Source organism: Phyllobates terribilis, unplaced genomic scaffold (assembly GCF_046119375.1).
Source record: "Phyllobates terribilis strain yellow unplaced genomic scaffold, ASM4611937v1 Scaffold_186__1_contigs__length_3700242, whole genome shotgun sequence".
Lineage (NCBI taxonomy): Eukaryota > Metazoa > Chordata > Amphibia > Anura > Dendrobatidae > Phyllobates > Phyllobates terribilis.
In genome coordinates, this window is record NW_027362946.1 from 2,293,248 (window position 1) to 2,581,605 (window position 288,358).

Here is a 288,358-nt window from a genome sequence, read left to right on the forward strand (position 1 = left end):
AACCAAAACTGAATTCTCTGCTAAGGTTACAAAATAACCAACACTTTATACATGGACAGTAAATTCTTTTTCTAATTTCTCGTCTTATTTCTGTTTGCCATTTTAGGAGACAGTGGTGTGCGGCCATCTCTCCCCGGCAGCACAATCTCTGACAACATCAAGAGACTAGATTTTCATCAAGTGCTTGGCCGGGGGAGTTTTGGAAAGGTAAGAACCTATAACATTACGAGCCCAGATTGTATATTGTTTGCTATACAATATAAGATCATGAATGAAGTAGAGAATAACACTGTTAATAACCATCTTAGATCCCCAAATTCAGGTGTTTCTGACAAAGGCAGATGCAGGGCGGTTTCCAAATGTGTTGCTACCTATATATGTGTAATAGTGTTTTCTGATAGTCTACAGTGGGTTAAAGTATTTTTCTGGTGCCTCTAACTTCTGCACTAGGAAGTTGCAGGTGCTGCTGTTTTCCCCACATGCCTGCACCTTGGAATCTTGGATGGCCAGCAGATAACAACATCTATTTTTCAATACAGGTGCACGATCCTGTTGGCTGTGCAAGTGTGGGCCAGACACCTGTATAGACAACATCATGCAGAAGTGACAGCTGCCGTAGAAACTCTACATGCAAATATGTGACCAGAGCACTTTCATCCACCTTTATCCATGCTAGCTGTGTCACCCACATAGAATGTGGAAGAATGTGCTCTGGTCAGATGAGACCAATAATTTAAATTTTTTGCTAAATGAAAAACACTAAGTGTGGAGGAAAACTAACACTGCAGATCACCCTGAAAACACCATCCCCACCGTCAAACATGGTGGTGGAATCATCATGCTGTGGGGATGCTTTTCTTTAACAGGGACGCTCGTCAGAGTTGATTAGAAGATGGATGGAGCTAAATACAAGACAATCTTGTAGGAAAAACCTGTTAGAGGCTGGAAAAACTTGAAACAGAGATGAAGGTTCACCTTCCCGCAGGACAACGACTCTAAACATACTTCCAGAGCTACAATAAGATGGTTTAAATAAAAACATACTCGTGTGTTTATATAGCCCAGTTAAAGTCCAGACATAAATCTCATTGAGAATTTGTGGCAAGGCTTAAAAATTGTTGTTCACAAACGCTCTCTATCCAATCTCACAGCTAGTTTGCAAAGAAGAGTGGGCAAAAATTTCAACCTATAGTGCAAAGCTGGTAGAAAAATACCTTGCAGCAGTAATTGCAGCAAAAGGTGGTCCTACAAAGTGTTGACTCAGAGGGGCTGAATACAAATACACGTCACAATTTTCAGATTTACATTTTTAAAATATTCAGAAAAACATGTATCATTTCCTTTACACTTCACAAATACTTGTACTCTGTGTTGGTATATCACATAAAATTCCAATAAAATACATTTAAGTTTTTGCATGTAACTTGAAAAAATGTGGAAAAGTTCACAGGATGTGAATACTTTTTCAAGGCACTACATTGTACATCTGCATGTACGTAGCTACATAAGTATGAGTAAATATATGTGTGTGTACTGAGAATGACATTTATTAAAGATATTGTCCACAGTTAAAAAGTAATAATTCAAAAAATTCCGTGTCAGCAGTGGTGACGTCTCATACATTCTCCTGATTGCTAACCAATGACTCGTCTCAATGGTTTTGTCCAATAAATAGAGACATCCTCAATGAGACCAGTGATTGTCTGCAGCAAGGTAAACAAGTGCAGGTTTGGACTACTGTGCCAGGCTCTGGAATAGCAAAGGATTTATCAGGGTAGTATCGTTTTATTTTTTTAATCATACTACTCCCTGAAGTTAGGACAAAAATCGAATTGAGGACAAGCCTCCTAATACTATTACAGACAACTCTCTGATTTTTTAGGACATTCCTGGGAAAAGGAGAGAGCTCCTTGATTACCAGAGAAGCCAGCAAATATCCCAAAGCATACTCTTCACAATATATTCACCTCTCGTGTTTTCTGCAATTCTTATAAGGCTGGGTGCCCACGTAGCGTTTTTCAAGCGTTTATGATGCGGAATTTCCGCAGCGGAAACGCTTGTGAAACACTAGGTAATCCGCACCCCATGGTCCCCAAGGGGATTCCGCATGTTCTATGCACATGCTGCGGATTTTTCCGCAGCGTTTATGCTGCGTACAAAAATCCGCAGCATGTCATTTAATTTTGCGGAAGCGCAGCGGAAGCCCCGCTATTGACTTGCATTGAGACGCATAGAATGCGCGTCTGTACATTTCTACAAGTGAATTCTATGCGTCTCTATGTACGGATGGTACCCAGTTCAGGAGGAGAGAAGACTCTCATCCAGACCTGGGTACCATTCTTCCTGTAAAAAAAAGAATAAAATAATAAATAAAGTTAATACTCACCTTTCCGAAGGCTTCTCTGCATGCCGGCATCGCTGAAGGACCTGCGGTGACGTCACAGTCATGTGACCGCAGGCCCTTCACCGCTCTGTCTCACGATATGCCGGCAGCCGGGAACCAGACAGGAAGGAGCGCTGCAGCCACGCCGGGGCATCGGGGGTGAGTATAGCTTTATTTTATTTTATTTTTACGTTTCACACTGTATAAATCCATGCTGTTTGCATGGATTTATACAGTGTGACCTAGTTGTCAAGCACTTTCCAAGTGATGCTATCGCCTGGAAAGCGCTTGTCAATCTGCATGCGGAAACGCATGTGAATCCGCATGTGGATCCGCATGTATTCTGCAGGAAAAAAGCATGCACAATCTGCATGTACAATCTGCATGCGTTTTTTCTGCCAGGGAGATGCAGAAATGCTGCAGAAATTTTCTGCTTCATTTCTGCATCGTGGGCACATAGCCTAACTCCTGGCATCACTGCAACATAAAACCTGACACCAGAGGTGCTGTGGAGTGAAAAGGAGTTTAGGATCAGGACAAAGTGTCTGCAAATGTAGTCTCAGGTCTGTGCTGCAGATTAAGGTGCATTCACACTGCGCAGTTATCGGAAACCAGTAGAAACAGGCTGACGTTCGCCCGACAAACAAGCAAAGTGGTCTTTCATAGGGTAAAATGATCTTTTGTTTTGCTTAAATCTTTATCGATCTTGAAATAACCTATACAAAAAACTATGAGCAATAGCCAAGGTAGCATAAAAGGTATATATTTTATTAGTACAATTTAGACACATGATAAAATCTGATGAAAAAAGAGAAAATCAGATAAGGCTAAAAACACAGGCAAACCCCATGGTGCATAACAAAAGAATATGCAGCAATATTAAGTAATGTATACATAATAGGCTATTAGAAAAAGGTATGTTGGGTGGAAATAATTCCTACACACATATAAAGTGTAATAGACGCCAAATGTGATAAAGTATATATGCTGCACAAAATAACCCTAGTATAGATAGGCATACATTTGCAGCATGGTCTTTGATGCCAGCATCTATGTACAGCTGAGCTCTGCACCCCAACACAGTCTGTTTATATTGATTCTCATCTCAGCTTTTCATGGCTGACACAGGAATAATGCCGACCAGCTCTGGAGTTGTAGTTATTCCTGTCTCAATCATGCATGGCTAAGACTGAAGTAATCCTTTAACCTCCTAGCTTTAATGGGTAATTCTAGTGGGGTTATTTCCTAGTGCCCATGTTTATAGCTATTAGATCTCCTGTATGTAAGCTAGTAAGAAACTGTAGAAATATAAAATAATTATTAAAGAAATAGCAATGGTGTCACTTTCCTGCTCCCCTCCACACTTATTTCAATGAGTTGTTCGGCCTTAGGGTACAAGTCTGCAGTAACTATGTGACTACAGACTTGTGAGTCCTCACAGTGTGCAGTGTGTGTGCTGTTGAGGTTCTCCAGTGCCGGTGCCAGGAATGGGCAGGAGCATAACTGCAGGTATGCAATTTGCATACATGTGGTCATGTGCCGACGAGACATGTGCAGCTGTCCATGTCGCCCTGGCACTTTACAGAAAAATTGTGTGCCAGTTCAAATGTGCTGTTGCGTGTAGGGTGCGTTACACTCACTTGTAGGCCACAGGCCCCAGCTGTCTCCAGGTCTTCAACTTAAGGAGCTGCCGCACATAGATTAGGGAACACTCAGTTCGTTTCAACACACAGAAGTTTACTCGACAGTTCAATTGCATCAGATTGTAATACACAGTATCGGGCACAACATTCTCCATTTCTTATTTCCATAGTACAGAACATTTTCAGCATTTATTTACGTTCTAACTGGACTATCCCTACGTTCACTGATCCTGTCAGCCCCAGGATTTCCCAGTTGAGTTCCACAATACACCCGAGATCTGTTACATTTCCCATACACAATTGCACGTCCATCTTCCTCTGTATGTAAAGGGGTGAGGTGCTTGCCATAGCACCTGAATCGAACCCTGATCTCCGGACATTGCAGGAATGTCTGCAGTGAATTTTTGTAAGGCCTCATATCACCCAGAACAATATGTACTCACTCTTGATATCAGCCCCAACTGCCCTTGAATTTGATCTTATATCACTCACGAACGCTCTACAAACAGGAAGCAGTCTCCTTTAACTGGCACTTTTCCCTCCCACTATGAGCTAGTCCTAAACATGAACACTTTCTTACACTATTCTCATCCTACCTATGTCAACTCCTAAGTCCTAAACTATGTCTTATCTTGCGCAATCCTATGCTGTACACTATACATTATACATATGACCATATCACACTCTATATTACAATTCACATAATATGACATACTGTAACTATGTAATTACACCATATATACTGAAAACTGCACTACAATACAACACGATTGGTGTCTTCAGGGGTATGAATGCGACGGTCCAGTCAACACCCCCTTACACAGGCTCGCTCAATACAAGGGAATTGAGTGAGGCCGGATAAATGACCATCTGCTCCCATCACTGGAGAATCCTCATGAGTCTACACTCACATAAAGTGTCTGCAGACTTGTACCCCAAGGCCAGACAACACCTTTAATGAAGATCATCAACTAATGACCATTTTTTTCTAGGTGGTGCTGGCGGAAGATAGATATACCCGCCAGCAATTTGCTGTAAAAGTCATCACAAAGAGGAACCTGCTAGCTGAAGGAGAGGAGCGCGCGTTGGTGGAGCGGCGTGTGTTACAACTTGCATCTGGCAGCCCCTTCCTTCTTCATGGCACATTCGCCTTTCAGACCAAGGTAAAATTGTGACCTGTTCATTAATATTGGATAAAGAATAAAGTGCACTCATCTATATGCACAGGATATGTCCACGTTTATATCTGGTGTTTGTTAACATTTCAGCATTGGAAACATTTTCATGTCCTGCTCCTTGTATGTGTAGCTGTCACCTACTGTGGGAACACTGGACAAACCCTGGGAACCAGGCAATGTGCCTAGAAATATGATGCTGACGGTTAACTTTTGGGGTTTCTCTATTGAAGTCTATGGAAAGTCTTGGAGTGGTTCAACTGGCTCCCAATATCTGAAGTCATTTGTCCACCCCTATGGATGTCATTCTTAATGAGTACTTCATAATGGTGAGAAATGCAGAAGGCAACATTACAGTGAAAAGTAATGCTGTACATTTAGCACATCACATTCTACATATGTAGATATATCTTCTATATGTATATACTTAGAATAACTAATAAACACATAGTAAAAGAAGAAAGTATCATTACTGCTATTATTATGCAACTATATCTCCACGAGTAAGTGGAACAGAGATTAATCACAGAAGAAATCGCAGAAGAAATCACTGATTATTGAGTGTTAGTAAATGTATGACTGCTACAATGACTTTATCATACGACTGATTTCTACGTCTTGTCTGACAGGAGCTTGTGCTTCTTGGGATGGAGTATGTCACCTGTGGCGAATTCCACCATCTCCTGATGAGGAAGGGGTGTCTTGACATCCCCAGTGCACGGTACAGTATTCACAGTCTAAGCCATACAGCTATGTATTTTCTAAATGAGACTGACTAGATTGATTCGATTGTTAGCCCTAACGTTCACGTAAATTCATATCTCCCATTCACAGGGATGTTATTAGGGAAACACTTAGAAAAATACAGCTCTAATTTTTATTTCCAAAAATAGCACCGCACCTGTCCACAGGTTGTGTGAGGCATCGCAGTTCATCCTCATTCACATTAGTCATGTGGCGTTATTTTTTAAAGAAAGACACCATGTTTTTCTGATCCTGGATAATCCTTTAACACCATATGAATATACATTGTAATAGTAGCAATTGTGTATCCCTATAGGCAAGAAGGAACTTAAAGAGGTTATCCACTACTTTAACATTGATGTCCTATACTTAGGATGAGCAGGTCCAGGTGCCTTATAATCAATACGATATGTGCGACTGCCCTTCTAGACCATTATAATAATATAAATACTTGTATATAATAACCAGAAATATAAAATCCTGATAAGTCCTGCCTGTCTAGTCTTTTGGGCAATATATATTTATGAGTTTCTGATTCACTAAAAACTATTTTCTCCTCTTTTCTTTCGGCCAGATTCTACGCCGCAGAACTTGTGTGTGGAATTCAACACCTGCATTCTAAGGGCATCATCCACCAGTAACTAGAAATACATCTAATCCTCCACCACCAGTGATGCCTATAACTATACACAGCAATACTGAGAATTATACAGCGGACACTGATAAGAATCCATTTGTCTTCTTCACAGAGATCTCAAGCCTTCTAACATCTTGGTGGCTGCGACGGGCCATATAAAGATTGCCGACTTCGGTCTGGCACTTGAGAACATCTATGGAGACCGGACAGCCACCGAATACGCTGGGACACCAGGCTTCATGGCTCCTGAGATGCTGGCTGCGGAGGAGTACAATGCTGGGGTAGACTGGTATGCATTTGGCATCATTTTGAACATCATGATTACCAGCAGGTCCAAATACCATCGAGGACTATTCAACGCTTCCAGCAAGGAGGCGAAGAACATCATTAAAAAGGTCAGTACATGATATAAGTTGTATTACTTTTATATTATTGTGTGATTTATTGTGATGTTAGCAGTAATTTACTATTATATTCAGCTCCATTGGTGGGAGTGGAATCTCATGTTAGGTCAAGTGTTTACGTGTTCAATATAACACGTAAACACTTGTAGGGGTGACGTGATGGTATATATTACCTGTCATGTATTATTGAAGATGTCAGAAAAAAAACACTAATATTAGGCTTTTTTTTTTCATAAATATATATAATATTTATTTATTTTAGTTAAATTTTATTTATGAAGCTGTTATATAAATATAAACATTTTTTTTTCTTCTTTTGTAGCTCCTCCGGGAAGATCCTGCCAGGCGCCTCGGAGTCCATGGTAACATCAGAGCCCATAGGTTTTTCCAGCGTATTGACTGGGACTCGGTGGAAGCCCTTAGAATGTGTCCCCCACATGTTCCTGTGCCAGTAAGTATTAGAGGAGATGTTTTATACAGACTCATTTATGAATAGTTTCACATAGCTTTAATCACTTTTTCCAAATTCGTCAGATTACTAATAACAGTGAAGGTCGCTGATTTGTCAGTGGTGAGATTGTAAGCCCCCATACATGTTAAATGATCAGCAGATAGTGACAAAATCTGCCGATCATTGGTTGACATATGTAGAGAGCCTCTAGCTTTCCTGAACTTTACTATATACTGTTCTTATGTAATCACCTTCTTGTGTTTTCTTTTTCTCTTATAGCCAAGTAACATCCAGCGCGGCTCCAGACCATTCAATCTTCAAATTCTGGAAGCAGCAGAGGCTAACAACTCAGCCCTCTCAGCAGACCACCAGGCCTTGTTCACGGGGTTTTCATTTACCAACATCAGCTGGAAAACCCCAAACCATCCACCGGCTCTTTAATATCATCAGAGCAAGCTGTCTTCCTAAACCCCAAGAAGAACATCAAAATAAGAAGATCCGGAAGGGCAAGCAGGACCTGGACAAGCAAGAAATAAGCGTGTCAGGACTCAAGCCAGGATCAGGACCCCAGAAGAACACAGAAAATATTCCTGTTCAAAAGGATGGCCATAAAGATGGATGAGGCAAGGGAGGTAAGTGCCCAGTAGGGACTTTTATGTGTGGCATTATGGTGTGCCTGGGAATACCATGCACACTACATGCCCCTGACAATAAGAGCCTTATGATACTATATGTATAGTGTTACGCTATGTATATAGTACATAAGAGAAAAAATATTCTAGTTATATTTACCGGTGACTACCGGTGACTATAATTACAATTTTCCCCTTCCTCCATAACAACTCATTGAGCTGTCCTGGGCGACGGGGAAATAAGGTGTGAGATGGCTGGCTATTAAGGGGTGGAAGGAGGCCAGTTTTTTTTTTTTGGTTTGTTTTTTTAAATCATAGCATTGAAAGCTATATTGCTTTGCTATGTAAAATAATTATATTTACCGGTGACTACCGGTGACTATAGTTACACTTTTCCCCCTCCTCCATAACAACTCATTGAGCTGTCCAGGGCGATGGGGAAATAAGGTGTGAGATGGCTGGCTATTAAGGGGTGGAAGGAGGCCAGTTTTTTTTTTTTTTTTTTTTTAATCATTGCATTTAAAGCTATATTGCTTTGCTATGTAAAATAATTATATTTACCGGTGACTACCGGTGACTATAATTACACTTTTCCCCTTCCTCCATAACAACTCATTGAGCTGTCCTGGGCGACGGGGAAATAAGGTGTGAGATGGCTGGCTATTAAGGGGTGGAAGGAGGCCAGTTTTTTTTTTTTTTAAATCATAGCATTTAAAGCTATATTGCATTGCTATGTAAAAAAAATTATATTTACCGGTGACTACTGGTGACTATAGTTACACTTTTCCCCCTCCTCTATATCAACTCATTGAGCTGTCCTGGGCGACGGAGAAATAAGGTGTGTGATGGCTGGCTATTAAGGGGTGGAAGAAGGCCAGATTTTTTTTTTTTAAATCATAGCATTTAAAGCTGTATTGCTTTGCTATGTAAAATAATTACATTTACCTGTGACTATAGTTACACTTTTCCCCCTCCTCCATAACAACTCATTGAGCTGTACTGGGCGACGGGGGAAATAAGGTGTGTGATGGCTGGCTATTAAGGGGTGGAGGAGGCCAGGTTTTTTTTTTTGTTAAATCATAGCATTATATCTAGCAACACTGCTAGATATAATCATAACAAAAGCATAAGGACATAAACATATGACGGTGTCCGGAGAGCCTGACGAGGCCGCAGTTGGTGAAATGCATGTCGAGGCTCACACACACCATCTGGATGCTCCTGTGCTTCTCGTGAGACATGGTACTGGTGCACATACTTTATGACTGATTATCTTCGGGCTCTCCTGATACCATCATATGTTTATGTCTTTATGCTCTTGTTATGATTATATCTACCAGGGTTAATTGGCTTCATTATTTTCACCTGCACCCCATATTGGGGATTAGCATCTACTGCGGCCATCTCGTCTTTTGACCAACTTCTGATTATTATATAGATATTGCAGGGGTATTATACAGGCAAAGTTTAAAGTTTTGCCTTCCTGCTCTCTACTATGTATTTATTTAACTGACTGCAATGCACGCCACTTATAAGACACTAGTGCTGTAGAACATCAGGGTTGCTTCACCTATATTTTGCGTACTGTTAAAACGTATTATAAACATCGAGCCTTTTTTCCGGGTTCTTATTAAAACTACGGCCACTCACAATTGATCAGCTAAACTCTCTGATATTTATACCTTATATAATTGTCAGTTAGCTGTGAGGTTTTAGTATTTCATTTATTTAATTATACCGGATTATATGCTTGCATATTCTACTTGTTAGTATACTTCTTTTGCAGGTATATTCATAATTTTTCCTGTTTTTTATAGACTATTCATCATATTTCTTAGTCTCGCAGTTTGCAGTAATTACTAGCCCACCTTAATTGTGTTTGCCCCTAGAACTCTAGAGCATTTTTCATCTCACAGGAGCTCCTCATTATCTGGTTCTATCCTTATATTCAGGGATTGTTTCCATCCTCCCTGTTTTTTAATTGTACTTCTCCCCCTTACCTTGTATTGTTGTATTATTGGTATTATATTTATAATTGATGTACAATAAAATGGTTTATATATTTAACAAACCTTTGTTTTCGTTTGGGTCTCCGTCTCCTCCATATTTATTAACATTATATATATTGAGCGGTATTTGACTAGGATTCCCTTCTTTTTGGTTTTGATATCTTCTTAGGGGTACAACACACTTCTCTTTAGTGATATCTCTTATGTAGGTTTACATGTGTAGATACAGGTCTGGTGACGAATTCTGTGTTGCTCTGTAAGTGTGCTGCAGTAATACAGTGGGTACGGAAAGTATTCAGACCCCTTTACATTTTTCACTCTTTGTTTCATTGCAGCCATTTGGTAAATTCTAAATAGTTCATATTTTACTCATTAAAGTACACTCTGCACACCATCTTGACTGAAAAAAACAGAAATGTAGACATTTTTGCAAGTTTATTAAAAAAGAAAAACTGAAATATCACATGGTCATAAGTATTCAGAATCTTTGCTCAGTACTGAGTAGAAGCACCCTTTTGAATTAGTACAGCCATGAGTCTTCTTCGGAATGGTGCAACAAGTTTTTCACTCCTGGATTTGGGGATCCTCTGCCATTCTTCCTTGCAGATCCTCTCAAGTTCCGTCAGGTTGGATGCTGAACGTTGGTGGACAGCCATTTTCAGGTCTTTCCAGAGACGCTCAATTGGGTTTAGGTTAGGGCTCTGACTGGGCTAGTCAAGAATGGTCACAGAGTGGTTCTCAAACCCCTCCTTTGTTATTTTAGCTGTGTGCTTAGGGTCATTGTCTTGTTGGAAGGTGAACCTTTGGCCAAGTCTGAGGTCAAGAGCACTCTGGAAGAGGTTTTCATCCAGGATATCTCTGTACTTGGCCACATTCATGTTTCCTTCAATTGCAACCAGTCATCCTGTCCCTGCAGCTGAAAAACACCCCCATAGCAATGCTGCCACCACCATGTTTCACTGTTGGGATTGTATTGGGCAGGTAATGAGCAGTGCCTGGTTTTCTCCACAAATACTGCTTAGAATTATCACCAAAAAGTTCTATCTTCATCTCATCAAACCAGAGAATCTTATTTCTCATAGTCTGGGAGTCCTTGACTGGTGGAGGACTGCAGTGATAGTTGACTTTATGGAACTTTCTCCCATCTCCCTACTGCATCTCTGGAGCTCAGCCACAGTGATCTTGGGGTTCTTCTTTACCTCTCTCACCAAGTCTCTTCTCCCATGATTGCTCAGTTTGGCTGGATGGCCAGGTCTAGGAAGACTTCTGGTGGTCCCAAACTTCTTCCATTTAAGGATTATGGAGGCCACTGTGCCCTTAGGAACATTGAGTAATACAGAAATTCTTTTGTAACCTTGGCCAGATCTGTGCCTTGCCACAATTTTGTCTCTGAGCTCCTTGGGCAGTTCCTTTGATTCTCATTTGGTCTGACAAGCACTGTGAGCTGTTAGGTCTTATATAGACAGGGGTGTGCCTTTACAAATCAAGTCTTATCAGTTAATTAAACACAGCTGGACTCCAATGAAGGAGTAGAACCATCTCAAGGAGGATTACAAGGAAATGGACAGCATGTGACTTTAATATGAGTGTCTGAGCAAAGGGTCTGAATACTTATGACCATGTGATATTTAAATTTTTCTTTTTAATAAATTTGCAAAAATTTCTATATTTCTGTTTTTTTTCAGTCAAGATGGGGTGCAGAGTGTACTCTAATGAGTAAAATATGAACTATTTAGAATTTACCAAATGGCTGCAATGAAACAAAGAGTGAAAATTTTAAAGGGGTCTGAATACTTTCCGTACCCACTGTATACCAGGAATAAACCAGAAGGGAACAGTAAGCACTGCTTATTACATGTACCTAGCTTTTCTTTTAACCTACTCCTACTCCTTCAACATGCTTACATATGCTCACAGTTTTGGCTCCACTAATCCTCAGTCTCCTTCGCTATCCCCAAACCTCAGCACCCTCTAACCAAATAATTATCTCTCCTTCCCTCTTATCTCCACACCTGTCCTCATCTGCCATACTGCTCTTCAACCTCAGATCTATCCTACTAAAACATGAAAAAACAGTCACTCGCCTTCTCCCACCTGCTCTACCTCTCTCTGCTTCTCCTCACTGCAGGCGACATATCTTCCAATCCTGTTCCCCCCACATCCAGGGCCGGTTTTAGCCAAAGTGGGGCCCTGGGCAAAAGTTTAAAGTGGGGCACCAAACGCTCATATATTGTACCATCACACAGAAACATTTCAGTTGCATTTACATGCACAGAGTTCAGGCCGTTAAGCGAGTGCAATTGTCAAGTCGTTCTGTGCTTGATATTGGCGTCTTTAGACAGGCTGACTAACAATGATGAGCGCATGATGAACAGTGATGAACAATTACTAGTGATGTGCTGCTGAGAATAATGATTTTTGTTCTGCCATAAACAATCCAATCACCCGATGAATGAGCAGCATTTTGCTCATTCATTGGGCAATTGCCAATCTTTACACTTATTAACTTTTGTCTGTGCTGCCGGGATTTATAACTGTGGATGCTACATACACATAGTTCAGTTTTTCTATTATATCAAATACTTATTTCAAGCAATAATATACAAATTAATTATGTAAAAATGTAAAAATCATACAGTCTGATTTTCTAGATTACTTTTTATATTCTGTCTCTCACAGTTGAAGTGTACCCGCGATAAAAATTACAGACCTCTTCATTCTTTGTAGGTGGGAAAACTTGCAAAATCAGCAATGTATCAAATACTTATTTTCCCCACTGTATATATGAGCACATAGATATAGACTTGTGTTTATATATATATATATATTTATTAAGCACATATATATACAGTACAGACCAAAAGTTTGGAAACACCTTCTCATTTAAAGATTTTTCTGTATTTTCATGACTATGAAAATTGTCCATTCACACTGAAGGCATCAAAACTATGAATTAACACATGTGGAATTATATACTTAACAAAAAGTGTGAAACAACTGAAAATATGTCTTATATTCTAGGTTCTTCAAAGTAGCCACCTTTTGCTTTGATGACTGCTTTACACACTCTTGGCATTCTCTTGATGAGCTTCAAGAGGTTATCACTGGAAATGGTCTTCCAACAATGGTTTTCACTTCACAGGTGTGCCCTGTCAGGTTTAATAAGTGGGATTTCTTGCCTTATGATTGTGGTTGGGACCATCAGTTGTGTTGTGCAGAAGTCTGGTGGATACACAGCTGATAATCCTACTGAATAGACTGTTAGAATTTGTATTATGGCAAGAAAAAAGCAGCTAAGTAAAGAAAAACGAGTTGCCATCATTACTTTAAGAAATGAAGGTCAGTCAGTGCGAAAAATTGGGAAAACTTTGAAAGTGTCCCCAAGTGCAGTTGCAAAAACCATCAAGTGCTACAAAGAAACTGGCTCACATGAGGACCGCCCCAGGAAAGGAAGACCAAGAGTCACCTCTGCTTCTGAGGATAAGTTTATCCGAGTCACCAGCCTCAGAAATCGCAGGTTAACAGCAGCTCAGATTAGAGACCAGGTCAGTGCCACACACAGTTCTAGCAGCAGACACATCGTTTCCACAACTATTAAGAGGAGACTTTGTGCAGCAGGCCTTCATGGTAAAATAGCTGCTAGGAAACCACTGCTAAGGACAGGCAACAAGCAGAATAGACTTGTTTGGGCTAAAGAACAGACGAAATGGACATTAGACCAGTGGAAATCTGTGCTTTGCTCTGATGAGTCCAAATTTAAGATCTTTGGTTCCAACCAACGTGTCTTTGTGCGACGCAGAAAAGGTGAACGGATGGACTCTACATGCCTGGTTTCCACCGTGAAGCATGGAGGAGGAGGTGTGATGGTGTGGGGGTGCTTTGCTGATGACACTGTTGGGGATTTATTCAAAATTGAAGGCATACTGAACCAGTATGGCTACCACAGCATCTTGCAGCGGCATGCTATTTCATCCGGTTTGCGTTTAGTTGGACCATCACTTATTTTTCAACAGGACAATGACCCCAAACACACCTCCAGGCTGTGTAAGGGCTATTTGACCAAGATGGAGAGTGATGGGGTGCTACGCCAGATAACCTAGCCTCCACAGTCACTAGACCTGAACCCAATCGAGATTGTTTGGGGTGAGCTGGACCGCAGAGTGAAGGCAAAAGGGCCAACAAGTGCTAAGCATCTCTGGGAACTCCTTCAAGATTGTTGGAAGACCATTTCCGGTGACTACCTCTTGAAGCTCATCAAGAGAATGCCAAGAGTGTGCAAAGCAGTCATCGAAGCAAAAGGTGGCTGCTTTGAAGAACCTAGAATATAAGACATATTTTCAGTTGTTTCACACTTTTTTGTTAAGTATATAATTCCATATGTGTTAATTCATAGTTTTGATGCCTTCAGTGTGAATGTACAATTTTCATAGTCATGAAAATACAGAAAAATCTTTAAATGAGAAGGTGTGTCCAAACTTTTGGTCTGTACTGTATATATGCACAATACTTACCAGTCTGTCTCTTCCTCTTCACTTCTTCTAAACTCCTGCACAGTACAGGACCTGTGATGATATCATGGTTACGACTGTGGTGTCATCAAAGATCCTTAAGCAGTCCCAACAACTGTATTGATAACGCAGAGCTATTATGTAGTTTTTGCGGTAGATGTTTGGTGTCAGTGGTGTAACTTGGGCTGCTCTGTTGCCAGGATGTGACTGTCAACATCATGCTAATTGAGAGACGGCTCCCCGCAATGAGGCAGCGAGGAGCTGGCTGTCAGCATGACATCAGCAGTTACACCCTGGCTACAGAGCGGAAGACAAGCTGTTGCGACAATGTGACGTCAGCGGAAGTCTCAGAATGATCGTCAGGAATGGTCTGTGACCACTCTGTGCTAGGAGAGATCTGCGCTGGGTAGAATAGGCAGGTAGTTAGTAACCACCTGCCTGTCAGCACTTATGCCCATAGTAAAAAATTAATATAATTCTAGATAAACCCTTTGAGAGGGGGTTCCCTAGTAGTTGACAACCCCTTTAAATCCATTACCTGAGGTTGAATATGACACAACAAAATACTAAACTTTTCTTTGTGCACCTTTGAGAAATGCTGCCAATGGCTGGTCTCCTTTCTGCACAGTGGTTCTGCGCTCCTCCCCTCACCCTCTACAGCAACTATTGGTTGCTCAAGTCAAGTCAGCTGGGTATTGTAAAGAGAGCCTGTCACCAGAAAAAAACGCTATTAATCTGCAGATATAGGCTTAATCTGCAGGTTAATAGCGTTACTAACCTGCCCGGTGCCCACACATATCAGAACGCTATGGGGAGAAAATGTCCTTTATTCACTCCAGCAACGTTCAGTTTCAGTCATGGGGGCACAGGATCAGTCACCGATCTGAGTTTACAGTACCGTGCCCCTGGCCTTGACTGACAGCCGGCCCCAATGCAGAGCGACTGTCAGTCAGGGCCGGGGGCGCAGTTACAGCCACTGCTCTGTATTTTCAGACCGGTGACTGAAACCGCGCCGGCACCGCCCCGTGACTGAAACTGGAACACTGCTGGAAGGAATGAAGTTCATTTTCTCCTCGCAGCGTTCAGCTAAGTGCAGGCACCAGGCAGGTTAGTAACGCTATTACCCTGATGATTGACCCCATATCTGCAGGTTAATAGTGCTTTTTCTGGTGACAGGTTCCCTTTAAATCTCCCGCCCAGGACTTATCAAATCTTCTTATTGTGTAATAAGCACAGTAAACAGGACCTCTTCAACAAATTTGAACTGCTCCAGATGCTCCCCCTGTCATCACACACTTGATGTGATTCTGCAGGCTGACAACCAGGGTCGGACTGGGGTGGCTAGGGCCCACCAGGGGAACTGACTCTAGGGGCCCACACTACAGCCCACCATAAACGGTTTTATTACTTGTTATGCTTTTCTATAATGTTCTATAATTACATGATTGGCCGCGCTGTGGAGCACCAAGTTGCAGGACTATATTCGAACAGTCATTCCGTACTGCCAGAGTCCCTTTAATGGTAACTTGTCACCTTGAAAAACGCTATTTATCTGCAGATAAAAGGGTAATCTGCAGGTAAATAGGGTGTAAAGCCTGGTTAGACGGCTTATTGGAAAAGCATTGGCTACACAGAGAAAATTACATTTTATTCTCCCTGCCGCCACTCGCTTCCTGTTATTGGGTCGGTGCAAGGAGGGAGACATTACAGTCACCACGAACTACAAAGTGAGGGTGCTGCAATAACGTCCGGCACCTTGATTGTGACATCTTCTATGGAGCCCAACCTCAGGCTGAGCTTCATTGAATGACTAACATGGAAGCAACACCAGGCAACTAGTGCTGAGTGAGTGTGGTCGGATAAGGTGTGATCCCAGCATGTTCAGGTGTTATCTGAGTATCTTGTAGTGCTCTGCTAATATGCTCGAGTCCCCGGGGTAGCATGTTTTGCGGCAGTAGACAGACGCAACACATGCAGGAATTGCCTGTTTGTTAGGTAATCCCTGCATGTGTTGCTTCTATCTACCGCCGCAAAACATGCTACCCCGGGGACTCGAGCATATTAGCAGAGCACTACAAGATACTCAGATAACACCTGAGCATGCTGGGATCACACCTTATCCAACCACACTCACTCAGCACTAGTTGCCAGGTGTTGCTGCCATGTTAGTCATTCAATAACGCTCAGCCTGAGGTTGGGCTCCATGGAAGTGTCACAATTAAGGTGCCTGACGTTATTGCAGCACTTTGTAGCTCGCGGTAACTGTAATGTCTCTTATCCGACCACGCGCACTCAGCACTACTGGCAACCCATCAGCAACCTGCAACTGCGTCACAGGGGGCTGAAGGGAACAGGTGACTGCATGCACCGGCCATTGTGCTATCTAAATGCCGCTGTCAGTGATTGACAAGGGCACTTAAATACTCAAAACAGCAGCAATCAAGGCGAGCTCTGATCACTGCTGTTACAGGCAGACGCCGGCTATGTAACACAGCCGACATCTGCCCAGTATGGAGCAGGCTCAGCTCCTGAACCCGTGTCCATACAAGCACATCCCTATGGTGACAGTTTTGTCAGGGTTAGCATATTTCACTTGTCTGTTCCTAAATGTGGAAAGACAAATGGAATTCCCTAACACATGTGAGTGAGTCCTAACAGATTTAGTAAAGGTGCCTCAAGCATATGAATGTTATTACACACCACAATGCACAGTTACATACACGCATCTTACAAAAATACATATTATTCCAGATACGCAGACGCGCACAAACACGCAGACGCGCACAAACACATCAGTACACGAATACATCATCTGAACCACCATCAATTGTAATGTCAGGTCAGACCCATATATCTTTGTATCGCATAAACCTACAACTCCCAGTATGTAATTAACAATAGAGATACTGGGAGTTATCAGTCATCATCAGACTGCAGACCATACAGGAACCACATTACTGATGAGACACAGGCAGGATCACAAATGAACATTTACATCCAGGTATCTTACCTGAGACGGCTTCTCTGATTAGAGTCGTTCTCTTTCTGTTCTTCCTCTTGTCCAGACTCCATGATGAGTTCCACAGCTCGTCTCTGCAGACTTCCATCTTCTCCGGTCTTCTGCAGCACATCCCCACATGATGCCCTTAAAGATAGCAGTGTCATTATGATGCTCCTGAATAAAAATATCTACACTGAGCCCCTAAATAAACCTAACTCTTACAATGCTCCCTGCACAAAATATGACATACACTCTACAACTCTTATGGTACCTGCTCTCCACACTGTCCTCTCCTTACCATACTGGGCCCCCTCTTCACACTGTCCTCTCACACTGTGTCCCCCCTATACTACCCAGTCTCTATACTGTGCCCCTTCATCACACTCCACCTCCTCAGCATACTGTTACCTCCTTTCTGTGCCCTCACACTGTTTCCCCCATACTGCCGCATCTCTATACCTTCCCCCTCACTACCTAGTCTCTGTGCTGTGTCACATCACACTTTTCTCTCTCCATACTATCTCCTCACACTATTCCCCCACTCTCCATACTGTTTCCTTATACATCCCCCTTCCCCATTCTGTTCCTGCACTCATTCCCACCCCTCCTCTAGTTCACCATACCGTTTCTTCACACATCTCCCCATTTTGTCTCCTAAAATTTCTCTCCCCAAATATAATAAATCATCGGAAGACCACACAGACATGCAGAAGCGCGCTTACACACACGAAAACAAGCGCACACAGACACATACTAAGGGCTCTTTCACACGTCAGTACATGCGGTGACAGTTTCCTCATGTACCACAGACACTGGTACACGTAGACCCATTCAAATGAATGTGCACACGTCAGTGTGTTTCCACTTTCCACAGACCATGTGGTGTCCATGGGCAAAACACGCTGACATGTCTGTTTTTTACCTGCTGCACAGGCCGCAAAACGTCCCGCACACTGATGACAGTTAGTGCTCTTCCCAAGCACTGGGTGCTGAGCGCTGCCCTCATCATAGATCCCTGCTGGCGCTGCGATCAGCAGCAGCAGGGTCAATGATGAGAGTAGTAGTCTACTCCAGCAGTGTCCAACTGTAAAAATAGGAATAAAATAAAAAAAATCCTTATACTCACCTCTCCTAAGAGTCACCCGCTGTAATCCGTGCGAGCACTCACACCGAGGAGAATGACTCCTGCAGCGAGTGGACCCCGGAGCTGCGCTCAACAAGCGGTGCCCTGTCAATCACTGAGTGCAGCTCCGAGGCCCGCTCGCTGCAGAAGTCATTCTCTTCGGCGTGAGCGCTCGCACAGATTACAGCGGGTGACACTTAGGAGAGGTGAGTACAAGGATTTTTTAATTTTATTCCTATTTTTACAGTTGGACACGGCGGGAGTTGACTACTACTCTCATCATTGACCCTGCTGCTGCTGATCGCAGTGCTGGCAGGGATCCATGATGAGGGCAAGCGCTCAGCACCCGGCTCTTGGGAACAGCGTTAACTGTACACTGATTCCCAAGCACTGGTATGTGTCACACGGATGACACACAGGTGGACACATATCTCCAGTCCCGTAAATATCAGGACATGTGAAAGAGCCCTAATATACACACGCAGATACACATACCCACAGAAATGGGGACACGTACACACGCAGGCAAGCACACACAGAAATGCACACGCAATCATGCACAGACACACTCAGACAATCACACACAAAAATGCAGACAAGCAGGGAAGCACGCACAAACGTGTGAAGACACATATACACGTAGGCATGCAGGCACTCAAATACATACACATGCTGGCATATACACACACACACACGCAGGCATATACACACACACATGCAGGCATATACACACACACACATGCAGGCATACATACACACACACACAAGCAGGCATATACACACACACACATATATGCAGGCATATACACACACACACACATGCAGGCATATACACACACACACATGTAGGCATACACAAACACACATACATGCAGGCATATACACACACACACACATGCAGGCATATACACACACACACATGCAGGCATACATACACACACACAAGCAGGCATATACACACACACACACATGCAGGCATACACACACACACATGCAGGCATATACACACACATGCAGGTATATATACACACACACATGCAGGCATATACACACACACTGTACACACATGCAGGCATACACACACACACATGAAGGCAGGCATATACACACACAGGCAGGCAGCATATACATAAAAATTCATACAAACACACACTATATTACACAACCTGTACAGTACAGAAGCGCTCCTAAGGCGGAAGACTGCAGTGCAGGGCGCGCTGTGACGTCACTTTCAGCAGACGTGCGGCCCTGTCTGCTAAATGTGACGCTGCAGTACAGCCCCTGCTCTGCTCTTCGGCTCTCCTGCTCCCAGGCCACTCCCGCTACTGTTCTGGGCATCGCGGCGGCGGTGAGAGTGTGTGCGCGCGCCCTTAAAGGGCCCGCGACCACTTTTTTTTTCCTTTTTTTTTTTTTAAATTCTCCTCTGCCTTCTCTGCAGGGGGCCGGGGCCCACCGGGAAATTTCCTGGCACCCCGCCAGGCCTGTCCGAGCCTGCTGACAACCCCCCACTCTCCTATCTCCCAGCCTCCCTCATCCCCGCTCCATCAGCTACTAGTTACCAAAGTGTTTTCTGCTTGGTGAGCTCAGCTGACATCAGTCTGACAGTTTCCACTAAGATATATTGCAGAAAAGGCAGCCCACCGCACAGCCTGGAATGCCGGCTGCACTTTTCAGTAAGATATCTTGCTGTTGTCCATAATAGCATGGAACATTAAAAGATAAGCTTCAAGTCACGGACCATGAGCTGGGAGTCAGAGGGAACAGACAGAGGCTGCAGTGCTGGGACGAGGCACAGGTTTTGCCTCACACACTTGTACGTGTCAGCGCCTCACCTGATTCCTTCAGCATCCTGTCACATGCGCAGAAAAAACCCAGCTCAGTCTCAGACCAAAGTCACTGGCAGGGGCTGGAGGGGATGGAGCGCTGCCTGGCCGTTTCTATTGAGAGTGCAGGAACGACGTAGCTCCTGTCTCATTGATAATTGGAAAGGAGCCCCCAACACAGCCCCCAGTGTGACCGCAACCATTATGCCCCCACTGGGGGCCCCTGAGGGAGTGGGGGCCCCAGGCATTTGCTTTGTTTGCCTCCCCATAATGTCAGCCTGCCCACATCTGATACTTCCCATTTATTCCCCCTCTTATCGCTCTCATCCTAATATGAATTACCGCAATCTCTCCTATGTAAAACCTGTGTCCTTGACGACCACCCCTCTGCTCCCTCTCTCTGGAGCACTCTGAAATGCCCACTCTGTCTGTAATAAGCTCCATGTGATTCATGACCTCCTTACCTCTCACAATTTCTCCTTCCTGGGCCTCACCGAAACATGGCTGACACCCTCCAACACTGCCTCCCTTGCTCCGCTGTGTTATGATGGCCTCCACTTTGCCCACACTCTTCTCCTTGGCAACATACATGGCGGAGGAGTGGGTCTTCTTCTTTCTACCAACTGCACCTTTAATCCAATCCCACCTCTAACCTCCCTTATCTTCTCTTTTGAAGTCCACTCTGTCCGCATCTATTCTACCTCCAAGTGGCCGTCATATACCAACCTCCGGGCCCGGCCACTACCTATATTGACTAATTCTCCACCTGGCTTCTTCACTTTCTTTCCGCTGACATTCCCACTATCATAATGGGTGACTTCAGCATCCCTACTGACACCCTCCAGTCAGCAGCCTCCAAACTCCTGTGTCTTACTTTATCTTTTGAACTTACTCAATGTTCCTCCTCAGCCACCCACACAGACGGAAATACATTAGACCTTATCTTCACCCGTCTCTGCTCCCTATCTAACTTCACAACCTCCCCTCTCCTCCTACCTCATCACCATCTACTCACTTTCTGTTAGCAGAGGATTAATCCGCGTGACATCCAGAGTTTAGAACACAGAATGTAGGTTTATTCATATCCAGCATAGGCACAGCATGGAGTCTGGTGTTACTGCAGCATGAGGAAATCAAATCAGATATATAACAACACAGGAAGAGAAGGAGGGGGCATCCTGTCTGTGGGAGTTTTTTTTTTTTTTTAACTAAACTTTGTTAACAACCTCATAATATGCACAACATATGAAACAGCACAGTAGTTGTTGCAATACACATACAGATTAATATGTATTATTCCAACACCCCCACTCAAAAACTACTTATCCTCTTAGTCCCATTGTGGTTCTCAATTCTTTTAACCTAGCTCGTGGCAATGGCTTTGTCATAATGTCAGCTACCATCTTATCAGTTTCACAATAGACAAAGTGAATTATCCCACGATCTATCAAATCACGTAGATGATGATGTCTGACGTCAATGTGCTTGGTTCTAGCACTGATTTTTTCACTGCATGCAAGTTTAATGCATCCTTGGTTGTCCTCATAAATCACCGTCGGCTGAGTTGTCGGTTTGCCAAGATCGTCCATCAATTGTCTTAGCCAAACAACCTCCTGGCTTGCATAGGCTGCGGACACATACTCCGCTTCTGTAGATGACAAGGCAACAGACACTTGTTTCCTACTAGACCAGGAGATTGAACTTTCTCCAACTTTAAACAAGTATCCACTTGTGGATTTATGATCACGCGAATCACCAGCCCTATCCACATCTACATAGCCGGTAAGTTCTAGATCTCCTGCTGCAGATAGTTTTAAATTTACATCTTGCGTTTCTTTCAAATATCGGAGAAGTCTCTTAACAGCATTCCAGTCTCTTTGGCGCGGTTTTTCCACATATCTGCAAAGGATTCCAACTGTTGTTGTGATATCCGGTCGAGTCATAGTTGATATGTATAGAAGTGTCCCCACTGCCTGACGATATTTCTCATTGTTAGGCAACAGGTCATCTTCTCCTTCCAGCTTCAGGTAGGATGGTTCCATTGGGGTTGATATACCTTTGACCTCTGACATTTTAAACTGATTCAGAATCAAATTATTTTTTGCACTTTGGTTTAGAAGAAAACTTCCATCTTCCTCTCTCTGGATTTGGATTCCTAGATAATATGTCACACTTCCAAGGTCTTTTGATTCAAAGTGCTGATTCAGAATTTCAGTCATTTTTCCAATTCCTGCGTCGTCTTGATGAACAACAATCACGTCGTCCACATATAAGAGAATATACATCCACTTTCCATCTGTATATTTTGTCTTCCAACAAGACTTTATTCATCTTGGTGTTCCATGCTCTTGCTGATTGCTTAAGACCATAGAGAGATTTTTGTAGTTTGCAAACAAGATTCTCTTGACCTCTTTTTACATAACCTTCAGGTTGAGTCATGTATAAGTCCTCCTCAATGTCACCATTTAAAAAGGCAGTTTTTATATCCAAATGTCTGACATACATCTTTTGTACAGCAACTACAGCTAACAAAGCTCTGAACGTGGTCTGTTTAGTGACTGGAGCAAATGTAGCATCGTAATCTTCGCCATACTTTGGAGAATATCCTTTTGCGACCAACCTTGCTTTGAATCTGTGGACTTTACCTTCTGAGTCATATTTGGTTTTGAAGACCCACTTGCACTTGATTGCCTTTTTGCCCTGTGGTAGCTTGGTGAGTTTCCAAGTTTGGAGTTGATGAAGCGATTTGATTTCCTCATTAGCGGCATCGATCCACTTTGTTCTTTCATGGACAGGTAGTGCTTGCATTTCATCCCATGACTGCGGCTCTGACTCAGGTAGTGTCTTGACAATGTAGGATAGACGTTTAGCTGGTATACCTTTGCTTGATCTTGACGATCTCCTGATTTCAGATTCACCTGATTTTTCTGTTGTTCCTTCATTAGTTGAAGAATCCAGCCAGACCTCTACATCCTCCTTGTTGCTGTCTTGTAATTGTGACTTCAGCTGGACTACTGGCGTGATGTCACAAAACTTGGGTGATACAAAGTTCTCATCAATCACTACATCTCTACTTATTGTGATCTAGTTTGTTTCTGGGTGTAGAATCAAAATGCAGCAGCAGGGGTTTTAGAAATAACTACACAAAAAAATAAATGTAAACACAAGCAGGTGTAGTGCTATAGAAATGTAAAACTTAACATTTATTACCACTAGATAAAATATGTGCAAAATACAAGGACCTAAAAACACAGATGTACTGTCTGTGATATTAGATAGCCAAAATACTTCCATGTATTGTTGCGTCCAAAGATATAGATATATGTCATATAAGCATATTGTATCTCTGACGCAACCAAGAAAGTGTGGCAAAAAGAAAATGATGGAGCCTACGGGACACTATAACAACTTATTGTGTCTCAATATGTGAGAACGCAGAAACATTAACCCTATCAATGGTAACCATTTAACCTTGCTATATATAGAAATGGAACATCCTCACCAATTTTGATATCCGTTCCTGCTCTCAGACTTCAAGATAGCTCCATATGATGGGGGCAGACCAAGTCTCATAGGGTCACCAGCCCATCACAATATACCGCTCCCGACGCGTTTCTTTGCCTTAGCTAGTCATCAGGGGAAAAAAAGAGAAGACATGCAGTATGCACGCTGCCCACAATCGCGCAGCTCATTCACCAGACAGCGCCATTTGACACTCTGATAAGTCCTCTTTTAAATCCTAGTCGCGCTATACTCGCGATCGTGTCACTTCCGGTTCCGGTCAGCTGACATCCGGTATGTGGAACGCAGGTGCCGGGCGTGACACGCAAGCGTCACATCCGGTGTGCGCATCACAGACAAGGAAAAACCGCACACTACGGAGCGACGATTAAGGGGCACACAAGGTAACCAACTGACATCTTGTGTTGGATGGTGACATGAAGCCCTCCCATCCATAAGTACCCCAGGCCAGGGCAAATGTCCAAGTTATACAGTAGCTGACACCCATCCAGGCACATACCGTATGTACCGCGGTATATACTAACCGCGTATATTCTGCCCCAATGGTTCATGAGCTGGAAATACCTCATAGGTCAAAACCGCACAGTGGTGCCACGGCCCAGGTCGAGAGCGCACTTAAAGCCCAAACAAAAAATTATTATGAAAATAAAAATGGAAATAAAGGTGAAATTATGAAAAAAAAAAAAAAAAAAGGGGAATATGAAGAAATATGAAGAAATATGAAGAAAATATCTTTGGACGCAACAATACATGGAAGTATTTTGGCTATCTAATATCACAGACAGTACATCTGTGTTTTTAGGTCCTTGTATTTTGCACATATTTTATCTGGGTGTAGAATCCTATAACCTTTCTGGGTTTCGCTGTAGCCTACCAGGATACCTTCTTTAGCGTGAGATTCCCACTTAGTTCGCTCTTCTTTGGGAACATGTACAAATGCTTTACTTCCGAATATTCTTATGTGATGTAGTTTTGGCTTTCTGCTATTCCATTGCTCAAATGGAGTTTTGTCTGTAGCTTTACCTGGTAGTCTGTTCTGAAGATAGCAAGCTGTCATCATTGCTTCACCCCAATATACTGTGGGCAGATTTGCATCAAATAACATGCTTCTTCCACTTTCACATAGTGTTCGGTTCCTTCTTTCCGCGACACCATTTTGCTCTGGGTTGTACGGTACAGTGGTCTGAAATAGGATTCCATTTTTCTTTAAAATGCTCTGTGTCTCATTACTTGTATATTCAGTCCCATTATCTGCACGTAGAATCTTTGACATTCTTCCAAATTTATTATATACTTCAGCTAGGTATATTTCAAGTTTCTCTGGAACTTCCTTCTTGCTGTGAAGCAGGTGGACAACTGTATATCTTGAATGATCATCAATAAATGTGAGAAAATATCTCTTCTTCCCTGGGGTCAGAGTGCTCATTGGGCCACAGACATCTGTGTGTATTAAATCTAGTGGCTGTGCTGTTGTTGTACTAATTCTCTTAGGAAAAGCTTTCCTAGACATTTTCCCTTTGATGCAGCTAGTACACTTCATTGTCTGGTTACATAGATCAATTGTAATATCCTCAGCTAGTTGCTTTTGGACTAACTTTCTTATTGCTTCTGGGTCTCTGTGTGCCAGACGCATATGCCACACATGAATACAGTTTTTATGCTCTTCTTGTTGCGCTGTATACACACACTCTTTGCATTTCAGCTGATAAAGTTCATCTGTGATGTTTCCCTCTACTAGTGTGTGACCTTCCTTTGAGATGATGCAGCTATCATGCTTAAATGTAACTTCATTTCCTTGTTTTGTGAGTTTCTTCACAGATAGTAGATTACTTTCAAGACTAGGCACATACAGCACATCCTTTACTGGGATCTTCCTGCTTTGTGTTGGTGAGATTTGACAATCAATATAACCATCTCCTATGCCTTCTGAAGTCATGTACTGACCATTAGCCATAATCACTTTCTCTGATTTACTTTGGTTAAGCTTAGAAAAGAAGTCTCTGTTATTAGTCATGTGACTAGCTGCTCCAGAGTCTATACACCATGCATGCTTTGATGTATTTGCACTGACAGTAAATGCAGTTTCAGTATTCACAGAATCATTTTCTCCAGATACAGCACTTTTAACCCTTTGATGACTGCTTTGCTTTTTCAGCTGATTCATTCTAGCTTTCCAGACTCTGCAGTCAGCTTTCAAATGTCCTGATTTCTTGCAAACAAAACATTCACGTGTTTCTTTTATGTGCTTCCTGTTATCAGTTAGGTTTTGTGTCTGTAAAGCAGATTCTGTGTTGCATGTCCTACTGTTTACACCTTCTGCCTTTCGCTTATATTCATTTATGAGCTTCCCCCTGACATAATCCAGTGTAAGCTCATCATCTGGACGCGCATCTAGTGCGGTTACAAGCGTATCATACCTCTCTGAAAGGCCACTAAGCAGTAATGCGGCCACATGAAAGTCCTTTAGATCTTCCCCAATGACTCTCAGGCGTTCTACAACTTCCAGAACACTTCTTATGTAATCCTGCATATCCTGGCCTTTCTGTAGCTTAGACTGGTACAGCTTTCTCATGAGATAGAGCTTATTGCTTAAATTTATCCTCTCATGTACCTTTTGCAACTGCTCCCACATTTCCTTTGCAGTATTACATTTACACACATGCACAATCTGGTCATCATCTATACTGAGTGATATGGTACTTTGTGCTTTCTGATCCATCTCTGTCCACTCCTGTGGCACTGGGTCAGGTTTAGGCTCCTGTGTGTATTTCCACGTACCTTCTCTTATTAGCAGCATTTTCACTTTGAATTTCCAGGATTGATAATTCTGGTTAGTGAGACTTGGCACTGTAAATTTCATGGAGCTGCTGCTGGTGGCCATCTTTGCTTCTTCTCAGTTTGCTGTCTTTCTTTCTTTTCTTTCCTCTGTGTTCTGGGGATCTGTGACTCTGGGACTCTGGTACATCTGGGCCCATAACCTGTTAGCAGAGGATTAATCCGCGTGACATCCAGAGTTTAGAACACAGAATGTAGGTTTATTTATATCCAGCACAGGCACAGCATGATGTTACTGCAGCATGAGGAAATCAAATCAGATATATAACAACAACACAGGAAGAGAAGGAGGGGGCATCCTGTCTGTGGGAGTTTTTTTTTTTTTTTTTTAACTAAACTTTGTTAACAACCTCACAATATGCACAACATATGAAACAGCACAGTAGTTGTTGCAATACACATACAGATTAATATGTATTATTCCAACACTTTCTCATCTCTGTCCTCCTCACCTGTCACCCATGTCAGCAAATAGCACACCCCTGAAGAAACCTTGCATGTCTCCACACTCACACACTCTCTAATTCTATTCTACCACTGACATCCATATCTTCACTCCACGACACAGACAGTGTCACTGCCTTCTACAATGCCACTCTAGCATAGCACCAGCTATTGACTCGGTTACCCCTCTCATGCATGACAGAGTGTGACGAATCAATAGACAAAACTGGCACAATAGCATCACTAAAAAGCTTTGGCAAGTGTCCAGGGTCGTGCAGGGCTGCTGCTAGGAATTTCGGTGCCCCATACTGGCAAAATTTTGGGGCCCCCTTGAAACTCCACCCAGGCTTCACCCCAGCTCCGCCTCCACTCCTCAAACCTTCCACAGTCCCACCGACCACTCTTGGAAAAACTCTACTTTCTGCCACACTGTGACCACACCACATATTACCACCACATAGTGACTGAATAATACCACATACAAGAGACAAATACTGTCACACCATGACCAGATCAAGTCTATGAGAGCATCGTTCAGGCTTTCAGACTTGCATTGAGAGATTGTGACATAGCTTCTGACTTCCAGTCAGTCAGAAGCTGCGTTCACAAGATGGCGCCGCAAGACCGAAGCAGTGCTGAAAATTGATGAAGACGCCAGAAGGTGAGTATGACTTATGTTTAAAGGGACTCTGTCAGCACAGGATGACTGTTCAAATAAAGTCCCACCACTCGGTACTTCACGGCAGAGCCAACCCTTTAAATTCACCTGCCCACCTGTTTGTTCTCCCTCTATCTCCACACCATCCCTTCTGGCTGGGAGTCTGCATTTCACATCCTTGAAGCCAAGTGATTGCCATTCCTGGCTCTGACACCAGCGAATCCTCACAGTGCTTACGATGTGTGGATTCACAAGTCTTCAGTCAGTGACACAGAGGGACTGCTGGCTTGTGGATTTAGACTGGACAACCCCTTTAAGGCTCCTTCAGCCATCAGTGAATATCGGTCTGTGCTCGGACCGCAATGCATGGACTTGCCGCGGGTCTCCTGACCTCAACTCAGCAGCCTCACAGCATGTATGAGCATGCGGGTCAGCATGATTGGTGCCCAGTCCAAGCACTGCAGACTGAGAGCAGAACGATTTCTCACTTCCAGTATTTACACTGTCATAATAATAAAGATGTTTCCCAATCATATACAGTGCATTGTGAAAGTATTTCGCCCCCTTGAACTTTTCTACCTTTTGCCACATTTCTGGCTTCAAACATAAAGATATAAAATTCAATTTTTTTGGAAAGAATCAACAACAAGTGGGACACAATCGTGAAGTGGAACGAAATTTATTGGATATTTTAAACTTTTTTAACAAATTAAAAACTGAAAAGTGGGGCGTGCAATATTATTCGGCCCCTTTACTTTCAGTGCAGCAAACTCAGTCCAGAAGTTCAGTGAGGATCTCTGAATGATCCAATGTTGTCCTAAATGACTGGTAATGATAAATAGAATCCACCTGTGTGTAATCAAGTCTCCGTATAAATGCACCTGCTCTGTGATAGTCTCAGGGTTCTGTTTCAAGTGCAGAGAGCATCATGAAGACCAAGGATCACACCAGGCAGGTCCGAGATACTGTTGTGGTGAAGTTTAAAGCCGGATTTGGATACAAAAAGATTTCCCAAGTTTTTAACATCTCGAGGAGCACTGTACAAGCGATCATATTGAAATGGAAGGATTATCAGACCACTGCAAATCTATCAAGACCCAGCCGTCCCTCTAAACTTTCATCTCGAACAAGGAGAAGACTGATCAGAGATGCAGCCAAAAGGCCCATGATCACTCTGGTTGAACTGCAGAGATCTACAGCTGAGGTGGGAGAGTCTGTCCATAGGACAACAATCAGTCATACACTGCACAAATCTGGCCTTTATGGAAGAGTGGCAAGAAGAAAGCCATTTTTCAAAGATATCCATAAAAAGTCTCATTTGAAGTTTGCCACAAGCCACCTGGGAGACACACCAAACATGTGGAATAAGGTGCTCTGGTCAGATGAAACCATTATCAAACTTTTTGGCCACAATGCAAAACGATATCTTTGGCGTAAAAGCAACACAGCTCATCACCCTCAAAACACTATCCCCACTGTCAAACATGGTGGTGGCAGCATCATGGTTTGGGCCTGCTTTTCTTCAGCAGGGACAGGGAAGATGGTTAATATTGATGGGAAGATGGACGGAGCCAAATACAGGACCATTCTGGAAGAAAACCTGTTGGAGTCTGCAAAAGACCTGAGACTGGGACGGAGATTTATCTTCCAACAAGACAATGATCCCAAACATAAAGCAAAATCTACAATAAAATGGTTCAAAAATAAACGTATCCAGGTGTTAGAATGGCAAAGTCAAAGTCCAGACCTGAATCCAATCGAGAATCTGTGGAAAGAGCTGAAAACTGCTGTTCACAAACGCCCTCCATCCAACCTCAATGAGCTCGAACTGTTTTGCAAGGAAGAATGGGCAAGAATTTCAGCCTCTCGATGTGCAAAGCTGATAGTGACATACCCCAAGCGACTTTCAGCTGTAATCGCAGCAAAAGATGGCGATTATTAACTCAAGAGGGCCGAATAATATTGCACGCCCCACTTTTCAGTTTTTAATTTGTTAAAAAAGTTTAACATTTCCAATAAATTTCGTTCCACTTCACGATTGTGTCCCACTTGTTGTTGATTCTTTCCAAAAAATTTGAATTTTATATCTTTATGTTTGAAGCCAGAAATGTGGCAAAAGGTAGAAAAGTTCAAGGGGGCCAAATACTTTCACAATGCACTGTATATGATTGGGAAACATCTTTATTATTATGACAGTGTAAATACTGGAAGTGAGAAATCGTTCTGCTCTCAGTCTGCAGTGCTTGGACTGGGCACCAATCATGCTGACCCGCATCCTCATACATGCTGTGAGGCTGCTGAGTTGAGGTCAGGAGACCCGCGGCAAGTCCATGCATTGCGGTCCGAGCACAGACCGATATTCACTGATGGCTGAAGGAGCCTTAAAGGGGTTGTCCAGTCTAAATCCACAAGCCAGCAGTCCCACAGTTTTTAATTTGTTAAAAAAGTTTAACATTTCCAATAAATTTCGTTCCACTTCACGATTGTGTCCCACTTGTTTTTGATTCTTCCCCCAAAAATAGAATTTTATATCTTTATGTTTGAAGCCAGAAATGTGGCAAAAGTTAGAAAAGTTCAAGGGGACCAAATACTTTCACAATGCACTGTATACACTTATATCAATCATTCCCTCCCCTCCCCCCTTTCAGGAGCAGAGGGAATGATTGTATCATATAATCATGTACTGAGATGGTGGACAAATTAATACATGAACTTAAAGGGGTTTTCCCACAAACAAAAGTTAATTTTAATCAATAGATCTTTGAATAATGTAATGGCTGTGTCTGACCGTGTACAGAACACGGTCTGATCATACCATGACCCGCCCTCTGGGCCGTGGGGTACCCGGTGCCGGGCCGGTAAATGCTGGGGGATGTCACAGTAGCGGTGACCCGGTCCGTGACCCAGGGGTTATTGATAGGGGATTTATGGTGATTGTATAAAGTTTGTGACGCCACCTGTGGTATGCGGCTAGGGGAGCCGCCGCTGCGGAGCAGGTCCTCTGGAGCTGATGTTACTGCAGCAGGGATAGTGTGGCTCTCCACAGGTAGAACTTAGCTCCAGGGCAGTGTAGATGTTATGGGTCATGCTGGACGTTGTAGTGCAGGGGTTGATGGCGCAGCAATAATCCACAACTCAATGGCGGTTTCCTCTTATCTTTACTGGTGGTGATTAGACAAGCCGGGACTAGGGTGCTGGCTAGAAGTGGAAGTCCGGGCATCCTGGAAGCAAGTAAAGAATCCTCCTTGCCAGGTGAAATTGGAGGCCTTCCCTTTACACTAAACTCTTTGGCCCTGCTGCTTGTAGCTGTGCGCGGCCCTCGTCCCTGAGTGCAACGTTTCTGTGCTCACCCGTATGGCAGGCAGCTCGGGCCTTGCTGGTGCGTCGCTCTCACGTGGCGGTGCTGAACCCTGCGGTGCTGCTGAGCCTTTGGGCGTCTGATGGGGCCAGGAGACCTGCAGTCTCCTGCCCTCCGGTTTCTACTGCTGGGCCTTCGGTGCCCCACAGCCTCGGACTCCGGTGTCCGGTTCTTCTGTGCTGGTTCTTCTGGGGTGAGCTGCCGCGCAGCTCCAGTCCCCAGCTCCTCTCTCCTCGATGTCCTGACTTCAACTCCTCACACACTAAGTCTCACTAACCACGCCCCCAGATCCCAGTTGCCAAGGGGAGGGACTCCCCTTGCTGGTCTGGAGCCAGGAAAGTGTTGCATGCTTAGTAAAACCTGATTAGGGGACTCCTGCTTGCTTCCAGGCATGGCATCAACTCTTGTGAGGGAGGCAATGCCACTGTGGCAACCTGACCCCTGGGGTGCCACAACCACATCTCATGCTAAGGGGAGGAAACAAAAGAGTATACAGACATTTCAGCATGGGATCCCAACTGTTTCTTTCTTTGAAGTAAAACATTGTTTAAAAACAGGCAGTGAAATGTTTTACCTCACAGAAAGAATCAGCTGTGATCCCCTGCTGTAATGTCTGTATATTCTTTTTCTTCCTCCCCTGCCCAGGAGATGTGGTATGATCAGACCATGTTCCTGCACGGTCAGACACAGCCATTACACAGTACACAGCAGGGGCACATGTATAAGATTATCTCAGCACAGGAACATTTTATTTAAACACATCCAATTGTGGAAGTTATTATTATTCCAAGGTCTATTGATCACCCTATTTGTCAACTACTCTTGTTCCTCCTACCTGTCCACAGAGGTTGGCATCATCTTGATATGCAATTGGCATATCCTTGTCGACTAGCCCTGGTCGTCCTCGCCACCGCCTCCTCAGCCTCTCGCTGCCGGTCGCAGCCTTCCCTCAGCACCAGCCTCACCCTGCCGGACGCAGCCTCCCCTCAGAAACAGGCCCCCCTCAGCACCAGCAACAGCCTCAACTCAGAACCACCAGCAGCCTCCCCTCAATACCAGCAGCAGCCTCCCCCCAGCAGCAGCCTCCCCTCACCACCACCAGCAGACTCCCCTCACCACCACTTGCAGCCTCCTCTCACCACCGCCAGCCGCCTCCCCTCATCACCACCAGCCTCCCCTCATCACAACCACCAGCAGCCTCCCCTCATCACCAGCCTCCCCTCATCACCAGCAGCAGCCTCCCCATCAGCCTCCCCTCAGCACCAGCAGTAGCCTCTCCTCGGCACCAGCCACCACTCAGCACCAACCTCCTCTCATCACCAGCAGCAGCCTCCCCTCATCACCAGCAGCAACCTCCCCTCATCACCAGCAGCCTCGCCTCACCACCACCAGTAGTCTCCCCTCACCAACATCAGCAGCCTTCCCTCACCACCTCAGCAGCCTCTCCTCAGCACCAGCAGCTGCCTCCCCTCAGCAGCTGCAGCAGCAGCCTCCCCTCATCACCAGCAGCAACCTCCCCTCTCCACCACCAGCCTTCCCTCACCTCCAGCCTCCTCTCACCACCAGCAACAGCCTCCCCTCAGCACCAGCAGCAGCCTCCCCTCAGCACCAGCATCAGCCTCACCACAAGCCTCCCCTCAGCACCAGCAGCCTCTCCTCTGCACCAGCAGCAGCCTCTCCTCGGTACCAGCAGCAGCCTCCCCTCGACACCAGCACCAGCCTCCCCTCGGCACCAGCACCAGCCTCTCCTCGGCACAAGCAGCAGCCTCCCCTCGGAACCAGCACCAGCCTCCCATCGGCACCAGCACCAGCCTCCTCCCAGCAGCAGTTTCCCCTTGGCACCAGTAGCAGCCTCCCCTCAGCACCAGCAGCAACCTCCACACAAGCCTCGCCTCAGCACCAGCAGCCTCTACTCAGCACCAGCACCAGCCTCCCCTCAGCACAAGCCTCCCCTCAGCACCAGCAGCCTCTCCTTAGCACCAGCAGCAGCCTACCCTTGGCACCAGCACCAGCCTCCCCTCAGCACAAGCCTCCCCTCAGCACCAGCAGCCTCTCCTCAGCACCAGCAGCAGCCTCCCCTTGGCAACAGCACCAGCCTCCCCTCAGCACCAGCAGCAGCTTCTCCTCAGCACCAGCAGCAGCCTCCCCTCAGAACCAGCAGCAGCCTCCCCTCACCACCAGCAGCAGCAGCCTCCCCTTGGCAATAGCACCAGCCTCCCCTCAGCACCAGCCTCCCCTCAGCACCAGCAGCAGCTTCTCCTCAGCACCAGCAGCAGCCTCCCCTCAGAACCAGCAGCAGCCTCCCCTCACCACCAGAAGCAGCAGCCTCCCCTCATCACCATTAGCAGGCCCCCCCACCGTCATCAGCAGGCCCCCCCACCACAATCAGCAGGCCCCCGCATCACCAGCAGCAGGCCGCCCATCACTAGCAGCAGGTCCTGCCATCACCAGGCCCCCCACAACCATCAGCAGGCCCCGCATAACCATCAGCAGGCCCCCTCATCACCATCAGCAGGCCCCTCTGAGCACCACCAGGCCCCACTCACCACCAAACTCAGCAGCAGCTTCCTCCTCCTGCTACTCACACACTAGCCACCGCCTCCGAGACATGCTGCTCTGCTCAGGAATGAAGATGAGCATGCAGTGTGTCAGGAGATTGGAGTCAGGACCATGATGCACCTGGCCGCTGCTTAAAGGTAAAGCACCCATTTCCGTCTGCCGGGTGCATCGGGCATTTAACTGTTACCCCTGAGGCCCGGTAAGAAGAAGCAAAGAGAGGGGCCCCGGGCTGCCAGCGTGCCTGCCCCCCCTTCTTGCTTCTTTTCACCGGGCCCCATACAGTAGTAAGGGTAGTAATGCCCTGATGGCGGCCCTGGGGTCATGGAGCGGCATTGGAAGAAAACACATTCGCAAGATGACTTCTCGGCATTCAAACAAGCAACACTCGCTTTCAAATCAGCCCTTACCTCTGCTAAACAGGCTTACTTCACAACCCTCGTATCTTCCTTATCCAGGGTCACACTGGGGTGTCTGGGGCCCACAGGGGAAATTGACCCTAGGGGCCCACCCTACAGCTATATGCACATACCTGTTAGCCGTTATCCCTGTTATAGTGGAGCGTCGACTGTAAATCACAGGCGGCTCCTGCACATCTACTGTGCGCCACCATAACTGGGATGTACAATTACTGTAGTCTTGACAAAGAACGCATCTTTAGCGTTCGAAACGCGTTGCCCTGGCTACACTATGTGACTATGGAATCTGTTTTTAAAGAGCTTTTGTCACAATAAAGAAACCTATTTTTTGAACTATTCATGAAGCTGGTAATCCTTTCTCCTTATGCATTGCAAACCGCACTGATTGAAAGAATGGGGAACTTTTATCCCTGACAGGACACTTTTATCCCCATTTTAAAATGGAGCGGCATGTGGTATGTCTGACCGTAGCTCCATTCATCCTCTTTGGGGGCTTCCAGAAAAAGCCAAGTGCAGCCCCTTAGGGAATAAATGGATCAGTGGTCGAGTCGTACTTGCCGCTCCATACTAATGGGGATAAAGGTTGCACATTCTCCAGGTCACAGCATTCAATAACTTATTTATCCTTTGGCCACGTTCACACGATCAGCATTTGGTCAGTATTTTACATCAGTATTTGTGAGGAACAATCAGAGGAAAAGTAAAGTAGAAAGATGTCACCACTTCTGCATTTTTCACCCACTCCTGGTTTTGTCTTACAAATACTGATGTAAAATACTGACCATATGCTGAACATGTGAACATGGCCTTAGGAGAGGTGATTACTTGTTTTCACCGTAGAACCCCTATAAGTGCATATTTGCTACTGTGCAATAGCCACAGGACAGGGAGGCGTTAAACATCCAAGTATTTAATCTCCATTGGAAATCAAGAATCTTCCCCTTATTGATATCAAAGGGAACAAGTGACCTCCATACACAACACAATCCACTATACCAAGACCAATACCACCACATACAAGAGATAAATACCGCCACACCATGACCAGACCACATATTGACCATATACCACATACAGGCAATTAATACAGTCACACCATGACCAGACCACATATTACCTCCACATAGTGACTGAATAATACTGTCACACCATGACCAGAGCATGTATTACTACCACATAGTGACCGAATAATACCACATACTGTACAAGGAACAAATACCTCCCCACCATAACCAGATCATATATTACCACCTCAGTGACCGAATAATACAATACTGATCATTAATAAAAAACACAATACTAATAACATTAATAATACCACTGGTGACATAATACACAGGAGCTCTGTATATAGTGTCGGTGTACAGGTAATACAGTGATCACCAGAGACATTACAGCATATACAGAGTACCTATATATGCTGTAATACAGAAATATACAGGTAATACAGTGACCACCTCCATACAGAATTATGGGCCCCATGTAATGCTGCTCCATAGAGTATACTGGCCCAATGTAATGCTGCTCCATACAGTATATTTTCCCCATATGATGCTGCTCTATACAGTATATTGGCCCCATGTAATGCTGCTCCATACTGTATATTGGTGCTATATGATGCTGCTCCATACAGTGTATTGGCCCCATATGATGCTGCTCCATACAGCATATTGGCCCCATGTAATGCTGCTCCATACTGTATATTGGTGCTATATGATGCTGCTCCATACAGTATATTGGCCCCATATGATGCTGCTCCATACAGCATATTGGCCACATGTCATGCTGCTCCATACAGTATATTGGCGCCATATCATGCTGCTCCATACAGTATATTGGCCCCATATGATGCTGCTCCATACAGTATATTGGCCCCATGTAATGCTGCTCCATACAGTATATTGGCCCCATGTAATGCTGCTCCACACAGTATATTGGCCCCATATGATGCTGCTCCATACAGTGTATTGGCCCCATATGATGCTGCTCCATACAGTATATTGGCCCCATGTCATGCTGCTCCATACAGTATATTGGCCCCATATGATGCTGTTCCATACAGTATATTGGCCCCCTGTCATGCTGCTCCATACAGTATATTGTCTCCATATGATGCTGGTCCATACAGTATATTGGCTCCATGTAATGCTGCTCCATACAGTATATTGTCTCCATATAATGCTGCTCCATACAGTATATTGTCTCCATATGATGCTGGTCCATACAGTATATTGGCTCCATGTAACGCTGCTCCATACAGTATATTGGCCCCATATGATGCTGCTCCATACAGTATATTGACCCCATATAATGCTGCTCCATACAGTATATTGGCCCCATGTAATGCTGCTCCATACAGTATATTGGCCCCATGTAATGCTGCTCCATACAGTATATTGGCCCCATATGATGCTGCTCCATACAGTATATTGGCCCCATGTAATGCTGCTCCATACAGTATATTGACCCCATATAATGCTGCTCCATACAGTATATTGGCCCCATGTAATGCTGCTCCATACAGTATATTGGCCCCATGTAATGCTGCTCCACACAGTATATTGGCCCCATATGATGCTGCTCCATACAGTGTATTGGCCCCATATGATGCTGCTCCATACAGTATATTGGCCCCATGTCATGCTGCTCCATACAGTATATTGGCCCCATATGATGCTGTTCCATGCAGTATATTGGCCCCCTGTCATGCTGCTCCATACAGTATATTGTCTCCATATGATGCTGGTCCATACAGTATATTGGCTCCATGTAATGCTGCTCCATACAGTATATTGTCTCCATATGATGCTGGTCCATACAGTATATTGGCTCCATGTAATGCTGCTCCATACAGTATATTGGCCCCATATGATGCTGCTCCATACAGTATATTGACCCCATATAATGCTGCTCCATACAGTATATTTTCCCCATGTAATGCTGCTCCATACAGTATATTGGCCCCATGTAATGCTGCTCCATACAGTATATTGGCCCCATGTAATGCTGCTCCATACAGTATATTGGCCCCATGTAATGCTGCTCCATACAGTATATTGGCTCCATGTAATGCTGCTCCATACAGTATATTGTCTCCATATGATGCTGCTCCATACAGTATATTGGCCCCATATGATGCTGCTCCATACAGTATATTGGCCCCAAGTAATGCTGCTCCATACAGTATATTGACCCCATATAATGCTGCTCCATACAGTATATTGGCCCCATGTAATGCTGCTCCATACAGTATATTGTCTCCATATGATGCTGGTCCATACAGTATATTGGCGCCATATCATGCTGCTCCATACAGTATATTGACCCCATATGATGCTGCTCCATACAGTATATTGGCCCCATATGATGCTGCTCCATACAGTATATTGGCCCCATGTAATGCTGCTCCATACAGTATATTGACCCCATATAATGCTGCTCCATACAGTTTATTGGCCCCATGTAATGCTGCTCCATACAGTGTATTGACCCCCATGATGCTGCTCCATACAGTATATTGGCCCCCATGATGCTGGTCCATACAGTATATGGGCCCCCATGATGCTGGTCCATACAGTATATGGGCCTCCATGATGCTGCTCCATACAGTATATGGGCCCCCATGATGCTGCTCTATACAATATATTGGACCCCATGATGCTGCTCCATACAGTATTTGGCCCCCATGATGCTGCTCCATACAATATATGGGCCCCCATGATGCTGCTCCATACAGTATATGGGCCTCCATGATGCTGCTCCATACAGTATATGGGCCTCCATGCTGCTGCTTCATACAGTATATGGGCCCCCATGATGCTGGTCCATACAGTATATGGGCCTCCATGATGCTGCTCCATACAGTATATGGGCCTCCATGCTGCTGCTTCATACAGTATATGGGCCCCCATGATGCTGCTCCATACAGTATATGGGCCTCCATGATGCTGCTCCATACAGTATATGGGCCTCCATGCTGCTGCTTCATACAGTATATGGGCCCCCATGATGCTGGTCCATACAGTATATGGGCCCCCATGATGCTGCTCCATACAGTATATGGGCCTCCATGATGCTGCTCCATACAGTATATGGGCCTCCATGATGCTGCTCCATACAGTATATGGGCCCACATGATGCTGCTCCATACAGTATATGGGCCCCCATGATGCTGCATACATAAAAAAAATCAAATACCTCTCCCGTTCCCTGCAGGTTTGGTGTACTCAGCACGTCGTCTTCTGACTCTGCAGTGCTCAGAGCAGAGTGCGGTAGTGATGTCACCTCGCCCTCTGCCCTGAGACGTCAGAATCAGAAGACACTAACATCACTGGAGCTGCAGGGAACGAGGAGGATAGGTAAGTATTTGAGGAGGAGAGGTGGGGGCGGGGGCTTTCCCTCCTGAAGGGGGCGCTCCCCCTCTCCGTAGGGGGCTCTCCCTCCCCCGACTCATAGGCCCAGTAGCGTGCCGGTGTCCCTCAACCCCGGGGCCCCAACACTTACTTGGGTGCGCCTAGTGGCGGTGACGCCGGCCATGGTCATCACGGCGGGTCAGGTCTGCATGCGCGTTCTCCTGCCACCCGCACTTTTAAAAGGCCCATGTCCTTACAAAAAAAGTTTTTTTTCCTCTCCTTCTGTGGGGCCCACCTGGCATTTCACCGGCATTCCGCCAGGCCAGTCCGACCCTGTCCTTATTTTTCAAGTCCAAATGGTTATTTAATACTTTTAACTCCTTCCTCTGCCCACCACTGCCCCCTCCAACCCCCTCATCTCTGCCGAGGACAAGACAAATGGGCAAGGCACGTGGCAAGGGACGGGGAACTGGACGTGATGGTGATGGTGCATGCAGAGGCCGAGGACAAGGCCGTGGGCAAGCTGAAATTGTGCCACAACAAACACCCACATCTTCTCGCCCGACCTTACTGTCCCAACTGCTAGGGGACCGCAGCACACCACTATTGAACCCAGAGCAGTGTCAAAAGGTTGTTGGTTGGATAGCGGATAATGCTTCCAGTCACTTAGCCGCCACCACCACCCTGTCTTCCACACGGTCAAGTCTCAGTAGCCGTGAGTCTGGACCGCATATTCCTCACCCTGATCCTCCTTCCTCCCACCATGCCAAGCGCCCAGAGACAACTGATCCCACACATGGACACTCTGAAGAGCTGTTCACTTTTACATTCATAGATTCGGGCCTCTCACCCGGTCCACTTGAAGCGGGGCAAGATGCATACCAGGATGGGGGTTCAGAGGGTGCCATGCATACCAGGATGGGGGCTCAAGGGGTGCCATGCATACCAGGATGGGGGCTCAAGGGTTGCCATGCATACCAGGATGGGGGCTCAAGGGGTGTCATGCATACCAGGATGGTGTATAAAGGGGTGCCATGCATACCAGGATGGGGGATAAAGGGGTGCCATGCATACCAGGATGGGATGGGGGCCACTTATACCAGGAAGGAGAGGCCATACATACCAGGATAGAGGATATTAACAGAATTGAGGGACATTACCCCAATGCCAGTGTCACCAGCAGACCCCCTCCCCCATAACAGGGCATCAGGACCACATTTTTTGCTTACATTTTTTCTTCCTATTTTCCTCCTTTAAAACCTAGGTGCGTCTTATGGTCCGGTGCGTCTTATAGTCCGAAAAATATGGTAGTTAAAAATGCCATTGCATCTTACTGGAAAAAAACGGATGTACCTATCTTTTCAGTTATTAAAGAAAAAATGGCTCTACATAAATTATATGAATACTGATTTGCAAACTCTAATAATAACCTTAACAAATATTTCAAAAAATGAACAAAGTGGCCTGAAATATATTCCTGATTGTTACTTAAATTATTAATACATATACTTATTAGATTTAATTGGATATCTATTATATTACGACTAAGTTGTTCTATAACCAAATTTTGATTTTCATCTTAATTTACTTGTTGTAATACTATATATTCTACTGTTTATTCAATTTTGAGTTCTCCTTCCCCTTATCCATTTTCCCACACTTATCCATTACTCTCCCATCCCCCATATATTCCTCTATTCCCTAACCATATCCCTACCCCTTGAACTGTTATAAAATATTAATAAAAATGATTGAAAACAAACATAGTGTCACAGGGACAACTGTAAATCAATGTACAAGGTAAAAAATCCTACGATGTGCCACGTCATATCCTTCACAACCCTGAAGGTTTAAATCATGTGATATCTAGCCTCCGTCAACCATTGGTACAGTGATCACTTAAAAGGTCCAGCGTCCCTCTCCTCTGACACGGCCCTGAGGAAGTGTGGACAAAATGCGCGTCGGGGAAGAGGGATGCAGGACAAACCCTGTCTCACACTCCACTGTGTAAGTGGCACAATGCTATTAGCAATACATTTTACCAGGGGCGTACATAGGATTCATGGGGCCCCATAGCAGAAGTTCAAATTGGGCCCCCCCCCAAAAAAAATGTAAATAATTGTCGGTGTCACAGAAGAGCAGATCACACAACCTTCCAGCCTTTACATAGTAATTTTCCTCCTGCTGACGTCCTAGACCCCTCTTTCATTGTCCCATGAAGTGTGATACCAACAGAAGTGTCCCCCAAACACAGTATGATACCCCCATGGTGAATTCCTCCACATGCGCAGTATAATGACCCTACTGTACCTCACCTCAACTACCAGGGCAAAGTTTGCTGACCCCAACACAGTATGATCCCCCAATTGTGAGCTCTAGAACTAGAGAGGATGGTAGGTAAAAAGGGAGGGTGTTATATATAATAAAAGATGAAACTATATAACTAAGGACGGCGCTATACATAATAAGCGAGTACACTATATACTAAGGGCGTATGCTATACATAATAAGTGATTACACTATGTACTAAGGGACTGTGCTATACATAATACGGCTATATTCCTGCATTTGTGTGCAGTGTCAGTGTGCTACCCTGTTTTACAGACGCATTGAGCATGTCCTATTGTAATCCTCAAAATCGGATCAGAACAGGACATTCTCTGATCCTCACAGATCTCATTCTCAGATCCGTGATCTGTGATCTATAAAACTCTACAAGTCCGTGGACCATCCGATAAAAAAATCTGACATTTTACACAAATGTGAGAATGCAGCCTAAGGGATTTTACATGTAACATTATCACTCCAAGTCATACAGCGCAGATACAGAATAATATTTACATCCAGGCACTTACCGCTGACGTCTCGCCTGATCAGAGTCGGTTTCTGCTGCTTCTTCTCCATCTGGTCAGACCTTCATGTCGACATCTCCCAGTCACGATTCGTCTTGTCATGATGATCTCCAGCCTAGATAATAACAAGGTCACATATATTGTATATATACATGTGTCTCTCCTGCACTGCGCCCCTGAATACAGGTCTGTTATCCCCCATTAATATACTAGGGGTAGCCACTTAGTAATCAAAATATAAAGTGATAAGCAGCACTGTGCCCCCCATTAACTATAATCTCCACCTGCCAATAATATAAATTATTCAGTCTCTGTGACTCTCCCCAATTAACTGTAAGGCTATGTGCACACGGAAAATATACAAGCGCCCCCATCATTGCTCTGTCCCAGCACCTCCATCATTGCTCTCTCCCAACACCCCCAACATTGCTCTGTCCCAGCACCCCAGTCATTGCTCTCCCAGCACCCTTGTAATTGCTCTCTCCCAGCACCCCCGTCATTGCTCTCTCCCTGCACCCCCGTCATTGCTCTCTCCCTGCACCCCATCATTGTTGTCTCCCAGCATCCCCGTCATTGCGCTCTCCGAGCACCCCCATTATTGCTCTGTCCCAGCACCACTATCATTGCTCTCTCCCAGCACCCCCATCATTGCTCTCTTCCAGCACCCCCGTCATTGCTCTCTCCCAGCACCCCCGTCATTGTTTTCTCCCTGCACCCCGTCATTGCTCTCTCCGAGCACCCCTATCATTGTTCTCTCCCAGCAACCCCCGTCATTACTCTCCCAGCACCTCCATCATTGCTCTCTCCCAGCAACCCATCATTGCTCTCCCCATCCCCGTCATTGGTCTACTAATCCCCATCATTGCTCTCCCCGCCCCATCAGTCCCATCACTGCTCTTCCCAGCCCCACCATTGCTCTCCCCAGACCCATCAGCGCTCTCCCCAGCCCCATCAGCCCCACCATTGCTCTCCCCAGCCCCACCATTGCTCTACCCAGCCCCATCAGCCCTACCATTGCTCTCACCAGCCCCATCAGCCCCACTTTTGCTCTCTCCAGCCCAGTCATAACCATTATTGCTCTCCCCAGCGTTTCAGTAAAAATAAAAAAAAAAACACTTACCCCTCTGCCCGTTCCCCCGCAAGCTGCATCATCACTGCTCTTCCCAGCCCCACCATTGTTATCCCCAGCCGCACCAGCCCCACCATTGCTCTACCCAGCCCCATCAGCCCCCTTATTGCGCTCTCCAGCTCCATCAGCCCCATTATTGATCTCACCAGCGTTTCAGTAAAAAAAACAAAAAAAAAAACACTTACCTCTCTGCCCCCGCAGGCCGCTGCAATTTCCTCCCTCACACAGGCCCGCGCTGCATGATGATGTCATCAAGGAGCGCGTGCCTGTGTAAGGGAGGAAGCGGCGGGCAGGAAGCAGAGGATGGATCTCTGAAGCTCCGCTGCCATTCTGTCCTGTCAGCAGCGGGGATGCAGGGATCGCTCCCTGCCCGCCACGAGCAGGGAGACGCTGCACCGGCGGGCCCCCCGGCACAGCTGCACCAGCAGCGATATGTCCGCCCCTGGACTGCTATGGGGCCCCCCAGCTCACGGGCCCCATAGCAGTCGTGTGGTCTGCCTCCATTAGTGGTACACCACTGCATTTTACCTATTTTTGATTGCATCTAGCAGGGCTTTTGTACATCAGAGGCAGTCCATGTTTTCCAGGCGTGCGGTATTGCATGTATAGCCATACATGTTGTGAGTTTCTAACAAGCATATAAACTGCTTTTCACCTCGACTCTTTCGCTTCTGTGAACACTAAGTTATATACATGCTCTGTAGTAGCCCTGTCATTTCCAGACATTGGTGTATTATAATTCTGAGCATTATAATTCTCCATACACATGCACTTTAATATGGGTTTATTATGTATTTATCTCTTGATTGGTGACTTTGAAGCAGGGTTTATTTTGTTTTTGTTTAACCACTGGACCACCCCAATTAATGAACAATTTCCTTCTTTGACATGCACATGCACTTTGGATAGTTTCAATCCTTGGAATCGTTGGATTATGTAATGGTATAGGTTACTCTGCAGTGACTATCTCTGCTAGGTTGTTCTATGCTATTTTGTGGGGTGCACCAGGAGATAATATTCATGCATACTGGGTTGGCATTTCTTACCATCCCTCAAACAAGAGGCATCTGTTTTTATTTTATGTATGTGTTTGGTAATGTCTATGATATTGTTCAGTAAAATCATTTGTTTTTTATACACACTAACTTGAAGTGCTCACTTTTGTCTACTTGGTCTCCTTGATGTAAGGATTTTTACCTAGTGGTACAGATTGATTTACACATATTCATTATATATCTGCAAACTTTCTCATAAAATTCAAACCTGATAAATGCTTCTTGCACGAGTATTCAAACTCTACAGACTAGTATATGGCAGAGGCACATTCTGTAGCGATTCTAGCTTTATGTTTATTGAAGAAAAATAATTACAGGCACATATAAATCCCCCTATTAATAATCATTTATTACACATAAAAAAATTACAATCAGTAATATGATACCATGGGGACCCCGTGCAAGAAATATTGATAATCAAGATAAAATATAACATACTGTAGAAATGTCAGTGATTCCCATATACAGCACTAGGAATGAATGTGTGAACTGCCGTTACATTAAAGATGGGACAATTGCAGAAATACACTTGCATTTTTTTGTTGGGTGCATTTTAAGGTGTGAAAGTGAAGGAGTTATAGATTTAATTCAGTGCCCATGTTCAAAGCAATATATTGGCAGGACTCTGAGACCTCTTAAAAAAGGAGAGGAGAACAGATTAATAAGAATAGAAATTTTTTTTTGTTAAACATGCACTTTCAATCATTTCAAAACATTTCATAACAGCAATTCAAATGGCTATATCTATATACGAGTATAGGAGGAAATAATCTATCACAAATGTCCGGAGCTGAATCTAGAAAGAAATTAGGCTTTAAAACACTAGCGCCGAAAAAAGGGGAGTGGGTATTGCTGGAAGCTGCTGATAGATTAGCGGGTCCTGTGTGAAAACCCGTAAGGAAGAATGGCTACTAGATAAAGGATTGATACTATCACGCTAAACAGCGGCTGAACAGAGCAGGATGAATGAAAGGAATAACAGACATAGAAATAATGTTTCACCAAAATGAGTTGAATGTCCCCCTTTCTTGGTATGTAAATTTGTCTTAAGATTACCGGATAATGATTTGCAGCTATGAAAGTTAATAGATGATTCCCTGGGTTGCGATGATCTATGGATAATTGGTCGGGTGGTACCAAGCTTCTGGTACAGATAGAGGCAGCTAGTGATTGGACGTTTTCCATCTATATATCCTCCTCTTACCATTTTTTTTCACCCTTCCATTGACACGACAACATTATTACTGAACACATAAGCTCTATCCTTTATATATACAGTATATAATTGCAAGGGAAAATGCTTTTTAAAAAAAGGTTTTAAAAAATTAATTATTAATTTAATTTAATCTTTTTTTATTTTTTATATTCTATATATATTTAAATTTTTAATGATTTATTGTACTACAGTGCTGCTCACCATTCTTGTCACGCCTTCATTTTTTCGTAGACTGTACAATATCTTCAGAAATAAATGGAAATGTACCAAAGTTATATCCTCAGGATTTGTGGTCCAAAGTAATACAACAATACAATATTGTTTTTCAACTTCAATGTTGCAATATCAAAGAAAAAACTGAATGTGCCACAATAATGGCACCCCTAATTAATACTTGGTTGCACACCCTTTGTCATTGCTGACAGCCTCCAGACATTTCTTGTAGCCATCTGTAAGCTTCTTGCACTTCTCAGCTGGAATTTTCTCCCACTCTTCCTTTGCAGTTTGTTCAAGCTCTTGAATGTTTGCAGGGTTCTTTTTCCCAATGGCAGATTTCAGCTCACCCCTAAGATTTTCAATGGGATTGAGGTCAGGACTAGTATTGAGGGATACCTTCCGATATCAGGAAATATCGGATCGGATTGGATCGGGCCGATACCCAAAAAGTATCGGATATCGCCGATTCCGATACCGGAAACCAATGCAAATCAATGGGACACAAATATCGGAATGAAAATAAACCCTTTCTTTCCTTGTAGGTTAATTCTACATGAAGGAAAACAACTAACAATAATGTAGAATGTATTGGTGGAGGTGGTTGCCCAAATCGATGGGAACAGTGCTCACAGTGAAACATGAAAAGCCGGCAATTCATCAGTGGCATACACCGGTACCCGACAATTTAGAACAGAAAGAATAGAGCTTCACACATAGATTAGATAGAAACATGTCAGTCACATATATATGAAGTACAGTGACAGTGTTGCTTACTGTACTTGTCATTTAGTGTAAAGGATTTATTTAAAAAAATATTAGTGTTTTAATGCACCGTCTCTTTAAAAAAGCCGGCCGGCAATTTAGCAGCGGTACCCGACAATTTATAACAGAAAGAAAGAGCATCACACATAGATTTGATACATAGAAACATGTCAGTCACATATATAAGAAGTGCAGTGACAGTGTTGCTTACTGTACTTGTCATTTAGTGTAAAGGATTTATTTAAAAAAATCTTAGTGTTTTCATGCACCGTCTCTTTAAAAAAGCCGGCCGGCAATTCAGCAGCGGTACCCGACAATTTACAACAGAAATAATAGAGCATCACACATAGATTAGATAGATAGAAACATGTCAGTCACATATATAATAAGTACAGTGATAGTGTTGGTTACTGTACTTGTCATTTAGTGTTAAAATAAAGGATTTATTAAAAAAAAAATTGGCGTGGGGCTCCCCGTAATTTTAGTCTCTAGCGGAGGTTAAGCAGACAGCTAGGGCAGATGTTTGAAGCCTGGGAAGAGGGTAATACCCACGGAGCTTCCCAGGCTACTAATATCAGCCCCCAGCTGAATACCTAGCCTTTACTAGCTATTAAGATGGGGGACCCCCCCAAAAAATGACGTGGGGTCCCCCCTATTTTAATAGCTAGCAAAGGCTAGGCAGACAGCTGGGGGCTGATATTAATAGCCCAGGAAGGGTGCCATGAATATTGGCCCCCTCCCAGGCTAGAAACACCAGCCGTCAGCCACCCCAGAAATGGCGCATCCATAGGATGCGCCAATTCTGGCACTTAGCCTCGCTCTTCCCACTGCCCTGTAGCGGTGGCAGTGGGGTAATAGGGTTGGAGTTGATGTCAGCTTATAATGCCAGCTGACATCAAGCCCATGTTAGTAATGGAGAGGCGTCTATAAGACACCCCCATTACTAACCCCATAGTCAAAGTTAAAAAAAAAACACAAACACCCAGAATAAAGTCCTTTAATTGAAATAAAGACACAATTCTTTATTGTTCTAAATTAAACCTTACTTACCATCACGCCCATTCCAGCTGAAGCCAACGATCTCCTGCAATAAAAGAAAAATAATAAAGCAACATCATCCTTACCTTTCGATGGCTCCCAGGACAGCTCCAGCTCTGCTACATGGAGATGACAGGCTGGATCGCAGCAGAAAGCTGCCATCCAGCATGTCATCCCGCAGACACTGAGAAGCACAGGCATGCTTGCGCTCCTCAGTGTCTGACTGTGACGGCATCCCGATGAGCCAACAATGAACTCAGCTCACCTCATGCACGTCACTGATAGCATGGGAGAATTCTCCTGCGCATGCGGTGAGCGTGAGAGACTCGGCTCATCGGGATGCCGTCACAGCCTGATACTGAGGAGCGCAAGCATGCCTGCGCTTCTCAGTGTCTGCGGGATGACAGGCTGGATGGCAGCTTTCTCCTGCGGTCCAGCCTGTCATCTCGATGTAGCAGAGCTGGAGCTGTCCTGGGAACCATCGAAAGGTAAGAATGATGTTGCTTTATTATTTTTCTTTTATTGCAGGAGATCGTTGGCTTCAGCTGGAATTGGCGTGATGGTAAGTATGGTTTAATTTAGAACAATAAAGAATTGTGTCTTTATTTCAATTAAAGGACTTTATTCTGGGTGTTTGTGTTTTTTTTTAAATACTTTACTAGAAATTCATGGCGGTCATGTCTAATATTGGCGTGACCCCATGAATTTCGGGCTTAGGGCCAGCTGATAATGCCAAGCTGGCCCTAACCCCTTTATTACCCAGTGAGCCACCGCACCAGGGCCCTGGATGAGTTGGGTACAGCGCCAGAAGATGGCGCTTCTATGAACGCGCCATTTTCTGGGGTGGCTGTGGACTGCAATTTGCAGCGGGTGGGGCCCAGAAAGCTTGGGTCTCCCTGCGCTGCAGATTCCAGTCCCCAGCTGCCTAGTTGTACCTGGCTGGACACAAAAATAGGGCGAAGCCCCACGTATTTTTTTTTTTATTTTTTCATGAAATTCATGAAATAATTAAGAAAAAAAGGGCTTCCCTATATTGTTGTGTCCGGCCAGGTACAAATAGGCAGCTGGAGGTTGGGGTCAGCCCGTTCCTGTCTGCTGTACCTGGCTGGACACAAATATAGTGCGAAACCCCACATCAATTTTTTTTTAATTATTTCATGAATTTCCTGAAATAATTAAAAAAAAATTGCCTATTTGTACCTGGCTGGACACAAAAATAGGGTGAAGCCCCACGTATTTTTCTTTTTTAAACTTATTTCATGAAATTCATGAAATAATAAAAAAAAAGGGCTTCCCTATATTGTGTCCGGCCAGGTACAAATAGGCAGCTGGGAGTTGGGGGCAGCCCGTTCCTGGATTCTGTACCTGGCTCGCATACAAAAATATGGCAAAGCCCACGTCAAAATTTTTGGGAAAAATTAATTAAAAAATAAATATTAATTTAGGGACTGCATCTTTATTAACCCCTCAAGTGTCATTTAGTGTTAAAATAAAGGATTTATTAAAAAAAAATTGACGTGGGATCCCCCATAATTTTAGTCTCTATCGGAGGTTAAGCAGACAGCTGGGGCAGATGTTTGAAGCCTGGGAAGGGGGTAATACCCATGGAGCTTCCCCGGCTACTAATATCAGCCCCCAGCTGAATACCTAGCCTTTACTAACTATTAAAATGGGAGACCCACCCAAAAAAATGACGTGGGGTCTCCCCTATTTTAATAGCTAGCAAAGGCTGGACAGACAGCTGGGGGCTGATACTAATAGCCCAGGAAGGGTGCCATGAATATTGGCCCCCTCCTAGCCTTTACTAACTATTAAAATGGGAGACCCACCCAAAAAAATGACGTGGGGTCCCCCCTATTTTAATAGCTAGCAAAGGCTGGACAGACAGCTGGGGGCTGATACTAATAGCCCAGGAAGGGTGCCATGAATATTGGCCCCCTCCCAGGCTAGAAACACCAGCCGTCAGCCACCCCAGAAATGGCGCATCCATAGGATGCGCCAATTCTGGCACTTAGCCTCGCTCTTCCACGCTGCCCTGGTGCGGTGGCAGGGGGTAATAGGGTTGGTTTTCATGTCAGCGCCAGCTGCCATGAAGCCCAGGTTAGTAATGATGGGCGTCTATAAGACACCCCCATTACTAACCTGAAACATTTAAGTGTGACAAAGATGCAAAAGAATAAGAAATCAGGAAGGGGGCAAACACTTTTTCACACCACTGTATGTGTGAAGTGTAAAGTAAATTCTACAAGGTTTTCTATATATTGAGAAAATATAAATCTGATAACTGTGACTTGCATTTGTATTTATCCCTCCGGAGTAAATAGTCTGTAGGACCACCTTTCGCTGCAATTACTGCTGCAAGTCTTTTCAGGTATGTCTCTACCAGCTTTGCATCTAGAAGTGACATTTTCTCCCATTCTTCTTTGTAAATGCTCTATCTCAGTGAGATTGGATGGAGACGTCTGTGAACAGCAATTTCAAGTCTTGCCACAGATCCTCAATGGGATTTCGGTCTGGCCTTTGGGCCATTCACACTCATGAATCTGCGGTGAGGGGTTCAGCATGAGGCTGCGGTATGTGCATTGCATTACACACATCTATTGCCTGGTACATTCTCATACTTACCACAATGCTCTTCAATTCTAGAAAATGTCAATCTGACATTTACAGAGTCACTTTTATCCCAAGCTTCAGAGCTACAACTAGAAGATGATTCCAAAAGTATAGTATCCAGAATATTAGTAATATACAGTGATCAGAAAAATAAGATTATCCCAAGATAATAGGACAAAACGCCAACATAAAGTGTCATGCAGTGCTCCATCATTAGTGGCAAATGCTGCCCATGTCAGTAATGTCATACAGAGCCCATAAGAATATATTCACCACCAATATTATAAACCCAGGTATGACAATAGTCATTATGGCACATTATACCGATACATGTGTAGGCTCCGCATGGTGCTGGAATTCAGAAGTTCAAAGTGCACATTTCTTATAGCTCCTATATTGTACATATGGCAACTATATGGCACAGTTGAATGGCATTACCCATATGGGCAGTTCATGGCACTAGTTATATTCCCAGTATATGGTAACAGAATTGTATCCACCTGTATTTTATATTTAATGTGCTGTCTATAAAAGGATAGTTTTTTACATCAGTCAGATTAATTACATTATTAAAAGGCTATACGCAATTTCTTAATTGGGTAAAATTGCAAAGTGCTTGTAAAAATAGGGAACTTTGCAAATAACCCCTTTTTAAAAATTCTCTTCATTTCTCATGAGAGGAGGTATTTTGAATTCTAGAATTTGCTTGTTGCCTAGGTCAGCCACCATTCTGTCTGTCAGAGTTGACTGTTCTCCCAAACAAGGAGGACAGCGCTTACAACTTGTTTCCCATGGAGCTTGTGAGTGCTGCTGAGAAGCTGTCTAGATACCAGGATTCAGCCACCTTCAGGGTCCTTGAGCTCCTCCAATGCCTCATGCCACATCCAAGCACTGATTTTACAATACATACTGCTTATAGTATTATATATTATTATGCAAATCTGTTAGCCCAGATGAGGCTGGTGTACTTGTCAGCATATGCATAAGGATGGCTGTATAATCCTTTGTGAAACTTTTCCTTTATCACATTAAAATAAGGATAAAACGCTCCTCTTAACATCAGGATTGCACAGCCATCCTGATGTGAATTTTCAGAGTACGTACATCAGCCCCATCTGGTCCGAGATCTGATTAATAGTATTTTTACAGTTTGCTTTGTGAAACCTGGTCATATAACTGCTTGAACGTGTGAGTGCTGTTCTGTAAGAGGACGGACACCGAGACAGCTTGAGATACTGCGGAGGAGCCTTCCAGCAGGTGGTGTAAAGTTTGGAAAGTGGAAGCCCAGCGTAAATGTTTTTGCCAGTCATCTATCTGTGGTGAAGCTGTTCCCCTATTTAAGAGTATTTGTAGTTATGAAGCATGTTGGCGTCTCGGAGACTCTGTGACCAGTAAGCTTGTTGCCTCTTTTCAGTAACATTATCCTAAACTGTCACCAGTATGTGCCTGAATTACTTCTGCCGTCCTTTAGCGGTGACACCAGATACCAGTCTGCCACCAATGTCATTGTATCCTAAAGAAATGTCCTAAAGCATTCCCACCCCATAATCACACTGTGCCTTACAGGCATTTAGTGTTCATAGAGAAGGTCGTCTACTCTGGAGCAATGGACATCATGAAGCTTCACTAGAAGAGCATCTATCCCTTCTGTAGTAAGCCCAATTATTCTATGCATTACAGCTATTTAGTTACACAGCAAATATGTAATTCTACATTGAAAGCTCAGGCCAGAAGTGGCATGCTGGGTCATTTAATAAGGGTCTGTGTTATTGAAGCAAATTGTTTCCATTAAAATTGTACTAAGTATTATTTTTAAGTCAAAGTAAAATGTATAATACAAAAGCGTCAACATGATCTTTATCAAACATTCACTGTGAAAAATAATAATGTGACATAAGAAAAAAATATGAAGAACTTCCAATATACATCTAAGACAAAATGTATAATCTAGAATATAGTGAATAAGCGAATACTATTGAGAAGCGAATATCAAGTATAAGCAAATAATCCTCATTAGGGTTTAGCAAAAAATTACAAAAACATGCTAATATGCCGAGACACTAGCAATGACTAATCTAGAATTCAGCAGAAAGAACAATCTGTGTGCACCAAATATGGAATTAAATTACAAATAACTCCAGTCCATATATTGATAATACAATTTATCACAGGAAAATAGTTATATGTGAAAAAAGTATGTAGTATAGTGTAAAAAATATAACCCACCAATATTATTACTATTGGCAAATAAAATCCTTGTGTCCGGTCTAGGAGGGCTGTATTTCCCTATTTACACTAATAAAAAGCGCGATCATTGCCTTGTCATTTCCTATAGTATTAACACCAGAATGAGTATCCACAGCGGCATCTCAAGTTCAGACTTACACTATTTTTGATGGACTAGAAGCCAAGGGCATGTTCACATGTTGCATTTTTGCCGTATTTTCAAAAGTTATTTCCGCACGTTCTTTGCATGAAAAAACGCAGTGTTTTAATGTACTAGCAAAGTCAATGAGATTTATGGAATCTCATGTACATTCTGCTTATTTTTTCCTTGCAGATTTGAAGAAGTTTCATATCTTCTGCATGTCAATTCTTGAAGCGTTTTTGCACATATTTTAGGCAGCATTTTACCCGCCAACACTCTAGTATTTCTTTTCCTCTACAAATAATAACCGTGTGCACATCCCCTAAATGCTGCAAAACAGCGTCAGAAGGAAAATGGTGGCAAAGAGCGTTCTGCAAAACAGCAAACTCACACATGTGGGTTTTCTAAGAAGCCATTATAGTAACTAGAAATTATTCTTTAGAAACCTATAGTTGTCATTACGTGTAAATATTACTATCGAGATTGCTGCAAAGTATATTCAAGTCTTAACCTGAAAATGTGAAAAAGATCTGGATATTTGAGTCTTTCTATAGGAAAAAAGGCAGCAGAAAAGCTAAAATAAACCTCTATCTGTGAGCTTGGCCTAATACTATGTGATATGATGAGAATAAAATAGAAAAACACCAATATCTGATAACTCATATATATGACTGCTTATGGTCAATTCCTATCACATGACCAGTGAGCACATTGGAATGTTGCCGGTTGGCAGTTGGAGAGTTGCGGTTGGCTTGCATGCGGATGAGGAGGAGCTGCCTTCAGCAAAGCGACATTATGGAGATTAAAGAGGAGGACTTTAGGATGAGAGGGAAGAAAAGGAGAAGAAATGTTTTGGACTCATCGGATGATGAGAAGCCGTCCATCAAGAAGAGCCATAGGAGAGGAGAGAAGAGAAATGGCTCAGAGTTGGAGATCGTCTCTCAGAAGATTGATCACCAAGGCCAGAAAGAAGAACAGGAATGTCATCAGGAGGTCCTAGCTAGAAGAAGTGGAGCCAAGAGGAGAAGACAAATCTTTGGCTCATCACATGAAAGCTCTTCAATCAAGAAAGAAGAAGAAGGGCAGAAGACCACCAAGGGCACAGGTAATACTATACATCAGCTTACCACAGGGAGCACCATGACATGTAGCTTCTCATGCCCACACTTACAGATCAGGGCAATGTTGTCACTTTACACAAGTTACACATCTTTTAAATCTGACAGGTGGAGGATGTGATACATGAGCAAGATCTGAAGCTGGAGGGTTGTAGAACTGTTCCCCAGTCCATTTATATATATGTATATATTCAGTACTTTGTTAAACCCCTACATGATCAGGCCATTTTTCCCCATTCTTGCCAAGGCACATTTTTTTCTTATTTTCATACATATGGTTTAAAAAACTGTAAAAAATTGTAATGTTTGGATATTTAAATATTTTTTTGTGAAACATCGAGTCTAAATTTTACAATATTTTAATATTATTTTATTTTTTTTCTGGTAATATCTGTAGTAAATAAAGGATTTCTGTGCTTGTGTTATTTTTATATATTAGTTACATGGTTTTTTGTTAGGGATGGGGCTTGTAAATGCAATTTGGATAGTCATTGTTTTTTTATTTATTTTTTCCTGTTTTTTTTGCTCTTTATTTCAATGATTTTACACAGGTGTTGTCTTAACTTTTGAAACATTTGATTTTTTTCTTGCTTGAATGGATAAAAAAAATTGCAATATGGTTTCATTAAAATAAAATTGAGTCGTTTGCCTCCTATAGTCTTTGTGTTGCGCTGTCTATTGCTGGCTGCAGAATTAGTTAATGAGGTTGACCATTTTATCTTTACTTTAACAGATGTGTTGGGGACATGATTTTGTGGCATTTACTATGATATACTGTAGGTATGTCAGATTCTCCTCCTGCTCTTGTTACTGCAGCTTTCCTTACAGACTGCCCAGCTCTCTAGTCTATAATATGGCTGCTGGTGGAGGAGCAGTGACCAGACCTGTCCGTCAGTCTACTTCACTATAAAAGCATCTTTCTCATGGGAGGTTCTCAATAGGACAAGGCTGATGGAGTGGTCTGGTTACATGCTCCTCCATCAGTGACCATTGTATGGACTGGAGAGCTGTGCAGTATGTGAGGAAAGCTGAACTAACAAGTGCAGGAGGAGAACCTGCCATACTTATATAATAGTAATTGTTAATAAACCTGTGTCCCAAACACATCTGCTGGTATATTGATCCTAGTTACAGGGGACATTCAACCTACTGCCTATATAGCAGGGTTGACTGGGTCTCCTAGGACCCAGAAGCTCTTGCTCTTTCTCTACACCCGGCCATCACATGATCTCTGGGTCTGGAGCAGGAAGCGCTATCTGCGCTTACCATACTGAATACACAGCACTTGTTCAGAGCTGTGTACACAGTAATTGAAAAGGCAGAGACGGTAATAAATCCTCTCTACCTTCTCTATAGGGAGTATCCAAAAAGAAAAGAGTCGGCCCCTATAAATGCTCTTCCATAACTATATAACCCAAAAAGAGAAAAATGGAAACAGGAGCAAATCCAATAAAAGTTACATTTTTATTGCAAAAATGTAAGTAAAATCAGACATAATCAAAAGAGATAAAAAATCCAAGGGAAAGAGGTGACAACAAAGTGCCACGGAACCACAGGAATAAACCAATGTAAGGCAAGAGACAATATATCTACTGTATATATATGTATATATATATATATGTATATATACAGTGCTGGCCAAAAGTATTGGCACCCCTGCAATTCTGTCAGATAATACTCAGTTTCTTCCTGAAAATGATTGCAATCACAAATTCTTTGGTATTATTCTCTTCATTTAATTTGCTTGCAAGGAAAAAACACAAAAGAGAATGAAGCAAAAATCAAATCATTGATCATTTTACACAAAACTCCAAAAAAGGGCCGGACAAAAGTATTGGCACCCTCAGCCTAATACTTGGTTGCACAACCTTTAGCCAAAATAACTGCGAACAACCGCTTCTGGTAACCATCAATGAGTTTCTTACAATGCTCTGCTGGAATTGTAGACCATTCTTCTTTGGCAAACTGCTCCAGGTCCCTAATATTTGAAGGGTGTCTTCTCCAAACTGCCATTTTGAGATCTCTCCACAGGTGTTCTATGGGATTCAGGTCTGGACTCATTGCTGGCCACCATAGAAGTCTCCAGTGTTTTCTCTCAAACCATTTTATAGTGCTTTTGGAAGTGTGTTTTGGGTCATTGTCCTGCTGGAAGACCCATGACCTCTGAGGGAGACCCAGCTTTCTCACACTGGGCCCTACATTATGCTGCAAAATTTGTTGGTAGTCTTCAGACTTCATAATGCCATGCACACGGTCAAGCAGTCCAGTGCCAGAGGCAGCAAAGCGACCCCAAAACATCAGGGAACCTCCGCCATGTTTGACTGTAGGGACAGTGTTCTTTTCTTTGAATGCCTCTTTTTTTTTCCTGTACACTCTATGTTGATGGTTTTTCCCAAAAAGCTCTACTTTTGTCTCATCTGACCAGAGAACATTCTTCCAAAACGTTTTAGGCTTTCTCAGGTAAGTTTTGACAAACTCCAGCCTGGCTTTTTTATGTCTCGGGGTAAGAAGCGGGGTCTTCCTGGGTATCCTACCATACAGTCCTTTTTCATTCAGATGTCGACGGATAGTACGGGTTGACACTGTTGCACCCTCGGACTGCAGGGCAGCTTGAACTTGTTTGGATGTTAGTCGAGGTTCTTTATCCACCATCCGCACAATCTTGCGTTGAAATCTCTCGTCAATTTTTCTTTTCCGTCCACATCTAGGGAAGTTAGCCACAGTGCCATGGGTTTTAAACTTCTTGATGACACTATGCACGGAAGACACAGGAACATTCAGGTCTTTGGAGATGGACTTGTAGCCTTGAGATTGCTCATGCTTCCTCACAATTTGGTTTCTCAAGTCCTCAGACAGTTCTTTGGTCTTCTTTCTTTTCTCCATGCTCAATGTGGTACACACAAGGACACAGGACAGAGGTTGAGTCAACTTTAATCCATGTTAACTGGCTGCAAGTGTGATTTAGTTATTGCCAACACCTGTTAGGTGCCACAGGTAAGTTACAGGTGCTGTTAATTACACGAATTAGAGAAGCATCACATGATTTTTCAAAGGGTGCCAATACTTTTGTCCACCCCCTTTTTTAGGTTTGGTGTGGAATTATATACAATTTGGCTTTAGGACAATTCTTTTTGTGTTTTTTTCATTGAAGACAAATTAAATGAAGAGAATAATACCAAAGAATTTGTGATTGCAATCATTTTCAGGAAGAAACTGAGTATTATCTGACAGAATTGCAGGGGTGCCAATACTTTTGGCCAGCACTGTATATATATATATATATATATATATATATATATATATATATATATATATATAGGGTGGGCCATTTATATGGATACACCTAAGTGATATCAACTTCCTGTTTGTGGCCCATTAGTATATGGGAGGGGGAAAACTTTTCCAGATGGGTGGTGACCATAGCGGCCATTTAGAAGTCGGTCATTTTGGGTCCAACTTTATTTTTTTCAATGGGAAGAGGGTAATGTGAAACATCAAACTTATTGAGAACTTCATAAGAAAAACAATAGTGTGCTTGGTTTTAACGTAACTTTATTCTTTCATGAGTTTTTTACAAGTTTATGATCACTTATAAAATGTGTTCAAAGTGCTGCCCATTGTGTTGGATTGTCAATGCAACCCTTTTCTCCCACTCTTGACACACTGACAGCAATGCCGCAGAAGAAATGCTAGCACAGGCTTCCAGTATCCATTGTTTCAGTTGCTGCACATCTCGTATCTTTATGGTATGGTGTGGTATATGGAGTACAAAGATAGTGGGACCATTCTTCATCAATGGAAACCTCAATGCCACTGGATATCTGAAACTGCTACATGTTGATGTGTTGCCCTCTTTATGCACTGAAGATGGCACGTTCCCTGAGTTTTTCCAACAAGATGGTGCACGATCACATTATGGGTGTCAGATCAGAGCATTCCTACATGAACTGTTTCCTGGAAAGTGGATTGGTCGTCGTGGGCTAGTTGAATGGCCACCAAGGTCTCCCGATCTGACCCCCTTAGACTTTTATCTTTGGGGTCATCTGAAGGCAATTGTCTATGCTGTGAAGATATGAGATGTGCAACATCTGAAACAACGGATACTGGAAGCCTGTGCTAGCATTTCTTCTGCGTTGTTGCTATCAGTGTGTCAAGAGTGGGAGAAGAGGGTTGCATTGACAATCCAACACAATGGGCAGCACTTTGAACACATTTTATAAGTGGTCATAAACTTGTAAAAAACTCATGAAAGAATAAAGTTACGTTAAAACCAAGCACACCATTGTTTTTCTTATGAAATTGTCAATAAGTTTGATGTGTCACATGACCCTCTTCCCATTGAAAAAATAAAGTTAGATTCAAAATGGCCGACTTCAAAATGGCCACCATGGTCACCATCCATCTGGAAACGTTTTCCCCCTCCCATATACTAATGTGCCACAAACAGGAAGTTGATGTCACCAACCATTCCCATTTAATTTAGGTGAATCCATATAAATGGCCCACCCTGTGTATACATTTATGTATATATATATATATATATATATACAGTATATATATATATATATATATATATATATATATATATATATATATAGAAAGAAAGAATATCAAGAGGCAGCACTCCAAAAATATTATAGAAAAATGGACTTTAATGAGCCCAAAGGCAACGTTTCGGTTCACAGAATCTTTCTCAAGCAGAGTTCAAGTGCATATAGTGCAATATATATAGTTACAAACAGTGATTCCATAATTATAATTAATTGATACAAAACCATGATTACATAAGAAAAGTGCAGTAGTGCATATCACAAAATATTATTCAGTTACATACATAGTGATAAAATTTTAGACAGATATATTATTATCATCAATTACAGTATCCATAACTCTCATAAAGTGATAAGTGCTTTGATTAGTATTTATCAGTGCCAGGTGTACATTATAAATCATAATATATTTGAGGTTGCGACTCACACTGCAGCAATCATGCATGACCACGTTTCTTACTTCCTCCACGCTGTCCTCGGCGTCTCAAAATCCCATCTGCGCATGTCTCCCAGGAAATCCCCATTATCTCGTCACATGATCGGTGCAAACCTGGTCCGCCCGCTTCGTGACGTCACCGGGCATGCGCATTACACTTCTAATGCTACGATCGCCATCTTTTAAATTGGCAAGCCCCACCAAAAGCTTTTCTTCAAATGTAAACAACGTATGTGCTTTAATGATTTCTCTTATCCCCTATTTATAATAAAAGCGCACTATTTCTCATTATTAGGGACAACATTCTGTTAGCAGTTTCCCAATATATTTGCATTGCAATGACAGTATTCAAATAGTGATTCCTGTGTCCATAAGGCTATGTGCCCACGATGCAGAAATGAAGCAGAAAATTTCTGCAGCATTTCTGCATCTCCCTGGCAGAAAAAACGCATGCAGATTGTACATGCAGATTGTGCATGCGTTTTTCCTGCAGAATACATGCGGATCCACATGCGGATTCACATGCGTTTCCGCATGCAGATTGACAAGCGCTTTCCAGGCGATTAGCATCACTTGGAAAGTGCTTGACAACTAGGTCACACTGTATAAATCCATGCAAACAGCATGGATTTATATAGTGTGAACCGTAAAAATTAAAACAAATAAAGCTATACTCACCCCCGAGGCCCCGGTGTGGCTGCAGCGCTGCTTCCTGGCTGGTTCCCGGCTGCCAGCATATCGCGAGACAGAGCGGTGAAGGGCCTGCGGTCACATGACTGTGACGTCACCGCAGGTCCTCAAGCGATGCCGGCATTCAGAGAGAAGACGCCGGACAGGTGAATATAACTTTATTTGTTATTTTATTCTTTTTTTACAGGTACAATGGTACCCAGGTCTGGAGGAGAGTCTCCTCTCCTCCAGAACTGGGTACCATCCACACATAGAGACGTATAGAATCCGCTTGTACAAATGTACAGTCGCGGTTTCTATGCATTTCAATGCAAGTCAATGGCGGGAGTTCCGCTGCGCTTCCGCAAAATTAAATGACATGCTGCGGATTTTTGTACGCAGCATAAACGCTGCGGAAAAATCCGCAGCATGTGCATAGAACATGCGGAATCCCCTTGGGGACCATGGGGGGCGGATTACCTAGTGTTTAACAAGCGTTTATGCTGCGGAAATTCCGCAGCATAAACGCTTGAAAAACGCTACGTGGGCACTCAGCCTCAATGAACTGAGGGATAATATTTATTACATAACCCAAACACCCTTCCATGGAATTCCCTATTCCTAGGTTCATCCATGGAGTGAGATTAATAGGTCAGAGGAGGAACCCTCAACAGGTCTCCACCTCCTTCCCAATCTCAGGTGTTTAATTGGGAATACATTACAATCCAATTCCCTCCATAAGTAGGAATACCATTTCATAATGTAAAAATATATATCTATAACTTTTTATATATATATATATATATATATATATATACATACAGTTAAGTGTCTATAAAGAAGGAATAATCAACAAGTGTTATTAAAGCATGATTCGTCCCAAGGGAGGCAGAGAAAAATCAATAAATACGTTCAATTGATTCATTAACATACTTACTGCATCCCATGCACAAAGGTTAATGATACATTAAATTAGGGATAAGACATAGAGCAACTGGAAAAGAATGTATCAGAGTCCAGATCACAAGTAAAGCATATAAAGTACGAGTGCACAGCAGGAACTAGTTATACAGTACAAGTTGCTAATATCCAAATAAGGAGAAGAATCATGCCTATGACACAGATGTCACAACATAAGTATATCTTCTAGTGAGAGTAATACACAGTGACACATATAGAAAGTTATGGTCCCACATAAAATGAGAGTACAGCCTAGTTACAACCTGTAGATGGCATGAAAGCAGCCCTGACGCGCGTTTCAAGTCCTGCTTCTCCAGGGGGCGATTGTGTATGGGTGACAGGCAGGGGGGTATATATATCCAAAGTATTTTGGCACGTGTAGCGGGGGTACAGCGACGCTTCCAGTGGCGGAAGCCAGCCCCGGAAGCTAGGGAGTCAGTGTCCAACGCAGCAGGTGCCCGCCTCCCGCTAACACGTCAGTAAGGAGGGCCCGAAGTGCCGCGTCATAGGGACACGTATTCATGGCAACCAGGTGCTTCTTGCCGGCTGGCAGAATGTGCACAATCATCAGGATGCCAAGAGATGCAGACATACTTAGAGGGAGAGAAAGAAATTGCGGAGAACATTACCGGCCCATACCTGGTGTAAGTTAATCATGACTTTCTATGTATATATATATACTAGCTATTGAAGCCGTTCTATGCCCAGGTGGCGAGCATTTTTATTGGTATATGGTCTCCCATGCTGGTATGTGTGGTATGTGCTGCCCCCCTCCTGGTATTTGTGCTGCCCCCATCCTGTCCGCACCATCCTATCCTGGCATGCATGGCACTCCTCATCCCTATCCTGGTATGCATGGCCCCTCATCCGAATCCCGGTATGCGTGGCACCCCTCATCCCCAATCCCGGCATGCGTGGCACCCCTCATTCCCAATCCCGGTATGCGTGGCAACCCTCATCCCCAATCCCGGTATGCGTGGCACCCCTCATCCCCAATCCCGGTATGCGTGACACCCCTCATCCCCAATCCCGGTATGCGTGGCACCCCTCATCCCCAATCCCGGTATGCGTGGCTCCCCTCATCCCCAATCCTGGTATGCGTGATACCCCTCACCCCACAATCCTGGTATATGCATGGTCCCCTCACCCCACAATCCTGATATGTGTGGCCCCCTCATCCATTTCACACTGTACACACATACAAAAAAAAATAAAGAGTTATACTCACCTTTGTTCTCTGTGCTCCAGCGCTGCTGCGTCCTCTTCTACCGGAGGCCGGGGGAGGAGAGCAGCGCCGGGGCACTGCGCTGTCCGGCGCCATTTTGCTGAAGACACACTGTAAATGTGTCTTCAGTAAAATGGCAAAGGATAGCGCTATGTGCACGCGCCGATCCGACGCCTCACTCCTGCCCCCGGTCTCCGGCCAGAAGAGAGGTGCCGTGGCAACGCTCCTCCCGGTCAGGTAAGTATGCAAGTATGGCGCCGGAGAACGCGGTATGTGTTCAGTGTCTACGCATACCACGATCTCCGGCGCCATACACCTCCTCTTACCTGTAACGGCTGGATGCATGATTCTGTCTGAAGCCAGACTGTGCGTCGCGCATGCGCAGTCTATCGAGGCTTCAGACAGAGGGATGCATCCCCGGTTATATTATATATATATATATATATATATATATATATATATATATATATATATATATATATATACAGGGTGGTCCGAAAGTAGGTGGACAGAAAGTGTAATAAGGTTATGAAGGGGGAGATTTATCAAACATGGTGTAAAGTAAAACTGGCTCAGTTGCCCTTAGCAACCTATCAGATTCCACTTTTCATTCCTCACAGACTCTTTGAAAAAAAAAGTCTATTTCCAACAAGTTGGGGCCCCTCCACATTATTCAAGAGTAATCCGCGAGTATCCTGATGAAACATTTCCTAATAAATGGATTGGCCGAAGAGGCCCACTTGATTGGCCGGTACGTTCACCAGACTTGACCCCAATGGATTTTTTCTTTTGGGGAGTACTCAAGGACAAAATTTATAGTCGAAAACCAAAAAGTGTCAGTGACTTGAAAAATGACATAAGAGATGCACTTCAAGAAATTAATACCCAAAGAGACTTGTGCAAAAAAGTTTGTTGAAGCGCAAGAGGCGACTTCAAAGCTGTGCAAATTGTAATGGAAAACAGTTTGAGCCCCTGCATTGATAACATTTAAGGGCTTTTGTGTTATTGTTCAGAATAAAATGTAATTGTCAATGTTATGCTTGTGTTAGTAAATATAATTTTATATATAAATCAAAATAAATGTTATTATTTTCTGTCCACCTACTTTTGGACCACTATATATATATATATATATATATATATATATATATATATATATAAATACACAAAGATACAAAGATGTAGATAAAAGAGGGAAAATAATATATGAAAACACACAATCAGGAATAGACATCATATTGTGAGAATTATATACAACATATGTGTATAAAGTATAATGTCCACCAAGTAATACCCAAAGTATCATTATTAAATATAAAGGAGTATATATAGAGAGAGTCATGAGACAATATAATATAATATGTACTCAATATGGTACAGAGAATATGGGAATACCATGAGTATCAACAGAACAAAGTTATAAATTGTGCATAAATGTGCAAAACTAATGGTGGTAAAAAAGAGGGGAGGGAAGGGAAAGGGAAAAGGAAGAAAAAATGAAGATGTGACAAGTGAATGAAAACATGGAAACAATAATAAACAGAGAGTGCACGAATTGTGTGAATATTTTTTATTATTATTTCGTGACCAAGCCCATGTGGTGCAGATGTCGGATGCATCCAATGGCAACCAGAATCACAGCAACGTGAAAAACCACATATGTTACGTGAAAGTGTTACACTAGTGAGTAGTGATGAGCGAGCACGTTCGTTACTCGAGATTTATGAGCATGCTCGGGTGTTTTCCGAGCATCTTCAGTGTACTTGAATATCATGTTTGAGTCACTGTGTGTGCATGATTTGCGACTGTTTGACAGCTTTAACACATGTGAGGAATGCCTGTTTGTTAGGCTTTCCTCACATGTATTAAAGCTGTCAGTCGCAAATCATGCACACACAATAACTCAAACATAACACCTCAGCACGCTGAAGATACTGGGCGAGCACCCGAGCATGCTCGCCGAAAGGGTTAACAAACCACGCTCGCCCATCACTACAAGTGAGACCAATCACAGGTAAAATAAATATAATAAATAACAATAGTATGAAGAGATAGTTAATGTCACAATACAAATGTATGTGTGCCCTTCACATACGAGTGAGCATAGACATGTGTTATATAGTAACATAGCTACTGACATCAGTATAATGGAAAATGTACAATAAAAAAATCAGAAAATTATAAGCCACAATGGGCAAGAGGAATCGAAAAAATAAAATAAAAAATATATAAGTGATAGGAATACTGACGTGTCAGTGTGACACAGGAAGTGCATCTTAAAGTGCCCTTTTTTGTGCATCCAAAATCACAGATTTAAAGCAACAATAAACAAAGAGTAAAAGCCGATGAATAACAATAGTGAGTAAAATGTTTTATAAAAAATGCTTATAGCGGATGGAATCAATTAGTGGCACACCGCACAGGAAATAGACAGGTCCGAAAAAGAGAGAGCAGCAGGGCGGGATGCTGCTGAAAGGTGAGTACATATCCATAAAAAGGGAGACGCGTGGAGCGCTGGCCCGCAAGGACGATCAGGCACCCGGTCCCCGAGGGGGGCAGAAAAAGGGAGGGAGGGAAGGGAGAAGAAGATCCTCCAAGTGAGTGGTGGTCCAGCATCTGTCTCACAGTAGAGTGTACAAAAATACTGGATACCCTGCATGTAAATAAAAAAGTGAGAAGTTATAAACAGCATAAAACATAAGTAAAACCTAAACACAATAGCACATTACAAGAAAGGGACAAAACTGAGGACCTCGTTGAGGCCTTTGGGGCATATGCAATCAATTTTCATAATCCACCAACGGTCTTTCTCCAATCCCCCCCCCCTAGTCAATTAATATCCTGTCAATACCCCGAATTTGGAGGAGGCTAGCATCACACCCATGTTTTAACTTGAAATGCCTTGGGATAGGCTTCAATACAGTATCGGCAAGAGATTCTGATGCATTCTTAATATCTTGCACGTGCTCCCTCACACGCACTCTCAGTTGGCGAAAAGTAAGACCCACATAGATGAGGCCACATGGACACAAGGCGTGGTTGATTACGCCTTCTGTATTGCAAGATGTATGCTGTGTGATTTGAAACTCCTTATGACCATCACTTGATGGGAAGGATGTACACCGCACCAGATTTACACAGGCCGCACAGTTCTTGCATGGATAGAAGCCCCATCTGGGGCCTTTTGAGCTGAAGGCTTTCTCTGGTCCCGGATCTTTATGGTAACTATGTACCAGCAAGTCCCTCAGGTTCATCGCCCTTCTATAGGTGGTGGAAGGGACTGGTGTAGTACATTTGGAAAGGACTAGGTCTTGCTTCAAAATGGGCCAATATTTCCCCAATGCATTTCTAACATCTATCACAGTAATTGAAAAGCCAGAGATGGTAATAAATCCTCTCTACCTTCTCTATAGGGAGTCCGACTGTGACTGCCGGTAGGCTCGGGGCTGAGGTAACTGCACAATCTGGTGCAGGTGTTATACAATGTAGTGTTGTTTTAGAACAGACCTGCACAACAAACAGCTCATGTACCGCATGCAGCCCACCAAAGTTTTGCTGCAGCCCATGGAGCCGTCCAGGATATGGAGCTCCCATCTTCTTATATTCAAATGTTTCAGACGCAAACATATTTGAACACTGTCATCGGGACTAGGGTAAAACAGCGCTCGTCAGTCCCAGCCTCGACATGCTGCTGCTCGGCACGCTGCTGACGTCATCACACTATTGTCGGCACCCAAACACCTCAGAGGAGAAGAGATGGCACAGCCAATAGTAAGTCAAGGAGCCAAAGATTAAATTAATTATATCATTGTGGATGAGGAAGGAAGGGGCTAATGTTACAGTGAGGGCACATAATGAGGTTGACAATTGTCAAAGGGGGCACAATTGTGGTGGGGGTTCCTTCATTCTATCGGGCAATGTACAGGGGAATATTTTGGAGAGGGACAGTATGTGGGCATACAGTGGGTACAGAAAGTATTCAGACCCCTTTAAATTTTTCACTCTTTGTTTCATTGCAGCCATTTGGTAAATTCTAAAAATTTCATTTTTTTTCTCATTAACGTACACTCTGCATCCCATCTTGACTGAAAAAAAACAGAAATGTAGAAATTTTTGCAAATTTATTAAAAAGAAACCCTGAAATATCACATGGTCATAAGAATTCAGACCCTTGGCTCAGTATTGAGTAGAAGCACCCTTTCTATTTCAAGTGTTTATTTCTGTTAATGTTGATGACTATGGCTTACAGCCAATGAAAACACAAAAGTCATTGTCTCAGTAAATTAGAATAATTAACAAAAAACACCTCCAAAGGCTTCCTAAGCATTTAAAAAGTCCCTTAGTCTGTTTCAGTAGGCTCCACAATCATGGGGAAGACTTCTGACTTGACAGATGTCCAGAAGGCAGTCATTGACACACCCCACAAGGTCCCAGAGTTCCAATTTTCATTTGGAAATCAAGGTCCCAGAGTCTGGAGGAAGAGTGGAGAGGCCACAATCCAAGCTGCTTGAGGTCTAGTGTGAAGTTTCCACAATCAGTGATGGTTTGGGGAGTCATGTCATCTGCTGGTGTAGGTCCACTGTGTTTTTTCCAGGCCAAAGTCAGCGCAGCCGTCTACCAGGAAATTTTAGAGCACTTCATGCTTCCCTCTGCTGACAAGCTTTTTGGAGATGGAAATTTCATTCTCCAGCAGGACTTGGCACCTGTCCACACTGCCAAAAGTACCAATACCTGGTTTAAAACCAACAGTATCACTGTGCTTGATTGGCCAGTAAACTCGCCTGACCTTAACCCCATAGAGAATCTATGGGGTATTGTCAAGAGAAAGATGAGAGACACCAGACCCAACAATGCAGACGAGCTGAAGGCTGCTATCAAAGCAACCTGGGCTTCCATAACACCTCAGCAGTGCCACAGGCTGATCGCCTCCATGCCACATTGCCGCATTGATGCAGTAATTGATGCACGAGGAGCCCGACCAAGTATTGAGTGCATTTACTGAACATACATTTCAGTAGGCCAACATTTCAGATTTTAAAAACATTTTTCAAGATGTTGTTATAAAGTATTCTAATTTACTGAGATAATGACGCTTGTGTTTTCATTGGCTGTTAGCCATAATCATCTACATTATGTCCTTAAGGACAAAAATGTCCAGGAAGGATGGGAAATTTTTAAAAATGAGATTCTCAAAGCACAATCGTTAACAATCCCGAAAAGTAGGAAGAATGGGAAGCATTTAAGGAAACCAGGATGGATGAACACAGAACTTAAACACATGCTAAAAAGAAAGAAAGAAATGTTTATTAAATGGAAAGAGGGAGGCATATCTAAAGAAGATTATAATGCAGTCTGCAGATCCTGTAGGGCACGTATCAGGTTAGCTAAAGCTGACAATGAATTAAGACTTGCAAGAGATGTCAAAAGCAATAAAAAAGGATTTTGGGGGTATGTCAAAAGTAAAAGAAAAGTCAAAGATGCTATAGGATTTTTACAGGATGAAAATGGAGAAATGGTAAGAGAGGATGTTGAGAAGGCCGAACTTTTTAATTCCTATTTTGCATCTGTTTTCTCTCAGAAAGAAAATGTAACATCAACTGATCTTCACTGTCCTTTTAAAGGAATAGAGGAATCAAAGTTATCTGTAAACAGAAAGATTGTGAGGGAATATTTAGCTAACATAAATGAGTTCAAGTCTCCAGGTCCAGATGAATTACACCCCAGAGTACTGAAGGAGATCGTAGAAGAAATTTTAGAACCACTCTCCATAATCTTTGAAAATTCTTGGAGAACAGGAGAAGTCCCAGAAGACTGGAGAAGAGCAAATGTTGTTCCTATCTTCAAAAAGGGGAAGAAGGTGGACCCAGGGAACTATAGGCCGGTGAGTCTGACTTCTATACCAGGAAAGATCTTTGAACAAATTATTAAACATCATGTATGTAAGTACCTGGATAAGAATGAAGTGATTAACCAGAGTCAGCATGGGTTTGTAACTAACAAGTCATGTCAGACTAACTTAATTTCCTTCTATGACAGAATCACTGACTGGGTGGATCAGGGAAATGCTGTAGATATAGTATATCTTGACTTCAGCAAAGCATTTGACAAAGTATCTCACAACATCCTTATTGAAAAAATGACCAAGTATGCAATGGACCAGGCAACTGTTAGGTGGATTCATAACTGGCTTAGTGATCGGACTCAAAGGGTGGTTGTAAATGGCTTCACATCCAGCTGGATGAATGTCTCAAGTGGGATACCACAGGGCTCTGTCCTGGGACCTGTATTGTTCAACATCTTCATCAATGATTTAGATGAAGGAATTGAGGGTAAACTGATTAAATTTGCTGATGACACAAAGCTAGGAGGGATAGCTAATACTAGAGAAGAGAGAGAGAGGATTCAAAAAGACCTAAATAAACTGGAGCAGTGGGCAGCAACCAACAGAATGGTTTTTAACAGGGAAAAATGCAAAGTACTACATCTGGGCAATAAAAATAAAAAAAGCATATACAGAATGGGAGGAATAGAGCTAAGCAACAGTACATGTGAAAAAGACTTAGGTATACTAATAGATCATAGACTGAACATGAGTCAACAGTGTGATGCAGCAGCAAAAAAGGCAAATACAATTCTGGGATGTATTAACAGAAGCATACAGTCTAGATCACGTGAAGTCATTATCGGTCTTTACTCCTCTTTGGTCAGACCTCATCTGGAATACTGTGTACAGTTTTGGGCACCACATTTTAAAAAAGACATAGACAAACTGGAACAAGTTCAGAGAAGAGCGACCAGAATGGTGACTGGTCTGCAAACCATGTCCTATGAGGAACGGTTGCAGGATTTGGGAATGTTTAGCTTGCAAAAAAGAAGACTGAGAGGAGACTTAATAGCTGTCTACAAATATGTCAAGGGCTGTCACATTGTAGAAGGATCATCTTTATTCTCATTTGCACAGGGAAAGACTAGAAGCAACGGGATGAAACTAAATGGGAGGAGACACAGATTAGATATTAGAAAAAACTTTTTGACAGTTAGGGTGATTAATGAGTGGAACAGGCTGCCACGAGAGGTGGTGAGTTCCCCTTCAATGGACGTCTTCAAACAGAGGCTGGACAGACATCTGTCTGAGATGATTTAGTGAATCCTGCTTTGAGCAGGGGGTTGGACCAGATGACCCAGGAGGTCCCTTCCAACTCTGCCATTCTATGATTCTATGATTCTATGACATTAACAGAAATAAACACTTGAAATAGATCACTCTGCTTGTAATGACTCTATGTAATATGTGAGTTTCACTTTTTGTATTGAATAACTGAAATAAATAAACTTTTTGATAATATTCTAATTTAGTGAGATGCATGTGTATGTAGCCTCTATTTCTTTAGTGTGGTAAGTACCATTTTGAGGGTATGTACCATTATTATTCATTGTAGCAAAATGGGAAACAGAAAATCCACTACTGTTGTTGCAGATTCATGGTTTTGCATAGCATTTGCTCTCCTGCACTGATTATGGGGGCAGAAACCTCAGGGTGAAGATCTTTTATCTTGCACCATTTATACTCAAAAAACACATTTCCAACAAATGCATATAAAATTCCCCTCCTTGCTATTTTTTTTTCTTAAAGATTACAAATAGTTTATTAAATAGTAATATGTTGCAATAATCTCATTTATTTTAATGCAGTTATAGTACTTCACATATAACATTTATTTATATTCTCTCATATACAATAAATATCCATACGCTTCAATCATCTGTTTAAGAAAAACAAAATGGAACAAATATTAACCCTTCCATATTATTCCATCATCCCTCCTCCCTTGAATCAAAACAAACCCCACCTGCACCCCCAAACTGAAGGGGAGGATACAAGGAAAACCCTTCACCCCATAACTAGCATTGCTCTACACCTGTCCATTCTTCCCAGATATGCTCATAAACAGTTGTCTGATTTTTATTATCGTAGACCACTTTCTCTTTTTTCGCTTATCAATTAATTTAATTCAGGTTGTTCTTTTACCTTCCATTTCCTCATAACTGCAAACAGAGTTTGAGACAAAATACGTATTAATAAGATCTTATTACTACTTCTTTTAAGACTCAAATATCTACATCTAATAAAGAATTTTTAGGGTCATTTTATAAATGCACTTAAACATTATTTAATACACTATTGAATTACCATACAATATCTTACTATTTGTTTTCTTAAATTCTGTGTCAGTGGCTAATCTAAGGGTTTTTGAGATGTAAATAGAGAGATATTCTCCCTTACAATTGATTATGGAAGATTCATTTATTTAAGGCAGGTTAGTTGGAGGGTGGGTGGATGTCTGGTTGAGGAGTTCTCTAAGAACTCGTTCACACTGCTGTATGACATAGTAGAGTGCTCTCTGATGTTTTATCAGACAGCACTCAGCCCAATATTATACTATGGGGCAGTGCAGATCTGAAATGTTTTTGCTCATGACGATTCGGCATGGGAAAACAATTGCAGCACGCTGAGAGTGGCTCAGCAAATCGGATCACATGCACCCATACAAGTCTATGGGTGCGTGTAAAACCTTGGCCCAGACTTGGATTTCATCCCAGTGCAGTTTGATTTATGCAGACACAGACGATGGAAAAGTTGGAGAAACGAAGTTCTCCATCTTCTCCGCACCTGTAATATGATTGTCTCAAACAAGAGAAACGGATCCCAGTAAACTGACACTCGGCTCAAACTCTGGTCAGAGCTTGAGCCTAGTGTCATTAGCATAAATGATCCAATTCTCTCACATGAGAGAATCAACACTTGTGTGACCCGGCCTAACGTGTAGTTGGGGAGCTAAGAGTGGGAGATGGTTTGAAGGGGTGAAGTGGAAGGTGGAGTGGGGGAGGTATCAGAAGAGGAGGGATATTTTAACTTAATTATTATTTTAATATGGTGAAAGTTATCTAATTTAATGTTAGAAGGGTTTAAGATAAGTTGAAATGGTATTTCTTTGCTTGGATGAGAAGAGATCTGATGTCTCTGATATGTCTTCAAAAGACACATTCAGATAGTGATTCAAGAAAGTAGCTAAAAGTGGGTTGTCAAGTACATGTATATCATGCTGTACATAATATCTACTCACGAGGGTCTTTATCCTTGTTCAAAGGGGTGTAAATATAAGTATGTATTACACAGGGTAGAAGTAAGATATATATATATATATAAATATATATATATATATATATATATAAACTGTTGAAATGTAAAATTAACAACATAAGGTTAGAAATTGCAAACACCTGTATTCCTCTCCCATATAAATCTGAGCTTCACTATGAAGAAAGTGAAAACTTGCAATATCCGATTTTGATTGTAGGAGATTTTAATACTGTAATTGACTTTACCTGTAATAGAAAATCATGTAGACGTGCGTCAAAGTCTAGTGATACAACATCTTTTCCAATCCTCTGGAAGAATTTTTTGGGGAAGAGGCTTATTAATCCCAAGGATTATCAGGATTCATGTTACTCTAAGACTTAGCAATCCTGATTCCCTATTGATATGGTTTTTGGCAATGGAGAAATTTTGTATAAACTCCTTTAAGGGGGTTGATACTCACTCAGCAGCTTTTACGGGGATCTCCCTGGGCAACCCAGGCTTGCACCGACTTTGGAAGGGAGTGGATGAACCTGTCCATGATGACCTTTTCCACCATCTGTACTGGGGAGGAAGATTGAGGTTACAACCACTTTGAACCAAGTGTAGGAGGTCGAACATTTGGGACCTGGGAGGTTTGTCACTGCAATAGGCCCAGTGGTGCACCCGTTGCACCCTAACAGTCAGAGTCACTCCCAAGCGCGCCAAAATTTCTGTTTTTAATTTGGCGCACTCCTTTGCGTCCTGCAGGGCCAAACAAGTCATAATGGGCTTTCTGAGGCTGGCCCATTAAATATGGCACCAGCACCTCCGCCCACTGCTCTGGAGGCAATCTCTCCCGCTCCGCCACCCTCCCAAAGAACGTTAGGACCTCGACGTCATCACCCGGAGTAATCTTTTGCAATGCTCTTCTTACCGTCTTCCTGACGTGTGAATCATTACCTGGAGTTGAGGGAGGGACGGCCTCTCTGCTGCAAACTTTCCCCGCTAGAAGTTCCATCTGCCGTTGTTGCTGCTGAATCTGCTGCATCAGAAGTTTATTAGTCTCTTGCTGCATCTGTTGCTGCTCCCGGTGCTGCTGTTGCAGGCTCTGCTGGCTCTGCAAGTGCTGCCGGTGCTGCTGTTGTTGGCTTTGCAGCAGGTGTTTGAGTGGCTCTTTCATGGTGCCGGACATCTCTGGCTGGCTGGCGGCCTTTCCCCAGGACATCCATCGATCTCTGTGGCAGGTACACGTTTTCCTGGAATCTTGCCCACATTCTCCACTAATTGTAACTGGGTTGGTACTCACTCAGCCACTTTTAAGATAGTCACAGGAGTCAGTTTCTTTAAAAATGTCCAAGGTGGGTTTATTCGGACTTCATAAACTGCACTCTCCAGGTAAATTAAACATTTTCTCGGTAATTATTTTGATTCTAGGCTACATATATACCGGGACACGAGGATATGTACTTTAAATGCCCCTGATGAAGCCATCGTGTGTGGCGACACGCACTGGGCACTGAGGTCCCATTTGCACCTTCCCATTTACAGGCTGATTTGATTGAGTATTTGCTTTCTATGATCATATTGTTTAATTGGCTCTACTATTATTTTTTGCTGGGGCAGCACGGGTGGCCACAATTGAGTGTATGTGATGGAGTGGTTATGGAGTAGTCATCTCCAGTGTGAGGTGAAAGGGTCTATTGGCAATCGCCAGTTTACAATTATACTGTTCTATAGACCTATTACCCTGTATACAGGGACACCATATTGATTTTCACACAGATACCTGTTGTTGCACTTTATATACATATTGTTTTTTGTGTATTCTCTATTTATATAGAATACTTTGGGCTTGTGCAATATTGACCATCATAGATATTCTATACAGCCTGTTAGAGTTCATCTATTTGACTGCACTTTATTGTATTTTCTGTCATTATAATATGGGAAGGTCTCTAAAGTAGTGGGTTCCTCAAGCAGTGGATTCCTCCACTATTTTTAATGGTGTTTTAAAATAATTTTTTTTGTGCGTATTCTTATATATGTGTCAGGAGATACTGTAATAAATTGATGTAATTTATATTCAAATATTCCGTGATTATTTCTTCAGGTGATCACCGCTTAGGTGCATGTCTTCTTTTCTTTTTGAAATTCGTATGATGTTGTATGACATGTGGCAGGTAGATCCCAGTTATTAGATGGTGCCCTCCTAAAGTAGTAGGTGCATGGGGTTATGTCCCAGCTTTTTGTCCTTTTTATGGGCACAAGACATGGATTTCCTAATCCAAGCTGCTCTTTGCCCTACTTATTGACCATATATAAGGCTATGTGCCCACGATGCAGAAATTCTCAGGATTTTTTCCTGAGCGTTTCTGCATCTCCCTGGCAGAAAAAAACGCATGCGGATTGTACATGTGGATTGTACATGTGGATTGTACATGCGGATTGTACATGTGGATTGTACATGCGGATTGTACATGCGGATTGTACATGCGGATTGTACATTCGTTTTCCTGCCAGGGACATGCGGAAATGGAGCTTTATTCACTGACATTTCCGCATGCGGATTGACAAGCGCTTTCCAAGCGATTAGCATCACTTGGAAAGTGCTTGTGACAACTAGGTCACACTATATAAATTCATGCAAATTGCATGGATTTATATACTGTGACCCGAGAGAGTGGTAAAAATAAAAAAATAAATGTATACTTACCCTCCGATGGCCCCCGGTGTCCTGCTTTACACTCCGTTCTCCCTTGCCGGCAACAGTGAATTGAAAGACCTGCCGACGTCAGCATCGCGTGACCCGTCACATGACTCTGACGTCAGCGCAGGTCCTTCAATTCATTGCAAAGTGCCGGGAAGCAAGTAGGAGCGCAGCGCGGGCCGACAGAAGGTAAGTAGACAGTTATTTTTTATTTTATTCTTTTTTTACAGATTTTTTAATGGTACCTGGGTGTGGAGGAGACTCTCCTCTCATCTACACCCGGGTACCATCTGCACATTGGAACGCGTGGATTACGCATCTACATATACAGTGATGCGTAATCCATGTGATCTAAAGCAAGTCAATGGCGGCGAAGACGCAGCACTTCTGCAAAATAATTGGTAGCGCTGCGGTTTTTTCCGCAGCGGAAATTTTCGCAGCATGTGCACAGCACATGCGGATTATCATTGGGGAACATTGCTGCCCTTCTACCATGCGTTTTTAATGCGTTTCAGCAGCTATAAAAACGCTGCGGAAACGCATTAAAAACGCATTGTGGGCACACAGCCTAAGGTTGTAAAGGAATAAGGGGTTCTCAGTTTTGGACTCAGGAGGAAATATTAGCGATGTACACAGGTGATTTGTTATTATTTTAATAAATGTAAAGGAAGATCTAAGGACAGATATTTCATTGGTGAATGGATTTGGTATTTTTTCTGGATTGAAGATTAATTGGAATAAGTCAGATATCATTATTGGACAAGAATTTCCAAATTACAGATGGTGATATACTTATTATCCAAGAGGGCAACAGTTTGAAATATTTGGCATTAAATATATCACATAAGATGGTGGACTATATAGAAGTGAATGTCATACCGGTGTTGAGTCGTTTTAGCAGAATGGCAAAAATATGGAGGAACAAGGAAGAATCAATCTGATTAAAATGTATTTGTTTTTTTATGTATATTTAATAAATTCCCCTCTTTGCAACTTAGTGACTGAGTATAGGAAAAAATGTATATTAAAGCAACCTTATACCCTGAGACTGAAAAGTTACTACACTTTGTAAATATACAGTCATCCTTCCTGACGCCCTTCTTTTGCCTCCCGCTACCTCCATTGCTTAGATCTGTGTTCTGTTCCTACTACCTCCAAGATGGCCACCAGTTTGGTAAGTCTAAACCACATCTTCCCTGTCTTTTCTGTGCTGTGGGATGGGAAAGGAAAGGCAGGAGAGGTGAGGTTTAGATTTACCAGTGTACTCCATGCTGCTATGACCGTCATCTTGGAAGCAGGAGGAAAGGAACGCCTATCCCAGCAGAGGAGGCATCGGGGAGCTAATGGAGGGCTTCAGGTAGAGTGCCTATACATGCGAAACGTATACCCACTTCTCAGTCCCAGGGGAAGGGGCCCTTTAACACTGTTGCAGGACAATATTAGCGTTGAGCTGTAATTGTTTTCTAAGGCAGTACACTTAATATAGGACAATCACTGTGCTACCAGTATTATTCCGCACATAAATGATACTGATTCTCCATTTTGTAATAACATAATTAACCCTTTGTGCTAAACTGAATAGTAAATTATAGTCTGTTTTTCAATTAACAGCATAAAGCAATATGTTTACAAAGATGAATACTCCAATGCTGACCAAAACTGAATTCTCTGCTAAGGTTACAAAATAACCAACACTTTATACATGGACAGTAAATTCTTTTTCTAATTTCTCGTCTTATTTCTGTTTGCCATTTTAGGAGACAGTGGTGTGCGGCCATCTCTCCCCGGCAGCACAATCTCTGACAACATCAAGAGACTAGATTTTCATCAAGTGCTTGGCCGGGGGAGTTTTGGAAAGGTAAGAACCTATAACATTACGAGCCCAGATTGTATATTGTTTGCTATACAATATAAGATCATGAATGAAGTAGAGAATAACACTGTTAATAACCATCTTAGATCCCCAAATTCAGGTGTTTCTGACAAAGGCAGATGCAGGGCGGTTTCCAAATGTGTTGCTACCTATATATGTGTAATAGTGTTTTCTGATAGTCTACAGTGGGTTAAAGTATTTTTCTGGTGCCTCTAACTTCTGCACTAGGAAGTTGCAGGTGCTGCTGTTTTCCCCACATGCCTGCACCTTGGAATCTTGGATGGCCAGCAGATAACAACATCTATTTTTCAATACAGGTGCACGATCCTGTTGGCTGTGCAAGTGTGGGCCAGACACCTGTATAGACAACATCATGCAGAAGTGACAGCTGCCGTAGAAACTCTACATGCAAATATGTGACCAGAGCACTTTCATCCACCTTTATCCATGCTAGCTGTGTCACCCACATAGAATGTGGAAGAATGTGCTCTGGTCAGATGAGACCAATAATTTAAATTTTTTGCTAAATGAAAAACACTAAGTGTGGAGGAAAACTAACACTGCAGATCACCCTGAAAACACCATCCCCACCGTCAAACATGGTGGTGGAATCATCATGCTGTGGGGATGCTTTTCTTTAACAGGGACGCTCGTCAGAGTTGATTAGAAGATGGATGGAGCTAAATACAAGACAATCTTGTAGGAAAAACCTGTTAGAGGCTGGAAAAACTTGAAACAGAGATGAAGGTTCACCTTCCCGCAGGACAACGACTCTAAACATACTTCCAGAGCTACAATAAGATGGTTTAAATAAAAACATACTCGTGTGTTTATATAGCCCAGTTAAAGTCCAGACATAAATCTCATTGAGAATTTGTGGCAAGGCTTAAAAATTGTTGTTCACAAACGCTCTCTATCCAATCTCACAGCTAGTTTGCAAAGAAGAGTGGGCAAAAATTTCAACCTATAGTGCAAAGCTGGTAGAAAAATACCTTGCAGCAGTAATTGCAGCAAAAGGTGGTCCTACAAAGTGTTGACTCAGAGGGGCTGAATACAAATGCACGTCACAATTTTCAGATTTACATTTTTAAAATATTCAGAAAAACATGTATCATTTCCTTTACACTTCACAAATACTTGTACTCTGTGTTGGTATATCACATAAAATTCCAATAAAATACATTTAAGTTTTTGCATGTAACTTGAAAAAATGTGGAAAAGTTCACAGGATGTGAATACTTTTTCAAGGCACTACATTGTACATCTGCATGTACGTAGCTACATAAGTATGAGTAAATATATGTGTGTGTACTGAGAATGACATTTATTAAAGATAGTGTCCACAGTTAAAAAGTAATAATTCAAAAAATTCCGTGTCAGCAGTGGTGACGTCTCATACATTCTCCTGATTGCTAACCAATGACTCGTCTCAATGGTTTTGTCCAATAAATAGAGACATCCTCAATGAGACCAGTGATTGTCTGCAGCAAGGTAAACAAGTGCAGGTTTGGACTACTGTGCCAGGCTCTGGAATAGCAAAGGATTTATCAGGGTAGTATCGTTTTATTTTTTTAATCATACTACTCCCTGAAGTTAGGACAAAAATCGAATTGAGGACAAGCCTCCTAATACTATTACAGACAACTCTCTGATTTTTTAGGACATTCCTGGGAAAAGGAGAGAGCTCCTTGATTACCAGAGAAGCCAGCAAATATCCCAAAGCATACTCTTCACAATATATTCACCTCTCGTGTTTTCTGCAATTCTTATAAGGCTGGGTGCCCACGTAGCGTTTTTCAAGCGTTTATGATGCGGAATTTCCGCAGCGGAAACGCTTGTGAAACACTAGGTAATCCGCACCCCATGGTCCCCAAGGGGATTCCGCATGTTCTATGCACATGCTGCGGATTTTTACGCAGCGTTTATGCTGCGTACAAAAATCTGCAGCATGTCATTTAATTTTGCGGAAGCGCAGCGGAAGCCCCGCTATTGACTTGCATTGAGACGCATAGAATGCGCGTCTGTACATTTCTACAAGTGAATTCTATGCGTCTCTATGTACGGATGGTACCCAGTTCAGGAGGAGAGAAGACTCTCATCCAGACCTGGGTACCATTGTTCCTGTAAAAAAAAGAATAAAATAATAAATAAAGTTAATACTCACCTTTCCGAAGGCTTCTCTGCATGCCGGCATCGCTGAAGGACCTTCGGTGACGTCACAGTCATGTGACCGCAGGCCCTTCACCGCTCTGTCTCACGATATGCCGGCAGCCGGGAACTAGACAGGAAGGAGCGCTGCAGCCACGCCGGGGCATCGGGGGTGAGTATAGCTTTATTTTATTTTATTTTTACGTTTCACACTGTATAAATCCATGCTGTTTGCATGGATTTATACAGTGTGACCTAGTTGTCAAGCACTTTCCAAGTGATGCTATCGCCTGGAAAGCGCTTGTCAATCTGCATGCGGAAACGCATGTGAATCCGCATGTGGATCCGCATGTATTCTGCAGGAAAAAAGCATGCACAATCTGCATGTACAATCTGCATGCGTTTTTTCTGCCAGGGAGATGCAGAAATGCTGCAGAAATTTTCTGCTTCATTTCTGCATCGTGGGCACATAGCCTAACTCCTGGCATCACTGCAACATAAAACCTGACACCAGAGGTGCTGTGGAGTGAAAAGGAGTTTAGGATCAGGACAAAGTGTCTGCAAATGTAGTCTCAGGTCTGTGCTGCAGATTAAGGTGCATTCACACTGCGCAGTTATCGGAAACCAGTAGAAACAGGCTGACGTTCGCCCGACAAACAAGCAAAGTGGTCTTTCATAGGGTAAAATGATCTTTTGTTTTGCTTAAATCTTTATCGATCTTGAAATAACCTATACAAAAAACTATGAGCAATAGCCAAGGTAGCATAAAAGGTATATATTTTATTAGTACAATTTAGACACATGATAAAATCTGATGAAAAAAGAGAAAATCAGATAAGGCTAAAAACACAGGCAAACCCCATGGTGCATAACAAAAGAATATGCAGCAATATTAAGTAATGTATACATAATAGGCTATTAGAAAAAGGTATGTTGGGTGGAAATAAATCCTACACACATATAAAGTGTAATAGACGCCAAATGTGATAAAGTATATATGCTGCACAAAATAACCCTAGTATAGATAGGCATACATTTGCAGCATGGTCTTTGATGCCAGCATCTATGTACAGCTGAGCTCTGCACCCCAACACAGTCTGTTTATATTGATTCTCATCTCAGCTTTTCATGGCTGACACAGGAATAATGCCGACCAGCTCTGGAGTTGTAGTTATTCCTGTCTCAATCATGCATGGCTAAGACTGAAGTAATCCTTTAACCTCCTAGCTTTAATGGGTAATTCTAGTGGGGTTATTTCCTAGTGCCCATGTTTATAGCTATTAGATCTCCTGTATGTAAGCTAGTAAGAAACTGTAGAAATATAAAATAATTATTAAAGAAATAGCAATGGTGTCACTTTCCTGCTCCCCTCCACACTTATTTCAATGAGTTGTTCGGCCTTAGGGTACAAGTCTGCAGTAACTATGTGACTACAGACTTGTGAGTCCTCACAGTGTGCAGTGTGTGTGCTGTTGAGGTTCTCCAGTGCCGGTGCCAGGAATGGGCAGGAGCATAACTGCAGGTATGCAATTTGCATACATGTGGTCATGTGCCGACGAGACATGTGCAGCTGTCCATGTCGCCCTGGCACTTTACAGAAAAATTGTGTGCCAGTTCAAATGTGCTGTTGCGTGTAGGGTGCGTTACACTCACTTGTAGGCCACAGGCCCCAGCTGTCTCCAGGTCTTCAACTTAAGGAGCTGCCGCACATAGATTAGGGAACACTCAGTTCGTTTCAACACACAGAAGTTTACTCGACAGTTCAATTGCATCAGATTGTAATACACAGTATCGGGCACAACATTCTCCATTTCTTATTTCCATAGTACAGAACATTTTCAGCATTTATTTACGTTCTAACTGGACTATCCCTACGTTCACTGATCCTGTCAGCCCCAGGATTTCCCAGTTGAGTTCCACAATACACCCGAGATCTGTTACATTTCCCATACACAATTGCACGTCCATCTTCCTCTGTATGTAAAGGGGTGAGGTGCTTGCCATAGCACCTGAATCGAGCCCTGATCTCCGGACATTGCAGGAATGTCTGCAGTGAATTTTTGTAAGGCCTCATATCACCCAGAACAATATGTACTCACTCTTGATATCAGCCCCAACTGCCCTTGAATTTGATCTTATATCACTCACGAACGCTCTACAAACAGGAAGCAGTCTCCTTTAACTGGCACTTTTCCCTCCCACTATGAGCTAGTCCTAAATATGAACACTTTCTTACACTATTCTCATCCTACCTATGTCAACTCCTAAGTCCTAAACTATGTCTTATCTTGCGCAATCCTATGCTGTACACTATACATTATACATATGACCATATCACACTCTATATTACAATTCACATAATATGACATACTGTAACTATGTAATTACACCATATATACTGAAAACTGCACTACAATACAACACGATTGGTGTCTTCAGGGGTATGAATGCGACGGTCCAGTCAACACCCCCTTACACAGGCTCGCTCAATACAAGGGAATCGAGTGAGGCCGGATAAATGACCATCCGCTCCCAACACTGGAGAATCCTCATGAGTCTACACTCACATAAAGTGTCTGCAGACTTGTACCCCAAGGCCAGACAACACCTTTAATGAAGATCATCAACTAATGACCATTTTTTTCTAGGTGGTGCTGGCGGAAGATAGATATACCCGCCAGCAATTTGCTGTAAAAGTCATCACAAAGAGGAACCTGCTAGCTGAAGGAGAGGAGCGCGCGTTGGTGGAGCGGCGTGTGTTACAACTTGCATCTGGCAGCCCCTTCCTTCTTCATGGCACATTCGCCTTTCAGACCAAGGTAAAATTGTGACCTGTTCATTAATATTGGATAAAGAATAAAGTGCACTCATCTATATGCACAGGATATGTCCACGTTTATATCTGGTGTTTGTTAACATTTCAGCATTGGAAACATTTTCATGTCCTGCTCCTTGTATGTGTAGCTGTCACCTACTGTGGGAACACTGGACAAACCCTGGGAACCAGGCAATGTGCCTAGAAATATGATGCTGACGGTTAACTTTTGGGGTTTCTCTATTGAAGTCTATGGAAAGTCTTGGAGTGGTTCAACTGGCTCCCAATATCTGAAGTCATTTGTCCACCCCTATGGATGTCATTCTTAATGAGTACTTCATAATGGTGAGAAATGCAGAAGGCAACATTACAGTGAAAAGTAATGCTGTACATTTAGCACATCACATTCTACATATGTAGATATATCTTCTATATGTATATACTTAGAATAACTAATAAACACATAGTAAAAGAAGAAAGTATCATTACTGCTATTATTATGCAACTATATCTCCACGAGTAAGTGGAACAGAGATTAATCACAGAAGAAATCGCAGAAGAAATCACTGATTATTGAGTGTTAGTAAATGTATGACTGCTACAATGACTTTATCATACGACTGATTTCTACGTCTTGTCTGACAGGAGCTTGTGCTTCTTGGGATGGAGTATGTCACCTGTGGCGAATTCCACCATCTCCTGATGAGGAAGGGGTGTCTTGACATCCCCAGTGCACGGTACAGTATTCACAGTCTAAGCCATACAGCTATGTATTTTCTAAATGAGACTGACTAGATTGATTCGATTGTTAGCCCTAACGTTCACGTAAATTCATATCTCCCATTCACAGGGATGTTATTAGGGAAACACTTAGAAAAATACAGCTCTAATTTTTATTTCCAAAAATAGCACCGCACCTGTCCACAGGTTGTGTGAGGCATCGCAGTTCATCCTCATTCACATTAGTCATGTGGCGTTATTTTTTAAAGAAAGACACCATGTTTTTCTGATCCTGGATAATCCTTTAACACCATATGAATATACATTGTAATAGTAGCAATTGTGTATCCCTATAGGCAAGAAGGAACTTAAAGAGGTTATCCACTACTTTAACATTGATGTCCTATACTTAGGATGAGCAGGTCCAGGTGCCTTATAATCAATACGATATGTGCGACTGCCCTTCTAGACCATTATAATAATATAAATACTTGTATATAATAACCAGAAATATAAAATCCTGATAAGTCCTGCCTGTCTAGTCTTTTGGGCAATATATATTTCTGAGTTTCTGATTCACTAAAAACTATTTTCTCCTCTTTTCTTTCGGCCAGATTCTACGCCGCAGAACTTGTGTGTGGAATTCAACACCTGCATTCTAAGGGCATCATCCACCGGTAACTAGAAATACATCTAATCCTCCACCACCAGTGATGCCTATAACTATACACAGCAATACTGAGAATTATACAGCGGACACTGATAAGAATCCATTTGTCTTCTTCACAGAGATCTCAAGCCTTCTAACATCTTGGTGGCTGCGACGGGCCATATAAAGATTGCCGACTTCGGTCTGGCACTTGAGAACATCTATGGAGACCGGACAGCCACCGAATACGCTGGGACACCAGGCTTCATGGCTCCTGAGATGCTGGCTGCGGAGGAGTACAATGCTGGGGTAGACTGGTATGCATTTGGCATCATTTTGAACATCATGATTACCAGCAGGTCCAAATACCATCGAGGACTATTCAACGCTTCCAGCAAGGAGGCGAAGAACATCATTAAAAAGGTCAGTACATGATATAAGTTGTATTACTTTTATATTATTGTGTGATTTATTGTGATGTTAGCGGTAATTTACTATTATATTCAGCTCCATTGGTGGGAGTGGAATCTCATGTTAGGTCAAGTGTTTACGTGTTCAATATAACACGTAAACACTTGTAGGGGTGACGTGATGGTATATATTACCTGTCATGTATTATTGAAGATGTCAGAAAAAAAACACTAATATTAGGCTTTTTTTTTCATAAATATATATAATATTTATTTATTTTAGTTAAATTTTATTTATGAAGCTGTTATATAAATATAAACATTTTTTTTTCTTCTTTTGCAGCTCCTCCGGGAAGATCCTGCCAGGCGCCTCGGAGTCCATGGTAACATCAGAGCCCATAGGTTTTTCCAGCGTATTGACTGGGACTCGGTGGAAGCCCTTAGAATGTGTCCCCCACATGTTCCTGTGCCAGTAAGTATTAGAGGAGATGTTTTATACAGACTCATTTATGAATAGTTTCACATAGCTTTAATCACTTTTTCCAAATTCGTCAGATTACTAATAACAGTGAAGGTCGCTGATTTGTCAGTGGTGAGATTGTAAGCCCCCATACATGTTAAATGATCAGCAGATAGTGACAAAATCTGCCGATCATTGGTTGACATATGTAGAGAGCCTCTAGCTTTCCTGAACTTTACTATATACTGTTCTTATGTAATCACCTTCTTGTGTTTTCTTTTTCTCTTATAGCCAAGTAACATCCAGCGCGGCTCCAGACCATTCAATCTTCAAATTCTGGAAGCAGCAGAGGCTAACAACTCAGCCCTCTCAGCAGACCACCAGGCCTTGTTCACGGGGTTTTCATTTACCAACATCAGCTGGAAAACCCCAAACCATCCACCGGCTCTTTAATATCATCAGAGCAAGCTGTCTTCCTAAACCCCAAGAAGAACATCAAAATAAGAAGATCCGGAAGGGCAAGCAGGACCTGGACAAGCAAGAAATAAGCGTGTCAGGACTCAAGCCAGGATCAGGACCCCAGAAGAACACAGAAGATATTCCTGTTCAAAAGGATGGCCATAAAGATGGATGAGGCAAGGGAGGTAAGTGCCCAGTAGGGACTTTTATGTGTGGCATTATGGTGTGCCTGGGAATACCATGCACACTACATGCCCCTGACAATAAGAGCCTTATGATACTATATGTATAGTGTTACGCTATGTATATAGTACATAAGAGAAAAAATATTCTAGTTATATTTACCGGTGACTACCGGTGACTATAATTACAATTTTCCCCTTCCTCCATAACAACTCATTGAGCTGTCCTGGGCGACGGGGAAATAAGGTGTGAGATGGCTGGCTATTAAGGGGTGGAAGGAGGCCAGTTTTTTTTTTTTTATAAATCATAGCATTTAAAGCTATATTGCTTTGCTATGTAAAATAATTATATTTACCGGTGACTACCGGTGACTATAGTTACACTTTTCCCCCTCCTCCATAACAACTCATTGAGCTGTCCTGGGCGACGGGGAAATAAGGTGTGAGATGGCTGGCTATTAAGGGGTGGAAGGAGGCCAGTTTTTTTTTTTGGTTTGTTTTTTTAAATCATAGCATTGAAAGCTATATTGCTTTGCTATGTAAAATAATTATATTTACCGGTGACTACCGGTGACTATAGTTACACTTTTCCCCCTCCTCCATAACAACTCATTGAGCTGTCCAGGGCGACGGGGAAATAAGGTGTGAGATGGCTGGCTATTAAGGGGTGGAAGGAGGCCAGTTTTTTTTTTTTTTTTTAATCATTGCATTTAAAGCTATATTGCTTTGCTATGTAAAATAATTATATTTACCGGTGACTACCGGTGACTATAATTACACTTTTCCCCTTCCTCCATAACAACTCATTGAGCTGTCCTGGGCGACGGGGAAATAAGGTGTGAGATGGCTGGCTATTAAGGGGTGGAAGGAGGCCAGTTTTTTTTTTTTTTTTTTTTTAAATCATAGCATTTAAAGCTATATTGCTTTGCTGTGTGAAATAATTATATTTACCGGTGGCTACCGGTGACTATAGTTACACTTTTCCCCCTCCTCTATAACAACTCATTGAGCTGTCCTGGGCGACGGGGAAATAAGGTGTGTGATGGCTGGCTATTAAGGGGTGGAAGGAGGCCAGTTTTTTTTTTTTTTTAAATCATAGCATTTAAAGCTATATTGCATTGGTATGTAAAAAAAATTATATTTACCGGTGACTACTGGTGACTATAGTTACACTTTTCCCCCTCCTCTATATCAACTCATTGAGCTGTCCTGGGCGACGGAGAAATAAGGTGTGTGATGGCTGGCTATTAAGGGGTGGAAGAAGGCCAGATTTTTTTTTTTAAATCATAGCATTGAAAGCTGTATTGCTTTGCTATGTAAAATAATTACATTTACCTGTGACTATAGTTACACTTTTCCCCCTCCTCCATAACAACTCATTGAGCTGTACTGGGCAACGGGGGAAATAAGGTGTGTGATGGCTGGCTATTAAGGGGTGGAGGAGGCCAGGTTTTTTTTTTTGTTAAATCATAGCATTATATCTAGCAACACTGCTAGATATAATCATAACAAAAGCATAAGGACATAAACATATGACGGTGTCCGGAGAGCCTGACGAGGCCGCAGTTGGTGAAATGCATGTCGAGGCTCACACACACCATCTGGATGCTCCTGTGCTTCTCGTGAGACATGGTACTGGTGCACATACTTTATGACTGATTATCTTCGGGCTCTCCTGATACCATCATATGTTTATGTCTTTATGCTCTTGTTATGATTATATCTACCAGGGTTAATTGGCTTCATTATTTTCACCTGCACCCCATATTGGGGATTAGCATCTACTGCGGCCATCTCGTCTTTTGACCAACTTCTGATTATTATATAGATATTGCAGGGGTATTATACAGGCAAAGTTTAAAGTTTTGCCTTCCTGCTCTCTACTATGTATTTATTTAACTGAGTGCAATGCACGCCACTTATAAGACACTAGTGCTGTAGAACATCAGGGTTGCTTCACCTATATTTTGCGTACTGTTAAAACGTATTATAAACATCGAGCCTTTTTTCCGGGTTCTTATTAAAACTACGGCCACTCACAATTGATCAGCTAAACTCTCTGATATTTATACCTTATATAATTGTCAGTTAGCTGTGAGGTTTTAGTATTTAATTTATTTAATTATACCGGATTATATGCTTGCATATTCTACTTGTTAGTATACTTCTTTTGCAGGTATATTCATATTTTTTCCTGTTTTTTATAGACTATTCATCATATTTCTTAGTCTCGCAGTTTGCAGTAATTACTAGCCCACCTTAATTGTGTTTGCCCCTAGAACTCTAGAGCATTTTTCATCTCACAGGAGCTCCTCATTATCTGGTTCTATCCTTATATTCAGGGATTGTTTCCATCCTCCCTGTTTTTTAATTGCACTTCTCCCCCTTACCTTGTATTGTTGTATTATTGGTATTATATTTATAATTGATGTACAATAAAATGGTTTATATATTTAACAAACCTTTGTTTTCGTTTGGGTCTCCGTCTCCTCCATATTTATTAACATTATATATATTGAGCGGTATTTGACTAGGATTCCCTTCTTTTTGGTTTTGATATCTTCTTAGGGGTACAACACACTTCTCTTTAGTGATATCTCTTATGTAGGTTTACATGTGTAGATACAGGTCTGGTGACGAATTCTGTGTTGCTCTGTAAGTGTGCTGCAGTAATACAGTGGGTACGGAAAGTATTCAGACCCCTTTACATTTTTCACTCTTTGTTTCATTGCAGCCATTTGGTAAATTCTAAATAGTTCATATTTTACTCATTAAAGTACACTCTGCACACCATCTTGACTGAAAAAAACAGAAATGTAGACATTTTTGCAAGTTTATTAAAAAAGAAAAACTGAAATATCACATGGTCATAAGTATTCAGAATCTTTGCTCAGTACTGAGTAGAAGCACCCTTTTGAATTAGTACAGCCATGAGTCTTCTTCGGAATGGTGCAACAAGTTTTTCACTCCTGGATTTGGGGATCCTCTGCCATTCTTCCTTGCAGATCCTCTCAAGTTCCGTCAGGTTGGATGCTGAACGTTGGTGGACAGCCATTTTCAGGTCTTTCCAGAGACGCTCAATTGGGTTTAGGTTAGGGCTCTGACTGGGCTAGTCAAGAATGGTCACAGAGTGGTTCTCAAACCCCTCCTTTGTTATTTTAGCTGTGTGCTTAGGGTCATTGTCTTGTTGGAAGGTGAACCTTTGGCCAAGTCTGAGGTCAAGAGCACTCTGGAAGAGGTTTTCATCCAGGATATCTCTGTACTTGGCCACATTCATGTTTCCTTCAATTGCAACCAGTCATCCTGTCCCTGCAGCTGAAAAACACCCCCATAGCAATGCTGCCACCACCATGTTTCACTGTTGGGATTGTATTGGGCAGGTAATGAGCAGTGCCTGGTTTTCTCCACAAATACTGCTTAGAATTATCACCAAAAAGTTCTATCTTCATCTCATCAAACCAGAGAATCTTATTTCTCATAGTCTGGGAGTCCTTGACTGGTGGAGGACTGCAGTGATAGTTGACTTTATGGAACTTTCTCCCATCTCCCTACTGCATCTCTGGAGCTCAGCCACAGTGATCTTGGGGTTCTTCTTTACCTCTCTCACCAAGTCTCTTCTCCCATGATTGCTCAGTTTGGCTGGATGGCCAGGTCTAGGAAGACTTCTGGTGGTCCCAAACTTCTTCCATTTAAGGATTATGGAGGCCACTGTGCCCTTAGGAACATTGAGTAATACAGAAATTCTTTTGTAACCTTGGCCAGATCTGTGCCTTGCCACAATTTTGTCTCTGAGCTCCTTGGGCAGTTCCTTTGATTCTCATTTGGTCTGACAAGCACTGTGAGCTGTTAGGTCTTATATAGACAGGGGTGTGCCTTTACAAATCAAGTCTTATCAGTTAATTAAACACAGCTGGACTCCAATGAAGGAGTAGAACCATCTCAAGGAGGATTACAAGGAAATGGACAGCATGTGACTTTAATATGAGTGTCTGAGCAAAGGGTCTGAATACTTATGACCATGTGATATTTAAATTTTTCTTTTTAATAAATTTGCAAAAATTTCTATATTTCTGTTTTTTTTCAGTCAAGATGGGGTGCAGAGTGTACTCTAATGAGTAAAATATGAACTATTTAGAATTTACCAAATGGCTGCAATGAAACAAAGAGTGAAAAATTTAAAGGGGTCTGAATACTTTCCGTACCCACTGTATACCAGGAATAAACCAGAAGGGAACAGTAAGCACTGCTTATTACATGTACCTAGCTTTTCTTTTAACCTACTCCTACTCCTTCAACATGCTTACATATGCTCACAGTTTTGGCTCCACTAATCCTCAGTCTCCTTCGCTATCCCCAAACCTCAGCACCCTCTAACCAAATAATTATCTCTCCTTCCCTCTTATCTCCACACCTGTCCTCATCTGCCATACTGCTCTTCAACCTCAGATCTATCCTACTAAAACATGAAAAAACAGTCACTCTCCTTCTCCCACCTGCTCTACCTCTCTCTGCTTCTCCTCACTGCAGGCGACATATCTTCCAATCCTGTTCCCCCCACATCCAGGGCCGGTTTTAGCCAAAGTGGGGCCCTGGGCAAAAGTTTAAAGTGGGGCTCCAAACGCTCATATATTGTACCATCACACAGAAACATTTCAGTTGCATTTACATGCACAGAGTTCAGGCCGTTAAGCGAGTGCAATTGTCAAGTCGTTCTGTGCTTGATATTGGCGTCTTTAGACAGGCTGACTAACAATGATGAGCGCATGATGAACAGTGATGAACAATTACTAGTGATGTGCTGCTGAGAATAATGATTTTTGTTCTGCCATAAACAATCCAATCACCCGATGAATGAGCAGCATTTTGCTCATTCATTGGGCAATTGCCAATCTTTACACTTATTAACTTTTGTCTGTGCTGCCGGGATTTATAACTGTGGATGCTACATACACATAGTTCAGTTTTTCTATTATATCAAATAGTTATTTCAAGCAGTAATATACAAATTAATTATGTAAAAATGTAAAAATCATACAGTCTGATTTTCTAGATTACTTTTTATATTCTGTCTCTCACAGTTGAAGTGTACCCGCGATAAAAATTACAGACCTCTTCATTCTTTGTAGGTGGGAAAACTTGCAAAATCAGCAATGTATCAAATACTTATTTTCCCCACTGTATATATGAGCACATAGATATAGACTTGTGTTTATATATATATATATATATTTATTAAGCACATATATATACAGTACAGACCAAAAGTTTGGAAACACCTTCTCATTTAAAGATTTTTCTGTATTTTCATGACTATGAAAATTGTCCATTCACACTGAAGGCATCAAAACTATGAATTAACACATGTGGAATTATATACTTAACAAAAAAGTGTGAAACAACTGAAAATATGTCTTATATTCCAGGTTCTTCAAAGTAGCCACCTTTTGCTTTGATGACTGCTTTACACACTCTTGGCATTCTCTTGATGAGCTTCAAGAGGTTATCACTGGAAATGGTCTTCAAACAATGGTTTTCACTTCACAGGTGTGCCCTGTCAGGTTTAATAAGTGGGATTTCTTGCCTTATGATTGTGGTTGGGACCATCAGTTGTGTTGTGCAGAAGTCTGGTGGATACACAGCTGATAATCCTACTGAATAGACTGTTAGAATTTGTATTATGGCAAGAAAAAAGCAGCTAAGTAAAGAAAAACGAGTTGCCATCATTACTTTAAGAAATGAAGGTCAGTCAGTGCGAAAAATTGGGAAAACTTTGAAAGTGTCCCCAAGTGCAGTTGCAAAAACCATCAAGTGCTACAAAGAAACTGGCTCACATGAGGACCGCCCCAGGAAAGGAAGACCAAGAGTCACCTCTGCTTCTGAGGATAAGTTTATCCGAGTCACCAGCCTCAGAAATCGCAGGTTAACAGCAGCTCAGATTAGAGACCAGGTCAGTGCCACACACAGTTCTAGCAGCAGACACATCGTTTCCACAACTATTAAGAGGAGACTTTGTGCAGCAGGCCTTCATGGTAAAATAGCTGCTAGGAAACCACTGCTAAGGACAGGCAACAAGCAGAATAGACTTGTTTGGGCTAAAGAACAGACGAAATGGACATTAGACCAGTGGAAATCTGTGCTTTGCTCTGATGAGTCCAAATTTAAGATCTTTGGTTCCAACCACCGTGTCTTTGTGCGACGCAGAAAAGGTGAACGGATGGACTCTACATGCCTGGTTTCCACCGTGAAGCATGGAGGAGGAGGTGTGATGGTGTGGGGGTGCTTTGCTAATGACACTGTTGGGGATTTATTCAAAATTGAAGGCATACTGAACCAGTATGGCTACCACAGCATCTTGCAGCGGCATGCTTTTTCATCCGGTTTGCGTTTAGTTGGACCATCACTTATTTTTCAACAGGACAATGACCCCAAACACACCTCCAGGCTGTGTAAGGGCTATTTGACCAAGATGGAGAGTGATGGGGTGCTACGCCAGATAACCTAGCCTCCACAGTCACTAGACCTGAACCCAATCGAGATTGTTTGGGGTGAGCTGGACCGCAGAGTGAAGGCAAAAGGGCCAACAAGTGCTAAGCATCTCTGGGAACTCCTTCAAGATTGTTGGAAGACCATTTCCGGTGACTACCTCTTGAAGCTCATCAAGAGAATGCCAAGAGTGTGCAAAGCAGTCATCAAAGCAAAAGGTGGCTGCTTTGAAGAACCTAGAATATAAGACATATTTTCAGTTGTTTCACACTTTTTTGTTAAGTATATAATTCCATATGTGTTAATTCATAGTTTTGATGCCTTCAGTGTGAATGTACAATTTTCATAGTCATGAAAATACAGAAAAATCTTTAAATGAGAAGGTGTGTCCAAACTTTTGGTCTGTACTGTATATATGCACAATACTTACCAGTCTGTCTCTTCCTCTTCACTTCTTCTAAACTCCTGCACAGTACAGGACCTGTGATGATATCATGGTTACGACTGTGGTGTCATCAAAGATCCTTAAGCAGTCCCAACAACTGTATTGATAACGCAGAGCTATTATGTAGTTTTTGTGGTAGATGTTTGGTGTCAGTGGTGTAACTTGGGCTGCTCTGTTGCCAGGATGTGACTGTCAACATCATGCTAATTGAGAGACGGCTCCCCGCAATGAGGCAGCGAGGAGCTGGCTGTCAGCATGACATCAGCAGTTACACCCTGGCTACAGAGCGGAAGACAAGCTGTTGCGACAATGTGACGTCAGCGGAAGTCTCAGAATGATCGTCAGGAATGGTCTGTGACCACTCTGTGCTAGGAGAGATCTGCGCTGGGTAGAATAGGCAGGTAGTTAGTAACCACCTGCCTGTCAGCACTTATGCCCATAGTAAAAAATTAATATAATTCTAGATAAACCCTTTGAGAGGGGGTTCCCTAGTAGTTGACAACCCCTTTAAATCCATTACCTGAGGTTGAATATGACACAACAAAATACTAAACTTTTCTTTGTGCACCTTTGAGAAATGCTGCCAATGGCTGGTCTCCTTTCTGCACAGTGGTTCTGCGCTCCTCCCCTCACCCTCTACAGCAACTATTGGTTGCTCAAGTCAAGTCAGCTGGGTATTGTAAAGAGAGCCTGTCACCAGAAAAAAACGCTATTAATCTGCAGATATAGGCTTAATCTGCAGGTTAATAGCGTTACTAACCTGCCCGGTGCCCACACATATCAGAACGCTATGGGGAGAAAATGTCCTTTATTCACTCCAGCAACGTTCAGTTTCAGTCATGGGGGCACAGGATCAGTCACCGATCTGAGTTTACAGTACCGTGCCCCTGGCCTTGACTGACAGCCGGCCCCAATGCAGAGCGACTGTCAGTCAGGGCCGGGGGCGCAGTTACAGCCACTGCTCTGTATTTTCAGACCGGTGACTGAAACCGCGCCGGCACCGCCCCGTGACTGAAACTGGAACACTGCTGGAAGGAATGAAGTTCATTTTCTCCTCGCAGCGTTCAGCTAAGTGCAGGCACCAGGCAGGTTAGTAACGCTATTACCCTGATGATTGACCCCATATCTGCAGGTTAATAGTGCTTTTTCTGGTGACAGGTTCCCTTTAAATCTCCCGCCCAGGACTTATCAAATCTTCTTATTGTGTAATAAGCACAGTAAACAGGACCTCTTCAACAAATTTGAACTGCTCCAGATGCTCCCCCTGTCATCACACACTTGATGTGATTCTGCAGGCTGACAACCAGGGTCGGACTGGGGTGGCTAGGGCCCACCAGGGGAACTGACTCTAGGGGCCCACACTACAGCCCATCATAAACGGTTTTATTACTTGTTATGCTTTTCTATAATGTTCTATAATTACATGATTGGCCGCGCTGTGGAGCACCAAGTTGCAGGACTATATTCGAACAGTCATTCCGTACTGCCAGAGTCCCTTTAATGGTAACTTGTCACCTTGAAAAACGCTATTTATCTGCAGATAAAAGGGTAATCTGCAGGTAAATAGGGTGTAAAGCCTGGTTAGACGGCTTATTGGAAAAGCATTGGCTACACAGAGAAAATTACATTTTATTCTCCCTGCCGCCACTCGCTTCCTGTTATTGGGTCGGTGCAAGGAGGGAGACATTACAGTCACCACGAACTACAAAGTGAGGGTGCTGCAATAACGTCCGGCACCTTGATTGTGACATCTTCTATGGAGCCCAACCTCAGGCTGAGCTTCATTGAATGACTAACATGGAAGCAACACCAGGCAACTAGTGCTGAGTGAGTGTGGTCGGATAAGGTGTGATCCCAGCATGTTCAGGTGTTATCTGAGTATCTTGTAGTGCTCTGCTAATATGCTCGAGTCCCCGGGGTAGCATGTTTTACGACAGTAGACAGACGCAACACATGCAGGAATTGCCTGTTTGTTAGGTAATCCCTGCATGTGTTGCTTCTGTCTACCGCCGCAAAACATGCTACCCCGGGGACTCGAGCATATTAGCAGAGCACTACAAGATACTCAGATAACACCTGAGCATGCTGGGATCACACCTTATCCAACCACACTCACTCAGCACTAGTTGCCAGGTGTTGCTGCCATGTTAGTCATTCAATAACGCTCAGCCTGAGGTTGGGCTCCATGGAAGTGTCACAATTAAGGTGCCTGACGTTATTGCAGCACTTTGTAGCTCGCGGTGACTGTAATGTCTCTTATCCGACCACGCGCACTCAGCACTACTGGCAACCCATCAGCAACCTGCAACTGCGTCACAGGGGGCTGAAGGGAACAGGTGACTGCATGCACCGGCCATTGTGCTATCTAAATGCCGCTGTCAGTGATTGACAAGGGCACTTAAATACTCAAAACAGCAGCAATCAAGGCGAGCTCTGATCACTGCTGTTACAGGCAGACGCCGGCTATGTAACACAGCCGACATCTGCCCGGTATGGAGCAGGCTCAGCTCCTGAACCCGTGTCCATACAAGCACATCCCTATGGTGACAGTTTTGTCAGGGTTAGCATATTTCACTTGTCTGTTCCTAAATGTGGAAAGACAAATGGAATTCCCTAACACATGTGAGTGAGTCCTAACAGATTTAGTAAAGGTGCCTCAAGCATATGAATGTTATTACACACCACAATGCACAGTTACATACACGCATCTTACAAAAATACATATTATTCCAGATACGCAGACGCGCACAAACACGCAGACGCGCACAAACACATCAGTACACGAATACATCATCTGAACCACCATCAATTGTAATGTCAGGTCAGACCCATATATCTTTGTATCGCATAAACCTACAACTCCCAGTATGTAATTAACAATAGAGATACTGGGAGTTATCAGTCATCATCAGACTGCAGACCATACAGGAACCACATTACTGATGAGACACAGGCAGGATCACAAATGAACATTTACATGCAGGTATCTTACCTGAGACGGCTTCTCTGATTAGAGTCGTTCTCTTTCTGTTCTTCCTCTTGTCCAGACTCCATGATGAGTTCCACAGCTCGTCTCTGCAGACTTCCATCTTCTCCGGTCTTCTGCAGCACATCCCCACATGATGCCCTTAAAGATAGCAGTGTCATTATGATGCTCCTGAATAAAAATATCTACACTGAGCCCCTAAATAAACCTAACTCTTACAATGCTCCCTGCACAAAATATGACATACACTCTACCACTGTTATGGTACATGCTCTCCACACTGTCCTCTCCTTACCATACTGGGCCCCCTCTTCACACTGTCCTCTCACACTGTGTCCCCCCTATACTGCCCAGTCTCTATACTGTGCCCCTTCATCACACTCCACCTCCTCAGCATACTGTTACCTCCTTTCTGTGCCCTCACACTGTTTCCCCTATACTGCCGCATCTCTATACCTTCCCCCTCACTACCTAGTCTCTGTGCTGTGTCACATCACACTTTTCTCTCTCCATACTATCTCCTCACACTATTCCCCCACTCTCCATACTGTTTCCTTATACATCCCCCTTCCCCATTCTGTTCCTGCACTCATTCCCACCCCTCCTCTAGTTCACCATACCGTTTCTTCACACATCTCCCCATTTTGTCTCCTAAAATTTCTCTCCCCAAATATAATAAATCATCGGAAGACCACACAGACATGCAGAAGCGCGCTTACACACACGAAAACAAGCGCACACAGACACATACTAAGGGCTCTTTCACACGTCAGTACATGCGGTGACAGTTTCCTCATGTACCACAGACACTGGTACACGTAGACCCATTCAAATGAATGTGCACACGTCAGTGTGTTTCCACTTTCCACAGACCATGTGGTGTCCATGGGCAAAACACGCTGACACGTCTGTTTTTTACCTGCTGCACAGGCCGCAAAACGTCCCGCACACTGATGACAGTTAGTGCTCTTCCCAAGCACTGGGTGCTGAGCGCTGCCCTCATCATAGATCCCTGCTGGCGCTGCGATCAGCAGCAGCAGGGTCAATGATGAGAGTAGTAGTCTACTCCAGCAGTGTCCAACTGTAAAAATAGGAATAAAATAAAAAAAATCCTTATACTCACCTCTCCTAAGAGTCACCCGCTGTAATCCGTGCGAGCACTCACGCCGAGGAGAATGACTCCTGCAGCGAGTGGACCCCGGAGCTGCGCTCAACAAGCGGTGCCCTGTCAATCACTGAGTGCAGCTCCGAGGCCCGCTCGCTGCAGAAGTCATTCTCTTCGGCGTGAGCGCTCGCACAGATTACAGCGGGTGACACTTAGGAGAGGTGAGTACAAGGATTTTTTAATTTTATTCCTATTTTTACAGTTGGACACGGCGGGAGTTGACTACTACTCTCATCATTGACCCTGCTGCTGCTGATCGCAGTGCCGGCAGGGATCCATGATGAGGGCAAGCGCTCAGCACCCGGCTCTTGGGAACAGCGTTAACTGTACACTGATTCCCAAGCACTGGTATGTGTCACACGGATGACACACAGGTGGACACATATCTCCAGTCCCGTAAATATCAGGACATGTGAAAGAGCCCTAATATACACACGCAGATACACATACCCACAGAAATGGGGACACGTACACACGCAGGCAAGCACACACAGAAATGCACACGCAATCATGCACAGACACACTCAGACAATCACACACAAAAATGCAGACAAGCAGGGAAGCACGCACAAACGTGTGAAGACACATATACACGTAGGCATGCAGGCACTCAAATACATACACATGCTGGCATATACACACACACACACGCAGGCATATACACACACACATGCAGGCATATACACACACACACATGCAGGCATACATACACACACACACAAGCAGGCATATACACACACACACATATGCAGGCATATACACACACACACATGCAGGCATACACAAACACACATACATGCAGGCATATACACACACACACATGCAGGCATATACACACACACACATGCAGGCATACATACACACACACAAGCAGGCATATACACACACACACACATGCAGGCATACACACACACACATGCAGGCATATACACACACATGCAGGTATATATACACACACACATGCAGGCATATACACACACACTGTACACACATGCAGGCATACACACACACACATGAAGGCAGGCATATACACACACTGTACACACACAGGCATATACACACACAAATGCAGGCATATACACACACACAGGAATATACACACACGCAGGCATATACACATACAGTCATGGCCAAAAGTATTGAGAATGAGACAAATAGTAATTTTTCCAAAGTTTACTGCTTCATTTTTTGTAATGGCAATTTGCATATACTCCTGAATGTCAAAGATTGATCAGCTTAACAGCAATTACTGTACTTGCAAAGTCAATATTTGCCCAGAAAATGAACTTTAACCCCCAAAACACATTTTAACATCATTGCAGTCCTGCCTTAAAAGGAGCAGCTAACATCATTTTAGTGATTGATCCATTAACTCAGGTGTGGGTGTTGATGAGGACAGGGCTGGCGATCAATCAGTCATGATTAAGTAAGAATGACATCACTGGACACTTTAAAAGGAGGCTGGTTCTTGGTATCATTGTTTCTCTTCAGTTAACCATGGTTATCTCTAAAGAAACATGTGCAGCCATCATTGCAATGCCCAAAAATGGCCTAACAGGGAAGAGTATCGCAGCTACAAAGATTGCACCTCAGTCAACAATCTATCGCATCATCAAGAACTTCAAGGAGAAGCATGTCAAAAAGGCTCCAGGGCACCCAAGAAAGACCAGCAAGCACCAGGACCGTATCTTAAAACTGTTTCAGCTGCGGGATCGGACTACCAGCAGTGCCGAGCTTGCTCAGGAATGGCAGCAGGCTGATGTGAGTGCTTCTGCACGCACTGTGAGGCGGAGACTCTTTGAGCAAGGGCTCTTTCCAAGGAGGGCAGCAAAGAAGCCACTTCTCTCCAGAAAAAACATCAGGGACCGACTGATATTCTGCAAAAGGTACAGGGAGTGGACTGCTGAGGACTGGGGCAAAGTCATTTTCTCTGATGATTCCCCTTTTCGATTGTTTGGGACATCTGGAAAACAGCTTATTCGGAGAAGAAGAGGTGAGCGCTACCACCAGTCTTGTCTCATGCCAACTGTAAAGCATCCTGAAACCATTCATGTGTGGGGTTGCTTCTCAGCCAAGGGAATCGGCTCACTCACAGTCTTGCCTAAAAACACAGCCATGAATAAAGAATGGTACCAGAATGTCCTCCAAGAGCAACTTCTCCCAACCGTCCAAGAGCAGTTTGGCGCCCAAAAATGCCTTTTCCAGCATGATGGAGCACCTTGCCATAAAGCAAAGGTGATAACAAAATGGCTTATGGAACAAAACATAGAGATTTTGGGTCCATGGCCTGGAAACTCCCCAGATCTTAATCCCATTGAGAACTTGTGGTCAATCATCAAGAGACGGGTGGACAAACAAAAACCAACAAATTCTGGCAAAATGCAAGCATTGATTATGCAAGAATGGACTGCTATCAGTCAGGATTTGGTCCAAAAGTTGATTGAGAGCATGCCAGGGAGAATTACAGAGGTCTTGAAGAAGAAGGGGCAACACTGCAAATATTGACTTGCTGCATTAACTCATTCTAACTGTCAATATAACCTATTTGTACTCATAATATGATTGCAATTATATTTCTGTATGTGATATAAACATCAGACAAACACTAATAAAAACCAGAGGCCAGCAGATCATGGGAAAATATAATTTTGGTGTCATTCTCAAAACTTTTGGCCATGACTGTACACACAGGCATATACACATACACAGGGATATATACACACACACACACAGGCATATACACACACAGGCAGGCAGCATATACATAAAAATTCATACAAACACACACTATATTACACAATCTGTACAGTACAGAAGCGCTCCTAAGGCGGAAGACTGCAGTGCAGGGCGCGCTGTGACGTCACTTTCAGCAGACGTGCGGCCCTGTCTGCTAAATGTGACGCTGCAGTACAGCCCCTGCTCTGCTCTTCGGCTCTCCTGCTCCCAGGCCACTCCCGCTACTGTTCTGGGCATCGCGGCGGCGGTGAGAGTGTGTGCGCGCGCCCTTAAAGGGCCCGCGACCACTTTTTTTTTCCTTTTTTTTTTTTAAATTCTCCTCTGCCTTCTCTGCAGGGGGCCGGGGCCCACCGGGAAATTTCCTGGCACCCCGCCAGGCCTGTCCGAGCCTGCTGACAACCCCCCACTCTCCTATCTCCCAGCCTCCCTCATCCCCGCTCCATCAGCTACTAGTTACCAAAGTGTTTTCTGCTTGGTGAGCTCAGCTGACATCAGTCTGACAGTTTCCACTAAGATATATTGCAGAAAAGGCAGCCCACCGCACAGCCTGGAATGCCGGCTGCACTTTTCAGTAAGATATCTTGCTGTTGTCCATAATAGCATGGAACATTAAAAGATAAGCTTCAAGTCACGGACCATGAGCTGGGAGTCAGAGGGAACAGACAGAGGCTGCAGTGCTGGGACGAGGCACAGGTTTTGCCTCACACACTTGTACGTGTCAGCACCTCACCTGATTCCTTCAGCATCCTGTCACATGCGCAGAAAAAACCCAGCTCAGTCTCAGACCAAAGTCACTGGCAGGGGCTGGAGGGGATGGAGCGCTGCCTGGCCGTTTCTATTGAGAGTGCAGGAACGACGTAGCTCCTGTCTCATTGATAATTGGAAAGGAGCCCCCAACACAGCCCCCAGTGTGACCGCAACCATTATGCCCCCACTGGGGGCCCCTGAGGGAGTGGGGGCCCCAGGCATTTGCTTTGTTTGCCTCCCCATAATGTCAGCCTGCCCACATCTGATACTTCCCATTTATTCCCCCTCTTATCGCTCTCATCCTAATATGAATTACCGCAATCTCTCCTATGTAAAACCTGTGTCCTTGACGACCACCCCTCTGCTCCCTCTCTCTGGAGCACTCTGAAATGCCCACTCTGTCTGTAATAAGCTCCATGTGATTCATGACCTCCTTACCTCTCACAATTTCTCCTTCCTGGGCCTCACCGAAACATGGCTGACACCCTCCAACACTGCCTCCCTTGCTCCGCTGTGTTATGATGGCCTCCACTTTGCCCACACTCTTCTCCTTGGCAACATACATGGCGGAGGAGTGGGTCTTCTTCTTTCTACCAACTGCACCTTTAATCCAATCCCACCTCTAACCTCCCTTATCTTCTCTTTTGAAGTCCACTCTGTCCGCATCTATTCTACCTCCAAGTGGCCGTCATATACCGACCTCCGGGCCCGGCCACTACCTATATTGACTAATTCTCCACCTGGCTTCTTCACTTTCTTTCCGCTGACATTCCCACTATCATAATGGGTGACTTCAGCATCCCTACTGACACCCTCCAGTCAGCAGCCTCCAAACTCCTGTGTCTTACTTTATCTTTTGAACTTACTCAATGTTCCTCCTCAGCCACCCACACAGACGGAAATACATTAGACCTTATCTTCACCCGTCTCTACTCCCTATCTAACTTCACAACCTCCCCTCTCCCCCTACCTCATCACCATCTACTCACTTTCTGTTAGCAGAGGATTAATCCGCGTGACATCCAGAGTTTAGAACACAGAATGTAGGTTTATTCATATCCAGCATAGGCACAGCATGGAGTCTGGTGTTACTGCAGCATGAGGAAATCAAATCAGATATATAACAACAACACAGGAAGAGAAGGCGGGGGCATCCTGTCTGTGGGAGTTTTTTTTTAACTAAACTTTGTTAACAACCTCACAATATGCACAACATATGAAACAGCACAGTAGTTGTTGCAATACACATACAGATTAATATGTATTATTCCAACACCCCCACTCAACAACTACTTATCCTCTTAGTCCCATTGTGGTTCTCAATTCTTTTAACCTAGCTCGTGGCAATGGCTTTGTCATAATGTCAGCTACCATCTTATCAGTTTCACAATAGACAAAGTGAATTATCCCACGATCTATCAAATCACGTAGATGATGATGTCTGACGTCAATGTGCTTGGTTCTAGCACTGATTTTTTCACTGCATGCAAGTTTAATGCATCCTTGGTTGTCCTCATAAATCACCGTCGGCTGAGTTGTCGGTTTGCCAAGATCGTCCATCAATTGTCTTAGCCAAACAACCTCCTGGCTTGCATAGGCTGCGGACACATACTCCGCTTCTGTAGATGACAAGGCAACAGACACTTGTTTCCTACTAGACCAGGAGATTGAACTTTCTCCAACTTTAAACAAGTATCCACTTGTGGATTTATGATCACGCGAATCACCAGCCCTATCCACATCTACATAGCCGGTAAGTTCTAGATCTCCTGCTGCAGATAGTTTTAAATTTACATCTTGCGTTTCTTTCAAATATCGGAGAAGTCTCTTAATAGCATTCCAGTCTCTTTGGCGCGGTTTTTCCACATATCTGCAAAGGATTCCAACTGTTGTTGTGATATCCGGTCGAGTCATAGTTGATATGTATAGAAGTGTCCCCACTGCCTGACAATATTTCTCATTGTTAGGCAACAGGTCATCTTCTCCTTCCAGCTTCAGGTAGGATGGTTCCATTGGGGTTGATATACCTTTGACCTCCGACATTTTAAACTGATTCAGAATCAAATTAATTTTTGCACTTTGGTTTAGAAGAAAACTTCCATCTTCCTCTCTCTGGATTTGGATTCCTAGATAATATGTCACACTTCCAAGGTCTTTTGATTCAAAGTGCTGATTCAGAATTTCAGTCATTTTTCCAATTTCTGCGTCGTCTTGATGAACAACAATCACGTCGTCCACATATAAGAGAATATACATCCACTTTCCATCTGTATATTTTGTCTTCCAACAAGACTTTATTCATCTTGGTGTGCCATGCTCTTGCTGATTGCTTAAGACCATAGAGAGATTTTTGTAGTTTGCAAACAAGATTCTCTTGACCTCTTTTTACATAACCTTCAGGTTGAGTCATGTATAAGTCCTCCTCAATGTCACCATTTAAAAAGGCAGTTTTTATATCCAAATGTCTGACATACATCTTTTGTACAGCAACTACAGCTAACAAAGCTCTGAACGTGGTCTGTTTAGTGACTGGAGCAAATGTAGCATCGTAATCTTCGCCATACTTTTGAGAATATCCTTTTGCGACCAACCTTGCTTTGAATCTGTGGACTTTACCTTCTGAGTCATATTTGGTTTTGAAGACCCACTTGCACTTGATTGCCTTTTTGCCCTGTGGTAGCTTGGTGAGTTTCCAAGTTTGGAGTTGATGAAGCGATTTGATTTCCTCACTAGCGGCATCGATCCACTTTGTTCTTTCATGGACAGGTAGTGCTTGCATTTCATCCCATGACTGCGGCTCTGACTCAGGTAGTGTCTTGACAATGTAGGATAGACGTTTAGCTGGTATACCTTTGCTTGATCTTGACGATCTCCTGATTTCAGATTCACCTGATTTTTCTGTTGTTCCTTCATTAGTTGAAGAATCCAGCCAGACCTCTACATCCTCCTTGTTGCTGTCTTGTAATTGTGACTTCAGCTGGACTACTGGCGTGATGTCACAAAACTTGGGTGATACAAAGTTCTCATCAATCACTACATCTCTACTTATTGTGATCTAGTTTGTTTCTGGGTGTAGAATCAAAATGCAGCAGCAGGGGTTTTAGAAATAACTACACAAAAAAATAAATGTAAACACAAGCAGGTGTAGTGCTATAGAAATGTAAAACTTAACATTTATTACCACTAGATAAAATATGTGCAAAATACAAGGACCTAAAAACACAGATGTACTGTCTGTGATATTAGATAGCCAAAATACTTCCATGTATTGTTGCGTCCAAAGATATAGATATATGTCATATAAGCATATTGTATCTCTGACGCAACCAAAGAAAGTGTGGCAAAAAGAAAATGATGGAGCCTACGGGACACTATAACAACTTATTGTGTCTCAATATGTGAGAACGCAGAAACATTAACCCTATCAATGGTAACCATTTAACCTTGCTATATATAGAAATGGAACATCCTCACCAATTTTGATATCCGTTCCTGCTCTCAGACTTCAAGATAGCTCCATATGATGGGGGCAGACCAAGTCTCATAGGGTCACCAGCCCATCACAATATACCGCTCCCGACGCGTTTCTTTGCCTTAGCTAGTCATCAGGGGAAAAAAAGAGAAGACATGCGGTATGCACGCTGCCCACAATCGCGCAGCTCATTCACCAGACAGCGCCATTTGACACTCTGATAAGTCCTCTTTTAAATCCTAGTCGCGCTATACTCGCGATCGTGTCACTTCCGGTTCCGGTCAGCTGACATCCGGTATGTGGAACGCAGGTGCCGGGCGTGACACGCAAGCGTCACATCCGGTGTGCGCATCACAGACAAGGAAAAACCGCACACTACGGAGCGACGATTAAGGGGCACACAAGGTAACCAACTGACATCTTGTGTTGGATGGTGACATGAAGCCCTCCCATCCATAAGTACCCCAGGCCAGGGCATATGTCCAAGTTATACAGTAGCTGACACCCATCCAGGCACATACCGTATGTACCGCGGTATATACTAACCGCGTATATTCTGCCCCAATGGTTCATGAGCTGGAAATACCTCATAGGTCAAAACCGCACAGTGGTGCCACGGGCCAGGTCGAGAGCGCACTTAAAGCCCAAACAAAAAATTATTATGAAAATAAAAATGGAAATAAAGGTGAAATTATGAAAAAAAAAAAAAAAAAAAGGGGAATATGAAGAAATATGAAGAAATATGAAGAAAATATCTTTGGACGCAACAATACATGGAAGTATTTTGGCTATCTAATATCACAGACAGTACATCTGTGTTTTTAGGTCCTTGTATTTTGCACATATTTTATCTGGGTGTAGAATCCTATAACCTTTCTGGGTTTCGCTGTAGCCTACCAGGATACCTTCCTTAGCGTGAGATTCCCACTTAGTTCGCTTTTCTTTGGGAACATGTACAAATGCTTTACTTCCGAATATTCTTATGTGATGTAGTTTTGGCTTTCTGCTATTCCATTGCTCAAATGGAGTTTTGTCTGTAGCTTTACCTGGTAGTCTGTTCTGAAGATAGCAAGCTGTCATGATTGCTTCACCCCAATATACTGTGGGCAGATTTGCATCAAATAACATGCTTCTTCCACTTTCACATAGTGTTCGGTTCCTTCTTTCCGCGACACCATTTTGCTCTGGGTTGTACGGTACAGTGGTCTGAAATAGGATTCCATTTTTCTTTAAAATGCTCTGTGTCTCATTACTTGTATATTCAGTCCCATTATCTGCACGTAGAATCTTTGACATTCTTCCAAATTTATTATATACTTCAGCTAGGTATATTTCAAGTTTCTCTGGAACTTCCTTCTTGCTGTGAAGCAGGTGGACAACTGTATATCTTGAATGATCATCAATAAATGTGAGAAAATATCTCTTCTTCCCTGGGGTCAGAGTGCTCATTGGACCACAGACATCTGTGTGTATTAAATCTAGTGGCTGTGCTGTTGTTGTACTAATTCTCTTAGGAAAAGCTTTCCTAGACATTTTCCCTTTGATGCAGCTAGTACACTTCATTGTCTGGTTACATAGATCAATTGTAATATCCTCAGCTAGTTGCTTTTGGACTAACTTTCTTATTGCTTCTGGGTCTCTGTGTGCCAGACGCATATGCCATACATGAATACAGTTTTTATGCTCTTCTTGTTGCGCTGTATACACACACTCTTTGCATTTCAGCTGATAAAGTTCATCTGTGATGTTTCCCTCTACTAGTGTGTGACCTTCCTTTGAGATGATGCAGCTATCATGCTTAAATGTAACTTCATTTCCTTGTTTTGTGAGTTTCTTCACAGATAGTAGATTACTTTCAAGACTAGGCACATACAGCACATCCTTTACTGGGATCTTCCTGCTTTGTGTTGGTGAGATTTGACAATCAATATAACCATCTCCTATGCCTTCTGAAGTCATGTACTGACCATTAGCCATAATCACTTTCTCTGATTTACTTTGGTTAAGCTTAGAAAAGAAGTCTCTGTTATTAGTCATGTGACTAGCTGCTCCAGAGTCTATACACCATGCATGCTTTGATGTATTTGCACTGACAGTAAATGCAGTTTCAGTATTCACAGAATCATTTTCTCCAGATACAGCACTTTTAACCCTTTGATGACTGCTTTGCTTTTTCAGCTGATTCATTCTAGCTTTCCAGACTCTGCAGTCAGCTTTCAAATGTCCTGATTTCTTGCAAACAAAACATTTACGTGTTTCTTTTATGTGCTTCCTGTTATCAGTTAGGTTTTGTGTCTGTAAAGCAGATTCTGTGTTGCATGTCCTACTGTTTACACCTTCTGCCTTTCGCTTATATTCATTTATGAGCTTCCCCCTGACATAATCCAGTGTAAGCTCATCATCTGGACGCGCATCTAGTGCGGTTACAAGCGTATCATACCTCTCTGAAAGGCCACTAAGCAGTAATGCGGCCACATGAAAGTCCTTTAGATCTTCCGCAATGACTCTCAGGCGTTCTACAACTTCCAGAACACTTCTTATGTAATCCTGCATATCCTGGCCTTTCTGTAGCTTAGACTGGTACAGCTTTCTCATGAGATAGAGCTTATTGCTTAAATTTATCCTCTCATGTACCTTTTGCAACTGCTCCCACATTTCCTTTGCAGTATTACATTTACACACATGCACAATCTGGTCATCATCTATACTGAGTGATATGGTACTTTGTGCTTTCTGATCCATCTCTGTCCACTCCTGTGGCACTGGGTCAGGTTTAGGCTCCTGTGTGTATTTCCACGTACCTTCTCTTATTAGCAGCATTTTCACTTTGAATTTCCAGGATTGATAATTCTGGTTAGTGAGACTTGGCACTGTAAATTTCATGGAGCTGCTGCTGGTGGCCATCTTTGCTTCTTCTCAGTTTGCTGTCTTTCTTTCTTTTCTTTCCTCTGTGTTCTGGGGATCTGTGACTCTGGGACTCTGGTACATCTGGGCCCATAACCTGTTAGCAGAGGATTAATCCGCGTGACATCCAGAGTTTAGAACACAGAATGTAGGTTTATTTATATCCAGCACAGGCACAGCATGATGTTACTGCAGCATGAGGAAATCAAATCAGATATATAACAACAACACAGGAAGAGAAGGAGGGGGCATCCTGTCTGTGGGAGTTTTTTTTTTTTTTTTTTAACTAAACTTTGTTAACAACCTCACAATATGCACAACATATGAAACAGCACAGTAGTTGTTGCAATACACATACAGATTAATATGTATTATTCCAACACTTTCTCATCTCTGTCCTCCTCACCTGTCACCCATGTCAGCAAATAGCACACCCCTGAAGAAACCTTGCATGTCTCCACACTCACACACTCTCTAATTCTATTCTACCACTGACATCCATATCTTCACTCCACGACACAGACAGTGTCACTGCCTTCTACAATGCCACTCTAGCATAGCACCAGCTATTGACTCGGTTACCCCTCTCATGCATGACAGAGTGTAACGAATCAATAGACAAAACTGGCACAATAGCATCACTAAAAAGCTTTGGCAAGTGTCCAGGGTCGTGCAGGGCTGCTGCTAGGAATTTCGGTGCCCCATACTGGCAAAATTTTGGGGCCCCCTTGAAACTCCACCCAGGCTTCACCCCAGCTCCGCCTCCACTCCTCAAACCTTCCACAGTCCCACCGACCACTCTTGGAAAAACTCTACTTTCTGCCACACTGTGACCACACCACATATTACCACCACATAGTGACTGAATAATACCACATACAAGAGACAAATACTGTCACACCATGACCAGATCAAGTCTATGAGAGCATCGTTCAGGCTTTAAGACTTGCATTAAGAGATTGTGACATAGCTTCTGACTTCCAGTCAGTCAGAAGCTGCGTTCACAAGATGGCGCCGCAAGACCGAAGCAGTGCTGAAAATTGATGAAGACGCCAGAAGGTGAGTATGACTTATGTTTAAAGGGACTCTGTCAGCACAGGATGACTGTTCAAATAAAGTCCCACCACTCGGTACTTCACGGCAGAGCCAACCCTTTAAATTCACCTGCCCACCTGTTTGTTCTCCTTCTATCTCCACACCCCCCCTTCTGGCTGGGAGTCTGCATTTCACATCCTTGAAGCCAAGTGATTGCCATTCCTGGCTCTGACACCAGCAAATCCTCACAGTGCTTACGATGTGTGGATTCACAAGTCTTCAGTCAGTGACACAGAGGGACTGCTGGCTTGTGGATTTAGACTGGACAACCCCTTTAAGGCTCCTTCAGCCATCAGTGAATATCGGTCTGTGCTCGGACCGCAATACATGTACTTGCCGCGGGTCTCCTGACCTCAACTCAGCAGCCTCACAGCATGTATGAGCATGCGGGTCAGCATGATTGGTGCCCAGTCCAAGCACTGCAGACTGAGAGCAGAACGATTTCTCACTTCCAGTATTTACACTGTCATAATAATAAAGATGTTTCCCAATCATATACAGTGCATTGTGAAAGTATTTGGCCCCCTTGAACTTTTCTACCTTTTGCCACATTTCTGGCTTCAAACATAAAGATATAAAATTCAATTTTTTTGGAAAGAATCAACAACAAGTGGGACACAATCGTGAAGTGGAACGAAATTTATTGGATATTTTAAACTTTTTTAACAAATTAAAAACTGAAAAGTGGGGCGTGCAATATTATTCGGCCCCTTTACTTTCAGTGCAGCAAACTCAGTCCAGAAGTTCAGTGAGGATCTCTGAATGATCCAATGTTGTCCTAAATGACTGGTAATGATAAATAGAATCCACCTGTGTGTAATCAAGTCTCCGTATAAATGCACCTGCTCTGTGATAGTCTCAGGGTTCTGTTTCAAGTGCAGAGAGCATCATGAAGACCAAGGATCACACCAGGCAGGTCCGAGATACTGTTGTGGTGAAGTTTAAAGCCGGATTTGGATACAAAAAGATTTCCCAAGTTTTTAACATCTCGAGGAGCACTGTACAAGCGATCATATTGAAATGGAAGGATTATCAGACCACTGCAAATCTATCAAGACCCAGCCGTCCCTCTAAACTTTCATCTCGAACAAGGAGAAGACTGATCAGAGATGCAGCCAAAAGGCCCATGATCACTCTGGTTGAACTGCAGAGATCTACAGCTGAGGTGGGAGAGTCTGTCCATAGGACAACAATCAGTCATACACTGCACAAATCTGGCCTTTATGGAAGAGTGGCAAGAAGAAAGCCATTTTTCAAAGATATCCATAAAAAGTCTCATTTGAAGTTTGCCACAAGCCACCTGGGAGATACACCAAACATGTGGAATAAGGTGCTCTGGTCAGATGAAACCATTATCAAACTTTTTGGCCACAATGCAAAACGATATCTTTGGCGTAAAAGCAACACAGCTCATCACCCTCAAAACACTATCCCCACTGTCAAACATGGTGGTGGCAGCATCATGGTTTGGGCCTGCTTTTCTTCAGCAGGGACAGGGAAGATGGTTAATATTGATGGGAAGATGGACAGAGCCAAATACAGGACCATTCTGGAAGAAAACCTGTTGGAGTCTGCAAAAGACCTGAGACTGGGACGGAGATTTATCTTCCAACAAGACAATGATCCCAAACATAAAGCAAAATCTACAATAAAATGGTTCAAAAATAAACGTATCCAGGTGTTAGAATGGCAAAGTCAAAGTCCAGACCTGAATCCAATCGAGAATCTGTGGAAAGAGCTGAAAACTGCTGTTCACAAACGCCCTCCATCCAACCTCAATGAGCTCGAACTGTTTTGCAAGGAAGAATGGGCAAGAATTTCAGCCTCTCGATGTGCAAAGCTGATAGTGACATACCCCAAGCGACTTTCAGCTGTAATCGCAGCAAAAGATGGCGATTATTAACTCAAGAGGGCCGAATAATATTGCACGCCCCACTTTTCAGTTTTTAATTTGTTAAAAAAGTTTAACATTTCCAATAAATTTCGTTCCACTTCACGATTGTGTCCCACTTGTTGTTGATTCTTTCCAAAAAATTTGAATTTTATATCTTTATGTTTGAAGCCAGAAATGTGGCAAAAGGTAGAAAAGTTCAAGGGGGCCAAATACTTTCACAATGCACTGTATATGATTGGGAAACATCTTTATTATTATGACAGTGTAAATACTGGAAGTGAGAAATCGTTCTGCTCTCAGTCTGCAGTGCTTGGACTGGGCACCAATCATGCTGACCCGCATCCTCATACATGCTGTGAGGCTGCTGAGTTGAGGTCAGGAGACCCACGGCAAGTCCATGCATTGCGGTCCGAGCACAGACCGATATTCACTGATGGCTGAAGGAGCCTTAAAGGGGTTGTCCAGTCTAAATCCACAAGCCAGCAGTCCCACAGTTTTTAATTTGTTAAAAAAGTTTAACATTTCCAATAAATTTCGTTCCACTTCACGATTGTGTCCCACTTGTTTTTGATTCTTCCCCCAAAAATAGAATTTTATATCTTTATGTTTGAAGCCAGAAATGTGGCAAAAGTTAGAAAAGTTCAAGGGGACCAAATACTTTCACAATGCACTGTATACACTTATATCAATCATTCCCTCCCCTCCCCCCTTTCAGGAGCAGAGGGAATGATTGTATCATATAATCATGTACTGAGATGGTGGACAAATTAATACATGAACTTAAAGGGGTTTTCCCACGAACAAAAGTTAATTTTAATCAATAGATCTTTGAATAATGTAATGGCTGTGTCTGACCGTGTACAGAACACGGTCTGATCATACCATGACGCGCCCTCTGGGCCGTGGGGTACCCGGTGCCGGGCCGGTAAATGCTGGGGGATGTCACAGTAGCGGTGACCCGGTCCGTGACCCAGGGGTTATTGATAGGGGATTTATGGTGATTGTATAAAGTTTGTGACGCCACCTGTGGTATGCGGCTAGGGGAGCCGCCGCTGCGGAGCAGGTCCTCTGGAGCTGATGTTACTGCAGCAGGGATAGTGTGGCTCTCCACAGGTAGAACTTAGCTCCAGGGCAGTGTAGATGTTATGGGTCATGCTGGACGTTGTAGTGCAGGGGTTGATGGCGCAGCAATAATCCACAACTCAATGGCGGTTTCCTCTTATCTTTACTGGTGGTGATTAGACAAGCCGGGACTAGGGTGCTGGCTAGAAGTGGAAGTCCGGGCATCCTGGAAGCAAGTAAAGAATCCTCCTTGCCAGGTGAAATTGGAGGCCTTCCCTTTACACTAAACTCTTTGGCCCTGCTGCTTGTAGCTGTGCGCGGCCCTCGTCCCTGAGTGCAACGTTTCTGTGCTCACCCGTATGGCAGGCAGCTCGGGCCTTGCTGGTGCGTCGCTCTCACGTGGCGGTGCTGAACCCTGCGGTGCTGCTGAGCCTTTGGGCGTCTGATGGGGCCAGGAGACCTGCAGTCTCCTGCCCTCCGGTTTCTACTGCTGGGCCTTCGGTGCCCCACAGCCTCGGACTCCGGTGTCCGGTTCTTCTGTGCTGGTTCTTCTGGGGTGAGCTGCCGCGCAGCTCCAGTCCCCAGCTCCTCTCTCCTCGATGTCCTGACTTCAACTCCTCACACACTAAGTCTCACTAACCACGCCCCCAGATCCCAGTTGCCAAGGGGAGGGACTCCCCTTGCTGGTCTGGAGCCAGGAAAGTGTTGCATGCTTAGTAAAACCTGATTAGGGGACTCCTGCTTGCTTCCAGGCATGGCATCAACTCTTGTGAGGGAGGCAATGCCACTGTGGCAACCGGACCCCTGGGGTGCCACAACCACATCTCATGCTAAGGGGAGGAAACAAAAGAGTATACAGACATTTCAGCATGGGATCCCAACTGTTTCTTTCTTTGAAGTAAAACATTGTTTAAAAACAGGCAGTGAAATGTTTTACCTCACAGAAAGAATCAGCTGTGATCCCCTGCTGTAATGTCTGTATATTCTTTTTCTTCCTCCCCTGCCCAGGAGATGTGGTATGATCAGACCATGTTCCTGCACGGTCAGACACAGCCATTACACAGTACACAGCAGGGGCACATGTATAAGATTATCTCAGCACAGGAACATTTTATTTAAACACATCCAATTGTGGAAGTTATTATTATTCCAAGGTCTATTGATCACCCTATTTGTCAACTACTCTTGTTCCTCCTACCTGTCCACAGAGGTTGGCATCATCTTGATATGCAATTGGCATATCCTTGTCGACTAGCCCTGGTCGTCCTCGCCACCGCCTCCTCAGCCTCTCGCTGCCGGTCGCAGCCTTCCCTCAGCACCAGCCTCACCATGCCGGACGCAGCCTCCCCTCAGAAACAGGCCCCCCTCAGCACCAGCAACAGCCTCAACTCAGAACCACCAGCAGCCTCCCCTCAATACCAGCAGCAGCCTCCCCCCAGCAGCAGCCTCCCCTCACCACCACCAGCAGACTCCCCTCACCACCACTTGCAGCCTCCTCTCACCACCGCCAGCCGCCTCCCCTCATCACCACCAGCCTCCCCTCATCACAATCACCAGCAGCCTCCCCTCATCACCAGCCTCCCCTCATCACCAGCACCAGCCTCCCCATCAGCCTCCCCTCAGCACCAGCAGTAGCCTCTCCTCGGCACCAGCCACCACTCAGCACCAACCTCCTCTCATCACCAGCAGCAGCCTCCCCTCATCACCAGCAGCAACCTCCCCTCATCACCAGCAGCCTCGCCTCACCACCACCAGTAGTCTCCCCTCACCAACATCAGCAGCCTTCCCTCACCACCTCAGCAGCCTCTCCTCAGCACCAGCAGCTGCCTCCCCTCAGCAGCTGCAGCAGCAGCCTCCCCTCATCACCAGCAGCAACCTCCCCTCTCCACCACCAGCCTTCCCTCACCTCCAGCCTCCTCTCACCACCAGCAACAGCCTCCCCTCAGCACCAGCAGCAGCCTCCCCTCAGCACCAGCATCAGCCTCACCACAAGCCTCCCCTCAGCACCAGCAGCCTCTCCTCTGCACCAGCAGCAGCCTCTCCTCGGTACCAGCAGCAGCCTCCCCTCGACACCAGCAGCAGCCTCCCCTCGGCACCAGCACCAGCCTCTCCTCGGCACAAGCAGCAGCCTCCCCTCGGAACCAGCACCAGCCTCCCATCGGCACCAGCACCAGCCTCCTCCCAGCAGCAGTTTCCCCTTGGCACCAGTAGCAGCCTCCCCTCAGCACCAGCAGCAACCTCCACACAAGCCTCCCCTCAGCACCAGCAGCCTCTACTCAGCACCAGCACCAGCCTCCCCTCAGCACAAGCCTCCCCTCAGCACCAGCAGCCTCTCCTTAGCACCAGCAGCAGCCTACCCTTGGCACCAGCACCAGCCTCCCCTCAGCACAAGCCTCCCCTCAGCACCAGCAGCCTCTCCTCAGCACCAGCAGCAGCCTCCCCTTGGCAACAGCACCAGCCTCCCCTCAGCACCAGCAGCAGCTTCTCCTCAGCACCAGCAGCAGCCTCCCCTCAGAACCAGCAGCAGCCTCCCCTCACCACCAGCAGCAGCAGCCTCCCCTTGGCAATAGCACCAGCCTCCCCTCAGCACCAGCCTCCCCTCAGCACCAGCAGCAGCTTCTCCTCAGCACCAGCAGCAGCCTCCCCTCAGAACCAGCAGCAGCCTCCCCTCACCACCAGAAGCAGCAGCCTCCCCTCATCACCATTAGCAGGCCCCCCCACCGTCATCAGCAGGCCCCCCCACCACAATCAGCAGGCCCCCGCATCACCAGCAGCAGGCCGCCCATCACTAGCAGCAGGTCCTGCCATCACCAGGCCCCCCACAACCATCAGCAGGCCCCGCATAACCATCAGCAGGCCCCCTCATCACCATCAGCAGGCCCCTCTGAGCACCACCAGGCCCCACTCACCACCAAACTCAGCAGCAGCTTCCTCCTCCTGCTACTCACACACTAGCCACCGCCTCCGAGACATGCTGCTCTGCTCAGGAATGAAGATGAGCATGCAGTGTGTCAGGAGATTGGAGTCAGGACCATGATGCACCTGGCCGCTGCTTAAAGGTAAAGCACCCATTTCCGTCTGCCGGGTGCATCGGGCATTTAACTGTTACCCCTGAGGCCCGGTAAGAAGAAGCAAAGAGAGGGGCCCCGGGCTGCCAGCGTGCCTGCCCCCCCTTCTTGCTTCTTTTCACCGGGCCCCATACAGTAGTAAGGGTAGTAATGCCCTGATGGCGGCCCTGGGGTCATGGAGCGGCATTGGAAGAAAACACATTCGCAAGATGACTTCTCGGCATTCAAACAAGCAACACTCGCTTTCAAATCAGCCCTTACCTCTGCTAAACAGGCTTACTTCACAACCCTCGTATCTTCCTTATCCAGGGTCACACTGGGGTGTCTGGGGCCCACAGGGGAAATTGACCCTAGGGGCCCACCCTACAGCTATATGCACATACTTGTTAGCCGTTATCCCTGTTATTGTTAGAACCTTGCTGTTAGTTTTTTTTCTCCTTTGCTGGTCACATGACCTTGTTGGCCTATTTAATCCTGCTCTGCCCTTCTGGCTTTGCAGGACTTCATTGTATATCTACTTTCTAGCTAGCCTGTGCTCTGTATCTAACTCTGTTAGTTTGCTTGGTCTACGGACCTCTATGTTCTATCTATTTTGTTTGTTCGTCTGTCTGCTACTATTTCTGTTAGGAGGTGTCCCATATTCCTCCCAGTCCTTAGTACTTGTAGGGATTCCCTCCCCACATCTATAGGTCTCCGTACAGACTAGATTAGGACTTTAGCAGGTCTGATCGCAGGATCAGGTTCCCTGTTACATCGTAGGGATTCAGCTGAGTCCTATAGTAGGGACAGATCTCCTCTCTTTCCTTAGCTTTGGTAGCAGAACATAACAGTAAGTCCAGCCTGCAAATTCTCTAAGGAAAGAGTTTTTTTTTTTGTTCCATCATGGTGTCGGTTCAGGATTTGGCTAAACACCTGCAGGGACTCTCTCTGGAAGTGGCCGAGCTCCGTCAGCACGTGAGTAACTGTCCTGGAGCATATTTCTTGGAGCCTAAGGTATGTTTGCCGGATTTATTTTTTGGTGAACATCGAGAATTTTTTTCATTTAAAAATGCTTGCTTATTGTATTTTCGTTTGAGACCCAAGTCCTCTGGGGATGAATCCCAGCGCGTAGGGTTCATAATGTCACTTTTGCGCAAAGAGCCTCAGGAGTGGGCCTTTTCTTTGCAACCTAGTGATACATGCTTCAGATCAGTGGATAGTTTTTTTTCTGCTTTAGGACTATTATATGATGATCCTGACCGTGTGGCATCAGCTGAGACTGAGTTGAGACGTTTAAAACAAGGATCAGGTAATGTGGAAAAATATTGTACTCATTTTCGTCGTTGGTCCACTCAAACAGGGTGGAACGATTGTGCTCTGAAAAGTCTATTTCTTGCTGGGCTCAGTGAAAGGGTTAAAGACCTGCTAATTGCTTATCCTACACCTGAGGATTTGCAACAGGCTATGCAATTAGCTACACGGGTGGATAGAAGACTGCGTGCTAGGGTTAATGAGAGCAAATCCTCTGCTATGTCAGTTTCTGGTTATGATAATGTGCGTACTAACAGTGGTGAACCGATGGAGATTGGATCGGTGGCACCTCGCTCTCAAGAAAAAGACCGTCGTTTTTCGGAAGGCTTGTGTTTCTATTGCGGAAAATCTGGTCATTTGATTAAAGGCTGTGAGCTTCGTATGAAGAAAGAAAAAAAAATGGTCAGTCACGCCCGTATTGCCTGTTTAAATTCCAAGGGTATATTTTTAGCTGCTTCCACGATTGCTCAGGAAAAATTAATGGAATTTCGGGTGTTTGTTGATTGCGGGTCTACACTGAATGTAATTGATGGGGGATTCGTGGAAAAACTCAATTTAAAACCTGAACCTTTATCATCCCCCATTGCTGTGGTTTCTGTGGATGGCTCCCCTTTGAAGAATATTACTCTCAAGGTCAGTGAATTTCCTCTCACTATTAATGGTGTTCACCATGAGAAATTGGATTTGGTAGTGTTGAATAACTTGCCTTCTCCAGTAATATTGGGTTTGCCCTGGTTAAAATTTCACAATCCTGTACTGGATTGGTCTACCAGTGAAATTAAATCCTGGAGCCATAAATGTTATGACAAGTGTTGTAACGGGCGTATTGCAGCTTTGGATAGGGGAGAATTGCCTGTTCCTATTCAGGATTTTTGGAGACTTTTTTCTGAGAAAGAATCGCAGGTTTTGCCTCCCCATAGAGACTATGATTGTTCTATTGAATTTGTCCCTGGAGCGACTCTTCCTAAAAGTCGTTTATTTAACCTTACTATTCCTGAGAGGAAGGCTTTGGAGGAATACATACAGACAAGTTTGGCCGCCGGTCACATTAGGCCCTCTAAGTCTCCTGTGGCGGTTGGATTTTTTTTTGTAAAAAAAAAGGACGGCGGTTTACGTCCTTGTCTGGATTTTCGTGAGATTAACAAAATTACGGTACGCAATCCTTACCCACTGCCATTGATTCCTGATCTGTTTAACCAGTTATTGGGGGCCAAGTGGTTCTCTAAAATTGACCTTAAGGGGGCATACAATCTGTTGCGCATGAAGGAGGGTGATGAATGGAAGACTGCTTTTAACACTCCTGTGGGTCATTTTGAGAATCTGGTTATGCCTTTTGGTCTTACTAATGCTCCTGCATTTTTTCAGAATCTGATTAATGACATCCTTAGACCTTTGATCGGTAAAAATGTGGTTGTGTATTTGGATGACATTTTGATTTATTCGCCAGATCTGGAGTCTCATTGGCGGAGCGTGCGTGAGGTATTACAGTTATTAATGGACAATTCGCTTTTTGCTAAGCTGGAGAAATGTGAGTTCGCTGTACAGAGAATTAGTTTTTTGGGCTACATTATCTCCAGCAAAGGTTTTGAGATGGATCCGGTTAAGGTTCAGGCTGTGCAGGAATGGCCTAGGCCTATTGGTTTGAAATCGATACAGAGGTTTTTGGGTTTCGCCAATTACTATAGAAAATTCATAAAAAATTTTTCTAGTATTGTCAAACCTCTGACTGATCTCACCAGGAAAGGTGCTGATGCGGTTCAGTGGTCTTCTGAGGCCATTGAAGCTTTTGTGTATCTCAAGGAGAGGTTCACCTCTGCTCCCATCCTTATGCAGCCTGATGTTACTAGGCCGTTTTTGGTTGAGGTTGATGCTTCCTCTGTGGGGGTTGGCGCAGTATTGTCTCAGGATAACGGGGATGGATTACATCCCTGTGCCTTTTTTTCAAAAAAATTTTCGGAGACTGAATTGAATTACGATATTGGTAATCGGGAATTATTGGCTATTAAACTCGTGTAACGGGTCCGGGAGGCGGAACCTCTGAGCTACTATACAAGGGGGCGGCCCTTGTAAGGGAGCGGGTGGCAGTCTCTGGGTGAACGGACAGGGAGTTACGGCAAGTGATCAGGGCAGTCTCTGGGTAAGGGGTAGGTACGACCTGTGATGGCAGAGCCTCCGGGTAGGCTAGCAGGCAGATGGTAGATGTGTGCTCCCAGGTGAGCAAGCGAGAGTCTCTGGAATAGCAGGTGGTCACGGCACGTGACGGCGGAACCTCCGGGCTGGCAGGCAGGTAGGTAACGGAGAAGCGCTCCCAGGTGAGCGGGCAAGAGTCTCTGGAATAGCTGGTGGTCACCGCACGTGACAACGGGACCTCCGGGCTGGCAAGCAGGCAGGAAACGGAGATGCGCTCCCAGGTGAGCGGGCAAGAGTCTCTGAGATAGCTGGTGGTCACAGCACGTGACAACGGAGCCTCCGGGCTGGCAAGCAGGCAGATAACGGAGAAGCGCTCCCAGGTGAGCGGGCAAGCTGGTCCATAGACAGACTGACCGGAGTAGTAAGGCAGACCGTCGGACCTCAGGCAAGCAGGCAGGTAGCTGATATGCGCTCCCAGGTGAGCGGGCAGGCTGGTCCTTTAGACAGACTGACAGGAGTAGTAAGGCAGACCGTCGGACCTCAGACTGGCAGACAGGTAACAAGTATTCAGGCAGGAATCAGGCAGGTAACTGGCAGGAAACTGGCAGGAAACTGGCAACGGGACCTGAGGGCTGAAGCACAGGTGAGACACAGGTGCAAACAACATTGCTCGGGCACCTCCATTTTGGAGGAGGTGCCTTATATATGATGAAGTCCTCCGGCCATTGGCCGGGGACTCTTTAGGGCGGCGCGCGCGGCCCCTTTAAGAGGAGGGGAGCGCGCGCGCGCGCCCTAAGCACAGGGGCCGGGAAGGAGCGCGCGCTGAGAGCAGAGCAGGAGGAGGACGCCGGGACGGAGCGCGCGCTGACAGCAGAGCGGGGGGAGGATGCCGGGCACGGAGCAGAGCGGTGAGGGGAGCAGCGTCCCTGCCTAGCAGAGGGCAGGGACGCCGGCACTACAGTACCCCCCCCTTTAGGCCCCCCCTTTTTTAGGCCAGACAGAAATTTAGCTAGGATGAGAGGGGCATGGATGTTCTCCCGGGGCTCCCACGTTCTCTCCTCAGGACCAAACCCCTTCCAATCTACCAGAAAAAAGGTCTTTCCTCTTACCCTTTTGGTGGCAAGAATGTTCTCTACCTCAAACTCGTCCTCAGCAGAAACCGGAGCAGGAGGCGTACCTGTAGACTTGGAAAAAGAGTTAAGCACCACAGGTTTGAGGAGAGACACATGGAAGGAGTTAGGGATCCGTAAGTTGGCCGGGAGTTTCAATTTATAGGCCACCGGGTTGATCTGACTGATGACCTCCAGTGGGCCGATGAACCGAGGCCCTAACTTATAGGAAGGGATCTTGAGCCGGACATATTTGGACGAGAGCCAGACTTTATCCCCAGGGCGGAATTGAGGAGGGTCCAGACGTTTTTTGTCAGCGTGTCTTTTCATACGCTCGGATGACAGAAGGAGTGCGGACCGGGTACTCTCCCATATGGAGGAAAATTTGTTAACAAGAGATTCCGCAGCCGGATTGTCCGCCGAGGTGGAGACGGGAAACGGGATCCGAGGATGCTGACCGTAGACTACAAAAAACGGGGATTTGGAGGAAGACTCGCTCTCGTGATTGTTGTACGAGAATTCGGCCCATGGCAGGAGATCCACCCAGTCAGAATGGTGGGCATTAACGAAGTGCCGAAGGTAACTGGTCAGGTTCTGATTGATCCGCTCCACTTAACCATTAGACTGTGGGTGGTAAGCGGAGGAGAAGTCCAGGGTGACGTCCAGCAATTTACAAGTGGCTCTCCAGAAACGGGAAGTGAACTGTACCCCACGATCCGACACGATGTGACGGGGCAGGCCATGAAGACGGAAGATGTGGCGGATAAAGTCTTTAGCCAGCTCGGGTGCAGACGGAAGACCTGGCAGTGGAATGAAGTGAGCCATCTTGGAGAAGCGGTCAGCGACCACCCAAATGACCGTACAACCGGCAGAGACGGGCATATCAGTAATGAAGTCCATCGCTATATGCTGCCAGGGGGCAGCAGGTACTGGCAGAGGTATGAGGCGGCCGGCCGGCAGGTGTCTCGGAACTTTGTTGCGGGCGCAGGACACACAGGCAGAAACAAAGTCTATTACATCCTTGTGCAGGTTAGGCCACCAGTAGTGCCGGGTAATAAGCTGGAGGGTCTTTTTCTGACCGGCGTGGCCAGCTAGTTTAGACGAATGACCCCAGTGTAGGATCTTCTCCCGATCAGGTACTGGTACGAACGTCTTACCAGGAGGAAGACGATTTAGACTCACGGGAGCCACCTGCATTACTCTGGCGGGATCGATGATATGTTTCGGATCCTCCTCGAGATCAGACACCAGAAAGGATCGAGACAAGGCGTCCGCCTTGACGTTTTTGTCAGCCGGGCGAAAATGAAGGACAAAATCAAAACGAGCAAAAAACAAGGACCACCGGGCTTGGCGCGGGTTAAGTCTCTGGGCATGCTGGAGGTAAGCCAAGTTCTTGTGGTCAGTGTAAATTATTACCGGGTGAAGAGCCCCCTCGAGCAGGTAGCGCCACTCCTCCAATGCCAGTTTGATGGCCAATAACTCTCGGTCTCCTATGGAATAGTTGCGCTCAGAGGAGGAGAAGAGTTTAGAGAAGAAGCCACAAGTTACCATCCTCCCGGAAGATGATTTTTGAGTAAGTACCGCTCCGGCTCCAGAGGAGGAGGCGTCAACTTCCAGGAAGAACTGCTTGTTGCCATCTGGGCGATGCAGCACAGGGGCGGAAGAGAAGGCCTGTTTAAGGGAAAGAAAGGCCTCCTCTGCTTCGGGTGGCCACTCTTTGGGATTAGTACCTTTACGGGTGAGCGCAGAAATTGGGGCCGTCCGGGAAGAGAAGTGTGGTATGAAGAGGCGGTAGTAGTTGGCGAAGCCCAGGAATCGCTGAATGGCCTTCAACCCCTCCGGTCGGGGCCATTTCTCGATGGCAGACAGTTTCTCAGGATCCATTTGTAGGCCGGTCTGAGAGATAATGTAGCCCAGAAACGGAAGCGAGGTCTGCTCAAAGATGCACTTCTCAAATTTAGCGTAGAGATGGTTCTGCCTTAGCCTGAGCAGGACCTGACGAACGTCCCTCCGGTGAGTCTGGAGATCCGGAGAGAAGACCAAGATGTCGTCCAGGTACACCACTACGCAGGAGTAGAGAAGGTCCCGGAAGATGTCATTGACCAACTCTTGAAGGACGGCAGGAGCGTTACAGAGACCAAAGGGCATTACCAGGTATTCATAGTGGCCGTCCCGGGTGTTGAATGCCGTCTTCCATTCATCCCCCTGACGAATACGAACCAGGTTGTACGCCCCACGAAGGTCCAGTTTGGTGAAGATCCTAGCCCCCCTCAGACGATCAAATAATTCTGGAATGAGCGGAAGGGGGTACTTATTCTTCACCGTGATCAGGTTTAGGCCTCTATAGTCTATACAGGGACGGAGAGAGCCGTCCTTCTTTTTGACGAAAAAGAAGCCTGCTCCCGCCGGGGAGGTAGATTTCCGGATGAATCCTCTGGCCAGATTCTCCTCAATATATTCGGACATTGACCGGGTCTCAGCAGCGGATAAAGGATAGATACGCCCACGGGGAGGAGTAGTACCGGGTAGCAGATCGATGGGACAGTCGTATGGTCTATGTGGTGGTAATGTCTCTGCCTCCTTTTTATTAAAGACATCTGCATAAGACCAATAAGGAATCGGAAGTCCAGGTAGATTAGCTGGGGTAGGAGAGGGACGGACGGGATGAACGGGAACCAGGCAGGTTTTATGACAGTCTTGTCCCCAGCGAAGGACCTCTCCGGTTTGCCAGTCTAGCACGGGTGCATGTCTCTGGAGCCAGGGCAGACCTAGCAAGAGGGCGTGAGAGAGTCCAGGCAGAACATGAAAGGAGATACTTTCAGAATGCAGCATTCCCACCTGCAGGGTAATGGATTCGGTGATGAGTTGAATGGGGCGAGGTAAGAGGCCCCCATCCACGGCAGCGACAGACAAGGGTACAGCCAGAGGTTTGGTGGGGATGCGGTATTTCTCAACCAGGGACTGTGAAATAAGGTTCCCGGCTGCTCCAGAGTCAAGTTGGGCTAGTTCGAAATAACGGTTCTCCCCGTAGATGATCGAAACTGACAACAGCAGGGATGGAGAGGATTTATTCTTGTCTAGGTGGACCTCTCTGAGCGAACCTAGACACAGGCGTTTCCCGACCTCTCCGGGCAGGCACGGATCCGGTGCTCCTTACTGCCACAGTAGAAGCAGCTCCCCTCGGCACGGCGTGAGTCCTGACGGTTTTTGACCATCTTGGTCTGGTCGACCTGCATAGGCTCAAGAGAGTGTACCTGGGGAGAGATGGAGGGAATGACGGGTTTCTGGAAAGTAGGAGCTAAACGTGGAATCCTTCTCTCACGGGTGACCTCTTTGGCACGCTCCTGGAACCGTAGGTCAATCCGGGTGGCAAGGGTTATTAGATCATCGAGAGAGGTAGGAATGTCCCGACCAGCAAGTTCATCTTTAATACGACCGGACAGACCCTCCCAGAAGACGGATACCAGAGCGTCGTTATCCCAGGCCAGCTCCGAGGCAAGGGTGCGGAACCGTATGGCATATTGGCCCACGGTGAGACCCTCCTGACGGAGGCGTAGCAGAGAGGATGCGGATGAGGTCTTCCGTCCGGGTTCGTCGAAGACTTTCCGGAAAGCCGAGAGAAAAGCAGGCAAGTTGGACACCAGGGGGTCGCCTCTCTCCCATAGAGGATTTAGCCAGGCCAGGGCCTCCCCGGTGAGATGGGACATGATAAAGGCAATTTTGGCCCGGTCGGAATTAAACTGATGGGACAAAAGTTCAAAGTGCAGGGTGCACTGATTTATGAAGCCCCGAGCCTGGACGGAGTCGCCTCCGAAGCGAGGAGGTGCAGACAGCCGGGGACCGGGATAGGTTACCATGGTATTAGTGGGTAGCGGAGCTGCCGGGTTGCGAGTCATGGTACTGGCAGTGGCTGCAGGTGGTGCAGTCAGAGTGTCCAGGCGAGTATTGACATTCCGCAGGTGACCCAGGATGGACTCCTGTTGGGACCTTTGACGGGACAGTTCATGACACAGGTCCGTGAGCGAGGGAGCTTGGGTGCCACCGGGTTCCATGGCCCGAGCAAACTGTAACGGGTCCGGGAGGCGGAACCTCTGAGCTACTATACAAGGGGGCGGCCCTTGTAAGGGAGCGGGTGGCAGTCTCTGGGTGAACGGACAGGGAGTTACGGCAAGTGATCAGGGCAGTCTCTGGGTAAGGGGTAGGTACAACCTGTGATGGCAGAGCCTCCGGGTAGGCTAGCAGGCAGATGGTAGATGTGTGCTCCCAGGTGAGCAAGCGAGAGTCTCTGGAATAGCAGGTGGTCACGGCACGTGACGGCGGAACCTCCGGGCTGGCAGGCAGGTAGGTAACGGAGAAGCGCTCCCAGGTGAGCGGGCAAGAGTCTCTGGAATAGCTGGTGGTCACCGCACGTGACAACGGGACCTCCGGGCTGGCAAGCAGGCAGGAAACGGAGATGCGCTCCCAGGTGAGCGGGCAAGAGTCTCTGAGATAGCTGGTGGTCACAGCACGTGACAACGGAGCCTCCGGGCTGGCAAGCAGGCAGATAACGGAGAAGCGCTCCCAGGTGAGCGGGCAAGCTGGTCCATAGACAGTCTGACCGGAGTAGTAAGGCAGACCGTCGGACCTCAGGCAAGCAGGCAGGTAGCTGATATGCGCTCCCAGGTGAGCGGGCAGGCTGGTCCTTTAGACAGACTGACAGGAGTAGTAAGGCAGACCGTCGGACCTCAGACTGGCAGACAGGTAACAAGTATTCAGGCAGGAATCAGGCAGGTAACTGGCAGGAAACTGGCAGGAAACTGGCAACGGGACCTGAGGGCTGAAGCACAGGTGAGACACAGGTGCAAACAACATTGCTCGGGCACCTCCATTTTGGAGGAGGTGCCTTATATATGATGAAGTCCTCCGGCCATTGGCCGGGGACTCTTTAGGGCGGCGCGCGCGGCCCCTTTAAGAGGAGGGGAGCGCGCGCGCGCCCTAAGCACAGGGGCCGGGAAGGAGCGCGCGCTGAGAGCAGAGCAGGAGGAGGACGCCGGGACGGAGCGCGCGCTGACAGCAGAGCGGGGGGAGGATGCCGGGCACGGAGCAGAGCGGTGAGGGGAGCAGCGTCCCTGCCTAGCAGAGGGCAGGGACGCCGGCACTACAACTCGCATTTGAACACTGGCGCCACTTCTTGGAAGGTGCGGAATTTCCCGTTCAGGTTCTTACGGATCATAAAAATCTGATATATCTTGATGCTGCCAAGCGCCTGAATGCCCGTCAGGCTAGGTGGGCACTGTTTTTCTCGCGGTTTAATTTCTCCGTTACTTACATCCCTGGTACTAAGAATGTTAAGGCGGATGCCTTGTCTCGCAGTTTTTCTCCCATAGTCGGTGCTGAGAAAGAGGAAAACATTTTACAAGAAGGTGTTGTGATAGCTGCTTTAGACTCCGTTTTGGAAGATGAGATTCTTAAAGCTCAGGAGAATGCCCCATCTAACACTCCTCATGGGAGGTTGTTTGTGCCTGGGACCTTTAGGAGAGATTTGTTTGTTGAGTGTCACGAATCTCGGTTGGCAGGTCATCCCGGAATCTCTGAGACCAAGAGACTGGTGGGTCGCAGTTTTTGGTGGCCTGGATGGCAGAAGGAAGTCATTAAGTGGGTGCGCCAATGTACTATATGTGCTAGATCTAAGTCCTCACATACTCCTGCTGCGGGGTTGCTTTGTCCTTTGGAGGTCCCCAGTGCTCCTTGGACACATTTGGCTATGGACTTTATAACTGACCTTCCCCCCTCTGAGGGTTTTACTGTCATCTGGGTGGTCGTGGACCGTTTTAGCAAGATGTGTCACTTGGTTCCCTTCGTCAAACTGCCCTGCGCTAAACCTCTCGCTAAGGCCTTTGTCAAGGAAATTGTCAGACTTCATGGCGTTCCTACTGACATTGTTTCTGATAGGGGTCCTCAGTTCGTGGCTCGTTTTTGGCGTGCCTTTTGTGACAGGTTGGGAATTCATTTGTCGTTTTCGTCCGGATATCATCCTGAATCTAATGGCCAGACAGAAAGGAAAAACCAGGATGTTGAGCAGTTCTTGCGTTGTTTTGTGGCAGACAATCAAGAGGGGTGGTCTGAGTTTCTGCCACTTGCCGAATTTGCTCTGAACAATCATACATCTTCTTCTGCTGGTTGTTCGCCTTTTTTTTGTTGTTCTGGGAGACATCCGTCGTTTGGGTCGTTCTCCAAGTTGGGATCTGCCGTGCCTGAGGAGGAGAATTTTTCCGGTGATTTGGAAAGAGTTTGGACGGATGTGCGTGGTAATCTTCAGGAGGCCAACAGAAAATCTAAAGACTACTTTGATAGGAAATGACAGGAGGTTTTGTTCGCTGTTGGTGACATGGTTTGGTTGTCCTCTAGGAATCTGCGGTTGAGGATTCCTTCTAAGAAATTGGGTCCCAAGTTTGTAGGGCCCTTTAAGGTGCTTCAGGTTGTCAACCAATCTGCTGTTAGGTTGGAGGTTCCTACCTCCTGGAGAATTAATCCGGTCTTTCATGTCTCTCTGTTAAAAAAAGCTGTTGTGTCGGATGGTGACGCCTCTGCCTCTGTTCCTCCGGTGGTGGAGGACGGGGAATATGAAATTTCTCGCATCCTTGACTCTAGACGGTATAGAGGTAGTTTGCAGTATCTTGTGGCCTGGAAAGGTTTCGGACCCGAGGATAACTCTTGGGTGAGGTCAGATGATGTTTCCGCGTCCAGACTTATCAGAGCGTTTCACAGGAGATTTCCTGATAAGCCTGGTCCTAGGGGATCCGGAGGATCCTCTTAGAAGGGGGGGTACTGTTAGAACCTTGCTGTTAGGTTTTTTTTCCTTTGCTGGTCACATGACCTTGTTGGCCTATTTAATCCTGCTCCGCCCTTCTGGCTTTGCTGGACTTTATTGTATATCTACTTTCTAGCTAGCCTGTGCTCTGTATCTAACTCTGTTAGTTTGCTTGGTCTACGGACCTCTATGTTCTATCTATTTTGTTTGTTCGTCTGTCTGCTACTATTTCTGTTAGGAGGTGTGCCATATTCCTCCCAGTCCTTAGTACTTGTAGGGATTCCCTCCCCACATCTATAGGTCTCCGTACAGACTAGATTAGGACTTTAGCAGGTCTGATCGCAGGATCAGGCTCCCTGTTACATCGTAGGGATTCAGCTGAGTCCTATAGTAGGGGCAGATCTCCTCTCTTTCCTTAGCTTTGGTAGCAGAACATAACAGTTATAGTGGAGCGTCGACTGTAAATCACAGGCGGCTCCTGCACATCTACTGTGCGCCACCATAACTGGGATGTACAATTACTGTAGTCTTGACAAAGAACGCATCTTTAGCGTTCGAAACGCGTTGCCCTGGCTACACTATGTGACTATGGAATCTGTTTTTAAAGAGCTTTTGTCACAATAAAGAAACCTATTTTTTGAACTATTCATGAAGCTGGTAATCCTTTCTCCTTATGCATTGCAAACCGCACTGATTGAAAGAATGGGGAACTTTTATCCCTGACAGGACACTTTTATCCCCATTTTAAAATGGAGCGGCATGTGGTATGTCTGACCGTAGCTCCATTCATCCTCTTTGGGGGCTTCCAGAAAAAGCCAAGTGCAGCCCCTTAGGGAATAAATGGATCAGTGGTCGAGTCGTACTTGCCGCTCCATACTAATGGGGATAAAGGTTGCACATTCTCCAGGTCACAGCATTCAATAACTTATTTATCCTTTGGCCACGTACACACGATCAGCATTTGGTCAGTATTTTACATCAGTATTTGTGAGGAACAATCAGAGGAAAAGTAAAGTAGAAAGATGTCACCACTTCTGCATTTTTCACCCACTCCTGGTTTTGTCTTACAAATACTGATGTAAAATACTGACCATATGCTGAACATGTGAACATGGCCTTAGGAGAGGTGATTACTTGTTTTCACCGTAGAACCCCTGTAAGTGCATATTTGCTACTGTGCAATAGCCACAGGACAGGGAGGCGTTAAACATCCAAGTATTTAATCTCCATTGGAAATCAAGAATCTTCCCCTTATTGATATCAAAGGGAACAAGTGACCTCCATACACAACACAATCCACTATACCAAGACCAATACCACCACATACAAGAGATAAATACCGCCACACCATGACCAGACCACATATTGACCAAATACCACATACAGGCAATTAATACAGTCACACCATGACTAGACCACATATTACCTCCACATAGTGACTGAATAATACTGTCACACCATGACCAGAGCATGTATTACTACCACATAGTGACCGAATAATACCACATACTGTACAAGGAACAAATACCTCCACACCATGACCAGATCATATATTACCACCTCAGTGACCGAATAATACAATACTGATCATTAATAAAAAACACAATACTAATAACATTAATATTACCACTGGTGACATAATACACAGGAGCTCTGTATATAGTGTCGGTGTACAGGTAATACAGTGATCACCAGAGACATTACAGCATATACAGAGTACCTATATATGCTGTAATACAGAAATATACAGGTAATACAGTGACCACCTCCATACAGAATTATGGGCCCCATGTAATGCTGCTCCATAGAGTATACTGGCCCAATGTAATGCTGCTCCATACAGTATATTTTCCCCATATGATGCTGCTCTATACAGTATATTGGCCCCATGTAATGCTGCTCCATACTGTATATTGGTGCCATATGATGCTGCTCCATACAGTGTATTGGCCCCATATGATGCTGCTCCATACAGCATATTGGCCACATGTCATGCTGCTCCATACAGTATATTGGCGCCATATCATGCTGCTCCATACAGTATATTGGCCCCATATGATGCTGCTCCATACAGTATATTGGCCCCATGTAATGCTGCTCCATACAGTATATTGGCCCCATGTAATGCTGCTCCACACAGTATATTGGCCCCATATGATGCTGCTCCATACAGTATATTGGCCCCATGTCATGCTGCTCCATACAGTATATTGGCCCCATATGATGCTGTTCCATACAGTATATTGGCCCCCTGTCATGCTGCTCCATACAGTATATTGTCTCCATATGATGCTGGTCCATACAGTATATTGGCCCCATGTAATGCTGCTCCATACAGTATATTGTCTCCATATGATGCTGGTCCATACAGTATATTGGCTCCATGTAATGCTGCTCCATACAGTATATTGGCCCCATATGATGCTGCTCCATACAGTATATTGACCCCATATAATGCTGCTCCATACAGTATATTGGCCCCATGTAATGCTGCTCCATACAGTATATTGGCCCCATGTAATGCTGCTCCATACAGTATATTGGCCCCATATGATGCTGCTCCATACAGTATATTGGCCCCATGTAATGCTGCTCCATACAGTATATTGACCCCATATAATGCTGCTCCATACAGTATATTGGCCCCATGTAATGCTGCTCCATACAGTATATTGGCCCCATGATGCTGCTCCATACAGTATATTGGCCCCCACGATGCTGCTCCATACAGTATATTGGCCCCATGATGCTGCTCCATACAGTATATTGGCCCCCACGATGCTGCTCCATACAGTATATTGGCCCCCACGATGCTGCTCCATACTGTATGTGGGCCCCCATGATGCTGTTCCATACAGTATACTGGCCCCATATGATGCTGCTCCATACAGTATATTGGCCCCATATGATGCTGCTCCATACAGTATATTGGCCCCATATGATGCTGGTCCATACAGTATATTGACCCCATATAATGCTGCTCCATACAGTATATTGGCCCCATGTAATGCTGCTCCATACAGTATATTGGCCCCATATGATGCTGCTCCATACAGTATATTGGCCCCATGTAATGCTGCTCCATACAGTGTATTGACCCCCATGATGCTGCTCCATACATTGTATCGGCCCCCATGATGCTGCTCCATACAGTTTGTGGGCCCCCACGATGCTGCTCCATACTGTATGTGGGTCCCCATGATGCTGCTCCATACAGTATACTGGCCCACATGATGCTGCTCCATACAGTATATTGGCCCCATATAATGCTGCTCCATACAGTATATTGGCCCCATGTAATGCTGCTCCATACAGTATATTGACCCCATATAATGCTGCTCCATACAGTATATTGGCCCCATGTAATGCTGCTCCATACAGTATATTGGCCCCATATGATGCTGCTCCATACAGTATATTGGCCCCATGTAATGCTGCTCCATACAGTGTATTGACCCCCATGATGCTGCTCCATACATTGTATCGGCCCCCATGATGCTGCTCCATACAGTTTGTGGGCCCCCACGATGCTGCTCCATACTGTATGTGGGCCCCCACGATGCTGCTCCATACAGTATATTGGCTCCATGTAATGCTGCTCCATACAGTATATTGGCCCCATGTAATGCTGCTCCATACAGTATATTGACCCCATATGATGCTGCTCCATACAGTATATTGGCCCCATATGATGCTGCTCCATACAGTATATTGGCCCCATATGATGCTGCTCCATACAGTATATTGGCCCCATGTAATGCTGCTCCATACAGTATATTGGCCCCATATGATGCTGCTCCATACAGTATATTGGCCCCATGTAATGCTGCTCCATACAGTATATTGACCCCATATAATGCTGCTCCATACAGTATATTGGCCCCATATGATGCTGCTCCATACAGTATATTGGCCCCATATAATGCTGCTCCATACAGTATATTGTCTCCATATGATGCTGCTCCATACAGTATATTGGCCCCATGTAATGCTGCTCCATACAGTGTATTGGCCCCATGTAATGCTGCTCCATACAGTATATTGTCTCCATATAATGCTGCTCCATACAGTATATTGGCCCCATATGATGCTGCTCCATACAGTATATTGGCCCCATATAATGCTGCTCCATACAGTATATTGTCTCCATATGATGCTGCTCCATACAGTATATTGGCCCCATATAATGCTGCTCCATACAGTATATTGTCTCCATATGATGCTGCTCCATACAGTATATTGGCCCCATGTAATGCTGCTCCATACAGTATATTGTCTCCATATAATGCTGCTCCATACAGTATATTGGCCCCATGTAATGCTGCTCCATACAGTGTATTGACCCCCATGATGCTGCTCCATACATTGTATCGGCCCCCATGATGCTGCTCCATACTGTATGTGGGCCCCCATGATGCTGTTCCATACAGTATATTGACCCCATATAATGCTGCTCCATACAGTATATTGGCCCCATGTAATGCTGCTCCATACAGTATATTGACCCCATATAATGCTGCTCCATACAGTATATTGGCCCCATGTAATGCTGCTCCATACAGTGTATTGACCCCCATGATGCTGCTCCATACATTGTATCGGCCCCCATGATGCTGCTCCATACTGTATGTGGGCCCCCATGATGCTGTTCCATACAGTATATTGACCCCATATAATGCTGCTCCATACAGTATATTGGCCCCATGTAATGCTGCTCCATACAGTATATTGACCCCATATAATGCTGCTCCATACAGTATATTGGCCCCATGTAATGCTGCTCCATACAGTGTATTGACCCGCATGATGCTGCTCCATACAGTGTATTGACCCGCATGATGCTGCTCCATACAGTATACTGGCCCCCATGATGCTGCTCCATACAGTATATGAAGAACAAATAAAGTAGCACACTGTAACACTGAGTATATAGATATGAAATATGAAATATGAATAACATAACTGCTGTAGAAAATAGAAATAAATGAAAAATTTTTTGAAAATTTATTTTTAGCGCATGTAAATATGAAGTATGAAAAATGAATAGCATTACTGCTGTAAGTAAATGAGAAATCTTAGCGTATAAATTGGCCAATTCATGTGTACCTGACAGCCGCGGTAAGGCGTTTCTCGATGTCAGGACCTACCAATGTGAATACCTCTCTAAGAGACCTCTGTCTGATTATGTGTACCTCTTAGAGAGGTATTCACATTGGTAGGTCCTGACATCGAGAAACGCCTTACCGCGGCTATCAGGGACACATGAATTGGCCAATTTATGTGCTAAGATTTCTCATTTACTTACACCAGTAATGCTATTCATTTTTCATACTTCATATTTACATGCGCTAAAAAAAATTTTCCAAAATTTTTTTCATTTATTTCTATTTTCTACAGCAGTTATGTTATTCATATTTCATATTTCATATCTATATACTCAGTGTTATTTGTTCATTATATATGGAGGTAGCTGCTCTTAGTAAGCACCTGTTCACACCTATTTTTTGTAGTGGAAGTGCCGTCATTTTCTTTGTTGTCCATACAGTATATGGGCCTCCATGATGCTGCTCCATACAGTATATGGGCCCCCATGATGCTGCTCTATACAATATATTGGACCCCATGATGCTGCTCCATATAGTATTTGGCCCCCATGATGCTGCTCCATACAATATATGGGCCCCCATGATGCTGCTCCTTACATTATATGGGCCCCCATGATGCTGGTACATACAGTATATGGGCCCCCATGATGCTGCTCCATACAGTATATGGGCCCCCATGATGCTGCTCTATACAATATATTGGACCCCATAATGCTGCTCCATACAGTATATGGGCCCCCATGATGCTGCTCCATACAGTATATGGGCCCCCATGATGCTGCTCTATACAATATATTGGACCCCATGATGCTGCTCCATACAGTATTTGGCCCCCATGATGCTGCTCCATACAATATATGGGCCCCCATGATGCTGCTCCTTACATTATATGGGCCCCCATGATGCTGGTACATACAGTATATGGGCCCCCATGATGCTGCTCCATACAGTATATGGGCCTCCATGATGCTGCTCCATACAGTATATGGGCCTCCATGCTGCTGCTTCATACAGTATATGGGCCCCCATGATGCTGGTCCATACAGTATATGGGCCCCCATGATGCTGCTCCATACAGTATATGGGCCTCCATGCTGCTGCTTCATACAGTATATGGGCCCCCATGATGCTGGTCCATACAGTATATGGGCCCCCATGATGCTGCTCCATACAGTATATGGGCCTCCATGATGCTGCTCCATACAGTATATGGGCCTCCATGATGCTGCTCCATACAGTATATGGGCCCACATGATGCTGCTCCATACAGTATATGGGCCCCCATGATGCTGCATACATAAAAAAAATCAAATACCTCTCCCGTTCCCTGCAGGTTTGGTGTACTCAGCACGTCGTCTTCTGACTCTGCAGTGCTCAGAGCAGAGTGCGGTAGTGATGTCACCTCGCCCTCTGCCCTGAGACGTCAGAATCAGAAGACGCTAACATCACTGGAGCTGCAGGGAACGAGGAGGATAGGTAAGTATTTGAGGAGGAGAGGTGGGGGCGGGGGCTCTCCCTCCTGAAGGGGGCGCTCCCCCTCTCCGTAGGGGGCTCTCCCTCCCCCGACTCATAGGCCCAGTAGCGTGCCGGTGTCCCTCAACCCCGGGGCCCCAACACTTACTTGGGTGCGCCTAGTGGCGGTGACGCCGGCCATGGTCATCACGGCGGGTCAGGTCTGCATGCGCGTTCTCCTGCCACCCGCACTTTTAAAAGGCCCATGTCCTTACAAAAAAAGTTTTTTTTCCTCTCCTTCTGTGGGGCCCACCTGGCATTTCACCGGCATTCCGCCAGGCCAGTCCGACCCTGTCCTTATTTTTCAAGTCCAAATGGTTATTTAATACTTTTAACTCCTTCCTCTGCCCACCACTGCCCCCTCCAACCCCCTCATCTCTGCCGAGGACAAGACAAATGGGCAAGGCACGTGGCAAGGGACGGGGAACTGGACGTGATGGTGATGGTGCATGCAGAGGCCGAGGACAAGGCCGTGGGCAAGCTGAAATTGTGCCACAACAAACACCCACATCTTCTCGCCCGACCTTACTGTCCCAACTGCTAGGGGACCGCAGCACACCACTATTGAACCCAGAGCAGTGTCAAAAGGTTGTTGGTTGGATAGCGGATAATGCTTCCAGTCACTTAGCCGCCACCACCACCCTGTCTTCCACACGGTCAAGTCTCAGTAGCCGTGAGTCTGGACCGCATATTCCTCACCCTGATCCTCCTTCCTCCCACCATGCCAAGCGCCCAGAGACAACTGATCCCACACATGGACACTCTGAAGAGCTGTTCACTTTTACATTCATAGATTCGGGCCTCTCACCCGGTCCACTTGAAGCGGGGCAAGATGCATACCAGGATGGGGGTTCAGAGGGTGCCATGCATACCAGGATGGGGGCTCAAGGGGTGCCATGCATACCAGGATGGGGGCTCAAGGGTTGCCATGCATACCAGGATGGGGGCTCAAGGGGTGTCATGCATACCAGGATGGTGTATAAAGGGGTGCCATGCATACCAGGAAGGGGGGATAAAGGGGTGCCATGCATACCAGGATGGGATGGGGGCCACTTATACCAGGAAGGAGAGGCCATACATACCAGGATAGAGGATATTAACAGAATTGAGGGACATTACCCCAATGCCAGTGTCACCAGCAGACCCCCTCCCCCATAACAGGGCATCAGGACCACATTTTTTGCTTACATTTTTTCTTCCTATTTTCCTCCTTTAAAACCTAGGTGCGTCTTATGGTCCGGTGCGTCTTATAGTCCGAAAAATATGGTAGTTAAAAATGCCATTGCATCTTACTGGAAAAAAACGGATGTACCTATCTTTTCAGTTATTAAAGAAAAAATGGCTCTACATAAATTATATGAATACTGATTTGCAAACTCTAATAATAACCTTAACAAATATTTCAAAAAATGAACAAAGTGGCCTGAAATATATTCCTGATTGTTACTTAAATTATTAATACATATACTTATTAGATTTAATTGGATATCTATTATATTACGACTAAGTTGTTCTATAACCAAATTTTGATTTTCATCTTAATTTACTTGTTGTAATACTATATATTCTACTGTTTATTCAATTTTGAGTTCTCCTTCCCCTTATCCATTTTCCCACACTTATCCATTACTCTCCCGTCCCCCATATATTCCTCTATTCCCTAACCATATCCCTACCCCTTGAACTGTTATAAAATATTAATAAAAATGATTGAAAACAAACATAGTGTCACAGGGACAACTGTAAATCAATGTACAAGGTAAAAAATCCTACGATGTGCCACGTCATATCCTTCACAACCCTGAAGGTTTAAATCATGTGATATCTAGCCTCCGTCAACCATTGGTACAGTGATCACTTAAAAGGTCCAGCGTCCCTCTCCTCTGACACGGCCCTGAGGAAGTGTGGACAAAATGCGCGTCGGGGAAGAGGGATGCAGGACAAACCCTGTCTCACACTCCACTGTGTAAGTGGCACAATGCTATTAGCAATACATTTTACCAGGGGCGTACATAGGATTCATGGGGCCCCATAGCAGAAGTTCAAATTGGGCCCCCCCCCAAAAAAAATGTAAATAATTGTCGGTGTCACAGAAGAGCAGATCACACAACCTTCCAGCCTTTACATAGTAATTTTCCTCCTGCTGACGTCCTAGACCCCTCTTTCATTGTCCCATGAAGTGTGATACCAACAAAAGTGTCCCCCAAACACAGTATGATACCCCCATGGTGAATTCCTCCACATGCGCAGTATTATGACCCTACTGTACCTCACCTCAACTACCAGGGCAAAGTTTGCTGACCCCAACACAGTATGATCCCCCAATTGTGAGCTCTAGAACTAGAGAGGATGGTAGGTAAAAAGGGAGGGTGTTATATATAATAAAAGATGAAACTATATAACTAAGGACGGCGCTATACATAATAAGCGAGTACACTATATACTAAGGGCGTATGCTATACATAATAAGTGATTACACTATGTACTAAGGGACTGTGCTATACATAATACGGCTATATTCCTGCATTTGTGTGCAGTGTCAGTGTGCTACCCTGTTTTACAGACGCATTGAGCATGTCCTATTGTAATCCTCAAAATCGGATCAGAACAGGACATTCTCTGATCCTCACAGATCTCATTCTCAGATCCGTGATCCGTGATCTATAAAACTCTACAAGTCCGTGGACCATCCGATAAAAAAATCTGACATTTTACACAAATGTGAGAATGCAGCCTAAGGGATTTTACATGTAACATTATCACTCCAAGTCATACAGCGCAGATACAGAATAATATTTACATCCAGGCACTTACCGCTGACGTCTCGCCTGATCAGAGTCGGTTTCTGCTGCTTCTTCTCCATCTGGTCAGACCTTCATGTCGACATCTCCCAGTCACGATTCGTCTTGTCATGATGATCTCCAGCCTAGATAATAACAAGGTCACATATATTGTATATATACATGTGTCTCTCCTGCACTGCGCCCCTGAATACAGGTCTGTTATCCCCCATTAATATACTAGGGGTAGCCACTTAGTAATCAAAATATAAAGTGATAAGCAGCACTGTGCCCCCCATTAACTATAATCTCCACCTGCCAATAATATAAATTATTCAGTCTCTGTGACTCTCCCCAATTAACTGTAAGGCTATGTGCACACGGAAAATATACAAGCGCCCCCATCATTGCTCTGTCCCAGCACCTCCATCATTGCTCTCTCCCAACACCCCCAACATTGCTCTGTCCCAGCACCCCAGTCATTGCTCTCCCAGCACCCTTGTAATTGCTCTCTCCCAGCACCCCCGTCATTGCTCTCTCCCTGCACCCCCGTCATTGCTCTCTCCCTGCACCCCATCATTGTTGTCTCCCAGCATCCCCGTCATTGCGCTCTCCGAGCACCCCCATTATTGCTCTGTCCCAGCACCACTATCATTGCTCTCTCCCAGCACCCCCATCATTGCTCTCTCCCAGCACCCCCGTCATTGCTCTCTCCCAGCACCCCTGTCATTGTTCTCTCCCTGCACCCCATCATTGCTCTCTCCGAGCACCCCTATCATTGTTCTCTCCCAGCAACCCCCGTCATTACTCTCCCAGCACCTCCATCATTGCTCTCTCCCAGCAACCCATCATTGCTCTCCCCATCCCCGTCATTGGTCTACTAATCCCCATCATTGCTCTCCCCGCCCCATCAGTCCCATCACTGCTCTTCCCAGCCCCACCATTGCTCTCCCCAGACCCATCAGCGCTCTCCCCAGCCCCATCAGCCCCACCATTGCTCTCCCCAGCCCCACCATTGCTCTCCCCAGCCCCATCAGCCCTACCATTGCTCTCACCAGCCCCATCAGCCCCACTTTTGCTCTCTCCAGCCCAGTCATAACCATTATTGCTCTCCCCAGCGTTTCAGTAAAAATAAAAAAAAAAACACTTACCCCTCTGCCCGTTCCCCCGCAAGCTGCATCATCACTGCTCTTCCCAGCCCCACCATTGTTATCCCCAGCCGCACCAGCCCCACCATTGCTCTACCCAGCCCCATCAGCCCCCTTATTGCGCTCTCCAGCTCCATCAGCCCCATTATTGATCTCACCAGCGTTTCAGTAAAAAAACAAAAAAAAAACACTTACCTCTCTGCCCCCGCAGACCGCTGCAATTTCCTCCCTCACACAGGCCCGCGCTGCATGATGATGTCATCAAGGAGCGCGTGCCTGTGTAAGGGAGGAAGCAGCGGGCAGGAAGCAGAGGATGGATCTCTGCAGCTCCGCTGCCATTCTGTCCTGTCAGCAGCGGGGATGCAGGGATCGCTCCCTGCCCGCCACGAGCAGGGAGACGCTGCACCGGCGGGCCCCCCGGCACAGCTGCACCAGCAGCGATATGTCCGCCCCTGGACTGCTATGGGGCCCCCCAGCTCACGGGCCCCATAGCAGTCGTGTGGTCTGCCTCCATTAGTGGTACACCACTGCATTTTACCTATTTTTGATTGCATCTAGCAGGGCTTTTGTACATCAGAGGCAGTCCATGTTTTCCAGGCGTGCGGTATTGCATGTATAGCCATACATGTTGTGAGTTTCTAACAAGCATATAAACTGCTTTTCACCTCGACTCTTTCGCTTCTGTGAACACTAAGTTATATACATGCTCTGTAGTAGCCCTGTCATTTCCAGACATTGGTGTATTATAATTCTGAGCATTATAATTCTCCATACACATGCACTTTAAGGGTTTATTATGTATTTATCTCTTGATTGGTGACTTTGAAGCAGGGTTTATTTTGTTTTTGTTTAACCACTGGACCACCCCAATTAATGAACAATTTCCTTCTTTGACATGCACATGCACTTTGGATAGTTTCAATCCTTGGAATCGTTGGATTATGTAATGGTATAGGTTACTCTGCAGTGACTATCTCTGCTAGGTTGTTCTATGCTATTTTGTGGGGTGCACCAGGAGATAATATTCATGCATACTGGGTTGGCATTTCTTACCATCCCTCAAACAAGAGGCATCTGTTTTTATTTTATGTATGTGTTTGGTAATGTCTATGATATTGTTCAGTAAAATCATTTGTTTTTTATACACACTAACTTGAAGTGCTCACTTTTGTCTACTTGGTCTCCTTGATGTAAGGATTTTTACCTAGTGGTACAGATTGATTTACACATATTCATTATATATCTGCAAACTTTCTCATAAAATTCAAACCTGATAAATGCTTCTTGCACGAGTATTCAAACTCTACAGACTAGTATATGGCAGAGGCACATTCTGTAGCGATTCTAGCTTTATGTTTATTGAAGAAAAATAATTACAGGCACATATAAATCCCCCTATTAATAATCATTTATTACACATAAAAAAATTACAATCAGTAATATGATACCATGGGGACCCCGTGCAAGAAATATTGATAATCAAGATAAAATATAACATACTGTAGAAATGTCAGTGATTCCCATATACAGCACTAGGAATGAATGTGTGAACTGCCGTTACATTAAAGATGGGACAATTGCAGAAATACACTTGCATTTTTTTGTTGGGTGCATTTTAACCCCTTCAGGACCCAGCCTATTTTGACCCTAAAGACCTTGGCATTTTTGTCAATTCTGACCAGTGTCCCTTTACGAAGTAAAAACTCTAGAACACTTCAACGGATCCTAGCGATTCTGAGATTGTTTTTTCGTGACATATTGGGCTTCATGTTAGTATTAAATTTAGGTCGATAATATTTGCGTTTATTTGTGAAAACATCAAAAATATGGGAAAAATTTAGAAAATTTTGCAATTTTCAAATTTTTAATTTTTATTCTGCTAAACTAGAGAGTGATGTGACACAAAATAGTTAATAAATAACATTTCCCACATGTCTACTTTACATCAGCATAATTTTGGAAAAAAAAAAAATTTTTGGTAGGAAGTTAGAAGGGTTCAAAGTTCATCAGCAAATTTTCTTTTTTCCAGCAAAATTTGCAAAGCCATTTTTTTTAGTGACCACGTCACATTTGAAGTCCCTTTGAGGGGTGTACATGAAAGAAAACACCCAAAAGTGACACCATTCCAAAAACTGCACCCCTCAAGCTACTCAAAACTACATTCAAGAAGATTATTAACCCTTCAGGTGCATCACAGAAACTAAAGCCACATGGAAGAAAAAAATGAACATTTTTATTTTTCTAACAAAAATTTTCTTTTAGCTTAAATTTTTTAATTTTCACATGGGTAACAGGATAAAATGCATCCTAAAATTTGTTGGTCAATTTCTCCTGAGTACACTGATACCTCATATGTGGTCATAAACCACTGTTTGGGCACACGGCAGGGCTCAGAAGGGAAGGAGCGCCATTTTACTTTTTGAATGGAAAATTAGCTCCAAAAGTCAAATTGCGCTCCTTCTCTTCTGAGCCCTGCCATGCGCCCAAATAGTGGTTTATGACCACATATGAGGTATCAGTGTACTCAGGAGAAATTGACCAACACATTTTAGGATGCATTTTATCCTGTTACCCATGTGAAAATTAAAAAATTTAGGCTAAAAGAAAATTTTTGTGAAAAAAAAGTACTTTTTTGTTTTCACAGATCATTTTGTGAAGCACCTGGGGGTTCCAAGTGCTCACTATGCATCTAGATAGGTGCCTTGGGGGGTCTAGTTTCCAAAATGGGGTCACTTGTGGGGGAGCTCCACTTTTTAGGCACATTAGGGGCTCTCCAAACGCAACATGGTGTCCGCTAACAATTTGAGCCGATATTCCATTCAATTTGTTTGCGGACACCATGTCCCGTTTGGAGAGCCGCTGTGTGCCCAAACATTGGAGCTCACCTACAAGTGACCCCATTTTGGAAACTATACCCCCCAAGGCACCTATCTAGATGCATAGTGAGCACTTGGAACCCCCAGATCCTTCACAAATTAATCCGTAAATATCAAAAAAGTGTTTTTTTTTCCACTTTTTCATTTTTATGAATCAATTTGTGAAGCACCTGGGGGTTCCAAGTGCTCACTATGCATCTAGATAGGTGCCTTGGGGGGTCTAGTTTCCAAAATGGGGTCACTTGTGGGGGAGCTCCAATGTTTGGGCACACAGCGGCTCTCCAAAAGCAACATGGTGTCCGCTAACAAATTGTCGACTCAAATTGTTAGAAGACACCATGTTGCGTTTGGAGAGCCGCTGTGTGCCCAAACATTGGAGCTCCCCCACAAGTGACCCCATTTTGGAAACTAGACCCCCCAAGGCACTTACCTAGATGCATAGTGAGCACTTGAAACCCCCAGGTCCTTCACAAATTAATCCGTAAAAATAAAAAAGTGTTTTTTTTTCCACTTTTTCATTTTTATTAATCAATTTGTGAAGCACCTGGGGGTTCCAAGTGCTCACTATGCATCTAGATAGGTGCCTTGGGGGGTCTAGTTTCCAAAATGGGGTCACTTGTGGGGGAGCTCCAATGTTTGGGCACACAGCGGCTCTCCAAATGCAACATGGTGTCCGCTAACAAATTGTCGGCTCAAATTGTTAGAAGACACCATGTTGCGTTTGGAGAGCCGCTGTGTGCCCAAACATTGGAGCTCCCCCACAAGTGACCCCATTTTGGAAACTAGACCCCCCAAGGCACCTATCTAGATGCATAGTGAGCACTTGGGACCCCCAGGTCCTTAGGAAATTAATCCGTAAAAATAAAAAAGTGTTTTTTTTTTCACTTTTTCATTTTTATCAATCAATTTGTGAAGCACCTGGGGGTTCCAAGTGCTCACTATGCATCTATATAGGTGCCTTGGGGGGTCTAGTTTCCAAAATGGGGTCACTTGTTGGTGAGCTCCAATGTTTGGGCACACAGGGACTCTCCAAACGCAAAGGGTTCCAATTTGTTAGTGGACACCATTGTGTAGTGCATGTCAGGTTGGTGTGCGGTGTGGTATATTGTAGTGCATACACCACACACACACACACACACAACACACACACACAATCTCATACACTACAACACACACACACCAACCTGACATAGCCTCCTCAGCTGAGTACGCCCTAGACTGGGATGAGCGGGACGGGCGGGACATTTTGTGTGCTTTGTGCGTGTGTAAAAAAAAAAAAAAAAAAAAAAAAAAAATCAAAACTTTATTATAGTGTGAGTGTACGTGTGTGTGCTTGGTGTAACCTTCTGCAGTCACGTGTGGGGCCGGTCAGGCGTAGGGGGCGGTCAGGAGTAGGGGGCGGTCAGGCGTAGGGGGCGGTCAGGCGTAGGGGGCGGTCAGGCGTAGGGGGCGGTCAGGAGTAGGGGGCGGTCAGGCGTATGGGGCGGTCAGGCGTAGGGGGCGGTCAGGCGTAGGGGGCGGTCAGGCGTAGGGGGCGGTCAGGCGTAGGGGGCGGTCAGACGTAGGGGGCGGTCAGACGTATGGGGCGGTCAGGCGTAGGAGGGGGCTGAGGAGATGGAGGAGCCAGAAGCAGCAGCAAGGGGGGTGATCACTGGGGCAGGAGCCGGCAGCAGCAAGGGGGGGTAGGAGGCCGGCAGCATCGGGGGGTGATTACTGGGGCAGAAAGGGGAGCAGGAGCTGGCAGGAGCAGGGGGCTGATTACTGGGTTTTCGGGGGGGGTGATCACTGGGAACAGGGGGGGGTGAACACTGGGAACAGGGGGGGGTGAACACTGGGAACAGGGGGGGGTGAACACTGGGGGAGGGGGTGATTATTGGGAGGTGGGGGGTGATATCACTGGGACTGGGGGATGGTGGGTTTGATCACAGGAGCAGGGCATTTACACTGAGCTTGCTGCTGCTGTGATCACAGTCCACTGGCTGTCAGAAGGAGAGCAGCAGCCGGTGGATGAAGACGTGGGAGAGGGAGCGGAGGTCGGGGTGCAGGTATGAAAGTGGAGGGGGGGTGGAGAGGGGGGCGGGGGGGGTGGAGGGGGGGGTCGGGGGGAGTGGCGGCAATACTTACCGCTGATCAGCGGTGGCGGCGGCAGACGCGATCCACAGGGTCCACAGCAGGGGGTCCGCAGCAGGGGGTCCGCAGCAGGCGATCTAGGGTTGGGAAGGTGCTGGGAGGTTTCAGCCATCCCTCCATATCTGATTGGGGCTAGTATCCATGTGACGCTAGCCCCCCAATCAGATCTGGGGGGAGGGGGGGAACAGAGGTGACACTCCCCCCAGCCAATGGCTGATGCTGTAAGCATCAGGCAATGCCCAGATTTAAATATTACACCAATTTTCATTGGTGAAATATTTAATTCATACCGATTGGCAGTTTCACTAAAAGTGAAAATGAAACAGCCAATCGGAGGGGTCCCAGGCACGGGGGGGTTAATCCACCCCCCGGGGGGTCGACTTCAGGATGTCCAGTTGCAGTAGCAACTGTGACACCTGAGCGACCCCGCTCGCAGGCGCTGCAGGGGCTCTTTCCCTCCATGTCACAGACGCTGTGACATGGGTCGGGAACGAACTGTTTTCCATGTCACAAACGGTGTGACACGGGTCGGGAAGGGGTTAAGGTGTGAAAGTGAAGGAGTTATAGATTTAATTCAGTGCCCATGTTCAAAGCAATATATTGGCAGGACTCTGAGACCTCTTAAAAAAGGAGAGGAGAACAGATTAATAAGAATAGAAATTTTTTTTTGTTAAACATGCACTTTCAATCATTTCAAAACATTTCATAACAGCAATTCAAATGGCTATATCTATATACGAGTATAGGAGGAAATAATCTATCACAAATGTCCGGAGCTGAATCTAGAAAGAAATTAGGCTTTAAAACACTAGCGCCGAAAAAAGGGGAGTGGGTATTGCTGGAAGCTGCTGATAGATTAGCGGGTCCTGTGTGAAAACCCGTAAGGAAGAATGGCTACTAGATAAAGGATTGATACTATCACGCTAAACAGCGGCTGAACAGAGCAGGATGAATGAAAGGAATAACAGACATAGAAATAATGTTTCACCAAAATGAGTTGAATGTCCCCCTTTCTTGGTATGTAAATTTGTCTTAAGATTACCGGATAATGATTTGCAGCTATGAAAGTTAATAGATGATTCCCTGGGTTGCGATGATCTATGGATAATTGGTCGGGTGGTACCTAGCTTCTGGTACAGATAGAGGCAGCTAGTGATTGGACGTTTTCCATCTATATATCCTCCTCTTACCATTTTTTTTCACCCTTCCATTGACACGACAACATTATTACTGAACACATAAGCTCTATCCTTTATATATACAGTATATAATTGCAAGGGAAAATGCTTTTTAAAAAAAGGTTTTAAAAAATTAATTATTAATTTAATTTAATCTTTTTTTATTTTTTATATTCTATATATATTTAAATTTTTAATGATTTATTGTACTACAGTGCTGCTCACCATTCTTGTCACGCCTTCATTTTTTCGTAGACTGTACAATATCTTCAGAAATAAATGGAAATGTACCAAAGTTATATCCTCAGGATTTGTGGTCCAAAGTAATACAACAATACAATATTGTTTTTCAACTTCAATGTTGCAATATCAAAGAAAAAACTGAATGTGCCACAATAATGGCACCCCTAATTAATACTTGGTTGCACACCCTTTGTCATTGCTGACAGCCTCCAGACATTTCTTGTAGCCATCTGTAAGCTTCTTGCACTTCTCAGCTGGAATTTTCTCCCACTCTTCCTTTGCAGTTTGTTCAAGCTCTTGAATGTTTGCAGGGTTCTTTTTCCCAATGGCAGATTTCAGCTCACCCCTAAGATTTTCAATGGGATTGAGGTCAGGACTAGTATTGAGGGATACCTTCCGATATCAGGAAATATCGGATCGGATTGGATCGGGCCGATACCCAAAAAGTATCGGATATCGCCGATTCCGATACCGGAAACCAATGCAAATCAATGGGACACAAATATCGGAATGAAAATAAACCCTTTCTTTCCTTGTAGGTTAATTCTACATGAAGGAAAACAACTAACAATAATGTAGAATGTATTGGTGGAGGTGGTTGCCCAAATCGATGGGAACAGTGCTCACAGTGAAACATGAAAAGCCGGCAATTCATCAGTGGCATACACCGGTACCCGACAATTTAGAACAGAAAGAATAGAGCTTCACACATAGATTAGATAGAAACATGTCAGTCACATATATATGAAGTACAGTGACAGTGTTGCTTACTGTACTTGTCATTTAGTGTAAAGGATTTATTTAAAAAAATATTAGTGTTTTAATGCACCGTCTCTTTAAAAAAGCCGGCCGGCAATTCAGCAGCGGTACCCGACAATTTATAACAGAAAGAAAGAGCATCACACATAGATTTGATACATAGAAACATGTCAGTCACATATATAAGAAGTGCAGTGACAGTGTTGCTTACTGTACTTGTCATTTAGTGTAAAGGATTTATTTAAAAAAATCTTAGTGTTTTCATGCACCGTCTCTTTAAAAAAGCCGGCCGGCAATTCAGCAGCGGTACCCGACAATTTACAACAGAAATAATAGAGCATCACACATAGATTAGATAGATAGAAACATGTCAGTCACATATATAATAAGTACAGTGATAGTGTTGGTTACTGTACTTGTCATTTAGTGTTAAAATAAAGGATTTATTAAAAAAAAAATTGGCGTGGGGCTCCCCGTAATTTTAGTCTCTAGCGGAGGTTAAGCAGACAGCTAGGGCAGATGTTTGAAGCCTGGGAAGAGGGTAATACCCACGGAGCTTCCCAGGCTACTAATATCAGCCCCCAGCTGAATACCTAGCCTTTACTAGCTATTAAGATGGGGGACCCCCCCCAAAAAATGACGTGGGGTCCCCCCTATTTTAATAGCTAGCAAAGGCTAGGCAGACAGCTGGGGGCTGATATTAATAGCCCAGGAAGGGTGCCATGAATATTGGCCCCCTCCCAGGCTAGAAACACCAGCCGTCAGCCACCCCAGAAATGGCGCATCCATAGGATGCGCCAATTCTGGCACTTAGCCTCGCTCTTCCCACTGCCCTGTAGCGGTGGCAGTGAGGTAATAGGGTTGGAGTTGATGTCAGCTTATAATGCCAGCTGACATCAAGCCCAGGTTAGTAATGGAGAGGCGTCTATAAGACACCCCCATTACTAACCCCATAGTCAAAGTTAAAAAAAAACACAAACACCCAGAATAAAGTCCTTTAATTGAAATAAAGACACAATTCTTTATTGTTCTAAATTAAACCTTACTTACCATCACGCCCATTCCAGCTGAAGCCAACGATCTCCTGCAATAAAAGAAAAATAATAAAGCAACATCATCCTTACCTTTCGATGGCTCCCAGGACAGCTCCAGCTCTGCTACATGGAGATGACAGGCTGGATCGCAGCAGAAAGCTGCCATCCAGCATGTCATCCCGCAGACACTGAGAAGCACAGGCATGCTTGCGCTCCTCAGTGTCTGACTGTGACGGCATCCCGATGAGCCAACAATGAACTCAGCTCACCTCATGCACGTCACTGATAGCGTGGGAGAATTCTCCTGCGCATGCGGTGAGCGTGAGAGACTCGGCTCATCGGGATGCCGTCACAGCCTGATACTGAGGAGCGCAAGCATGCCTGGCTGGATGGCAGCTTTCTCCTGCGGTCCAGCCTGTCATCTCGATGTAGCAGAGCTGGAGCTGTCCTGGGAACCATCGAAAGGTAAGAATGATGTTGCTTTATTATTTTTCTTTTATTGCAGGAGATCGTTGGCTTCAGCTGGAATGGGCGTGATGGTAAGTATGATTTAATTTAGAACAATAAAGAATTGTGTCTTTATTTCAATTAAAGGACTTTATTCTGGGTGTTTGTGTTTTTTTTTTAACTTTGACTATGGGGTTAGTAATGGGGGTGTCTTATAGACGCCTCTCCATTACTAACCTGGGCTTGATGTCAGCTGGCATTATAAGCTGACATCAACTCCAACCCTATTACCCCACTGCCACCGCTACAGGGCAGTGGGAAGAGCGAGGCTAAGTGCCAGAATTGGCGCATCCTATGGACTATGGATGCGCCATTTCTGGGGTGGCTGACGGCTGAATACCTAGCCTTTACTAGCTATTAAGATGGGGGACCCCCCCCAAAAAATGACGTGGGGTCCCCCCTATTTTAATAGCTAGCAAAGGCTAGGCAGACAGCTGGGGGCTGATACTAATAGCCCAGGAAGGGTGCCATGAATATTGGCCCCCTCCCAGGCTAGAAACACCAGCCGTCAGCCACCCCAGAAATGGCGCATCCATAGGATGCGCCAATTCTGGCACTTAGCCTCGCTCTTCCACGCTGCCCTGGTGCGGTGGCAGGGGGTAATAGGGTTGGTTTTCATGTCAGCGCCAGCTGCCATGAAGCCCAGGTTAGTAATGATGGGCGTCTATAAGACACCCCCATTACTAACCTGAAACATTTAAGTGTGACAAAGATGCAAAAGAATAAGAAATCAGGAAGGGGGCAAACACTTTTTCACACCACTGTATGTGTGAAGTGTAAAGTAAATTCTACAAGGTTTTCTATATATTGAGAAAATATAAATCTGATAACTGTGACTTGCATTTGTATTTATCCCTCCGGAGTAAATAGTCTGTAGGACCACCTTTCGCTGCAATTACTGCTGCAAGTCTTTTCAGGTATGTCTCTACCAGCTTTGCATCTAGAAGTGACATTTTCTCCCATTCTTCTTTGTAAATGCTCTATCTCAGTGAGATTGGATGGAGACGTCTGTGAACAGCAATTTCAAGTCTTGCCACAGATCCTCAATGGGATTTCGGTCTGGCCTTTGGGCCATTCACACTCATGAATCTGCGGTGAGGGGTTCAGCATGAGGCTGCGGTATGTGCATTGCATTACACACATCTATTGCCTGGTACATTCTCATACTTACCACAATGCTCTTCAATTCTAGAAAATGTCAATCTGACATTTACAGAGTCACTTTTATCCCAAGTTTCAGAGCTACAACTAGAAGATGATTCCAAAAGTATAGTATCCAGAATATTAGTAATATACAGTGATCAGAAAAATAAGATTATCCCAAGATAATAGGACAAAACGCCAACATAAAGTGTCATGCAGTGCTCCATCATTAGTGGCAAATGCTGCCCATGTCAGTAATGTCATACAGAGCCCATAAGAATATATTCACCACCAATATTATAAACCCAGGTATGACAATAGTCATTATGGCACATTATACCGATACATGTGTAGGCTCCGCATGGTGCTGGAATTCAGAAGTTCAAAGTGCACATTTCTTATAGCTCCTATATTGTACATATGGCAACTATATGGCACAGTTGAATGGCATTACCCATATGGGCAGTTCATGGCACTAGTTATATTCACAGTATATGGTAACAGAATTGTATCCACCTGTATTTTATATTTAATGTGCTGTCTATAAAAGGATAGTTTTTTACATCAGTCAGATTAATTACATTATTAAAAGGCTATACGCAATTTCTTAATTGGGTAAAATTGCAAAGTGCTTGTAAAAATAGGGAACTTTGCAAATAACCCCTTTTTAAAAATTCTCTTCATTTCTCATGAGAGGAGGTATTTTGAATTCTAGAATTTGCTTGTTGCCTAGGTCAGCCACCATTCTGTCTGTCACAGTTGACTGTTCTCCCAAACAAGGAGGACAGCGCTTACAACTTGTTTCCCATGGAGCTTGTGAGTGCTGCTGAGAAGCTGTCTAGATACCAGGATTCAGCCACCTTCAGGGTCCTTGAGCTCCTCCAATGCCTCATGCCACATCCAAGCACTGATTTTACAATACATACTGCTTATAGTATTATATATTATTATGCAAATCTGTTAGCCCAGATGAGGCTGGTGTACTTGTCAGCATATGCATAAGGATGGCTGTATAATCCTTTGTGAAACTTTTCCTTTATCACATTAAAATAAGGATAAAACGCTCCTCTTAACATCAGGATTGCACAGCCATCCTGATGTGAATTTTCAGAGTACGTACATCAGCCCCATCTGGTCCGAGATCTGATTAATAGTATTTTTACAGTTTGCTTTGTGAAACCTGGTCATATAACTGCTTGAACGTGTGAGTGCTGTTCTGTAAGAGGACGGACACCGAGACAGCTTGAGATACTGCGGAGGAGCCTTCCAGCAGGTGGTGTAAAGTTTGGAAAGTGGAAGCCCAGCGTAAATGTTTTTGCCAGTCATCTATCTGTGGTGAAGCTGTTCCCCTATTTAAGAGTATTTGTAGTTATGAAGCATGTTGGCGTCTCGGAGACTCTGTGACCAGTAAGCTTGTTGCCTCTTTTCAGTAACATTATCCTAAACTGTCACCAGTATGTGCCTGAATTACTTCTGCCGTCCTTTAGTGGTGACACCAGATACCAGTCTGCCACCAATGTCATTGTATCCTAAAGAAATGTCCTAAAGCATTCCCACCCCATAATCACACTGTGCCTTACAGGCATTTAGTGTTCATAGAGAAGGTCGTCTACTCTGGAGCAATGGACATCATGAAGCTTCACTAGAAGAGCATCTATCCCTTCTGTAGTAAGCCCAATTATTCTATGCATTACAGCTATTTAGTTACACAGCAAATATGTAATTCTACATTGAAAGCTCAGGCCAGAAGTGGCATGCTGGGTCATTTAATAAGGGTCTGTGTTATTGAAGCAAATTGTTTCCATTAAAATTGTACTAAGTATTATTTTTAAGTCAAAGTAAAATGTATAATACAAAAGCGTCAACATGATCTTTATCAAACATTCACTGTGAAAAATAATAATGTGACATAAGAAAAAAATATGAAGAACTTCCAATATACATCTAAGACAAAATGTATAATCTAGAATATAGTGAATAAGCGAATACTATTGAGAAGCGAATATCAAGTATAAGCAAATAATCCTCATTAGGGTTTAGCAAAAAATTACAAAAACATGCTAATATGCCGAGACACTAGCAATGACTAATCTAGAATTCAGCAGAAAGAACAATCTGTGTGCACCAAATATGGAATTAAATTACAAATAACTCCAGTCCATATATTGATAATACAATTTATCACAGGAAAATAGTTATATGTGAAAAAAGTATGTAGTATAGTGTAAAAAATATAACCCACCAATATTATTACTATTGGCAAATAAAATCCTTGTGTCCGGTCTAGGAGGGCTGTATTTCCCTATTTACACTAATAAAAAGCGCGATCATTGCCTTGTCATTTCCTATAGTATTAACACCAGAATGAGTATCCACAGCGGCATCTCAAGTTCAGACTTACACTATTTTTGATGGACTAGAAGCCAAGGGCATGTTCACATGTTGCATTTTTGCCGTATTTTCAAAAGTTATTTCCGCACGTTCTTTGCATGAAAAAACGCAGTGTTTTAATGTACTAGCAAAGTCAATGAGATTTATGGAATCTCATGTACATTCTGCTTATTTTTTCCTTGCAGATTTGAAGAAGTTTCATATCTTCTGCATGTCAATTCTTGAAGCGTTTTTGCACATATTTTAGGCAGCATTTTACCCGCCAACACTCTAGTATTTCTTTTCCTCTACAAATAATAACCGTGTGCACATCCCCTAAATGCTGCAAAACAGCGTCAGAAGGAAAATGGTGGCAAAGAGCGTTCTGCAAAACAGCAAACTCACACATGTGGGTTTTCTAAGAAGCCATTATAGTAACTAGAAATTATTCTTTAGAAACCTATAGTTGTCATTACGTGTAAATATTACTATCGAGATTGCTGCAAAGTATATTCAAGTCTTAACCTGAAAATGTGAAAAAGATCTGGATATTTGAGTCTTTCTATAGGAAAAAAGGCAGCAGAAAAGCTAAAATAAACCTCTATCTGTGAGCTTGGCCTAATACTATGTGATATGATGAGAATAAAATAGAAAAACACCAATATCTGATAACTCATATATATGACTGCTTATGGTCAATTCCTATCACATGACCAGTGAGCACATTGGAATGTTGCCGGTTGGCAGTTGGAGAGTTGCGGTTGGCTTGCATGCGGATGAGGAGGAGCTGCCTTCAGCAAAGCGACATTATGGAGATTAAAGAGGAGGACTTTAGGATGAGAGGGAAGAAAAGGAGAAGAAATGTTTTGGACTCATCGGATGATGAGAAGCCGTCCATCAAGAAGAGCCATAGGAGAGGAGAGAAGAGAAATGGCTCAGAGTTGGAGATCGTCTCTCAGAAGATTGATCACCAAGGCCAGAAAGAAGAACAGGAATGTCATCAGGAGGTCCTAGCTAGAAGAAGTGGAGCCAAGAGGAGAAGACAAATCTTTGGCTCATCACATGAAAGCTCTTCAATCAAGAAAGAAGAAGAAGGGCAGAAGACCACCAAGGGCACAGGTAATACTATACATCAGCTTACCACAGGGAGCACCATGACATGTAGCTTCTCATGCCCACACTTACAGATCAGGGCAATGTTGTCACTTTACACAAGTTACACATCTTTTAAATCTGACAGGTGGAGGATGTGATACATGAGCAAGATCTGAAGCTGGAGGGTTGTAGAACTGTTCCCCAGTCCATTTATATATATGTATATATTCAGTACTTTGTTAAACCCCTACATGATCAGGCCATTTTTCCCCATTCTTGCCAAGGCACATTTTTTTCTTATTTTCATACATATGGTTTAAAAAACTGTAAAAAATTGTAATGTTTGGATATTTAAATATTTTTTTGTGAAACATCGAGTCTAAATTTTACAATATTTTAATATTATTTTATTTTTTTTCTGGTAATATCTGTAGTAAATAAAGGATTTCTGTGCTTGTGTTATTTTTATATATTAGTTACATGGTTTTTTGTTAGGGATGGGGCTTGTAAATGCAATTTGGATAGTCATTGTTTTTTTATTTATTTTTTCCTGTTTTTTTTGCTCTTTATTTCAATGATTTTACACAGGTGTTGTCTTAACTTTTGAAACATTTGATTTTTTTCTTGCTTGAATGGATAAAAAAAATTGCAATATGGTTTCATTAAAATAAAATTGAGTCGTTTGCCTCCTATAGTCTTTGTGTTGCGCTGTCTATTGCTGGCTGCAGAATTAGTTAATGAGGTTGACCATTTTATCTTTACTTTAACAGATGTGTTGGGGACATGATTTTGTGGCATTTACTATGATATACTGTAGGTATGTCAGATTCTCCTCCTGCTCTTGTTACTGCAGCTTTCCTTACAGACTGCCCAGCTCTCTAGTCTATAATATGGCTGCTGGTGGAGGAGCAGTGACCAGACCTGTCCGTCAGTCTACTTCACTATAAAAGCATCTTTCTCATGGGAGGTTCTCAATAGGACAAGGCTGATGGAGTGGTCTGGTTACATGCTCCTCCATCAGTGACCATTGTATGGACTGGAGAGCTGTGCAGTATGTGAGGAAAGCTGAACTAACAAGTGCAGGAGGAGAACCTGCCATACTTATATAATAGTAATTGTTAATAAACCTGTGTCCCAAACACATCTGCTGGTATATTGATCCTAGTTACAGGGGACATTCAACCTACTGCCTATATAGCAGGGTTGACTGGGTCTCCTAGGACCCAGAAGCTCTTGCTCTTTCTCTACACCCGGCCATCACATGATCTCTGGGTCTGGAGCAGGAAGCGCTATCTGCGCTTACCATACTGAATACACAGCACTTGTTCAGAGCTGTGTACACAGTAATTGAAAAGGCAGAGACGGTAATAAATCCTCTCTACCTTCTCTATAGGGAGTATCCAAAAAGAAAAGAGTCGGCCCCTATAAATGCTCTTCCATAACTATATAACCCAAAAAGAGAAAAATGGAAACAGGAGCAAATCCAATAAAAGTTACATTTTTATTGCAAAAATGTAAGTAAAATCAGACATAATCAAAAGAGATAAAAAATCCAAGGGAAAGAGGTGACAACAAAGTGCCACGGAACCACAGGAATAAACCAATGTAAGGCAAGAGACAATATATCTACTGTATATATATGTATATATATATATATATGTATATATACAGTGCTGGCCAAAAGTATTGGCACCCCTGCAATTCTGTCAGATAATACTCAGTTTCTTCCTGAAAATGATTGCAATCACAAATTCTTTGGTATTATTCTCTTCATTTAATTTGCTTGCAAGGAAAAACACAAAAGAGAATGAAGCAAAAATCAAATCATTGATCATTTTACACAAAACTCCAAAAAAGGGCCGGACAAAAGTATTGGCACCCTCAGCCTAATACTTGGTTGCACAACCTTTAGCCAAAATAACTGCGAACAACCGCTTCTGGTAACCATCAATGAGTTTCTTACAATGCTCTGCTGGAATTGTAGACCATTCTTCTTTGGCAAACTGCTCCAGGTCCCTAATATTTGAAGGGTGTCTTCTCCAAACTGCCATTTTGAGATCTCTCCACAGGTGTTCTATGGGATTCAGGTCTGGACTCATTGCTGGCCACCATAGAAGTCTCCAGTGTTTTCTCTCAAACCATTTTATAGTGCTTTTGGAAGTGTGTTTTGGGTCATTGTCCTGCTGGAAGACCCATGACCTCTGAGGGAGACCCAGCTTTCTCACACTGGGCCCTACATTATGCTGCAAAATTTGTTGGTAGTCTTCAGACTTCATAATGCCATGCACACGGTCAAGCAGTCCAGTGCCAGAGGCAGCAAAGCGACCCCAAAACATCAGGGAACCTCCGCCATGTTTGACTGTAGGGACAGTGTTCTTTTCTTTGAATGCCTCTTTTTTTTTCCTGTACACTCTATGTTGATGGTTTTTCCCAAAAAGCTCTACTTTTGTCTCATCTGACCAGAGAACATTCTTCCAAAACGTTTTAGGCTTTCTCAGGTAAGTTTTGGCAAACTCCAGCCTGGCTTTTTTATGTCTCAGGGTAAGAAGCGGGGTCTTCCTGGGTATCCTACCATACAGTCCTTTTTCATTCAGATGTCGACGGATAGTACGGGTTGACACTGTTGCACCCTCGGACTGCAGGGCAGCTTGAACTTGTTTGGATGTTAGTCGAGGTTCTTTATCCCCCATCCGCACAATCTTGCGTTGAAATCTCTCGTCAATTTTTCTTTTCCGTCCACATCTAGGGAAGTTAGCCACAGTGCCATGGGTTTTAAACTTCTTGATGACACTATGCACGGAAGACACAGGAACATTCAGGTCTTTGGAGATGGACTTGTAGCCTTGAGATTGCTCATGCTTCCTCACAATTTGGTTTCTCAAGTCCTCAGACAGTTCTTTGGTCTTCTTTCTTTTCTCCATGCTCAATGTGGTACACACAAGGACACAGGACAGAGGTTGAGTCAACTTTAATCCATGTTAACTGGCTGCAAGTGTGATTTAGTTATTGCCAACACCTGTTAGGTGCCACAGGTAAGTTACAGGTGCTGTTAATTACACGAATTAGAGAAGCATCACATGATTTTTCAAAGGGTGCCAATACTTTTGTCCACCCCCTTTTTTAGGTTTGGTGTGGAATTATATACAATTTGGCTTTAGGACAATTCTTTTTGTGTTTTTTTCATTGAAGACAAATTAAATGAAGAGAATAATACCAAAGAATTTGTGATCGCAATCATTTTCAGGAAGAAACTGAGTATTATCTGACAGAATTGCAGGGGTGCCAATACTTTTGGCCAGCACTGTATATATATATATATATATATATATATATATATATATATAGGGTGGGCCATTTATATGGATACACCTAAGTGATATCAACTTCCTGTTTGTGGCCCATTAGTATATGGGAGGGGGAAAACTTTTCCAGATGGGTGGTGACCATAGCGGCCATTTAGAAGTCGGCCATTTTGGGTCCAACTTTATTTTTTTCAATGGGAAGAGGGTAATGTGAAACATCAAACTTATTGAGAACTTCATAAGAAAAACAATAGTGTGCTTGGTTTTAACGTAACTTTATTCTTTCATGAGTTTTTTACAAGTTTATGATCACTTATAAAATGTGTTCAAAGTGCTGCCCATTGTGTTGGATTGTCAATGCAACCCTTTTCTCCCACTCTTGACACACTGACAGCAATGCCGCAGAAGAAATGCTAGCACAGGCTTCCAGTATCCATTGTTTCAGTTGCTGCACATCTCGTATCTTTATGGTATGGTGTGGTATATGGAGTACAAAGATAGTGGGGCCATTCTTCATCAATGGAAACCTCAATGCCACTGGATATCTGAAACTGCTACATGTTGATGTGTTGCCCTCTTTATGCACTGAAGATGGCACGTTCCCTGAGTTTTTCCAACAAGATGGTGCACGATCACATTATGGGTGTCAGATCAGAGCATTCCTACATGAACTGTTTCCTGGAAAGTGGATTGGTCGTCGTGGGCTAGTTGAATGGCCACCAAGGTCTCCCGATCTGACCCCCTTAGACTTTTATCTTTGGGGTCATCTGAAGGCAATTGTCTATGCTGTGAAGATATGAGATGTGCAACATCTGAAACAACGGATACTGGAAGCCTGTGCTAGCATTTCTTCTGCGTTGTTGCTATCAGTGTGTCAAGAGTGGGAGAAGAGGGTTGCATTGACAATCCAACACAATGGGCAGCACTTTGAACACATTTTATAAGTGGTCATAAACTTGTAAAAAACTCATGAAAGAATAAAGTTACGTTAAAACCAGCACACCATTGTTTTTCTTATGAAATTGTCAATAAGTTTGATGTGTCACATGACCCTCTTCCCATTGAAAAAAATAAAGTTAGATTCAAAATGGCCGACTTCAAAATGGCCACCATGGTCACCATCCATCTGGAAACGTTTTCCCCCTCCCATATACTAATGTGCCACAAACAGGAAGTTGATGTCACCAACCATTCCCATTTAATTTAGGTGAATCCATATAAATGGCCCACCCTGTGTATACATATATGTATATATATATATATATATATATATATATATATATACAGTATATATATATATATATATATATATAGAAAGAAAGAATATCAAGAGGCAGCACTCCAAAAATATTATAGAAAAATGGACTTTAATGAGCCCAAAGGCAACGTTTCGGTTCACAGAATCTTTCTCAAGCAGAGTTCAAGTGCATATAGTGCAATATATATAGTTACAAACAGTGATTCCATAATTATAATTAATTGATACAAAACCATGATTACATAAGAAAAGTGCAGTAGTGCATATCACAAAATATTATTCAGTTACATACATAGTGATAAAATTTTAGACAGATATATTATTATCATCAATTACAGTATCCATAACTCTCATAAAGTGATAAGTGCTTTGATTAGTATTTATCAGTGCCAGGTGTACATTATAAATCATAATATATTTGAGGTTGCGACTCACACTGCAGCAATCATGCATGACCACGTTTCTTACTTCCTCCACGCTGTCCTCGGCGTCTCAATATCCCATCTGCGCATGTCTCCCAGGAAATCCCCATTATCTCGTCACATGATCGGGGCAAACCTGGTCCGCCCGCTTCGTGACGTCACCGGGCATGCGCATTACACTTCTAATGCTACGATCGCCATCTTTTAAATTGGCAAGCCCCACCAAAAGCTTTTCTTCAAATGTAAACAACGTATGTGCTTTAATGATTTCTCTTATCCCCTATTTATAATAAAAGCGCACTATTTCTCATTATTAGGGACAACATTCTGTTAGCAGTTTCCCAATATATTTGCATTGCAATGACAGTATTCAAATAGTGATTCCTGTGTCCATAAGGCTATGTGCCCACGATGCAGAAATGAAGCAGAAAATTTCTGCAGCATTTCTGCATCTCCCTGGCAGAAAAAACGCATGCAGATTGTACATGCAGATTGTGCATGCGTTTTTCCTGCAGAATACATGCGGATCCACATGCGGATTCACATGCGTTTCCGCATGCAGATTGACAAGCGCTTTCCAGGCGATTAGCATCACTTGGAAAGTGCTTGACAACTAGGTCACACTGTATAAATCCATGCAAACAGCATATATAGTGTGAACCGTAAAAATTAAAACAAATAAAGCTATACTCACCCCCGAGGCCCCGGTGTGGCTGCAGCGCTGCTTCCTGGCTGGTTCCCGGCTGCCAGCATATCGCGAGACAGAGCGGTGAAGGGCCTGCGGTCACATGACTGTGACGTCACCGCAGGTCCTCAAGCGATGCCGGCATTCAGAGAGAAGACGCCGTACAGGTGAATATAACTTTATTTGTTATTTTATTCTTTTTTTACAGGCACAATGGTACCCAGGTCTGGAGGAGAGTCTCCTCTCCTCCAGAACTGGGTACCATCCGCACATAGAGACGCATAGAATCCGCTTGTACAAATGTACAGTCGCGGTTTCTATGCATTTCAATGCAAGTCAATGGCGGGAGTTCCGCTGCGCTTCCGCAAAATTAAATGACATGCTGCGGATTTTTGTACGCAGCATAAACGCTGCGGAAAAATCCGCAGCATGTGCATAGAACATGCGGAATCCCCTTGGGGACCATGGGGGGCGGATTACCTAGCGTTTAACAAGCGTTTATGCTGCGGAAATTCCGCAGCATAAACGCTTGAAAAACGCTACGTGGGCACCCAGCCTCAATGAACTGAGGGATAATATTTATTACATAACCCAAACACCCTTCCATGGAATTCCCTATTCCTAGGTTCATCCATGGAGTGAGATTAATAGGTCAGAGGAGGAACCCTCAACAGGTCTCCACCTCCTTCCCAATCTCAGGTGTTTAATTGGGAATACATTACAATCCAATTCCCTCCATAAGTAGGAATACCATTTCATAATGTAAAAATATATATCTATAACTTTATATATATATATATATATATATATACATACAGTTAAGTGTCTATAAAGAAGGAATAATCAACAAGTGTTATTAAGGCATGATTCGTCCCAAGGGAGGCAGAGAAAAATCAATAAATACGTTCAATTGATTCATTAACATACTTACTGCATCCCATGCACAAAGGTTAATGATACACTAAATTAGGGATAAGACATAGAGCAACTGGAAAAGAATGTATCAGAGTCCAGATCACAAGTAAAGCATATAAAGTACGAGTGCACAGCAGGAACTAGTTATACAGTACAAGTTGCTAATATCCAAATAAGGAGAAGAATCATGCCTATGACACAGATGTCACAACATAAGTATATCTTCTAGTGAGAGTAATACACAGTGACACATATAGAAAGTTATGGTCCCACATAAAATGAGAGTACAGCCTAGTTACAACCTGTAGATGGCATGAAAGCAGCCCTGACGCGCGTTTCAAGTCCTGCTTCTCCAGGGGGCGATTGTGTATGGGTGACAGGCAGGGGGTATATATATCCAAAATATTTTGGCACGTGTAGCGGGGGTACAGCGACGCTTCCAGTGGCGGAAGCCAGCGCCGGAAGCCAGGGAGTCAGTGTCCAACGCAGCAGGTGCCCGCCTCCCGCTAACACGTCAGTAAGGAGGGCCCGAAGTGCCGCGTCATAGGGACACATATTCATGGCAACCAGGTGCTTCTTGCCGGCTGGCAGAATGTGCACAATCATCAGGATGCCAAGAGATGCAGACATACTTAGAGGGAGAGAAAGAAATTGCGGAGAACATTACCGGCCCATACCTGGTGTAAGTTAATCATGACTTTCTATGTATATATATATACTAGCTATTGAAGCCATTCTATGCCCAGGTGGCGAGCATTTTTATTGGTATATGGTCTCCCATGCTGGTATGTGTGGTATGTGCTGCCCCCCTCCTGGTATTTGTGCTGCCTCCATCCTGTCCGCACCATCCTATCCTGGCATGCATGGCACTCCTCATCCCTATCCTGGTATGCATGGCCCCTCATCCGAATCCCGGTATGCGTGGCACCCCTCATCTCCAATCCCGGTATGCGTGGCACCCCTCATCCCCAATCTCGGTATGCGTGACACCCCTCATCCCCAATCCCGGTATGCGTGGCACCCCTCATCCCCAATCCCGGTATGCGTGGCTCCCCTCATCCCCAATCCTGGTATGTGTGATACCCCTCACCCCACAATCCTGGTATATGCATGGTCCCCTCACCCCACAATCCTGATATGTGTGGCCCCCTCATCCATTTCACACTGTACACACATACAAAAAAAAATAAAGAGTTATACTCACCTTTGTTCTCTGTGCTCCAGCGCTGCTGCGTCCTCTTCTGCCGGAGGCCGGGGGAGGAGAGCAGCGCCGGGGCACTGCGCTGTCCGGCGCCATTTTGCTGAAGACACACTGTAAATGTGTCTTCAGTAAAATGGCAAAGGATAGCGCTATGTGCACGCGTCGATCCGACGCCTCACTCCTGCCCCCGGTCTCCGGCCAGAAGAGAGGTGCCGTGGCAACGCTCCTCCCGGTCAGGTAAGTATGCAAGTATGGCGCCGGAGAACGCGGTATGCGTTCAGTGTCTACGCATACCGCGATCTCCGGCGCCATACACCTCCTCTTACCTGTAACGGCTGGATGCATGATTCTGTCTGAAGCCAGACTGTGCGTCGCGCATGCGCAGTCTATCGAGGCTTCAGACAGAGGGATGCATCCCCGGTTATATTATATATATATATATATATATATATATATATATATATATATATATACAGGGTGGTCTGAAAGTAGGTGGACAGAAAGTGTAATAAGGTTATGAAGGGGGAGATTTATCAAACATGGTGTAAAGTAAAACTGGCTCAGTTGCCCTTAGCAACCTATCAGATTCCACTTTTCATACCTCACAGACTCTTTGAAAAAAAAAGTCTATTTTCAACAAGTTGGGGCCCCTCCACATTATTCAAGAGTAATCCGCGAGTATCCTGATGAAACATTTCCTAATAAATGGATTGGCTGAAGAGGCCCACTTGATTGGCCGGTACGTTCACCAGACTTGACCCCAATGGATTTTTTCTTTTGGGGAGTACTCAAGGACAAAGTTTATAGTCGAAAACCAAAAAGTGTCAGTGACTTGAAAAATGACATAAGAGATGCACTTCAAGAAATTAATACCCAAAGAGACTTGTGCAAAAAAGTTTGTTGAAGCGCAAGAGGCGACTTCAAAGCTGTGCAAATTGTAATGGAAAACAGTTTGAGCCCCTGCATTGATAACATTTAAGGGCTTTTGTGTTATTGTTCAGAATAAAATGTAATTGTCAATGTTATGCTTGTGTTAGTAAATATAATTTTATATATAAATCAAAATAAATGTTATTATTTTCTGTCCACCTACTTTTGGACCACTATATATATATATATATATATATATATATATATATATATAAATACACAAAGATACAAAGATGTAGATAAAAGAGGGAAAATAATATATGAAAACACACAATCAGGAAAATATAGACATCATATTGTGAGAATTATGTACAACATATGTGTATAAAGTATAATGTCCACCAAGTAATACCCAAAGTATCATTATTAAATATAAAGGAGTATATATAGAGAGAGTCATGAGACAATATAATATAATATGTACTCAATATGGTACAGAGAATATGGGAATACCATGAGTATCAACAGAACAAAGTTATAAATTGTGCATAAATGTGCAAAACTAATGGTGGTAAAAAAGAGGGGAGGGAAGGGAAAGGGAAAAGGAAGAAAAAATGAAGATGTGACAAGTGAATGAAAACATGGAAACAATAATAAACAGAGAGTGCACGAATTGTGTGAATATTTTTTATTATTATTTCGTGACCAAGCCCATGTGGTGCAGATGTCGGATGCATCCAATGGCAACCAGAATCACAGCAACGTGAAAAACCACATATGTTACGTGAAAGTGTTACACTAGTGAGTAGTGATGAGCGAGCACGTTCGTTACTCGAGATTTATGAGCATGCTCGGGTGTTTTCCGAGCATCTTCAGTGTACTTGAATATCATGTTTGAGTCACTGTGTGTGCATGATTTGCGACTGTTTGACAGCTTTAACACATGTGAGGAATGCCTGTTTGTTAGGCTTTCCTCACATGTATTAAAGCTGTCAGTCGCAAATCATGCACACACAATAACTCAAACATAACACCTCAGCACGCTGAAGATACTGGGCGAGCACCCGAGCATGCTCGCTGAAAGGGTTAACAAACCACGCTCGCCCATCACTACAAGTGAGACCAATCACAGGTAAAATAAATATAATAAATAACAATAGTATGAAGAGATAGTTAATGTCACAATACAAATGTATGTGTGCCCTTCACATACGAGTGAGCATAGACATGTGTTATATAGTAACATAGCTACTGACATCAGTATAATGGAAAATGTACAATAAAAAAATCAGAAAATTATAAGCCACAATGGGCAAGAGGAATCGAAAAAATAAAATAAAAAATATACAAGTGATAGGAATACTGATGTGTCAGTGTGACACAGGAAGTGCATCTTAAAGTGCCCTTTTTTGTGCATCCAAAATCACAGATTTAAAGCAACAATAAACAAAGAGTAAAAGCCGATGAATAACAATAGTGAGTAAAATGTTTTATAAAAAATGCTTATAGCGGATGGAATCAATTAGTGGCACACCGCACAGGAAATAGACAGGTCCGAAAAAGAGAGAGCAGCAGGGCGGGATGCTGCTGAAAGGTGAGTACATATCCATAAAAAGGGAGACGCGTGGAGCGCTGGCCCGCAAGGACGATCAGGCACCCGGTCCCCGAGGGGGGCAGAAAAAGGGAGGGAGGGAAGGGAGAAGAAGATCCTCCAAGTGAGTGGTGGTCCAGCATCTGTCTCACAGTAGAGTGTACAAAAATACTGGATACCCTGCATGTAAATAAAAAAGTGAGAAGTTATAAACAGCATAAAACATAAGTAAAACCTAAACACAATAGCACATTACAAGAAAGGGACAAAACTGAGGACCTCGTTGAGGCCTTTGGGGCATATGCAATCAATTTTCATAATCCACCAACGGTCTTTCTCCAATCCCCCCCCCCCCAGTCAATTAATATCCTGTCAATACCCCAAATTTGGAGGAGGCTAGCATCACACCCATGTTTTAACTTGAAATGCCTTGGGATAGGCTTCAATACAGTATCGGCAAGAGATTCTGATGCATTCTTAATATCTTGCACGTGCTCCCTCACACGCACTCTCAGTTGGCGAAAAGTAAGACCCACATAGATGAGGCCACATGGACACAAGGCGTGGTTGATTACGCCTTCTGTATTGCAAGATGTATGCTGTGTGATTTGAAACTCCTTATGACCATCACTTGATGGGAAGGATGTACACCGCACCAGATTTACACAGGCCGCACAGTTCTTGCATGGATAGAAGCCCCATCTGGGGCCTTTTGAGCTGAAGGCTTTCTCTGGTCCCGGATCTTTATGGTAACTATGTACCAGCAAGTCCCTCAGGTTCATCGCCCTTCTATAGGTGGTGGAAGGGACTGGTGTAGTACATTTGGAAAGGACTAGGCCTTGCTTCAAAATGGGCCAATATTTCCCCAATGCATTTCTAACATCTATCACAGTAATTGAAAAGCCAGAGATGGTAATAAATCCTCTCTACCTTCTCTATAGGGAGTCCGACTGTGACTGCCGGTAGGCTCGGGGCTGAGGTAACTGCACAATCTGGTGCAGGTGTTATACAATGTAGTGTTGTTTTAGAACAGACCTGCACAACAAACAGCTCATGTACCGCATGCAGCCCACCAAAGTTTTGCTGCAGCCCATGGAGCCGTCCAGGATATGGAGCTCCCATCTTCTTATATTCAAATGTTTCAGACGCAAACATATTTGAACACTGTCATCGGGACTAGGGTAAAACAGCGCTCGTCAGTCCCAGCCTCGACATGCTGCTGCTCGGCACGCTGCTGACGTCATCACACTATTGTCGGCACCCAAACACCTCAGAGGAGAAGAGATGGCACAGCCAATAGTAAGTCAAGGAGCCAAAGATTAAATTAATTATATCATTGTGGATGAGGAAGGAAGGGACTAATGTTACAGTGAGGGCACATAATGAGGGTGACAATTGTCAAAGGGGGCACAATTGTGGTGGGGGTTCCTTCATTCAATCGGGCAATGTACAGGGGAATATTTTGGAGAGGGACAGTATGTGGGCATACAGTGGGTACAGAAAGTATTCAGACCCCTTTAAATTTTTCACTCTTTGTTTCATTGCAGCCATTTGGTAAATTCTAAAAATTTCATTTTTTTTCTCATTAACGTACACTCTGCACCCCATCTTGACTGAAAAAAAACAGAAATGTAGAAATTTTTGCAAATTTATTAAAAAAAAACCCTGAAATATCACATGGTCATAAGAATTCAGACCCTTGGCTCAGTATTGAGTAAAAGCACCCTTTCTATTTCAAGTGTTTATTTCTGTTAATGTTGATGACTATGGCTTACAGCCAATGAAAACACAAAAGTCATTGTCTCAGTAAATTAGAATAATTAACAAAAAACACCTCCAAAGGCTTCCTAAGCATTTAAAAAGTCCCTTAGTCTGTTTCAGTAGGCTCCACAATCATGGGGAAGACTTCTGACTTGACAGATGTCCAGAAGGCAGTCATTGACACACCCCACAAGGTCCCAGAGTTCCAATTTTCATTTGGAAATCAAGGTCCCAGAGTCTGGAGGAAGAGTGGAGAGGCCACAATCCAAGCTGCTTGAGGTCTAGTGTGAAGTTTCCACAATCAGTGATGGTTTGGGAAGTCATGTCATCTGCTGGTGTAGGTCCATTGTGTTTTTTCCAGGCCAAAGTCAGCGCAGCCGTCTACCAGGAAATTTTAGAGCACTTCATGCTTCCCTCTGCTAACAAGCTTTTTGGAGATGGAAATTTCATTCTCCAGCAGGACTTGGCACCTGTCCACACTGCCAAAAGTACCAATACCTGGTTTAAAACCAACAGTATCACTGTGCTTGATTGGCCAGTAAACTCGCCTGACCTTAACCCCATAGAGAATCTATGGGGTATTGTCAAGAGGAAGATGAGAGACACCAGACCCAACAATGCAGACGAGCTGAAGGCTGCTATCAAAGCAACCTGGGCTTTCATAACACCTCAGCAGTGCCACAGGCTGATCGCCTCCATGCCACATTGCCGCATTGATGCAGTAATTGATGCACGAGGAGCCCGACCAAGTATTGAGTGCATTTACTAAACATACATTTCAGTAGGCCAACATTTCAGATTTTAAAAACATTTTTCAAGCTGTTGTTATAAAGTATTCTAATTTACTGAGATAATGACGCTTGTGTTTTCATTGGCTGTTAGCCATAATCATCTACATTAACAGAAATAAACACTTGAAATAGATCACTCTGCTTGTAATGACTCTATATAATATATGAGTTTCACTTTTTGTATTGAATAACTGAAATAAATAAACTTTTTGATAATATTCTAATTTAGTGAGATGCATGTGTATGTAGCCTCTATTTCTTTAGTGTGGTAAGTACCATTTTGAGGGTATGTACCATTATTATTCATTGTAGCAAAATGGGAAACAGAAAATCCACTACTGTTGTTGCAGATTCATGGTTTTGCATAGCATTTGCTCTCCTGCACTGATTATGGGGGCAGAAACCTCAGGGTGAAGATCTTTTATCTTGCACCATTTATACTCAAAAAACACATTTCCAACAAATGCATATAAAATTCCCCTCCTTGCTATTTTTTTTTCTTAAAGATTACAAATAGTTTATTAAATAGTAATATGTTGCAATAATCTCATTTATTTTAATGCAGTTATAGTACTTCACATATAACATTTATTTATATTCTCTCATATACAATAAATATCCATACGCTTCAATCATCTGTTTAAGAAAAACAAAATGGAACAAATATTAACCCTTCCATATTATTCCATCATCCCTCCTCCCTTGAATCAAAACAAACCCCACCTGCACCCCCAAACTGAAGGGGAGGATACAAGGAAAACCCTTCACCCCATAACTAGCATTGCTCTACACCTGTCCATTCTTCCCAGATATGCTCATAAACAGTTGTCTGATTTTTATTATCGTAGACCACTTTCTCTTTTTTCGCTTATCAATTAATTTAATTCAGGTTGTTCTTTTACCTTCCATTTCCTCATAACTGCAAACAGAGTTTGAGACAAAATACGTATTAATAAGATCTTATTACTACTTCTTTTAAGACTCAAATATCTACATCTAATAAAGAATTTTTAGGGTCATTTTATAAATGCACTTAAACATTATTTAATACACTATTGAATTACCATACAATATCTTACTATTTGTTTTCTTAAATTCTGTGTCAGTGGCTAATCTAAGGGTTTTTGAGATGTAAATAGAGAGATATTCTCCCTTACAATTGATTCTGGAAGATTCATTTATTTAAGGCAGGTTAGTTGGAGGGTGGGTGGATGTCTGGTTGAGGAGTTCTCTAAGAACTCGTTCACACTGCTGTATGACATAGTAGAGTGCTCTCTGATGTTTTATCAGACAGCACTCAGCCCAATATTATACTATGGGGCAGTGCAGATCTGAAATGTTTTTGCTCATGACGATTCGGCATGGGAAAACAATTGCAGCACGCTGAGAGTGGCTCAGCAAATCGGATCACATGCACCCATACAAGTCTATGGGTGCGTGTAAAACCTTGGCCCAGACTTGGATTTCATCCCAGTGCAGTTTGATTTATGCAGACACAGACGATGGAAAAGTTGGAGAAACGAAGTTCTCCATCTTCTCCGCACCTGTAATATGATTGTCTCAAACAAGAGAAACGGATCCCAGTAAACTGACACTCGGCTCAAACTCTGGTCAGAGCTTGAGCCTAGTGTCATTAGCATAAATGATCCAATTCTCTCACATGAGAGAATCAACACTTGTGTGACCCGGCCTAACGTGTAGTTGGGGAGCTAAGAGTGGGAGATGGTTTGAAGGGGTGAAGTGGAAGGTGGAGTGGGGGAGGTATCAGAAGAGGAGGGATATTTTAACTTAATTATTATTTTAATATGGTGAAAGTTATCTAATTTAATGTTAGAAGGGTTTAAGATAAGTTGAAATGGTATTTCTTTGCTTGGATGAGAAGAGATCTGATGTCTCTGATATGTCTTCAAAAGACACATTCAGATAGTGATTCAAGAAAGTAGCTAAAAGTGGGTTGTCAAGTACATGTATATCATGCTGTACATAATATCTACTCACGAGGGTCTTTATCCTTGTTCAAAGGGGTGTAAATATAAGTATGTATTACACAGGGTAGAAGTAAGATATATATATATATAAACTGTTGAAATGTAAAATTAACAACATAAGGTTAGAAATTGCAAACACCTGTATTCCTCTCCCATATAAATCTGAGCTTCACTATGAAGAAAGTGAAAACTTGCAATATCCGATTTTGATTGTAGGAGATTTTAATACTGTAATTGACTTTACCTGTAATAGAAAATCATGTAGACGTGCGTCAAAGTCTAGTGATACAACATCTTTTCCAATCCTCTGGAAGAATTTTTTGGGGAAGAGGCTTATTAATCCCAAGGATTATCAGGATTCATGTTACTCTAAGACTTAGCAATCCTGATTCCCTATTGATATGGTTTTTGGCAATGGAGAAATTTTGTATAAACTCCTTTAAGGGGGTTGATACTCACTCAGCAGCTTTTACGGGGATCTCCCTGGGCAACCCAGGCTTGCACCGACTTTGGAAGGGAGTGGATGAACCTGTCCATGATGACCTTTTCCACCATCTGTACTGGGGAGGAAGATTGAGGTTACAACCACTTTGAACCAAGTGTAGGAGGTCGAACATTTGGGACCTGGGAGGTTTGTCACTGCAATAGGCCCAGTGGTGCACCCGTTGCACCCTAACAGTCAGAGTCACTCCCAAGCGCGCCAAAATTTCTGTTTTTAATTTGGCGCACTCCTTTGCGTCCTGCAGGGCCAAACAAGTCATAATGGGCTTTCTGAGGCTGGCCCATTAAATATGGCACCAGCACCTCCGCCCACTGCTCTGGAGGCAATCTCTCCCGCTCCGCCACCCTCCCAAAGAACGTTAGGACCTCGACGTCATCACCCGGAGTAATCTTTTGCAATGCTCTTCTTACCGTCTTCCTGACGTGTGAATCATTACCTGGAGTTGAGGGAGGGACGGCCTCTCTGCTGCGAACTTTCCCCGCTAGAAGTTCCATCTGCCGTTGTTGCTGCTGAATCTGCTGCATCAGAAGTTTATTAGTCTCTTGCTGCATCTGTTGCTGCTCCCGGTGCTGCTGTTGCAGGCTCTGCTGGCTCTGCAAGTGCTGCCGGTGCTGCTGTTGTTGGCTTTGCAGCAGGTGTTTGAGTGGCTCTTTCATGGTGCCGGACATCTCTGGCTGGCTGGCGGCCTTTACCCAGGACATCCATCGATCTCTGTGGCAGGTACACGTTTTCCTGGAATCTTGCCCACATTCTCCACTAATTGTAACTGGGTTGGTACTCACTCAGCCACTTTTAAGATAGTCACAGGAGTCAGTTTCTTTAAAAATGTCCAAGGTGGGTTTATTCGGACTTCATAAACTGCACTCTCCAGGTAAATTAAACATTTTCTCGGTAATTATTTTGATTCTAGGCTACATATATACCGGGACACGAGGATATGTACTTTAAATGCCCCTGATGAAGCCACCGTGTGTGGCGACACGCACTGGGCACTGAGGTCCCATTTGCACCTTCCCATTTACAGGCTGATTTGATTGAGTATTTGCTTTCTATGATCATATTGTTTAATTGGCTCTACTATTATTTTTTGCTGGGGCAGCACGGGTGGCCACAATTGAGTGTATGTGATGGAGTGGTTATGGAGTAGTCATCTCCAGTGTGCGGTGAAAGGGTCTATTGGCAATCGCCAGTTTACAATTATACTGTTCTATAGACCTATTACCCTGTATACAGGGACACCATATTGATTTTCACACAGATACCTGTTGTTGCACTTTATATATATATTGTTTTTTGTGTATTCTCTATTTATATAGAATACTTTGGGCTTGTGCAATATTGACCATCATAGATATTCTATACAGCCTGTTAGAGTTCATCTATTTGACTGCACTTTATTGTATTTTCTGTCATTATAATATGGGAAGGTCTCTAAAGTAGTGGGTTCCTCAAGCAGTGGATTCCTCCACTATTTTTAATGGTGTTTTAAAATAATTTTTTTTGTGCGTATTCTTATATATGTGTCAGGAGATACTGTAATAAATTGATGTAATTTATATTCAAATATTCCGTGATTATTTCTTCAGGTGATCACCGCTTAGGTGCATGTCTTCTTTTCTTTTTGAAATTCGTATGATGTTGTATGACATGTGGCAGGTAGATCCCAGTTATTAGATGGTGCCCTCCTAAAGTAGTAGGTGCATGGGGTTATGTCCCAGCTTTTTGTCCTTTTTATGGGCACAAGACATGGATTTCCTAATCCAAGCTGCTCTTTGCCCTACTTATTGACCATATATAAGGCTATGTGCCCACGATGCAGAAATGCTCAGGATTTTTTCCTGAGCGTTTCTGCATCTCCCTGGCAGAAAAAAACGCATGCGGATTGTACATGTGGATTGTACATGCGGATTGTACATGCGGATTGTACATGCGGATTGTACATGCGGATTGTACATGCGTTTTCCTGCCAGGGACATGCGGAAATGGAGCTTTATTCACTGACATTTCCGCATGCGGTTTGACATGCGCTTTCCAAGCGATTAGCATCACTTGGAAAGTGCTTGTGACAACTAGGTCACACTATATAAATTCATGCAAATTGCATGGATTTATATAGTGTGACCCGAGAGAGTGGTAAAAATAAAAAAATAAATGTATACTTACCCTCCGATGGCCCCCGGTGTCCTGCTTTACACTCCGTTCTCCCTTGCCGGCAACAGTGAATTGAAAGACCTGCCGACGTCAGCATCGCGTGACCCGTCACATGACTCTGACGTCAGCGCAGGTCCTTCAATTCATTGCAAAGTGCCGGGAAGCAAGTAGGAGCGCAGCGCGGGCCGACAGAAGGTAAGTAGACAGTTATTTTTTATTTTATTCTTTTTTTACAGATTTTTTAATGGTACCTGGGTGTGGAGGAGACTCTCCTCTCATCTACACCCGGGTACCATCTGCACATTGGAACGCGTGGATTACGCATCTACATATACAGTGATGCGTAATCCATGTGATCTAAAGCAAGTCAATGGTGGCGAAGACGCAGCACTTCTGCAAAATAATTGGTAGCGCTGCGTTTTTTTCCGCAGCGGAAATTTTCGCAGCATGTGCACAGCACATGCGGATTATCATTGGGGAACATTGCTGCCCTTCTACCATGCGTTTTTAATGCGTTTCAGCAGCTATAAAAACGCTGCGGAAACGCATTAAAAACGCATTGTGGGCACACAGCCTAAGGTTGTAAAGGAATAAGGGGTTCTCAGTTTTGGACTCAGGAGGAAATATTAGCGATGTACACAGGTGATTTGTTATTATTTTAATAAATGTAAAGGAAGATCTAAGGACAGATATTACATTGGTGAATGGATTTGGTATTTTTTCTGGATTGAAGATTAATTGGAATAAGTCAGATATCATTATTGGACAAGAATTTCCAAATTACAGATGGTGATATACTTATTATCCAAGAGGGCAACAGTTTGAAATATTTGGCATTAAATATATCACATAAGATGGTGGACTATATAGAAGTGAATGTCATACCGGTGTTGAGTCGTTTTAGCAGAATGGCAAAAATATGGAGGAACAAGGAAGAATCAATCTGATTAAAATGTATTTGTTTTTTTATGTATATTTAATAAATTCCCCTCTTTGCAACTTAGTGACTGAGTATAGGAAAAAATGTATATTAAAGCAACCTTATACCCTGAGACTGAAAAGTTACTACACTTTGTAAATATACAGTCATCCTTCCTGACGCCCTTCTTTTGCCTCCCGCTACCTCCATTGCTTAGATCTGTGTTCTGTTCCTACTACCTCCAAGATGGCCACCAGTTTGGTAAGTCTAAACCACATCTTCCCTGTCTTTTCTGTGCTGTGGGATGGGAAAGGAAAGGCAGGAGAGGTGAGGTTTAGATTTACCAGTGTACTCCATGCTGCTATGACCGTCATCTTGGAAGCAGGAGGAAAGGAACGCCTATCCCAGCAGAGGAGGCATCGGGGAGCTAATGGAGGGCTTCAGGTAGAGTGCCTATACATGCGAAACGTATACCCACTTCTCAGTCCCAGGGGAAGGGGCCCTTTAACACTGTTGCAGGACAATATTAGCGTTGAGCTGTAATTGTTTTCTAAGGCAGTACACTTAATATAGGACAATCACTGTGCTACCAGTATTATTCCGCACATAAATGATACTGATTCTCCATTTTGTAATAACATAATTAACCCTTTGTGCTAAACTGAATAGTAAATTATAGTCTGTTTTTCAATTAACAGCATAAAGCAATATGTTTACAAAGATGAATACTCCAATGCTGACCAAAACTGAATTCTCTGCTAAGGTTACAAAATAACCAACACTTTATACATGGACAGTAAATTCTTTTTCTAATTTCTCGTCTTATTTCTGTTTGCCATTTTAGGAGACAGTGGTGTGCGGCCATCTCTCCCTGGCAGCACAATCTCTGACAACATCAAGAGACTAGATTTTCATCAAGTGCTTGGCCGGGGGAGTTTTGGAAAGGTAAGAACCTATAACATTACGAGCCCAGATTGTATATTGTTTGCTATACAATATAAGATCATGAATGAAGTAGAGAATAACACTGTTAATAACCATCTTAGATCCCCAAATTCAGGTGTTTCTGACAAAGGCAGATGCAGGGCGGTTTCCAAATGTGTTGCTACCTATATATGTGTAATAGTGTTTTCTGATAGTCTACAGTGGGTTAAAGTATTTTTCTGGTGCCTCTAACTTCTGCACTAGGAAGTTGCAGGTGCTGCTGTTTTCCCCACATGCCTGCACCTTGGAATCTTGGATGGCCAGCAGATAACAACATCTATTTTTCAATACAGGTGCACGATCCTGTTGGCTGTGCAAGTGTGGGCCAGACACCTGTATAGACAACATCATGCAGAAGTGACAGCTGCCGTAGAAACTCTACATGCAAATATGTGACCAGAGCACTTTCATCCACCTTTATCCATGCTAGCTGTGTCACCCACATAGAATGTGGAAGAATGTGCTCTGGTCAGATGAGACCAATAATTTAAATTTTTTGCTAAATGAAAAACACTAAGTGTGGAGGAAAACTAACACTGCAGATCACCCTGAAAACACCATCCCCACCGTCAAACATGGTGGTGGAATCATCATGCTGTGGGGATGCTTTTCTTTAACAGGGACGCTCGTCAGAGTTGATTAGAAGATGGATGGAGCTAAATACAAGACAATCTTGTAGGAAAAACCTGTTAGAGGCTGGAAAAACTTGAAACAGAGATGAAGGTTCACCTTCCCCCAGGACAACGACTCTAAACATACTTCCAGAGCTACAATAAGATGGTTTAAATAAAAACATACTCGTGTGTTTATATAGCCCAGTTAAAGTCCAGACATAAATCTCATTGAGAATTTGTGGCAAGGCTTAAAAATTGTTGTTCACAAACGCTCTCTATCCAATCTCACAGCTAGTTTGCAAAGAAGAGTGGGCAAAAATTTCAACCTATAGTGCAAAGCTGGTAGAAAAATACCTTGCAGCAGTAATTGCAGCAAAAGGTGGTCCTACAAAGTGTTGACTCAGAGGGGCTGAATACAAATGCACGTCACAATTTTCAGATTTACATTTTTAAAATATTCAGAAAAACATGTATCATTTCCTTTACACTTCACAAATACTTGTACTCTGTGTTGGTATATCACATAAAATTCCAATAAAATACATTTAAGTTTTTGCATGTAACTTGAAAAAATGTGGAAAAGTTCACAGGATGTGAATACTTTTTCAAGGCACTACATTGTACGTCTGCATGTACGTAGCTACATAAGTATGAGTAAATATATGTGTGTGTACTGAGAATGACATTTATTAAAGATATTGTCCACAGTTAAAAAGTAATAATTCAAAAAATTCCGTGTCAGCAGTGGTGACGTCTCATACATTCTCCTGATTGCTAACCAATGACTCGTCTCAATGGTTTTGTCCAATAAATAGAGACATCCTCAATGAGACCAGTGATTGTCTGCAGCAAGGTAAACAAGTGCAGGTTTGGACTACTGTGCCAGGCTCTGGAATAGCAAAGGATTTATCAGGGTAGTATCGTTTTATTTTTTTAATCATACTACTCCCTGAAGTTAGGACAAAAATGGAATTGAGGACAAGCCTCCTAATACTATTACAGACAACTCTCTGATTTTTTAGGACATTCCTGGGAAAAGGAGAGAGCTCCTTGATTACCAGAGAAGCCAGCAAATATCCCAAAGCATACTCTTCACAATATATTCACCTCTCGTGTTTTCTGCAATTCTTATAAGGCTGGGTGCCCACGTAGCGTTTTTCAAGCGTTTATGATGCGGAATTTCTGCAGCGGAAACGCTTGTGAAACACTAGGTAATCCGCACCCCATGGTCCCCAAGGGGATTCCGCATGTTCTATGCACATGCTGCGGATTTTTCCGCAGCGTTTATGCTGCGTACAAAAATCTGCAGCATGTCATTTAATTTTGCGGAAGCGCAGCGGAAGCCCCGCTATTGACTTGCATTGAGACGCATAGAATGCGCGTCTGTACATTTCTACAAGTGAATTCTATGCGTCTCTATGTACGGATGGTACCCAGTTCAGGAGGAGAGAAGACTCTCATCCAGACCTGGGTACCATTGTTCCTGTAAAAAAAAGAATAAAATAATAAATAAAGTTAATACTCACCTTTCCGAAGGCTTCTCTGCATGCCGGCATCGCTGAAGGACCTTCGGTGACGTCACAGTCATGTGACCGCAGGCCCTTCACCGCTCTGTCTCACGATATGCCGGCAGCCGGGAACTAGACAGGAAGGAGCGCTGCAGCCACGCCGGGGCATCGGGGGTGAGTATAGCTTTATTTTATTTTATTTTTACGTTTCACACTGTATAAATCCATGCTGTTTGCATGGATTTATACAGTGTGACCTAGTTGTCAAGCACTTTCCAAGTGATGCTATCGCCTGGAAAGCGCTTGTCAATCTGCATGCGGAAACGCATGTGAATCCGCATGTGGATCCGCATGTATTCTGCAGGAAAAAAGCATGCACAATCTGCATGTACAATCTGCATGCGTTTTTTCTGCCAGGGAGATGCAGAAATGCTGCAGAAATTTTCTGCTTCATTTCTGCATCGTGGGCACATAGCCTAACTCCTGGCATCACTGCAACATAAAACCTGACACCAGAGGTGCTGTGGAGTGAAAAGGAGTTTAGGATCAGGACAAAGTGTCTGCAAATGTAGTCTCAGGTCTGTGCTGCAGATTAAGGTGCATTCACACTGCGCAGTTATCGGAAACCAGTGGAAACAGGCTGACGTTCGCCCGACAAACAAGCAAAGTGGTCTTTCATAGGGTAAAATGATCTTTTGTTTTGCTTAAATCTTTATCGATCTTGAAATAACCTATACAAAAAACTATGAGCAATAGCCAAGGTAGCATAAAAGGTATATATTTTATTAGTACAATTTAGACACATGATAAAATCTGATGAAAAAAGAGAAAATCAGATAAGGCTAAAAACACAGGCAAACCCCATGGTGCATAACAAAAGAATATGCAGCAATATTAAGTAATGTATACATAATAGGCTATTAGAAAAAGGTATGTTGGGTGGAAATAATTCCTACACACATATAAAGTGTAATAGACGCCAAATGTGATAAAGTATATATGCTGCACAAAATAACCCTAGTATAGATAGGCATACATTTGCAGCATGGTCTTTGATGCCAGCATCTATGTACAGCTGAGCTCTGCACCCCAACACAGTCTGTTTATATTGATTCTCATCTCAGCTTTTCATGGCTGACACAGGAATAATGCCAACCAGCTCTGGAGTTGTAGTTATTCCTGTCTCAATCATGCATGGCTAAGACTGAAGTAATCCTTTAACCTCCTAGCTTTAATGGGTAATTCTAGTGGGGTTATTTCCTAGTGCCCATGTTTATAGCTATTAGATCTCCTGTATGTAAGCTAGTAAGAAACTGTAGAAATATAAAATAATTATTAAAGAAATAGCAATGGTGTCACTTTCCTGCTCCCCTCCACACTTATTTCAATGAGTTGTTCGGCCTTAGGGTACAAGTCTGCAGTAACTATGTGACTACAGACTTGTGAGTCCTCACAGTGTGCAGTGTGTGTGCTGTTGAGGTTCTCCAGTGCCGGTGCCAGAAATGGGCAGGAGCATAACTGCAGGTATGCAATTTGCATACATGTGGTCATGTGCCGACGAGACATGTGCAGCTGTCCATGTCGCCCTGGCACTTTACAGAAAAATTGTGTGCCAGTTCAAATGTGCTGTTGCGTGTAGGGTGCGTTACACTCACTTGTAGGCCACAGGCCCCAGCTGTCTCCAGGTCTTCAACTTAAGGAGCTGCCGCACATAGATTAGGGAACACTCAGTTCGTTTCAACACACAGAAGTTTACTCGACAGTTCAATTGCATCAGATTGTAATACACAGTATCGGGCACAACATTCTCCATTTCTTATTTCCATAGTACAGAACATTTTCAGCATTTATTTACGTTCTAACTGGACTATCCCTACGTTCACTGATCCTGTCAGCCCCAGGATTTCCCAGTTGAGTTCCACAATACACCCGAGATCTGTTACATTTCCCATACACAATTGCACGTCCATCTTCCTCTGTATGTAAAGGGGTGAGGTGCTTGCCATAGCACCTGAATCGAGCCCTGATCTCCGGACATTGCAGGAATGTCTGCAGTGAATTTTTGTAAGGCCTCATACCACCCAGTACAATATGTACTCACTCTTGATATCAGCCCCAACTGCCCTTGAATTTGATCTTATATCACTCACGAACGCTCTACAAACAGGAAGCAGTCTCCTTTAACTGGCACTTTTCCCTCCCACTATGAGCTAGTCCTAAACATGAACACTTTCTTACACTATTCTCATCCTACCTATGTCAACTCCTAAGTCCTAAACTATGTCTTATCTTGCGCAATCCTATGCTGTACACTATACATTATACATATGACCATATCACACTCTATATTACAATTCACATAATATGACATACTGTAACTATGTAATTACACCATATATACTGAAAACTGCAGGACATCGTTTACACTACAATACAACACGATTGGTGTCTTCAGGGGTATGAATGTGACGGTCCAGTCAACACCCCCTTACACAGGCTCGCTCAATACAAGGGAATTGAGTGAGGCCGGATAAATGACCATCTGCTCCCATCACTGGAGAATCCTCATGAGTCTACACTCACATAAAGTGTCTGCAGACTTGTACCCCAAGGCCAGACAACACCTTTAATGAAGATCATCAACTAATGACCATTTTTTTCTAGGTGGTGCTGGCGGAAGATAGATATACCGGCCAGCAATTTGCTATAAAAGTCATCACAAAGAGGAACCTGCTAGCTGAAGGAGAGGAGCGCGCGTTGGTGGAGCGGCGTGTGTTACAACTTGCATCTGGCAGCCCCTTCCTTCTTCATGGCACATTCGCCTTTCAGACCAAGGTAAAATTGTGACCTGTTCATTAATATTGGATAAAGAATAAAGTGCACTCATCTATATGCACAGGATATGTCCACGTTTATATCTGGTGTTTGTTAACATTTCAGCATTGGAAACATTTTCATGTCCTGCTCCTTGTATGTGTAGCTGTCACCTACTGTGGGAACACTGGACAAACCCTGGGAACCAGGCAATGTGCCTAGAAATATGATGCTGACGGTTAACTTTTGGGGTTTCTCTATTGAAGTCTATGGAAAGTCTTGGAGTGGTTCAACTGGCTCCCAATATCTGAAGTCATTTGTCCACCCCTATGGATGTCATTCTTAATGAGTACTTCATAATGGTGAGAAATGCAGAAGGCAACATTACAGTGAAAAGTAATGCTGTACATTTAGCACATCACATTCTACATATGTAGATATATCTTCTATATGTATATACTTAGAATAACTAATAAACACATAGTAAAAGAAGAAAGTATCATTACTGCTATTATTATGCAACTATATCTCCACGAGTAAGTGGAACAGAGATTAATCACAGAAGAAATCGCAGAAGAAATCACTGATTATTGAGTGTTAGTAAATGTATGACTGCTACAATGACTTTATCATACGACTGATTTCTACGTCTTGTCTGACAGGAGCTTGTGCTTCTTGGGATGGAGTATGTCACCTGTGGCGAATTCCACCATCTCCTGATGAGGAAGGGGTGTCTTGACATCCCCAGTGCACGGTACAGTATTCACAGTCTAAGCCATACAGCTATGTATTTTCTAAATGAGACTGACTAGATTGATTCGATTGTTAGCCCTAACGTTCACGTAAATTCATATCTCCCATTCACAGGGATGTTATTAGGGAAACACTTAGAAAAATACAGCTCTAATTTTTATTTCCAAAAATAGCACCGCACCTGTCCACAGGTTGTGTGAGGCATCGCAGTTCATCCTCATTCACATTAGTCATGTGGCGTTATTTTTTAAAGAAAGACACCATGTTTTTCTGATCCTGGATAATCCTTTAACACCATATGAATATACATTGTAATAGTAGCAATTGTGTATCCCTATAGGCAAGAAGGAACTTAAAGAGGTTATCCACTACTTTAACATTGATGTCCTATACTTAGGATGAGCAGGTCCAGGTGCCTTATAATCAATACGATATGTGCGACTGCCCTTCTAGACCATTATAATAATATAAATACTTGTATATAATAACCAGAAATATAAAATCCTGATAAGTCCTGCCTGTCTAGTCTTTTGGGCAATATATATTTCTGAGTTTCTGATTCACTAAAAACTATTTTCTCCTCTTTTCTTTCGGCCAGATTCTACGCCGCAGAACTTGTGTGTGGAATTCAACACCTGCATTCTAAGGGCATCATCCACCGGTAACTAGAAATACATCTAATCCTCCACCACCAGTGATGCCTATAACTATACACAGCAATACTGAGAATTATACAGCGGACACTGATAAGAATCCATTTGTCTTCTTCACAGAGATCTCAAGCCTTCTAACATCTTGGTGGCTGCGACGGGCCATATAAAGATTGCCGACTTCGGTCTGGCACTTGAGAACATCTATGGAGACCGGACAGCCACCGAATACGCTGGGACACCAGGCTTCATGGCTCCTGAGATGCTGGCTGCGGAGGAGTACAATGCTGGGGTAGACTGGTATGCATTTGGCATCATTTTGAACATCATGATTACCAGCAGGTCCAAATACCATCAAGGACTATTCAACGCTTCCAGCAAGGAGGCGAAGAACATCATTAAAAAGGTCAGTACATGATATAAGTTGTATTACTTTTATATTATTGTGTGATTTATTGTGATGTTAGCGGTAATTTACTATTATATTCAGCTCCATTGGTGGGAGTGGAATCTCATGTTAGGTCAAGTGTTTACGTGTTCAATATAACACGTAAACACTTGTAGGGGTGACGTGATGGTATATATTACCTGTCATGTATTATTGAAGATGTCAGAAAAAAAACACTAATATTAGGCTTTTTTTTTTCATAAATATATATAATATTTATTTATTTGAGTAAAATTTTATTTATGAAGCTGTTATATAAATATAAACATTTTTTTTTCTTCTTTTGTAGCTCCTCCGGGAAGATCCTGCCAGGCGCCTCGGAGTCCATGGTAACATCAGAGCCCATAGGTTTTTCCAGCGTATTGACTGGGACTCGGTGGAAGCCCTTAGAATGTGTCCCCCACATGTTCCTGTGCCAGTAAGTATTAGAGGAGATGTTTTATACAGACTCATTTATGAATAGTTTCACATAGCTTTAATCACTTTTTCCAAATTCGTCAGATTACTAATAACAGTGAAGGTCGCTGATTTGTCAGTGGTGAGATTGTAAGCCCCCATACATGTTAAATGATCAGCAGATAGTGACAAAATCTGCCGATCATTGGTTGACATATGTAGAGAGCCTCTAGCTTTCCTGAACTTTACTATATACTGTTCTTATGTAATCACCTTCTTGTGTTTTCTTTTTCTCTTATAGCCAAGTAACATCCAGCGCGGCTCCAGACCATTCAATCTTCAAATTCTGGAAGCAGCAGAGGCTAACAACTCATCCCTCTCAGCAGACCACCAGGCCTTGTTCACGGGGTTTTCATTTACCAACATCAGCTGGAAAACCCCAAACCATCCACCGGCTCTTTAATATCATCAGAGCAAGCTGTCTTCCTAAACCCCAAGAAGAACATCAAAATAAGAAGATCCGGAAGGGCAAGCAGGACCTGGACAAGCAAGAAATAAGCATGTCAGGACTCAAGCCAGGATCAGGACCCCAGAAGAACACAGAAGATATTCCTGTTCAAAAGGATGGCCATAAAGATGGATGAGGCAAGGGAGGCAAGTGCCCAGTAGGGTTATGTGTGGCATTATGGTGTGCCTGGGAATACCATGCACACTACATGCCCCTGACAATAAGAGCCTTATGATACTATATGTATAGTGTTACGCTATGTATATAGTACATAAGAGAAAAAATATTCTAGTTATATTTACCGGTGACTACCGGTGACTATAATTACAATTTTCCCCTTCCTCCATAACAACTCATTGAGCTGTCCTGGGCGACGGGGAAATAAGGTGTGAGATGGCTGGCTATTAAGGGGTGGAAGGAGGCCAGTTTTTTTTTTTTTATAAATCATAGCATTTAAAGCTATATTGCTTTGCTATGTAAAATAATTATATTTACCGGTGACTACCGGTGACTATAGTTACACTTTTCCCCCTCCTCCATAACAACTCATTGAGCTGTCCTGGGCGACGGGGAAATAAGGTGTGAGATGGCTGGCTATTAAGGGGTGGAAGGAGGCCAGTTTTTTTTTTTTGGTTTGTTTTTTTAAATCATAGCATTGAAAGCTATATTGCTTTGCTATGTAAAATAATTATATTTACCGGTGACTACCGGTGACTATAGTTACACTTTTCCCCCTCCTCCATAACAACTCATTGAGCTGTCCAGGGCGACGGGGAAATAAGGTGTGAGATGGCTGGCTATTAAGGGGTGGAAGGAGGCCAGTTTTTTTTTTTTTTTTTAATCATTGCATTTAAAGCTATATTGCTTTGCTATGTAAAATAATTATATTTACCGGTGACTACCGGTGACTATAATTACACTTTTCCCCTTCCTCCATAACAACTCATTGAGCTGTCCTGGGCGACGGGGAAATAAGGTGTGAGATGGCTGGCTATTAAGGGGTGGAAGGAGGCCAGTTTTTTTTTTTTTTTTTTTAAATCATAGCATTTAAAGCTATATTGCTTTGCTGTGTGAAATAATTATATTTACCGGTGGATACCGGTGACTATAGTTACACTTTTCCCCCTCCTCTATAACAACTCATTGAGCTGTCCTGGGCGACGGGGAAATAAGGTGTGTGATGGCTGGCTATTAAGGGGTGGAAGGAGGCCAGTTTTTTTTTTTTTTAAATCATAGCATTTAAAGCTATATTGCATTGCTATGTAAAAAAAATTATATTTACCGGTGACTACTGGTGACTATAGTTACACTTTTCCCCCTCCTCTATATCAACTCATTGAGCTGTCCTGGGCGACGGAGAAATAAGGTGTGTGATGGCTGGCTATTAAGGGGTGGAAGAAGGCCAGATTTTTTTTTTTAAATCATAGCATTTAAAGCTGTATTGCTTTGCTATGTAAAATAATTACATTTACCTGTGACTATAGTTACACTTTTCCCCCTCCTCCATAACAACTCATTGAGCTGTACTGGGCGACGGGGGAAATAAGGTGTGTGATGGCTGGCTATTAAGGGGTGGAGGAGGCCAGGTTTTTTTTTTGTTAAATCATAGCATTATATCTAGCAACACTGCTAGATATAATCATAACAAAAGCATAAGGACATAAACATATGACGGTGTCCGGAGAGCCTGACGAGGCCGCAGTTGGTGAAATGCATGTCGAGGCTCACACACACCATCTGGATGCTCCTGTGCTTCTCGTGAGACATGGTACTGGTGCACATACTTTATGACTGATTATCTTCGGGCTCTCCTGATACCATCATATGTTTATGTCTTTATGCTCTTGTTATGATTATATCTACCAGGGTTAATTGGCTTCATTATTTTCACCTGCACCCCATATTGGGGATTAGCATCTACTGCGGCCATCTCGTCTTTTGACCAACTTCTGATTATTATATAGATATTGCAGGGGTATTATACAGGCAAAGTTTAAAGTTTTGCCTTCCTGCTCTCTACTATGTATTTATTTAACTGACTGCAATGCACGCCACTTATAAGACACTAGTGCTGTAGAACATCAGGGTTGCTTCACCTATATTTTGCGTACTGTTAAAACGTATTATAAACATCGAGCCTTTTTTCCGGGTTCTTATTAAAACTACGGCCACTCACAATTGATCAGCTAAACTCTCTGATATTTATACCTTATATAATTGTCAGTTAGCTGTGAGGTTTTAGTATTTAATTTATTTAATTATACCGGATTATATGCTTGCATATTCTACTTGTTAGTATACTTCTTTTGCAGGTATATTCATATTTTTTCCTGTTTTTTATAGACTATTCATCATATTTCTTAGTCTCGCAGTTTGCAGTAATTACTAGCCCACCCTAATTGTGTTTGCCCCTAGAACTCTAGAGCATTTTTCATCTCACAGGAGCTCCTCATTATCTGGTTCTATCCTTATATTCAGGGATTGTTTCCATCCTCCCTGTTTTTTAATTGCACTTCTCCCCCTTACCTTGTATTGTTGTATTATTGGTATTATATTTATAATTGATGTACAATAAAATGGTTTATATATTTAACAAACCTTTGTTTTCGTTTGGGTCTCCGTCTCCTCCATATTTATTAACATTATATATATTGAGCGGTATTTGACTAGGATTCCCTTCTTTTTGGTTTTGATATCTTCTTAGGGGTACAACACACTTCTCTTTAGTGATATCTCTTATGTAGGTTTACATGTGTAGATACAGGTCTGGTGACGAATTCTGTGTTGCTCTGTAAGTGTGCTGCAGTAATACAGTGGGTACGGAAAGTATTCAGACCCCTTTACATTTTTCACTCTTTGTTTCATTGCAGCCATTTGGTAAATTCTAAATAGTTCATATTTTACTCATTAAAGTACACTCTGCACACCATCTTGACTGAAAAAAACAGAAATGTAGACATTTTTGCAAGTTTATTAAAAAAGAAAAACTGAAATATCACATGGTCATAAGTATTCAGAATCTTTGCTCAGTACTGAGTAGAAGCACCCTTTTGAATTAGTACAGCCATGAGTCTTCTTCGGAATGGTGCAACAAGTTTTTCACTCCTGGATTTGGGGATCCTCTGCCATTCTTCCTTGCAGATCCTCTCAAGTTCCGTCAGGTTGGATGCTGAACGTTGGTGGACAGCCATTTTCAGGTCTTTCCAGAGACGCTCAATTGGGTTTAGGTTAGGGCTCTGACTGGGCTAGTCAAGAATGGTCACAGAGTGGTTCTCAAACCCCTCCTTTGTTATTTTAGCTGTGTGCTTAGGGTCATTGTCTTGTTGGAAGGTGAACCTTTGGCCAAGTCTGAGGTCAAGAGCACTCTGGAAGAGGTTTTCATCCAGGATATCTCTGTACTTGGCCACATTCATGTTTCCTTCAATTGCAACCAGTCATCCTGTCCCTGCAGCTGAAAAACACCCCCATAGCAATGCTGCCACCACCATGTTTCACTGTTGGGATTGTATTGGGCAGGTAATGAGCAGTGCCTGGTTTTCTCCACAAATACTGCTTAGAATTATCACCAAAAAGTTCTATCTTCATCTCATCAAACCAGAGAATCTTATTTCTCATAGTCTGGGAGTCCTTGACTGGTGGAGGACTGCAGTGATAGTTGACTTTATGGAACTTTCTCCCATCTCCCTACTGCATCTCTGGAGCTCAGCCACAGTGATCTTGGGGTTCTTCTTTACCTCTCTCACCAAGTCTCTTCTCCCATGATTGCTCAGTTTGGCTGGATGGCCAGGTCTAGGAAGACTTCTGGTGGTCCCAAACTTCTTCCATTTAAGGATTATGGAGGCCACTGTGCCCTTAGGAACATTGAGTAATACAGAAATTCTTTTGTAACCTTGGCCAGATCTGTGCCTTGCCACAATTTTGTCTCTGAGCTCCTTGGGCAGTTCCTTTGATTCTCATTTGGTCTGACAAGCACTGTGAGCTGTTAGGTCTTATATAGACAGGGGTGTGCCTTTACAAATCAAGTCTTATCAGTTAATTAAACACAGCTGGACTCCAATGAAGGAGTAGAACCATCTCAAGGAGGATTACAAGGAAATGGACAGCATGTGACTTTAATATGAGTGTCTGAGCAAAGGGTCTGAATACTTATGACTATGTGATATTTAAATTTTTCTTTTTAATAAATTTGCAAAAATTTCTATATTTCTGTTTTTTTTCAGTCAAGATGGGGTGCAGAGTGTACTCTAATGAGTAAAATATGAACTATTTAGAATTTACCAAATGGCTGCAATGAAACAAAGAGTGAAAAATTTAAAGGGGTCTGAATACTTTCCGTACCCACTGTATACCAGGAATAAACCAGAAGGGAACAGTAAGCACTGCTTATTACATGTACCTAGCTTTTCTTTTAACCTACTCCTACTCCTTCAACATGCTTACATATGCTCACAGTTTTGGCTCCACTAATCCTCAGTCTCCTTCGCTATCCCCAAACCTCAGCACCCTCTAACCAAATAATTATCTCTCCTTCCCTCTTATCTCCACACCTGTCCTCATCTGCCATACTGCTCTTCAACCTCAGATCTATCCTACTAAAACATGAAAAAACAGTCACTCTCCTTCTCCCACCTGCTCTACCTCTCTCTGCTTCTCCTCACTGCAGGCGACATATCTTCCAATCCTGTTCCCCCCACATCCAGGGCCGGTTTTAGCCAAAGTGGGGCCCTGGGCAAAAGTTTAAAGTGGGGCACCAAACGCTCATATATTGTACCATCACACAGAAACATTTCAGTTGCATTTACATGCACAGAGTTCAGGCCGTTAAGCGAGTGCAATTGTCAAGTCGTTCTGTGCTTGATATTGGCGTCTTTAGACAGGCTGACTAACAATGATGAGCGCATGATGAACAGTGATGAACAATTACTAGTGATGTGCTGCTGAGAATAATGATTTTTTGTTCTGCCATAAACAATCCAATCACCCGATGAATGAGCAGCATTTTGCTCATTCATTGGGCAATTGCCAATCTTTACACTTATTAACTTTTGTCTGTGCTGCCGGGATTTATAACTGTGGATGCTACATACACATAGTTCAGTTTTTCTATTATATCAAATACTTATTTCAAGCAATAATATACAAATTAATTATGTAAAAATGTAAAAATCATACAGTCTGATTTTCTAGATTACTTTTTATATTCTGTCTCTCACAGTTGAAGTGTACCCACGATAAAAATTACAGACCTCTTCATTCTTTGTAGGTGGGAAAACTTGCAAAATCAGCAATGTATCAAATACTTATTTTCCCCACTGTATATATGAGCACATAGATATAGACTTGTGTTTATATATATATATATATTTATTAAGCACATATATATACAGTACAGACCAAAAGTTTGGAAACACCTTCTCATTTAAAGATTTTTCTGTATTTTCATGACTATGAAAATTGTCCATTCACACTGAAGGCATCAAAACTATGAATTAACACATGTGGAATTATATACTTAACAAAAAGTGTGAAACAACTGAAAATATGTCTTATATTCCAGGTTCTTCAAAGTAGCCACCTTTTGCTTTGATGACTGCTTTACACACTCTTGGCATTCTCTTGATGAGCTTCAAGAGGTTATCACTGGAAATGGTCTTCCAACAATGGTTTTCACTTCACAGGTGTGCCCTGTCAGGTTTAATAAGTGGGATTTCTTGCCTTATGATTGTGGTTGGGACCATCAGTTGTGTTGTGCAGAAGTCTGGTGGATACACAGCTGATAATCCTACTGAATAGACTGTTAGAATTTGTATTATGGCAAGAAAAAAGCAGCTAAGTAAAGAAAAACGAGTTGCCATCATTACTTTAAGAAATGAAGGTCAGTCAGTGCGAAAAATTGGGAAAACTTTGAAAGTGTCCCCAAGTGCAGTTGCAAAAACCATCAAGTGCTACAAAGAAACTGGCTCACATGAGGACCGCCCCAGGAAAGGAAGACCAAGAGTCACCTCTGCTTCTGAGGATAAGTTTATCCGAGTCACCAGCCTCAGAAATCGCAGGTTAACAGCAGCTCAGATTAGAGACCAGGTCAGTGCCACACACAGTTCTAGCAGCAGACACATCGTTTCCACAACTATTAAGAGGAGACTTTGTGCAGCAGGCCTTCATGGTAAAATAGATGCTAGGAAACCACTGCTAAGGACAGGCAACAAGCAGAATAGACTTGTTTGGGCTAAAGAACAGACGAAATGGACATTAGACCAGTGGAAATCTGTGCTTTGCTCTGATGAGTCCAAATTTAAGATCTTTGGTTCCAACCACCGTGTCTTTGTGCGACGCAGAAAAGGTGAACGGATGGACTCTACATGCCTGGTTTCCACCGTGAAGCATGGAGGAGGAGGTGTGATGGTGTGGGGGTGCTTTGCTGATGACACTGTTGGGGATTTATTCAAAATTGAAGGCATACTGAACCAGTATGGCTACCACAGCATCTTGCAGCGGCATGCTATTTCATCCGGTTTGCGTTTAGTTGGACCATCACTTATTTTTCAACAGGACAATGACCCCAAACACACCTCCAGGCTGTGTAAGGGCTATTTGACCAAGATGGAGAGTGATGGGGTGCTACGCCAGATAACCTAGCCTCCACAGTCACTAGACCTGAACCCAATCGAGATTGTTTGGGGTGAGCTGGACCGCAGAGTGAAGGCAAAAGGGCCAACAAGTGCTAAGCATCTCTGGGAACTCCTTCAAGATTGTTGGAAGACCATTTCCGGTGACTACCTCTTGAAGCTCATCAAGAGAATGCCAAGAGTGTGCAAAGCAGTCATCAAAGCAAAAGGTGGCTACTTTGAAGAACCTAGAATATAAGACATATTTTCAGTTGTTTCACACTTTTTTGTTAAGTATATAATTCCATATGTGTTAATTCATAGTTTTGATGCCTTCAGTGTGAATGTACAATTTTAATAGTCATGAAAATACAGAAAAATCTTTAAATGAGAAGGTGTGTCCAAACTTTTGGTCTGTACTGTATATATGCACAATACTTACCAGTCTGTCTTTTCCTCTTCACTTCTTCTAAACTCCTGCACAGTACAGGACCTGTGATGATATCATGGTTACGACTGTGGTGTCATCAAAGATCCTTAAGCAGTCCCAACAACTGTATTGATAACGCAGAGCTATTATGTAGTTTTTGCGGTAGATGTTTGGTGTCAGTGGTGTAACTTGGGCTGCTCTGTTGCCAGGATGTGACTGTCAACATCATGCTAATTGAGAGACGGCTCCCCGCAATGAGGCAGCGAGGAGCTGGCTGTCAGCATGACATCAGCAGTTACACCCTGGCTACAGAGCGGAAGAGAAGCTGTTGCGACAATGTGACGTCAGCGGAAGTCTCAGAATGATCGTCAGGAATGGTCTGTGACCACTCTGTGCTAGGAGAGATCTGCGCTGGGTAGAATAGGCAGGTAGTTAGTAACCACCTGCCTGTCAGCACTTATGCCCATAGTAAAAAATTAATATAATTCTAGATAAACCCTTTGAGAGGGGGTTCCCTAGTAGTTGACAACCCCTTTAAATCCATTACCTGAGGTTGAATATGACACAACAAAATACTAAACTTTTCTTTGTGCACCTTTGAGAAATGCTGCCAATGGCTGGTCTCCTTTCTGCACAGTGGTTCTGCGCTCCTCCCCTCACCCTCTACAGCAACTATTGGTTGCTCAAGTCAAGTCAGCTGGGTATTGTAAAGAGAGCCTGTCACCAGAAAAAAACGCTATTAATCTGCAGATATAGGCTTAATCTGCAGGTTAATAGCGTTACTAACCTGCCCGGTGCCCACACATATCAGAACGCTATGGGGAGAAAATGTCCTTTATTCACTCCAGCAACGTTCAGTTTCAGTCATGGGGGCACAGGATCAGTCACCGATCTGAGTTTACAGTACCGTGCCCCTGGCCTTGACTGACAGCCGGCCCCAATGCAGAGCGACTGTCAGTCAGGGCCGGGGGCGCAGTTACAGCCACTGCTCTGTATTTTCAGACCGGTGACTGAAACCGCGCCGGCACCGCCCCGTGACTGAAACTGGAACACTGCTGGAAGGAATGAAGTTCATTTTCTCCTCGCAGCGTTCAGCTAAGTGCAGGCACCAGGCAGGTTAGTAACGCTATTACCCTGATGATTGACCCCATATCTGCAGGTTAATAGTGCTTTTTCTGGTGACAGGTTCCCTTTAAATCTCCCGCCCAGGACTTATCAAATCTTCTTATTGTGTAATAAGCACAGTAAACAGGACCTCTTCAACAAATTTGAACTGCTCCAGATGCTCCCCCTGTCATCACACACTTGATGTGATTCTGCAGGCTGACAACCAGGGTCGGACTGGGGTGGCTAGGGCCCACCAGGGGAACTGACTCTAGGGGCCCACACTACAGCCCACCATAAACGGTTTTATTACTTGTTATGCTTTTCTATAATGTTCTATAATTACATGATTGGCCGCGCTGTGGAGCACCAAGTTGCAGGACTATATTCGAACAGTCATTCCGTACTGCCAGAGTCCCTTTAATGGTAACTTGTCACCTTGAAAAACGCTATTTATCTGCAGATAAAAGGGTAATCTGCAGGTAAATAGGGTGTAAAGCCTGGTTAGACGGCTTATTGGAAAAGCATTGGCTACACAGAGAAAATTACATTTTATTCTCCCTGCCGCCACTCGCTTCCTGTTATTGGGTCGGTGCAAGGAGGGAGACATTACAGTCACCACGAACTACAAAGTGAGGGTGCTGCAATAACGTCCGGCACCTTGATTGTGACAACTTCTATGGAGCCCAACCTCAGGCTGAGCTTCATTGAATGACTAACATGGCAGCAACACCTGGCAACTAGTGCTGAGTGAGTGTGGTCGGATAAGGTGTGATCCCAGCATGTTCAAGTGTTATCTGAGTATCTTGTAGTGCTCTGCTAATATGCTCGAGTCCCCGGGGTAGCATGTTTTGCGGCAGTAGACAGACGCAACACATGCAGGAATTGCCTGTTTGTTAGGTAATCCCTGCATGTGTTGCTTCTGTCTACCGCCGCAAAACATGCTACCCCGGGGACTCGAGCATATTAGCAGAGCACTACAAGATACTCAGATAACACCTGAGCATGCTGGGATCACACCTTATCCAACCACACTCACTCAGCACTAGTTGCCAGGTGTTGCTGCCATGTTAGTCATTCAATAACGCTCAGCCTGAGGTTGGGCTCCATGGAAGTGTCACAATTAAGGTGCCTGACGTTATTGCAGCACTTTGTAGCTCGCGGTGACTGTAATGTCTCTTATCCGACCACGCGCACTCAGCACTACTGGCAACCCATCAGCAACCTGCAACTGCGTCACAGGGGGCTGAAGGGAACAGGTGACTGCATGCACCGGCCATTGTGCTATCTAAATGCCGCTGTCAGTGATTGACAAGGGCACTTAAATACTCAAAACAGCAGCAATCAAGGCGAGCTCTGATCACTGCTGTTACAGGCAGACGCCGGCTATGTAACACAGCCGACATCTGCCCAGTATGGAGCAGGCTCAGCTCCTGAACCCGTGTCCATACAAGCACATCCCTATGGTGACAGTTTTGTCAGGGTTAGCAGATTTCACTTGTCTGTTCCTAAATGTGGAAAGACAAATGGAATTCCCTAACACATGTGAGTGAGTCCTAACAGATTTAGTAAAGGTGCCTCAAGCATATGAATGTTATTACACACCACAATGCACAGTTACATACACGCATCTTACAAAATACATATTATTCCAGATACGCAGACGCGCACAAACACGCAGACGCGCACATACACATCAGTACACGAATACATCATCTGAACCACCATCAATTGTAATGTCAGGTCAGACCCATATATCTTTGTATCGCATAAACCTACAACTCCCAGTATGTAACTAACAATAGAGATACTGGGAGTTATCAGTCATCATCAGACTGCAGACCATACAGGAACCACATTACTGATGAGACACAGGCAGGATCACAAATGAACATTTACATGCAGGTATCTTACCTGAGACGGCTTCTCTGATTAGAGTCGTTCTCTTTCTGTTCTTCCTCTTGTCCAGACTCCATGATGAGTTCCACAGCTCGTCTCTGCAGACTTCCATCTTCTCCGGTCTTCTGCAGCACATCCCCACATGATGCCCTTAAAGATAGCAGTGTCATTATGATGCTCCTGAATAAAAATATCTACACTGAGCCCCTAAATAAACCTAACTCTTACAATGCTCCCTGCACAAAATATGACATACACTCTACAACTCTTATGGTACATGCTCTCCACACTGTCCTCTCCTTACCATACTGGGCCCCCTCTTCACACTGTCCTCTCACACTGTGTCCCCCCTATACTACCCAGTCTCTATACTGTGCCCCTTCATCACACTCCCCCTCCTCAGCATACTGTTACCTCCTTTCTGTGCCCTCACACTGTTTCCCCCATACTGCCGCATCTCTATACCTTCCCCCTCACTACCTAGTCTCTGTGCTGTGTCACATCACACTTTTCTCTCTCCATACTATCTCCTCACACTATTCCCCCACTCTCCATACTGTTTCCTTATACATCCCCCTTCCCCATTCTGTTCCTGCACTCATTCCCACCCCTCTAGTTCACCATACCGTTTCTTCACACATCTCCCCATTTTGTCTCCTAAAATTTCTCTCCCCAAATATAATAAATCATCGGAAGACCACACAGACATGCAGAAGCGCGCTTACACACACGAAAACAAGCGCACACAGACACATACTAAGGGCTCTTTCACACGTCAGTACATGCGGTGACAGTTTCCTCATGTACCACAGACACTGGTACACGTAGACCCATTCAAATGAATGTGCACACGTCAGTGTGTTTCCACTTTCCACAGACCATGTGGTGTCCATGGGCAAAACACGCTGACACGTCTGTTTTTTACCTGCTGCACAGGCCGCAAAACGTCCCGCACACTGATGACAGTTAGTGCTCTTCCAAAGCACTGGGTGCTGAGCGCTGCCCTCATCATAGATCCCTGCTGGCGCTGCGATCAGCAGCAGCAGGGTCAATGATGAGAGTAGTAGTCTACTCCAGCAGTGTCCAACTGTAAAAATAGGAATAAAATAAAAAAAATCCTTATACTCACCTCTCCTAAGAGTCACCCGCTGTAATCCGTGCGAGCACTCACGCCGAGGAGAATGACTCCTGCAGCGAGTGGACCCCGGAGCTGCGCTCAACAAGCGGTGCCCTGTCAATCACTGAGTGCAGCTCCGAGGCCCGCTCGCTGCAGAAGTCATTCTCTTCGGCGTGAGCGCTCGCACAGATTACAGCGGGTGACACTTAGGAGAGGTGAGTACAAGGATTTTTTAATTTTATTCCTATTTTTACAGTTGGACACGGCGGGAGTTGACTACTACTCTCATCATTGACCCTGCTGCTGCTGATCGCAGTGCCGGCAGGGATCCATGATGAGGGCAAGCGCTCAGCACCCGGCTCTTGGGAACAGCGTTAACTGTACACTGATTCCCAAGCACTGGTATGTGTCACACGGATAACACACAGGTGGACACATATCTCCAGTCCCGTAAATATCAGGACATGTGAAAGAGCCCTAATATACACACGCAGATACACATACCCACAGAAATGGGGACACGTACACACGCAGGCAAGCACACACAGAAATGCACACGCAATCATGCACAGACACACTCAGACAATCACACACAAAAATGCAGACAAGCAGGGAAGCACGCACAAACGTGTGAAGACACATATACACGTAGGCATGCAGGCACTCAAATACATACACATGCTGGCATATACACACACACACACGCAGGCATATACACACACACATGCAGGCATATACACACACACACATGCAGGCATACATACACACACACACAAGCAGGCATATACACACACACACACATATATGCAGGCATATACACACACACACACATGCAGGCATACACAAACACACATACATGCAGGCATATACACACACACACACATGCAGGCATATACACACACACACATGCAGGCATACATACACACACACAAGCAGGCATATACACACACACACACATGCAGGCATACACACACACACATGCAGGCATATACACACACATGCAGGTATATATACACACACACATGCAGGCATATACACACACACTGTACACACATGCAGGCATACACACACACACATGAAGGCAGGCATATACACACACTGTACACACACAGGCATATACACACACAAATGCAGGCATATACACACACACAGGAATATACACACACGCAGGCATATACACATACAGTCATGGCCAAAAGTATTGAGAATGAGACAAATAGTAATTTTTCCAAAGTTTACTGCTTCATTTTTTGTAATGGCAATTTGCATATACTCCTGAATGTCAAAGATTGATCAGCTTAACAGCAATTACTGTACTTGCAAAGTCAATATTTGCCCAGAAAATGAACTTTAACCCCCAAAACACATTTTAACATCATTGCAGTCCTGCCTTAAAAGGAGCAGCTAACATCGTTTTAGTGATTGATCCATTAACTCAGGTGTGGGTGTTGATGAGGACAGGGCTGGCGATCAATCAGTCATGATTAAGTAAGAATGACATCACTGGACACTTTAAAAGGAGGCTGGTTCTTGGTATCATTGTTTCTCTTCAGTTAACCATGGTTATCTCTAAAGAAACATGTGCAGCCATCATTGCAATGCCCAAAAATGGCCTAACAGGGAAGAGTATCGCAGCTACAAAGATTGCACCTCAGTCAACAATCTATCGCATCATCAAGAACTTCAAGGAGAAGCATGTCAAAAAGGCTCCAGGGCACCCAAGAAAGACCAGCAAGCACCAGGACCGTATCTTAAAACTGTTTCAGCTGCGGGATCGGACTACCAGCAGTGCCGAGCTTGCTCAGGAATGGCAGCAGGCTGATGTGAGTGCTTCTGCACGCACTGTGAGGCGGAGACTCTTTGAGCAAGGGCTGGTTCCAAGGAGGGCAGCAAAGAAGCCACTTCTCTCCAGAAAAAACATCAGGGACCGACTGATATTCTGCAAAAGGTACAGGGAGTGGACTGCTGAGGACTGGGGCAAAGTCATTTTCTCTGATGAATCCCCTTTTCGATTGTTTGGGACATCTGGAAAACAGCTTATCCGGAGAAGAAGAGGTGAGCGCTACCACCAGTCTTGTCTCATGCCAACTGTAAAGCATCCTGAAACCATTCATGTGTGGGGTTGCTTCTCAGCCAAGGGAATCGGCTCACTCACAGTCTTGCCTAAAAACACAGCCATGAATAAAGAATGGTACCAGAATGTCCTCCAAGAGCAACTTCTCCCAACCGTCCAAGAGCAGTTTGGCGCCCAAAAGGCATGATGGAGCACCTTGCCATAAAGCAAAGGTGATAACAAAATGGCTTATGGAACAAAACATAGAGATTTTGGGTCCATGGCCTGGAAACTCCCCAGATCTTAATCCCATTGAGAACTTGTGGTCAATCATCAAGAGACGGGTGGACAAACAAAAACCAACAAATTCTGGCAAAATGCAAGCATTGATTATGCAAGAATGGACTGCTATCAGTCAGGATTTGGTCCAAAAGTTGATTGAGAGCATGCCAGGGAGAATTACAGAGGTCTTGAAGAAGAAGGGGCAACACTGCAAATATTGACTTGCTGCATTAACTCATTCTAACTGTCAATATAACCTATTGGTACTCATAATATGATTGCAATTATATTTCTGTATGTGATATAAACATCAGACAAACACTAATAAAAACCAGAGGCCAGCAGATCATGTGAAAATATAATTTTGGTGTCATTCTCAAAACTTTTGGCCATGACTGTACACACAGGCATATACACATACACAGGGATATATACACACACACACACAGGCATATACACACACAGGCAGGCAGCATATACAGAAAAATTCATACAAACACACACTATATTACACAATCTGTACAGTACAGAAGCGCTCCTAAGGCGGAAGACTGCAGTGCAGGGCGCGCTGTGACGTCACTTTCAGCAGACGTGCGGCCCTGTCTGCTAAATGTGACGCTGCAGTACAGCCCCTGCTCTGCTCTTCGGCTCTCCTGCTCCCAGGCCACTCCCGCTACTGTTCTGGGCATCACGGCGGCGGTGAGAGTGTGTGCGCGCGCCCTTAAAGGGCCCGCGACCACTTTTTTTTTCCTTTTTTTTTTTTAAAATTCTCCTCTGCCTTCTCTGCAGGGGGCCGGGGCCCACCGGGAAATTTCCTGGCACCCCGCCAGGCCTGTCCGAGCCTGCTGACAACCCCCCACTCTCCTATCTCCCAGCCTCCCTCCTCCCCGCTCCATCAGCTACTAGTTACCAAAGTGTTTTCTGCTTGGTGAGCTCAGCTGACATCAGTCTGACAGTTTCCACTAAGATATATTGCAGAAAAGGCAGCCCACCGCACAGCCTGGAATGCCGGCTGCACTTTTCAGTAAGATATCTTGCTGTTGTCCATAATAGCATGGAACATTAAAAGATAAGCTTCAAGTCACGGACCATGAGCTGGGAGTCAGAGGGAACAGACAGAGGCTGCAGTGCTGGGACGAGGCACAGGTTTTGCCTCACACACTTGTACGTGTCAGCGCCTCACCTGATTCCTTCAGCATCCTGTCACATGCGCAGAAACAACTAGCTCAGTCTCAGACCAAAGTCACTGGCAGGGGCTGGAGGGGATGGAGCGCTGCCTGGCAGTTTCTATTGAGAGTGAAGGAACGACGTAGCTCCTGTCTCATTGATAATTGGAAAGGAGCCCCCAACACAGCCCCCAGTGTGACCGCAACCATTATGCCCCCACTGGGGGCCCCTGAGGGAGTGGGGGCCCCAGGCATTTGCTTTGTTTGCCTCCCCATAATGTCAGCCTGCCCACATCTGATACTTCCCATTTATTCCCCCTCTTATCGCTCTCATCCTAATATGAATTACCGCAATCTCTCCTATGTAAAACCTGTGTCCTTGACGACCACCCCTCTGCTCCCTCTCTCTGGAGCACTCTGAAATGCCCACTCTGTCTGTAATAAGCTCCATGTGATTCATGACCTCCTTACCTCTCACAATTTCTCCTTCCTGGGCCTCACCGAAACATGGCTGACACCCTCCAACACTGCCTCCCTTGCTCCGCTGTGTTATGATGGCCTCCACTTTGCCCACACTCTTCTCCTTGGCAACATACATGGCGGAGGAGTGGGTCTTCTTCTTTCTACCAACTGCACCTTTAATCCAATCCCACCTCTAACCTCCCTTATCTTCTCTTTTGAAGTCCACTCTGTCCGCATCTATTCTACCTCCAAGTGGCCGTCATATACCGACCTCCGGGCCCGGCCACTACCTATATTGACTAATTCTCCACCTGGCTTCTTCACTTTCTTTCCGCTGACATTCCCACTATCATAATGGGTGACTTCAGCATCCCTACTGACACCCTCCAGTCAGCAGCCTCCAAACTCCTGTGTCTTACTTTATCTTTTGAACTTACTCAATGTTCCTCCTCAGCCACCCACACAGACGGAAATACATTAGACCTTATCTTCACCCGTCTCTGCTCCCTATCTAACTTCACAACCTCCCCTCTCCCCCTACCTCATCACCATCTACTCACTTTCTGTTAGCAGAGGATTAATCCGCGTGACATCCAGAGTTTAGAACACAGAATGTAGGTTTATTTATATCCAGCATAGGCACAGCATGGAGTCTGGTGTTACTGCAGCATGAGGAAATCAAATCAGATATATAACAACAACACAGGAAGAGAAGGAGGGGGCATCCTGTCTGTGGGAGTTTTTTTTTTTTTTTAACTAAACTTTGTTAACAACCTCACAATATGCACAACATATGAAACAGCACAGTAGTTGTTGCAATACACATACAGATTAATATGTATTATTCCAACACCCCCACTCAACAACTACTTATCCTCTTAGTCCCATTGTGGTTCTCCATTCTTTTAACCTAGCTCGTGGCAATGGCTTTGTCATAATGTCAGCTACCATCTTATCAGTTTCACAATAGACAAAGTGAATTATCCCACGATCTATCAAATCACGTAGATGATGATGTCTGACGTCAATGTGCTTGGTTCTAGCACTGATTTTTTCACTGCATGCAAGTTTAATGCATCCTTGGTTGTCCTCATAAATCACCGTCGGCTGAGTTGTCGGTTTGCCAAGATCGTCCATCAATTGTCTTAGCCAAACAACCTCCTGGCTTGCATAGGCTGCGGACACATACTCCGCTTCTGTAGATGACAAGGCAACAGACACTTGTTTCCTACTAAACCAGGAGATTGAACTTTCTCCAACTTTAAACAAGTATCCACTTGTGGATTTATGATCACGCGAATCACCAGCCCTATCCACATCTACATAGCCGGTAAGTTCTAGATCTCCTGCTGCAGATAGTTTTAAATTTACATCTTGCGTTTCTTTCAAATATCGGAGAAGTCTCTTAACAGCATTCCAGTCTCTTTGGCGCGGTTTTTCCACATATCTGCAAAGGATTCCAACTGTTGTTGTGATATCCGGTCGAGTCATAGTTGATATGTATAGAAGTGTCCCCACTGCCTGACGATATTTCTCATTGTTAGGCAACAGGTCATCTTCTCCTTCCAGCTTCAGGTAGGATGGTTCCATTGGGGTTGATATACCTTTGACCTCCGACATTTTAAACTGATTCAGAATCAAATTAATTTTTGCAATTTGGTTTAGAAGAAAACTTCCATCTTCCTCTCTCTGGATTTGGATTCCTAGATAATATGTCACACTTCCAAGGTCTTTTGATTCAAAGTGCTGATTCAGAATTTCAGTCATTTTTCCAATTTCTGCATCGTCTTGATGAACAACAATCACGTCGTCCACATATAAGAGAATATACATCCACTTTCCATCTGTATATTTTGTCTTCCAACAAGACTTTATTCATCTTGGTGTTCCATGCTCTTGCTGATTGCTTAAGACCATAGAGAGATTTTTGTAGTTTGCAAACAAGATTCTCTTGACCTCTTTTTACATAACCTTCAGGTTGAGTCATGTATAAGTCCTCCTCAATGTCACCATTTAAAAAGGCAGTTTTTATATCCAAATGTCTGACATACATCTTTTGTACAGCAACTACAGCTAACAAAGCTCTGAACGTGGTCTGTTTAGTGACTGGAGCAAATGTAGCATCGTAATCTTCGCCATACTTTGGAGAATATCCTTTTGCGACCAACCTTGCTTTGAATCTGTGGACTTTACCTTCTGAGTCATATTTGGTTTTGAAGACCCACTTGCACTTGATTGCCTTTTTGCCCTGTGGTAGCTTGGTGAGTTTCCAAGTTTGGAGTTGATGAAGCGATTTGATTTCCTCATTAGCGGCATCGATCCACTTTGTTCTTTCATGGACAGGTAGTGCTTGCATTTCATCCCATGACTGCGGCTCTGACTCAGGTAGTGTCTTGACAATGTAGGATAGACGTTTAGCTGGTATACCTTTGCTTGATCTTGACGATCTCCTGATTTCAGATTCACCTGATTTTTCTGTTGTTCCTTCATTAGTTGAAGAATCCAGCCAGACCTCTACATCCTCCTTGTTGATGTCTTGTAATTGTGACTTCAGCTGGACTACTGGCGTGATGTCACAAAACTTGGGTGATACAAAGTTCTCATCAATCACTACATCTCTACTTATTGTGATCTAGTTTGTTTCCGGGTGTAGAATCAAAATGCAGCAGCAGGGGTTTTAGAAATAACTACACAAAAAAATAAATGTAAACACAAGCAGGTGTAGTGCTATAGAAATGTAAAACTTAACATTTATTACCACTAGATAAAATATGTGCAAAATACAAGGACCTAAAAACACAGATGTACTGTCTGTGATATTAGATAGCCAAAATACTTCCATGTATTGTTGCGTCCAAAGATATAGATATATGTCATATAAGCATATTGTATCTCTGACGCAACCAAGAAAGTGTGGCAAAAAGAAAATGATGGAGCCTACGGGACACTATAACAACTTATTGTGTCTCAATATGTGAGAACGCAGAAACATTAACCCTATCAATGGTAACCATTTAACCTTGCTATATATAGAAATGGAACATCCTCACCAATTTTGATATCCGTTCCTGCTCTCAGACTTCAAGATAGCTCCATATGATGGGGGCAGACCAAGTCTCATAGGGTCACCAGCCCATCACAATATACCGCTCCCGACGCGTTTCTTTGCCTTAGCTAGTCATCAGGGGAAAAAAAGAGAAGACATGCGGTATGCACGCTGCCCACAATCGCGCAGCTCATTCACCAGACAGCGCCATTTGACACTCTGATAAGTCCTCTTTTAAATCCTAGTCGCGCTATACTCGCGATCGTGTCACTTCCGGTTCCGGTCAGCTGACATCCGGTATGTGGAACGCAGGTGCCGGGCGTGACACGCAAGCGTCACATCCAGTGTGCGCATCACAGACAAGGAAAAACCGCACACTACGGAGCGACGATTAAGGGGCACACAAGGTAACCAACTGACATCTTGTGTTGGATGGTGACATGAAGCCCTCCCATCCATAAGTACCCCAGGCCAGGGCATATGTCCAAGTTATACAGTAGCTGACACCCATCCAGGCACATACCGTATGTACCGCGGTATATACTAACCGCGTATATTCTGCCCCAATGGTTCATGAGCTGGAAATACCTCATAGGTCAAAACCGCACAGTGGTGCCACGGCCCAGGTCGAGAGCGCACTTAAAGCCCAAACAAAAAATTATTATGAAAATAAAAATGGAAATAAAGGTGAAATTATGGAAAAAAAAAAAAAAAAAAAGGGGAATATGAAGAAATATGAAGAAATATGAAGAAAATATCTTTGGACGCAACAATACATGGAAGTATTTTGGCTATCTAATATCACAGACAGTACATCTGTGTTTTTAGGTCCTTGTATTTTGCACATATTTTATCTGGGTGTAGAATCCTATAACCTTTCTGGGTTTCGCTGTAGCCTACCAGGATACCTTCCTTAGCGTGAGATTCCCACTTAGTTCGCTTTTCTTTGGGAACATGTACAAATGCTTTACTTCCGAATATTCTTATGTGATGTAGTTTTGGCTTTCTGCTATTCCATTGCTCAAATGGAGTTTTGTCTGTAGCTTTACCTGGTAGTCTGTTCTGAAGATAGCAAGCTGTCATGATTGCTTCACCCCAATATACTGTGGGCAGATTTGCATCAAATAACATGCTTCTTCCACTTTCACATAGTGTTCGGTTCCTTCTTTCCGCGACACCATTTTGCTCTGGGTTGTACGGTACAGTGGTCTGAAATAGGATTCCATTTTTCTTTAAAATGCTCTGTGTCTCATTACTTGTATATTCAGTCCCATTATCTGCACGTAGAATCTTTGACATTCTTCCAAATTCATTATATACTTCAGCTAGGTATATTTCAAGTTTCTCTGGAACTTCCTTCTTGCTGTGAAGCAGGTGGACAACTGTATATCTTGAATGATCATCAATAAATGTGAGAAAATATCTCTTCTTCCCTGGGGTCAGAGTGCTCATTGGACCACAGACATCTGTGTGTATTAAATCTAGTGGCTGTGCTGTTGTTGTACTAATTCTCTTAGGAAAAGCTTTCCTAGACATTTTCCCTTTGATGCAGCTAGTACACTTCATTGTCTGGTTACATAGATCAATTGTAATATCCTCAGCTAGTTGCTTTTGGACTAACTTTCTTATTGCTTCTGGGTCTCTGTGTGCCAGACGCATATGCCACACATGAATACAGTTTTTATGCTCTTCTTGTTGCGCTGTATACACACACTCTTTGCATTTCAGCTGATAAAGTTCATCTGTGATGTTTCCCTCTACTAGTGTGTGACCTTCCTTTGAGATGATGCAGCTATCATGCTTAAATGTAACTTCATTTCCTTGTTTTGTGAGTTTCTTCACAGATAGTAGATTACTTTCAAGACTAGGCACATACAGCACATCCTTTACTGGGATCTTCCTGCTTTGTGTTGGTGAGATTTGACAATCAATATAACCATCTCCTATGCCTTCTGAAGTCATGTACTGACCATTAGCCATAATCAATTTCTCTGATTTACTTTGGTTAAGCTTAGAAAAGAAGTCTCTGTTATTAGTCATGTGACTAGCTGCTCCAGAGTCTATACACCATGCATGCTTTGATGTATTTGCACTGACAGTAAATGCAGTTTCAGTATTCACAGAATCATTTTCTCCAGATACAGCACTTTTAACCCTTTGATGACTGCTTTGCTTTTTCAGCTGATTCATTCTAGCTTTCCAGACTCTGCAGTCAGCTTTCAAATGTCCTGATTTCTTGCAAACAAAACATTCACGTGTTTCTTTTATGTGCTTCCTGTTATCAGTTAGGTTTTTTGGCTGTAAAGCAGATTCTGTGTTGCATGTCCTACTGTTTACACCTTCTGCCTTTCGCTTATATTCATTTATGAGCTTCCCCCTGACATAATCCAGTGTAAGCTCATCATCTGGACGCGCATCTAGTGCGGTTACAAGCGTATCATACCTCTCTGAAAGGCCACTAAGCAGTAATGCGGCCACATGAAAGTCCTTTAGATCTTCCCCAATGACTCTCAGGCGTTCTACAACTTCCAGAACACTTCTTATGTAATCCTGCATATCCTGGCCTTTCTGTAGCTTAGACTGGTACAGCTTTCTCATGAGATAGAGCTTATTGCTTAAATTTATCCTCTCATGTACCTTTTGCAACTGCTCCCACATTTCCTTTGCAGTATTACATTTACACACATGCACAATCTGGTCATCATCTATACTGAGTGATATGGTACTTTGTGCTTTCTGATCCATCTCTGTCCACTCCTGTGGCACTGGGTCAGGTTTAGGCTCCTGTGTGTATTTCCACGTACCTTCTCTTATTAGCAGCATTTTCACTTTGAATTTCCAGGATTGATAATTCTGGTTAGTGAGACTTGGCACTGTAAATTTCATGGAGCTGCTGCTGGTGGCCATCTTTGCTTCTTCTCAGTTTGCTGTCTTTCTTTCTTTTCTTTCCTCTGTGTTCTGGGGATCTGTGACTCTGGGACTCTGGTACATCTGGGCCCATAACCTGTTAGCAGAGGATTAATCCGCGTGACATCCAGAGTTTAGAACACAGAATGTAGGTTTATTTATATCCAGCACAGGCACAGCATGATGTTACTGCAGCATGAGGAAATCAAATCAGATATATAACAACAACACAGGAAGAGAAGGAGGGGGCATCCTGTCTGTGGGAGTTTTTTTTGTTTTTTTTTTAACTAAACTTTGTTAACAACCTCACAATATGCACAACATATGAAACAGCACAGTAGTTGTTGCAATACACATACAGATTAATATGTATTATTCCAACACTTTCTCATCTCTGTCCTCCTCACCTGTCACCCATGTCAGCAAATAGCACACCCCTGAAGAAACCTTGCATGTCTCCACACTCACACACTCTCTAATTCTATTCTACCACTGACATCCATATCTTCACTCCACGACACAGACAGTGTCACTGCCTTCTACAATGCCACTCTAGCATAGCACCAGCTATTGACTCGGTTACCCCTCTCATGCATGACAGAGTGTGACGAATCAATAGACAAAACTGGCACAATAGCATCACTAAAAAGCTTTGGCAAGTGTCCAGGGTCGTGCAGGGCTGCTGCTAGGAATTTCGGTGCCCCATACTGGCAAAATTTTGGGGCCCCCTTGAAACTCCACCCAGGCTTCACCCCAGCTCCGCCTCCACTCCTCAAACCTTCCACAGTCCCACCGACCACTCTTGGAAAAACTCTACTTTCTGCCACACTGTGACCACACCACATATTACCACCACATAGTGACTGAATAATACCACATACAAGAGACAAATACTGTCACACCATGACCAGATCAAGTATATGAGAGCATCGTTCAGGCTTTCAGACTTGCATTGAGAGATTGTGACATAGCTTCTGACTTCCAGTCAGTCAGAAGCTGCGTTCACAAGATGGCGCCGCAAGACCGAAGCAGTGCTGAAAATTGATGAAGACGCCAGAAGATGAGTATGACTTATGTTTAAAGGGACTCTGTCAGCACAGGATGACTGTTCAAATAAAGTCCCACCACTCGGTACTTCACGGCAGAGCCAACCCTTTAAATTCACCTGCCCACCTGTTTGTTCTCCCTCTATCTCCACACCCCCCCTTCTGGCTGGGAGTCTGCATTTCACATCCTTGAAGCCAAGTGATTGCCATTCCTGGCTCTGACACCAGCGAATCCTCACAGTGCTTACGATGTGTGGATTCACAAGTCTTCAGTCAGTGACACAGAGGGACTGCTGGCTTGTGGATTTAGACTGGACAACCCCTTTAAGGCTCCTTCAGCCATCAGTGAATATCGGTCTGTGCTCGGACCGCAATGCATGGACTTGCCGCGGGTCTCCTGACCTCAACTCAGCAGCCTCACAGCATGTATGAGCATGCGGGTCAGCATGATTGGTGCCCAGTCCAAGCACTGCAGACTGAGAGCAGAACGATTTCTCACTTCCAGTATTTACACTGTCATAATAATAAAGATGTTTCCCAATCATATACAGTGCATTGTGAAAGTATTTGGCCCCCTTGAACTTTTCTACCTTTTGCCACATTTCTGGCTTCAAACATAAAGATATAAAATTCAATTTTTTTGGAAAGAATCAACAACAAGTGGGACACAATCGTGAAGTGGAACGAAATTTATTGGATATTTTAAACTTTTTTAACAAATTAAAAACTGAAAAGTGGGGCGTGCAATATTATTCGGCCCCTTTACTTTCAGTGCAGCAAACTCAGTCCAGAAGTTCAGTGAGGATCTCTGAATGATCCAATGTTGTCCTAAATGACTGGTAATGATAAATAGAATCCACCTGTGTGTAATCAAGTCTCCGTATAAATGCACCTGCTCTGTGATAGTCTCAGGGTTCTGTTTCAAGTGCAGAGAGCATCATGAAGACCAAGGATCACACCAGGCAGGTCCGAGATACTGTTGTGGTGAAGTTTAAAGCCGGATTTGGATACAAAAAGATTTCCCAAGTTTTTAACATCTCGAGGAGCACTGTACAAGCGATCATATTGAAATGGAAGGATTATCAGACCACTGCAAATCTATCAAGACCCAGCCGTCCCTCTAAACTTTCATCTCGAACAAGGAGAAGACTGATCAGAGATGCAGCCAAAAGGCCCATGATCACTCTGGTTGAACTGCAGAGATCTACAGCTGAGGTGGGAGAGTCTGTCCATAGGACAACAATCAGTCATACACTGCACAAATCTGGCCTTTATGGAAGAGTGGCAAGAAGAAAGCCATTTTTCAAAGATATCCATAAAAAGTCTCATTTGAAGTTTGCCACAAGCCACCTGGGAGACACACCAAACATGTGGAATAAGGTGCTCTGGTCAGATGAAACCATTATCAAACTTTTTGGCCACAATGCAAAACGATATCTTTGGCGTAAAAGCAACACAGCTCATCACCCTCAAAACACTATCCCCACTGTCAAACATGGTGGTGGCAGCATCATGGTTTGGGCCTGCTTTTCTTCAGCAGGGACAGGGAAGATGGTTAATATTGATGGGAAGATGGACGGAGCCAAATACAGGACCATTCTGGAAGAAAACCTGTTGGAGTCTGCAAAAGACCTGAGACTGGGACGGAGATTTATCTTCCAACAAGACAATGATCTCAAACATAAAGCAAAATCTACAATAAAATGGTTCAAAAATAAACGTATCCAGGTGTTAGAATGGCAAAGTCAAAGTCCAGACCTGAATCCAATCGAGAATCTGTGGAAAGAGCTGAAAACTGCTGTTCACAAACGCCCTCCATCCAACCTCAATGAGCTCGAACTGTTTTGCAAGGAAGAATGGGCAAGAATTTCAGCCTCTCGATGTGCAAAGCTGATAGTGACATACCCCAAGCGACTTTCAGCTGTAATCGCAGCAAAAGATGGCGATTATTAACTCAAGAGGGCCGAATAATATTGCACGCCCCACTTTTCAGTTTTTAATTTGTTAAAAAAGTTTAACATTTCCAATAAATTTCGTTCCACTTCACGATTGTGTCCCACTTGTTGTTGATTCTTTCCAAAAAATTTGAATTTTATATCTTTATGTTTGAAGCCAGAAATGTGGCAAAAGGTAGAAAAGTTCAAGGGGGCCAAATACTTTCACAATGCACTGTATATGATTGGGAAACATCTTTATTATTATGACAGTGTAAATACTGGAAGTGAGAAATCGTTCTGCTCTCAGTCTGCAGTGCTTGGACTGGGCACCAATCATGCTGACCCGCATCCTCATACATGCTGTGAGGCTGCTGAGTTGAGGTCAGGAGACCCGCGGCAAGTCCATGCATTGCGGTCCGAGCACAGACCGATATTCACTGATGGCTGAAGGAGCCTTAAAGGGGTTGTCCAGTCTAAATCCACAAGCCAGCAGTCCCACAGTTTTTAATTTGTTAAAAAAGTTTAACATTTCCAATAAATTTCGTTCCACTTCACGATTGTGTCCCACTTGTTTTTGATTCTTCCCCCAAAAATAGAATTTTATATCTTTATGTTTGAAGCCAGAAATGTGGCAAAAGTTAGAAAAGTTCAAGGGGACCAAATACTTTCACAATGCACTGTATACACTTATATCAATCATTCCCTCCCCTCCCCCCTTTCAGGAGAAGAGGGAATGATTGTATCATATAATCATGTACTGAGATGGTGGACAAATTAATACATGAACTTAAAGGGGTTTTCCCACGAACAAAAGTTAATTTTAATCAATAGATCTTTGAATAATGTAATGGCTGTGTCTGATCGTGTACAGAACACGGTCTGATCATACCATGACGCGCCCTCTGGGCCGTGGGGTACCTGGTGCCGGGCCGGTAAATGCTGGGGGATGTCACAGTAGCGGTGACCCGGTCCGTGACCCAGGGGTTATTGATAGGGGATTTATGGTGATTGTATAAAGTTTGTGACGCCACCTGTGGTATGCGGCTAGGGGAGCCGCCGCTGCGGAGCAGGTCCTCTGGAGCTGATGTTACTGCAGCAGGGATAGTGTGGCTCTCCACAGGTAGAGCTTAGCTTCAGGGCAGTGTAGATGTTATGGGTCATGCTGGACGTTGTAGTGCAGGGGTTGATGGCGCAGCAATAATCCACAACTCAATGGCGGTTTCCTCTTATCTTTACTGGTGGTGATTAGACAAGCCGGGACTAGGGTGCTGGCTAGAAGTGGAAGTCCGGGCATCCTGGAAGCAAGTAAAGAATCCTCCTTGCCAGGTGAAATTGGAGGCCTTCCCTTTACACTAAACTCTTTGGCGCTGCTGCTTGTAGCTGTGCGCGGCCCTCGTCCCTGAGTGCAACGTTTCTGTGCTCACCCGTATGGCAGGCAGCTCGGGCCTTGCTGGTGCGTCGCTCTCACGTGGCGGTGCTGAACCCTGCGGTGCTGCTGAGCCTTTGGGCGTCTGATGGGGCCAGGAGACCTGCAGTCTCCTGCCCTCCGGTTTCTACTGCTGGGCCTTCGGTGCCCCACAGCCTCGGACTCCGGTGTCCGGTTCTTCTGTGCTGGTTCTTCTGGGGTGAGCTGCCGCGCAGCTCCAGTCCCCAGCTCCTCTCTCCTCGATGTCCTGACTTCAACTCCTCACACACTAAGTCTCACTAACCACGCCCCCAGATCCCAGTTGCCAAGGGGAGGGACTCCCCTTGCTGGTCTGGAGCCAGGAAAGTGTTGCATGCTTAGTAAAACCTGATTAGGGGACTCCTGCTTGCTTCCAGGCATGGCATCAACTCTTGTGAGGGAGGCAATGCCACTGTGGCAACCGGACCCCTGGGGTGCCACAACCACATCTCATGCTAAGGGGAGGAAACAAAAGAGTATACAGACATTTCAGCATGGGATCCCAACTGTTTCTTTCTTTGAAGTAAAACATTGTTTAAAAACAGGCAGTGAAATGTTTTACCTCACAGAAAGAATCAGCTGTGATCCCCTGCTGTAATGTCTGTATATTCTTTTTCTTCCTCCCCTGCCCAGGAGATGTGGTATGATCAGACCATGTTCCTGCACGGTCAGACACAGCCATTACACAGTACACAGCAGGGGCACATGTATAAGATTATCTCAGCACAGGAACATTTTATTTAAACACATCCAATTGTGGAAGTTATTATTATTCCAAGGTCTATTGATCACCCTATTTGTCAACTACTCTTGTTCCTCCTACCTGTCCACAGAGGTTGGCATCATCTTGATATGCAATTGGCATATCCTTGTCGACTAGCCCTGGTCGTCCTCGCCACCGCCTCCTCAGCCTCTCGCTGCCGGTCGCAGCCTTCCCTCAGCACCAGCCTCACCCTGCCGGACGCAGCCTCCCCTCAGAAACAGGCCCCCCTCAGCACCAGCAACAGCCTCAACTCAGAACCACCAGCAGCCTCCCCTCAATACCAGCAGCAGCCTCCCCCCAGCAGCAGCCTCCCCTCACCACCACCAGCAGACTCCCCTCACCACCACTTGCAGCCTCCTCTCACCACCGCCAGCCGCCTCCCCTCATCACCACCAGCCTCCCCTCATCACAACCACCAGCAGCCTCCCCTCATCACCAGCCTCCCCTCATCACCAGCAGCAGCCTCCCCATCAGCCTCCCCTCAGCACCAGCAGTAGCCTCTCCTCGGCACCAGCCACCACTCAGCACCAACCTCCTCTCATCACCAGCAGCAGCCTCCCCTCATCACCAGCAGCAACCTCCCCTCATCACCAGCAGCCTCGCCTCACGACCACCAGTAGTCTCCACTCACCAACATCAGCAGCCTTCCCTCACCACCTCAGCAGCCTCTCCTCAGCACCAGCAGCTGCCTCCCCTCAGCAGCTGCAGCAGCAGCCTCCCCTCATCACCAGCAGCAACCTCCCCTCTCCACCACCAGCCTTCCCTCACCTCCAGCCTCCTCTCACCACCAGCAACAGCCTCCCCTCAGCACCAGCAGCAGCCTCCCCTCAGCACCAGCATCAGCCTCACCACAAGCCTCCCCTCAGCACCAGCAGCCTCTCCTCTGCACCAGCAGCAGCCTCTCCTCGGTACCAGCAGCAGCCTCCCCTCGACACCAGCACCAGCCTCCCCTCGGCACCAGCACCAGCCTCTCCTCGGCACAAGCAGCAGCCTCCCCTCGGAACCAGCACCAGCCTCCCATCGGCACCAGCACCAGCCTCCTCCCAGCAGCAGTTTCCCCTTGGCACCAGTAGCAGCTTCCCCTCAGCACCAGCAGCAACCTCCACACAAGCCTCCCCTCAGCACCAGCAGCCTCTACTCAGCACCAGCACCAGCCTCCCCTCAGCACAAGCCTCCCCTCAGCACCAGCAGCCTCTCCTTAGCACCAGCAGCAGCCTACCCTTGGCACCAGCACCAGCCTCCCCTCAGCACCAGCAGCTTCTCCTCAGCACCAGCAGCAGCCTCCCCTCAGAACCAGCAGCAGCCTCCCCTCACCACCAGCAGCAGCAGCCTCCCCTTGGCAATAGCACCAGCCTCCCCTCAGCACCAGCCTCCCCTCAGCACCAGCAGCAGCTTCTCCTCAGCACCAGCAGCAGCCTCCCCTCAGAACCAGCAGCAGCCTCCCCTCACCACCAGAAGCAGCAGCCTCCCCTCATCACCATTAGCAGGCCCCCCCACCGTCATCAGCAGGCCCCCCCACCACAATCAGCAGGCCCCCGCATCACCAGCAGCAGGCCGCCCATCACTAGCAGCAGGTCCTGCCATCACCAGGCCCCCCACAACCATCAGCAGGCCCCGCATAACCATCAGCAGGCCCCCTCATCACCATCAGCAGGCCCCTCTGAGCACCACCAGGCCCCACTCACCACCAAACTCAGCAGCAGCTTCCTCCTCCTGCTACTCACACACTAGCCACCGCCTCCGAGACATGCTGCTCTGCTCAGGAATGAAGATGAGCATGCAGTGTGTCAGGAGATTGGAGTCAGGACCATGATGCACCTGGCCGCTGCTTAAAGGTAAAGCACCCATTTCCGTCTGCCGGGTGCATCGGGCATTTAACTGTTACCCCTGAGGCCCGGTAAGAAGAAGCAAAGAGAGGGGCCCCGGGCTGCCAGCGTGCCTGCCCCCCCTTCTTGCTTCTTTTCACCTGGCCCCATACAGTAGTAAGGGTAGTAATGACCTGATGGCGGCCCTGGGGTCATGGAGCGGCATTGGAAGAAAACACATTCGCAAGATGACTTCTCGGCATTCAAACAAGCAACACTCGCTTTCAAATCAGCCCTTACCTCTGCTAAACAGGCTTACTTCACAACCCTCGTATCTTCCTTATCCAGGGTCACACTGGGGTGTCTGGGGCCCACAGGGGAAATTGACCCTAGGGGCCCACCCTACAGCTATATGCACATACCTGTTAGCCGTTATCCCTGTTATAGTGGAGCGTCGACTGTAAATCACAGGCGGCTCCTGCACATCTACTGTGCGCCACCATAACTGGGATGTACAATTACTGTAGTCTTGACAAAGAACGCATCTTTAGCGTTCGAAACGCGTTGCCCTGGCTACACTATGTGACTATGGAATCTGTTTTTAAAGAGCTTTTGTCACAATAAAGAAACCTATTTTTTGAACTATTCATGAAGCTGGTAATCCTTTCTCCTTATGCATTGCAAACCGCACTGATTGAAAGAATGGGGAACTTTTATCCCTGACAGGACACTTTTATCCCCATTTTAAAATGGAGCGGCATGTGGTATGTCTGACCGTAGCTCCATTCATCCTCTTTGGGGGCTTCCAGAAAAAGCCAAGTGCAGCCCCTTAGGGAATAAATGGATCAGTGGTCGAGTCGTACTTGCCGCTCCATACTAATGGGGATAAAGGTTGCACATTCTCCAGGTCACAGCATTCAATAACTTATTTATCCTTTGGCCACGTTCACACGATCAGCATTTGGTCAGTATTTTACATCAGTATTTGTGAGGAACAATCAGAGGAAAAGTAAAGTAGAAAGATGTCACCACTTCTGCATTTTTCACCCACTCCTGGTTTTGTCTTACAAATACTGATGTAAAATACTGACCATATGCTGAACATGTGAACATGGCCTTAGGAGAGGTGATTACTTGTTTTCACCGTAGAACCCCTGTAAGTGCATATTTGCTACTGTGCAATAGCCACAGGACAGGGAGGCGTTAAACATCCAAGTATTTAATCTCCATTGGAAATCAAGAATCTTCCCCTTATTGATATCAAAGGGAACAAGTGACCTCCATACACAATCCACTATACCAAGACCAATACCACCACATACAAGAGATAAATACCGCCACACCATGACCAGACCACATATTGACCAAATACCACATACAGGCAATTAATACAGTCACACCATGACCAGACCACATATTACCTCCACATAGTGACTGAATAATACTGTCACACCATGACCAGAGCATGTATTACTACCACATAGTGACCGAATAATACCACATACTGTACAAGGAACAAATACCTCCACACCATGACCAGATCATATATTACCACCTCAGTGACCGAATAATACAATACTGATCATTAATAAAAAACACAATACTAATAACATTAATATTACCACTGGTGACATAATACACAGGAGCTCTGTATATAGTGTCGGTGTACAGGTAATACAGTGATCACCAGAGACATTACAGCATATACAGAGTACCTATATATGCTGTAATACAGAAATATACAGGTAATACAGTGACCACCTCCATACAGAATTATGGGCCCCATGTAATGCTGCTCCATAGAGTATACTGGCCCAATGTAATGCTGCTCCATACAGTATATTTTCCCCATATGATGCTGCTCTATACAGTGTATTGGCCCCATATGATGCTGCTCCATACAGCATATTGGCCACATGTCATGCTGCTCCATACAGTATATTGGCGCCATATCATGCTGCTCCATACAGTATATTGGCCCCATATGATGCTGCTCCATACAGTATATTGGCCCCATGTAATGCTGCTCCATACAGTATATTGGCCCCATGTAATGCTGCTCCATACAGTATATTGGCCCCATATGATGCTGCTCCATACAGTATATTGGCCCCATATGATGCTGCTCCATACAGTATATTGGCCCCATGTAATGCTGCTCCACACAGTATATTGGCCCCATATGATGCTGCTCCATACAGTGTATTGGACCCATATGATGCTGCTCCATACAGTATATTGGCCCCATGTCATGCTGCTCCATACAGTATATTGGCCCCATGTAATGCTGCTCCACACAGTATATTGGCCCCATATGATGCTGCTCCATACAGTATATTGGCCCCATATGATGCTGCTCCATACAGTATATTGGCCCCATATGATGCTGCTCCATACAGTATATTGGCCCCATGTCATGCTGCTCCATACAGTATATTGGCCCCATGTCATGCTGCTCCATACAGTATATTGGCCCCATATGATGCTGTTCCATACAGTATATTGGCCCCCTGTCATGCTGCTCCATACAGTATATTGTCTCCATATGATGCTGGTCCATACAGTATATTGGCTCCATGTAATGCTGCTCCATACAGTATATTGTCTCCATATGATGCTGGTCCATACAGTATATTGGCTCCATGTAATGCTGCTCCATACAGTATATTGGCCCCATATGATGCTGCTCCATACAGTATATTGACCCCATATAATGCTGCTCCATACAGTATATTGGCCCCATGTAATGCTGCTCCATACAGTATATTGGCCCCATGTAATGCTGCTCCATACAGTATATTGGCCCCATATGATGCTGCTCCATACAGTATATTGGCCCCATGTAATGCTGCTCTATACAGTATATTGGCCCCATGTAATGCTGCTCCATACAGTGTATTGACCCCCATGATGCTGCTCCATACATTGTATCGGCCCCCATGATGCTGCTCCATACAGTTTGTGGGCCCCCACGATGCTGCTCCATACTGTATGTGGGCCCCCATGATGCTGTTCCATACAGTATACTGGCCCACATGATGCTGCTCCATACAGTATATGAAGAACAAATAAAGTAGCACACTGTAACACTGAGTATATAGATATGAAATATGAAATATGAATAACATAACTGCTGTAGAAAATAGAAATAAATGAAAAATTTTTTGAAAATTTTTTTTTAGCGCATGTAAATATGAAGTATGAAAAATGAATAGCATTACTGCTGTAAGTAAATGAGAAATCTTAGCGTATAAATTGTCCAATTCATGTGTCCCTGATAGCCGCGGTAAGGCGTTTCTCGATGTCAGGACCTACCAATGTGAATACCTCTCTAAGAGACCTCTGTCTGATTATGTGTACCTCTTAGAGAGGTATTCACATTGGTAGGTCCTGACATCGAGAAACGCCTTACCGCGGCTATCAGGGACACATGAATTGGCCAATTTATGTGCTAAGATTTCTCATTTACTTACAGCAGTAATGCTATTCATTTTTCATACTTCATATTTACATGCGCTAAAAAAAAATTTTCAAAATTTTTTTCATTTATTTCTATTTTCTACAGCAGTTATGTTATTCATATTTCATATTTCATGTCTATATACTCAGTGTTATTTGTTCATTATATATGGAGGTAGCTGCTCTTAGTAAGCACCTGTTCACACCTATTTTTTGTAGTGGAAGTGCCGTCATTTTCTTTGTTGTCCATACAGTATATGGGCCTCCATGATGCTGCTCCATACAGTATATGGGCCCCCATGATGCTGCTCTATACAATATATTGGACCCCATGATGCTGCTCCATACAGTATTTGGCCCCCATGATGCTGCTCCATACAATATATGGGCCCCCATGATGCTGCTCCTTACATTATATGGGCCCCCATGATGCTGGTACATACAGTATATGGGCCCCCATGATGCTGCTCCATACAGTATATGGGCCTCCATGATGCTGCTCCATACAGTATATGGGCCTCCATGCTGCTGCTTCATACAGTATATGGGCCCCCATGATGCTGGTCCATACAGTATAATGGCCCCCATGATGCTGCTCCATACAGTATATGGGCCTCCATGATGCTGCTCCATACAGTATATGGGCCTCCATGATGCTGCTCCATACAGTATATGGGCCCACATGATGCTGATCCATACAGTATATGGGCCCCCATGATGCTGCATACATAAAAAAAATCAAATACCTCTCCCGTTCCCTGCAGGTTTGGTGTACTCAGCACGTCGTCTTCTGACTCTGCAGTGCTCAGAGCAGAGTGTGGTAGTGATGTCACCTCGCCCTCTGCCCTGAGACGTCAGAATCAGAAGACGCTAACATCACTGGAGCTGCAGGGAACGAGGAGGATAGGTAAGTATTTGAGGAGGAGAGGTGGGGGCGGGGGCTCTCCCTCCTGAAGGGGGCGCTCCCCCTCTCCGTAGGGGGCTCTCCCTCCCCCGACTCATAGGCCCAGTAGCGTGCCGGTGTCCCTCAACCACAGGGCCCCAACACTTACTTGGGTGCGCCTAGTGGCGGTGACGCCGGCCATGGTCATCACGGCGGGTCAGGTCTGCATGCGCGTTCTCCTGCCACCCGCACTTTTAAAAGGCCCATGTCCTTACAAAAAAAGTTTTTTTTCCTCTCCTTCTGTGGGGCCCACCTGGCATTTCACCGGCATTCCGCCAGGCCAGTCCGACCCTGTCCTTATTTTTCAAGTCCAAATGGTTATTTAATACTTTTAACTCCTTCCTCTGCCCACCACTGCCCCCTCCAACCCCCTCATCTCTGCCGAGGACAAGACAAATGGGCAAGGCACGTGGCAAGGGACGGGGAACTGGACGTGATGGTGATGGTGCATGCAGAGGCCGAGGACAAGGCCGTGGGCAAGCTGAAATTGTGCCACAACAAACACCCACATCTTCTCGCCCGACCTTACTGTCCCAACTGCTAGGGGACCGCAGCACACCACTATTGAACCCAGAGCAGTGTCAAAAGGTTGTTGGTTGGATAGCGGATAATGCTTCCAGTCAATTAGCCGCCACCACCACCCTGTCTTCCACACGGTCAAGTCTCAGTAGCCGTGAGTCTGGACCGCATATTCCTCACCCTGATCCTCCTTCCTCCCACCATGCCAAGCGCCCAGAGACAACTGATCCCACACATGGACACTCTGAAGAGCTGTTCACTTTTACATTCATAGATTCGGGCCTCTCACCCGGTCCACTTGAAGCGGGGCAAGATGCATACCAGGATGGGGGTTCAGAGGGTGCCATGCATACCAGGATGGGGGCTCAAGGGGTGCCATGCATACCAGGATGGGGGCTCAAGGGTTGCCATGCATACCAGGATGGGGGCTCAAGGGGTGTCATGCATACCAGGATGGTGTATAAAGGGGTGCCATGCATACCAGGATGGGGGATAAAGGGGTGCCATGCATACCAGGATGGGATGGGGGCCACTTATACCAGGAAGGAGAGGCCATACATACCAGGATAGAGGATATTAACAGAATTGAGGGACATTACCCCAATGCCAGTGTCAGCAGCAGACCCCCTCCCCCATAACAGGGCATCAGGACCACATTTTTTGCTTACATTTTTTCTTCCTATTTTTCTCCTTTAAAACCTAGGTGCGTCTTATGGTCCGGTGCGTCTTATAGTCCGAAAAATATGGTAGTTAAAAATGCCATTGCATCTTACTGGAAAAAAACGGATGTACCTATCTTTTCAGTTATTAAAGAAAAAATGGCTCTACATAAATTATATGAATACTGATTTGCAAACTCTAATAATAACCTTAACAAATATTTCAAAAAATGAACAAAGTGGCCTGAAATATATTCCTGATTGTTACTTAAATTATTAATACATATACTTATTAGATTTAATTGGATATCTATTATATTACGACTAAGTTGTTCTATAACCAAATTTTGATTTTCATCTTAATTTACTTGTTGTAATACTATATATTCTACTGTTTATTCAATTTTGAGTTCTCCTTCCCCTTATCCATTTTCCCACACTTATCCATTACTCTCCCGTCCCCCATATATTCCTCTATTCCCTAACCATATCCCTACCCCTTGAACTGTTATAAAATATTAATAAAAATGATTGAAAACAAACATAGTGTCACAGGGACAACTGTAAATCAATGTACAAGGTAAAAAATCCTACGATGTGCCACGTCATATCCTTCACAACCCTGAAGGTTTAAATCATGTGATATCTAGCCTCCGTCAACCATTGGTACAGTGATCACTTAAAAGGTCCAGCGTCCCTCTCCTCTGACACGGCCCTGAGGAAGTGTGGACAAAATGCGCGTCGGGGAAGAGGGATGCAGGACAAACCCTGTCTCACACTCCACTGTGTAAGTGGCACAATGCTATTAGCAATACATTTTACCAGGGGCGTACATAGGATTCATGGGGCCCCATAGCAGAAGTTCAAATTGGGCCCCCCCCCCAAAAAAAATGTAAATAATTGTCGGTGTCACAGAAGAGCAGATCACACAACCTTCCAGCCTTTACATAGTAATTTTCCTCCTGCTGACGTCCTAGACCCCTCTTTCATTGTCCCATGAAGTGTGATACCAACAAAAGTGTCCCCCAAACACAGTATGATACCCCCATGGTGAATTCCTCCACATGCGCAGTATAATGACCCTACTGTACCTCACCTCAACTACCAGGGCAAAGTTTGCTGACCCCAACACAGTATGATCCCCCAATTGTGAGCTCTAGAACTAGAGAGGATGGTAGGTAAAAAGGGAGGGTGTTATATATAATAAAAGATGAAACTATATAACTAAGGACGGCGCTATACATAATAAGCGAGTACACTATATACTAAGGGCGTATGCTATACATAATAAGTGATTACACTATGTACTAAGGGACTGTGCTATACATAATACGGCTATATTCCTGCATTTGTGTGCAGTGTCAGTGTGCTACCCTGTTTTACAGACGCATTGAGCATGTCCTATTGTAATCCTCAAAATCGGATCAGAACAGGACATTCTCTGATCCTCACAGATCTCATTCTCAGATCCGTGATCCGTGATCTATAAAACTCTACAAGTCCGTGGACCATCCGATAAAAAAATCTGACATTTTACACAAATGTGAGAATGCAGCCTAAGGGATTTTACATGTAACATTATCACTCCAAGTCATACAGCGCAGATACAGAATAATATTTACATCCAGGCACTTACCGCTGACGTCTCGCCTGATCAGAGTCGGTTTCTGCTGCTTCTTCTCCATCTGGTCAGACCTTCATGTCGACATCTCCCAGTCACGATTCGTCTTGTCATGATGATCTCCAGCCTAGATAATAACAAGGTCACATATATTGTATATATACATGTGTCTCTCCTGCACTGCGCCCCTGAATACAGGTCTGTTATCCCCCATTAATATACTAGGGGTAGCCACTTAGTAATCAAAATATAAAGTGATAAGCAGCACTGTGCCCCCCATTAACTATAATCTGCACCTGCCAATAATATAAATTATTCAGTCTCTGTGACTCTCCCCAATTAACTGTAAGGCTATGTGCACACGGAAAATATACAAGCGCCCCCATCATTGCTCTGTCCCAGCACCTCCATCATTGCTCTCTCCCAACACCCCCAACATTGCTCTGTCCCAGCACCCCAGTCATTGCTCTCCCAGCACCCTTGTAATTGCTCTCTCCCAGCACCCCCGTCATTGCTCTCTCCCTGCACCCCCGTCATTGCTCTCTCCCTGCACCCCATCATTGTTGTCTCCCAGCATCCCCGTCATTGCGCTCTCCGAGCACCCCCATTATTGCTCTGTCCCAGCACCACTATCATTGCTCTCTCCCAGCACCCCCATCATTGCTCTCTCCCAGCACCCCCGTCATTGCTCTCTCCCAGCACCCCCGTCATTGTTCTCTCCCTGCACCCCGTCATTGCTCTCTCCGAGCACCCCTATCATTGTTCTCTCCCAGCAACCCCCGTCATTACTCTCCCAGCACCTCCATCATTGCTCTCTCCCAGCAACCCATCATTGCTCTCCCCATCCCCGTCATTGGTCTACTAATCCCCATCATTGCTCTCCCCGCCCCATCAGTCCCATCACTGCTCTTCCCAGCCCCACCATTGCTCTCCCCAGACCCATCAGCGCTCTCCCCAGCCCCATCAGCCCCACCATTGCTCTCCCCAGCCCCACCATTGCTCTCCCCAGCCCCATCAGCCCTACCATTGCTCTCACCAGCCCCATCAGCCCCACTTTTGCTCTCTCCAGCCCAGTCATAACCATTATTGCTCTCCCCAGCGTTTCAGTAAAAATAAAAAAAAAAACACTTACCCCTCTGCCCGTTCCCCCGCAAGCTGCATCATCACTGCTCTTCCCAGCCCCACCATTGTTATCCCCAGCCGCACCAGCCCCACCATTGCTCTACCCAGCCCCATCAGCCCCCTTATTGCGCTCTCCAGCTCCATCAGCCCCATTATTGATCTCACCAGCGTTTCAGTAAAAAAAACAAAAAAAAAAACACTTACCTCTCTGCCCCCGCAGGCCGCTGCAATTTCCTCCCTCACACAGGCCCGCGCTGCATGATGATGTCATCAAGGAGCGCGTGCCTGTGTAAGGGAGGAAGCAGAGGATGGATCTCTGCAGCTCCGCTGCCATTCTGTCCTGTCAGCAGCGGGGATGCAGGGATCGCTCCCTGCCCGCCACGAGCAGGGAGACGCTGCACCGGCGGGCCCCCCGGCACAGCTGCACCAGCAGCGATATGTCCGCCCCTGGACTGCTATGGGGCCCCCCAGCTCACGGGCCCCATAGCAGTCGTGTGGTCTGCCTCCATTAGTGGTACACCACTGCATTTTACCTATTTTTGATTGCATCTAGCAGGGCTTTTGTACATCAGAGGCAGTCCATGTTTTCCAGGCGTGCGGTATTGCATGTATAGCCATACATGTTGTGAGTTTCTAACAAGCATATAAACTGCTTTTCTCCTCTACGCTTTTGCTTCTGTGAACACTAAGTTATATACATGCTCTGTAGTAGCCCTGTCATTTCCAGACATTGGTGTATTATAATTCTGAGCATTATAATTCTCCATACACATGCACTTTAAGGGTTTATTATGTATTTATCTCTTGATTGGTGACTTTGAAGCAGGGTTTATTTTGTTTTTGTTTAACCACTGGACCACCCCAATTAATGAACAATTTCCTTCTTTGACATGCACATGCACTTTGGATAGTTTCAATCCTTGGAATCGTTGGATTATGTAATGGTATAGGTTACTCTGCAGTGACTATCTCTGCTAGGTTGTTCTATGCTATTTTGTGGGGTGCACCAGGAGATAATATTCATGCATACTGGGTTGGCATTTCTTACCATCCCTCAAACAAGAGGCATCTGTTTTTATTTTATGTATGTGTTTGGTAATGTCTATGATATTGTTCAGTAAAATCATTTGTTTTTTATACACACTAACTTGAAGTGCTCACTTTTGTCTACTTGGTCTCCTTGATGTAAGGATTTTTACCTAGTGGTACAGATTGATTTACACATATTCATTATATATCTGCAAACTTTCTCATAAAATTCAAACCTGATAAATGCTTCTTGCACGAGTATTCAAACTCTACAGACTAGTATATGGCAGAGGCACATTCTGTAGCGATTCTAGCTTTATGTTTATTGAAGAAAAATAATTATAGGCACATATAAATCCCCCTATTAATAATCATTTATTACACATAAAAAAATTACAATCAGTAATATGATACCATGGGGACCCCGTGCAAGAAATATTGATAATCAAGATAAAATATAACATACTGTAGAAATGTCAGTGATTCCCATATACAGCACTAGGAATGAATGTGTGAACTGCCGTTACATTAAAGATGGGACAATTGCAGAAATACACTTGCATTTTTTTGTTGGGTGCATTTTAAGGTGTGAAAGTGAAGGAGTTATAGATTTAATTCAGTGCCCATGTTCAAAGCAATATATTGGCAGGACTCTGAGACCTCTTAAAAAAGGAGAGGAGAACAGATTAATAAGAATAGAAATTTTTTTTTGTTAAACATGCACTTTCAATCATTTCAAAACATTCCATAACAGCAATTCAAATGGCTATATCTATATACGAGTATAGGAGGAAATAATCTATCACAAATGTCCGGAGCTGAATCTAGAAAGAAATTAGGCTTTAAAACACTAGCGCCGAAAAAAGGGGAGTGGGTATTGCTGGAAGCTGCTGATAGATTAGCGGGTCCTGTGTGAAAACCCGTAAGGAAGAATGGCTACTAGATAAAGGATTGATACTATCACGCTAAACAGCGGCTGAACAGAGCAGGATGAATGAAAGGAATAACAGACATAGAAATAATGTTTCACCAAAATGAGTTGAATGTCCCCCTTTCTTGGTATGTAAATTTGTCTTAAGATTACCGGATAATGATTTGCAGCTATGAAAGTTAATAGATGATTCCCTGGGTTGCGATGATCTATGGATAATTGGTCGGGTGGTACCAAGCTTCTGGTACAGATAGAGGCAGCTAGTGATTGGACGTTTTCCATCTATATATCCTCCTCTTACCATTTTTTTTCACCCTTCCATTGACACGACAACATTATTACTGAACACATAAACTCTATCCTTTATATATACAGTATATAATTTCAAGGGAAAATGCGTTTTAAAAAAAGGTTTTAAAAAATTAATTATTAATTTAATTTCAGCTTTTTTTATTTTTTATATTCTATATATATTTAAATTTTTAATGATTTATTGTACTACAGTGCTGCTCACCATTCTTGTCACGCCGTAATTTTTTCGTAGACTGTACAATATCTTCAGAAATAAATGGAAATGTACCAAAGTTATATCCTCAGGATTTGTGGTCCAAAGTAATACAACAATACAATATTGTTTTTCAACTTCCATGTTGCAATTTCAAAGAAAAAACTGAATGTGCCACAATAATGGCACCCCTAATTAATACTTGGTTGCACACCCTTTGTCATTGCTGACAGCCTCCAGACATTTCTTGTAGCCATCTGTAAGCTTCTTGCACTTCTCAGCTGGAATTTTCTCCCACTCTTCCTTTGCAGTTTGTTCAAGCTCTTGAATGTTTGCAGGGTTCTTTTTCCCAATGGCAGATTTCAGCTCACCCCTAAGATTTTCAATAGGATTGACGTCAGGACTCATAGCTGGCCATTTTAAAACAGTCCATTTTTATTTTTCAACCATTCGTGTGTACTTTTCGATGTGTGCTTTGGGTCATTATCTTGCTGGTGGACCCATGATCTTTGACTCAAACCAAGTTTTCTTACACTGGGTTGGACATTTCATTCTAAAATCTCTTGATAATTCTCTGATTTCATGATTTCTGTGATACGGTCAAGGCCTCCAGTACCAGATGCAGCAAAGCAACCCCACAGCATTATGGATCCTCCACCATGCTTAACTGTTGATAAGGTGCTCTTTCCTTAAAAGCTTCATTGCACCCTCTGTAAACAAACTGTTGTTTTGCACTGCCAAAAAGTTCTATTTTTGTTTCATCTGTCCACAGAACATTTTCCTAGAAGGATTGTGGTTTGTCAAGGTACTCTTTGGCAAAGATCAATCATTCCTTTTTATGTCTTTTCTTCAGCAATGGTTTCTTTCTTGACCTTCACCCATAAAGCTCTGCTTGGTTTAGTGTGCGGCGTATGGTACTTGTTGAAACCATGACCCAAGACTGTTCCAGGTTGGCCTTCAGGTCTTTGGATGTTTGGTGTGGTGGTTTTTCCACCATTCACACCAACCTTCAAAGTCATCTCTTGTCAATTTCCTCGTTCCCCCACACCCAGGGACATTCTTGACAGTTCCATGCTTGGCAAACTTCTTAATAACATTGTGCACTGTTGAAACTGTGATAACAAAGTCTTTGAAGATGGCCTTATACCCTTTGGAAGTCTTGTGTTTGATAATAATAGCAGTTATGATGTCCTCAGACAGGTCTTTTGTCTTCACCATTGTGACAAAGGAATAGAGCCTGCCATGTGGCTTTTTAAAACACTGAAGTCATCAGTCATTGGCTAATTCATGTCACATGGACTCGGATAATTAATCACAGGTGAATCTCTTTTGTGATTTACCACAGGCGAGTCAAAATGTGTTTCTATACTAAATTAATGTAAAGGGTGCCAATACCAGTGACACAGCAAGCTTTAGGTTTTTCTATCCCCCCTAATTGTTTTTTGTTTTCAATTATTTTTTATCATTTGCTCTTTTGTATTTAACATGAGTGCTCTATACAAAAAACTGTTTCAACTGATTCATTTTTTTTCAGCAGTCATTCCACATTATGTACTACATCTTCATGGGTGCAAATAATGATGAGCAGGACTGTATATTGTATTGTATTAGTGCATTATCCCTCCTATTTCTTATTTCTACGCTCTGTACTAACATTTATTATACACATAATCCACTCGATATGCTTGGATGCTATGTTTGGATTTCTTTTTCCCTTAATAATAAAGAGCTTCATTTAAAAACTGCATTTTGTGGTTACTTGTGTTCTCTTTGTGTAATATTTCCATTTGTATTGTGATCTGAAACATTTAAGTGTGACAAAGATGCAAAAGAATAAGAAATCAGGAAGGGGGCAAACACTTTTTCACACCACTGTATGTGTGAAGTGTAAAGTAAATTCTACAAGGTTTTCTATATATTGAGAAAATATAAATCTGATAACTGTGACTTGCATTTGTATTTATCCCTCCGGAGTAAATAGTCTGTAGGACCACCTTTCGCTGCAATTACTGCTGCAAGTCTTTTCAGGTATGTCTCTACCAGCTTTGCATCTAGAAGTGACATTTTCTCCCATTCTTCTTTGTAAATGCTCTATCTCAGTGAGATTGGATGGAGACGTCTGTGAACAGCAATTTCAAGTCTTGCCACAGATCCTCAATGGGATTTCGGTCTGGCCTTTGGGCCATTCACACTCATGAATCTGCGGTGATGGGTTCAGCATGAGGCTGCGGTATGTGCATTGCATTACACACATCTATTGCCTGGTACATTCTCATACTTACCACAATGCTCTTCAATTCTAGAAAATGTCAATCTGACATTTACAGAGTCACTTTTATCCCAAGTTTCAGAGCTACAACTAGAAGATGATTCCAAAAGTATAGTATCCAGAATATTAGTAATATACAGTGATCAGAAAAATAAGATTATCCCAAGATAATAGGACAAAACGCCAACATAAAGTGTCATGCAGTGCTCCATCATTAGTGGCAAATGCTGCCCATGTCAGTAATGTCATACAGAGCCCATAAGAATATATTCACCACCAATATTATAAACCCAGGTATGACAATAGTCATTATGGCACATTATACCGATACATGTGTAGGCTCCGCATGGTGCTGGAATTCAGAAGTTCAAAGTGCACATTTCTTATAGCTCCTATATTGTACATATGGCAACTATATGGCACAGTTGAATGGCATTACCCATATGGGCAGTTCATGGCACTAGTTATATTCACAGTATATGGTAACAGAATTGTATCCACCTGTATTTTATATTTAATGTGCTGTCTATAAAAGGATAGTTTTTTACATCAGTCAGATTAATTACATTATTAAAAGGCTATACGCAATTTCTTAATTGGGTAAAATTGCAAAGTGCTTGTAAAAATAGGGAACTTTGCAAATAACCCCTTTTTAAAAATTCTCTTAATTTCTCATGAGAGGAGGTATTTTTAATTCTAGAATTTGCTTGTTGCCTAGGTCAGCCACCATTCTGTCTGTCAGAGTTGACTGATCTCCCAAACAAGGAGACTGTAACGGGTCTGGGAGGCAGAACCTCTGGGCTACTATACAAGGGGGCGGTCCTTGTAAGGGAGCGGGTGGCGACCAGGCAGGCAGTCACAGCAGGTGACCGGGACAGTCTCTGGGTGTACGGGCAGGGGGTCACGGCAAGTGACCGGGGCAGTCTCTGAAAGAACGGGCTGGAGGTCACGGCAAGTGACCGGGGCAGTCTCTGGAAGAACGGGCTGGAGGTCACGGCAAGTGACCGGGGCAGTCTCTGGAAGAACGGGCTGGAGGTCACGGCAAGTGACCGGGGCAGTCTCTAGGTAAAGGGTAGGTACGACCTGTGATGGCTGAACCTCCAGGTAGGCTAGCAAGGCAGATGGAGGATGTGTGCTCCCAGGTGAGCAAGCGAGAGTCTCTGGAATAGCTGGTGGTCACAGCACGTGACGGCGGAGCCTCCAGGTAGGCAAGCGGGCAGGTAGCGGAGAAGTGCTCCCAGGTGAGCGGGCAAGAGTCTCTGGAATAGCTGGTGGTCACAGCACGTGACGGCGGAGCCTCCAGGTAGGCAAGCAGGCAGGTAGCGGAGAAGCGCTCCCAGGTGAGCGGGCAAGCTGGTCCTTAGACAGACTGACAGGAGTTGTAAGGCAGACCGTCGGACCTCAGGCTAGCAAGCAGGTAGCAGGAACAACAGGCAGGAAACAGACAGCAAACTGGCAGGACTCTGGCAGAAATCAGGCAGGTAACTGGCAGGTAACTGGCAACGGGACCTGAGGGCTGAAGAAGAGTAGTGAACAGTGCAACAACATTGCTCGGGCACCTCCATTTTGGAGGAGGTGCCTTATATATGGTGAAGTCCTCCGGCCATTGGCCGGGGACTCCTTAGGACGGCGCGCGCGGCCCCTTTAAGAGGGAGGGAGAGCGCGCACGCCCTAAGCACAGTGGCCGGGAAGGAGCGCGCGCTGCCAGCAGAGCGGGAGGAGGACGCCGGGCACGGAGCAGGGAGGTGAGGGGAACAGCGTCCCTGCCTAGCAGAGGGCAGGGACGCCGGCGCTACAGAGGACAGCGCTTACAAGTTGTTTCCCATGGAGCTTGTGAGTGCTGCTGAGAAGCTGTCTAGATACCAGGATTCAGCCACCTTCAGGGTCCTTGAGCTCCTCCAATGCCTCATGCCACATCCAAGCACTGATTTTACAATACATACTGCTTATAGTATTATATATTATTATGCAAATCTGTTAGCCCAGATGAGGCTGGTGTACTTGTCAGCATATGCATAAGGATGGCTGTATAATCCTTTGTGAAACTTTTCCTTTATCACATTAAAATAAGGATAAAACGCTCCTCTTAACATCAGGATTGCACAGCCATCCTGATGTGAATTTTCAGAGTACGTACATCAGCCCCATCTGGTCCGAGATCTGATTAATAGTATTTTTACAGTTTGCTTTGTGAAACCTGGTCATATAACTGCTTGAACGTGTGAGTGCTGTTCTGTAAGAGGACGGACACCGAGACAGCTTGAGATACTGCGGAGGAGCCTTCCAGCAGGTGGTGTAAAGTTTGGAAAGTGGAAGCCCAGCGTAAATGTTTTTGCCAGTCATCTATCTGTGGTGAAGCTGTTCCCCTATTTAAGAGTATTTGTAGTTATGAAGCATGTTGGCGTCTCGGAGACTCTGTGACCAGTAAGCTTGTTGCCTCTTTTCAGTAACATTATCCTAAACTGTCACCAGTATGTGCCTGAATTACTTCTGCCGTCCTTTAGTGGTGACACCAGATACCAGTCTGCCACCAATGTCATTGTATCCTAAAGAAATGTCCTAAAGCATTCCCACCCCATAATCACACTGTGCCTTACAGGCATTTAGTGTTCATAGAGAAGGTCGTCTACTCTGGAGCAATGGACATCATGAAGCTTCACTAGAAGAGCATCTATCCCTTCTGTAGTAAGCCCAATTATTCTATGCATTACAGCTATTTAGTTACACAGCAAATATGTAATTCTACATTGAAAGCTCAGGCCAGAAGTGGCATGCTGGGTCATTTAATAAGGGTCTGTGTTATTGAAGCAAATTGTTTCCATTAAAATTGTACTAAGTATTATTTTTAAGTCAAAGTAAAATGTATAATACAAAAGCGTCAACATGATCTTTATCAAACATTCACTGTGAAAAATAATAATGTGACATAAGAAAAAAATATGAAGAACTTCCAATATACATCTAAGACAAAATGTATAATCTAGAATATAGTGAATAAGCGAATACTATTGAGAAGCGAATATCAAGTATAAGCAAATAATCCTCATTAGGGTTTAGCAAAAAATTACAAAAACATGCTAATATGCCGAGACACTAGCAATGACTAATCTAGAATTCAGCAGAAAGAACAATCTGTGTGCACCAAATATGGAATTAAATTACAAATAACTCCAGTCCATATATTGATAATACAATTTATCACAGGAAAATAGTTATATGTGAAAAAGTATGTAGTATAGTGTAAAAAATATAACCCACCAATATTATTACTATTGGCAAATAAAATCCTTGTGTCCGGTCTAGGAGGGCTGTATTTCCCTATTTACACTAATAAAAAGCGCGATCATTGCCTTGTCATTTCCTATAGTATTAACACCAGAATGAGTATCCACAGCGGCATCTCAAGTTCAGACTTACACTATTTTTGATGGACTAGAAGCCAAGGGCATGTTCACATGTTGCATTTTTGCCGTATTTTCAAAAGTTATTTCCGCACGTTCTTTGCATGAAAAAACGCAGTGTTTTAATGTACTAGCAAAGTCAATGAGATTTATGGAATCTCATGTACATTCTGCTTATTTTTTCCTTGCAGATTTGAAGAAGTTTCATATCTTCTGCATGTCAATTCTTGAAGCGTTTTTGCACATATTTTAGGCAGCATTTTACCCGCCAACACTCTAGTATTTCTTTTCCTCTACAAATAATAACCGTGTGCACATCCCCTAAATGCTGCAAAACAGCGTCAGAAGGAAAATGGTGGCAAAGAGCGTTCTGCAAAACAGCAAACTCACACATGTGGGTTTTCTAAGAAGCCATTATAGTAACTAGAAATTATTCTTTAGAAACCTATAGTTGTCATTACGTGTAAATATTACTATCGAGATTGCTGCAAAGTATATTCAAGTCTTAACCTGAAAATGTGAAAAAGATCTGGATATTTGAGTCTTTCTATAGGAAAAAAGGCAGCAGAAAAGCTAAAATAAACCTCTATCTGTGAGCTTGGCCTAATACTATGTGATATGATGAGAATAAAATAGAAAAACACCAATATCTGATAACTCATATATATGACTGCTTATGGTCAATTCCTATCACATGACCAGTGAGCACATTGGAATGTTGCCGGTTGGCAGTTGGAGAGTTGCGGTTGGCTTGCATGCGGATGAGGAGGAGCTGCCTTCAGCAAAGCGACATTATGGAGATTAAAGAGGAGGACTTTAGGATGAGAGGGAAGAAAAGGAGAAGAAATGTTTTGGACTCATCGGATGATGAGAAGCCGTCCATCAAGAAGAGCCATAGGAGAGGAGAGAAGAGAAATGGCTCAGAGTTGGAGATCGTCTCTCAGAAGATTGATCACCAAGGCCAGAAAGAAGAACAGGAATGTCATCAGGAGGTCCTAGCTAGAAGAAGTGGAGCCAAGAGGAGAAGACAAATCTTTGGCTCATCACATGAAAGCTCTTCAATCAAGAAAGAAGAAGAAGGGCAGAAGACCACCAAGGGCACAGGTAATACTATACATCAGCTTACCACAGGGAGCACCATGACATGTAGCTTCTCATGCCCACACTTACAGATCAGGGCAATGTTGTCACTTTACACAAGTTACACATCTTTTAAATCTGACAGGTGGAGGATGTGATACATGAGCAAGATCTGAAGCTGGAGGGTTGTAGAACTGTTCCCCAGTCCATTTATATATATGTATATATTCAGTACTTTGTTAAACCCCTACATGATCAGGCCATTTTTCCCCATTCTTGCCAAGGCACATTTTTTTCTTATTTTCATACATATGGTTTAAAAAACTGTAAAAAATTGTAATGTTTGGATATTTAAATATTTTTTTGTGAAACATCGAGTCTAAATTTTACAATATTTTAATATTATTTTATTTTTTTTCTGGTAATATCTGTAGTAAATAAAGGATTTCTGTGCTTGTGTTATTTTTATATATTAGTTACATGGTTTTTTGTTAGGGATGGGGCTTGTAAATGCAATTTGGATAGTCATTGTTTTTTTATTTATTTTTTCCTGTTTTTTTTGCTCTTTATTTCAATGATTTTACACAGGGGTTGTCTTAACTTTTGAAACATTTGATTTTTTTCTTGCTTGAATGGATAAAAAAAATTGCAATATGGTTTCATTAAAATAAAATTGAGTCGTTTGCCTCCTATAGTCTTTGTGTTGCGCTGTCTATTGCTGGCTGCAGAATTAGTTAATGAGGTTGACCATTTTATCTTTACTTTAACAGATGTGTTGGGGACATGATTTTGTGGCATTTACTATGATATACTGTAGGTATGTCAGATTCTCCTCCTGCTCTTGTTACTGCAGCTTTCCTTACAGACTGCCCAGCTCTCTAGTCTATAATATGGCTGCTGGTGGAGGAGCAGTGACCAGACCTGTCCGTCAGTCTACTTCACTATAAAAGCATCTTTCTCATGGGAGGTTCTCAATAGGACAAGGCTGATGGAGTGGTCTGGTTACATGCTCCTCCATCAGTGACCATTGTATGGACTGGAGAGCTGTGCAGTATGTGAGGAAAGCTGAACTAACAAGTGCAGGAGGAGAACCTGCCATACTTATATAATAGTAATTGTTAATAAACCTGTGTCCCAAACACATCTGCTGGTATATTGATCCTAGTTACAGGGGACATTCAACCTACTGCCTATATAGCAGGGTTGACTGGGTCTCCTAGGACCCAGAAGCTCTTGCTCTTTCTCTACACCCGGCCATCACATGATCTCTGGGTCTGGAGCAGGAAGCGCTATCTGCGCTTACCATACTGAATACACAGCACTTGTTCAGAGCTGTGTACACAGTAATTGAAAAGGCAGAGACGGTAATAAATCCTCTCTACCTTCTCTATAGGGAGTATCCAAAAAGAAAAGAGTCGGCCCCTATAAATGCTCTTCCATAACTATATAACCCAAAAAGAGAAAAATGGAAACAGGAGCAAATCCAATAAAAGTTACATTTTTATTGCAAAAATGTAAGTAAAATCAGACATAATCAAAAGAGATAAAAAATCCAAGGGAAAGAGGTGACAACAAAGTGCCACGGAACCACAGGAATAAACCAATGTAAGGCAAGAGACAATATATCTACTGTATATATATGTATATATATATATATATATGTATATATACAGTGCTGGCCAAAAGTATTGGCACCCCTGCAATTCTGTCAGATAATACTCAGTTTCTTCCTGAAAATGATTGCAATCACAAATTCTTTGGTATTATTCTCTTCATTTAATTTGCTTGCAAGGAAAAAACACAAAAGAGAATGAAGCAAAAATCAAATCATTGATCATTTTACACAAAACTCCAAAAAAGGGCCGGACAAAAGTATTGGCACCCTCAGCCTAATACTTGGTTGCACAACCTTTAGCCAAAATAACTGCGAACAACCGTTTCTGGTAACCATCAATGAGTTTCTTACAATGCTCTGCTGGAATTGTAGACCATTCTTCTTTGGCAAACTGCTCCAGGTCCCTAATATTTGAAGGGTGTCTTCTCCAAACTGCCATTTTGAGATCTCTCCACAGGTGTTCTATGGGATTCAGGTCTGGACTCATTGCTGGCCACCATAGAAGTCTCCAGTGTTTTCTCTCAAACCATTTTATAGTGCTTTTGGAAGTGTGTTTTGGGTCATTGTCCTGCTGGAAGACCCATGACCTCTGAGGGAGACCCAGCTTTCTCACACTGGGCCCTACATTATGCTGCAAAATTTGTTGGTAGTCTTCAGACTTCATAATGCCATGCACACGGTCAAGCAGTCCAGTGCCAGAGGCAGCAAAGCGACCCCAAAACATCAGGGAACCTCCGACATGTTTGACTGTAGGGACCGTGTTCTTTTCTTTGAATGCCTCTTTTTTTTTCCTGTACACTCTATGTTGATGCTTTTTCCCAAAAAGCTCTACTTTTGTCTCATCTGACCAGAGAACATTCTTCCAAAACGTTTTAGGCTTTCTCAGGTAAGTTTTGGCAAACTCCAGCCTGGCTTTTTTATGTCTCGGGGTAAGAAGCGGGGTCTTCCTGGGTATCCTACCATACAGTCCTTTTTCATTCAGATGTCGACGGATAGTACGGGTTGACACTGTTGCACCCTCGGACTGCAGGGCAGCTTGAACTTGTTTGGATGTTAGTCGAGGTTCTTTATCCACCATCCGCACAATCTTGCGTTGAAATCTCTCGTCAATTTTTCTTTTCCGTCCACATCTAGGGAAGTTAGCCACAGTGCCATGGGTTTTAAACTTCTTGATGACACTATGCACGGAAGACACAGGAACATTCAGGTCTTTGGAGATGGACTTGTAGCCTTGAGATTGCTCATGCTTCCTCACAATTTGGTTTCTCAAGTCCTCAGACAGTTCTTTGGTCTTCTTTCTTTTCTCCATGCTCAATGTGGTACACACAAGGACACAGGACAGAGGTTGAGTCAACTTTAATCCATGTTAACTGGCTGCAAGTGTGATTTAGTTATTGCCAACACCTGTTAGGTGCCACAGGTAAGTTACAGGTGCTGTTAATTACACGAATTAGAGAAGCATCACATGATTTTTCAAAGGGTGCCAATACTTTTGTCCACCCCCTTTTTTAGGTTTGGTGTGGAATTATATACAATTTGGCTTTAGGACAATTCTTTTTGTGTTTTTTTCATTGAAGACAAATTAAATGAAGAGAATAATACCAAAGAATTTGTGATTGCAATCATTTTCAGGAAGAAACTGAGTATTATCTGACAGAATTGCAGGGGTGCCAATACTTTTGGCCAGCACTGTATATATATATATATATATATATATATATAGGGTGGGCCATTTATATGGATACACCTAAGTGATATCAACTTCCTGTTTGTGGCCCATTAGTATATGGGAGGGGGAAAACTTTTCCAGATGGGTGGTGACCATAGCGGCCATTTAGAAGTCGGCCATTTTGGGTCCAACTTTATTTTTTTCAATGGGAAGAGGGTAATGTGAAACATCAAACTTATTGAGAACTTCATAAGAAAAACAATAGTGTGCTTGGTTTTAACGTAACTTTATTCTTTCATGAGTTTTTTACAAGTTTATGATCACTTATAAAATGTGTTCAAAGTGCTGCCCATTGTGTTGGATTGTCAATGCAACCCTTTTCTCCCACTCTTGACACACTGACAGCAATGCCGCAGAAGAAATGCTAGCACAGGCTTCCAGTATCCATTGTTTCAGTTGCTGCACATCTCGTATCTTTATGGTATGGTGTGGTATATGGAGTACAAAGATAGTGGGGCCATTCTTCATCAATGGAAACCTCAATGCCACTGGATATCTGAAACTGCTACATGTTGATGTGTTGCCCTCTTTATGCACTGAAGATGGCACGTTCCCTGAGTTTTTCCAACAAGATGGTGCACGATCACATTATGGGTGTCAGATCAGAGCATTCCTACATGAACTGTTTCCTGGAAAGTGGATTGGTCGTCGTGGGCTAGTTGAATGGCCACCAAGGTCTCCCGATCTGACCCCCTTAGACTTTTATCTTTGGGGTCATCTGAAGGCAATTGTCTATGCTGTGAAGATATGAGATGTGCAACATCTGAAACAACGGATACTGGAAGCCTGTGCTAGCATTTCTTCTGCGTTGTTGCTATCAGTGTGTCAAGAGTGGGAGAAGAGGGTTGCATTGACAATCCAACACAATGGGCAGCACTTTGAACACATTTTATAAGTGGTCATAAACTTGTAAAAAACTCATGAAAGAATAAAGTTACGTTAAAACCAAGCACACCATTGTTTTTCTTATGAAATTGTCAATAAGTTTGATGTGTCACATGACCCTCTTCCCATTGAAAAAAATAAAGTTAGATTCAAAATGGCCGACTTCAAAATGGCCACCATGGTCACCATCCATCTGGAAACGTTTTCCCCCTCCCATATACTAATGTGCCACAAACAGGAAGTTGATGTCACCAACCATTCCCATTTAATTTAGGTGAATCCATATAAATGGCCCACCCTGTGTATACATTTATGTATATATATATATATATATATATATATATATATATATATATAGAAAGAAAGAATATCAAGAGGCAGCACTCCAAAAATATTATAGAAAAATGGACTTTAATGAGCCCAAAGGCAACGTTTCGGTTCACAGAATCTTTCTCAAGCAGAGTTCAAGTGCATATAGTGCAATATATAGTTACAAACAGTGATTCCATAATTATAATTAATTGATACAAAACCATGATTACATAAGAAAAGTGCAGTAGTGCATATCACAAAATATTATTCAGTTACATACATAGTGATAAAATTTTAGACAGATATATTATTATCATCAATTACAGTATCCATAACTCTCATAAAGTGATAAGTGCTTTGATTAGTATTTATCAGTGCCAGGTGTACATTATAAATCATAATATATTTGAGGTTGCGACTCACACTGCAGCAATCATGCATGACCACGTTTCTTACTTCCTCCACGCTGTCCTCGGCGTCTCAAAATCCCATCTGCGCATGTCTCCCAGGAAATCCCCATTATCTCGTCACATGATCGGGGCAAACCTGGTCCGCCCGCTTCGTGACGTCACCGGGCATGCGCATTACACTTCTATTGCTACAATCGCCATCTTTTAAATTGGCAAGCCCCACCAAAAGCTTTTCTTCAAATGTAAACAACGTATGTGCTTTAATGATTTCTCTTATCCCCTATTTATAATAAAAGCGCACTATTTCTCATTATTAGGGACAACATTCTGTTAGCAGTTTCCCAATATATTTGCATTGCAATGACAGTATTCAAATAGTGATTCCTGTGTCCATAAGGCTATGTGCCCACGATGCAAAAATGAAGCAGAAAATTTCTGCAGCATTTCTGCATCTCCCTGGCAGAAAAAACGCATGCAGATTGTACATGCAGATTGTGCATGCGTTTTTCCTGCAGAATACATGCGGATCCACATGCGGATTCACATGCGTTTCCGCATGCAGATTGACAAGCGCTTTCCAGGCGATTAGCATCACTTGGAAAGTGCTTGACAACTAGGTCACACTGTATAAATCCATGCAAACAGCATGGATTTATATAGTGTGAACCGTAAAAATTAAAACAAATAAAGCTATACTCACCCCCGAGGCCCCGGTGTGGCTGCAGCGCTGCTTCCTGGCTGGTTCCCGGCTGCCAGCATATCGCGAGACAGAGCGGTGAAGGGCCTGCGGTCACATGACTGTGACGTCACCGCAGGTCCTCAAGCGATGCCGGCATTCAGAGAGAAGACGCCGGACAGGTGAATATAACTTTATTTGTTATTTTATTCTTTTTTTACAGGTACAATGGTACCCAGGTCTGGATGAGAGTCTCCTCTCCTCCAGAACTGGGTACCATCCGCACATAGAGACGCATAGAATCCGCTTGTACAAATGTACAGTCGCGGTTTCTATGCATTTCAATGCAAGTCAATGGCGGGAGTTCCGCTGCGCTTCCGCAAAATTAAATGACATGCTGCGGATTTTTGTACGCAGCATAAACGCTGCGGAAAAATCCGCAGCATGTGCATAGAACATGCGGAATCCCCTTGGGGACCATGGGGGGCGGATTACCTAGCGTTTAACAAGCGTTTATGCTGCGGAAATTCCGCAGCATAAACGCTTGAAAAACGCTACGTGGGCACTCAGCCTCAATGAACTGAGGGATAATATTTATTACATAACCCAAACACCCTTCCATGGAATTCCCTATTCCTAGGTTCATCCATGGAGTGAGATTAATAGGTCAGAGGAGGAACCCTCAACAGGTCTCCACCTCCTTCCCAATCTCAGGTGTTTAATTGGGAATACATTACAATCCAATTCCCTCCATAAGTAGGAATACCATTTCATAATGTAAAAATATATATCTATAACTTTTTATATATATATATATATATATATATATATATATATATACATACAGTTAAGTGTCTATAAAGAAGGAATAATCAACAAGTGTTATTAAAGCATGATTCGTCCCAAGGGAGGCAGAGAAAAATCAATAAATACGTTCAATTGATTCATTAACATACTTACTGCATCCCATGCACAAAGGTTAATGATACACTAAATTAGGGATAAGACATAGAGCAACTGGAAAAGAATGTATCAGAGTCCAGATCACAAGTAAAGCATATAAAGTACGAGTGCACAGCAGGAACTAATTATACAGTACAAGTTGCTAATATCCAAATAAGGAGAAGAATCATGCCTATGACACAGATGTCACAACATAAGTATATCTTCTAGTGAGAGTAATACACAGTGACACATATAGAAAGTTATGGTCCCACATAAAATGAGAGTACAGCCTAGTTACAACCTGTAGATGGCATGAAAGCAGCCCTGACGCGCGTTTCAAGTCCTGCTTCTCCAGGGGGCGATTGTGTATGGGTGATGTAGCACCCTGAGGATTCGGCTGCTACAGGGGTATTGCACCTCAACCCAGAGGTGTGATATTCCACTCCCGGGTAAGGATGGAGTGTGGAACTGAGCTCGGTAGGCTGCATGCACTACATACATCCCATTTCCGAGGAACAGGCCGACGGTACTCCCACTTAGAAATGTGCAGGTACGACCGAGTCTGTTCCTGGCTGGAGTGGGAGGGGGGTGGTACGTCCCAAGTAGTGTAGGGGCAGATAGGGGGAGCAGCCTGGGTAAAGTTAGGAGCTCATTGGGTGCTGGTCACCTGAGCTCACACATAGAGGGTGTATATAAGGTGGGCACCAACTAAGAACAGGGTCAGATGCAGAGAACAAGTCAGCGAGCAGAGGAGAAGAGAGACCCAGAGTGAGAGAGGAGAAGAGAGACCCAGAGGGGGAAACAGAAAAGAGGACTCCAAGAACCCAAATTAAATCCCCGGGTGAAGAGTCGGCACAGGGTACCGGATCCCAAACTGGCGGGGGCAGAAAACACACCCTAGCCAGAGACCGGAGGCCGTGGGCAGCATCTGCCACGGCCACCCACCACATCCACCCCGAAGGCACACCACATGAAGGGTCAGGGAACCCAAGGCCAAGGGTGTCCCAACAGAAGGCCCGAGGGAGCTGGACCTAGGTGGATCACTGGTGGGGACGGCCAGAGAACGGGACAGAAGGAGAGCTCAGGGCCACGCTCCGGACTTGTTTGGGGGTTGGCTGGATCCAGGACCTGGTGGACGCAGCACGGCTCGGGTGGTCACTCGAAGCTGGAGTGACCAGTACAACATCTGCAGTAAGTAAACACCCTTAACTGCACAACCCGACTCTGTCTTCATTGCCGTCTGCACTGCACCACCACAACCCCCATCCTCTGCACCTGTCCCCTCTGAGGCTATACCCCTCCCGTTGGGGGTTATCCCACCAAGCTGCGCACCCACCATCAGCCTCAGCGGACCCTGCTGCAGCGGCGGCCACAGTGACCGCATCACAACGGGTGGCGTAGTCGACACAAAAGAACTCTTAATAACATCTGTAGGACTGCCACATAACACTGAGTTTGACGCCCTGGGCACGGGCCGGGTCACAGCCGCTCGGAGACTACAACCCCCCATCTGATCCGGTGCCGGGTATTCCCCTCAAAAAGGAATATGTCCCAGGGGGCGCGTCAACTTTGGCGTAGTCGGCAGGATTACGTGCCCACAACACCCGGGTACTGCGTGCCTGAAGAAAAGTGCAAGTTTACCTCAGAAAGAAGTCTCCCGCCGGTTCCGGAGGGTCCACGCCATCGGACCCCATCACAGGCCGTTTCCCGCCGATTGTCCGCCATTTCCAGCTTGTTCCCGCCATCTGCAGAGTTTCCCGCCACTGGGCGACGCTTCCCGCCAAATCTGAAGATTTCCCGCCTTGGAAGAGCAGCGGACGCCATTATGGGCGTGCCAAAGGAGGGCAAGAGGCCGCCTCCCATCGTGGGCCAGGACAGAAAATGGCGCCAAAAGTGGAAACCGCCCCCACCAACAGAGACTGTGATGCTGGAGGTGTCTGTCAGCGTGAAAGAACTACCCCTGGAGCTGACAGTCACCGAGTTGCCCCGGGACCGCCCTCGAAGTGGGAGGAGACGAAAGAAAAGAACGAAGATGGGTGCCGCCTGGAGCAGTCTGGAGCGAGCGCACCCGGAGGCAAGAAGCCTGGAGAGGAGTAGCGGAGGAGCTTACCCGGAGATGGAGAGAAAGCAGAACAGCACCGGCCCGCTGGCCAGGAGTCTGCTAGAGACCGAGGAAGGAGAGCAGAGCAGCACCGGCCCGCTGGCCAGGAGCCTGCTGGAAGAAGAGCAGAGCAGCACCGACCCGTTGGTCAGGAGCCTGCTAGACACCACGACCCCACTAGGCCTAGTGGAGGTCCTTGCACAGCTCCCCCGAGACCGGGAGTGTGCACAGACTGCCCTGGAGGGCCTCGCACGGAGGATGGCCCGGGTACAGCGCGAGATATTGGCGGAATGGAGCCGGGAGATGGCCCAGCAAGCTGAGACCAGTCAACGGAGCACGCTACCCTGGAAGAGGAAACAGACCGCCTCTGAGGATGGCGCGGGAGGACCAAAGGCCGGAGACGGCGCCGAGAAGGGAGCCGGACGCAAGGAGGCAGGTAAAGGGGACGCCTATACCCCAAGCCGGGAAACCGCCCACCTGCCCCAGCTCCCCGTCGCAGAGCCCGAAAGTCCCCCTGCTGTGCCCGTAGCCGCCATGTCACCGCTATGGACTAGGCCCCGACCGGAAGCCGCCGCAGCGGCCCCTGTGACGTCACGCGCCTCGACCCGGAGCGTGACAAAGCAAGAAATACCACCAGCCTGGTCGCAAGGCCTAGTACCCCCGGGCGCCGCATCACCAACAGCGCCCCCTACCTCCGCGGAGCCTCCGGCCTGGTCGCAAGGCCAGGTAGCCCAGGGCGCCGCCGTATTAACGGTGCCCTTCACCTTCCAGGTGCCCCAGGCCTGGCCGCAAGGCCTGGGCAATCCGGGCGCCACCACCACCGCGCCCGCGCCCGAAAAAACCAAGGGTGCCACACCTGGGGAAGGACTTGTTCAGCCAGCTCACATGGCCGGACGGGCGGCCCTTCATCTGGCCCGAAGAATTCCATGAGCTGGAACGGCGGCAGAGACTAGGGCCCTTGTGTGAGCCCCTGATTCCGGCTCCGAAGCCCGTGGCACGGGTCTCGCCTCCTCTGGAAGAAGCCCAATTTGCGTGGGACCCCACGGGAGAAGATCTAATGGGGTTCACCGGAGAAACCCGGGCAGCTGCAGCAGAGCGCGCTGAGTGCTGCCGTCAGCAGCTCGCGGAGTTCGCAAGGGAGCAGAGAGAGAGGCGGGTCCGAGAGCAACAGGCCCAAGTACGGAGTGCCGAGCAGAAGAGCCGGACCAGGAGGGACCCCCGTGCAGCGCATTGTCCCCGCACCATCGGGACAGTGATCAAGTTCAACCAGCAGCATGGGTGGGGCTTCATCCGAGACCGCAACACCTTCGGTGACGTTTTTGTAACGCGCAGAGACGTTGAATCCCATCTGCCGGAGGGTCACAGAGGTCGTGACCTCTACATCGGAGACGAGGTCACCTTCACCCGGCACAAGTGTGCCAAAGGACCTTACGCCCTCCACGTACACCGCCTGACGGAGGAGGAGTTGCGGTGCGAGGAGGAGGAGCAAGAGGACCCGGACGGGTCTGAAGTTACAACCAGCTACAAGCAAAGAGCAGGAGGAAGACGCCGTTGAGTGCGGCAGAGCAGTAGATGTAAATAGTTACCCGACCGGGTACCAAAGAAACTGTTGCTACATATATATAGTCCCCGTTGGGACCAGCATGAGTGAACTGTTTACCCGTTATTCCGTATCCATACCAGGCTGAGGACTGTGAGCAGCCATTCCCTTCCCTTTACCTGGCCGAGGACTGAGAACGGCCAACTTCCCCTGTATATAGTTGCGCTTCCTAAAGCGCCCCCTACCGGTTTTATAGGAAAACCAGTTTTCCAGAAAGACTGTCGCACTTTACCCGGTCACACGTTGCACAGTGACCGGAGGAGGAGCCAGAGGCGACGAGAATGTTTTATCTGAAAAGTTTTATATATATATAATGTTTTTATATGTTTTATATGTTTATGCAAAAATTTGTATGTTTGGTGTTATGTCTTACAGCCCGAGGACGTGCTGTGATTTACCAGGGGGGAATGTAGCACCCTGAGGATTCGGCTGCTACAGGGGTATTGCACCTCAACCCAGAGGTGTGATATTCCACTCCCGGGTAAGGATGGAGTGTGGAACTGAGCTCGGTAGGCTGCATGCACTACATACATCCCATTTCCGAGGAACAGGCCGACGGTACTCCCACTTAGAAATGTGCAGGTACGACCGAGTCTGTTCCTGGCTGGAGTGGGAGGGGGGTGGTACATCCCAAGTAGTGTAGGGGCAGATAGGGGGAGCAGCCTGGGTAAAGTTAGGAGCTCATTGGGTGCTGGTCACCTGAGCTCACACATAGAGGGTGTATATAAGGTGGGCACCAACTAAGAACAGGGTCAGATGCAGAGAACAAGTCAGCGAGCAGAGGAGAAGAGAGACCCAGAGTGAGAGAGGAGAAGAGAGACCCAGAGGGGGAAACAGAAAAGAGGACTCCAAGAACCCAAATTAAATCCCCGGGTGAAGAGTCGGCACAGGGTACCGGATCCCAAACTGGCGGGGGCAGAAAACACACCCTAGCCAGAGACCGGAGGCCGTGGGCAGCATCTGCCACGGCCACCCACCACATCCACCCCGAAGGCACACCACATGAAGGGTCAGGGAACCCAAGGCCAAGGGTGTCCCAACAGAAGGCCCGAGGGAGCTGGACCTAGGTGGATCACTGGTGGGGACGGCCAGAGAACGGGACAGAAGGAGAGCTCAGGGCCACGCTCCGGACTTGTTTGGGGGTTGGCTGGATCCAGGACCTGGTGGACGCAGCACGGCTCAGGTGGTCACTCGAAGCTGGAGTGACCAGTACAACATCTGCAGTAAGTAAACACCCTTAACTGCACAACCCGACTCTGTCTTCATTGCCGTCTGCACTGCACCACCACAACCCCCATCCTCTGCACCTGTCCCCTCTGAGGCTATACCCCTCCCGTTGGGGGTTATCCCACCAAGCTGCGCACCCACCATCAGCCTCAGCGGACCCTGCTGCAGCGGCGGCCACAGTGACCGCATCACAACGGGTGGCGTAGTCGACACAAAAGAACTCTTAATAACATCTGTAGGACTGCCACATAACACTGAGTTTGACGCCCTGGGCACGGGCCGGGTCACAGCCGCTCGGAGACTACAACCCCCCATCTGATCCGGTGCCGGGTATTCCCCTCAAAAAGGAATATGTCCCAGGGGGCGCGTCAGGTGACAGGCAGGGGGGTATATATATCCAAAGTATTTTGGCACGTGTAGCGGGGGTACAGCGACGCTTCCAGTGGCGGAAGCCAGCGCCGGAAGCCAGGGAGTCAGTGTCCAACGCAGCAGGTGCCCGCCTCCCGCTAACACGTCAGTAAGGAGGGCCCGAAGTGCCGCGTCATAGGGACACGTATTCATGGCAACCAGGTGCTTCTTGCCGGCTGGCAGAATGTGCACAATCATCAGGATGCCAAGAGATGCAGACATACTTAGAGGGAGAGAAAGAAATTGCGGAGAACATTACCGGCCCATACCTGGTGTAAGTTAATCATGACTTTCTATGTATATATATTTACTAGCTATTGAAGCCGTTCTATGCCCAGGTGGCGAGCATTTTTATTGGTATATGGTCTCCCATGCTGGTATGTGTGGTATGTGCTGCCCCCCTCCTGGTATTTGTGCTGCCCCCATCCTGTCCGCACCATCCTATCCTGGCATGCATGGCACTCCTCATCCCTATCCTGGTATGCATGGCCCCTCATCCGAATCCCGGTATGCGTGGCACCCCTCATCCCCAATCCCGGCATGCGTGGCACCCCTCATTCCCAATCCCGGTATGCGTGGCAACCCTCATCCCCAATCCCGGTATGCATGGCACCCCTCATCCCCAATCCCGGTATGCGTGACACCCCTCATCCCCAATCCCGGTATGCGTGGCACCCCTCATCCCCAATCCCGGTATGCGTGGCTCCCCTCATCCCCAATCCTGGTATGCGTGATACCCCTCACCCCACAATCCTGGTATATGCATGGTCCCCTCACCCCACAATCCTGATATGTGTGGCCCCCTCATCCATTTCACACTGTACACACATACAAAAAAAAATAAAGAGTTATACTCACCTTTGTTCTCTGTGCTCCAGCGCTGCTGCGTCCTCTTCTGCCGGAGGCCGGGGGAGGAGAGCAGCGCCGGGGCACTGCGCTGTCCGGCGCCATTTTTCTGAAGACACACTGTAAATGTGTCTTCAGTAAAATGGCAAAGGATAGCGCTATGTGCACGCGCCGATCCGACGCCTCACTCCTGCCCCCGGTCTCCGGCCAGAAGAGAGGTGCCGTGGCAACGCTCCTCCCGGTCAGGTAAGTATGCAAGTATGGCGCCGGAGAACGCGGTATGCGTTCAGTGTCTACGCATACCGCGATCTCCGGCGCCATACACCTCCTCTTACCTGTAACGGCTGGATGCATGATTCTGTCTGAAGCCAGACTGTGCGTCGCGCATGCGCAGTCTATCGAGGCTTCAGACAGAGGGATGCATCCCCGGTTATATTATATATATATATATATATATATATATATATATATATATATATATATACAGGGTGGTCCGAAAGTAGGTGGACAGAAAGTGTAATAAGGTTATGAAGGGGGAGATTTATCAAACATGGTGTAAAGTAAAACTGGCTCAGTTGCCCTTAGCAACCTATCAGATTCCACTTTTCATACCTCACAGACTCTTTGAAAAGAAAAGTCTATTTTCAACAAGTTGGGGCCCCTCCACATTATTCAAGAGTAATCCGCGAGTATCCTGATGAAACATTTCCTAATAAATGGATTGGCCGAAGAGGCCCACTTGATTGGCCGGTACGTTCACCAGACTTGACCCCAATGGATTTTTTCTTTTGGGGAGTACTCAAGGACAAAGTTTATAGTCGAAAACCAAAAAGTGTCAGTGACTTGAAAAATGACATAAGAGATGCACTTCAAGAAATTAATACCCAAAGAGACTTGTGCAAAAAAGTTTGTTGAAGCGCAAGAGGCGACTTCAAAGCTGTGCAAATTGTAATGGAAAACAGTTTGAGCCCCTGCATTGATAACATTTAAGGGCTTTTGTGTTATTGTTCAGAATAAAATGTAATTGTCAATGTTATGCTTGTGTTAGTAAATATAATTTTATATATAAATCAAAATAAATGTTATTATTTTCTGTCCACCTACTTTTGGACCACTATATATATATATATATATATATATATATATATATATATATATATATATATATATAAATACACAAAGATACAAAGATGTAGATAAAAGAGGGAAAATAATATATGAAAACACACAATCAGGAATAGACATCATATTGTGAGAATTATATACAACATATGTGTATAAAGTATAATGTCCACCAAGTAATACCCAAAGTATCATTATTAAATATAAAGGAGTATATATAGAGAGAGTCATGAGACAATATAATATAATATGTACTCAATATGGTACAGAGAATATGGGAATACCATGAGTATCAACAGAACAAAGTTATAAATTGTGCATAAATGTGCAAAACTAATGGTGGTAAAAAAGAGGGGAGGGAAGGGAAAGGGAAAAGGAAGAAAAAATGAAGATGTGACAAGTGAATGAAAACATGGAAACAATAATAAACAGAGAGTGCACGAATTGTGTGAATATTTTTTATTATTATTTCGTGACCAAGCCCATGTGGTGCAGATGTCGGATGCATCCAATGGCAACCAGAATCACAGCAACGTGAAAAACCACATATGTTACGTGAAAGTGTTACACTAGTGAGTAGTGATGAGCGAGCACGTTCGTTACTCGAGATTTATGAGCATGCTCGGGTGTTTTCCGAGCATCTTCAGTGTACTTGAATATCATGTTTGAGTCACTGTGTGTGCATGATTTGCGACTGTTTGACAGCTTTAACACATGTGAGGAATGCCTGTTTGTTAGGCTTTCCTCACATGTATTAAAGCTGTCAGTCGCAAATCATGCACACACAATAACTCAAACATAACACCTCAGCACGCTGAAGATACTGGGCGAGCACCCGAGCATGCTCGCCGAAAGGGTTAACAAACCACGCTCGCCCATCACTACTAGTGAGACCAATCACAGGTAAAATAAATATAATAAATAACAATAGTATGAAGAGATAGTTAATGTCACAATACAAATGTATGTGTGCCCTTCACATACGAGTGAGCATAGACATGTGTTATATAGTAACATAGCTACTGACATCAGTATAATGGAAAATGTACAATAAAAAAATCAGAAAATTATAAGCCACAATGGGCAAGAGGAATCGAAAAAATAAAATAAAAAATATACAAGTGATAGGAATACTGACGTGTCAGTGTGACACAGGAAGTGCATCTTAAAGTGCCCTTTTTTTGCATCCAAAATCACAGATTTAAAGCAACAATAAACAAAGAGTAAAAGCCGATGAATAACAATAGTGAGTAAAATGTTTTATAAAAAATGCTTATAGCGGATGGAATCAATTAGTGGCACACCGCACAGGAAATAGACAGGTCCGAAAAAGAGAGAGCAGCAGGGCGGGATGCTGCTGAAAGGTGAGTACATATCCATAAAAAGGGAGACGCGTGGAGCGCTGGCCCGCAAGGACGATCAGGCACCCGGTCCCCGAGGGGGGCAGAAAAAGGGAGGGAGGGAAGGGAGAAGAAGATCCTCCAAGTGAGTGGTGGTCCAGCATCTGTCTCACAGTAGAGTGTACAAAAATACTGGATACCCTGCATGTAAATAAAAAAGTGAGAAGTTATAAACAGCATAAAACATAAGTAACACCTAAACACAATAGCACATTACAAGAAAGGGACAAAACTGAGGACCTCGTTGAGGCCTTTGGGGCATATGCAATCAATTTTCATAATCCACCAACGGTCTTTCTCCAATCCCCCCCCCCTAGTCAATTAATATCCTGTCAATACCCCGAATTTGGAGGAGGCTAGCATCACACCCATGTTTTAACTTGAAATGCCTTGGGATAGGCTTCAATACAGTATCGGCAAGAGATTCTGATGCATTCTTAATATCTTGCACGTGCTCCCTCACACGCACTCTCAGTTGGCGAAAAGTAAGACCCACATAGATGAGGCCACATGGACACAAGGCGTGGTTGATTACGCCTTCTGTATTGCAAGATGTATGCTGTGTGATTTGAAACTCCTTATGACCATCACTTGATGGGAAGGATGTACACCGCACCAGATTTACACAGGCCGCACAGTTCTTGCATGGATAGAAGCCCCATCTGGGGCCTTTTGAGCTGAAGGCTTTCTCTGGTCCCGGATCTTTATGGTAACTATGTACCAGCAAGTCCCTCAGGTTCATCGCCCTTCTATAGGTGGTGGAAGGGACTGGTGTAGTACATTTGGAAAGGACTAGGTCTTGCTTCAAAATGGGCCAATATTTCCCCAATGCATTTCTAACATCTATCACAGTAATTGAAAAGCCAGAGATGGTAATAAATCCTCTCTACCTTCTCTATAGGGAGTCCGACTGTGACTGCCGGTAGGCTCGGGGCTGAGGTAACTGCACAATCTGGTGCAGGTGTTATACAATGTAGTGTTGTTTTAGAACAGACCTGCACAACAAACAGCTCATGTACCGCATGCAGCCCACCAAAGTTTTGCTGCAGCCCATGGAGCCGTCCAGGATATGGAGCTCCCATCTTCTTATATTCAAATGTTTCAGACGCAAACATATTTGAACACTGTCATCGGGACTAGGGTAAAACAGCGCTCGTCAGTCCCAGCCTCGACATGCTGCTGCTCGGCACGCTGCTGACGTCATCACACTATTGTCGGCACCCAAACACCTCAGAGGAGAAGAGATGGCACAGCCAATAGTAAGTCAAGGAGCCAAAGATTAAATTAATTATATCATTGTGGATGAGGAAGGAAGGGGCTAATGTTACAGTGAGGGCACATAATGAGGGTGACAATTGTCAAAGGGGGCACAATTGTGGTGGGGGTTCCTTCATTCAATCGGGCAATGTACAGGGGAATATTTTGGAGAGGGACAGTATGTGGGCATACAGTGGGTACAGAAAGTATTCAGACCCCTTTAAATTTTTCACTCTTTGTTTCATTGCAGCCATTTGGTAAATTCTAAAAATTTCATTTTTTTTCTCATTAACGTACACTCTGCACCCCATCTTGACTGAAAAAAAACAGAAATGTAGAAATTTTTGCAAATTTATTAAAAAAAAACCCTGAAATATCACATGGTCATAAGAATTCAGACCCTTGGCTCAGTATTGAGTAGAAGCACCCTTTCTATTTCAAGTGTTTATTTCTGTTAATGTTGATGACTATGGCTTACAGCCAATGAAAACACAAAAGTCATTGTCTCAGTAAATTAGAATAATTAACAAAAAACACCTCCAAAGGCTTCCTAAGCATTTAAAAAGTCCCTTAGTCTGTTTCAGTAGGCTCCACAATCATGGGGAAGACTTCTGACTTGACAGATGTCCAGAAGGCAGTCATTGACACACCCCACAAGGTCCCAGAGTTCCAATTTTCATTTGGAAATCAAGGTCCCAGAGTCTGGAGGAAGAGTGGAGAGGCCACAATCCAAGCTGCTTGAGGTCTAGTGTGAAGTTTCCACAATCAGTGATGGTTTGGGGAGTCATGTCATCTGCTGGTGTAGGTCCATTGTGTTTTTTCCAGGCCAAAGTCAGCGCAGCCGTCTATCAGGAAATTTTACAGCACTTCATGCTTCCCTCTGCTAACAAGCTTTCTGGAGATGGAAATTTCATTCTCCAGCAGGACTTGGCACCTGTCCACACTGCCAAAAGTACCAATACCTGGTTTAAAACCAACAGTATCACTGTGCTTGATTGGCCAGTAAACTCGCCTGACCTTAACCCCATAGAGAATCTGTGGGGTATTGTCAAGAGGAAGATGAGAGACCCCAGACCCAACAATGCAGACGAGCTGAAGGCTGCTATCAAAGCAACCTGGGCTTTCATAACACCTCAGCAGTGCCACAGGCTGATCGCCTCCATGCCACGCCGCATTGATGCAGTAATTGCAGCAAAAGGTGGTCCTACAAAGTGTTGACTCAGAGGGGCTGAATACAAATGCACGTCACAATTTTCAGATTTACATTTTTAAAATATTCAGAAAAACATGTATCATTTCCTTTACACTTCACAAATACTTGTACTCTGTGTTGGTATATCACATAAAATTCCAATAAAATACATTTAAGTTTTTGCATGTAACTTGAAAAAATGTGGAAAAGTTCACAGGATGTGAATACTTTTTCAAGGCACTACATTGTACATCTGCATGTACGTAGCTACATAAGTATGAGTAAATATATGTGTGTGTACTGAGAATGACATTTATTAAAGATATTGTCCACAGTTAAAAAGTAATAATTCAAAAAATTCCGTGTCAGCAGTGGTGACGTCTCATACATTCTCCTGATTGCTAACCAATGACTCGTCTCAATGGTTTTGTCCAATAAATAGAGACATCCTCAATGAGACCAGTGATTGTCTGCAGCAAGGTAAACAAGTGCAGGTTTGGACTACTGTGCCAGGCTCTGGAATAGCAAAGGATTTATCAGGGTAGTATCGTTTTATTTTTTTAATCATACTACTCCCTGAAGTTAGGACAAAAATCGAATTGAGGACAAGCCTCCTAATACTATTACAGACAACTCTCTGATTTTTTAGGACATTCCTGGGAAAAGGAGAGAGCTCCTTGATTACCAGAGAAGCCAGCAAATATCCCAAAGCATACTCTTCACAATATATTCACCTCTCGTGTTTTCTGCAATTCTTATAAGGCTGGGTGCCCACGTAGCGTTTTTCAAGCGTTTATGATGCGGAATTTCCGCAGCGGAAACGCTTGTGAAACACTAGGTAATCCGCACCCGATGGTCCCCAAGGGGATTCCGCATGTTCTATGCACATGCTGCGCATTTTTCCGCAGCGTTTATGCTGCGTACAAAAATCCGCAGCATGTCATTTAATTTTGCGGAAGCGCAGCGGAAGCCCCGCTATTGACTTGCATTGAGACGCATAGAATGCGCGTCTGTACATTTCTACAAGTGAATTCTATGCGTCTCTATGTACGGATGGTACCCAGTTCAGGAGGAGAGAAGACTCTCATCCAGACCTGGGTACCATTGTTCCTGTAAAAAAAAGAATAAAATAATAAATAAAGTTAATACTCACCTTTCCGAAGGCTTCTCTGCATGCCGGCATCGCTGAAGGACCTTCGGTGACGTCACAGTCATGTGACCGCAGGCCCTTCACCGCTCTGTCTCGCGATATGCCGGCAGCCGGGAACCAGACAGGAAGGAGCGCTGCAGCCACGCCGGGGCATCGGGGGTGAGTATAGCTTTATTTTATTTTATTTTTACGTTTCACACTGTATAAATCCATGCTGTTTGCATGGATTTATACAGTGTGACCTAGTTGTCAAGCACTTTCCAAGTGATGCTATCGCCTGGAAAGCGCTTGTCAATCTGCATGCGGAAACGCATGTGAATCCGCATGTGGATCCGCATGTATTCTGCAGGAAAAAAGCATGCACAATCTGCATGTACAATCTGCATGCGTTTTTTCTGCCAGGGAGATGCAGAAATGCTGCAGAAATTTTCTGCTTCATTTCTGCATCGTGGGCACATAGCCTAACTCCTGGCATCACTGCAACATAAAACCTGACACCAGAGGTGCTGTGGAGTGAAAAGGAGTTTAGGATCAGGACAAAGTGTCTGCAAATGTAGTCTCAGGTCTGTGCTGCAGATTAAGGTGCATTCACACTGCGCAGTTATCGGAAACCAGTGGAAACAGGCTGACGTTCGCCCGACAAACAAGCAAAGTGGTCTTTCATAGGGTAAAATGATCTTTTGTTTTGCTTAAATCTTTATCGATCTTGAAATAACCTATACAAAAAACTATGAGCAATAGCCAAGGTAGCATAAAAGGTATATATTTTATTAGTACAATTTAGACACATGATAAAATCTGATGAAAAAAGAGAAAATCAGATAAGGCTAAAAACACAGGCAAACCCCATGGTGCATAACAAAAGAATATGCAGCAATATTAAGTAATGTATACATAATAGGCTATTAGAAAAAGGTATGTTGGGTGGAAATAAATCCTACACACATATAAAGTGTAATAGACGCCAAATGTGATAAAGTATATATGCTGCACAAAATAACCCTAGTATAGATAGGCATACATTTGCAGCATGGTCTTTGATGCCAGCATCTATGTACAGCTGAGCTCTGCACCCCAACACAGTCTGTTTATATTGATTCTCATCTCAGCTTTTCATGGCTGACACAGGAATAATGCCGACCAGCTCTGGAGTTGTAGTTATTCCTGTCTCAATCATGCATGGCTAAGACTGAAGTAATCCTTTAACCTCCTAGCTTTAATGGGTAATTCTAGTGGGGTTATTTCCTAGTGCCCATGTTTATAGCTATTAGATCTCCTGTATGTAAGCTAGTAAGAAACTGTAGAAATATAAAATAATTATTAAAGAAATAGCAATGGTGTCACTTTCCTGCTCCCCTCCACACTTATTTCAATGAGTTGTTCGGCCTTAGGGTACAAGTCTGCAGTAACTATGTGACTACAGACTTGTGAGTCCTCACAGTGTGCAGTGTGTGTGCTGTTGAGGTTCTCCAGTGCCGGTGCCAGGAATGGGCAGGAGCATAACTGCAGGTATGCAATTTGCATACATGTGGTCATGTGCCGACGAGACATGTGCAGCTGTCCATGTCGCCCTGGCACTTTACAGAAAAATTGTGTGCCAGTTCAAATGTGCTGTTGCGTGTAGGGTGCGTTACACTCACTTGTAGGCCACAGGCCCCAGCTGTCTCCAGGTCTTCAACTTAAGGAGCTGCCGCACATAGATTAGGGAACACTCAGTTCGTTTCAACACACAGAAGTTTACTCGACAGTTCAATTGCATCAGATTGTAATACACAGTATCGGGCACAACATTCTCCATTTCTTATTTCCATAGTACAGAACATTTTCAGCATTTATTTACGTTCTAACTGGACTATCCCTACGTTCACTGATCCTGTCAGCCCCAGGATTTCCCAGTTGAGTTCCACAATACACCCGAGATCTGTTACATTTCCCATACACAATTGCACGTCCATCTTCCTCTGTATGTAAAGGGGTGAGGTGCTTGCCATAGCACCTGAATCGAGCCCTGATCTCCGGACATTGCAGGAATGTCTGCAGTGAATTTTTGTAAGGCCTCATATCACCCAGAACAATATGTACTCACTCTTGATATCAGCCCCAACTGCCCTTGAATTTGATCTTATATCACTCACGAACGCTCTACAAACAGGAAGCAGTCTCCTTTAACTGGCACTTTTCCCTCCCACTATGAGCTAGTCCTAAACATGAACACTTTCTTACACTATTCTCATCCTACCTATGTCAACTCCTAAGTCCTAAACTATGTCTTATCTTGCGCAATCCTATGCTGTACACTATACATTATACATATGACCATATCACACTCTATATTACAATTCACATAATATGACATACTGTAACTATGTAATTACACCATATATACTGAAAACTGCAGGACATCGTTTACACTACAATACAACACGATTGGTGTCTTCAGGGGTATGAATGTGACGGTCCAGTCAACACCCCCTTACACAGGCTCGCTCAATACAAGGGAATTGAGTGAGGCCGGATAAATGACCATCTGCTCCCATCACTGGAGAATCCTCATGAGTCTACACTCACATAAAGTGTCTGCAGACTTGTACCCCAAGGCCAGACAACACCTTTAATGAAGATCATCAACTAATGACCATTTTTTTCTAGGTGGTGCTGGCGGAAGATAGATATACCCGCCAGCAATTTGCTGTAAAAGTCATCACAAAGAGGAACCTGCTAGCTGAAGGAGAGGAGCGCGCGTTGGTGGAGCGGCGTGTGTTACAACTTGCATCTGGCAGCCCCTTCCTTCTTCATGGCACATTCGCCTTTCAGACCAAGGTAAAATTGTGACCTGTTCATTAATATTGGATAAAGAATAAAGTGCACTCATCTATATGCACAGGATATGTCCACGTTTATATCTGGTGTTTGTTAACATTTCAGCATTGGAAACATTTTCATGTCCTGCTCCTTGTATGTGTAGCTGTCACCTACTGTGGGAACACTGGACAAACCCTGGGAACCAGGCAATGTGCCTAGAAATATGATGCTGACGGTTAACTTTTGGGGTTTCTCTATTGAAGTCTATGGAAAGTCTTGGAGTGGTTCAACTGGCTCCCAATATCTGAAGTCATTTGTCCACCCCTATGGATGTCATTCTTAATGAGTACTTCATAATGGTGAGAAATGCAGAAGGCAACATTACAGTGAAAAGTAATGCTGTACATTTAGCACATCACATTCTACATATGTAGATATATCTTCTATATGTATATACTTAGAATAACTAATAAACACATAGTAAAAGAAGAAAGTATCATTACTGCTATTATTATGCAACTATATCTCCACGAGTAAGTGGAACAGAGATTAATCACAGAAGAAATCGCAGAAGAAATCACTGATTATTGAGTGTTAGTAAATGTATGACTGCTACAATGACTTTATCATACGACTGATTTCTACGTCTTGTCTGACAGGAGCTTGTGCTTCTTGGGATGGAGTATGTCACCTGTGGCGAATTCCACCATCTCCTGATGAGGAAGGGGTGTCTTGACATCCCCAGTGCACGGTACAGTATTCACAGTCTAAGCCATACAGCTATGTATTTTCTAAATGAGACTGACTAGATTGATTCGATTGTTAGCCCTAACGTTCACGTAAATTCATATCTCCCATTCACAGGGATGTTATTAGGGAAACACTTAGAAAAATACAGCTCTAATTTTTATTTCCAAAAATAGCACCGCACCTGTCCACAGGTTGTGTGAGGCATCGCAGTTCATCCTCATTCACATTAGTCATGTGGCGTTATTTTTTAAAGAAAGACACCATGTTTTTCTGATCCTGGATAATCCTTTAACACCATATGAATATACATTGTAATAGTAGCAATTGTGTATCCCTATAGGCAAGAAGGAACTTAAAGAGGTTATCCACTACTTTAACATTGATGTCCTATACTTAGGATGAGCAGGTCCAGGTGCCTTATAATCAATACGATATGTGCGACTGCCCTTCTAGACCATTATAATAATATAAATACTTGTATATAATAACCAGAAATATAAAATCCTGATAAGTCCTGCCTGTCTAGTCTTTTGGGCAATATATATTTCTGAGTTTCTGATTCACTAAAAACTATTTTCTCCTCTTTTCTTTCGGCCAGATTCTACGCCGCAGAACTTGTGTGTGGAATTCAACACCTGCATTCTAAGGGCATCATCCACCGGTAACTAGAAATACATCTAATCCTCCACCACCAGTGATGCCTATAACTATACACAGCAATACTGAGAATTATACAGCGGACACTGATAAGAATCCATTTGTCTTCTTCACAGAGATCTCAAGCCTTCTAACATCTTGGTGGCTGCGACGGGCCATATAAAGATTGCCGACTTCGGTCTGGCACTTGAGAACATCTATGGAGACCGGACAGCCACCGAATACGCTGGGACACCAGGCTTCATGGCTCCTGAGATGCTGGCTGCGGAGGAGTACAATGCTGGGGTAGACTGGTATGCATTTGGCATCATTTTGAACATCATGATTACCAGCAGGTCCAAATACCATCGAGGACTATTCAACGCTTCCAGCAAGGAGGCGAAGAACATCATTAAAAAGGTCAGTACATGATATAAGTTGTATTACTTTTATATTATTGTGTGATTTATTGTGATGTTAGCGGTAATTTACTATTATATTCAGCTCCATTGGTGGGAGTGGAATCTCATGTTAGGTCAAGTGTTTACGTGTTCAATATAACACGTAAACACTTGTAGGGGTGACGTGATGGTATATATTACCTGTCATGTATTATTGAAGATGTCAGAAAAAAAACACTAATATTAGGCTTTTTTTTTCATAAATATATATAATATTTATTTATTTTAGTTAAATTTTATTTATGAAGCTGTTATATAAATATAAACATTTTTTTTTCTTCTTTTGCAGCTCCTCCGGGAAGATCCTGCCAGGCGCCTCGGAGTCCATGGTAACATCAGAGCCCATAGGTTTTTCCAGCGTATTGACTGGGACTCGGTGGAAGCCCTTAGAATGTGTCCCCCACATGTTCCTGTGCCAGTAAGTATTAGAGGAGATGTTTTATACAGACTCATTTATGAATAGTTTCACATAGCTTTAATCACTTTTTCCAAATTCGTCAGATTACTAATAACAGTGAAGGTCGCTGATTTGTCAGTGGTGAGATTGTAAGCCCCCATACATGTTAAATGATCAGCAGATAGTGACAAAATCTGCCGATCATTGGTTGACATATGTAGAGAGCCTCTAGCTTTCCTGAACTTTACTATATACTGTTCTTATGTAATCACCTTCTTGTGTTTTCTTTTTCTCTTATAGCCAAGTAACATCCAGGGCGGCTCCAGACCATTCAATCTTCAAATTCTGGAAGCAGCAGAGGCTAACAACTCAGCCCTCTCAGCAGACCACCAGGCCTTGTTCACGGGGTTTTCATTTACCAACATCAGCTGGAAAACCCCAAACCATCCACCGGCTCTTTAATATCATCAGAGCAAGCTGTCTTCCTAAACCCCAAGAAGAACATCAAAATAAGAAGATCCGGAAGGGCAAGCAGGACCTGGACAAGCAAGAAATAAGCGTGTCAGGACTCAAGCCAGGATCAGGACCCCAGAAGAACACAGAAGATATTCCTGTTCAAAAGGATGGCCATAAAGATGGATGAGGCAAGGGAGGTAAGTGCCCAGTAGGGACTTTTATGTGTGGCATTATGGTGTGCCTGGGAATACCATGCACACTACATGCCCCTGACAATAAGAGCCTTATGATACTATATGTATAGTGTTACGCTATGTATATAGTACATAAGAGAAAAAATATTCTAGTTATATTTACCGGTGACTACCGGTGACTATAATTACAATTTTCCCCTTCCTCCATAACAACTCATTGAGCTGTCCTGGGCGACGGGGAAATAAGGTGTGAGATGGCTGGCTATTAAGGGGTGGAAGGAGGCCAGTTTTTTTTTTTTTATAAATCATAGCATTTAAAGCTATATTGCTTTGCTATGTAAAATAATTATATTTACCGGTGACTACCGGTGACTATAGTTACACTTTTCCCCCTCCTCCATAACAACTCATTGAGCTGTCCTGGGCGACGGGGAAATAAGGTGTGAGATGGCTGGCTATTAAGGGGTGGAAGGAGGCCAGTTTTTTTTTTTGGTTTATTTTTTTAAATCATAGCATTGAAAGCTATATTGCTTTGCTATGTAAAATAATTATATTTACCGGTGACTACCGGTGACTATAGTTACACTTTTCCCCCTCCTCCATAACAACTCATTGAGCTGTCCAGGGCGATGGGGAAATAAGGTGTGAGATGGCTGGCTATTAAGGGGTGGAAGGAGGCCAGTTTTTTTTTTTTTTTTTTTTAATCATTGCATTTAAAGCTATATTGCTTTGCTATGTAAAATAATTATATTTACCGGTGACTACCGGTGACTATAATTACACTTTTCCCCTTCCTCCATAACAACTCATTGAGCTGTCCTGGGCGACGGGGAAATAAGGTGTGAGATGGCTGGCTATTAAGGGGTGGAAGGAGGCCAGTTTTTTTTTTTTTTTTTTAAATCATAGCATTTAAAGCTATATTGCTTTGCTGTGTGAAATAATTATATTTACCGGTGGCTACCGGTGACTATAGTTACACTTTTCCCCCTCCTCTATAACAACTCATTGAGCTGTCCTGGGCGACGGGGAAATAAGGTGTGTGATGGCTGGCTATTAAGGGGTGGAAGGAGGCCAGTTTTTTTTTTTTTTAAATCATAGCATTTAAAGCTATATTGCATTGCTATGTAAAAAAAATTATATTTACCGGTGACTACTGGTGACTATAGTTACACTTTTCCCCCTCCTCTATATCAACTCATTGAGCTGTCCTGGGCGACGGAGAAATAAGGTGTGTGATGGCTGGCTATTAAGGGGTGGAAGAAGGCCAGATTTTTTTTTTTAAATCATAGCATTTAAAGCTGTATTGCTTTGCTATGTAAAATAATTACATTTACCTGTGACTATAGTTACACTTTTCCCCCTCCTCCATAACAACTCATTGAGCTGTACTGGGCGACGGGGGAAATATGGTGTGTGATGGCTGGCTATTAAGGGGTGGAGGAGGCCAGGTTTTTTTTTTTGTTAAATCATAGCATTATATCTAGCAACACTGCTAGATATAATCATAACAAAAGCATAAGGACATAAACATATGACGGTGTCCGGAGAGCCTGACGAGGCCGCAGTTGGTGAAATGCATGTCGAGGCTCACACACACCATCTGGATGCTCCTGTGCTTCTCGTGAGACATGGTACTGGTGCACATACTTTATGACTGATTATCTTCGGGCTCTCCTGATACCATCATATGTTTATGTCTTTATGCTCTTGTTATGATTATATCTACCAGGATTAATTGGCTTCATTATTTTCACCTGCACCCCATATTGGGGATTAGCATCTACTGCGGCCATCTCGTCTTTTGACCAACTTCTGATTATTATATAGATATTGCAGGGGTATTATACAGGCAAAGTTTAAAGTTTTGCCTTCCTGCTCTCTACTATGTATTTATTTAACTGACTGCAATGCACGCCACTTATAAGACACTAGTGCTGTAGAACATCAGGGTTGCTTCACCTATATTTTGCGTACTGTTAAAACGTATTATAAACATCGAGCCTTTTTTCCGGGTTCTTATTAACCCCTTACTTACCGGGGACGTATTAGTACGCATATTTGCTTACCGCCGGTTCAGTGAGGGCTCCGGCGCTGAGCCCTCACTGAACCGAGCACATGTCAGCTGATTCTTACAGCTGACATGTGCCCGCAACAGCCGCGGGTGGAATCGCGATCCACCCGTGGCTGTTAACCAGTTAAATGCTGCTGTCAATCTCCGACAGCAGCATTTAACGCGCGCTTCCGGGTAGCGCGTCATAAGCCCCGCCCACCGGCGACCCCGTCACGTGATCGCGGGTCGCCGATGGGCGTGCATGACAACCCAGGGTCTGCAGCAGACGCCTGTGGTTGTCATGATCTTGTCGCTATGAGCGCCACCTAGTGGTCGGCGCTCATAGCACAGGACCATTTCTGCTGCATGCAGGGGACCTGCTCGTCCCCTGTATGTAGCAGAGGCGATCGGACAGTTGCTGCTTCTAGTCTCCTATGGAGACTATAGAAGCATGCAAAAAGTAAAAAAAAAAAGTTTTTAAAAATATAAAAAAAAATAAAAAAATATAAAAGTTTAAATCACCCCCCTTTCGCCCCATTCAAAATAAAATATATAAAAAAAAAACCCACATACACATATTTGGTATCGCCGCATTCAGAATCGCACGATCTATCAATATAAAAAAAGAATTATTCCGATCGGTAAACGGCGTAACGAGAAAAAAATTCTAAACGCCAGAATTACGTTTTTTGGTCGCTGCAAAATTGCAATAAAATGCAATAACGGGCATCGGATCTACCCCCAAATAGTATCAATAAAAACGTCATCCCGGCACGCAAAAAATAAGCCCTCAACCAGCCCCAGATCCCGAAAAATGGAGACGCTACGGATCTTAGAAAATGGCGCTATTTTTTTATTTTTTTTTTTACCAAATTTTGGAATTTTTTTTCACCACTTAAATATAAAAGAACCTATACATGTTTGGTGTCTATGAACTCGTAATGACCTGTAGAATAAGAAGAGCAGGTCAGTTTTAGCATTCAGTGAACATAGTAAAAAAAATAAATAAAAAACAACTGTGGTATTGCACTTTTTTTGCAATTTTACCGCACTTGGAATTTTTTTACCGTTTTCCCGTACAGGATATGATAAAACTAGTAATGGCGTTGAAAAGTACAACTCGTCCCGCAAAAAATAAGCCCTCATATGGCCATATTGACCAAAAAATAAAAACGCTATGGCTCTGGGAACAAGGGGAGCAAAAACGAAAATGCAAAAACGAAAAATGCTCCGGGGCTTAAGGGGTTAAAACTACGGCCACTCACAATTGATTAGCTAAACTCTCTGATATTTATACCTTATATAATTGTCAGTTAGCTGTGAGGTTTTAGTATTTAATTTATTTAATTATACCGGATTATATGCTTGCATATTCTACTTGTTAGTATACTTCTTTTGCAGGTATATTCATAATTTTTCCTGTTTTTTATAGACTATTCATCATATTTCTTAGTCTCGCAGTTTGCAGTAATTACTAGCCCACCCTAATTGTGTTTGCCCCTAGAACTCTAGAGCATTTTTCATCTCACAGGAGCTCCTCATTATCTGGTTCTATCCTTATATTCAGGGATTGTTTCCATCCTCCCTGTTTTTTAATTGTACTTCTCCCCCTTACCTTGTATTGTTGTATTATTGGTATTATATTTATAATTGATGTACAATAAAATGGTTTATATATTTAACAAACCTTTGTTTTCGTTTGGGTCTCCGTCTCCTCCATATTTATTAACATTATATATATTGAGCGGTATTTGACTAGGATTCCCTTCTTTTTGGTTTTGATATCTTCTTAGGGGTACAACACACTTCTCTTTAGTGATATCTCTTATGTAGGTTTACATGTGTAGATACAGGTCTGGTGACGAATTCTGTGTTGCTCTGTAAGTGTGCTGCAGTAATACAGTGGGTACGGAAAGTATTCAGACCCCTTTACATTTTTCACTCTTTGTTTCATTGCAGCCATTTGGTAAATTCTAAATAGTTCATATTTTACTCATTAAAGTACACTCTGCACACCATCTTGACTGAAAAAAACAGAAATGTAGACATTTTTGCAAGTTTATTAAAAAAGAAAAACTGAAATATCACATGGTCATAAGTATTCAGAATCTTTGCTCAGTACTGAGTAGAAGCACCCTTTTGAATTAGTACAGCCATGAGTCTTCTTCGGAATGGTGCAACAAGTTTTTCACTCCTGGATTTGGGGATCCTCTGCCATTCTTCCTTGCAGATCCTCTCAAGTTCCGTCAGGTTGGATGCTGAACGTTGGTGGACAGCCATTTTCAGGTCTTTCCAGAGACGCTCAATTGGGTTTAGGTTAGGGCTCTGACTGGGCTAGTCAAGAATGGTCACAGAGTGGTTCTCAAACCCCTCCTTTGTTATTTTAGCTGTGTGCTTAGGGTCATTGTCTTGTTGGAAGGTGAACCTTTGGCCAAGTCTGAGGTCAAGAGCACTCTGGAAGAGGTTTTCATCTAGGATATCTCTGTACTTGGCCACATTCATGTTTCCTTCAATTGCAACCAGTCATCCTGTCCCTGCAGCTGAAAAACACCCCCATAGCAATGCTGCCACCACCATGTTTCACTGTTGGGATTGTATTGGGCAGGTAATGAGCAGTGCCTGGTTTTCTCCACAAATACTGCTTAGAATTATCACCAAAAAGTTCTATCTTCATCTCATCAAACCAGAGAATCTTATTTCTCATAGTCTGGGAGTCCTTGACTGGTGGAGGACTGCAGTGATAGTTGACTTTATGGAACTTTCTCCCATCTCCCTACTGCATCTCTGGAGCTCAGCCACAGTGATCTTGGGGTTCTTCTTTACCTCTCTCACCAAGTCTCTTCTCCCATGATTGCTCAGTTTGGCTGGATGGCCAGGTCTAGGAAGACTTCTGGTGGTCCCAAACTTCTTCCATTTAAGGATTATGGAGGCCACTGTGCCCTTAGGAACATTGAGTAATACAGAAATTCTTTTGTAACCTTGGCCAGATCTGTGCCTTGCCACAATTTTGTCTCTGAGCTCCTTGGGCAGTTCCTTTGATTCTCATTTGGTCTGACAAGCACTGTGAGCTGTTAGGTCTTATATAGACAGGGGTGTGCCTTTACAAATCAAGTCTTATCAGTTAATTAAACACAGCTGGACTCCAATGAAGGAGTAGAACCATCTCAAGGAGGATTACAAGGAAATGGACAGCATGTGACTTTAATATGAGTGTCTGAGCAAAGGGTCTGAATACTTATGACCATGTGATATTTAAATTTTTCTTTTTAATAAATTTGCAAAAATTTCTATATTTCTGTTTTTTTTTCAGTCAAGATGGGGTGCAGAGTGTACTCTAATGAGTAAAATATGAACTATTTAGAATTTACCAAATGGCTGCAATGAAACAAAGAGTGAAAAATTTAAAGGGGTCTGAATACTTTCCGTACCCACTGTATACCAGGAATAAACCAGAAGGGAACAGTAAGCACTGCTTATTACATGTACCTAGCTTTTCTTTTAACCTACTCCTACTCCTTCAACATGCTTACATATGCTCACAGTTTTGGCTCCACTAATCCTCAGTCTCCTTCGCTATCCCCAAACCTCAGCACCCTCTAACCAAATAATTATCTCTCCTTCCCTCTTATCTCCACACCTGTCCTCATCTGCCATACTGCTCTTCAACCTCAGATCTATCCTACTAAAACATGAAAAAACAGTCACTCTCCTTCTCCCACCTGCTCTACCTCTCTCTGCTTCTCCTCACTGCAGGCGACATATCTTCCAATCCTGTTCCCCCCACATCCAGGGCCGGTTTTAGCCAAAGTGGGGCCCTGGGCAAAAGTTTAAAGTGGGGCACCAAACGCTCATATATTGTACCATCACACAGAAACATTTCAGTTGCATTTACATGCACAGAGTTCAGGCCGTTAAGCGAGTGCAATTGTGAAGTCGTTCTGTGCTTGATATTGGCGTCTTTAGACAGGCTGACTAACAATGATGAGCGCATGATGAACAGTGATGAACAATTACTAGTGATGTGCTGCTGAGAATAATGATTTTTGTTCTGCCATAAACAATCCAATCACCCGATGAATGAGCAGCATTTTGCTCATTCATTGGGCAATTGCCAATCTTTACACTTATTAACTTTTGTCTGTGCTGCCGGGATTTATAACTGTGGATGCTACATACACATAGTTCAGTTTTTCTATTATATCAAATACTTATTTCAAGCAATAATATACAAATTAATTATGTAAAAATGTAAAAATCATACAGTCTGATTTTCTAGATTACTTTTTATATTCTGTCTCTCACAGTTGAAGTGTACCCGCGATAAAAATTACAGACCTCTTCATTCTTTGTAGGTGGGAAAACTTGCAAAATCAGCAATGTATCAAATACTTATTTTCCCCACTGTATATATGAGCACATAGATATAGACTTGTGTTTATATATATATATATATATTTATTAAGCACATATATATACAGTACAGACCAAAAGTTTGGAAACACCTTCTCATTTAAAGATTTTTCTGTATTTTCATGACTATGAAAATTGTCCATTCACACTGAAGGCATCAAAACTATGAATTAACACATGTGGAATTATATACTTAACAAAAAGTGTGAAACAACTGAAAATATGTCTTATATTCCAGGTTCTTCAAAGTAGCCACCTTTTGCTTTGATGACTGCTTTACACACTCTTGGCATTCTCTTGATGAGCTTCAAGAGGTTATCACTGGAAATGGTCTTCCAACAATGGTTTTCACTTCACAGGTGTGCCCTGTCAGGTTTAATAAGTGGGATTTCTTGCCTTATGATTGTGGTTGGGACCATCAGTTGTGTTGTGCAGAAGTCTGGTGGATACCCAGCTGATAATCCTACTGAATAGACTGTTAGAATTTGTATTATGGCAAGAAAAAAGCAGCTAAGTAAAGAAAAACGAGTTGCCATCATTACTTTAAGAAATGAAGGTCAGTCAGTGCGAAAAATTGGGAAAACTTTGAAAGTGTCCCCAAGTGCAGTTGCAAAAACCATCAAGTGCTACAAAGAAACTGGCTCACATGAGGACCGCCCCAGGAAAGGAAGACCAAGAGTCACCTCTGCTTCTGAGGATAAGTTTATCCGAGTCACCAGCCTCAGAAATCGCAGGTTAACAGCAGCTCAGATTAGAGACCAGGTCAGTGCCACACACAGTTCTAGCAGCAGACACATCGTTTCCACAACTATTAAGAGGAGACTTTGTGCAGCAGGCCTTCATGGTAAAATAGCTGCTAGGAAACCACTGCTAAGGACAGGCAACAAGCAGAATAGACTTGTTTGGGCTAAAGAACAGACGAAATGGACATTAGACCAGTGGAAATCTGTGCTTTGCTCTGATGAGTCCAAATTTAAGATCTTTGGTTCCAACCACCGTGTCTTTGTGCGACGCAGAAAAGGTGAACGGATGGACTCTACATGCCTGGTTTCCACCGTGAAGCATGGAGGAGGAGGTGTGATGGTGTGGGGGTGCTTTGCTGATGACACTGTTGGGGATTTATTCAAAATTGAAGGCATACTGAACCAGTATGGCTACCACAGCATCTTGCAGCGGCATGCTTTTTCATCCGGTTTGCGTTTAGTTGGACCATCACTTATTTTTCAACAGGACAATGACCCCAAACACACCTCCAGGCTGTGTAAGGGCTATTTGACCAAGATGGAGAGTGATGGGGTGCTACGCCAGATAACCTAGCCTCCACAGTCACTAGACCTGAACCCAATCGAGATTGTTTGGGGTGAGCTGGACCGCAGAGTGAAGGCAAAAGGGCCAACAAGTGCTAAGCATCTCTGGGAACTCCTTCAAGATTGTTGGAAGACCATTTCCGGTGACTACCTCTTGAAGCTCATCAAGAGAATGCCAAGAGTGTGCAAAGCAGTCATCAAAGCAAAAGGTGGCTGCTTTGAAGAACCTAGAATATAAGACATATTTTCAGTTGTTTCACACTTTTTTGTTAAGTATATAATTCCATATGTGTTAATTCATAGTTTTGATGCCTTCAGTGTGAATGTACAATTTTCATAGTCATGAAAATACAGAAAAATCTTTAAATGAGAAGGTGTGTCCAAACTTTTGGTCTGTACTGTATATATGCACAATACTTACCAGTCTGTCTCTTCCTCTTCACTTCTTCTAAACTCCTGCACAGTACAGGACCTGTGATGATATCATGGTTACGACTGTGGTGTCATCAAAGATCCTTAAGCAGTCCCAACAACTGTATTGATAACGCAGAGCTATTATGTAGTTTTTGCGGTAGATGTTTGGTGTCAGTGGTGTAACTTGGGCTGCTCTGTTGCCAGGATGTGACTGTCAACATCATGCTAATTGAGAGACGGCTCCCCGCAATGAGGCAGCGAGGAGCTGGCTGTCAGCATGACATCAGCAGTTACACCCTGGCTACAGAGCGGAAGAGAAGCTGTTGCGACAATGTGACGTCAGCGGAAGTCTCAGAATGATCGTCAGGAATGGTCTGTGACCACTCTGTGCTAGGAGAGATCTGCGCTGGGTAGAATAGGCAGGTAGTTAGTAACCACCTGCCTGTCAGCACTTATGCCCATAGTAAAAAATTAATATAATTCTAGATAAACCCTTTGAGAGGGGGTTCCCTAGTAGTTGACAACCCCTTTAAATCCATTACCTGAGGTTGAATATGACACAACAAAATACTAAACTTTTCTTTGTGCACCTTTGAGAAATGCTGCCAATGGCTGGTCTCCTTTCTGCACAGTGGTTCTGCGCTCCTCCCCTCACCCTCTACAGCAACTATTGGTTGCTCAAGTCAAGTCAGCTGGGTATTGTAAAGAGAGCCTGTCACCAGAAAAAAACGCTATTAATCTGCAGGTATAGGCTTAATCTGCAGGTTAATAGCGTTACTAACCTGCCCGGTGCCCACACATATCAGAACGCTATGGGGAGAAAATGTCCTTTATTCACTCCAGCAACGTTCAGTTTCAGTCATGGGGGCACAGGATCAGTCACCGATCTGAGTTTACAGTACCGTGCCCCTGGCCTTGACTGACAGCCGGCCCCAATGCAGAGCGACTGTCAGTCAGGGCCGGGGGCGCAGTTACAGCCACTGCTCTGTATTTTCAGACCGGTGACTGAAACCGCGCCGGCACCGCCCCGTGACTGAAACTGGAACACTGCTGGAAGGAATGAAGTTCATTTTCTCCTCGCAGCGTTCAGCTAAGTGCAGGCACCAGGCAGGTTAGTAACGCTATTACCCTGATGATTGACCCCATATCTGCAGGTTAATAGTGCTTTTTCTGGTGACAGGTTCCCTTTAAAGCTCCCGCCCAGGACTTATCAAATCTTCTTATTGTGTAATAAGCACAGTAAACAGGACCTCTTCAACAAATTTGAACTGCTCCAGATGCTCCCCCTGTCATCACACACTTGATGTGATTCTGCAGGCTGACAACCAGGGTCGGACTGGGGTGGCTAGGGCCCACCAGGGGAACTGACTCTAGGGGCCCACACTACAGCCCACCATAAACGGTTTTATTACTTGTTATGCTTTTCTATAATGTTCTATAATTACATGATTGGCCGCGCTGTGGAGCACCAAGTTGCAGGACTATATTCGAACAGTCATTCCGTACTGCCAGAGTCCCTTTAATGGTAACTTGTCACCTTGAAAAACGCTATTTATCTGCAGATAAAAGGGTAATCTGCAGGTAAATAGGGTGTAAAGCCTGGTTAGACGGCTTATTGGAAAAGCATTGGCTACACAGAGAAAATTACATTTTATTCTCCCTGCCGCCACTCGCTTCCTGTTATTGGGTCGGTGCAAGGAGGGAGACATTACAGTCACCACGAACTACAAAGTGAGGGTGCTGCAATAACGTCCGGCACCTTGATTGTGACATCTTCTATGGAGCCCAACCTCAGGCTGAGCTTCATTGAATGACTAACATGGCAGCAACACCTGGCAACTAGTGCTGAGTGAGTGTGGTCGGATAAGGTGTGATCCCAGCATGTTCAGGTGTTATCTGAGTATCTTGTAGTGCTCTGCTAATATGCTCGAGTCCCCGGGGTAGCATGTTTTGCGGCAGTAGACAGACGCAACACATGCAGGAATTGCCTGTTTGTTAGGTAATCCCTGCATGTGTTGCTTCTGTCTACCGCCGCAAAACATGCTACCCCGGGGACTCGAGCATATTAGCAGAGCACTACAAGATACTCAGATAACACCTGAGCATGCTGGGATCACACCTTATCCAACCACACTCACTCAGCACTAGTTGCCAGGTGTTGCTGCCATGTTAGTCATTCAATAACGCTCAGCCTGAGGTTGGGCTCCATGGAAGTGTCACAATTAAGGTGCCTGACGTTATTGCAGCACTTTGTAGCTCGCGGTGACTGTAATGTCTCTTATCCGACCACGCGCACTCAGCACTACTGGCAACCCATCAGCAACCTGCAACTGCGTCACAGGGGGCTGAAGGGAACAGGTGACTGCATGCACCGGCCATTGTGCTATCTAAATGCCGCTGTCAGTGATTGACAAGGGCACTTAAATACTCAAAACAGCAGCAATCAAGGCGAGCTCTGATCACTGCTGTTACAGGCAGACGCCGGCTATGTAACACAGCCGACATCTGCCCAGTATGGAGCAGGCTCACCTCCTGAACCCGTGTCCATACAAGCACATCCCTATGGTGACAGTTTTGTCAGGGTTAGCATATTTCACTTGTCTGTTCCTAAATGTGGAAAGACAAATGGAATTCCCTAACACATGTGAGTGAGTCCTAACAGATTTAGTAAAGGTGCCTCAAGCATATGAATGTTATTACACACCACAATGCACAGTTACATACACGCATCTTACAAAAATACATATTATTCCAGATACGCAGACGCGCACAAACACGCAGACGCGCACAAACACATCAGTACATGAATACATCATCTGAACCACCATCAATTGTAATGTCAGGTCAGACCCATATATCTTTGTATCGCATAAACCTACAACTCCCAGTATGTAATTAACAATAGAGATACTGGGAGTTATCAGTCATCATCAGACTGCAGACCATACAGGAACCACATTACTGATGAGACACAGGCAGGATCACAAATGAACATTTACATGCAGGTATCTTACCTGAGACGGCTTCTCTGATTAGAGTCGTTCTCTTTCTGTTCTTCCTCTTGTCCAGACTCCATGATGAGTTCCACAGCTCGTCTCTGCAGACTTCCATCTTCTCCGGTCTTCTGCAGCACATCCCCACATGATGCCCTTAAAGATGGCAGTGTCATTATGATGCTCCTGAATAAAAATATCTACACTGAGCCCCTAAATAAACCTAACTCTTACAATGCTCCCTGCACAAAATATGACATACACTCTACCACTCTTATGGTACATGCTCTCCACACTGTCCTCTCCTTACCATACTGGGCCCCCTCTTCACACTGTCCTCTCACACTGTGTCCCCCCTATACTACCCAGTCTCTATACTGTGCCCCTTCATCACACTCCACCTCCTCAGCATACTGTTACCTCCTTTCTGTGCCCTCACACTGTTTCCCCCATACTGCCGCATCTCTATACCTTCCCCCTCACTACCTAGTCTCTGTGCTGTGTCACATCACACTTTTCTCTCTCCATACTATCTCCTCACACTATTCCCCCACTCTCCATACTGTTTCCTTATACATCCCCCTTCCCCATTCTGTTCCTGCACTCATTCCCACCCCTCCTCTAGTTCACCATACCGTTTCTTCACACATCTCCCCATTTTGTCTCCTAAAATTTCTCTCCCCAAATATAATAAATCATCGGAAGACCACACAGACATGCAGAAGCGCGCTTACACACACGAAAACAAGCGCACACAGACACATACTAAGGGCTCTTTCACACGTCAGTACATGCGGTGACAGTTTCCTCATGTACCACAGACACTGGTACACGTAGACCCATTCAAATGAATGTGCACACGTCAGTGTGTTTCCACTTTCCACAGACCATGTGGTGTCCATGGGCAAAACACGCTGACATGTCTGTTTTTTACCTGCTGCACAGGCCGCAAAACGTCCCGCACACTGATGACAGTTAGTGCTCTTCCCAAGCACTGGGTGCTGAGCGCTGCCCTCATCATAGATCCCTGCTGGCGCTGCGATCAGCAGCAGCAGGGTCAATGATGAGAGTAGTAGTCTACTCCAGCAGTGTCCAACTGTAAAAATAGGAATAAAATAAAAAAAATCCTTATACTCACCTCTCCTAAGAGTCACCCGCTGTAATCCGTGCGAGCACTCACGCCGAGGAGAATGACTCCTGCAGCGAGTGGACCCCGGAGCTGCGCTCAACAAGCGGTGCCCTGTCAATCACTGAGTGCAGCTCCGAGGCCCGCTCGCTGCAGAAGTCATTCTCTTCGGCGTGAGCGCTCGCACAGATTACAGAGGGTGACACTTAGGAGAGGTGAGTACAAGGATTTTTTAATTTTATTCCTATTTTTACAGTTGGACACGGCGGGAGTTGACTACTACTCTCATCATTGACCCTGCTGCTGCTGATCGCAGTGCCGGCAGGGATCCATGATGAGGGCAAGCGCTCAGCACCCGGCTCTTGGGAACAGCGTTAACTGTACACTGATTCCCAAGCACTGGTATGTGTCACACGGATGACACACAGGTGGACACATATCTCCAGTCCCGTAAATATCAGGACATGTGAAAGAGCCCTAATATACACACGCAGATACACATACCCACAGAAATGGGGACATGTACACACGCAGGCAAGCACACACAGAAATGCACACGCAATCATGCACAGACACACTCAGACAATCACACACAAAAATGCAGACAAGCAGGGAAGCACGCACAAACGTGTGAAGACACATATACACGTAGGCATGCAGGCACTCAAATACATACACATGCTGGCATATACACACACACACACGCAGGCATATACACACACACATGCAGGCATATACACACACACACACATGCAGGCATACACAAACACACATACATGCAGGCATATACACACACACACACATGCAGGCATATACACACACACACATGCAGGCATACATACACACACACAAGCAGGCATATACACACACACACACATGCAGGCATACACACACACACATGCAGGCATATACACACACATGCAGGTATATATACACACACACATGCAGGCATATACACACACACTGTACACACATGCAGGCATACACACACACACATGAAGGCATACATACACACACACACAAGCAGGCATATACACACACACACACACACATATGCAGGCATATACACACACACACATGCAGGCATACACAAACACACATACATGCAGGCATATACACACACACACATGCAGGCATATACACACACACACATGCAGGCATACATACACACACACAAGCAGGCATATACACACACACACACATGCAGGCATACACACACACACACATGCAGGCATATACACACATGCAGGTATATATACACACACACATGCAGGCATATACACACACACACATGCAGGCATACATACACACACACACACATAGACACACACACACACATACATACACACACACATATACACGCACACATACATACACACACACATACACACACACACACACATACATACACACACACATATACACGCACACACACACACACCTGCCCACAAACACACACACACACCTGCCCACACACACACACACATATACACACACACACCTGCCCACAAACACACACACACACCTGCCCACACACACACACCTGCCCACACACAAACACACCTACACACACACACCTGCCCACACAGACACCTGCCCACAAACACACACACACCTGCCCACACACACACCTGCCCACACACACACACACACCTGCCCTCACACACATACACCTGCCCACGCACAAACACACCTGCCCACACACACACACACACACCTGCCCACACACAAACACACCTGCCCACACACACACACATATACACACACACACACACATATACACACACACACACCTGCCCACACACACACACACACACACACCTGCCCACACAGACAGCTGCCCACACACACACACACACCTGCCCACACACACATATGCCCGCCCACACACACACTCACCATCCCCCGGCTCCATTCCTCCTGCCTGCTCTGTCTCTTTTCCGGTGCAGCACTGCAGGCCGGGGCGCACTGCGTGACGTCACAGCTAGGAGACACAGCCGCGCACAGGGCCATGTCTCCTAGCAGTGACGCGGCCGGGCCAGCACAGGGAAGTTAACTGCTACAGTGCTGGCCCGGCCGATGAAGAAGTAGCGGCGGCCGCTGCTGGGGGAGTTGTCCGGGCCCCCCCCTCCCGCCACTGCTACCGCTATGTGCCGCGGCGGCCCGCACATATAATGAGGGCAATCCGGCATTAGACACCCCGCCTGGAGCCGCGGGCCCCCTGCCGGCTCGGGGCCCCGGGCGGTCACCCGGATTGCCCTCATTATAATCCGCCTATGTATCCATGCCCTGTTTCATCTCTATAGAAAGGCAAAATCATGATAGAAAACATGACCATGATATTTCCCGCCCGAGACCTCCATGGGCGAAGATATCCTGAAAGTTGGGGATCTCATAAACTTCTTAAAGATCTAGCACACCTATGACAAGTCCTCATATGAGATCACCAATAGAAGGTATGTGGGTGTAACCGTGATCTTATTAAATCAGAGCTTGGATTTTGGTCATTGGTCAGTCCTGGAAGGTACAGCTTGCTGTAGTTGTATCTGTTTTCCTAAGGAGTTCTTCTAAGGAGTGCTTCCTTGCGCTAAGCTCTGAGCTATTTCTCTGACACAGGTTTAGCACTTTTCTTTTATTATCTTTTTGATTTTATGTTAATGTATATATCATATTGTTTGTATCATCTTTGTGTATTTTTTATACACACTGCCTACTTTTCAAGATTAGATCACTTGTTTTTATTCTGTTATTCCCACACCCTATCATTTCTTTACTTAGAAAATTGGGCGTGAGGAGCGATCAACACGCCCATATGATGGCGCGGTCGAGCATGTAAATTGTAACTCCCTACATGTATTTCTATAGCATGACGAAGAACGTTTGGCGTTCGAAACGTGTAGGTTTCACAGAGGTCTCCACCTTTATTTATTTTATTTTTGCAATGTGTATATCTTTTTAATGGATTAACAATAAAATCATAATTTTATCAGCAATTGAATCTGGAAGCTGACGCATCACAATGTCGGTGGATATGCACCTTCTCTTTTTGGTTGAGGAGAAGGTGACTCCTACAGGGTGAGATAGAAAAATGCAATGAGCCTAAGAACTAACAGGCAGGTAATTGCTTATTACGTGCTTGTTCTACCCTGTGGTGGCTCAGATTGCTCCTGGACCGCTCCTAACAGCGATTCTGCTGCTTCACGTCAACAGAACAGCTCTTCCTCTTCCCGACTGCTCTGTCAAAGAGGCGTGACTGCCAACTTTATGCTGATAGGCAGCAGGGAGCCAGCTGTCAATCAGCATGACACCGGCAGTCACACCCCATCAACAGATCAGAGCGGGAGCTGAAAAATCACTGTCAGGAGCGCTCCATGACCACTCTGAACCAGCAAATATCGGCGCCTGGCACAACAGGCACATAGTTAGCAAATACTTGCCTGTTAGTTCTTAGGTCCATGGTAAAAAAAAAAAAAAAAAAGTCCCGGACAACCCCTTTTAATATTAAGGAGCAGGAATTCTCCGCATGATGCTATAATCAAGAAAACATGAAATTCTCTCCTGCCCAGTCAGTCTGCCCGATCTGTTACACCATGATTACCAAAACCTCGACTCATTCCACTGCCCACTTGTATTACCACTTACCCGGCTCTGCTTGGCCCCTGTTACCAGGCCATTGGCTTGTCTGACTGCAAGTGCACACTTCTGAACCGGGAGTCCCTGTGGATTTTCACATCCCCTCAATTTGACATAATGAATTTCAGTGACACAGAGGATTGTTCGGCTAGACCAGGGGACTCAAACTCGGCTGGGTATATGGGCCGCACATGGAAAAAATTTGAATTTGGGGGCCGCATTCTTTGTTCAATGTGACATTTTTAGTGATACCATTTTTTTTGTATACACCTTTTGAACATTTTTGCCGTGTTTATTTTTTTATGGCTTGGGTCGTTATGGATGTGGCGATAATAAACGTGCACTTTTTTGTGTTTACTTTAGTTTACATATAAAACAGCATTTTTAGTGCCCAATATTTTTTCATGCTTTATTTTATTTTTTATTTTTTTTACAATTTTATTTCCCCCAATTGGCCACATACAGTAATATTGTCTTACAATTAGCATCATATAGTAATAATGGAAAACATCTTGTAGTAATGTTCCCCATTCAAGTCCCCATCTTGTACTAATGTGCCCCATCCAGGTCCCCATCCTGTGGCAACGTTCCCCATCCTGACGCCCATCTTGTACTAATGTGCCTCATCCAGGTCCCCATCCTGTGGCTATGTGCCCCATCCAGGTCCCCATCCTGTGGCAATGTTCCCCATCCAGGTCCCCATCTTGTGGCTCTGGTCCCCATCTTGTGGCTCTGTGCCCCATCTAGGTCCCCATCTTGTGGCTCTGTGCCCCATCCAGGTCCCCATCCTGTGGCAACGTTCCCCATCCTGGCGCCCATCTTGTACTAATGTGCCTCATCCAGGTCCCCATCCTGTGGCAATGTTCCCCATCCAGGTCCCCATCTTGTGGCTATGTGCCCCATCCAGGTCCCCATCTTGTGGCTATGTGCCCCATCCAGGTCCCCATCTTGTGGCTATGTGCCCCATCCAGGTCCCCATCTTGTGGCTCTGGTCCCCATCTTGTGGCTCTGTGCCCCATCCAGGTCCCCATCTTGAGGCTATGTGCCCCATCCAGGTCCACATCTTGAGGCTCTGTGCCCCATCCAGGTCCCCGTCCTGTGGCTATGTGCCCCATCCATGTTCCCGTCCTGTGGCTATGTGCCCCATCCAGGTCCCCGTCCTGTGGCTATGTGCCCCATCCAGGTCCCCTCTTGTGGCTATGTGCCTCATCCAGGTCCCCATCTTGTGGCTATGTGCCCCATCCAGGTCCCCTCTTGTGGCTATGTGCCCCATCCAGGTCCCCGTCCTGTGGCTATGTGCCCCATCCAGGTCCCCGTCCTGTGGCTATGTGCCCCATCCAGGTCCCCTCTTGTGACTATGTGCCTCATCCAGGTCCCCATCTTGTGGCTATGTGCCCCATCCAGGTCCCCTCTTGTGGCTATGTGCCCCATCCAGGTCCCCGTCCTGTGGCTATGTGCCTCATCCAGGTCCCCATCCTGTGGCTATGTGCCCCATCCAGGTCCCCTCTTGTGGCTATGTGCCCCATCCAGGTCCCCGTCCTGTGGCTATGTGCCCCATCCAGGTCCCCATCTTGTGGCTATGTGCCCCATCCAGGTCCCCTCTTGTGGCTATGTGCCCCCTGTGCTGTTCTTCACACACATAAAATAGAAAAAAAAAAAGATGATTCTCACCTGTCCTCCGTTCCCTCGGCGGCCTTCCTGCAGATGTGGCCCGCAGGCACCACAGAGTCAGACCCCTTGACGATCCCGACCTGGTCCAGGAGGAGCCGCCGACAGCAGCGCTGCATTGCCGCACAGAGACCGTCTCCCAGCACTGCATTTCCAATGTCAGCCGCCGGCCAATCAGAGGCCAGCAGCTGACATCTGCATATGGCAATGACGTCATACTCGCTGCGCCGACACGCAGATGTCAGCTGCTGGCCTCTGATTGGCCGGCGGCTGACATTGGAAATGCAGTGCTGGGAAACAGTCTCTGTGTGGCAATTCAGCGCTGCTGTCGGCGGCTCCTCCTGGACCAGGTCGGGATCGTCAAGGGGTCTGTGCCTGCGGGCCGCATAAAGCCGCCTCAGGGGCCGCATGCGGCCCGCAGGCCGCGTGTTTGAGACCCCTGGGCTAGACTGAACAAACTAGCATCTATTTTTGATAATAAACCATCAGTGGTGACAACAGAACCGGATGAATTTAAAGATCTCATGTTCCAGATGGAAAACAAAATGACCAGAGAACTTAAAGTTTGGTGGGATCTCACAACCTTGGACACATATATAAAAAAGGAAATGATCCCTAGAGGTCTGCGTTTAAAAAAAAGTCACCACCACTATATACAATGACGGTTTTCAAGAAGATCAGAATGCGATTCTTAGTCAATGTTCACTGAATCTTATGCACCTCATAATCAAACATGAGGAACTGGAACTGACTTAAATTAAATTGGATATTAAAAATAAACAATCGTCTTTGGGGAAATATGTGCAACTAAAAGAATTTAATATTTGTAATGACAAACTGAAATCTAATTTGGCCAAGTTGGAGAACACCATTATGGATATAAAAAGATCCAAGTTCAAAAGGGACAGTGAGGACTATACGGAGAACAAGATTTATAGTTGGAATAAACAATTACCATCCATCTTAAAAAAACGCTCCCACAAACGTTTTCAGAGATCTGGAAGAGGGAGTTTTAAGGAGCATGATGATGTTACGGATAATTCTTTTGCTGCCACCTCTGATGATTACTCAGATTCATCTATGAGTTCAATGGGAGAAATGCAACAATTGTATTTTATCAAAAATAAATTATCTAGTGCTGGTGGAGCGATTACAAAAAACGGAGGAAGAGGGCGTGGCGCCCCTGAGGGTTCGGTCGCCACAGGGGGGTACTGCATCTTGTGAAAGAGGTGTGGTATCTCCTCTCCCAGGTTAGGATGGAGCACCTGTCAGGACCCCACCTCATCACTCAACACTACACACTCCTGTCCTATGGGGGGCTAGTATGCACTAGGGTGCTGCCCCAGCAGGATAATGGAGATGAGGGAACCAAAGATAGGGGAAACCATGTAGTGGGTGAGGGTGGAGGACGCACTTTTAGGTTACACTTGTAGATACAGTCCATATTTAACAGCCAGCCATCTTAAGTTCAAGGTTGTTTGATTGTGGTCTTCACAGCTGGCAGTGGCCTTGTGTAGGAGCCTGCAGCGTGCTGGAGATGCACGGTCCTCGTGCTCTGGCCTTGAGACGAGGAGCAGGATAGAGTTAACGGAGGTCTCTACCCGGTCAAGGTCCCTGCTTAAGAAGGCCTGGAGGGGAGCTGAGGAGGAGAGCTCCGCAGGCAAAAGGATCCCAGGGAATACGGATGGAGCGGCATACGCCACCTGTACTCTCCATTCTGGCCTAGTCAGAGGGACTCCTGCTGCAAGAGGGGTACCAGCCCCCGATATCTGACTTTGTTACTTCACGTCTCAGTCGGAAAAGCCCGGAGGCTAAGTGGTTCCCACCGGGTAACAGACGGAGCGGAGTCGCCACCCGTGCCCTTGTTCTGTGTATAGCCAGAGGGAGACCCAGCCTTGCAACACGCACTGCACACGGACAGGAGAGGCCCAAGGGGGAGATTTCTAGGAACACGCTGGTGCTGGGGGTCCTGATAGACGCACCTGAACTACCGGGGTGTGCCGAACCCCCTTCTCTGGTGGCCACAGCACGCCATGAGGAGCAAGGAGAAGCCTTGCAGCTGACCTCTAACAACGTGAGTAAAGCTTGGAAGACTACATCCATTGCCTCCGATCCATTATTGCAGCGCGACACCACACCGCACCACTGTACCTACTACGACTCCCCTCATCCTCCTTTTTCCTCTGCCCTGAGGCCCTGCTCCGCCTGTGGGGAGTAGTACTACCATCGGCTGCCACAACATCCCCCCTCAGAGGACTGCAGCAGCGCTGGTGGCGCATCACCAGACACCACAGGTGGTGTAGTCGTTTATCCACTCATAATTGCCACTCATCAACTGGCCCCTATTTTTAATGTGTGCGCCCTGGGCACGGACCGGGCCGAGGCCGCGACTGCATCCCCATTCTACCAACTGGGCCCGCCGTCCGAGTACACCCCTTTCCCAGGGAGGGTTAGGCGCTACTGAAACAGCTAGTGGCGGGTCACACAAGGGCGGGACGTAAGCGTAAATGCAAACAAGTACCCGACACAGAGCAAAAAACGCCATTATTAGAGTCACCTGTTTGGAATCTCTCTAGCTACATCTTATCTGAGAGTCAAATTTCTCTCCTGGCTAAAGGCCTGAGCTTTTCACCTTCTAACGAATTCGACATTTTCAGAACAATTCTGGATGTTAACAAACTAGCACGTAACCTCACCATCCGATGTCATTTTATGGACATGAAAAATCCACAGAATACAGCTTCAGAAGAAGTTTCTCCTAGGACAAGCCAGGATTCCATGTTATTATTCACAGAACAACAGTCTTTATTACAAATGAAACAATTCGAGACGGAATCTTTAATTCCAAATGTAAATTTAAATGACGACTTTCGGGCTGGTAATCCTTTCTTTTACCCACTTCAGTCCAGACCATTGGTTCTGGATCAGTTCCAGGACTTAATTGAAAAAGAACTAGTGGAATTAAAGAATGAATTATCTTCTACTAATCATTTGGACTCTAATCTGACATATAGAGAAAAAGACGCTCTGAAAAAATTAAAGGATAATTCAGACATACTAGTCCGCTCAGCGGATAAAGGTGGCACTATAGTACTGAATGCAGGATTGTATAAAAAATTGAATTTGATGGATTTAGAAAATAGGGATGTTTATTTGGAGTTAGCTAGAGATCCTACTGTTGAGTTTAATGCTGCTATGTATAATCTATTAAACGAAGGTTTGCACTGAGGGGCCCTAAAAAAAAAATTAATGGAATATTTATACGTAGATCACCCAATTGTTCCAGTTTACCATTCGCCTCCAAAAATACATAAAAATATTTTTCCACTACCTTTAACCCCTTTACTACCCAAGGTGGTTTGCACATTAATGACCAGGCCAATTTTTACAATTCTGACCACTGTCACTTTATGAGGTAATTACTCTGGAACGCTTCAACGGATCCCCCTGATTCTGAGATTGTTTTTTCGTGGCATATTGTACTTCATGACTGTGGTAAAATTTCTCCGATATCACTTGCATTTATTTGTGACAAAAACTGAAATTTGGCAAAAATTTTTGAAAATTTAGAAATTTTCAAAATTTGAATTTTTATGCCCTTAAATCAGAGAGATATGTCACACAAAATAGTTAATAAATAACATTTACCACATATCTTCTTTACATCAGCACAATTTTTAACCAAATTTTTTTTTTATTAGAGAGCTATAAGGGTTAAAAGTTGACCAGAGATTTCTCATTTTTCCAACAAAATTTACAAAACCATTTTTTTAGGGACCACATCACATTTGAAGTCACTTTGAGGGGTCTTTATGACAGAAAATACCCAAAAGTAACACCACTCTAAAATCTGCACCCCCAAGGTGCTCAAAATCACATTCAAAAAATGTATTAACTATTCAAGTGCTTCACAGAAATTTTTGGAATGCGGAAGAAAAAAATTAACATTTAACTTTTTTCACAAAAATGTTACTTTAGACCCAATTTTTTTATTTTCACAGGGTTAACAGGAAAAAATTGACCCCAAAATTTGTTGTTCAATTTTCCCTGACCACACAGATACCCCATATGTGGGGAAAAAACACTGTTTAGGCGTACGGCAGGGTTCGGAAGGGAAGGAGCACCATTTGACTTTTTGAAAGTAAAATTTGCTTGAATAATTAGCGGACGCCATGTTGTGTTTGGGGAGCCCCTTATGTGCCTAAACAGTGGAAACCCCCCACAAGTGACATCATTTTGTAAACTAGACCCCTCAGAGAACCTTTACAGAAGTTTAAACATGGAGCCATGACAATAAATAATCAAACTTTTTCCACAAAAATTATGTTTTAGCCCCATTTTTTTATTTTCACAAGGGTAAGAGGAGAAAATGGCCCCAAAAACTTTTTGCAATTTCTCCTGAGTACGCCAATACCCTATATGTGGGGAAAATACAGTGTATGGGTGCACGGCAGAGTTCAGAAGGGAAGGAGCACTGTGTGACTTTTTGAACGCAAAATTGGCTGGAATTGAGGGCGGACGCCATGTCACGTTTGAAGAACCCCTGATGCGCCTAAATAGTTGAAACCCCCCACAAGTGACCCCATTTTGGAAACTACACCCCTCAAGGATTTTATCAAGGGGTATAATGAACATTTTGAACCCGGTACGACACATAATTTGATAACATTAGGTCATCATATTGAATAAGTTGTCATTAGTCTTGAGCACAAGTGCTCGCTACTTGAGTTTGCATCGTGTACTCGGGTATGCACCATGTATCGCACGTGCTCGAGTGACATGCTCGAGTCCTGCCCACATGTTTCACAGTTATTAGACACCCAAAACAAACATGCAGGGATTGCTGGTGCATGGCAGGCAATCCCCGCACGTTTTTTTTGACTGTGAAGCATATGGGGCAGAGACTCGAGCACCCGTGATACTCAATGCATACCCGAGCACCCGATGCAAACTCAAGTAGCGAGCACTTGTGCTCAACACTAGTCGCCATATCGTCATCTTTTTTTTTTTTGCTTTTGAAAAAAATCCCAACCCTAGCACAACCCTAACCCTAGAGTTTATTTTTTACACCGTTCCTTGTGCAGTATAAGTGATTAGACGACTTTATTCTTTGGGTCGGTGAGATTACAGCGATACCAGAATCCTATCGGGTTTTTATGATTGACAGCTGTCTCACACTAAAAGACGCATTTTTTTGCAAAATCTAGTTTTTGCATCGCCATATTTTGAGAGCTATAATTTTTCCATATTTTGGCCGACAGAGTCATTTGACAACTTGTTTTTTGCGGGATGAGTTGACGTTTTTATTGGTACCATTTTCAGGCACGTGACATTTTTTGATCGCTTTCTATTCCGATTTTTGGGAGGCAGAATAAGCAAAAACAAACAATTCAGGAATTGTTTTTTTTAATTTTTTAATGCTGTTCCGCGTGTGGTAAAATTGATGAGGTAGCTTTATTCTTTGGGTCTGTACGTTTACAGCGGTACCACATTTATATCTTTTTTTATGTTTTGGCGCTTCTACACAATAAAAGCTATTTTCTAGAAAAAATTATTTTTTTGCATCACTTTATTCTGAGAGCTATAACTTTTTTATTTTTCAGCTGATGGAGCTGTATGGCGGCTTGTTTTTTCTGGAACAAGATGACGTTTTCAGTGGTACCATTTTTGTTTATATTCATCTTTTTGATCGCGTTTAATTCCAATCTTTGTTTGGCAGTATGATGATAAAGCATCGTTTTTTGCTTTGTTTTTTATTTTAATTTTTTACCGTGTTCACTAAAGGAGTTAACTTCTGAGACAGTTTTATAGGTCAGGTCGTTCCGGACGTGGCGATACCAAATATGTGTACTTTTATTGTTTTGTTTGTTTTTTTTCATTATAATATTTATTGATGGGTACATTATATTTTTATTTTTGGTGAATTTTTTTTTTTTTTACATTTTTTTACCACTTTTTTTTACTTTTATACTTTGTCCCACTATGGGACTTTCACTTTTTATACTCTGATCGCCTGTATAACATAGGGATGGAGCACCATCCCTGTGCTATACAGGCTGTCAGCGCTGTAGATGCAGAAGATACTTTGGTCATGCACTGTGCATGATCAAAGTATCTTTCTGCTGTCTGGTGACCCGGATGTTGTCATGATGACATCTGGGTTACCATGACAACCACGGAAACCAGCCTCAGACAGCGCGCGACAGCGGGGAAGAGGTGAGTATGCAGTACTTACCTCCGCAATGCTGTGATCGACTTCGATCGCAGCATTGCGGGGGTTAATGTGCTGGGAGCCGTGCATGACCGCTCCCAGCACATAGCAAAAATCAGCTCACACCCGGCGGCGATCGCGCCCGCACAGCCTGTGTGTGGCCGAAATCAACAGGGCGTACAAATACGTACCTGGCTCTTAAAGCCCAGGGCGCAGGTACAGTACGTATTAGTAAGCCCTTGGCTGTAAAGGGGTTAAGACCCATAGTGGTGGGGATTGGTTCCAATGGTGAAAAATTAAGTGCCTGGATGGATTTTTACCTACAGCCTCTGGTTCAGGAAACTCCGAGTTACATTAGGGATTCAAAATTCATAGTGACCATTTTTGATAAATTTGAATGGCCAAAAAACTTTGGATGATTGTCCTGTGATGTGGTGGCATTATACCCCCTCAATTCCACCCCATATTGCTTTAGCATTTTTAACCTACCACCTTGACACATACAGTTCGTACACTATAGAAATAAAAGAATTTCTGGTCATAGCAGTACAGTTCCTCTTAGAACGTAATTATTTTAGCTTTGATAAAAGTTTTTTTTTTACAGAAAAGAGGAGTCAGCATGGGCAGTAAGTTTTCTCCTTCGCTAGCGAACATAGTGATGTGTAGGTGGAGGAGCTTTTCATTTACCATAATGATAACACATATAGTGGACACATTGTGTGGTACGGTAGATTTATTGATGACCTCCTCCTGGTGTGGGGGGCACACAGGAGGAGGTGGTACAATTTGTACAGTACATCAACTGCAATCATTTTAATCTTAAATTCACTTAGTTCTACCATTCATCCAAAATTACTTTTTTGGATCTCGAACTTGAGGCTACCAAGGAGAAAGAATTGGTCAAAATTAATCCCCACAGAAAATCTACAGCCTCAAATTCTATTCTATCAGCTAAATGTTGTCATCCGCCACATATTAAGAGAAATATCCCTTACGGTGAGCTAATACGAACAATACGAAATTGTTCAGATAACATCACTTTTCAGAAGGAATCAGAAAAAAATTGTAACAGACTATCCAATAGGTGCTATCCCGAGTGGTCTTTAAGAAAAGCGAGTAGAATTGTCTCCAATATAAATCGGAAAGATATACTCCGAAATAAACAGAAAAATAACATTAACACATTGGATACTAGGGTAACGTTTTCTACCACCTATAGTCCTCAGTATAAGAAAATTACATCTAGAATTAAAAAGTATAACCCTATTATATATCAGAGCAAGAAACTAAAAAACCTACTTTCTAATGACATCCGCTTTGTAGCCAGGAAAGCGCCCGCTCTGGGAACCATCCTTTCTCCTAGCTTATACACCAGTGAGACTAATACTGTACAACCAAATTGGCTCAGCACAAAAGGTTTCTTCAGATGTGGAGCCAATCGGTGCAAAGCGTGTCTACACGCGGTTAAAACAGATAGTTTTATGTCCTTAAGTAATGATAGAGAATATAAAATTCATGATTTCCTCAATTGTAATTCATCAGGGGTTATATACCTTATAGAATGCACCTTGTGTAAGGTCCACTATGTGGGTTGTACCACAGGTGCGCTGAAAGTCCGTATCAGAAGACATCTTTCTGATGCGATTAATTTGGAAGCCATAAATACATCAGCAGTATCGAGGCATTTTGCGAGAGTTCATAAAGGTGACACCTCATTCTTTAAATATATGGAGATAGAGAAGGTATATAGATCCACACGAGGGGGGGATCATAAGTGCAAACTTCTGAACCGGGAGTCCCTGTGGATTTTCACATTGGATACCACAGGGGTTAAATTCAAGACAGGATCTGATACTGCAGTATTAAGAAATATAATTCTGCATTTATTTCCATGCATGTACACTGGGTACGGAAAGTATTCAGACCCCTTTAAATTTTTCACTCTTTGTTTCATTGCAGCCATTTGGTAAATTCTAAAAAGTTCATTTTTTTCTCATTAAAGTCCACTCTGCACCCCATCTTGTCTGAAAGAAAACAGAAATGTAGAAATTTTTGCAAATTTAATAAAAAAGAAAAACTGAAATATCACATTGGCATAACTATTCAGACCCTTTGCTCAGAATTGAGTAGAAGCACCCTTTTGGGCTAGTACAGCCATGAGTCTTCTTGGAAATGATGCAACAAGTTTTTCACACCTGCATTTTGGGATCCTCTGCCATTCTTCCTTGTAGATCCTCTCCAGTTCCATCAGGATGAATGGTAAACGTTGGTGGACAGCCATTTTCAGGTCTCTCCAAAGATGCTCAATTGGGTTTAGGTCAGGGCTCTGGCTGGGCCAGTCAAGAATGGTCACATTGTTGTTCTGAAGCCACTCCTTTGTTATTTTAGCTGTGTGCTTAGGATCATTGTCTTGTTGGAAGGTGAACCTTTGGCCAAGTCTGAGGTGCAGAGCACTCTGGAAGAGGTTTTCATCCAGGATATCTCTGTACTTGGCCGCATTCATGTTTCCTTCAATTGCAACCAGTCGTCCTGTCCCTGCAGCTGAAAAACACACCCATAGCATGATACTGCTGTTATGATCTGCTACAAGAACTAAGGAAAGAGAGGAAATCTGTCCATACAATTGGACTAAGCTGATTCCCTACGATGCAGCGGGCAACCTGTTCCTTGTGAACAGACCCGCCTTCGTCCGCGGCTAGTCTCAACGCAGACCTATAGATTAAAGGGAGGGGTCCCTAAAAGAACTAAGGACTGGGACAAAATTGGACACCTCCTGGCAGAAGTAGTAGCAGAAGAAGACAAACAGACAAAAGTACTTAGTGGTCCAAGGACCAAACAAACTAGAGAGATACAGTAGGTACAAAGCACCTGGCTAGATTAAGAGTCAAAGTAACACTGAAGTCCAGCAAAGCCTGAAGGGCGAAGCTGGAATAAATAGGCAGAAGGTCACATGACCACAAAATAGAAAAAACTAACAGGAGGGTTCTAACAACTGCCACCACCATGTTTCACTGTTGGGATTGTATTAGGCAGGTGATGAGCAGTGCCTGGTTTTCTCCACACATACCACTTAGAATTATCACCAAAAAGTTCTATCTTTGTCTCATCAGACCAGAGAATCTTATTTCTCATAGTCTGGGAGTCCTTCATGTGTTTTCGAGCAAACTCTATGCGGGCTTTCATATGTCTTGCACTGAGGAGAGGCTTCCGTCTGGCCACTCTGCCATAAAGGCCCAACTGGTGGTTGATAGTTGACTTTGTGGAACTTTCTCCCATCTCCCTACTGCATCTCTGGAGCTCAGCCACAGTGATCTTGGGGTTCTTCTTTACCTCTCTCACCAAGGCTCTTCTCCCACGATTGCTCAGTTTGGCTGGACGGCCAGGTCTAGGAAGACTTCTGGTGGTCCCAAACTTCTTCCATTTAAGGATTATGGAGGCCACTGTGCTGTTATGAACCTTGAGTAATGCAGAAATTCTTTTATAACCTTGGCTAGATGTGTGCCTTGCCACAATTCTCTGAGCTCCTTAGGCAGTTCCTTTGAGCTCATGATTCTCATTTGGTCTGACATGCACTGTGAGCTGTGGGGTCTTATATAGACAGGTGTGTGCCTTTCCAAATCAAGTCCTATCAGTTTAATTAAACACATTTGGACTCCATTGAAGGAGTAGAACCATCTCAAGGAGGATCACAAGGAAATGGACAGCATGTGACTTAAATATGAGTGTCTGAGCAAAGGATCTGAATACTTATGATCATGTGATATTTCAGTTTTTCTTTTTTAATAAATTTGCAAAAAAATTCTACATTGCTGTTTTTTTCAGTCAAGATGGGGTGCAGAGTGTACTTTAATGAGAAAAAAAATGAACTTTTTAGAATTTATCAAATGGCTGCAATGAAACAAAGAGTGAAAAATTTAAAGGAGTCTGAATACTTTCCGTACTCACTGTATGTATCTATATACACTGCTCCAAAAATAAAGGGAACACTTAAAACAACAGAATATAACTCCAAGTAAATCAAACTTCTTTGAAATCAAACTGTCCACTTAGGAAGCAACACTGATTGACAATCAATTTCACATGCTGATGTGCAAATGGAATAGACGATAGATGGAAATTATTGGCAATTATCAAGACACCCTCAATAAAGGAGTGGTTATGCAGGTGGGGACCACAGACCACATCTCAGTACCAATGCGTTCTGGCTGATGTTTTGGTCACTTTTGAATGTTGGTTGTGCTTTCACACTCGTGGTAGCATGAGACAGACTCTACAACCCACAGAAGTTGCTCAGATAGTGCAGCTCATCCAGGATGGCACATCAATGAGAGCTGTGGCAAGAAGGTTGGCTGTGTCCAGAGGCTGGAGGCGCTACCAGGAGACAGGCCAGTACACCAGGAGATGTGGAGGGGGCCGTAGGAGGGCAACAACCCAGCAGCATGTGTCTGCACAAACGGTTAGATACCGACTCAATGAGGGTGGTATGAGGGCCCGACGTCCACAGATAGGGGTTGTGCTCACAGCCCAACACCATGCAGGACGCTTGGCATTTGCCACAGAACACCAGGATAGGCAAAGTCGCCACTCGCGCCCTGTGCTCTTCACAGATGAAAGCAGGTTCACACTGAGCACATGTGACAGACGTGACAGAGTCTGGAGACGCCGTGGAGAGCGACATCCTTCAGCATGACCGGTTTGGCAGTGGGTGAGTAATGGTGTGGGGTGGCATTTCTTTGGAGGGCCACACAGCCCTCCATGTGCTCGCCAGAGGTAGCCTGACTTTCATTAGGTACTGAGATGAGATCCTCAGACCCCTTGTGAGACCATATGCTGGTGCGGTTGGCCCTGGGTTCCTCCTAATGCTGGACAATGCCAGACCTCATGTGGCTGGAGTGTGTCAGCAGTTCCTGCAAGATGAAGGCATTGAAGCTAAGGACTGGCCCGCCCGTTCCCCAGACCTGAATCCGATTGAGCACATCTGGGACATCATGTCTCGCTCCATCCGCCAATGTCACGTTGCACCACAGACTGTCCAGGAGTTGGCGGATGCTTTAGTCCAGGTCTGGGAGGAGATCCCACAGGAGACCATCCGCTACCTCATCAGGAGCATGCCCAGGCGTTGTAGGGAGGTCATACAGGCACGTTGATATATATATATATATATATGCCTTTTTGTCATTCTAGTAGTAGGGCCATAATTAAGACATGATTTGTTGAAATGTGTAGGTCTGTAAGCTATGATAGTTGCACATTTGCTGTATTCTTTGTGGAGCAGTGTTTTATATGGCTAATAAAAGCTAAGTTTTAATATTTTTTCTACTAAACAAACCTTTACGCTGGATCATTTGCACTTTTCCCTTGTCTGACTACAATTACGTTTCGCCCTGGTATCACTTATCTGCGTCTCCAGAAGTTTCCCATTTCTCTATTATACTTTTCAAATTACATTTTGAGACTTTCTCCTCCTGTTGTTGCACATATTTTTTTTCCCTTCATCTGCACAGGTATCATTAATCTATCAACTATAATGGCCGCACCAGGTCCTGCAGGTCCTGTATCCCGTACACATGACGTGGGCAGTGCACGGCATGCCGCTAGTTTTTATTCTGAGTGCTCTTATATACGGTGTTAGTTTTACACAATGTTGAGCCTGTGATTTGCAGAGTGAAATGTCTGACTGCTAGAACAGAAGTATACGGCAGATTCTACAGCATGGATACATAAAGGACGTCCTGGGGGAATATACCTCCCTCCAACACTCGTCCAGTCCCTGCCTCACACTAGAGACATTTATAATAACTCCAGGACTATGGAGCTGGTCATTTTCTCATAATCTGTGGCCATTATTAGTGATCTCGCATTGTACAGTAATATCACCCTGGAGGTTGTGATGTATTTAGTGTAATAGCGCCATCTAGAATATACAGTATATATCAGGCGATACCATGCTTTCTATAGTTAGTCGTCTTATGTGCCCTCTATAGCTATCTATTATACTTTATATTCCTTTATAATAATTTATAATAAATTACTCAATAGTTTTACAGCTTTATGATGTTTATTAATCTGCTGTAATTATAAAAGAAAGTCCAACCTTACAGTGGACACAGGTGGAAGTGTCCTCCATGATGGTGTAGGCTGAGGCGGAGCAAGTATATAGTCAGTGGGGGATCAAGATGACCAGTATTCCCCAGGGTTCCTTGTTATCAGGGAGGGACCCGGTGTATGCAATCAAAAGATCTTATCCTCTGTCCGGCTGTGTGCCATCAACAGGTAATGATCCTCTGTCCGGCTGTGTGCCATCAACAGGTAATGACCATCCGGCAGTGCGACATCAACTGGTCATCACCCTCCAGCTGTGTGCCATCAACAGGTAATGACCATCCGGCAGTGCGCCATCAACAGGTAATGACCCTCTGGCTATGGCCATCAATAGGTCATCACCCTCCGGCTGTGTGCCATCAACAGGTAATGACCATCCGGCAGTGCGCCATGAACAGGTAATGACCATCCGGCTGTGTGCCATCAACAGGTAATGATCCTCTGTCCGGCTGTGTGCCATCAACAGGTAATGACCCTCTGGCTATGGCCATCAATAGGTCATCACCCTCCGGCTGTGTGCCATCAAATGTTTTTATCTTCTGTCCAGTTTTCTGCCATCAAGAGGTAATGACCCTCCAGCTGTGGGCCATCAACAGGTCATCAACCTTCGGCATTTAGGCTTCTTGTCTTCTGTAAGATGCGATTCTTGAGTCTCCTGATGTTAAAAAATATTTAAAAAATCACCGATTAAACTAATAATCTATCTTTATCATAAGCATCACAATTTATAATCTATCTAGTGCATAAGTATGACAATTTAGCTCACAGAACATACACTATGCTAAAACATTAGACCCTACAAGCAGAAATTTGCTAAACTAACATAAATATAACTGACAAATCAGTAGAAAAATCGCTACCAATGGCACAGCTCTCTTCACATCAACCTGTAACCATAGTAGATGAGAAATAGAGGACAATGCTCATAGTCAGTTATCAACAATTCGGCATGGGGCATCCCACCAGAGACATTATAATATCTAGTAGATTATAGATGGCAATAGAATTTACCAACAAGCACATAGTACGCCAAACTCAAGTACATAGTATGCCAAACCTCGACACGTTTTCCTAAAATAGGTTCATCAGAAGCACATACTAGACAGTGATACTTAGCAAAGCATTCATAGATATATGCGCCATATGATAAGGTGCTAAAGTGCAAGTGTGTGACAAAATATCCATTTGATTTCAGGTGCAATGCTGCATTGTATGTAGTAAGATGGTGCCCATCAGACAGCATGTATAGGACTAACCTGTGATGAAAACACGAGCAATGGGAAAGTTCAAGCAGTTGCCTTCTCAATCTTCCTCGCCTCTAAGACATCTAAGGAAACATCTTCTCCTCCTGATTTTGGGTGGAGGTGTTGTAGGCATTTCAGGCTCTGGCATTCTAGGTTCTGACATACTAGGTTCTGACATGGTAGGTTCTGGTTTTCTAGGTTCTGGTGCTCGTGGCTCTGGAATTCTGGGTTGTTGGCTTCAATGAAAAATCAGTAACCTCTCTTTATGCTCCGTGGAACTTCGAGCTCTTCTTCTTATATTGTTGTGAGGGATCGTTCGGACCCAGACAATATCACTGAACGCCACTTTATAGTTGCAACTAGGAACCTTTTTCGCATCCTGCGGTGCAGGAGCCATGGATGGAGTAGAACATTTGCCATTGGGCAGGACAGGTGTTCTCCTGGAGTCTTGCTCCTGAATCTGAGGGATGCAAATCGGCTCCTTACAAGCACTTTGTTCCTTCAGAATGGTTTTGTTCTCAGGAGTTTTCTGATTGTTTCACCAGGTTCAGACATTGCCCACTTGCTCAGGACAAGACTTAAGGCCAAATACTCTAGTATTGTCAGTAGTGTCATCACCGCAACAAAGACTGCGCCACGGAAGAGCCAAAGAGGAAGATTGATGGAAGCTTGATAGGTGCTTCTCCTGAGATCCACGGGTAGTGGGTCATCCTATAATAAAGAAAAAAAACATAATAAAGTCCTGTATATTTATACCCAATCCAGTCAAACAGAGAGCCCTTGTTATTATACAGTGATGGATACATTATCAAGCAACTTTCAGAAATATCCCATTGAGAAGATCAGGAAGAAGTTTGGGATTCACCTCCAGGGTCCATGGAATATTATTTACAGTTGGACTTTCATATGACGGACGGTCACGTGTCCAGTATAAGAATTCCTGCAAGAGGCGATATTCTGATTAGCTGATCCTTGTGACCTCCATATTGATGAGAACATACTCGCCCTCAGTGTACTGTAATGTGGGGGGTAGAGCAACGTAAAGCACAGAAATGATAGGGTGATACTCATCATCTCCAGAGGTCTCTCAGCACCAAGGTATGGTCAATGAGATACAAGCTGCAGATGGGCCGAGGCTTCTAATATACCCAGGGGTGACATCACAAAGCCCTCTGTGACATCATTGCACAGTTCTATCCATCATGTCACTGATACTTTGGACCTAACTAAATGTCTAAAAGAGAACCCTTCCACATGATTTCCAATCACGGAGCAGCTTCAGTTTTTCAAGAAAAGTTTAAAAAATATAATCTGTGCTGTGATTGGTCACAATGGCACATGAAGCAGAACGTCTTTAGATCTTTTAAAGGGAAAGTGTCAGCAATTGTTTTACAATTGTAAAATTGTAAAGTATTTATATTTATATATAAATACACATATATATTTAAAAAGGTTTTAATGGTATAAAATCTGAAAAAATATTTTAACTGTTTTGATGTTTTCATCTTGTAAACACTAGGGGGAGCAGCTGCTGACATTTCCATGAAAACAGAATACAGCTAGCTCGCATTACGACTGCAGTAAAAGTGGGCGGGATCTGCTCACATGGGTGTGATGTCACTCCTCCCCTTCTGGGCGTTTGCAAAAAGGTAAATGAGACTGTAGTTTAGGATCACAGTGCGGAGCGATCACTGGTGACTGCAAAGTGATATATAAGGGACAACACCAAAGTCATTAATCACTACAAGGACAAGGCAGGAATGTGGGAGTCAGAGGGGTCACCCCACACTTATATCCCCTCTGACTGTCACTTCCTAAGCTCCTTTCCCTGCCATAACCTCTTATTCCCGCAGGTAAATTCTTACAGGACCCCCCTCCCCATCCCCTTCCCCTGCCGCAGCTGATTCTAAACGTCCTCCATATGTAATAATAGACAGGTACTCACCGGCAGCCTATGGTAATTCACAGGGTAGAACAGGGTACAGCACAGAAACAATATGGCGATCCTCATTGTCTCCAGGGGGTATCTCAGCACCAAGATATGGCCAATGAGATATGAGCTGCAGGTGGATGGAGCCCCCTTATATACCCCAAGGGTGACATCACAACGCCCTCTGTGACATCATCACCCACAACATTCCGTCACATGACATCACCCAGCACCAGCATCATGTGACCCAGCATAAATAGAAAGTCCTTGTTGCCTATAGCAACTATTCAAAACTAAGTTTAAACTTTTCCAACAGCTAAAGGCGGCTCTGTGATGGCAGTTTCTTCTTGTGGACGGTTGTGATAAATCTGCAGAACATCTACATAACGCGACATGTAGAAAATCCTGTCTTTTCCCCTCTGTTCTTCCTCTGGTGCTACAGAGACGGATAGAAGGAGCTTTTCCAGACCTTACAGTGCACAATATGGCACCTAATCACTGATATCCCAGATCTCCTCAGTACAAGCATACCGCCAACCTATGAGGACTAGAAAGAGGGCGAAACCATGCGGCACGCGTAGTCTGACCACGCCCCTATCCACACCCCAAGCCACGCCCTTTTTATACCTTGGCAGGAGGAGATGTCTGTACAAAGCGCAAGTTATCAAAAGGCTGAAGGAACACTTTATCAACATGAATGAAGGTTTTGAAGGGCATCCACTGTCCCCGCACTACCGGAAGTTCCACAACCAATCTTATAAGGACACTAAGTTTTGTGGGATCCGATTAGTCCCCAGAAAATGGAGGGGAGGTGATTACCTGAGATTAATGTCACGGATGGAATCCAAATGGATCTTCACATTAAATAGCTTGGCTCTGAAGGGCCTTAATCACGAGAGTCAGCTGTATGCCTTCAACTCGCAGCGGTATATACTGTATGTATTTTTTATCCCAGTACCAATTGAACATTTACATTGCACTTTTATGAACCTCCTTATATTTTATCAATATAATATGTCGTTTGGATATATTCCTTTGAATCCACCTATTTTATATATGTATTTGTTTCTATATATTGATACCCCTATTGGAGATACAATATAATGTGGATGTGGATGTGGATCCGCATGTATTCTGCAGGAAAAACGCATGTGTAGCACCCTGAGGATTCGGCTGCTACAGGGGTATTGCACCTCAACCCAGAGGTGTTATTTTCCACTCCCGGGTAAGGATGGAGTGTGGACCTGAGCTCGGTAGGCTGCATGCACTACACACATCCCATTTCCGAGGAGCAGACCAACGGTACTCCCACTTAGAAATGTGCAGGTACGACCGAGTCTGTTCCTGGCTGGAGTGGGAGGGGGGTGGTACATCCCAGTAGTGTAGGGGCAGATAGGGGGAGCAGCCTGGGTAAAGATAGGAGCTCATTGGGTGCTGGTCACCTGAGCTCACACATAGAGGGAGTATATAAGGTGGGCACCATCTAAGATCAGGGTCAGTCTGTCAGAGTCAGTAAGAAGCAGAGGTCCAGATGAGCCTGCAGAGAGAGAGTGGAGCAGAGAAGGAAAGACCCAGAGAGAGGAAAAGAAAGGACTCTGAGAACCCAAATTCAATCCCCGGGTGAAGAGTCGGCAATAGGGTACCGGATCCCAAACTGGTGGGGGCAAAAGCACACCCTAGCCAGAGACCGGAGGACGTGGGCAGCGTCTGCCACGGCCACCCACCACATCCACCCCGAAGGCAAACCACGTGGAGGGTCAGGGAACCCAAGGCCAAGGGTCTCCCAACAGAAGGCCCGAGGGAGCTGGACCTAGGTGGATCACTAGTGGGGACGGCCAGAGGAAAGGACAGAAGGAGAGCTCAGGGTCACGCTCCGGACTTGTTTGGGGGTTTGCTGAATCCAGGACCTGGTGGACGCAGCACGGCTCGGGTGGTCACTTGAAGCTGGAGTGACCGGAACATCAGCAGTGAGTAAATACCCTAAACTGCACAACCCGACTCTGTCTTCACTTAACATCTATGCTGCACCACCACAACCCCCATCCTCTGCACCTGACCCCCTGAGGCTATACCCCACCCGTTGGGGGTTATACTATCAAAAGCTGCACCAACACCATCAGCCTCAGCGGACCCTGCTGCAGCGGCGGCCATAGTGACCGCAATACAACGGGTGGCGTAGTCGACAATAAAGAACTTAATAACATCTGTAGGACTGCCACATACAACTGAGTTTGACACCCTGGGCACGGACCGGGTCACAGCCACTCGGCGACTACAACTCCCATCTGATCCGGCTCCGGGTATTCCCCCTAAAGAATATGGCCCAGGGGGTGCGTCAACTTTGGCGTAGTCGGCAGGATTACGTGCCCGCAACACCCGGGTACTGCGTGCCTGAAGAAAAGAACAAGTTTACCTCAAAAAGAAGTCTCCTGCCGGTTCCGGAGGGTCCCCGCCATCGGACTCCATCACAGATCGATTCCTGCCGGTTGTCCGCCATTAACAGCATTTTCCCGCCATCTGCAGAGTTTCCCGCCACTGGGAGACGATTCCCGCCATTTCCAAAGGTTTCCCGCCTTGGAAGAGCGGACGCCATTATGGGCGTGCCAGAGGGTGGCAAGAGGCCACCTCCCATCGTGGGCCAGGACCGAAAATGGCGCCAAAAGTGGAAACCGCCCCCACCAACAGAGACTGTGATGCTAGAGGTGTCTGTCAGCGTGAAAGAACTGCCCCTGGAGCTGACAATCACCAAGTGGCCCCGGGACCGCCCTCGAAGTGGGAGGACTGAGAAGAAGAGAACAAAGATGGGTGCCGCCTGGAGCAGTCTGGAGAGAGCGCACCCGGAGGCAAGAAGCCTGGAGAAGAGTATCGGAGGAGCTTACCCGGAGATGGCGAGAAAGCAGAGCAGCACCGGCCCGTTGGCCAGGAGCCTGCTAGAAACAGAGGAGGGAGAGCAGAGCAGCACCGGCCCGCTGGCCAGGAGCCTGCTGGAAACAGTGGAAGGAGAGCAGAGCAGCACCGACCCGTTGGTCAGGAGCCTGCTGGAAGCAACGACCCCACTAGGCCTAGTGGAGGTCCTAGCACAGCTCCCCCGAGACCGGGAGTGTGCACAGACCGCTCTGGAGGGCCTCGCAAGGAGGATGGCCCGGGTGCAGCGAGAGACGTTGGCGGCGTGGAGCCGTGAGATGGCCCAGCAGACCGAGACCTGTCAGCGGAGCACGCCACCCGAGACGAGGAGACAGACCACCTCTGAGGATGGCGCGGGAGGACTGAAGGCCGGAGACGGCGCCGAGAAGGGAGCCGAACGAGTGGAGGCAGGTAAAGGGGACGTCTCTACCCCAAACCGGGAAACCGCGTACCTGCCCCAGCTCCCCGTCGCAGAGCCCGAAGTCTATCCTGCCGCGCCCGTAATCGCCACGCCACTGCCGCAGACTAGGCCTCAAACGGGAGCCGCGACCCCTGTGACGTCACACGCCTCGACCCCGAGCGTGACCAAGCAGGAAGTACCACCAGCCTGGTCGCAAGGCCTAGTACCCCCGGGCGCCGCAATACCAACAGCGCCCCCTACCTCCGCGGAGCCACCGGCCTGGTCGCAGAGCCAAGTAGCCCAGGGCGCCGCCGTCCTTACGGTGCCCTTCACCTTCCAGATGCCCCAGGCCTGGCCGCAAGGCCCGGGCAACCCGGGCGCTAACACCACCGCGCCCATAAGACCAAGAGTGCCGCGTCTGGGAGAGGACCTGTTTACCCAACACACGTGCCTGGATGGGCAGCCTTTCATCTGGCCCCAGGAATATCATGAACTGGAACGGCAGAGGAAGGCTGGGGCCATGTGTGCACCCCTGATCCCGGCTCCACAGCCCGTAAAGAGGATCTCGCCCCCGCTAGAAGAGGCCCAATTTGAGTGGGACCCCACCGGAGAAGATCTCATGGGGTTCACTCAGGAGACTCGGGCAGCTGCAGCGGAGCGTGCTGAGTGCTGCCGCCAACAACTCGAGGTCTTTGAGAGGGAGCGGAGAGAGAGGCGGGTCCGGGAACAGCAAGCTCAAATAAGGAGCGCGGAGCAGAAGAGCCGGGCCAGGAGAGACCCCCGTGCAGCGCATAGTCCCCGCACCACCGGGACTGTGATCAAGTTTAACATGCAGCATGGGTGGGGCTTCATCCGAGACCACCGCACCCCAGGCGACGTCTTCGTAACCAGGAGAGACGTTGAATCCCACCTACCGGAGGGACACAGAGGTCGTGACCTTTACATCGGGGACGAGGTCACCTTTACCCGGCACAAGTGTGCCAAAGGACCCTACGCCCTCCATGTGCATCGCCTGACGGAGGAAGAGCTGCGGTGTGAGGAGGAAGAACAAGAGGACCCGGACGGGTCTGAAGCTAAAGGTAACCATAAAGAAAGAGCAGGAGGACGTCGTCGTTAAGTACGGCAGAGTAGAGGCTGTACATAGTTACCCGTCGGGGTACCAAAGAAACTGTTACTGATAATATAGTCCCCGTTGGGACCAGCATGTGTGAACTGTTTACCCGTTTATCCCTTAAATCCCACTGACCGAGGACTGAGAACGGTCAATCCTCCCTAATACCTGGCCGAGGACTGAGAGCGGCCATATCCCCTGTATATAGTTGCGCGTCCTAAAGCGCTCCCTACTGGTTTTACAGGAAAGCCACGAGTTTTTCAAGAAAAGACTGTCGCACTTTACCCGGTCACACGTTGCACAGTGACCGGAGGAGGAGCAGAGGCGACGAGAATGTTATTTATATGAAAAGTTTTCTGATAATATATAATATTTTGTATGATTTTACTATGTTGTTTATATGAAAAAAAAAAATTTGTATGTTTTGTGGTGTTTTGTTCTTACAGCCCGAGGACGTGCTGTGATTTACCAGGGGGGAATGTAGCACCCTGAGGATTCGGCTGCTACAGGGGTATTGCACCTCAACCCAGAGGTGTGATATTCCACTCCCGGGTAAGGATGGAGTGTGGACCTGAGCTCGGTAGGCTGCATGCACTACACACATCCCATTTCCGAGGAGCAGACCAACGGTACTCCCACTTAGAAATGTGCAGGTACGACCGAGTCTGTTCCTGGCTGGAGTGGGAGGGGGGTGGTACATCCCAGTAGTGTAGGGGCAGATAGGGGGAGCAGCCTGGGTAAAGATAGGAGCTCATTGGGTGCTGGTCACCTGAGCTCACACATAGAGGGAGTATATAAGGTGGGCACCATCTAAGATCAGGGTCAGTCTGTCAGAGTCAGTAAGAAGCAGAGGTCCAGATGAGCCTGCAGAGAGAGAGTGGAGCAGAGAAGGAAAGACCCAGAGAGAGGAAAAGAAAGGACTCTGAGAACCCAAATTCAATCCCCGGGTGAAGAGTCGGCAATAGGGTACCGGATCCCAAACTGGTGGGGGCAAAAGCACACCCTAGCCAGAGACCGGAGGACGTGGGCAGCGTCTGCCACGGCCACCCACCACATCCACCCCGAAGGCAAACCACGTGGAGGGTCAGGGAACCCAAGGCCAAGGGTCTCCCAACAGAAGGCCCGAGGGAGCTGGACCTAGGTGGATCACTAGTGGGGACGGCCAGAGGAAAGGACAGAAGGAGAGCTCAGGGTCACGCTCCGGACTTGTTTGGGGGTTTGCTGAATCCAGGACCTGGTGGACGCAGCACGGCTCGGGTGGTCACTTGAAGCTGGAGTGACCGGAACATCAGCAGTGAGTAAATACCCTAAACTGCACAACCCGACTCTGTCTTCACTTAACATCTATGCTGCACCACCACAACCCCCATCCTCTGCACCTGACCCCCTGAGCCTATACCCCACCCGTTGGGGGTTATACTATCAAAAGCTGCACCAACACCATCAGCCTCAGCGGACCCTGCTGCAGCGGCGGCCATAGTGACCGCAATACAACGGGTGGCGTAGTCGACAATAAAGAACTTAATAACATCTGTAGGACTGCCACATACAACTGAGTTTGACACCCTGGGCACGGACCGGGTCACAGCCACTCGGCGACTACAACTCCCATCTGATCCGGCTCCGGGTATTCCCCCTAAAGAATATGGCCCAGGGGGTGCGTCACATGCACAATCTGCATGCGTTTTTTTCTGCCAGGGAGATGCAGAAATGCTGCAGAAATTTTCTGCTTCATTTCTGCATCGTGGGCACATAGCCTTATGTATTACTATTTTTAAAGCAGATATTCCTTTTTCGAGATGTAGTACCAGGGGCGGACCTACCGCCCGTGCAGCCGGTTCATTGAACGGGGACCCCTGAGGGAGAGGGGGCCCCTCCAGCCTCCAGCAGGGCCGCCATCATGGCATGACTGCCTGACTCCAGCATGGGGCCCGGCCGGTCGGGGCCCCCTCGGAGCCCCCCTCTTGTGCGTCTCCTCATGGGGCCCCCCCCGCAGGACCCCCCGCCGTCACATGACCGGAGATGTGCCTGCGCTCAGCATGGGCCCCATGCTGAGCGCAGGGACATCACCAGTCATGTGACGGCGCCGGCACAATACTTACCCCTCCCCGTGCCTCCGCAGCATCTGCCGCGTCCTCTGATTGTGACGTCTCAGGTCAGAGGGCGCGGTGACGTCTTTACACCGCGCGCTCTCTCCTGAGCTGTCACATCACAGAGCGGGAAGACGCGCGCAACGCTGGAGTCCGGATCAGCAGCAGGTAAGAAGTGAGGTGAGTATTTGATTTTTTTTTTTTATGTATGGGGGCACGGGGCATTTAATGGTGGGGGGAGAGTGGGTGTGACATCGTGCATGGGGCATTATATGGGGGGGGTGGTGTGACATCCTGCATGGGGCATTATATAGGGGGGTGGATTGGCATCCTGAATGGGGCATTATATGGGGGAGGGGGGAATTGACAACCTGCATGGGGGCATTATATGTGGGTGGGAGGGATTGATGTGACATCTTGCATGGGGCATTATAAGAGGGGAAGGGGGAAGTGACATCCTGCATGGGTCATTATAAGAGGGGAAGGGGAGAAGTGACATCCTGCATGGGGCATTATAAGAGGGGAAGGGGGGAAGCGACATCCTGCATGGGGCAGTATAAGAGGTGAATGGGGGAAGTGACATCCTGCATGGGGCATTATAAGAGGGGAAGGGGGGAAGTGACATCCTGCATGGGGCATTATAAGAGGGGAAGGGGGGAAGTGACATCCTGCATGGGGCATTATAAGAGGGGAAGGGGGGAAGTGACATTCTGCATGGGGAATTATAAGGGAGGTGGTGTGACATCCTGCATGGGGCATTATAAGAGGGAGAGGGGGGAATTGACATCCTGCATGGGTCATTATATAGAGGGTGGGTGTGTGACATACTGCATGGGGCATTATAAGGGGGGGTGACCTCCTGCATGGGGCATTATAAGGGAGGGGGTGGTCTGACATGCTGCATGGGGCATTGAAAAGGGGGGAAGTGACATCCTGCAAGGGGCATTATATGGGGGGAAGAGGTGACATCCTGCATGGGGCATTTTATGGGGGGTAGATGTGACATCCTGCATAGCGCAATAAAAGGGGGGTGTCATCCTGCATGGGGCATTATAAGGGGGGAACAACCTGCATGGAGCGTTACATGGGGGCCAATATTCTGTATGGAGAGTTATATGGGGACCAGTATCCTGTATGGAGCATTATATGGGGACCAGTATCCTGTATGGAACATTATAAGGGGGTCAGTATCGTGTATGGAGCATTATATGGTGCCCATATTACTGTATGGAGGACTATACTGTCCGGTCTGCACTGTGCGCTGTGAGGATTCGCTGGTTTCTGAGCTATTGTAGAATTTACAATAGATATCGCTTGTGTAATGGGGCATTATAAGGGGGGAACAGCCTGCATGGAGCGTTATATGGGGGCCAATATTCTGTATGGAGCGTTATATGGGGGTCAGTATTCTGTATGGAGCGATATATGGGGGACAGTATTCGGTAGGGAGCGTTATATGGGGGCCAGTATTCTGTATGCCGTGTTATATGGGGACCAGTATCCTCTATGGAGCGTTATATGGGGACCAGTATCCTGTATGGAGCAGTATATGGGGACCAGTATCCTGTATGGAGCATTATAAGGGGGTCAGTATCCTGTATGGAGCATGATATGGTGCCCATAATACTGTATGGAGGACTATACTGTCCGGTCTGCACTGTGCGTTGTGAGGATTTGCCGGTTTCTGAGCTATTGTAGAATTTGCAATAGATATCGCTCATGTAAGGTAGTAAGTGAAATCCTTGGCCTTGTACTATATATATATATTTCTCTGTGGTATCTGTGCATCATGAATCATGGTATGTGTTAAAGGGGCCCACTGAAACTCTGTCGCCCAGGGCCCACAAAAACCTGGAGCTGGCCCTGGGGGTAAGTATAACAAGCTGTATTTTTTTTACATACAATTAATTAACTTGGAGTGGGGGGAATCAGAGATGCACGGGGGGATGAGAGATGCACGGGGGGGGGGGCCTTCATGCCCCCTATGAAGGGCGGGGGGGGGGCCCCAAAAAAATTCTTGCACAGGGGCCCACTACAGCCTGTGTCCGCCCCTGTGTAGTACGCTGTGTTTTTCTACACTCCTAAAATAACATATCAGCAGAGTAAAGGTGGTCACACATAAGCCCAGGTCTGCTAGATAGATACCTATGAATTATTATTTTGTATATGTTTTCAAACATACTTGATCAATGAAATCATCATTGTAAACTTCAACTCCACATAATAGTATATGATGTAGCAGTCACTAATTATCTTGAGTGCTTCATCTGATGTCCGTGCACATAGTATACATAGTATACCACATACAGTACAATATATATAGGAGAATATACAGTATGACTGGTATATAGAGACGAGCAATTTGTAGAACCGTGGTCCAGTGGTCAGATGAATATTCTGTGGCTGCTGAACAGGAGCCACCACATAGTCTCCTTTTTACAGCCCCACATAGCCTTCCATATACTATACAGTGTGAGCCCCACATAGCCTCCTATATACAATGTGAGCCCTCACACAACCTCCTATATGAGTATGAGCCCTCACATAGCCTCCTATATACAGTATCAGTCCCCACACAGCCTCCTGCATATAGTGTGAGGACCCACACAGCCTCCTGCATACAGTGTGAGGACCCACACAGCCTCCTGCATACAGTGTGAGGACCCACTGTGTGAGTACAGTGTGAGGACTGGTCGTCGGATATGTTGCACGCTTATTGAGATGTGTTATTGACAGCTCTATCATTTTTCTTGCCACTGTCTTGTTAAATATACAGGTTGGATACATTTGGTGTTCATGCCATATAAATTCCTGTTTATAACGAGTACATATTTATGATAGGTAGCTTTGTTTTACTACCATTGGCAGGCATTAACTGGATTTTAGGTCCTAGTGACGTTTTATATCTTTTTTACCTACGTATTCATTAAAGGTTATGTTTTAACCTCTTTCACTACTTTAATTGCTTCATATTACCTTTATTGAGTGGTGACCTGTATGATAGTGTGTGAGCACCAGCTCCAGGCGTCCCTGAAGAGGGGCAGGGAAAAAGTAAAGGGGGCAGTGGAAAGGGGGTTTATCCAAGGAGGGGTGAGGTCAGCAGAGTATGAGAGATAGACTCATCCAAAACCAGCGGTCTCAAACACGCGGGTCGCATGTGGCCCTTCAGACTGGTTCATGCAGCCTGTGTGCACCATAGAACCCGATCGCGGCCCGGTCCAGGAGCTGCCGACAGCTGCACTTTAGTTCAGTGTATTGCTGCGCAGAGAACGGCTCTCTGCATGATACAATACCAATGCCAGCCACCGGCCTATCAGAGGCCAGCAGCGGACATCCGCGTCCCAGCGCAGCGGTGCATGACATCACTAACATGGGTAGATGTCAGCTGCTGGCCTCTGATAGGCCGGTGGCAGGCATTGGTCTCTGCGCAGCAATACACTGAACTAAAGCGCAGCTGCCGGAAGCTCCTGGACCAGGCCGCGATCGTCAAGGGGTCTATGGTGCCTGCGCCCGCATATGCAGAAAGGACACCGAGGGAACCGAGGACAGGTGAGAAGAGACTTTTTTTTTTCTTATATATGTATGTGAAGAATGGAACAGTGGACATTCCTACAATATAGGGACCTGAATGGGGACATTCCTACAATATGGGAACCTGGATAGGAACATTCCTACAATGTGGGACCTGGATAGGGACATTCCTACAATGTGAGACCTGAATGGGGACATTCCTGCAATATGGGGACCTGGATGGGGACATATCTACAATGTGGGGACCTGGATAGGGACATTCCTACAATGTGGGGACCTGGATGGGGACAGATCTACAATATGGGGAACTGGATTGGAACATTCCTACAATGTGGGGACCTGGATAGGAACATATCTACAATGTGAGGATCTGGATGGGGGACATTCCTACAAGATGGGGACATTATAACAAGATGGGGACCTAGATGGGGGACATTACGACAAGATGGGGACCTGGATGGGGGACATTACGACAAGATGGGGACCTGTATGGGGCATTGCTACAAGATGAGGACCAGGATGGTGCATTACTACAAGTTGAGGACCAGGATGGGGCATTACTACAAGATGAGGACCAGGATGGGTCATTACTAAAAGATGAGGACCAGGATGAGACATTACTACAAGATGAGGACCAGGATGAGGCATTAGATGAGGCATTACTACAAGATGAGGACCAGGATGAGTCATTAACCCCTTTACAACCCAAGGTGGTTTGCACATTAATGACCAGGCCAATTTTTACAATTCTGACCACTGTTATTTTATGAAGTAATTACTCTGGAAAGCTTCAACGGATCTCCCTGACTCTGAGAATGTTTTTTCGTTACATATTGTACTTCATGATTGTGGTAAAATTTCTTCGATATCACTTGCGTAACTTTTTTCACAAAAATGTTACTTTAGACCCAATTTTTTTTATTTTCACAGGGGTAACAGGAAAAAATAGACCCCAAAATTTGTTGATCAATTTCTCTTGAGTAAGCAGATACCCCATATGTGGGGGAAAAGCACTGTTTGAGTGCACGGCAGGGTACGGAAGGGAAGGAGTGCCATTTGACTTTTTAAATGTAAAATTTGCTTGAATAATTAGCGGACGCCATATTGCATTTGGGGAGCCCCTGATGTGCCTAAACAGTGGAAACCCCCCACATGTGACCCCATTTTGGAAACTATACCCCTCAGGAAACTTACCTAGATGTGTGGTGAGCACCTTGAACCCCAAGGTGCTTCACAGAAGTTTATAACATTGAGCCGTAAAAATAAAATTTTCACATTTTTCCCACAAAAAATGTTTTTCAGCCCCTACTTTTGCATTTTCATAAGGGTAACAGAAGAAATTGCACTATGCAGTTTGTTGTGCAATTTCTCATGAGTTAGCAGATACCCCATATGTGGGGGCAAACCACTGCTTGGGCGCGCGGCAGGGTTCGGAAGGGAAGGAGCACCACTTGACTTTTTGATTGTAAAATTTGCTTGAATAATTAGCGGATGTGCCCCTGATGTGCCTAAACAGTAGAAACCCCCCACAAGTGACACCATTTTGGAAACTAGACCCCTCAGGGAACTTATCTAGATGTGTGGTGAGCACCTTGAACCCCCAAGTCCTTTACAGAAGTTTATAACATGGAGCCGTGAATATAAAAAAATCAAACTTTTTCCACAACAATGATGTTTTTACCCCCTATTTTTTTATTTTCACAAGGGTAAGAGGAGAAAATGGACCCCAAAAACTTTTGTACAATTTCTCCTGATTACGCCAATACCCCATATGTCGGGAAAATACAATGTTTGGGCGCACGGCAGAGTTCAGAAGGGAAGGAGCACTGTGTGACTTTTTGAACGCAAAATTGGCTGGAATCGATAGCGGACGCCATGTCGCGTTTGAAGAGCCCCTGATGTGCCTAAATAGTTGAAACCCCCCACAAGTGACCCCATTTTGGAAACTACACCCCTCAAGGATTTTATCAAGGGGTATAGTGAACATTTTGAACCCAGAGGTACGAAAAAAAATTTGATGACATTAGGTCATCATATTGAATAAGTTGTCATTAGTCTTGAGCGCAAGTGCTCGCTACTTGAGTTTGCATCGGGTACTCAGGTATGCACCATGTATCACAGGTGCTCAAGTGAAATGCTCGAGTCCCCTCCCGCATGTTTCACGGTTATTAGACACCCCCAAAAAAACATGCGGGGATCGCTCGAGCATGGCAGGCAATCCCCGCGAGGTTATTTTGGCCGCGAAGCATATGGGGCGGAGACTCGAGCACCCGCGATACTTAATGCATACCCGAGTACCCGATGCAAACTCAAGTAGCGAGCACTTGTGTTCAACACTAGTTGC